Below are 212443 nucleotides of genomic sequence, written 5' to 3'. Positions count from 1 at the left end.
TGATGAGGGTTATTTTATGAGGTATTTATAAGGCTAAGTTTAATAAAAACCAAAACTGACTGCAAAAATGAATAAACCGGTGAAGTGAGAGAAGCCCAGTATAGTTTTTGCTGGATTAAGTAAAAATAACCTCGAAGCCTCAGCCCACCAAGTCACAAATGAGTGGATGGACGTGTTAAATTCAAAGAGCAATTTCCCAACTTAATTGGCTGGATCAATTCTCCTAGGACTCCCAGCGAATCCTACATGTAGGTCAGGCTTTAAAGCCTGTGATCCTAGTGGGCAGGAGGAGGACTGGAGCATTCCTGGCCCCACCTGAGTCCTGGAATCCCTGTGCTCACTGGGACGAAGGAAGTAGCAGTGTCCTCAGGCCAGGGTGGAGCCTGATCAGAGAGAGCTCCAGAGACCTATGAGTACTTCTGCTTTGGGATTTCTCACTGGGTTCCTGTTAACATAATGAGTCTGGAGCTTACGGGAATTTGTGGGGTGTTAGATCTTGGGGTCTCTGATTCTCTTAGACCTGGTAGAGGCAGTGAAGCTTAAGAGTGTTCAAGGGCCCAGGGCCTACTTCATAAGGGCCACTTATATGTCCAAGTGGAGGGACTGGACAGGTCTGTAGGAAGTAGTAATGGAGAATACCTAGCTAATGCTCACCCCTATTGACTGGAATGGCATCAGTGGGAATGAAAACCTGTGGGTGCAGTGGCAAAACACCACACACCCACACCACACTGAATTCTCTTTTTATAAAAAAAACTGTTGTGCCTTTGGACGCATGACCATCAGAATACATTAAGGGATCCACACTGCATGCAAATTAGCTTGCATGGTTGGCAAAGGCTGCGCCCACGGATGAGGAAGCCAAGAATGTCCTCCCTGGAGGCTGTGTTCTCTCCGACAGGTGCCTGAGGCCACATGGATGGCTGCATAGTGTCAGGAAGCTGAGGTATGAAAGAAGAGGGGGCTTCTTAGGCCCAACTGGCTCAGCAAAAGAGGAAGGGAAATGCAGGATTGGGTTCTCTAGGCCTTCTTGGGCCTTTTTGTCTTTGGATAACTCTGTGTGTGTGTTTTCTTATTATTAAAGTGATACATGTTTATTGTAGAAAATTTGGAGGATACAGGAAACCAAAAATATAAACACAGTTATAGGTAAAAACCAAGGCAGAGACTTAGGGATTTTAAATGGTGGTGTGAAGACATTTCTTCTCTCAACATCACTCCAAAAGCAAAGAGGACAAAAAACAAAAGCTGTCACTATTTTCAATCAAACTAGGATATAACTATAATCCCAAATCATAATACATGAACACAGAAAGCAGAGGAACAGCAATCATCTGGAAGAATGGGTATGGGTCAAACCTAAGCACCCAAGCAATTTCAGAAAGAATCAGAAATTGGAAGACCTGGTATCAGGGAAGGTGAGGTTAAGGTGGGAGCCTAAAAAGGAGGTGGTGGTTGAAAATCCGTGTGTAAGCTTCAGCTAGACCCTCAAGATGACTTCATTCTCTAGACTTAAAGCTAAGTCACTACTCCTTTGCCTCCACAGAGGACAATAAGTATGTTCCCTTGGGACACTGAACCAGACTGGACATGGAGATACCAGGCACAAAGTGGGTGTGTGGTGAGGGTCTGTTTGGACAACTAGAGGGTTAAGAAACAGACTATGATTATCGGTGGGATTCAGCAGTTGCCTTTTTGGCTAACTCCAAGATTCTGGCAGCCAAGTTTCTCCCCCATCCCCTCCTCTAAGCAGGAGATTGGAAGATAATTCTTTGAAGAAGCACACTAGGTCTACAGAATCTGAAAAAATAAGCCAGCTGGTCACCTGTGCAACAATCCTACAGTGAAGTACACTCATTAACAAACAGTGTCCAAGTACACAGAACCTGCAGTCAGCTTTCAGCGCCTCACTCATAAATAGGAATGTGCAGATAAGTGTCACAGACATCAGAGAAAAATGTGCCAACATGAAAGAAAGACCAAGAGGAACTCGATGAAAACAGAGATGGTATATATAGAGACTATTTCAAAGACACCATAATTCTTCAGAATAAGATACTGCATTCACGAAATAACAAGATAAAAAGGACAGATTAAAGCTCTTAGAAGTTAAAAAAATATGACAGCAGAAATAATAAAAGGGTTTAACAATAAAGGGAGTTTCCTAAAAAGTTGAACAAAAAGACAAAGAAATGGAAAATAGGAGAGAAAATAGAAGAAAATTAGAGGATTGGAGCACCTGGCTGGTTCAGTTGGTGGAGTATGTGACTCTTGATCTCAGGGTTGTAAGTTTGAGCCCCATCTTGGGTGTAAAGATTACTTAAAAAATAAAATCTTAAAAAAAAAAAATGAGATAGATCCAGAAGGTCTAACAGCCCATTGAAAAACTCACAGTTGGAAATTATCAAAGAAAGACTATGGGAAATTTTGCCAAAACCAAAAGACAAGGTCTTCAGATCAGTACCTAGCACCAAGAGGCACAAAAACATAACATTTCAAAACAACAGCCTTGAAGAGAAGATTCCAACAGACAAAAAAGATTAGGAATATGAATGGTACAAACCTCTTATTAACAGGATTTAAAGTGAGGGGCGCCTGGGTGACTCAGTCAGTTGAGAAGCTGCCTTCGGCTCGGGTCATGATCCCAGGGTCCTGGGATTGAGCCCCGCATCGGGCTCCCTGCTCAGTGGGAAGCCTGCTTCTCCCTCTGCCTGCCACTTCCCCTGCTTGTGCTCTCTCTCTCTCTGTCAAATAAATAATAAAATATTTTTAAAAAAAACAAAAACAAAAAACCAAAAAAAAAAAAACACCAAGATTTAAAGTGAGAATGAAGTGGAAATTATCCTCAAGATTATGAAGTAAAAATAATACTTGGTTGTGAATTTTATACCCAGCCAAATTATGAGTCATATGAGTAGAACATTTTTAGACATGCAGATCTCAAAAAATATATATCACATGTACTTTTGCTTCAGTAAAACAAGAGAAAACAAAGAAAATGTGGATCCAAGGGAAAGGGGACCTAACACAAGAAGGGGGTGAGGACAGATATGTCATGCGACAGGCCCAGAGAGCAACAATCCAGGTTAGTGTAGGAGGACAGCGTGCACCCAGAGAGAGCCAGGAAAAATGAACAGGCAGATTATCTGGCAGGTTTGTATGAAAAATCATATGAAGATTTACAAAAATGTTATTTTAGGGGCATCTGGGTGGCTCAGTCAGTTAAGTGTCCAACTCTTGATTTCAGCTCAGGGTTGTGGGATCGAGCCCCCTGTTGGGCTCCACACTTAGCGGAGTCTGCTTAGGATTCTCTCTCCCTCTCCCTCTGCCCTTCCCCCTCTACCCCGCATGTGCACACTGTCTCTCTCTAAAATAAATAAATAAATCTTTAAAAAACTGTTATTTTATAAAACTGTATGGAAAGACTTAAATTTGGGTTCAAAGAAAATTAAGAAGAAAAGGCATTTTTTTAGTTCTTACATGATTTATTTAAAAAGCATTTTTTTATTAAAATAAAACACAGGTACAGAGAAACCACACAGAACAAAAGTACAGCTTAGTGCATACAGGGTTAATACCTTTGTAATGACCATCCAGGTCAAGCGATAGAACTTTCACAAACACTCCAGATCCTCTTCTTCTGTCCCATCCTTGTCACAGCCCTCTCCTTCCAAATATGAGATAATTGTTAACACCAGGTAAAACAAAAGAGCAGACAGAAGAGGAAATGTAATCATTGTTTATCACTTGGTGCAACCATGATATTTATATAATCGTAGTAATTAAAACACTGTACATGGACTTAAGCATAACTTGTAATACAGATATATTGTACTTTTTTTTTTTTATCATGGGGAGACATCACCAAATGGACAAGCCTTAACTTTTGTTGCCAACTGAATATTGGGTAGCTATTGGGAAAGAAAGGTATGAAACATTTTAAACGATTTTTTTTCCTGATTATAACTATGGTACATGTTCATTAAAGAAATTTGGGGAGGGGCACCTGGGTGCTTCAGTCAGTTGAGTATCAGACCCTTGATTTTAGCTCAGGTCATGATCTTAGCATCATGAGATCGAGCCCCGCATCAGGCTCCAAGCTCAGTGGGGAGTCTGCTGGAGATTCTCTCCCTCTCCCTCTGCCCCTCCCCTATAAAATAAATAAATAAATATTTTTTAAAAATTAAAAGAAAATTGGGGAAAAAAACACAAAAATGTTATAAAAAGAAAATACAAATTCCCCCAAATCCAGCCAAGAAATAGCCATCAGTACTTCATTATGTTCTCTTCGAGCCCTTTTTTTATAGCTGTGTGTGTTTGAGAGTGCTTTATAAAATTAAAACATACTACATACATGGTTTTTATTCAGATTTTTAAAAACTTTTTAGTTTTTATTTAAATTCAATTAACATATAATGTATTATTGGTTTCAGAGGTATTATTCTGATTTTGATATGTAACATTATATCCCTATTTCCCCATGTTGTTAAAGATTCTGTGAGCCTCCACACCCCTTTCAGGGGCTGCCCTAGGAATGGGTCAGGGAGTGGAGAGAGGGCCTTGTTTACAGAACTCCACAGGTAGCAGTGTATTGCCCCCTGACCCCTCGAAAGAGAGAGCACAATTTTTATATATTTCATTTGTTTACCACCACTGAGGAAGGTTTACTTTGAAAAGTTTGCATAATATTTGAAAAATACTGGCCTAAAACTTTGTTACATAAATTATATTTGTTACATAGATTTATCTATTCTATTAAATACATTTATTCTACTCTATTATACAAATGTATCACTGTATTACATAAATTTATCATAATTTATTGAAACCACTCATTTGTTTCAAAATTTTCTTTAGCAAAAAATACTTTTATGGAACTTCTTATTCATATCTCTGACTATATATCCTTAGGATAAATTCCCAGGAGTGAAGGCTCTTAACTTCTCTGGCCAGGTCTCTTGCTGATGAGAACACTCTCCCTCCAGCAGTGTATTCTCATTTTCTTCCTACTAACCCTAATAGCCAACACTGATAAGTGCTATCCCTTCCAAACACTGATCAGGTACAGAGAAACCACACAGAACAAAAGTATAGCTTAGTGCATCTAGGGTTAGTGATACCTTCTTCAGTTCTCTCAGTAATCCTAAAACAAAGGTACTATTAGCAGGCCAACTCTCAGATGAGGAGACTGAAGTTTAATAATTTTAAGTAACTTGCTCAAAGTCACATTGCTAGTCAGTGATGATCCCAGAATTTCAACCCAGACAGTCCATGCGCTTGCTATAAATTTTTTTTTTAAGTGCAATTGCTTAAATTTTCATTTAAACGTATTCAGTGAGTAGCCAATTCCCCCATACACATATTGGTCATTGGCATGTCTACTTTTTAAGGGAGGTGTTCTGTACTTTTTCTCTTAGGTGGTGATCTTTTCCCTACTGCTTTGTGTATAAAGTATACAAAGGAACTCTCATGTATAAATACATTAATCCTTAGTCAGAAAGATTGAAATATTTCTCTAATTGATCATATGCCTGCTTTGACACACAGATGTTCGGATTTTTTTACATAGTCAGAACCACAGATTTTTTAAAAATGAAAATTGCACTGACTTTGCGTGAATAACCCTGAAGTAATGAGTCTTGTCACTGTCACCACCATGAATCTCAAGGAAGTAGAGTTTGAGGGGACATATGTGTTTCCCACACACCTTGCATGGTGGCAGTGACCCTAAACAAGTAAAGCCCCTAAACAAGTTGTTACCCTAAAGAAGTAAAGATAGTTCCAGGCTGGAGAACTCTCCGTCTGGGATTTGACTTAGGGGAGCTCACATCCTACGCTCCGTGGAGCAAGGGGAATGCCTAAGAGTGAGAAAAACAACAGAGTATGAGATGAGAGGTTCATTTCTCTGGGAGAAGGAAATACAGCCAGGCCCCTTCTCCCTGTCAGGGCAAGTGAGGTTTCAGTGAAAAACAAAACCTAGGGCTCTTCTCTTGGAGGGCAGAGATGAGCCACAGTGGGGGATGGTTCAGCCCAGAGTACAGGGCCCCCTGGATCACAGCTGTGTGTCTAAGCAGGTCAGTCCTAACCCTCAAGCATCCAAGGTTAGGAGCCCATTGATGATGGAAGGAGACAATCTCCCCGCATAGTCAGGGAGGTGCTCTTGACAAGAGGAGGTACCCCTGGGCGAGGGTCAGATCTTCTCCGACGAGGTGCTGGCTTCCAAGTCCTGATTCCAAAGTCATACAACACAATTCAAGCCTCTATATTCAAAATGAAAGTTTAAGGGCGCCTGGGTGGTTCAGTCGGTTAAGCATCTGCCTTCGGCTCAGGTCATGATCCCGGGGCCCTGGGATTGAGCCCCATGTCAGGCTCCCTGCTCAGTGGGGAGCCTGCTTCTCCCTCTCCTTCTGCCTGCCACTCCCCCGGCTTGTGCACTCTCTCTTTCTTTCTCTCTTTAACAAATAAATAAATAAAATCTTTAAAAAAAAGAAAAAGAAAATGTAGTCTTACTTGGTATGTGTCATCTGGGGACAGAGGCTATTGACCCAAACTTGCTCTGGCCCCTGGCAACGGACAGGCACCTGGTCTCATAGGAGCCGTTCTGAGCATTTGTTGTGTGGGAGGACGATGTTGGACAGACAGTGGGGAGCTCAGAGTCTCTAGCTTTATCACTCGCCAGCTGTGGGACCTCAGCAAATCTCTTCCTCATTTTGGGTTACAGTTTTCTGGCCTATGAAATGGGAGGGTTGGGCCCAGAATCCCCGCCAAATTCCGTGATTCCCAGAGCTTTTGAAAAAATCTTGTACATGGTATTTTTTCATCTTTTCTTTCTAGCCAAGTGCTCTGTTGTTGCCCCTGCGCTGGGCCTTTTTCTGCCCCCAGAACTTGTCTAAGACTCTGCTGTGCTTCTCAGGGCTGAGTCACATGCTGGAGAAATCAGGCTCCCTGAACTCACTCCTCATAGAGGAACCGGGGAAAATGTCTTTCTCAGAGAGCCAACTGGATGAATGTCATTCCCTGGAATGGCAACATTCTAAAGATTTTATTTATTTATTTATTTATGAGAGAAAAAGCACACGCATGCAAGTGGGGGGAAGGGCAAAGGGGGAGGGAGAGGGAGAGAATCTCAAGCAGACTACCCTCTGAGTATGGTGCCCACTGCGGGACTCGATCCCACGACTCTGAGATCATGACTTGAGCTGAAACCAAGAGTCAGACCCTCAACCGACTGAGCCACCCAGGCGCCCCAGAATGGCAACATTCTAAAAGGGGAGTTTCTGTTAGGTAAGAGACACCCAGCTGTTAATACCAAGCAATGGGTACTTGTCTTGGTCTGCAGCCCTATGCGTTCCTAAGGCCTGATTCAGTCCCTGAAGAGAGTCTTTCACATGGTGGTCTCTCTGGCCCTGGGCCACCTTCCCCAGGGCCCGGCTGCTCCAGCCCCGGCCTGGCCCTCTGCTCAGGCCATCCTGGGCCTCCAGTTATACTTCTAGGTCACCCAGATGATTCACTGGACAACCCTTGTAGGCCAGTCCGACATAGACTCAGGCAAAGCCTCTCTCCTCATCCCAAGCTGCCAACAGGATGACCAGTGCTTAAGGAGCTGGGGCTTTAATTCCGTGGCTGTGTTGACCATGCTGGTAACTGCAGGGGCGCTCAGGCCTCAGGGTCTGAAGTCCTATCTCTGAAGTTACTGGAAAATTCATCCCTACTCACGAGGTCCTTCCAAACACTCTAAAAGAGACAGTTTGGGACGCCTTGGGGGGCTCAGTCATTAAGTGTCTGCCTTCAGCTCAGGTCATGATCCCAGGGTCCTGGGATTGAGCCCCACATCAGGCTCTCTGCTCAGCAGGGAGTTTGCTTCTCTCTCTCCCCCTGCCTTCACTCATACTTTGTGCGTGCGTGCTCTCTCTCTCTGAAATAAATAAAATCTTTAAGAAAAACATTAATAAAAGAGACAGTTTTCCCTAGGACTGTACCCAGTGTCCAGGGGCAGATGGGACACAGCACCCCCCACACACACACTTGGGACATTGAGCACTCACAAACACAGGTTCTACTTCCCCCACCCCAGTAAATCTCCCTGATTTCCCAGAGGAGTGGGCCCCAAATAGCTTGTGTCACGAAACTCTCCCAGATGTAACCAGGGATAACCAAGACAGCGCCAATTCCCGCTTGACCCTCTGCAGCCTTGACCCACAGGGTTTCTTTGCTTGAAGATAAGCGCACAACTTCCCTTCAGTATATATGTTTAATTAATTTCTTTAATGAATATAGCAGGTATTTAAAAGGAATACATGCATGGAGTAAAAACAAAACAAAAAACAGTACAAAAAGATATCCAGTGAACACTGGGTCTCCGATTCTTGATTCCTGGGCCCCAAGTTCCCCTTCACGCAGGTGGGTAGAGGCTGGGCACATACAAATATGTGCATTTATGTGTGTGCCCATAAAATGCACCAAAGTCTGGCTTTAACCTTGATATTCAGCCAAAACTTGGCCTTCAGCCTCAGCTTTTGGAAGTCTAAATAGCTGACTGTGTACTTCGCTATCATTTATAGTGCCCCTGACTTTGTGTCTCATCTACAGTCACGGTTACACAGGCTGCCGCTGGATCAAATCAGCACGTCGACTCCCACGGTAGGCACAGGGCATGCCCCTCAGATTTACTGTTAATACGCGATCTTCGCTATAAATGTCTAGATAAATCTTTTTTTTTTTTTAATTTGATAGAGAGAGACACAGTGAGAGAGGGAACACAAGCAGGGGGAGTGGGAGAGGGAGAAGCAGGCTTCCCGCTGAGCAGGGAGCTGGATGCGGGGCTCCATCCCAGGACCCTGGGATCATGACCTGAGCCGAAGGCAGACGCTTAATGACTGAGCCACCCAGGCGCCCCCTTCTATAGACTTTATATGGGCATATGTTTATATTTGTGTAAAGATTTTTAAAATAACACTTACACATACATAACTCCATATCATAAAAGTTATTCTTTTATGCTGCATGATGGGCAGCATGCAAGCCTGCCTGCGTGCTGCTCAGCGTCAGCTTGTCCATCTGCCACTCTTCCTGCAGAGTGCTCCACGGCTATCTTTCTTCCTAACAACTACACCCCATTTATTTAACCAAACCCCAGTGATGGGACTTTCCGGCTGGGTTTCAGTTTTTTGTTATCAACAATGTGGCAAAGACGACCCTTGGATGTGTAGACCCATAAAGGCAGAGTGAACTCCTAAAAACGGCATTACTCAAAGAGTATTCACATTTGATACGTTGTCCAACTTACTGGAACATCACATCACACTTTCTAGTTTTTTCTGTCTCTTTTAGAGCTAATTCTCCAGTTTTAATGGTAAGGCTCATTCTGGGGGAAAGACAGCAGTCAAGGTGATTTCAATGGCCCTTCATCTCCAAGGAGCTTCCTTCTTGCCTACATGGCCTTGGTTGCCCAGGGCACCTGGTTAAACCTCCCTTGAGGGCCCCATCACACCCAGTCTTGAGCCATCAAAGCTTGTCTGCCAGATGTTCTAGGCTTCCTGGGTTCAGCACTTGGATAAGCCCTCTACATAGAAACTCCCTGGGATACTATGACACCCCCCCCGCCCCCCCGACTCTTTCACCCTTTTCCCTAGTTCAGGAGTTGGGAAAAGGCCTGAGGTTCCTGGAATTCCTCCATGGCTCCTTCCTGACCTTCTACTTCTAGTACTTTAATCTGAGCAAGAAGCAGTTTCCCTTCGGCTGCTTAGGGCATCTTTGTGGACTTCAAGTTCCTGTGTTTTCTTGATCTTTATTTTAACATCTATATAGGACCATGTTCCCTAAATAATGATATTAAGGCCATTACTTCAACTTAATTTATGGGAAGGGCTTGGGACAAGCAAGCATGGAGAAGACAGGACTTTCATCTCAACCCCAGAGAATGACACTCAAATGGATGCACCAGTCATGGTATTTACTGTCAAGTCTATTATTCCCAAATCTCTGAAACAACCGCCACCCCCACCCCAGTCTTCCTCCCGTCAGGCAAGCAACATTAGGCCGGTCTTTACATTATGGATGACCAGTGATTGGCTCCATCTGCCACAGGGTGCCCTGGCATGAAGGACTCTGCCCAAAAGCCCAGAGGGAAATCACCTAAGCCAATCAAAAGATTGGTCTCTGTGGGATTTGGGCTAAAGAATGAAGATTAGATTGACCAGTAGCAATACAAGAATGGAGCAGACACGCAGGGATTCCATGGAGAGACTGGGCTAACTGGGGGGCTAGGGGGTTGGCAGCTCCCTCTCAAGGCTCCAGCCCACATATCCAGTCATACCACCTTGCTAAGATGGCTGAAGTAAATGAGTCTTGTAATCACGGGGGCACACTAGCTCACGGACGTCCACAGTGTGCCTCAGAACTCACTCTCCCGGCCCATGAACTCTTCCATCTCCTCCCTCCACCCAAATGCCCCACCGAGGAGATTCTCCATTCACAGGGCATAAGACTGGTTTGGTTTCTGATCTTTATCTTTAAATTCCCTTTCAGAGAAAAGGGGAATTTGACACATTCACATTTGCCTGCCTGGGTCATATGCAGAAACAGTCTTATGTATTGAGGTAAATCCAGTTCCCTGAACATCTTATCTCCGTCCTCCCTCCTCCAAGGAGTGTGCCGAGCACTCAGCCAGCACCATGCATACACCTGCTAGTTCCTTTATGTGAGGTGCTGTGGGGTAGAGCAATGGCTAATAATTATTCCTTTTTTTTTTTTTTAACCACACGGTCTCTGAAAGAATTTTGAAGAATTTAGTTACACATACAATTTTTACATTGTATTTTTTCATCCAAGTTTAAAGATCCACGAAAAATGTAATTGCTAGCATATTGTAAATACTGACATTTAAAAATAAAACTGTTCTTTTAAATGCAACTAATAGAATCTAAAAGGCACCGCATTTTTAAAAATACAGGAAGGGCTCCACTTGAACAATTGGAAAATTTACATTGTTCCTTTTACCCTTTAGAGGTGTATATCATTCCACTTCCCCCACAGAATGTTATCCTAATGTAATGTATTTTTAAGCTTGAAAGTCTTTTATTGTTCACACTATCCTACTTTTCTGCAACTAAAATATATATGTGAATTATAATGTTAATTTTTAAAATTTCCTGTGAAGATGAGATCTAAGTTAAAAGTGATTTGGGAGTGAGATACTATGATTATTATTAACATCAAACCTTACAGAGTTCCTTGAATTTTGACAGTTATTAAATGTCAAGTAAAATTTGAGAGAGCAGTGGTATAGAATAGATGTTACTTATCACTAGAATGAGAAAGATTAACAGCAGAGAGAGAGAAGAGTGAGAGTCTTAGGACTTGCAAAACATGTTTTGATGCTTGTTGTCAAGTGCATTATTTCCAGAAGAATCCACAAAGCACTCCTGCTACTGTGGGCACACTGAAATCTACAATAGGAATTAAAAATGATAGAGAGCAGGACGCCTGGGTGACTCAGTAGGTGAAGTGTCTGCCTTTGGCTCAGGTCATGATCCCGGGGTCCTGGGATCGAGCCCTGCATCGGGCTCCCTGCTCAGTGGGGAGCCTGTTTCTCCCTCTGCTTGCTTTCTCTCTCTCTCTCTGACAAATAAATAAATTTTTAAAAATCTGTAAAAAAATGGCAATGATGATGAGAAAACTTGTACCCAAGTAAAAGATGAATATGGGCTTATAGTATTTGAGACTCTTTGGGTGAAATTTAATAAAAATGATAAAACTTTTAGGAGAAAATCTTTAGGAGATAGGGGTAGGTAGGGATCTGATATGACATCCAAAGCACAATCTATAAAAGAAAATATTAATAAATTGTACTTCATGAAAATTAAGAACTTTTATAAAACAATTAAAAGATAAACCACAGGTTAGGAGAAACTACTGACAAATCTAGAATATATAAAGAACCGAAGTTCAGTAACAAGAAAACAAACAACCCAATAACAAATGGGCAAAAAGTGTAAAGAGACCCTTCACCAGAGATTTATGGATGGCAAAGAAATATGTGGAAAGATGACCAACATCATTAGTTGTTAGGAAAATGCAAAATAAAGCCACCCTAAGATATCACAACACACTATTAAAATGACTAAACTGAAAAAGGCTGATCACACCAAGTGTAGGGGGACACCTGGAACTCTACTATGCTGCTGCTGAGAATGGAACAACCACTTTGGAAAACAGTTCAGCAGTTTCTTAAATAGTTAAGCATACATTTACTATATGATCCGGTCATTCCATGCCTAGCTATTTACCCAAGGGAAAAGAATATATGTGTCCGCACAAAGACTCATACACAAATGTTCATAGCAGTTTTATTTGTAAGGGCCCCAAACTGGACACAACCCAGTTACCCATCATCAGGTGAATGGATAAACACCCTGTGGTATATCCATACAATGGATCTAAATAGCAATAAAAAGGAATGAACTACTGATACTCACAGCAACATCAATGAATATCAGAATGATTACTCTGAGTACAAGAAGCCAGACACATAAGGTATTGCTCCATTTATATACAATTCTAGAAAATGGAACCTATGGTGGCAGAAGGCAGAACAATGTTTGCCTAGGGATAGGGTATGTTGACCGTTGGGGTGAAGGGAGGGAAGGATATTAAAGGGGGTGAGAGATATGTTCCCTAACCTTGACGGTGGTGATGGTTTCATGGGTGTATACACGTGTCAAAACATACAGTGTACACTTTACATATGTGAGGCTAACTGCATGGCAATTAGACTTCAGGAAAGCCATTTAAAAAGTGTGAATAAATGTCCAAGAAAATAAACAATACTAACTGGCTCTTACCATGTGTCTCTTACTTGAAGGTTTACTATTGATCTGTCTGAAGTACATGGCAAACCTCCTACATCCTCTTCCCCTCTTCCTGAGTCCTGCGCAGGGATGGAGATGAGGCTGGGGGGTGGGGGCCAGAGAGCACTCTCAAAGCTGTTCCTCCAGATTGAGAATGGGGGACGGGCAGAGAGGCTGGGCTTTAAAAGCAACATGCTTTATTCTAATCTTGAGTATCCTTTTTTACTTAAAGATTTACTTATTTATTTGAGAGAGCAGGAGGGAGGGAGAGAGGGAGTATGGCGCCTGCAGGGTAGGGGGGGGGCAGAGGGACAGAGAGTCTCAAGCAGACTCCCCGCTGAGCGCAGAGTGATGTGAGGCTGTGGGGTTCCATCTCACAACCCTGAGATCACAACCTGAGCTGAAACCAAGTTGGAGGCTTAACAGACTGCGCCACCCAGGAGCCCCATGACCAAGGTTATTAAATAACAATTGTCATCTTTCCTGCTCCCCCACTCTATAATATGTCCAAGGTCTGAGCATCTCAACATGAGTCAAAGCTCCTCTTACAATATGCCACATTGTCTGTGACAGAAATACGTGTAAGAGAGGGGTAGAGGTGAGGCCCCGCCCTGAGTTCATGATAACCGGTTAGAAGAGGTATTGTGGACACATGTATTTTTAATTGTTCTCCTCCTCCTTTCCCACTTTTTTTGAGGGGGGGGCGAGAGGGGGCAGTGAGAGCTTCCCCCCCCCCCCCCGCCCCGGACCTCCACAGTAAGAGTGCAAGTGTGAGAGACCTGCCTTTCATTTGCAAGTGGGAGAAAGACAACTTGAAAAGGGAGTGGGAAAGCAGAACCCAGCCCTGACCTCAAGTCAGCGGGAGGGTCTCAGATCTCAGATCTGCTTTAGGAAAGGCAGTATGTGGTTTTCCTTAAATCCATCATACTGGGAACCTCTTGCCCTCACGTGCCCTGATCTGAAGGCCCCTGACACGGAGGGTTGACCCTGGACTTTTGAATTCTAGACCCACCACCACTGCCCAGCCGTGTGATGTGTCAGGTGGGCGTGGTGACACCTACCTTGCAGGACTTTGTGAAGAGTAAATTGGTTATAGAACGGGGCCTCAAACAATGTCTGGCAGTACCAATGCACTGCTCTTGGAAAAACTCCTTTGCACGCGCGCGTGAAACAGAAAGAGAGAATGGGGGTGGGGGAGAAGGTGTCACCCAGGACCAACTTCATCCGAGTTGAAGGCTGGAGCTCCGCCCTCCCCCCCCCCCCCATCCTGGGCTCAAACCCAGCCCCTTGGCTCACCAGCTATTTGACCTTGGGCAATTTGTTCTTCTAATGCAAAACGGAGCTAATAATAGAACCTACTCCCGGTTTGCTGTGAGGGCTGAAGCACGGAAAGTGCTTAGAACAGTATCCAGCACGCACCCCAAATTATTACCATTGTTACTGAGCGGTGCATGAGAGGGTGAAGAGTCGTTTCTGCAATCCGAGCCCCTGGTATGTCAGAGTATGTGGTCTTGAGTGTCACAAAAATTGCTTCATTGACAAAATTCCAAAATTTGACCTAGCGTCCTTTGGGGGAACAAACGATACTAGTCCAGTAAATTATGCATGAAACAGCTTTTGCAAGACATCGCTGGTGAAAAACTAGTCTCCCATATAGGGCCTTCCCACCTTCACTTTATCTACTTGGGAATTTCCCTCCTTCTCTCCATCCCTTCCTACACTGCCTCCTTTCTGCCTCTTACTTGCTGGAATTCAGAATTGAACAGAATCTTAAAGACCATCAGGTCCAGGATTTTAATGTAAGAAAGGACTGAAGGGTTGACTCGGCCCACCCGCGCCAGGGAGTGTGGTTTATGAGAAGTGAAGAAAAGAGCAGGAAGAAGAAGGAGAGGCGAGTGTGACTTATTTCTATCACCCCTCCTTGTCACCTTTCCCAGCTGAGGAGAATCCCTGAAAATTCATTTGCTGGTGGACCCTAATGGGGACTGTGACACAATATGAATTAAACCTTAGGTCTCCGCCCCCACTTCCAGGCACACAGCTCCTAAAGCCCTTAGAATCTCTAATGTGATATGTCTTTTGTCTGCTAATGAATGACTGGCGGCTGGGGGCTCCTGGCTAGCCTCTGGACCGGGGATGGTTACCAGGGGAACCAACCACGTGATTAGAGGGTTGGCACTTCAGCCCCTCCCCCAACCTCCTGGGAGGGCAGAGGGACCGGGAGGTTGAGCTTATCACTAACGGCTAATGATTTAATCAATCACGCCCACCTAACGAAGCCTCCATTAAAAACCCTAACCGAAGGGCATCTGGAGCTGGGCTCCGGGGTTGCTGATCCCGTGGCAGGGTTGGGAGGTGGTGCCAAGCCTGGAGAGGGCCCGGAAGCTCCCTGCCTCTTCCCCCACACCCTGCCCTATTCATCTCTAGCATCTGGCTGTTCTGAGTTGTATTCTGTTGTAATAGATTGGTAATCTAGTACACAAACCGTTTTCCTGAGTTTTGTGAGCCTTTCTAGCAAATTATCAAACCTGAGGATGGGGTCATGGGAGCGCCTGATTTATAGCTTTTTATTGGTCAGAAGCAGAAGTGACAGACAATTTGGACTTGCAATTGGTGTCTGAAGTAGGGGATAGGGAGGCACTCCTATGAGACTGAGCCTTTAACCCGTGGAGTCTACCTTAACTCCGGGCAGTTAGTGTCATGATTGAGTTGAACTGTTAGTGTCTGGGGGTGCCTGACTGGCTCAGTCAGGAGAACATATGACTCTTTTTTTTTAAGATTTTTTTTTATTTATTCATGAGAGACAGAGAGAGAGAGAGAAGCAGAGGGAGAAGCAGGCTCCCAAGGAGCAGGGAGCATGATGTGGGACTCGATCCCAGGACCCTGGGACCATGACCCGAGCCAAAGGCAGACGCCCAACCATCTGAGCCACCCAGGCACCCTAGAACATATGACTCTTGATCTCTGGGTCATGAGTTCGATCCCCATGTTGGGGGTAGGGTTTACTTTAAAAAGTAAAAAAGTAAAAAAACTAAAAATTAAAAATTAAAAAAAAAAACAAACCTGTTGGTATCTGATGAGAATTGGAGAATTGCTTGGTGTGAAAAAACCCTGCATATTTGGTGTCAGAAGTGAGTGTAGAGAAGTAGCACTTTTTTTTTCCATTAAGCTGGATAAATAATTAAGTTAATATGGGGATACTTGTCAGAAGCTAAAAGTCCTCATACCTGAACCAAGTTATTCTCCTTCTAGGTATCTTTTCTAAGAAAAGAATCAGAAACTAGGTCGAGGATAAATATACAACATGTATTCCCCAGAATAAATCTCCCCAGAAACAGCCTTAATGTCCAACAATAAAATTAGATACTTTAAATTGTAAATTTTTCCATGGCCATGGGAAAATATTCATGATATAATGTTAAGGAGAGAAAATAAAAACACAGTTATAATTTGTTCTATATAAAGAAGTAAAGAAAGCAATATGCTTTTCTGTATTTTTAAAAATGAAGACTTTGAAACCTTCGAGAGGAGAACAGGACTGTTTGGAAACTAATCCAGAAAGTTTTTTTTTTTTTTTAATTTTATTTATTTATTTGACAGAGAGAGACACAGCAAGAGAGGGAACACAAGCAGGGGGAGTGGGAGAGGGAGAAGCAGGCTTCCCGCGGAGCAGGGAGCCCGATGCGGGGCTTGATCCCAGGACCCTGGGATCATGACCCGAGCCGAAGGCAGACGCTTAACGACTGAGCCACCCAGGCGCCCCTAATCCAGAAAGTTTTAAGAAAAACATCCCTCCAAAAGGTTTAAGGACATTCATCATTCCGAGTTTTTCTAAGCCTGGGCTCCCCACCACTTAACTGTGGATGTGCTTGCTTTGGAACTGAAAAAGGAGAATCCTCCATGCTTTCGTGAACGGATCTGGACCTACCTCAATAGTTTTTGCTGCTTGTTCTATTGTTTCAAATTCCACAAAGGCAAATCCCTTTGAATCTCCAGTAGACTAATAGTTTGGCATACTTATATCAACAACATTGTCACATTTCACAAATACTCTTCCAATCCAGCTGTGATCAATTTTTCTGGGAATTAACACCTATGATAAATTAGAGGTAGCAGTAAATATGTATGGATTTAATAACTATTGCCTTACTCAGAGGGTCAACAAATTTTACCTCAAATATATTTTTAAATTAAATGAAAATTAAAATGAAGACTTTGGGAGGGATACAAGAGGGAAGGAAAGGAAGAAGGTAAACAGTTATCAGGCAGGCCACCAAGATGTGCCCGGTGCTTTATGACCTTTATGTTCACTGCTCCATTCCATTGTCACAAAATCCATGTGAGGTAAGTATAATTATCCCACTCCTTCATGTTAATTATACTTTTTTTTTTTTAAAGATTTTATTTATTTGTCAGAGAGAGAGAGAGAGAGAGAGAGCAAACAAGCAGGGAGAACGGCAGGCAGAGGGAGAAGCAGGCTCCCCGCTGAGCAAGGAGCCTGATGCGGGGCTCCATCCCAGGATCTCGGGATCATGACCTGAGCTGAAGGCACATGCCCAACTGACTGAGCCACCCGGGTGTCCCTAATTATACTTTTTTAATGGAGGAGAGCACAGGATCCGCAAAAGAGATGAAAGAATTCCCAGGGCTCAGGGCTTGTTGGTAGAGGAGCAGGATTCGGCCCAGCCTAACCTGCTCCCAAGCTCGTGTCTTCCCACCGTATCTCGCTGCCCAAATGCTCAGGGAGCTTTGGCTGCACTTCTACTGCCATTTGGAGTTTGATTAAAAACAAAATGCGGACCACTTTATCACGAGTGCTTTCAATCCACATTTATTGCAAAACCACAGCACAGTAACTATGACATCAACATAACCGTATTTCCTAATGGAACAGGCGATCACCATTCTAATGTGCATTCTCCAAAGAAGCGGAGGCTTATTATATGGAAGCTCCTGCACAGTGAGTAATGACTAGAACCCCCATTCTGAACTGGGAGTTCTAAACCATTAAACATTTAATTACCACTTTGGCAAAGCAATGCACATTACCATTTCCACAATGTAACAGCACAGAGATTTTAAATGCATCTTTATTTTTCAGAATCTTCAGTCTTCACAATGTGTAAAGTGAAGCAGAGTTTTTAAATAAAACGCTTTGCCAAAACACAGTTTCTTAAAAAGACCCGATGAAAAGGAGGGAAAATTGCACATGAATACTATTTATCAGTGCTTACAGTTGACATTAACTATAGTTTTAAAAGAATAAAAATACTCAAGACTTCAACATTTCCTTACAAAAGTATACTTGGCCATAAAATGAAAGTCTATAAAACCCCAAATATTAAAAAAGTAAAATGCAAAAAAATTTTTTTTATTAAAATGTAATACAATCTTTACATGGTAAGAGTTGTTTAAAAACGCACAGAACACTTCCTAAATTGTGAGAGTCAGAGGGGCATTTATCACACACACTCATGCTTTGACAGTTGCATAGACCCACTGGGTCACAGAGCTGGGACAGCAGGTATGCACACAACCCCCCCCCCCCCCCCCGCCAGCACTGAGGCTCCGTGGGGGCAGATTCTAAGCTCCCCCCGCACCTGTTCATATTTACACCATGTCTTGTGCTGGGAAGAGGAAGTTTGCCCGAGCACATGCGGTGTCATAAGAGGTGGGGCCCCTGCTGTCAAAGAGTCTAGATCTTTGTGTTGCCTAGATCTTAGTGTTGCCATTTGAAAAATCAGGTCCTGGAGCTGGGAGGAATCTCAAGAGATCATTTGGTCTATGCTCAGTCCTCTGGCCCAGCCCTGACCCATTCTCCTCCTTAGAGCCCCAGAAGCAGTGAATCGGCTGCAGCCTGCTGGAACGCTATTTTGCTCTTGTAATCAGAACTTCTTGTGTTTAACTGTAGCAGTTTCAGCCAAAAACCGTTCCCAGGGTGGACCCGGATCCCGGCAGGAAAGGACTTTGTTTTTCCATAGACTGAATGAAAGGAATCAGGGACTTCACTGCAGCCTGGGACTAACCGGAGAGAATGGGGGTGGGGGGTGGGGGGTGGGGAGCATGAACAGGAATGCGACTCAAGGCCAAGAGGGAGCCTCAAGGCTGAAGGCAGGGTGACCTACAGGAACCCCACCCCTACAGGGTGACCTACAGGAACCCCTACATGAGAATGGGGGAGCCTGTTTGGCATGCTAGTCCCCCCCTTCCCACTCCCCGGATGGGTGGTGGTGGCCATAGACCTGTTGAAGTTTCCTGCTCCAGGAGCTGCACCTGCTCTGTTTCTGCAGCCACCCGACCTACCACCTGCTGCCCCGGCCTCGGCCTGCCTTCCTGCTCTGTCAGGTAGCACACGGCCGCGCAAGCCAGAGAACTATAAAGTTAGACCAAATGCGTGGTGACTTAGGAGCAGAAGGCGAACAACGAAGTGTTTGGGCTTTGGGATAGCGATTTGGGCTGGACAGGCTTTCTGGCTTGCTTCTAGGAGAGTGACTGAGAGGGTGGAGGTGGACGGAGAAGTCTGAATGGAGTAAGAGACGGGAATTTTACTTGGATCGAAGTCCACTTGGACTACTCAAGATTTCTTTGCATCCAAGAATTGGCATGAAAAGCAACTATGCTGGCAGAGTGCATGAAACACAATAGGTTTCAAAGGCATGCCTTCAATTACAGAACATTCCTTGGAGGATGGAAGGGAGGGGGGTTGTTAAAGTTACAGCCTTTGGAGTAAAACACAGTTCCTCTTGGGAGGCGATGGATGTCTCTGTTCCCACTGCTTTCTCAGAGCAGAACTGGAGACCCACCATGCCAGACAGGGCATCTGTGCAGGGCGGGGCGGGGGGGGGGGTCCCAGATGGCGGGCGCCGCCTTCCAGCGCTCCCGCCGGCTTGCGTGAACGCCAACGCAAAGTGGGAACCGTGAGGACTCTTCCCTCGCCACTACAATCCCTCGTCACCTGGGGCCCTCTGCCTTGATCTGTTCTGCCGGCTCCCCTCTGCCACTGTTTCTTGAGCAGCCCCCTCTGGCCTCCATTCCTTGAAAGCAAGAAGTTCTCAGTGCAAATGGGGAGTGGCTCTGGCACAGGGACAGGGAAGTTGTAGAATCTCCAGCCCTCTTGAGCAGAGAAAGCAGTCGGCCAGACGTGCCACAGGCAGGATGTACTTGGAGGCAGGAGGCTGGGCCAGATGACTCAGTGAGAATAAGCCAGTTTCAGGGCTGTTTTCCAGAATCTGGCTTTTACTACAACTCTGCCTCCAAACCTCCTTCTCCACTTTTGCTCAGCAGATATATTAACACATGCCTATAGGCCTGGCTTACGTCTCACTGACTCTTCCACGGTGGTCTCCTGGGCCTCCTTACATAGCCTTGTCTCCTCCTTACTAGAAGGCTCTTCCCTCTGCCCAGTCCCATGTCTGAAAGAGCACTAACAGGTGGGAAATCTTTGGAAGCTTGTTAGCTTTCCCTAAACCCTTTCTCCCCTTCTCAAGTCATCAAAACAGATTTCTCTGCCTTTCCCTTCAAAAGCTGTCCAGGAGTATGTTATACTCCATGAAGTTAGGGACACGCATGGATTCGTCATGGCCCAAGAAAACAGGATTTAGAACCTGTTCTTCCAAATAGAGTAAGATCCCATAGACAGTTGTAGAAATAAGCGACAAAGCTTCTAGCAGCCTTTTGGGGGGTGTTGCTAGCTTTGAACTACACGGTTTATATGAATGGACTCATCAGAAAATGAATGTGAGGGCCAGGACACTGTCTTAATTGTTTCTACATCCTCAGCGCCTAGCCCAGTGCTCAGCATGCTGCAGGAGCTGCAAACATACTGGCTGAATTACGAGATCCAGCCTCCTGCATCCTAGATCTTTTTTCTTTTTTAAATATGATCTGCCTTTCCCGGCATTTAATATTGGCTATGATGAAATCCCTGCCTGACTTTATTTTAGAATGTTCCATTATGTACAAATTGTATTATAAAGTACACAGAAGGAAAAAGATCATAGTCTGCTCTAAGATAAAAGAAGCAATTTTGTAAGAAAAAAATTAAAGTTTAAAAAAACATGAAATAAATTCCAGGACCTAGCTAACAAAGAATTTACTGGTAGAGCAATATTGATAAAAGACTGGATGGGAAGGAAATCAGTAGCTGGTTCATTTGAATAACCTTTCTCCCAGTTAGGTGGAAGGATGATTACAGGCATCAGAAGGGTAGCATGGAGTCACCCTGCCTGGAGGTTGACACTAAGCTTGAGTGAAAAAGACAACAAATATGGAAGGGCTTCTCTATTCTGGGATAAAAGAGGGTGAGATGTCAGGGCTAAAATACCAATTGATGTTTTTTCCCTGAAAAGAACAAGTGTAATTACTTTCCTTGGGACATGGAGCAAGGATTCTAGGGCACAAGCCGCAAGGACAGAGGAGAGGGATGGCTGCATCTGAGACATCTCTGTCACTTACTAAAACAATTTCTCAGCAATAACTTCTGGATCAGGAAGAACAATACAATGTGAATTAGTGAGTTCAGGAAAGAACTAAGAACAAAGAGGCCACCCCAACACACCTGCTCATCTTAGCTAAATTCCACTGGGCAGGCCCCATCCTGCCTATGACAGGTGAGGTGGGAGCAATCAGCTCTCCTGACTTCTGCCAGGCACGTTCTCTGAGTCACAGACCGAAAAAGAAATAGCACATTATGTGCATAGATCAAAGGAAGCGATGTTGTTTGGGACTTGTAGATGCAATCTAGCAAGAGGGAGGCAGAATTTTCCTAAAACTTAATTTTCAAAAGCCTCCAAAACGATACATTCCTGGTGGAGAGGGAGATAAATTTGAAATTGGGGACATTTGTAGTAAATAAAATCATCTGCAGAACTAAAACCTACCCCCCCCCCCCCCGCCTTTTTTAGCATTCTTTGGGTTTCTGCAAAGTCTTCAGAGGCTGGGACTTCACTAGTGATGCATCAAGTGTGCTTGGGTTCACTCGCAGGTGGGGAGACCGGAAGGGCTCCCATAAAGACTCCAGTCCCCAGACTAGCCCTTCTCTATCTGACAGGCTGAAATCCCAAGTTCTATCATTAGAAATCCTTCCTTTTGGTGTTTATTCTTTGTTCTTTGTTAAAATTCAAATTCCCCTTAGAAAGGAGACTCACAAGGCCTTATGAATATGGGTATCTTAGTGTGCATGCGTTTGTTAAATTTGTCTTCAGAGGAAAATGGAGGCGCCAACAATCTTCCCAACTTCCTGAAGGACTAGTAAGCCAGCCGTGATGGTGAGGTTGGGATTCCTAATGCCAAAATTGATTCCATGCTCCCAAATAGATACAGCTTCTGTCTATGATGAAAATTTCAATGGAACAAAATATCCTTTCCTTGAAATCAGTTACGGTTAATGATGGTATGAGAAACGTACTTAGGTGCCTGCCGTGTGTGATGAAGGATTTGGGAAACTGTCAATCTTTCTCTTAATTGTTAGTTCAGGAGAGTGTTATGGTTTTTAAAATATGTCTAAAAGGTCCTGAAGGATAGAAACATCTTTGGTTTTTCTGATTCTCGTTCACAGGCACACACTGCACACATATCATCACTCTGTATCGAGAATGAATAGAAGGATGAGGGAAGGAATAAACGGGTATGTTGACAGCCTGAGTTTCTCGCACTGCCCGGCTCCTGTTAGCACATCACTAACAGCTAACAGGGCCCTGTAGGAGTTCCGCCTCTATCTGAGATGATAATGCAGAACTGGAAGTATTGGGGATAGGTAGTGCACTCTACTATCGTCTTCTACTTTCGGTGACGTGTGACCACTAGGTGTAGAAAACTTTTCAGCCAAAGGAACATCTACTCTCACCCTCTTAATTTAGAGGTGCGGAAGCTGAAGTCCGAGACGACAGGTGGTTTGCCAAAGGCCCCAAGGGTGCTCAGCAGCTGCCCTGGCGACAGAGACGGAGAGCCAGGCCTCCTGACTCCCAGCCTGGTCCCTTCTTTTGGTTCCTTTCTCCATCAGCTGTTGTGCTCACGTCAGAGCCTCAGTGAAGCCTTGTTTACTAATACCTGCACGCAGACCCGGCCTTGACAAGCTGAGGCTCTGCTCTCTGTGAGGTATCCGCACAGCTCTCCTGACAGAATGTGGCCACGTCGAGGATGACATAGTGGCAAAGCAACTTACAATCAATCCTTTGGTGCCATGACTCTAGATACATAAGCCTGAGGATGGGCTTTACCATCTGATCTGACAGTTTGATTTCTACAGGTGCAAACCCGTCCCTGACTCACAATGAATCAAACCAAGCCAAAGGATGGGTTCCTGGTTTGGCCTGATTCCAGCGAGCAAATGCAGTGCTCTGACCTGGCTTCTGGAACGCTGTCTCAACATCAGATGGCAGATCTCTCTCTTATTGTGTTTGATACATTTTGATGTGTTTGATGCATTTCATATACAAAGTTCTTTGGGGGAAATAAACAGCACCTGTAGCTTATCTCCTACCACATACAACGAAAAAGCCAATTCTTCTCGTCTAGCGTGTGCAGTGGAATAGTCCATGTATTCACAGGAGGAGGGCCACTGCACAAATGGAAACATGACGGTGCTGGGAAGCTCTGCAATTTTAGAGACTGCTTCCGTCATTCGTCATTTTTTCCTACTTAAATAAGAACAGACCTGAGTTTTTGAACTGGGACAGACCTTAGGGAATATCTTTGTTGGCTCCCTTATTTCAGAGATGCGATAAACGGGAAATGAAGTGACTTGCTCAAGGTCAAACAGCTGAAGACACTAGGCCTGGGACACCTGCCAGGCCCGGGGGCTCCTGGGTGTCTCTAGTCTAGTTCATGAAGAAACTGGCCAGCTTTCCTCTCTAATGCTGGTAACTCGGAAAATCTGACACAACCGGAAAGGGGAAAGCTGGATGGGAAGGAGGGCAGGGAAGGAAGAGGTGACCAAACCAAGCTACACTCTTGTCCTACTACAATGCATCCGTTTTATGGGTAGTGTGAGAGTCAGGACAGCTAAGGAAAGTGACCAGGAAAATAGGAAGGATCACCAGAATCTTCATTAGCTATTGTTTTAAAAAAATGGAATCACACAGTTTACTCTCTTGATTCTTTGCTTTCTATACGGTTGCGTGTCTCTGCTGAGACAAAGAGCCAAGGAAGCCCTGTCGAGAAAATTGATTTGGGTTTCAGGTGTGGGTCATTCACTTTCTTCTCTCGCAGTACGTGGGCCCTAGTTGACCACATAAAAACAGAAACTCAATTTCCAATAAGAAAAACATAATATTGCATATTAAATTTCACTTTTAAACTTCAGGATATGATAGAGTTTGATGGTACACAACCAGGTTTGTGACCCGTCTCTATTAACTACTCCTACATTTGAGACAGACTCATCTGGGAGAGAAATAAGGATCTCAGAAACTCCTGCTTCTGCCCCCAAAAAGCTAATGCCGACACGGTCTAAGAAATAGTTCCCTAGATGACTTAATTTTAAATCCCCTCTAAGTTTCTATACATACGTATGTGAAAGCACAGAAGAATTTCTGAAAAGATTAATAAGGAAATACTTTGGAGAAGGGGAATGGAGTCAGCACGTGTTTGTATGGAGGTAGACTTCACTCTATTTCTGTACTGGGTATTTTATAATGGATGTACATTCATGGATTTTCTTGTTTGATTTTCAAAAATTTAAAAGAAATGAAGAAATTACTTAAATTTATTTCTGGTTACCACATTGATCGCTTACAGAAAGAATGCTGGTCTAGGACTCAGGTTATCTGCTACAACTTGGCTGGGCCATTGAACCTCAAAGGTTCTCTGTTAATTTGTAAAATGAGGTAGTTGGATTAGATCATCTCTTTGATTCAATGGGAAGAAAATCAATCTGAATTAGAAAAAGCCTAAATTAAGTTGTATGAAGTAGAAGTATGATTTTTAACATTTAGGTAAATGAAAAGTGTCTCCAAGTCATTCTTGCCATTCTGGTCAAGACTGTGGAAGCCTCCCTTACAGACGAGAAGTGCCCAGAGGGAGCCCTGAGAGCACTGTGATGTGTGCTTTAGAGCTAAAATGGTTTGATGCGTTTCTAACATTTTATCAAGTTGCTGAAATGAATTCCATGCTTTCATTTTTTGGTTGTTTAAAAAAAAAGTGTAATTCTCTCTTGTTGAATGAGCAGAACAGCTGGGGGGAGTAACCTTTACTCTCACTTTTTGAGTGTGGGTTGAGATGGAAAGCTATCATTTGAGGCCTTCCAGATTTCCAAGGCACAACAGAAAGACTACATAAGGCTATCGGAACAGTCCATATTCTAAAATGCAACAGGTAATAACTAGAGAAGCTTGTTAGAGACCTCTGTCATTCCCATTTCAGGGAATATTCTAACTTATCAGACTTGCTGTGGGAAGAACTGTTAAATCTCTCTGGACTTACTCATGCTAGCGTCCTGCTCAGGAGAGGGAAGCCCAGGCGTATGGCCTTAGTCGTAGTCAAGAATGAGACTGGGCTTTCGCCTCGGAGCTCAGGGACGGGTTCAGGGTGAAGCCTGTGCCAGGAAGTCAGTTCAAGGAAGCAGAGACCTAGGAGAGTCTCAGACACCGGAGAGGACACGTGTGCTTGGGGCAGGCAAGGCGTCCGCTTACTGAGCACACAACTACTTCCACTGAGTACAAAGTACCCAATGGATGCTGTTAAAAGAGCACCCCAAAATCTGTCAACTTTTGTTCTTCTAGGATGGTCCAACACTACATGCCCCCGGAATATTGCTTATATTTTCCTAACAGAGTAGCGAACTCTATGATAGTATGGAAATAAGCTTTAATTTGTCCCTTTCTGTACAATTCTAAATTAAAGGGGAATTCTGTTTTTCCTAGATCCACAAAATAGGTGTCATCAAATTTCCTCATAGTTTTCTTTTGCACTTGCTATATAAAATGGTATAATCACAGTAATTCAGTGTGGAATTAATGTGATTTTTAACATTAAAGCACATTTACTATGCATTTGTATTTGATCTTGAGTTTAAAATGTAGCTACTACTTATGCAACCAGCAAGATGAATGCCTAGATTTTAGTAAAAATAATAGAAAAAAAACCCCTAATTTGAAGTAGATGGGAATTTAATCTCTTCAATTTAAAATCTCTTAGCTGAATCCCTCATTAGGAGGGCTTCATAAAAACAAGCTGTAAACATTCTCAATATAAGTATAAATATATGATCTATGATAAAGCTTGGCCCTGAAGCCATATATGCTTACACATACAAAATCCTACTTGAACTTGATTCCCTCTTGTTATTTTATTAGCTCCATCCTCCAGTGAAATGCATTTGTGTGTGTAATTATCTTGTGCCTATACCTCGACCACGGACCATATTAAAAAATGTTTCTTCCCGTAAACTGTGAAGTATTCATTGATAAGCCACGGGGAACTTACACTACAACATGTCCTTACCAATTAATGCTGTTGACTTGGTTTATGAGGATTGAATTATTCATCAGAATCGTTTTATATCACGTCCCTGCAAGCGAAGACTCAGAGATGTTAGAGCACCAACAGGATGAAGAAAACAGAATGATCTTACTTAAAAACCAGTCACCTCAATTGGATCCCTGTACTTTCCATACTGAGTAATGATGATTTGCTCTGGAGCCCCACCATGTGTGAACATGGAGGAGTACTCACAAACCCCCTGAAATGTTCGAATTAAGCCGCGGTTTTGTGAAGTAGGGAAAAACCCTGCTTTGGGAGTCACAAGGTGTGGGTTTCAGTTGGTTCTACTTTTGTCACTAACTAGGACTGTGACCTTCAGCAAGACCCTTAACCTCTGTGGGATTGTTTCTATAAATTCTAAAATGAGGGGCTTGGCTTAGTAGAGGGTTCAGACTTCTTTCGTTATAAAATTTCATTGGGACTCTGTAATGTTTGTTTAGAAAGTACAAAGACAACAGCTGGTCTATTGTGATGCATGCTAGAAATAACAACAAGTAAAAAATGCATATGACTTGAAATATTCAGGGAAATGAATAATGTGTAGTCCTCTCTCCCCTTTGGTTCTATCAGGTTTGGTATATGAAATTTTGATGACTTAAAACAGTTGCAGTTTGTGATTAGAACAAGCATCTGCCAGAGGGTAAGCAGATAGAATAAACGAGACAGAAGGACTCATCTCATTTCATGTGTGCTAAAAACAATGGTTGGTGTCTGGTACAATGTAGGAATTTTTCATCACTACCCACATGGGATGTCATTAAACTAGTCATTTAGGTAATATTTTTAAAGTGTTTTTCTTTACTTTGTCTTAAAAGTAGAATTAACTATAATTAAAATGTTCTATTTCATGTCTTATTATAGCAAAATTTCATATACAGTGTCCTCAAACACAATAGTTCTGACTAAAACCAAATACTTCCTAATTCTTCCCTCTCCTTTCTGTCTTCTATCCAAAAAGGAAGGGCTGGGGGTTATTTTAGCACCGGCTCATGGACTGCTAATATCCATAGTGGCTGGCTTTCAATCATCTTCAAGAATCCTGCTTTCCTTTTATTGAAGAGTGACAGAGTTAACTGGAACTACTTAGCTTTCTTCTCTTAGCAAGTTCCTTAGCTTTCTTCTCTTTGGCAGGTTCCTTAGTTCCTTCGGTTCTCGATGCTAAGTTAGCAGGATGGTTATAAAGGGGCTGATTTAAAGGTGATGGAAGACAGAGGCTGAATTTCTTACTTTTCAAGGAGCACAATTTAGGATCTCAGAAGAAGGCTTAGATCCCCTCTGAGACCGGGGTGAGTTCCCACACAGCTTTGGCCTTATGAAGGGGGAGAAGGGGGAGCATTTGGGACTGTGTGTGAGGGTGTGTGCACACGTGGTGAGATGAGCAGAGCGGAGGGCTAACTAGCTCTCTTTAACCACATTCTACCACCAAGGCTAAGAGAGGAGTTGGCTTGCACTCTGTCCAGAGAAAGACAAATAAAAATGTATTTAGCTGACAATGAAGATATAATTTCAAGGGAGGAAAAAAAAAGAGAGGGAGTTGAAGGAAGCTGAGAATAATGAAGGCAAAGAAAGTATTGTTCTTGTCTTTCTGGGAAAATGTGTGGGTTTCCTGGGTAAGGGGAATGATGTAAATGTGAACAGTGGTAGTATCATAATCCCATTGGAGCATATTTTATGTCACAGTGAAATATATGTCTGAGAGCTGTCCAATGAGTAACTGTCATTTTTAAAAAAACTATCATCCATACAAAGAAAACAGATACTGGCAAAAGATCGCCTTCTCAAATGTACAGACTCCATATAGAATTGAGTATTTTACAACCTGAATTGAAATACAAGAATGTAATCCAGAAACCACTCAACAGATTTGGAAGTTTCAACGTTAGAAATTGTTATTTTCAAACAAGGGTCATTTAATAAACTGCAACCCTAGCGAATAATAGCTGGTGCTGGACTTTACTGGACTTTACATCCCATGCCACCATATATATACATATATATATATATATAGGCTGAAGACACAGAATGTTCTATGTGATTTGTCATTTCACTTTTAACAAAGTGCTAAATCAGAACGGAATTACATTTTTCATACAATATTTAATGCGACTATACTGAACATTTAGTCACCTTTAATATAATTATTTAAGAGCCTAGTAGATGAAATTGTATTTCACAGAAACAAGGATAAGTTGAGATCGAGACACAAAGTATGTGCTCTGAAGTCAGTGGGAAGCACTTGTTCACCATAATAAAGATGGCCAAAGGTTTCTGACCTAATTAAAAATAAGGAGTCATATAAGAAATGGCTTTATTAGAAAAAACGTAGTGTACACGTGGCTAATTTTGATCATTGATAGACCTCTTGGCTATTTTATAATTAAAATCTGATAGAGGGTTTAAACTTCTTTAGAAGTTAGTGGCATTTCTTCCTACTCTGATATGTGACTTAGGTAAGGTATGTGACAGATACCCTTTCTTTCTTTCCATAATTACAAATGATCAATCAGTAGTTCAGCACTGGCACAAAACATAGAGGGCATTATTTAGGTAGTGCTTTCCGTGTAAGATATCCACACTTCCGACCCCGGAACCAGGCACAGGTGTGCCATTGTATAGTCTTTCAATCCCCTAGTATCCCTAAGTCCCACATTATTATTACCTAGTAGTCATGAAATGAATGTGATCATCTGTAACCTAACAAAACCTCTGAGTGAAGTTTCTCTCTTCTCCTTTTGTTTTTCCCGTTAGGTGTGCAACTCCAAGCAAATGTGCAGTATGCAGTATGACTTCCAGTCCCTTTTTAAACTCCTTCACGTTCGTGCCATTATACCGAGACAACCACATCAAGATACAGTCTGTCATACGATTCCCTGAAGCACAGAATGAGGAGGAGACTGAGCAAACACGACCCGGGAAGGCACCAGTTGAACCAAGACAACTCTGGAAGACAAAAACACGCAGTTGTAAGCATTCCTATGTCACCAGCGGAGTACCACCTGTACGCCATGAGCCATGTGCTCTACAGCCAAAAGCATGTGTAACAATAAATGCATCGTGGGAGGCCTGAGAACCGGTTTTCAAGAAACAGTGGCGATCTGGAGTCTAGGTGTGGACATGCAGTGTGTTATACCACTTTCATGTGCAATAGTTTTAATCAGTATTATTAATAACTTTTCATCAACTTAACCCACTTTGACTTTGGTGGCAAAAAAAAAAAAAAATCTATTCTTCCAAAGGAAAAAAAAAATCACCTTTAAACATTTGTTCGCTATTTTTAAACGCCCTCTATCACTATCACTCTTGTCTCTGTTTAGAAATATCTGACAGTTTAGGGGTGCCTGGGTGGCTCAGATGGTTAAGCGTCTGCCTTCGGCTCAGGTCATGATCCCAGGGTCCTGGGATGGAGCCCCACATCGGGCTCCTTGCTCAGCGGGGAGCCTGCTTCTCCCTCTGCCTGCCTCTCCCCCTGCTTGCGCTCTCTCTCTCTCTCTGGCAAATAAATAAATAAAATCTTAAAAAAAAAAAAAATCTGACAGTTTAGAAAGACAAATAAGAAAATCACCTGAATCTGGAGATAACACTTTTAGATTTTCTTGGAGAGAAATATCTAGTTCTCAGCAAGTCGTAATCATTGTAAAACAGGTTAGAAAATACATGAAAAAAACCCAACAAAGTGAAATATAACAAATTAATCCTAATTCTACCGTCAGAGAAACTACTGTGAATATTTTGGTTTCTTTCTTTCTAGTTGTCTTTTTTTTTCCTACTAGCATAAACGGTACGTACAACGTCAATTACCCGAAAACCTAGAGGAATCATCTAAACGGGCAATTCTCTTGTTACTTGGTTTAATGGTATCAAGAACATGCTTATTCAAAAATGCTGGCTCATGAGCTCGCGACTTGCCCACAGGCCAACCCCAGCCTCGTGCTACCAGGACACCCCAGCTTGCTGTGGCTGCCTGCCGCGGCCTCCTCCAGCCCCAGTGGTCCTTGAGCCGTGCCTCTGTTCCGCCTCCTACCCAGCCCTCCTTGCCAGGTAATCCTGAGGCTCTGGGTGCACAAGTGAGCAGCTTCTTGGCATGAAGAGGTTGTGTTCCCTAGTTTAATATCCATTTAGCAATTTCAATTAAACAAACAAAACGACAGGGGCGCCTGGCTGGCTCAGGCGGTTAAGCGTCTGCCTTCGGCTCAGGTCATGATCTCAGGGTCCTGGGTTTGAGCCCCCGTGGTGGGCTCCCTGCTCAGCAGGGAGTCTGCTTCTCCCTCTGCCCACCCCGCCACCCCGGCCCCACTTGTGCTCTCTCTCAAATGAACAAATAAAATCTTAAACACAAACAAAAACAAATGAGGGGGAAAAGCTCCCTGGTACATTTTCTTTCCTTTGGGCACTGCTATAGGTTTATATTTTCCTTTTGTACTTCTAGAGAATACTAATACTGGCTTAATCTTCAAAAATCATCCTAAACAGTTCTACACTGCTGCTTTAGTTCAATCCACAATTCATATGGCTAAAAGAGCAATTTATGCTCAGAAATGGAAATCAGAAAACCAAGTGGTAAGAAAAGGTGCTGAAATACCTTTTTTCTGTAATATGCTTACAAAAGCAGCCTCCCTACATCTCAATTTTTACATTTTAAAAGTCAGACATGCTATTCTATAGCATATAACAAAGACATATTTCAGTGGTATTTCTATGCAAAGCTGTTTTCTGTGCTTTACTTGGACTGACTATAATCTAAACACCCAGGAAGGCTGTGACCCCTGGAATCTTGCCTTCATTCCGATAATCCCTGAAATGACACACCAGAATTGTCAGCTTTTATATTAACCATACAGCTTCTGGATTTCAGATGATAATTTTAACAGGCAAAAAGCAGCAGTAAAAAAAAAAAATAAGGAGAGAAAAAGCAGTAAAATAGAACAGCATACTGTTTGTATTAAAAGTGAGTATTTTGACTTTAAGGCCAAATTTTAAGCAATAGCTAAAAAAAAGTATGTTTTGACAAAGTGCTCTACAACAAGGACACTTTCTAAATCTTACAGAGATTGTATTTTATGGGGGGCTAGAGTAACACTCATGTAGCAACACCCAACTTGTCCTTGCTCCCCTGAAACCTAGAAATTTATCAAACATTGCCAAAGCAGACCTTTTATTTCATCAGAGTTGTAAAATTATTCCTTCTCCCTGGGTTCAGATGAAATCTATAAAAATGCCTCATAATTGTTCTTTAGTGTTATGGTTTACAGCCTGGTTTTTACTATTGTGCTCACCTCTGAGAAGTCAAATCCACCTTTTAGTTAAGTTCACTTGGCTCAACCAACTACAAGTGTTCTTTGAAATTACTGGCCTTTTCAGAAGGCAAAAAGATATGCATCTCTACATTTCCCCACTGCAAACCATTCACATCATCCACAGCTTAGGTGCTCTAATAAGCAGGAAATGGCTTGCTTAAACGTTTAATATGACTTTGCAGTAGCAAAGTCACCTGCTGTCCTTTCTGAGCCTGGTGTCATATGACATAATTGAACCAACAGGGTCCTGATTCATTGAAACTTTCTTATTCTTAACCGTTATACCTTTTTTTTAAAAAAAATATTTTATTTATTTATTTGAGAGAGAGAGAGAGCATGAACAGTGGGGAGGAGCAGAGGGAGAGGGAGAAGCAGGCTCCCTGCTGAGCAGGGAGTCCAACTCAGGGCTTGATCCCAGGACCCCGAGATCATGACCTGAGCCGAAAGCATATGCTTAACCGACTGAGCCACCCAGGTGCCCCAACCATTATACCTTCTTAAAGTGAGCACAGTTTTCTAATATTCCTTTTTTCTTTTTTTTGCCTTTCACTAGAGAAAATACAAATCCATACTTTAAATCTGCCTCTTTCTATATTTCTGCTGGTTCTCTGTCATTTATTATATATACACTACATCTGGAGTAGTCTTTGCTAATTTTACAGTTTGGACAGGTACCTACATTTTACTTGGTGAAGTGGACTCTGCACCAAATGGTGATGCTCTTTTGGGACTGAACTAATTAGGATTTCGCTCATCCTCTCACCTTTTTCTTCCAGAAGCACTATTACACTTTTCACATCTTTCCCTTTAATGATGCCATGCTTTCAGTTTTTACCACCTTGAAGTACTTGTCTGGTCCCAGATGCTACCCTCCAGAACCAACCTCCTACCTTCTTTGGGGATTTAAGCAGAATTATGATGATTTAACAAAACTGTCTCCATATTCATTCAAGAGGAGCCACGTGACCTCATGATTTCATGGTGTAATGCCCTGCTCCTTTCACTCGCATTAACTACCCAATAGATCTGACCGTAACATGTGTAATTACTCCCTACATATAAAATTACTCCTTACTAGTCCACATCTGGTGAACCTGTTCTGGTAACCAACAGTCAATGCCTCACTCTTCAGCCAAGCCCCTGAATCTTCTGAGCCACAATGCAACCTCAAATTCATGGTCAGCTACTTCAAAATGAAAGGCCTGAGGTAAAAACCTTTAGTGCATTTAGCCAAAACCTGCTGCAAAGCTTCTAGAACAAAAAAATAGCAAACAATACAAACTTCAGAACAGGTTACAAACAAAAAATAGAACATTAGAATATATTTCAGAGCATATAAAGAACATTAACAGCACCCTCCCATTGATTTTATACGTGAAGTTATTAGGATAAAGTATCACTGTACTGTCTGCAATAACTCAGAGATTCTCCAAGCAAACATTATTGGAAGCAACTCAGTTTTACAAATACGCCTGTATTAGGGAGCAAGTAACAGGGTGTGTGTGTGTTTTAAAGTGACCTTGAAAAACCCAAGACAGAAAAACTCTAAGACCCTTCTGACACTTTCCAAGTACCCCAAACAGAGAGAGACAGGATGTGGGCGACCCTGTGACCCTGGGCTCCAAGCAGCCAATGGCACCTGGCACCGAAGCTCGTGTGATGCCCACCATCCGCGACGGAACAGCCACAATCCGCAAGCCACCCGCCAGCAGAGGCTGTCTTGCTAGGCCAGCCATTCTGATGGGGTCACTTTGGGGTTAGTCTGTACAGCCCTGAAAAATTATCTCTGACACAGTCACACTGTGGGGAAATAAACTCTAGTCAGGAAGTTTAGGACTTCTTTGAGGAGTGACCCTACGAAACCACAGATCTTCGTGATGATTAAAAACCAGGCCTTCCAATCATGTAGCTGACAGAACTGAATCCTGATACCTAACTAACTTCTGGGTGAGTTCTTCAAGTTTTAACATGACGGAATTACGGCGTTTGAATGCTGGCTGTAATGGAAGGGAATTCCTTCATCCCAACAAATGTTTAGGGTAGTAGGCTGTGGAACTCAAAGTTATTTTTAGGAAATAACTTCACAAAATTTTTAGATTTGTCGTGTATATATCCTCGAACCTCAGTTACAAGGTGTGTGGGCTTCTGCGGCAGGATTTTTGGGGCAAGATCAGCTAATCCTGCGTGAAAGAGCCTCAACAAGGTTGTCATCCATCGTTCTAGTGACCTTGGCCTTAGGGAGATGTGGGCATATCTGTGTGCATTTATTACACACACTCACACATAAACAGGTAAAAGCATTCCTTTAAAATGGAAGCCTAGATATTTAAATTCCTGCTAGCAAGCAGCGAATTATCTAGAAGGAAATAAGACAAACATCTGGGGGGTGCCAGTGATTGACCTGGCCTAGGCTCTTTCACACATACCTTCTGATTAACTCTCTCCAATGTCAAAATGTACTGAGATTTTTTTTTTTTCCTGAAAGTCATCTTGCTGGATTAAAATTAACTATTAACGTCTCATTTTCCACAATAATCATGGAGATGAGGCATAAGCCTTTAACATCGACACAGATATGTATACAAACGTGATCAGAAACCAACCAAAAAGAAGGAAGCTTTTTTCCCCCAGCTAGATAGATCCTTGATTATATCAGTGAGATAGGAATTAGCAGAAATACTGCTAAGTGTTTGTTCTGCTACCTATGCCAGAGAAACAAAAATATCTGCTTGTATCTGGTCACTAGGAATCTGCAAAATGGGGGTGGTGGTGGTGAGCACCTACTGATGCTCACTCGCACTAGACTCATCTCTGTTGAACAGATCAAAAGCTGAGGTGGACTCGCAGAGGGACACACTCTACCGGCCAAGCAAAACGGTCAGGAGTTCGCTGGGCTCTTCCATACTCACACAGTGGAGGGGTATTTTCTGCCTTAAACAGATTAATAAATATATGCTATACTTTAGAGACCACATGCAAGAGGTTTATCAGGGAATAACATTATCTGGCATCTACTGTTTTTATATACTGGGAGGACAAAACTCTATTTCCAGCAGACAGAAAAAACCACACTCTAGCCAGGCTGCAGGGACCACTTAGCAAAGCTGTACCCATGAGCTGGAAAACTGTTTCTATCACCTGAAGGGGCAACACAGCTATCCCTCACACTTTATCATGCAAGAGAGAGGCATCGAGCCTCTTAATTTCAACTGTGATATACTGAAGTGGATGAAAGCTGATGTGTAGTAATTAGTAATTGTTTATTTTATTTAGAATAGTTTGTTCTGTTTTAGAAAACACACTGGAAGCAAAGGCCTTATTCCAACACCTCCTGATGGCATTTTCCCTGATGGAAACACGTTTCCAGGGGGACTGTAAACAGTGGGCTGACTTCATTAATCTCTCTCCTCCAAATGAGAAACTCAACTTAGATCAAGTTTAGGAACGTTAAAACCTACTTTACCTGCATTACTGATTGATGGAAATAATCTGTTATTAATTATAGATGATATATTAAGTTAATATATCATTCAGATGCTTTTTGCTGTTAGGTGAAAATGCTATACCAAAAGTTGTCCAAAACCCAGGCCAGACTGTTCCATCAGCTTTGAAAAGTCAAAAATTTATTTTCCAGTCAAGCCGGTTATCATGGCTATTATTTCAATTCTAAGCCTGTTGGAAAGTTTCCTATAAACAATTAGGACTCTTGGATTGCCACATTTTAGAGCATTTCTTACATTTGAATCTTACAAATTAGATTCTTCCATGTACAAATTATCCAAATTTACTGGTATTTGATGAGCAGTTAAGAGAATAGCAATGAGGGAAAAGGGTTAGTAATAGATTAAGATGAAATAAAAGAGGATCTAAGCCTAGTAGAAATTAATAAAACTTTTACATTCAAGAATCACAAGTATAAGTCCTTATATTTTAACATGAAAAAAAGAATACCAGAAAATTAGGGGCGCCTGGGTGGCTCAGCCGTTAAGCATCTGCCTTTGGCTCAGGTCATGATCCCAGAGTCCTGGGATCGAGCCCTGCATCGGGCTCCCTGCTCTGCGGGAAGCCTGCTTCTCCCTCTCCCACTCCCCCTGCTTGTGTTCCCTCTCTCGCTGTGTCTCTCTCTGTCAAATAAATAAAATCTTAAAAAAAAAAAAAAAAAGAATACCAGAAAATTATACTCAAATTTTCTGAAACAGTAAGAAAGATTTTAGACAGGAGAAGAAAGAATATGAGAGATAACCAAACAACTATGCAAAACGGAATCACTACAAACCCATGGACCCCAACATCAGACAGGCCTGCCTTCAACATGCCCAGCAACCTTTCCAGCTGTTCCCATAGTGTCTCCTCCCACCCCTCAAAGATTATTTTAACGCTTCATTCTCTCTGTAAGCCCTTCCTCCACTATCTTCCCACCAGTTCTTTTTTTTTTTTTTTTTTTTTTTAAAGGGCCACTGCCTCCCCCGGAAGCCCACGTCTCTGTCTGATGGTTGCGTTTTTTTTTTAAGATTTTATTTATTTATCTGACAGAGAGAGAGACAGCGAGAGAGGGAACCCAAGGAGGGGGAGGGGGAGAGGGAGAAGCAGGCTTCCCACTGAGCAGGGAGCCCGATGCGGGGCTCGATCCCAGGACCCTGGGATCACGACCTGAGCCGAAGGCAGACGCTTAACGACTGAGCCACCAGGCGCCCCTTTCCCACCAGTTCTTAACAGATTGGCTTATAAGCAGAAGCTGGTGCCATCAAAGAGCTCCTTCAACGATCTCCCCAGGAAACGTGTCTGCCTCTGTGCCCACGCACGCTGCCTCCTTTCCTAACTCCTTTTGTCCAAGCCTAACTCCTCCAGCTGAGTTCAGGACCCCATCCCTCTCTCTCTTGTAAGGGTCTCCCTTTTCTTCAAAGGTGTACTCCTGGGTTCTCACTTCAACCTTCTTTTCACTCTTTCCCTGTGCTAACCAATTCACTAGCCACTAGCCACATGCAGCTATTTAAACTTAAATTAATTAAAATGAAATTAAAGAAATCCAATTCCTTACCTGCACTAGTTTCATGTGGCTAGTGGAACTGTATTGGACAGTACAAAGAGCATCGCTATCATCATAAAAATTTCCATTGGACAGAGCTGTTCTATACATTCTACACACTCCTTGGGTGACTACAAATATACCCCAGGCATTAATTTATATCTTATGTTAAGACAGTAGATTCTAAGTACCTTTTAAAAAGCAATATACCAGTGGTTCTCAAAGAAACTGCATATTAGAATCACCTGAGGGGCTTTTAAAAATACAAATGCAGGGGCTCCTGGGTGGCTCAGTCGTTAAGCGTCTGCCTTCAGCTCAGGTCATGATCCCAGGGTCCTGGGATCGAGTACCGCATCGGGCTCCTTGCTCCGCAGGAAGCCTGCTTCTCCCTCTCCCACTCCCCCTACATGTGTTCCCTCTCTCACTGTGTCTCTGTCTGTCAAATAAGTAAATAAAATCTTAAAAAAAAAAAAAAAAAAAAAAATACAAATGCAGGGCCCCAGTCCAGGTTCATGAAATCAGAAACTCTGGGGAGTGAGGGTGCACTAGATCAGGCTTAGGATGCATTTCAAGAAAAACAACTGAGGATTTTTTTTTTTTTTACTGGCACATGAAAGCTCAAATAAAGTTATTTGCTTTGGTGAGAATTCTCCATATAAATTCCCTATACATCAGTGCCACAAACCTCTTTGGTAACACATTTAGATAGGAAATAAAGTCAAATTTCTTACCTGTGTGATAAAATGTGAGAAAAAATAAAAGTACTCCCATGAACATATTACTTAAAAAAGTGACAACTCCACATGTAATTCCTTCTGGAACTGGGTAGACAGTTTCCACAAAAAGCTCAAAAAATATAGGTATACTGCTATTCAAGAATACTCCCAGGAGAATGCAGGAGGCATACAATGTCACTAAAATAAAAACACAAACATTTTAGTTTCATGGTAGCAGCAGTGAGTCCTATCAGAGAGATCTTCTGGGTATTCTCTTTCAGTAAGTATCAACTCTGGAATTTATATCTTTTCAATGGTAGCTGATAAAGTTTGATAAAGTATCACTATCTGTCAGCTCTTTGCTCAGGTTTTGTGGAATAGATAGGAGAAGGTTTTGTTGCTGGATGATTACCAGTTTATTTGCTTGGTCTTTTTGGTATGGATTATTCCAAAGCACAGAAACAATTTTACCACTATAATAATAATTAAAAGGATTCTTCTCCCTTAGTCACACTCCTGGCTGACAGATGTTTAGATAAAATATAGCAACTTAATTTGAAATCTAAACTCATTCTACAATTTTAAAGAGAACTTAAAATCTAAGAATAAATGTAAGAAACATTAAGTGTTACTGAAAATTACATACTTAAAGGGACTAGTTAGTAATTGCCCTCAAGTACAAAATAAAAATATCCAGTATGTAATTCCTGGAGAAACACTTGAATTAGTCTTCAATTTTGGAATGCGTTTTATGTCAACAGTTTTTTAAAAAATATGTAACTTTCTTGGAACACAAAAAAATTTCACCCAGAGATGTATAATAAATAGTGGTTAGGATCCCAGCTTAGCAATAAGAAGCCCATTAACCTGATTCCATAGCAGAATCTTTGAATAAGGACGTTATTCTTATTCTTAGAAGAATGTCTAGGGAAATGCACCCCACTCCAAATAGCTATTTCACAGCCACTTTCTGCATACAAACCTTCATTACTTTAAATTTGAAGGTGAAAAAAGAACCAATGAGGGAAAAAAAATGATATCCTACAGAAACTTAAAACACATCCCTTATAGACTAGTAAGTATATCATACCCACAGATAATAATGAGTAGAATTTATTCTAAGCCTAAGGTTATTGGGAAAGTATTTATTTTTTGTTTTTAAAAACTCTGAAGGTCTAATTGGCTTTATTAAATGATTCATGAACTGGGCAGCATCTCATCTAGCAAGTAGAGGGGAACTCCCAAGAAAATATTTATTTTTTATTTTTTCTGGGAAAATATTTTAAATAAAAGTATCTGTTAAGGAAAAAAGTTTCTGTACAGTAACCTCAACTTCCGTTTCTTCCTCCAATTACACTAGCCTTTCAGGATTATAAAATATTTAGTAATTCTATAACACAAATGGCTGGTGATTATACTGACTTTCTTGGACTAGAAGATACACATGAAGAGAGAGAACAAAAGGATGACAGCGAATAAAGAACAGACTGTGGGCTAAAGCAGTGACCAAACTATTCACAGAATTAAATGGGAAGCATGTGATAGTTAAAATAAATACCACTTAAAATATGAAGTAATTTTCAAGATTCTTAAAAACATAGCCCCTCATGCTCACTATGTATTTGCCAGACACAGATCACATAAATCAATCAACACGTTCCCCTTTACACGTGACTCAGTGGCACATTAGGAAATGTAGGGATGGAATGTCACTTTTATAGCATATTCTACCTACAAAACACTTTATAATAATTTATCAGTCAGTCAGTGGTAATCAGAGCAGAGCTGGCTATTGACCCAAACACGAATGAATCTAGGAGTTTGAAATATGAAAATATTGAAATAAATGACAGGAAAAATCAAACTCTTTAAGAATCAGGAAATGCTACTTCTAAGGATTCACAAACCACTAATAGAATGAGCTGTTTTTAGGAAACACGTTTGGAAAGAATCCTTTGGACATTTTTATTTCTGAAAGAGATAAACCCTCACATGTAATTTGTAATCAGGCAAGTTAAAATAACTGAAAAATTACCACAATCTGTATATAACAGAATAATTGCATGTTGTAAAAGAAAGAATGATAATATAATGATGAGGACATACAGAAAGGGGACTATCAGTACGAAGTCTTGAAAGGAGAGCTTTGGTTTTATTGATTTTTAATCACGCATGTTACCGGGGGAGAGAGAGAGAGGGAGAGGGAGGGGCACATGATGTCTCAGAAAAGTAGAGCCTGGTGAGGCAGGCGGCCCTGTCTGAAAACCCCTTAAGACCATTCCACTCCCTTGGCTTCATGCTCATTAAAAATCTTCTGATTTTGGTTTCCTAGGTATCTGAATTCTAGGAAGTGAAGAGGAAATCTTTATCACTAGAAAGACAAAATTTCTGTTGTAAATTAAACATTGTTGATGGAACTGGAAATAGCTGATCTTCTGATAGGTCATTTGAAAATGCCTATCAAAATAAATAATGCACTTACTCTTTGACCCAGCAATTCCACTTCTAGGTATTTATCCTATAGCTATTAAGGTCCAAGAATATAGAGAACACTCACTGCAATATTGTTTGTAGTATGAAAAGATTAAAAATAAGCTAAATGTCCACCAATAGGGGGGTTGGTTGTTTAAAAATTTATCAAACATCCAAAGGTGTATTATGCAACCATTAAAAATGGAAGTAACTCTGTATATAGTGATATTAATGACATCTAAGGTATGTAAGTGAAAAAGGTGTGGAAAAGTGTGTTATCTTTTTAAAAAGGACAGACACACGGGGACACACACACACCCACACACACGTTTATAAATTTATAGAATTCTTTGGGAAAATACCCAAGAAACATTCAGAGTTACCCCTAAAGAGAAAAACTGGAGGCCATAGGAGGGTAGACATTTTTCATCGTATACCTTTTTACTACTAATTGAATTTGAATTATTTACTTTGTACACATCTTTTTCACCGTATACCTTTTAACTACTAATTGAATTTGAATTATTTACTTAGTACACATCCTAACTATTTAACAACAAAGAGAATTTTATTGTAAGCTAATGAAATAGCAGCTGATCCAACTCCCCCTCATGCAAGGTTCTTAGCTCACGGATTCAGAAATGGTTATCACCGTGTGGCCTGACCTACAGACTTCCCAGCCGGGAGCCATGTAACCCACCCCTGTGCAGGATCCTTGACACAAATATTCCCACTTCATTTTGTAAGAATTCCTATTACACGTAGGATAAATGGGCTGAGATGGATGAAATAACTTCAGAAGCTAGTAAACAAAAAGCAAGTATTTTCATTCAATTCATTCAATTCTCTCACCCCCGGGGTTTGCTTCTTGTATTATATAGAAATGATGACCAAGGGGGTGTTTTACACTGGATGGGGGTACTGAAATCACTTGTTATTGCATAAAGAATCAAAATCGTTCACACAGGAAAGGGTTAAATTAGGATCATCATAATCAGAATGGGGAAAAGTAGCTGTGTTAGGACTGATTTCATATACTCTCCAGTGCTCTGGGACATGCATACATCAAGTAGAGGCCAATTTGAATTTCACTTCCATTTGAGTTTTCAGTTTAGAAGCTGATACAATATCTTTATACATTGGTTTGGCAGATCCAGTGGGTGAATGTCATCTATTAAAAGTCAGGCAGACAAGATAATTTCCCTCCTCGTCAGAGAGGGTTCAAACTACATGACTGTTAAATATTTCTATGACTTTCTATAGTGCTGATACTAAAATTATAATAAACTGCCTTTCAATTAAAAAGTAAAGGTAATTTAGCAGAACAAACACAATGATGATGCAGAGTTTTTTCAAAGAAGTTAATAAAATTTCACAGGCCCACAATTCAAATTGCAAAAAACAAAGTCCTGTATAGCACAAAATATAGTTACAATGGATGTTATTTCAAGAACATGAATTGGATCATAACCCTGAAAGTTCTACTTCCCCCACTCCTGCTCCCAGTGACAAACCAAATTAGTAAACTTTAGGGAAATAAAACTATGTATAAAATACATTTTTATTAACCCAAACACTCAAACCTTAGGTGTTATAAAACAAATCACAAAATTACAAATAAGAACTATCTCATTCAGGGGCACCTGGGTGGCTCAGTGGGTTAAGTGTCTGCCTTCGGCTCACTCAGGTCATGATCTCTGGGTCCTGGGATCAAGCCCTGCGCTGGTCTCTTTGCTCAGTGTGGAGTCTGCTTCTCCCTCTGCCCCTTCCCCTGCTTGTGCTCGCACTCTCTCTCTCTCAAATAAATAAGATCTTAAAAAAAAAAGAACTATTTCATTCAACATTTAATGAGATTCTCAATAGATCATTAATAACAAAAACAACTTCAAACCTTGGATTTATATAATTTTTAAAACATTTTAAAAACTGCTTTCAAATATATTATCATATTTGATCATCCTACTGACTTTCTGAAGCAGGTAAGGAATTTTACAGATGAAGTGACTGTGACCAAAGTTCTGTAAGTCAAAATGACTTATTTATAGAAACAATGTAAATTAGTGTTGCTAAAAATAATATAATTAAGGCTTACAGAATCTAGCATGTTTTCCCCCAAGCCACTGTGTCAGATTGAAAAAAAAAAATAACAAGACTTGGTATTTCTTTTATTCATTGGTATTGACACAAAAGGCACGCTTCCCAAATGTCTTGAGCACAAAAGCCGGAAGTCATCCCGCATTAAGACAGATGACAAAATAAAAAATAGAGGACCAAAAAGTTACAAACAAGATGATGAACTTCAATCATGATAAATGTAAAATGGGTTCAAAAATTAGTGTTTAGGTATATAATAGGGAAAACATAAGCCTTTCTTCAAAACCATTTATCAGGCACCTATTATACATAAGCTATGCTGGAACCGTAAATAGGACAAATCACTCCTCATCTAAAGGAACATGGTCCACATCTATGGTTTAGCAGCCATCTACATGCACAGTGCTAGAAGATAATTATACTTCATTCTTGGAAAAAAAAAAAAAAGCTTTGTCTAATCATAAGCAGCAATAGCCCCCAGCATTAGGTGCTGAGTACAGCAGGAAAAGTGTGCTAAATTCTAATAGCAATAGGTTTTCAGGAAAACCTGACAAGCTATGGTAGGTTTAAAAGAGGCTGACTTGGGGCGCCTGGGTGGCTCAGTCGGTTAAGCATCTGCCTTCAGCTCAGGTCATCATCCCGAGGTTCTGGGATAGAGTCCTGCATCGGGCTCCTTGCTCAGCGGGGAGCCTGCTTCTCCCTCTCCCTCTGCCTGCCGCTCCCCCTGCTCGTGCTCTCCTCTCTCCCCCCTGACAAATAAATAAATAAAAGCTTAAAAAAAAAAAAGAATGGCAAAGAAGAAGTCAAACTCTCTCTTTTCGCAGATGAGATGATACTTAATGTGGAAAACCCAAAAGACTCCACCCCCAAATTATTAGAACTCATACAGCAATTCAGTAATGTGGCAGGATACAAAATCAATGCACAGAAATCAGTTGCTTTCTTATACACTAACAACGCAACTGTAGAAAGAGAAATTAGAGAAACAATTCCATTTACAATAGCACCAAAAACCATAAGATACCTCGGAATAAACCTAACCAAAGAGGTAAAGGATCTATACTCTAGGAACTATAGAACACTCATGAAAGAAATTGAAGAAGACACAAAAAGATGGAAAAATATTCCATGCTCATGGATTGGAAGAATAAACATTGTTAAAATGTCTATGCTACCCAGAGCAATCTATACCTTCAATGCCATCCCGGTCAAAATTCCAATGACATTTTTCAAAGTGCTGGAACAAACAATCCTAAAATTTGTATGGAATCAGAAAAGACCCCGAATCACCAAGGAAATGTTGAAAAAGAAAAACAAAGCTGGGGGCATCATGTTGCCTGATTTCAAGCTATATTACAAAGCAGTGATCACCAAGACAGCATGGTACTGGCACAAAAACAGACATACAGACCAATGGAACAGAATAGAGAACCCAGATAGGGACCCTCAACTCTATGGTCAAATAATCTTTGACAAAGCAGGAAAAAACATGCAATGGAAAAAAGACAGTCTCTTCAATAAATGGTGCTGGGAAAATTGGACAGCCACATGCAGAAGAATGAAATTCAACCATTCTCTAACACCATTCACAAAGATAAACTCAAAGTGGATGAAAGACCTCAATGTGAGACAGGAATCCATCAAAATCCTAGAGGAGAACATAGGCAATAACCTCTTTGACATCGGCCACAGCAACTTCTTTCAAGATACATCTCTAAAAGCTAGTGAAACAAAAGCAAAGATGCACTTTTGGGACTTCATCAAGATAAAAAGCTTCTGCACAGCAAAGGAAACAGTCAACAAAACAAAGACGCAACCCACAGAATGGGAGAAGATATTTGCAAATGACACTACAGATAAGGGGCTGCTATCCAAGATCTATAAAGAACTTCTCAAACTCAACACCAAAAAAACAAATAATCAAGTCAAAAAGTGGGCAGAAGATATGAAAAGACACTTCTCTGAAGAAGACATACAAATGGCTAACAGACACATGGAGCACTGGGTGTTATACAAAAGCAATGGATCGTGGATCACATCAAAAACTAATGATATATTGTATGTTGACTAACATAACATAATAAAATTAAAAAAAAAAAAGGAAGAGGCTGACTGTGCTGGTCAGTGCTGGGAATCCATGTCTGGTGAGGACAGCTTGTGAGAACCGAGGGATGCTTAGATTAAGGCGAAGGCCAGACATGACAGGTCTAATGTTTTGAGGGTGTCAGTGGAAGGGGGAGGGAGCTGACTTGCCCTGTAAGCTGTGTTGCTCTAAATCAGTTATCACAATAGGAGGAAGAATTTCCCAGGACCCAGAGCTGACAAACAATGGGACAGGGAACAGCTTCCTCTCTGAGGTGGTATTCCAGTTGCAGTCAGATGGACATACATCTGGACTGTAATGGAAGAGATTCATTTACTGAATAAGTTATATCAGATGATAACTAAAGTTCATTCAAGTAAATCAATGACAAATACATTTAGGTAAAGAACTTAACTAAGATATTAAAAACAAAAATTTTATAGGGGCCTCTAGGTAGATAAGAATAATAGAGAATTTATTTACAGTTTTATTAAGAAGTATTATAAGAAATAAATAAGGATTATAAAATAGTATGATAGATGTTTATCATGAAAAGTTTTAAGTATTAGAATCAAGAAATTTCCCTAAAGAGTTGTTTTTTAACATTAATATACTTTATTGGATAAATTTTATTATTATGCATGCTGACTGAATTTTATTTTATGATAAAGTTAGGAAAGTTAACTGGGAATTATTAGATTAGACCTTTATTAAAAATATTTTTACAATCTAAATTAAACTTGATATTGGAAGTGAAAATACTCCTTCAGGAAATAGACACATGTAAAAAGAGAAACAGTAAACATTCACAATGTTTGTTAACGGCAGTTTTTTCCATCGGTTTTGGGTGTGTTGAATATACAGGATACATACATATGTATGTACACACACACTGGTAGAACATTTCTGTACTGCTGAGCTGTACTTCTCCTCTCGGTCTCACGTTTTCTCCCTAAAAATGGTTGCTGTGGTCTTTATGATCTGCCACTGATTAAAGTATGCTACTGCATATTTCATGTACTCATGAAACTGTGGCTCCAAAAGAGAATAGAGTATATTTTGCTGCAATATTCATTAATGGTGGTGATTTTCTTTCTGTATGTTATTTTGTGGGTGTCCCTTGTTTAGCCTCTTTGTTGGCTCACTTTAGTCCTATAAAGGCTGACAGGTATGCTTCGAATCTCTTACAGCTGGAAGGCCAAGTGGTTGTATCTTGCAGAAATGAAGCACAACTAATAATCCTTTGAAATAGTGGGCCCAGAGTTGAGATGGGTTGTGCTATCAGATATCACAGGTACAGGTTTATCAGTGACTTTAAAGTTCCCAAAGAATTATTTATGGTTCTGCAGAAGGCGATGCACGGTTACATCATGGAACACTGACTAATCACCTGGTCAAGCCCCCTACCTTCCAGAAACAGAGTCTGCTTACAGACTTGTTCCTCTTCTTGAAAATCTCCGTGGATAAACTTTATATGCTCTTGCTCAATAGGCCCTATCAACAGTTTATGATTCTTACATTTAAGATTTTTCACAAATCCATTCTCTTCTTTTAATCCACGTTCTATTTTTTCCTTCTTGATCCGACAGTGATGAACATGAGTAACAGTCATGACCGGTTCATAAAGGTGGAAAGAATAATTAAGTCACTTAGCTTTCCTTCCTTAAAATCCCTAATTTCCTTAAAAGTGTGCATATCTTTGGGGCGCCTGGGTGGCTCAGTCAGTTAAGCATCTGACTCTTGATCTCAGCTCAGGTCTTAATCTCAGCGTTGTTAGTTCAAGTCCCGTGCTGGGCTCCATGCCGGGCATGGAGCTTACTTAAAAAAAAAAAAAAAAGTGCGTATTTTTAATCATGTTCATCATCCCCTTCTGAATTTTCTCATTCCCCTTAAGAGGATCACTCTCTAGGTTGCGACGTGCCCACAATGGCGACTGCGTCAGCCTGAGCGGGTCTGTTTTCCAGCGATCTCCTGACGTTGCCGCGAGAGCCGTGGCGGCCGCGGGAGCCGCGGGGGGTGCAGGCGTCTCAAACCTGGTTGGTGGCGGCAGCGGCGGCGGCGGCGGCGGCGGTGCGTGCGCGCTCCCGCCACGCCGTGGGTAGAGCAGCTGCGCTGAGGCCCGGTGGAACAAGCCAGCGTCCGGCTGCATCTCGGCCTCTTTGCTCCCGTTTGCTCGCGCGGACCCTGTCCCTTGCCTAAGTCGGCAACATGAGCGGCAACAACTTGGATGGGAACGACGAGTTTGATGAGCAGTTGCGAATGCAAGAATTGTACGGCGACGCCAAGGACGGCGACACTCAGAAGGATCCCAGTGGAGAACCCGATTCTTTTGGGCAGCAGCCGACTGACACCCAGTACGAGTGGGACCTGGACAAGAAGGCTTGGTTCCCCAAGATCACTGAAGATTTCATTGCTACATATCAGGCCAATTATGGCTTTTCTAATGATGGGGCATCTAGCTCTACTGCAAATGTACAAGAAGTCAGTGCTAGGACTGCAGAAGAACCTCCGCAAAGAAAAACCCCTGAACCCAGTGATCCCAAAAAGAGGGGAGAAAAGAGAAAGGCCGAATCAGGATGGTTTCACGTTGAAGAAGACAAAAATACAAATGTATATGTGTCTGGTTTACCTCCAGACATTACAGTAGATGAATTTATACAGCTCATGTCCAAGTTTGGCATTATTATGAGAGATCCTCAAACGGAAGAATTTAAGGTCAAACTTTACAAAGATAATCAAGGAAATCTTAAAGGAGATGGTCTTTGCTGTTATTTGAAGAGGGAATCTGTGGATCTCGCGTTAAAACTCTTGGATGAAGATGAAATTAGAGGCTACAAATTACATGTTGAAGTGGCAAAGTTTCAACTGAAGGGGGACTATGATGCCTCAAAGAAGAAGAAGAAGTGCAAAGACTACAAGAAAAAGCTGTCTCTGCAACAGAAGCAGTTGGACTGGAGACCTGAGAGACGAGCCGGCCCATCCCGAATGCGCCACGAGCGAGTTGTCATCATCAAAAATATGTTCCATCCGATGGATTTTGAGGATGACCCATTGGTGCTGAATGAAATCAGAGAAGACCTTCGAGTAGAGTGTTCAAAGTTTGGACAAATTAGGAAGCTCCTTCTCTTTGATAGACACCCAGATGGCGTGGCTTCTGTGTCCTTCAGGGATCCAGAGGAAGCTGAGTATTGTATTCAGACTCTCGATGGAAGATGGTTTGGTGGCCGTCAAATCACTGCCCAGGCGTGGGATGGAACTACAGATTATCAGGTGGAAGAGAACACAAGAGAAAGGGAGGAAAGGCTGAGAGGATGGGAGGCTTTCCTCAATGCTCCCGAGGCCAACAGAGGCCTCCGGCGTTCGAATTCCGTTTGTGCTTTGGAAAGGGCAGGGCCTTCTAGAGTAAGGCATTTTTCAGAGCACCCTAGCACATCTAAAATGAATGCACAAGAAGCCACAAATGAAATGGCGTTCGAAGAACCTGTCGATGAAAAGAAGTTTGAAAAAACTGAAGATGGGGGAGAATTTGAAGGAGATGCTTCTGAAAAAGATGCCAAAGAGAGTGGCCCCGAGAAAGAGCCTGAAGAAGGCTACCCCGAGAAAGAATCTGAAGAAGGCTGCCTCAAAACAGAGTCTGAAGAAGGCTGCCCCAAAAGAGAGCGTGAAGAAGACTACCCTGAGAGAGAGTCCGGAGAAGGCAGTCCTGAGAAAGAGTTCGAAGAGGGTAGTCCTAAAACAGAGTCTAAAGAGAATGGCCCCGAACGGGAATCCAAAAAGAAGAGGCTCAAAAATGATTATGAAGAGAATGGCCTTGAAAAGGAATCTGACCAAGATGGCCCCAGCAGGGAGTATGAGGAGGATGAGAGCCCCCAAAAGGAGTCTGATGAAGACGACTCGGAAAGGGAATCCGAAGAAGACTGCTCTGAAAAGCAGTTTGAAGATGGTTCCGAGAAAGAATTTGAAGAGAACGGCCTCGAGAAGGATTTTGACGAGGACGGCTCCGACAGGGAGTTTGGTGAAAACATTCTTGGTAGGGAGTTTGAAGACAATGACTCTGACAAAGCAGATTTTGGAGATAGCAGCTCCGAAAGAGTGTTTGAGGAGGAAGTCTCCGAGAGAGAGTTTGACGAAGAGTCCGATGACAAGGAAGAAGGGGAAGACACATACGAAAAGGTGTTTGATGATGAGTCAGACAACAAAGAGGATGAAGACGACGCAGACGAAAAGGGGCTCGAAGACGCTGACGAGAAGATGTTGGAAGACTCGGATGACAAAGAGGAGGAAGAAGGAGTAGAGGTAAAGGAAGATGAAGACGTGGACGAAAAGATGTTCAAAGAGGATGATTCCAACGGGAAGCTGTTCGACGACGAGGATTCCAGTGAGAAGCTGTTTGACGACTCTGACGAGAGAGGGACAGTGAGGGGCGTGGGGAATGTGAAAGACGAAGGGCCCCTCTCCACAGGCAGCAGCTTTGTCCTCGGTAGTGACGACGACGTCGACGACATTTAATCCCTTAAACTTGCTTGGTAGGGAGCTTCCTCCATCCGCATTCTGCCCATGCTCCAGGGTAATTGCTAGCAGTGTTACATGAACGTGTGCCTAGTGGTAGGATGCCAGCAGAATAATGCATTGAAGTTTTCACTGTTACCTGTACTTAATGATTTTAAATCTGTGTTAATTGGCCGGCCGTTCAGGTAAAACTTCATAGTATAATGCAAGTCAGCTGGGTACTTGTCCTTTGTCAGATTTGTTAAATGCATGCAGAATAATATTTTTTAAAGTATTGATTGAAGTTTGTGATAATTCAAAAATAAAAAAAGTTGTTAATATGCCGAAACTGGAAAAAAAAAAAAAAGAGGATCACTCTCTAGCCTATACATGTCACGTGCCTTTCAATAAACCGAATATGTTTTCTTTCTTCAAATGCCTCTTGAAGTCAGCTTGTAGTCTCACCTATCACTCTCACGGGGCTCACATCTAGCTTATCTGCCCCCCCTTACTCCCCACTCACTATCTGTTTCTGACCTTGCCACCGTGGTCTTCCAGTAACTTGAATTAGATGAAGAACCTCCCAAGGCAACTTCTGCTAAAACTCAAATTATATTGTTTCAGCAAACTCAACATCAAAGTGCTAACATTTTTCAAAATGCCATTTTCAAAGCATTTATCTGTTCAGTGAAAAATGACTGTGTGAGCTGTGGCTACCAGGGTTCAATACCGACTTTCCAGATCAGGTGAAAAATGTCTTTTCATAATTTTGTATATAGAATAAGCGGCAAGATTTTGAAACTCATATTATCTAGTCATGAGTTAATTTATTTGCTGTTTTGAAGACACTTCAATTAATAAAGATATAATAGAATTTTAAATACTGAATTTCCTTAAGGAAATAAAAGCATACTGCTGATAGCCTCCGAGGGGATGTATATAAGCAAGTACATGTATCAAAACAGTGCACCTCTAGATAGAATGGAATGATCCAGTTTTTCTTCTATAGAGATGGCAACAATAATATCAAGATCAGTCGATCACAAAAAGTACTGCACCAGAAGGTTTTAGTAGTAGCAGCACTTATAACACATGGTTGAACAAAATTAACTAGCTTTTAATTTATTATGTCAACAATTATAATTAATGCATATATTTTCACACTTTTCATGTAGATTCTTCTGATATTTAAAAGTAACAACAGGAATACTAAATTTACTAGAAATGGGAAAAAGACTAGATATTTTCCTCATTAAAAAAAAGAATGACTCTGGTAAAAAAGAAATACGAATTTGCCATTACTGGCTTTAAATATCAGTTTAAAGGTCTAGATCTGTCTATAATTAGATTTTGTAGTAAGTTCCCTTTCATGAAACCTCTTCTACTTAAAAGGAATTAGGTCAGATTTTTATAAAGGCAGTAAGAATATCTGTGACAGATGATTCAAATTCTCCATTGTTCCATTAAAATGTGCCCTTTTGCCTGCCTACAGCTAGTGCTGAGTAACAGAGTGGCCATGGTTGCTATTACCGGCAACAAGTCATATCCACTGAGATTCAAAATGGAGATAATATACACTTCATTCATCCATCCATTCACCCACTCACTCATTCATTCATCACTCAGGGCTTGTGCTAGGTAGTAGGGCGGGAGTTGGGGTCAGAATTGCTAAGGCACAAGTCCATGCTCCAGATTTTCAGATTGGTAAGGGAGATAAGAAACACACTCAAGTAACTATTAGGTGGTAAGTATCAGGAAAGAGAAAAAAACACCCACCATGATCATTCAGGAAAGGAATGTGAAAATCTAGTTTTTAATGCAGTATAAGTTAAAAAAGTATCTACCAGGAGTTTCTTTTTTTCTTCTTTCTTTCAGGAGTTTCTAAGTGACATTTAAAAACTGACTTGCAATTGGAAGTAACAGTAGAATTTATAAATTCAGTTGTGAAGATGGCCACATCAAACTTAACCTTTCAATTCTGGCCTTGATTTAATTTAGAATTCTGCTTTCCTTTCTGTCCAACATAATTATTTTCAAGGACAGACTGGAAAAACATATTCCTGACCAGGGTCAATTATATCAATTTTCCTTTAAGATTTATAAAGATGTATAGTTTTCAATACATACTTTTTTTCTGATTATGAAAGTAAAACATTAAAAAAAAAGTAAAACATGCTCATTATTACAAATCTAGACAAAAAAGGAGGTAAAAAATAAATTTTCTTGTTACCTCCACCCAGAGATAAAACTGTTAATTTTATCATATCAAATAGAAAACACATAAAATTTAATGAATGGAATATCTTATAATGAATATTCTACACTCAATTCAAGGGCAAAAATGTGTTCATTATATACTTACAACTTTGTTCTTATAGAATCTAACAGATACATACTTGACATACAGTACCACACACACACACACAGACAAATCTGAGTGTAATGCCATGAATAAGAAGAGTTGTAAACCAGAACTATTCTATCAGAATGTTGTGCAATTGCTAAATTATGAAACTATACCCAAATAAAATAAAACAAAAAATTCTGGCTCAGAATACTTGCCAAAATTGTTCAAAAACCCTAATATAGGAATGTTAGTATATAAAAAGTGCACAGTATCCAAAAACCATTACTCTGGACAACTGGGCTTTATAGGCAAAGCATTAAAAATTAAAGAAAGGGATTCCTGGCAGGATGGTACAGGACAGAAATTTCCAAACCTGTCTTCACAGCACACTGAGTGCCTTAGTAATTTTTTCATGGTGCCCAAGGCCAAAATAAATAACTAACAGTTTGTTAATTACATAGTTGGGGCCAAACCATTTAATAAATATATATGTCCTAACAATTTAGTGGCCATTTAAAAAATAATACCCATATATTGAAAGAAATGTATTTTTATTTCAGTCTCAAATAACCACAACCACTGACTAATGAGATACGTGCAATCTGATGGGAACTGCATGACTTCTCAAATCTTGTAATCAAATCCGAGAATCAGACCTGATTTTTGTGCAGTATTTACTTTTTATCACAGCCACTGCAGGAAACCAAACTTTGCAAAGATATGATGTTATCAAAAAAGAAAGCCACAGGGATCTAATGATGAAACTGGGAACTCTCTCGAACTAGAGGTTCACAAAGTGTCTGACAGATGTGGAATATCTCTGTGTTTCCTTCAGAAATTTAAAATAACCCATGATGCCCTTGTGAATTTGCTGTGGCACTCCAGAGAAGCTGGCTTGGTAGGAACTCTAAAGTAAAGGCTGTCTTTGAAAAATTTGATGCCTCTGATATATAAATTGCTGGTCATTTTATTACAGAGCACATATGTGCAAATTGGGATACTATGACAGATCATTTTATAGACCAAGAGAGCTCTGTTATTGCTTCTTCTTTTCCTTTAACAAAAGACTGCTAAAGTTGCAGATTTTTTAATCCGTTTGCAAGTAATAGCTACCTACTGGATTATGTGTTTAATTATGGGATTATTTATTATAAAGGTAGACTGGAGGATTATGTAGGATTATTTATTGTAACAAGTACTTGCATGGGTAAGAGCACACCAGAGTCTAAAAGTGGCTCTCCAGCGTCCTACTGCCCAGTGGAATGTATGTTTTATGGGGACTCCATGAGAGAAAGGTTCCTTTAGTCTACCTATAAGTATGGCTGCAGATGGAATTAAGGTTGCTAATCAGTCGACCTTAAAATTGGGAGATTATCCTGGATTATCTGGGTGGACTCAATGTAATCACATGGATCCTTAAAAGTGGAAGGCGGGGCAGAAGATGAGAGCTCAGAGGAAGATGTGACTTGGAAGAAAGGTGCAGGTGATGTTGTATGAGAAGGACTTGACCCATTGCTGGCTTTACAGATGGCGGAAGGGAGCCACGAACCCAGGAATGTGGGCAGCCTCTGGAAGTTAGAAAAGGCAAGGAGGTGGATTCTTCCCCAGAGTTGGACTCTTGCCTAGTGAGACCCAGGTTGGACTTCTAACTGGCAAAAATGTAAGACAATAAATTTGAGTCATTTTAAGCCACTATACTTGTGGTAACTTGTTATAGCAGCCAGAGAAAACTAATACAGACCCCCCCCAATGATACTATTAAATAACAATGCAATAGCAACTACAAATATTTCAGGTCAATTAGATGAGCTAAGTAAGCTGCCTATGATATACTTCCAATAGGTATTTGCCAGTAAGTTTTGTTTTGTATTAATGATGTAAGAAGACTGAATAACCTATAGGTGCTGGTTGAAAGAATTTTACTGGTGTATACTTCAAACACAGCTTTATGCCTTTGTTCATTTTCCTTACAGCTAACAATGATGTAATGGCTATGAAGAAGATAAAAAATCTTTGTATCAACGCTCTGATATGAATTTTAAAAGAATATAGGCTTTTCTATGCTATATAAGTTTAGGCTAAAGATTATACTTCTTTTCCGTATGTAAAATACCAATGAAAATATTTTAAATTATTTCTTGAACTTTTTAGATGGGAAGATAGTTTGATGTCTGGACGTGGGAGACATTTTTGTACATTTATTAGTTTTATAATTTTTATAGTTTTATAAGTATAATTACTTATTCTATTTCCATTAGTTATGGAAAACAAGAAAAATTCCTACTTTTGGGGTATATATATTTTTGTGAACTGAAAATATCTATTCAAAGCTCAAAATAGTCTGTGTTTACCTGTGGTTAAAGGCAGGTGTGTGATGCTATTCAAACAGGTCAGGGTGAACCACGTGGACGATAGGGTAGCCCCAGAAAACAGGAGGAGAAGAATTAGTTTCAGCATACCCCTGATAAAATCTGCAAACCTGAAAAGAAACAAGGTTCTATTATAATTCTTCCTGGATTTTTAAGATACTATTTAAATTAATGACACACTTCCATTAAACAATAATTTCTTGAAGACAATTTCCATGAGTTCTTTCTAAAGCAAGTGACAAAACTTTTTTTAACGGTACATTTTGTGTGTATGTGATAAACGTTACTTTGTGGGAAATCTTTTTTTTCCTCTTGCAAAACACACAAAATGTGATCTCTGTTCAAGATCTGTAACTTACAGGATGGATTCTGTGTTTTTAAATGCTACTTTTACTTTTGTTAAGTCTTCTATACTTTCCAAACATTCTATAATGAACACATATTATTCTAGTTTTTTTTTTTTTTAAGATTTTATTTATTTATTTATTTATTTGACAGAGAGAGACACAGCGAGAGAGGGAACACAAGCAGGGGGAGTGGGAGAGGGAGAAGCAGGCTTCCCGTGGAGCAGAGAGCCCGATGCGGGGCTCAGTCCCAGGACCCTGGGATCATGACCCGAGCCGAAGGCAGATGCTTAACGACTGAGCCACCCAGGCGCCCCCATATTATTCTAGTTTTAGAAAACAGGCTAACTGGTTGATATAAACTGGCAAAGATGACTCTCCCAAAATTCAAACTTGGAGAGTACAAACGCTTACCCCGGAGCCCCCGGGTTCCTTTATGATCTGCTCTCTGCCTTACTAGTCTCCAGTTGGGCAGCCCTGCTTCTGTTTCTCCTACAAGCGATGGTTGCTTTTGCATTTGTCCCGTTTGCCTGGAACGCTGGTTACTCCCATTCCTGACCTTTCTCCTGCTTTCCCCATAGGTCGTTCAGGTCTCAGTAAGTCTTCACTAAGACTCTCCATGCTCACGGAAGAAGTCCTCACCATCTATCCCGTCTCCATACCTTATTTCTTCACAGCACTGATCTCTATTGGCATTTCTCTTGCTCTTGCAGGTGTTTATTTTTTGTCTTCCCCATTAGACTGTAAGCTCCATGAGAGCAAGAGTGTAGCTCTGGAATAATGAATACTATCCTCTAAAGGTTGTGACTTATGTTTCATAGCATTTTAAGTTCTCAAAATTCCTGCTTTTTTCTGAATTAACATGAAATTGAAAGGCAAATGGCAGAGATGCTTATTGTTATGAACCGCAACTTTTCTATTTGCCCGTCACTTTTCCTCATCTGCTAACTGATGGCTGTACAGGGCACAGTTCTCTGGTTGTGCCTACAACTTACTCTGTCCTTGAGAATTGTTCCTATCGTTGAAAAACCAATCCCTTCCCAAATATAACATCTACCGTGTTTTTTCTACCTTGAAGATTTAAAATTGATCTTAATTTCTACTGTGATTACATTACTGTCCTTCTTAATACTTTCAAATGCTATCTTTTGTGCTTATTTGACGTGATAAGGTTAATCATGTTTGTAAGCATTATCGAGACTAAAATAGCTTTCCTATGACAGCTGATGCCATCTTTTGGTGGAAAAAAATGGATGCATCTTTTGCCCAGGGACTTAAGTTTGTTCTCAACTATGAAAGTTCACGAGCAGAAAATTCTTATGTACTCTGAAAAAGGTTCCACAGCTTGATAGAAATTTCCCTCAAGAAAATCCAAAAACTGTTATAATTTCACGCCCACCAAACACTTTTTTGATTTATGTTTTGGTATGCTGCAAGAATGTACTTGTCTGACTGGCAGATGGCGAGGTATGAGAGAACAAAATAGTTTTCTGGTACAATCAGAACTGAAAAAAGTTGAACAGTGAGGACGTTGACAGGGCAAGATCACACAAGAATAAGCTAACCAATGTGATCTGCTATTTTGTAGACCTACTCCTTTCAAATGGGGTAATACCATCAAACTATACTGTTAGGACATTTTGTAGTGGCCTTTAGTAACATAATTACCAAAAAAAATCACCTAAGCACTAATGTCTATAAGGAGATTCTGTTCTAGGGATCCCCAAAATGGTGTTATGAATATAACTTTAAAACGGATTCTAGGCCTAGCAGATAGCTACAATTGATTTCAGATCCCAAAGTAAGGGTAGTATTTTTTAGAACTTCCATTTCAATGAATTAAAAACAGAAATGTCCTCACTCTCATTTTTTCCTCTAGCTCTATTTCTATATAGATAAAATTAAGGGTTTACAGAAAGAAAATAAAGTGAAAGGTACATGTGAGATGTCATTTCTGATACACGATAGTTCCCTCTTTGACCTATCTGGTGCTCAGAATAGGATTTGGTTAATGATGACTCACTATAATAGGCTTGGAGATTTAATTAGAAAAGTTAGATAGGGATTCTGTCAAATGTGACAGGTCAATGTATTTCATTATCCATGTAGTGATTTCCTACAAATGCTCTCTGCCTATTCCTCTTCTTTAGCTTTTAGATTTTATTCTTATATTTCCCGAAGTTATAAAAACCTCAGAGTGATTTAGAAATTACAGTGTCAATTTATTTTTTCATTATCCCAGAAACGCTATGTAAACTGTAAGGTCTAGATATAATATTATCCTCTGTCAATTATGTTTAAGTATTCAGAAATTGAGGTGATTTACATATCTTATTTGATCTCCCCAAATATGTAATTAGATTCTTCTCTTTCTGGTAAAGTTGATTGCTTAATTTTGTTTTTGATGAAACAAGGTAAATGATTTGAGAAGTGAATGAGTATTATCTCCTTGGAAACACTAAGAATAGTTTTACAGGCAGTCACCTGGATGAGTGGTATTTCCATTCTTTTTTTTTTTTTTCCAGAAAAAAAATGAGACTTTTTACTTCTTCTGACTCATTCTAAAAATGTGTTGTCATAATGGGTTAAGATCAAAGGGAGTTTGGTGAAACTGGAAGTCTTTATGTACATTTTTCATCAAAATGGGATAAACACAGGGATGGGGGGCACCTGGGTGGCTCAGTCATTAAGCATCTGCCTTCAGCTCAGGTCATGATCCCAGGATCCTGGGATCGAGCCCCGCATCGGGCTCCCTGCTCCGTGGGAGGCCTGCTTCTCCCTCTCCCACTCCCCCGGCTTGTGTTCCCTCTGTCACTGTGTCTCTCTCTGTCAAATAAATAAATAAAATCTTAAAAAAAAACAACACAGGGATGTACCTGCCAAAAAAGACCGAAAATAAATATCTGCTAATCAGATCCTTCCTTTTCATGGAAAGTTCTAGAGATGCTCTTACAAATGATTCTTTTCAATTCTCGATAAGTAATCAATTTGCCTTTATTACTGTATCATCTTTCTCTGGATTCCATTTGTAGATGCTGTTCTCCAATAATATGGAGACAGGCAGCTTAATTACGCTGGAAATACATCTCCATCCTCCAAAAACATTTTAGGACAGACTGCTCCTGAGAAAGGTTTCTTGTAGCAGGAAATTCTTAATGCATGTGAATTTTCCTGTAGTCTGAACAAGTGCCCTTCTCTGACCTTTGCCTGTTTTATTTTTCCCTGAATTTTAGCATTTATTGAAAGCAGCCATTTTTTTTTTTTTTGGTTTTGGTTTGGTCCACTCACATGTTTGACATAAAATAGTCTCACCTTGCCATAGCTATTCCAACAACACAGCCTCCAACTATGGACCAAAATCCAATCCAGCCAGCATCTACCTGTGGGGAAAGTGGCAGACACATTTAATATAAGACTATGAGGTTGCAATTAAGAAGGCATGAAAAAAAGATCCTCTCTAATCAATATATTATTCAATATATATGTATGAATTTCTATGTACATGTATAATTCAATATATAATCAACAGCTAAATGGCAACAAATCTAGAAAATATTATTTAAGAAAATGAATAAAATGAAAGGATTCATGTGTGACTAATACAATTGATCTAAGTAAGTACATCCTTGATTAACTTTTTATTGGAATATTTAAATCAACAAAATAATCAGTTTCACAAACAAATGTTTTCAAGTATATACTACATTGTACTAGAACTCTTAAGAAAATAGGAAAAGGACAGAAGATGGTTACTGACCTCAAGAAGTTTAAATATAACCAACATACAGGAAAACTACTAACAAATAATCAGGCGCTCAAACATTTGGCAACAATTAAAGATATATCAAGAGTCACAGAAGAGAGAGCAAGTGAGAGCGAGAGAAATGGGGGTTGAGCACCTAGGGAGACTGCTGAAAGACAATTTGAGCTGGGTTTCAAATATATAGCTCATTCCACGCATGGGAAAACATTTCCAACCCTGCCGTTTAGCAGCTTTGTGACCCTGGACAAATTTTGTCTTCTCACCCATAAAATGGCTAAATGAGATAATTTGTGTACAGGACTTGGATCAGTGGTCAGCACACAGGAAATGCTCAATAAAGACTGTTATTACTACCTGATAATTCTCCATCTATCTAATGTCTTATGTCTCTCCTCCCCTCATGGTCAAACTTTTTCAGAGCAATCTATAAATGCTGCCTAGATTTACCCATCACTCATGTATCTTTAACTCCTCCTATGACTTGGTTTCTGTCCCAATTCATACTCTGTAAGTCTCAGTTTCCTCATTATTATAATGAGGATAACAAAGGGTTTTTTTTTCAGACTTAAATAAGCTAATACATGTAAAATGTTCAATACATGTTAGTGGTTACCATTGGAATTCCATGTGTCCCTAACAATATCAGTGCATTTTGTCTCCTCTCTCCCTTCCCATGGCCACCATACTTGCTTATTACCTTATTTCTTACTTCTGGATTCCTGTAATAGCTTCTTAAATGGTCTCCACAATCTATTCTGCCCACTATTGCTAGAATAATTATACCAATCATTCCACTTTCCTGCTCAGAAACAGTTACTGGCTTTCACTGTGGTTACAGGGCCAAGTCCAAACCTGACCTGCCACTTGAGAGCTGCCAAACTAACTTCTACCGTTTATTATTTTCCTAGTCCTATTTCTCATTATACCTATACACTGAAATGTTATCTTCTACCTGGGCACTCAGCTGGATTATATGTTTCAGCTGCCAGTCAAACACATGTGACTATGCGCCTAAGTTCTCAATGGAAGCGGGCAGAATGAAGGTGCTCTCTAGGCGAGAACCTGGAAGACGTTTGTATGCCTCCTCCGCGCTTCCTTTCCCTTTCTGACCACTAGAATTAGGATGTAATCACCAGCCTAAACCACACATACAATGACAAGGTGCTAGGGGACAGGACTGCTGCAAAGTGGAAGCAGCCTAGGTCTCTAAATCAGTATGAGGAAAAGAGCTATCCATGTGGACAAATGTCCTAGATTGTTATGCAAACTGTCCTAGATTGCTATGTAAATGAGAAATAAATTCCTTAAGCCTCAGAATTTCGGGATTCTACTTCTCATAGCAGCTTAGCCTACTCTAAGTAATACAATTACTTAACAGGATTTGGTGCCAGAACAAAGATAAGTACTCTCTGGAGAAAGAGAACAGCCTGAAGTTTAATTTATCTCTACTTTTTTTTTTTCCTTCATATCACTGGCATTTGGGGCCAGAGAATTCTCTGTCCTGCAGAACTGCCCCTCTCATTGCAGAGCATTTAGCATCCATTGTCTAAGGCTCACTTAATGCTATCAGGCCCTCCCAAACATTTCCATCTATCCCCTGGGTGAGTGGGGCCCTGTGTCAGGCTAAGAACCACTGTGCATCTGACTGTACTGATCCTGGTCCTTTAGGCCAATTGTGCTTTTCTGCTTCCTTCGTTCATGACATCTGCTTTAGTTAATAATATCTACCCACTAATTTATTAAAACTTTTATTTAATTTTTAAAAAAGATTTATTTTAGAGAGAGGGAGAGAGAGAGCGCATGTACATGCGAAGGGGGGGCAGAGGGAGAGGGATAGAGAGAGAATCTAAGCAGCCTTCCTGCTGAGTGCAGAGCCCAACTCAGGGCTCGATCCCACGACCCCAAGAACATGACCCTCAGATGAAAGTCGGTCGCTTAATCAAGTGATCCATCCAGGCACCCCATTTTCCTCATTTAATTTTAAATTTCACTTTATTTAATATCTGGTGTGATTTCTGGTCTATCTCTCAGAGTTTATACAGAGAAAGATACTTGAAAGGGCATCTCAGGATTTATAATGTGAAGCATAAGATCTGCAAAATCAGAATCATTTAAATGGGTGCTACACTTTTCTTTCTTGGAATCGAGCATGCTTGGAATACCTGCCATCCAGAAAAATCAGTTAGAAAACTAAAGGAAGGCTTTCTTCTTATGGTGAAGGTACACTAGGACATTTGGATTCATATTCTGGTTGAGAACTAGAAAATATAGGGGAAAAATCCATCTGATGGCATCAGAAGGCCAAGAAGGTAATTCCAGAATTATGGAACTGTGATGCAGAATGGGAAGGAAATCCAAAAAGATAAGCCTGGTATTCGGGGACACTTTTCCCTTTGGGGTGTCTGAGTTCAGAAAAGGTAGCTAAGGTGCTGAGGGTTATCAATAGCCTTGCTCTGCCCTAGGAAAGAAAAAAATTTGAGTTCAGGGCCTATTGTAGGGTGTGTGGCCTTGTAAAAAAAAAAAACACAGCCTTTATTTTTTTAAAAGATTGATTGATTGATTGATTGATTGATTTGACAGACAGAGAGCATGAGAACACAAGCAGGGGGAGTAGCAAAGGGAGAGGGGGAAGCAGGCTCCCTGCTGAGCAGGGAGCCTGACGTGGATGTGGGATGTGGATGTGGGACTCCATCTCAGGACCCCGGGATCATGACCTAAGCCAAAGGCAGACACTTAACTGACTGAGCCACCCAGGTGCTCCAAAACCTCAGCCTTTAGATGGTGACTTTGAAGGGCTATACCTAAGAGTACTGTACACTGGAAAGAGAATAGTATTCTGTGGGACTGAAACACAGCTTTAAATAATCTCAATTCCTGAAACTGGATTCCTAGATTCCTATAAGAAAAAACACAGTTCTTTCTGGGGTTAAATAACATCATCTTGACGCTTAAATGAGCTCTACAACTTTTTATATACTATGTCTGGCACTCAGTCAAAAATAAAGGCACACCTCATAAGGAGTAAGAAACCACCAAAGATAAGAAAACATAAATGAATACCACAAACATAAAAAGACCCACAGGGGATCTAGATCAAGGAATTATGAGACTTTAAGCAACTATTTTTAATAATTCAAAAAAGTAAAAGATCGAGCACTTCTACAGAAATTTGGAAACTATGAAAAAGAAATAAAAATTTTATAACTTAAGAATATAACTGAAATTAACAACTCAGAGATGAGTTTAACAAAATATTAGAGCTGAAAACTGAAATAGTGAGTTGAAAGAAAGGCTAGATGAAACATCCAGTCTGAAGCAGAGAAAGGCAAAAGGATAGAAAATTCAGAAAGGAGATTAAGAGACATAGGGAATATAGTGTGAAAGTATAACATATAGTCTCCAAAGGAAATTAGAGAAAATAGAACCTAAGGAAGTTAATTTTTATTTTATTTCATTTCAACTAATTTAAATTTCTTTTTCTCAAAGAAGATTTTATTTATTTATTTGAGAGAGAGAGCACGAGCAGGCGGAAGGGCAGAGGGAGAAGCAGACTCTCCGCCGAGCAAGGTGCTGGATGCGGGACTCAATCATGACCTGAGCGGAAGGCAGATGCTTAATGGACTGAGCCACCCAGGCGCCCGTCAACTAATTTAAATTTCAAATTAAATAGCCACAAGTGGCTAGTAGCTACTGTACCAGACAATGTAGTTCTACAGGATAACATAAGGGAATATATTAATAAATATAATATATGGTTTACAAGGAAGTTAATTAAAAAAGTTAATTCTTAAACTGATCTTATAGATTCAAAAAATTCTAGCCAAAATCCCAATAAAGGGGCATATTTATTCTACAAAATACCAAAATTTATTATAACACTAAAATACTTGAGACACTTTGGTAGATAAAAGTGATAAAATCTAGATAGGCAAATAGACTAGAGGGAAAAAAGTAGTTTAGAAACACATCTGTGCACATAAGGCACTTCATTTTGACGAAGATGACACTAGAGAGCAATGAGAAAAGCATGATCTTTTCAAAAATTAATACCAGGTTAATGGATATCTACATGGGAAAAAAGAAACTGAACTCCTACCTTATAAAAAGCACAGAATTCAATTCTAGGTTTAAATGTGACAGGAATAATGATAAAGCTTCTAGAATAGCATTATCCAACAGTGCTTTCTATGATGACAGAAATGTTCTGTATCTGCACTGTCCAATATGGTATATATGGTATATTTGTTATATACATATTAATAAACTTCAAGCAAGCAAAGATTTCTCTCTCTCTCTCTTCTGCATTATGGTCTCTGCTACATCCAGACTATCTCTGAGTTGGTTTCTATTCAATACTTCCTCTTCGTAAATACGGGTCACATTGTCCTGTTTGTCTAATTTTTTTTTTAACAGTATGGTACATGCTGTGGATGACACAATATAAAGATTCTGGATCCTCTTTATCTTTCTCTACAATGGCTGATTTTTGCATTTTGTGTAGTAGGCAGTTCAGTTAATAACTGATCACCTTGAACTTGTATAGGCTTAATTTTGTGTTTTATTAAGGTAGTAAGTAGAAACCAAAGTGCTTCCCAAGCCCCCCTCACTTGGTAGGACTCAACCTCCAAATTGTCTCCTCTGCCGATTTTGGTCAGGGCTTGTGTATTGTGGGTCTAAGTAGAACAGGCCTTATTTTACCTAGAGCATGGTCCTTGATTCTAAATTTTGGCTTAGATTCTTGTGTCTCAGAAGAAGCCCAAGGTATTAGCAAGGTTTTAACGAGGTCTTACCATTCTGGCTGAGCCAGAACTCTTAAGACCCCAACACTGCTTGCCCTCTACTGTATTCGTTCTGCTTTATACCTCCTAGCAGTCTTTCTGTTAAGCCTCTGGTAGCTTTGCCCTTTACATGTGCAGTCCATCTCTCAGTCAAGACTTGCTGAGTACCCCACGTAGTCTTCTGGGGAGCCCCCTTCTGCACAGCTCTCTTCTTTACAATCAGTAAGAAAAAGGCAGCCCAATAGTGGGCAAGAGACTTGAACAGGTGTGTCACAAGAAAGGATATTCAAATATCCAACAAACACTTAAAAAGATATCACTATAATGGCATTTAACTGCACAGCCATTAGTATTTCTAACTTTAAAAAGACTAACATTGCCAAGTGTTGGTAAAGATGTGGAGCAATGAGAAATTTCACGTCCTGCTGGTAGGACTATAAAGTGATACAACTGCTTTGGGGAGTTTGGCATCATCTATCAAATCAGGCATATACTATTCCTAGCCATATATCCAAACAGAAATGTGTATAGAGGTACTTCAAGAGTTTATGAGAACATTCCTACACATTGTTTGTGACAGTCAAAAACTGTAAACAATCCAAATGTTCATCAAAAGTAGAATGGACAAATTGTTGCTCACTCATGCAATGGAATGGCACACCAGTGTGCTGGATTTCTTCCATTTGCCCCTTCAAAGCCCTCTACTCCTTTCTACCATGCTACCTGGAAGTGTGGAGAAGGAATACATGGCCTGAAGCATATAGGTGAAATGGTTATTTTTAAAGAAATGAGATTCTGAGACCAGAGAGAAAGTGAGAAATTAGATGACAAAGTAGTCATATAGTTGATGATGGGATCTTAAACTTCTTTATAAAGTATGAAGCAAGACTAGGATGGAGTGAACAAAATGAAGATTTTCCTTCTCTATATTTCTGTTTATTAGCATCATTAATAGCAGCCAAATAAATGTAAAATTCATGGCTGTCAACAAAATCCAGGAAGAAAATCAATATTATTTTTAACTATTTCCTAAGGATCTTGCTTTTGCAACAATGATATCGGATAATGTTTTACCCAGGCCTTGAAGTTTAAACCAAGAACATGAAGACAATATTTATAATTTAAATGAACTAAAAATACCTACAACTTATAATGAAATAAAATGCTTACTTGGCTGACATGCACTGGTGTTAAAATTAAGTCCAGAACTCCAGACCAACCAGCAAATACACCAAGTGGTATGGCATATGCTAAAGCAATCATCAAAAATCTCATGTTGCTGTAAAAGAGAAGTAAAAGAAAGTATTACTACAGATTCAAAATCTTGATTTTAAATTCTTACTCATGAAAAATGTAAGTCCTTCGGAAACTGGAACACCAGAATCAGAAAGAGAAAATAACTGTCAGTTTTGTAATAAATTCAAAGTTCTTTAAATTTTTTGTTTTTATGAAAACCCTTCTTGTTCATATTGGTTAAAGTTGTCAATGTTTACTATATAGATGAATTACCAACATTATTTCATAGAATGAACAGGAAGGTTCAGTTAAAAAAAAGCTTATTTGAAAGGATAAATTACCATTTCTCCTTATGAACGAGGTGGAGGGGAAAAAAAAAATCAAAGCTTAAAAAGAAATACATGTTGCTAGTTTTATTATTTTCAGAGAGCAGTTTGAACTTTTGTTTTATTGCTATTAAAGTTTGTATTAGTCAAAGATTTTAATAGGCAATACAATGCAAATGGCTCAAAACCAAAAAGTATAAAAATATGGGGAAAACATGTCCCTACCCCATTCCCCTCTTCCCACAATTACCAGTGTTAGCGCTTTCTTGGGCACTTCCCAGAAACAGTTGAAAATATACAAGCCTATGTATATATACAAATGTGTGTGTGTAAATATATATACACACACACATAAGAATATACATATTCTTATTAACATATTTGTATATATATTATAGATATGTGCATATTAATATATATATTCTCAACTGTGTGTGTGTATATATATATTCTTTCCCCAATTTTTTTACATAAATGGTAGTATATTAAAACCATTTGCTGAATTTTACTTTTTTTAACAGTTAAGTCTTAGAACTCTTCCCTAGTCAATAAAGAGCTTCCTCATTCTTTCTTAGAGCTGTGTAGTACTCCATTATGTTGCTATATCATAATTTAACCAGCCCTCACTGAGAGATTTGTATTTATTGTATATATGATATATAAAGGCATTATATATATATATATATATATATATATATATATATATATATATATATAAATATATATAAATTTATTCCTTTGCTCTTACAGTCATTTCATATGTACACTAGTACATTTGGAGAACGGACTTCTAGAAGTGTAACTGCTATGTCAAAAGAGTATGTGTATTTGTAACTTCAATAGATAATGCCAATTGCCCTCTACAGAGATTGTACTTTTCTACATACCTATCAAAATGGCTAAAACAAAAACATAGTGATAACACCAAAGTCTGGTGAAGATGCCCAGAAACCAGATGACTTGTATATTGCTTGTGGTGATGAAAAATGGTACAGCAATTCTGGAAAATAGCCTGGCAGGTTTTTATTTTTTTAAAAAACTAAACATGCAACTACCATATAATGGCAACTACCATATAAATGGGCATTTATCCTAGAGAAATGAAAACTTATGTTCCTACAAAAACCTGCATATAAATGTTTATTTGTAATGGCCAAAAAACCCCTAGAATCAACACAGACGTCCTTCAACAGGTGAAGAGTTAAACAAACTGTACATCCACACCATGGAATACTATTCAGCAATAAAAAGGAGTAACTACTGAAACACAAAACAACCTGGTTGATTCTCCAGAGAATTATGCTTTTTTTCAAGTTTTTATTTAAATTCCAGTTAGTTAACAGTGTATTATTAGTTTTAGGTGTAGAATTTAGCGATTCATCACTTATACACAACACCCAGTGCTCATCATTAAAAGTGCCCTCCTTAACCCATCACCCATTTCACCCATCTCCTACCCACCTCCCCTCTAGCAACCCTCAGTTTCTTCTCTATAGTAAAGAGTCTGTTTTCTGGTTTCCTTCTCTCTCTCTCTCTCTCTTTTTTTTAAGCCAATCTTAAAATTTATGTACTATATGATTCCATATATATAACATTCTTGAAGCGACATTATATAATGGAGAACAGATCAGTGTTTGCCAGTAGAGTGGGAGGGAAGTAGATGTGGCTACAAAAGGACAAAAAATGTGATCCTGGTGATGATGGAAATGTTCTGTATCTTGACTATCAATGTTAATTTTCTGGTTGTGATATTGTACAACAGTTTTGTAAGATGTTATCACTGGGGGAAACTGGGTAAAGAGCTCATGTTATCCTTCTGTATTATTTCCTATAACTGCATGTGAATCTACAATTATTTCACAAATAAGTTTAATTTAAAAAATGTAATAAAAATTACATACCATTAACAATAGCTAGGAAAGCCCAAGATCTCTATGGGAGGAAAGAAAAAGCAATCTTTAATCTAATTAAGGGCATAGAAAATGATCTAAATAGATGGCGAGACAGTCTATATAGTCAATTCGCCCCAAATTAATCAATAATTTCAATATAATCACTATTAAAGTTCAAGTTGAATTTTTAGAAACTTAAGAAATATGCTCTAAAGCTTATATGGAAGAATAAAAGTCCCTGGAAAGCTAACTTATCTTTAAACAAATATGAAAAAGGAGGCCCTTATCCTATCACATATCAAGACAAACTGCATGGCTGTAATAAAAAATGGTATGCAAATGGCTCAAGAACAAGCACAACGGAGGAGAACAGAGGGCTAACAAACTGCTAACCAGTAAATAGTGCTAGTTTCTTTTACGGAAAAAATCCCACAAAACTCCTGCATCATTAGTTAATATCACATACCTAAGGTAGATTCTAGGTGGGTTGAATACCTCAGTGTAAAAGATAAAACCAGAAAGTTAATAATTAAGGAATCCACAGACAAAATTTGTAGGCAGATGACAGAATGGGATAGATATTCGAAATTTTTTATTTATTATTATTATTATTTTTAAAGATTTATTTTTAAAACTTTTTTTATTTTTAAGATTTTTATTTATTTGAGAGAGAGAGAGAACAAGTGGGGGAGTGGCAGAGAGAGAGGGAGAAGCAGACTCTCCACTGAGCAGGGAGCCTGATGCTGGGCTCAATCCCAGGAGCCAAGGCAGCTGCTTAACCCACTGAACCACCCACCCAGGAACCCCTAAAGATTTATTTTAGAGAGATAATAAATAAATAATGGTGGTAAAAACTTTGGAGCATAACCAGTGATTTTTCTGTTTCCCCAGAAAATGGAATTAGAATCCAGAGAAGCAGTTATTCTGATTAATCCACTTCCCTAGTCAATATTTTATGTTGTCTGATTAACATAAATATAAAGTAAATATAAAGTAAATATAAAGTAATGAGTTCAGGCATCCTTTGAAGGACCAGAGAAAATTACATTGATAGGCTAGAGGGATGGGGCATGGCAGGTCCAAAGAACTCCCCTAGAGAGCACCCCGCAGAGGCAATGCTGCAGACTTAACAAATAATGGAAGAAATGAAGTAATGTTAGGTACTGTTCCTTGTCAGAACAATTTTTTACACAGCTCCTTAGCTTAAAATCCTTCGGAGGACTCCTCATTTTCCACAGACTAGTCCAAATTATTAGTCTGGCATAATATGACCTAACCTACCTCTCCTGATTGCTATTGAAACTCTGGTGCTGCATAGGGAAAAACTTAAACAGCATTAAAAAAAACGTATCATTTTAAACCATCATCTTACACATATGCGCCACTGGTCACCATTCAATTTGACAAATATTTTTATTTGCCTATTATGTGGAAGGCAATATTCTATGTGCTACAGAGATGTGATTTTTAAAAACTTTTTGTTGTACTCCAAAGTAAGAAGTATATTTTTACTTTGTGATCTCCCCACACGTCCATACATATATTCTGAAATAAAAGTCTCACAAAAAAATATGTACCCTTACTACATGCGATAAATAATATTTCCATTCTAGCTTATTTCATTCTTTTTTTCTTAAAGGTGGTCTACCTACTAAATTAGTTGGCTGTGAACCAAAGCTTGAAAAAAAATGTTACACAGCTATGCTAACTTGCTAGCCACCAGCCAGATACGGCTTTTGAATATTTGAAATGTGGCTAGTCCAACTGAGGAAATGAATTTTTCATTTTATTTCATTGTAATTAATTTAAAGAAAATTCTAAACAGAAGCAGTGAAAAGTACTTTCCCATTAACCACAACTTTATTTTTTTGGCAGGACTATATTTCCCTTTAACTGCGGCATTGGGTAAGATATTATTGTAATGTGCTGGGTGTAGCATGTGTTGCTTCTGTCACTGATCTTGGTGTCAGTGAACTGACTCAGTTCTCATTGTTTTTTTCACACAGATATAACTTTGTAATTTGCTTATTTGAATATTTTATGAAGAAAGAGAGTAGAAGAAAATATGTTGGAAATTTCACAATGAATGGCAACTGCAATTTGTTGCAGCAGAGCAAAACGAATGCTGTGTAAAAAAAAAATTTAAGTCAATTAAGTGGATAATATTAAGGGACATGTTCAGCAAATACACAGTAAATTTTATAGGAGGTTTCTTCTCATCAGTCAAAAAGGAATAAAGAAAAATTAGTTACCTAAAATCAGAATTAAATGTCCAATAAACATTAAAAAAATTTTTTTTCACAGATCTGAGTTATCACTTTGGCCAGCTATAAAATGGTTTCGATTTGTGTACAAAAAGAAAACCATTTTTATTTTTTAAAAATTTTTTTAAGATTTTATTTATTTATTTGAGAGAGAGCATGAGCATGAGCAGGGTGGGGGGTAGAGGGAGAGGGACAAGCAGATTCCCCACTGAGCAGGGAGCCCAAAGCAAGGTGGGGCTTGATTCTAGGACTCTGGGATCATAACCTGAGCCAAAGGCAGATGCTTAACTGACTGAGCCACCCAGATGCCCCTGTTTTTGGTGATTTTTAGAAATAGATTTCTGATGGGGCGCCTGAGTGGCTCGTCAGTTAAGCGTCTGACTCTTGGTTTCGGCTCAGGTCATCATCTCATGGGTCTGGAGATCTAGCCCCACAGTGGGCTCCACACTCTGGGCAGAGTCTGCTTGGGATTCTCTCTCTCCCTCTCCCTCTCCCTCCACCCTTCTGCACTGCGCGCGCGTGCATGTGCTCTCTCTCTAACAAGTAAATCTTAAAAACAGATTTCTGATAGGAAACTGCTCTAAAATATTTAATTACTTTATCAATTATTTGCAACCTGATTAATGGGTTGCTGAAAAATTACCATCCTAAATTACCTTAAATAAATGTGAAATTATCTTGAAGGTGCTAGTCAAAACCACTCAGTGATTCAAAGTGTATTTACCTTAATAATCTACAAAAGCTCCGCCGATAACTCAGCCGCTGGCTAGCTGCAGCAACACTGGGAGGAAGTGGAGGCCGGGGTGGGAAATAAACTAATGTTGCAGAAAATAGTAAGCAGACAACTCCAAATTCTGAGGGCAGGGGAGAAAAAAAAAAGAATAAAATGTTAATCAGACAACATAAGAAGTTCAACGTTTCAAGTATTTATTTATCTAACAAATCATTAACTAAGCTCTAGGCATAAAAAGATAAGCAAAATATAATACCTAGCAAAATTAGTTCAGTCTTGTGAAAAAAAAAATAGGTATGTAAAGATATAAATTTCAGCAGGTCATAGGTAAGAGGTCATACTATGGTACACTACATAGATGAAAAGACTGAGGCAGAAACAAATGTTACTCTATGGAGAACATTAAAAACCAACAGTATTGTAGTATAAGATTTTGAAATAGATCTGACTGTATAATAAGTATGGTACTCAGAAGAAAGTATATGATACTAACAGGATAGGAGAAGGTTTATTTGATCAAAGATTGGATATTCCAAAGCACAGTGTAGGACAGACTCAATTTATAGGCTGTATGGGGAATTTGAACAAAACAGGAAAGCATCCAAAAATGAGAAACCAAGAAACAGAAAGCAAAATTTAATGAATAAAAAGATTAGCTACTGTAAAATACTAAACAATTAGAAGTAAAATGAACATCCAAACAATCTTAATTTGGTACCATTAATAAGAAAAAGATCCTAGGAGTCCTGATCATTCCCTCCAGAGTTCTGGCACTTGTAAGTCCCAACTTTTGTTGTGTCCAATTTAGTAGAAAAGCATGACTCCCAAAAGAAAAGTTAGGAAACTTGGAGTAGAGACCTGCCTATGCCATTAATTAACTTTTAATTTGAATGAATCCTTTATTCTTTGTTGTCAATAAAGGGACTGGACTAAGTGATTTCTAGAGTCCACTCAGTTGGATAATTTTAATTACAATTCTAGGGCTATATTCTTAGCAAAAGGTACAATATTCCTATAAGACATTTAACCATAGATAATGTCATTGTTCTTTGTCAGTTTGAGGAGCAATAAGAAGTTAACGAACTGTTTTAATTTACAGATCTTCTAATTAACAACAGTGAATGAGCATCTTCCATATACTTATTGGCCATTTGTATTTCTCCTTCTGGGATTGCCTTGTTCATATTCTCTCTATGGGCATTTTTGTAAACAGCTTCAGAGAGATAATTTGCACAACACACAATTCACACATTTAAAGTGCACAATTCAATGATTTTAGTATATTCACAGAATTGTGCAACCATCACCACAATCAATTTTAGGACTTTTTCAGCACCCCCCAAAGAAACTCTGTACCCATTACCCAGCCCCCCACCCCCAAATCTCCCAGCCCCAGGCAACCACTCCCTAATCTTTCAGTCTCCCTGGATTTGAGTATAATGGACATCTCATATAAATGGAATCCTATCTGGTCTTTGTGACCTGCAGCTTTCATTTAGCATAATGTTTTCAAGGTTCAACTATGTTGGATCATGTATCAGTACTTTCATTCTTTTCTATTGCCAAATAATATTCCATTATAAAGCACATTTTTTATCCACTTAAGTTGATAAATATTTGGAGTCTTTCCATTTTTTGGCTATTATGAATGATGCTACTATGGACATTTGTGTATAAATTTTTGCATGGATGTGTTTTTACTTCACTTGGGTATGCACCTAGAGATGCAATTGCTGGGTCATATGATAATATATGTTTAACACTATGAAGGACCAAAGTGGTTGTGCCATTTTATTTTCCTACTAGCAATATATGATGATTCCAAGTTCTCCACTTGTTCACCAACATTTCCCATTTTTAAAAAAAGATTTTTATTTTTTAAAGATTTATTTATTTGAGAGAGACAGTGTGTGTGAGAGCACGATTAGGGGTAGGGGAAGAGGGAGATGGAAAGGGAGAGAGAATCTCCAGCAGACTCTGCTCCTGTGCGGAACCCAATGTGGGGCTCAACCTTACAACCCTGGGATCGTGACCTGAGCTGAAACCAAGAGTTAGATGCTTAACTGACTGAGCCACCCAGGTGCCCCCTGAAAGATTTTATTTTCTTAAGGAATCTCTACACCCAATGTGGGACTTGAACTCACAACCCTGAGTCCAAGAGTCACATGCTCTACCAACTGAGCCAGCCCGGCACCTCATTCCATTTTATTGATTATAGCCATCCTACTGGATGTGAAGTGTATCTCCTTATGGTTTTAATTTGTATTTCCATAATGACTAATGATGACAAGCACCTTTCACGGGCTTGTTGGCCATATGTATATCTTCTATGGAGAAATTCGAGTCCTTTGCCCATTTTCTAATTTGGTTGTCTTTTTGTTGCTGAGTTGTAAGAGTTCTTTATATATTCTGGATATAAGTCCTTTATCAGATATATGATTTGCAACTATTTTCTCCCATCCTCAAAGTGGTTGTCTTTTCACTTTGTTGATGGGTGTCCTTTGAAACACAACTTTTTAATTTTGATGAAATCCAATTTATCTATTTTTTCTTTTGTCACTTGTGCTTTTATGATTTCACACCTAATCCAAGGTCACAAAGATTTACTCCTATGTTTTCTTCTATGAGTTTTTAGCTATTACGTTAGGTTTATAATCCATTTTGAGTTAATTTTTATGTATGATGTAAGGAAGGGGTTCAAATGTATTCTTTTGCATATGGACATCTAGTTATTCCAGCAACATTTGTTGAAAATACTATTCTTTCCCTATTGAATTGTCTTGGTACCTTTTTTTTAAAGTTTTATTTAAGTAATCTCTACACCCCACATGGGGCTCGAACTCATGACCCCAAGATCAAGAGTTGCATGCTCTTCTAACTGAGCCAGCCAGGTGCCCCAAACTGTCTTGGTACTCTTATGAAAAGTCAATTGACTGTAAATGTAATGGTTCATTTTTTGGAATCTCACTTCTGTTCCACTGATTTATGTCAATTCTTATGCCAATACCCTGCTGTCTTAATTAGTGAAGCTGAGTTTGTAGTAAGTTTTAAAATTGGGAAGTGTGAGTTCTCCAGCTTTGTTCTTTTTCAAGACTGTTTTGGCTATTCTGAGTCCCTTGCATTTCCACATAAATTTTGGGATCAGCTTGTCAATATCTTTTTATTTATTTATTTAATTTTATTTGGGGGGAATCAGCTTTTCAATTTCTGCAACAAAGGTAGACGGATTGTACTGAATATGTCGATCAATTTGGGGAGTATTACCATATTCACAATATTAAACTTTCCAACTCACAAATATGGGATGTCTCCATTTCTTTAGGTCTTCTTTAATTTCTTTCAACAGTGTTTTATAATTTTCAGAATGCAAGTTTTATATTTATTTTGTTAAATTTATTCCTAAATATTTTATTCTTTTTGAGGCTATTGTAAATTGAATTATCTTCCTAATTTCATGTTTGGATTGTTCATTGTTAATGTATAGAAATACAACACATTTTCTTGCACCTAAAATCTGTGTTTTTAGGATGAACTTGTTAGATCTGGTAGTTCTGTAGTGGATTTCAGAGGATTTTCTATCAGGATCAAGCTGTTTTCAATAGAAATAGTTCTATTTTTTCTTTTGCAGTCTACAGGCCTTTTCTTTCTTTTTCTTATTTAGTGATCCTGATTAGAACCTCTGGCACAATATTAACTAGACAGGGCAGGAGCAGACATCCTCGTCTTATGCCTGATCTCAGCGGGAATGCCTTTAGTCTTTGACCATTAAATATGATCTTTTCTGTGAGTTTTTCACAGATGCCTTTTGTTAGGCCGAGGGAGCTCCTATGGACTAATTTGTTGAGTGTTTTTATCTTGATAGGGTGTTGGATTTGTCAAATGCCCCTCCCCCTATTAAGATGATCACATGTTTTTTCTCCTTTATTCTATTGATATATACGTTAGCTGAGTCTTAGATGTTAAACCAACCTTGCATCCTAGGAATAAATCTCATTTGGCCATAGTATATAATCCTTTTTTATATGTTGTTAGAATTGGTTTGCCAGCATTTTGCTCGGGATTTTTGGGTCTGTAGTTTACTTTTCTTATGATGCCTTTTAAATAATTTAAGAGTCATTAATCTTTTAATGTGGCAATTCTAGCAAAATATTTTTAATGGAATGAAGGGTCATGGGACAATATTTCAGGAAAGCAGACTGACAAATATGAAAGCACTGAAGCAATAAGTGGGAGGCTTCGGCTTCACTGGAACCATGAACCAGAAGGATGTAGAGCATTAATACGCGCCCAAAAGTGCTTAAAATCCAGTCATTTAAAAGACACAATTATCATGTAAGTTTTCCGTAAGAAGAATGATATGACCAAAATAAAGTTTAAAATTTATGTGACACTGTTTTCAGTTTTATTTATTTACTTTTAAACTTCTTTTTTTTTTTAAACAAAGAAAAACTTATTTTATTTTTCAAGATTTTATTTTTAAGTAATCTCTACATCCAACATGGGGCTTGAACTCACAACACCGAGATCAAGAGTCGCATGCTCCACCAACTGAGTCAACCAGGTGCCCCTCAATTTTTTTTCTTTAAAAGGAGTTGTATAAGGGTGGTGGGGGGGTTTAAATGCTTTATTTATGCCACAGCCTCTGCTTTTGCTTTATTCCCTCTAAAACACATTCTGAAATGTAAATCTCATTGTATAATTCTCTCGTGTAAAATGCTTCAGAGTGTTGCCTTTGCCTACAATGTAGTGAATTTCAAGCCCATTAGCCCTGCTTAGAAGGCTTGTATGGCCTGGCTTAGCTCTCTAGCTAAATTTATCTATCACTACTCTCACCAAGTTTAAGCCACTCTGGGCTCTGCGTTGCTTGAATATACCAAGCTCTCATCCCTTACAAAGCTTCTCCTCCATGGCTCCCTCTCTTTCTAGTATGTTCTTCCTCCTGCCCACTGTATTTGGCTAACTTCCTCTCATCCCTCAGGCTCCACCTTAGATGCTGCATCTCCAGGAAGCTCTACTTGACCTCCAAAATCTAGGTTAGATGCTCCTCCTGAGGTCTCAGAGCAACTGTCAGCCTTTGGTTATAGCACTTACCACCCTGTTTTACAACCGTTTACCTGTCTGTTCCTTTGGGACACTGTATGTTCTATGAAAGCAGGAACCATGTCTACCTCAGTGCCTAGCACAAGGACAGATACATAGGAGGTCCAAATAGATGTGTTCAATTAATAAGTGAATAAATACAAAGTTCATCATAATATGGTCCCGTATCTCTCCAGCCTCATTTTCTGCCACTTGTTACCTACACCCAAACACACATACTTAACACTACTTCAGCCATATGAAATTATGTGCAGTTCTTTGGACATATGGAGCTCTCTCATACCGTATCTGCACTTGCAGTGGCTATTCCTTCTATACGGAATGCCCTACCTCACTTGAACACTTGGTGAACTCCTATGAAATTCTTAACTTCAATTATCATATTCTTGGTGAAGTCTTCCCCAACTCCTCAACGTCTCTCCAAACTCAGGCAACTTAGGTCTCTCAAGCTCTGTATATCTATTTGTATAGCAACGCAATTCTCAGTGATCTTACCAACTTAAAAATAAAATCTTGAAAAAATAAAATAAGTTTTTCTTTGTTTAAAAAAAAATGAAGTTTAAAAGTAAATAAATAAAACTGAAAACAGTGTCACATAAATTTTAAACTTTATTTTGGTCATATCATTCTTCTTACGGAAAACTTACACGATAATTGTGTCTTTTAAATGACTGGATTTTAAGCACTTTTGGGCGCGTATTAATGCTCTACATCCTTCTGGTTCATGGTTCCAGTGAAGCCGAAGCCTCCCACTTATTGCTTCAGTGCTTTCATATTTGTCAGTCTGCTTTCCTGAAATATTGTCCCATGATCCTTCATTCCATTAAAAATATTTTGCTAGAATTGCCACATTAAAAGATTAATGACTCTTAAATTATTTAAAAGGCATCATAAGAAAAGTAAACTACAGTGCTTAGCACAGTGCTTAGTACATATAAAAACTTATAAAGAGTTTTCTGAACGCAGAAGGAAATAACAAACAGGCATACAGGGCGGAGGAGTCTGTAGGAGACTGTAATGTAAGTGTGGAGTAGGGCTTAACCCTAGAAATAAAGAGAAAGGACCAAGAAAATGTTTTGGAAAGGTCAATATCCCTTATTAATAGACTAAACATAGAGAGGATACGATATGAAGAGAAGAATAAACTGTGGGTGACCTGGGTTTACCAGGTCAGAGAGGAGTGGGGAAACTGCAAGGGAGAAAATGGGCTTAACAGCTACCAATAGATGGTTAACAAATATTTATTGTGGATCATGATGTTTAGTTTTCTATTCTGATAAGGTATCTAGAAAAGACACTAGACAATGTGTTCTACAGTGCCTAGTTGTAAATGTATGGGAAGAATAAAATTAAGAAATAAACTTCTTTGCAGCAATAATACATTTTAAACTTAATAACTTCCTAGAAAGGATAAGTTTTACATAGGCATCTCCATATTCCATGACAAGAAAAGCACACATGTGCATATGTATATTTTGGTCCTCTTAAGTGTTTCATAAGAAGTGATCTGGTATACAGGGTGGAGTAGAGGAGTGGGATAAAGACAAAGTAGAGCAGGAAGAAAATAAACTGCAAAATACCTGCATATAATACAGTCTCTATGAGATCTTTAATGTGGGTCCTGCTCGTCTCTGAAGCAAAAAGAGGCGATGTCCCATTGGGGGCTGGAACGACCAGTGGCCCAACTAAAAATGCGCATGCTCCACCAAGGTAACTGAGCATTGACGCAATGGCTGTGGCGGTGGCCCGTTCATCTGCAGAAAACCACGTCGTAGAGAGGAACGGGGCTGCGTTCATTACCGTTGGACCTGCCAATCCATTTAACAACTGTCCTCCATGGATTAGTCTGGAATTAAAAAAATTAGAAGGCTGTGAGGCTGCTGAAGCAGACATTTCTATATAAGAAGAAGTTAGCCAAACTGCAGTTTAACTCTGGCATTAAGGATACATGTCTGTAAAAAACAGGACACGTCTGCAAGGTAAAGCATGCGACTCCCCATGAGGGAGACCAAACGCAGTAATAGTTACCCTTATTCATTTCGCAAATATTTACTGAAGCCTTTGATTTATGCCACATGCCACACTAAATACTCCAAATAACCTTGTTTCATTCATTACAACAGCCCTATGTGGTAGCTACTATTATCTTTATTTGTTGAGATGTTAAAGCCTCTGTTTAGAAAGATTAAGGTACTTGCCCAAGTGCTAATGGGCAAAGCAGAGATTTGGACCCAGGTTGACTCCAAAATTCCTATTCTTTCTACTAGATTGCCACTCATAAACAGACCTAGTAAGTGCCACCAGCCATTCAAACAAATAATATGGTTGAGCTCAACATGTCTTAAAATAATGTGGTATTTTAAAAAGCACAATGGAATAGTATTCAGCCATAAAAAGAAGGAAATCTTGCCGTTTGCAATGATATGGATGGAGCTAGAGAGTATTATGCTAAGTGAAGTAAGTCAGAGAAAGACAATACCATATGATTTCACTCCTATGTGGAATTTAAGAAACAAATGAGCAAAGGGCAAAAATAAAAAGGAGACAAACCAAGAAACAGACTCTTAGCTATAGAGAACAAACTGATGGTTACCAGAGGGGAGGTGGGTAGGGGGTGGGGAAATATGTGATGGGGATTAAGGAGTGCACTGGTCATGATTAAAGAAATAATAATAAAATGATATAAAACATTTCATGCCTACTCTGTGTCAGGTGACAGGAATTAAAAAAAGAATAAAAAAAACGAAAACCATCATTAGAGTATCTTCTAATAGAAAAGGAAGTGGTTGAGGAATTGGAGGACTTGGGTTCTGGTCCAGCTCTGCAACTAACTAGTTGAATGGTTCTGGGCAATGTATCTTTGTGGGATTCCATTTCTTCTCCTGCAAAATGAGATTCCTCTAAATCCAATATCTATCTATTGAGTATCTGTTAGATTAAACTACCGTAATTACAGGAGCACTGTGTTCCTTCCAGTCCCAGTACTCTGGGGCTTTAATTGCAAGGGTTAGTAAAGAGTAGTTTCTTGCTTCTATTCCATTTGTTCTCTTGCTCATCTCTTCTCAGTATTCTATTTAGTGCTCTATCCTGTTCCTTGCCAACCAAACCCTTTTCTCCCATTGCTCCCTCCACCCCCAACATACATATTCTCATTCAAGAGTAGCCTTGAATGAAAAGAGAGGCCGGAAGTCCAAAAAGCATACCCACGAAAGGGAGGCAAGTCAACCTCTCCTGCCTTGGAGGTAGAGGAAAGGGAAGGAACAGTATGTGTGACATATATGTGATACTACTTTTTCTCCCATTTCGCTATTCAATCACCACGATATCAAGTCTCCCCCCCCTTTTTTAAATAATTGCCACTTAAGAGACTTAGAAAAAGTTTTTTAAACAGGCATATGGGAAAGAGGTAGGGCCCTACCTTAGAGGCGTAAGTGTGTGGGAAGTGAAATATGTGAATTAGGTCTGCTCAAATCTTTGTAAATGTTGGAAAACTTATTGTGAAGGCAAAAAGAGCTCCCAGAATCATTACTACTACTAAATTAAGACTGAAGACATTTCAAAATCTTCTTGTGAAAGGGGAACTATTTTCTAGATGACAAAAACAATTCAAACTGTTTATGAAACCAAATTCCTACTCCAAACACCAGTGGATTCCAAGCTATAACAGAGCAATTTCATCACAGAAATACTCTTCCAACAATTATCATTGAGTGGTTTTACTCATGATTCAGGATGGCACAACAGACAGTGCATGATGGCGCACAGAGTAACTGCTTTGATATTTAATACCTTTAATGAGGTGTTCCTGAAAGACTCATCTCATCTAGGAGGAGAAGGGCTGGAATGAGTAAATTTTATTATGCCTAAAAATGTTAAGAGTAGAAAGCAAACACAGAATAAACAAACTATCAACAAAACAAAACATGATAAAACATTATGAATCCTGAGAGAATTAAGGCACAAAACTCAAATCATTGCCGTGGCTTAACTATGTGTTACCTCTCAGTGGAATCATGAATAGATTTTTTTTTAAAGATTTTATTTATTTATTCGTCAGAGAGAGAGAGTGCGCACAAGCAGGGGGAGAGGCAGGCAGAGGGAGAAGCAGGCTCCCCACTGAGCAAGGAGCCCCATGTGGGACTCAATCCCAGCACCCCGGGATCATGACCTGAGCTGAAGGCAGATGATCAACCGACTGAGCCACCCAGGCATCCCGAATAGACTATTTTTTTAAGCAGCAAACATGAGTCACAGAATGTGTGAGCTTGTGAAAAAAATAGTATCCAAAGCAGGTATATCAGCACTAGGGACATTTCAGATAGGTTCTAAGTCCACAAGGTCACTGAATTTGGGGGGCCAACCTAAAACATGAATTACCATAGTGAAAAATCAGTTTGTGAATTAAAACATGCTGATTTGGGGCGCCTGGGTGACTCAGTCATTAAGTGTCTGCCTTCGGCTCAGGTCACGGTCCCAGGGTCCTGGGATCCAGCCCCACATTGGGCTCCCTGTTCGGTGGGAAGCCTGCTTCTCCCTCCCCCACTCCCCCTGCTTGTGTTCCCTCTCTCGCTATGTCTCTATCAAATAAATAAAATCTTTAAAAAAATAAAATAAAACATGCTGATTTGGTATTTAAAATTATTCTAATGATTATGTGCATTTTGCATTAAAAGTCATCATGCACAAACACATTCCTCACAAATGAACTCAGTAGGGGAACTGGACCCACAGGATCTTGGGGTTCCCCCCTGAATTCATGGGAAACCTGGCAGGGAAACCCAGTCCCTGCTCTTACCAGCATCTTTACGTTTTCCAGAACATGGTCTTACTCTTTCTCACAACTTGTATTCTAGAGTCCCTCAGGGTGTGGCAGTTACTAATATAACTTGTTATAAGAACTACTGTCCTGCAAAATCAAGATTTTCATGTTTGCCTGACCCTGTTTTCTGTTACTTACCATTAACTAATCCTATTTTATGAAATCAATTTGTAAAAATATATTTAAAAATAAAATTCAGTTTTATATCTAAAATCTAGTTTTCCCATTTAATGATAATACAAAATTAGAGATATGTTTTTTCTGGGGGGAAAAAGGGCAATCATAAGACTAAAATCATACAAATATTACAATAAACTCTTTACAATGACAATAAAGGAGAGGAAATAATTATAAATTATTCAATACAAGCTGTGTTGTTTAACTTATTGGACAAACATGTACTAAGTACATGTATTGGGTAGGCATTGTGATAGGCATAAGTATATGGGAATATAAAATTAAAAAGCTAAGTCCTTGCCCTTAGAGTCCTTAGGGGTAGTTGAAGCATCACCTATCAGCATGTACCAGGAATATAAAGAAAAATAAGGCAATAATTAGTCCCACCCTAATGCCTGTGGGGCCGGTGATAAGAGTACTAATGGAAGACCTTGCATATCCTCCTTCTCTTCTGACCTCTGGCTCTGGTCTACAAAATCATCACATGTATGCACAGGGACCTGAAGGTCTGACTCCAAGCTTTCCTGCCTTCCAAACATCTGCCCCTTGGCAACCCCTTGAGCCTGGGGAGTACACACCAGGGATGCGGTCCACTCTTGTAAGAACAAACCTGAGAAAAAGGCCTGTTGCAGGGATATCTGGGGTCCTGTGTAGCTAGAACATGATGAGCAGGGTGGGCACATCTCCTTGGCCCTAGAGACTCCTCAGCACATACGGAACAGTAAAGCTGAAGGAAAGACAGAGTGGGATACCCTCAGCACTGAGTCCAGGACAAGGACCCCTTGGCAGTACAGGCAACAGCAACAGTGGGGATATGGAACAGGGGATGGTTTGGAAGACTGTTCTTAGGCATGCAACAGATGTGGATAGGGGGGAGGAGCAGAGGCAGAGGGAGAAGCAGACTCCCCACTGAGCAGGGAGCCCGACATGGGGCTCGATCCCAGGACCCTGGGATCATGACCCGAGCCGAAGGCAGCCGCTTAACCGACTGAGCCACCCAGGTGCCCCCATTTATAAATTTTAAAAAGTCTAAATTCAGTGATACAAAAACCAAGGTGATTAATAAATATTCTGGAAATAAAGCTTTAAAAAAAAAAACAAGCAATCAAGCAAACATTGAGGGTGGTCCAAGCATGGCCAGTGCTTTATTACCATGTCGAGTGCAGTGGACCCCGGAAGGGTGGGCAGCAGTTAGGAATGAAGGCAGCCCCTGGGCAGTAAGCCCTGCAGCAGAAAGTGGACTCGCCAACTCAAGGGCTTTAACTCCTGCTTCACACCTGATGATGGCCAGTACACATTCACAGTTAGGGGACTTCAAATCTCGAACTTTGCAGGCCAAGCTGTGACAGATCTGCCAGGGGGCCGGTGTGCTGCCCTTCTTCTTCATCCCAGTCTCCTCTCATGGTGTCCTTGATTTACTCCCTCTCCCCTTCTCCCTCCGGTCTTTTCCCTGTTTCCTTTTTTCCTCCTACCTAGCTGCTGCCTACATCTGTGTTTGTCCCATCCTCACAGGCCAGGTGGGAAAATGGGCGAGAGGGTAATTTCCTGAGCAGGCTGAGAGGATATGAAAGACCTGGAGTTTCTCCTGAAGCAGCAGCAGCACAACTAGATGGTAGAGCAGGAAGAGCAGGTGCGGCTCACTAGTGTCAGTACTTCTGGGGGTTTGCAGCCTTCCCGAGGCCTGGCAGGAGGAGGGGAGAGGAGGAAGGGACTGCACACGACGGACCTACGGAAACTTCACAAAGTCCTGCCCTTGCCCTGTGCCCCTTCACCTTCAGCCCTCAGTTAGTAGCCCCCCTTGCCCCCACGGCTGAGGCCTCAGTGGCACGTGGTATGGCATTTGAGCACAGCTGCATTCCATTTCATATCATTCAATATACTATAGCTTTTCAAACAAATGCCAATAGCTAAAGTTCAAACTGAAGACCTACAGTTCATGGTTTTCTAATGTACTTGACATTTTAGTTTGTATTTAATGATATTCTGGTATCCTAACCTTTTGCTTTCTGATATCCTGCAACAAATACCTCTGATTCCTCAACTATTTTCTACTTGGAATATATGTTTTAGAATTAGAATTTTTATAGCTGGAAGAGACTTCAAACCTCACCTAGATAACCCACCCCTGCATTTTATAGATATAAAAATTGAGTTCCAGAGAGGCTAATATGACATTTAAAATCACAATTATAATTTTATAACGTACTTTTCTCCAAAAAATATGGGGGGTGGGGGGAGCTCCAAAGTCATATAACTAGCTAATGGCTAAGCCAGGACTGGAAATCAAAATCAAAGCTGATTTAATTGGTCTACAAATCTCTCTACTCTTCCAACATGGTCTCATTCTGAAGGTTCTCTGTTAATAGTATAAATAAAAATCATTGACTGTTAAGATAACTCAAGACTCTCAGATCCAAAGGCATGCAAGTATCTGGCATATTTTGATTCTGTGCACAGACCTATTTTAGAAACCTTTAGTTTATTATGACTAGCATTGGTGATAACATTAGAAAATTGGTTTAGAAACTTAGCAGATACTTCCTCACTGTAAGTCCAGCATTCTTAACTTAAATTCTATGTATTTTTAATATGAAGTAATTTAGAATCCACAAAAATACTCACTCACCTCTAAGATTCAATATGCCAATGGTTCACAAACTTTCTCACAATTCCTAATTATCCTGCAGCAGAATAAACTGGTATGTTACACCATTTCCTGGATATTTAAAATGGCAGAGTGCTAGAAATAGTTTTCCTTTATTTAGTCCAAGAAAATATAGGGCAAAAAAGGGATGTTATGAACTAATTAGAGGAAAAAGGAAGTTAGGAAGGAAGAAACCAATGATAGTAGAAAGGAAGAAGCTTTTTAGGGACTGTTGCTATAGTCTGTTTTCTTTTAGAAACTCGGTTTCTTCTGTATCCTTTAATAATTGGGGCTAATTATGATTCGACTAGAAATATCTGTTGAATATCTACTATGGCCAAGGAAGATGATATCACTAAAGATGACTATTATAGTCTTGGCCCTAAATAAACTTATAATAACATCAAGTACCAGTTACAGAGAGCACATAAAAAAACACAGTGAAGAGTACTAGATTAGGTATCAGAAAACTCAGTTTCTAGTCTGAGCTAAATTTATTAACTGTGTAATCTTTGGTGAATCGCTTATTCTCTTGCTGTTTCAATTTCTCCGAAGGTACTTTATCTCACAGGGTTTTTATTAAGGCCAAACACAATCATCTCTTGGCAAGGAAGAGGGGAAAAATAGATGTCTACCTCCCCCCATTTTGTCTCATAACTTTTTTCTTTCTTGTAACTTTTATTTTGTCCTCTTAGTTAAAAGTATATATACTCATAGTAGAAAAATGCATACAGAAAATATCCATAAATTCAATAACTCAATTAAGCAGCCCAGACAACCCCTACTAATGTATTTTTTTCTTTCAGTTTTTTTCCCAATGCATCTCTCAGTACCTAAACATGGGTAACTAGATACCATATTGTATTACAGTCTTATCCACTAAATTATTTTAACTTCATAGCCTATCACAAGCATTTTCTCATTAAAGATTCTTTATAATCATAATTGTTATGGCTCTGTGAAAGTCTACTATACAGATACACAAAAACTCATTTAACCATTTTCCTAATGTTTGCTGCTTATTTGCTAATATTAATAATGCTGTGATAGTCCTTGTATGTAAATATTTGCTACTTTCCAGATTACTTCTTTAGGGTCAAAGGATATGAACATTTTAGGCCTTATGAAACCTACTCCCACATTGTTTTCAGAAGGATTTGTAGTAATTTCTATTCCCATCAGTAGTGACTGACAGTGCCTGTCTCACCAGCACTGTCATTATTTAAAAAATACACACACACGTGCACTCAAATACCTTGGTGTTTAGTTTTCTGTTGCTCTTATAAAAAATTATCACAAAAACAAAGGCTTTAAAACAACAAAAATGTATTATCTTACAGTTCCGTAAATCAGAAGCGCCCGGGTCTCATGGAGCCACAAAGCGTCAGCATGGCTGTGCTCCTTTCTAGAGGCTCTAGAAGAATCCATGTCCTTGCCTTTTTCTGGTTTCTAGTGGCCACCTGCAAGCCTGGTTCATGGCTCCCTTCCTGTCTTCAAAGCTGGCAAGAGAGATTTGAGTCCCAGCATGCTGCATCTCTCTGACTTCCTCTTCTGTTTCTCTTTTAAGGACTTTTGTGATTACACTGGGACCATCTGGATAAGCCAGGATAATCTCCCTAAGGTCAGCTGATTAGCAAGCTTAATTCCACCTGCAACCAAAGCTTTCCCTCACCATGTAATGTAACATATTCACAGGTTCCAGAGATTAGGACATGGCTATCCTTTGGGGATGGGAGCATTCTTCTGCCTACCACACTTGAGAAGGCCAAAAGGCATCTCCTTGTTTTAATTTGCATTTCTCTTTTGATTACTGGTCTTTTCTCCTATTGGTGTACCGCAATTTTTCTCTTTTTTCTCTTTATATATTTATCTACCTGAGTTTTTTTTTTTTAAAGATTTTATTTATGTATTTGACAGAGACGCAGCAAGAGAGGGAACACAAGCAGGAGGAGTGGGAGAGGGAGAAGCAGGTTTCCCGCCAAGCAGGAGCCCGATGCGGGGCTCGATCCCAGGACTCTGGGACATGACCTGAGCTGAAGGCAGACGCTTAACAACTGAGCCACCCAGGCGCCCTATCTACCTGAGTTTTAATTGGGCACATGGCTGCTGAGCTACACATCCAGCCTCTCTTATAGACGGCGTGGCCATGGACTAAGTCTGTACAAGTGGATGTGAGGACAGATGACATATACAACCTCTTAGACATCACTGAGTGATGTAGTCATTGCCCTGAATGTCCTACTTCCCCTTCTTGGGGGCTAGAATGAGAGTAGGATTATGAGCCAGCTTTGACCACTCGGACAAGGGCACCACCCTAGGGGATGTTAGAGCAACAACAGAAAAGAAACGTGGGTCCTTCGAGGGCCTTGTGGAACAGAGCTGCCTACAAGCAACCCACTATCTCCTAGGCTTTCTTCAGAGAAAAATAAACTTCTTTCTCATTGAGCCTGTGTATCTTTGGTATCTTTATTACATAGCTTAGCCTATACCTTACTAATACATGGTCTGTCAATAAATGTGGACTGTTGAATTATGAATTTAAAGGATGAAATCTGGGAGCCAACATTTCTTATTTATGTCTACTATACCCAATTTTCCATTCACTTTCCTAAATTGCTTATATATTTTTATATATTTTTTTTTTTTTAAAGATTTTTTTTTTATCTATTTGACAGGGAGAAAGACAGCCAGAGAGGGAACACAAGCAGGGGGAGTGGGAGAGGGAGAAGCAGGCTTCCCGAGGAGCAGGGAGCCCGATGCGGGGCTCGATCCCAGGACTCTGGGATCATGACCCGAGCCGAAGGCAGACGCTTAACGACTGAGCCACCCAGGTGCCCCTATTTTTATATTATTTTATCTGTCATCTATCATACTTGCAACAAATATTTTTCCCAGTTTGAGTTTTAACTTCGATTTGAGCCTAAACGTTCAAATGTTTTTTTTTGTTTTTGTTTTTTTTTAAAGATTTTATTTATTTGACAGAGAGAGACACAGCGAGAGAGGGAACACAAGCAGGGGGAGTGGGAGAGGGAGAAGCAGGCTTCCCACAGAGCAGGGAGCCCGATGTGGGGCTCGATCCCAGGACTCTGGGATCATGACCCGAGCTGAAGGCAGACGCTTAACGACTGAGCCACCCAGGCACCCCTAAACGTTCAAATGTTTATGTAGTCAAACCTATTGACCTTTCCCTTTGTGATGTCTTTCATTGTTTTTACGCTTGGAAAAAAGCAATCTCTTTAGTGATAAGATTAATTTTCCCTTACACAGTCTCATTTTTAAATACATAGATTATCACTCCATCTGGAATATATTTTGATGCATGTAAAGTACCCAAATAGGTAACTGATTTTCCCAAACATATATTAGATAAACCTAAACTTAATAAAATACGATTTATTTACCAATCCAATCCTACTAATTTACAGGTTTTTAATTACATTAAATTATCAATGTCTACTTCTAGTCTATTTTGTTCCTATAATGATACTGTTGTACATAAAATGTTTTAATTGTTCTTTTTGGTATTAAGAGAAAAAACATCTAGAGCAAATCTTTACTCAGAAGAAAAAAATAGAGATGTGCAATGGACTTTGAATGTACTCTTCATAACTTTCAACTCAGCCTATTCCGAAAATTCTATCAACATGTGTGATTGTGATTATGTACAGTAGGGAAGGAGAGAGGTATGATCACGGAGGGGCCCATGGGGAGTTCTAGAATTCTAAATTGGGTAGAGTACATGACTGCCTGTTTTATGATTATTTCCCTAAAGTGTACATGTTTTTATGTACTTTTATGTGTATTATATTTAATCTAAATAAAGTAAATAAAAACATTCATATAAGCTACTGTATGGGCCCTTGGAAGAAAGGTCTCAGAAATAACTATATCCTAAAGACAACCAAAAGGGGGAAAAAGTATTTTCTACACCTTTCTACTCTCTTTTTTCACCCTGTTAAATACTAATCAAGATGAATTATCTTCCCTTACCAATTTTTCTCTTTCCCATATTACCACCATATCGAAACAGTTGTGAAACTTGACCCCTGGACATTTAAGAGTCAAATTAGGCCAAATAAAATGACTGAATAAAGGCTAAATCTTAATCTGCTTTAAGACATTAAATATATCATGTGATTATACTGCAGGATGGGCAAGCACAATGCAATTTGCTTAATCAGTTCCCATTTAAAGTGAGGATGCTACTACTCAGGGCAATAGTTCTCCAACTTAAATGAGCATAAAATTAACTAAAGGAGCTTGTTAAAATTGTTGATTCTGGGGATTCATTCCAGAGACTACATGTGTTGTACTGCAGTGGGGCCCCTGGGATTCATATTTTTAATAAGTAGGTAGTGTGCAGATCATACTTTTAAAAAACACTGATCTAGGAAAATCTGAATCTTAATGTATTTTACAAAGAAGAGTCTTAGTGTTGAAATCTACCAACTGTTCACTTTTACATTAAAATCTTTATATTTCTATATTGGGGAAATCTGCATATAACCCTTCCTTGGCTTTCTTTTTCTTGTTCTCATTATTGAAACTCTAACACAATCATTTTAGTTTCACTTAACTTGTGTCTTGTCAAGAAGGTAATATATGCACATGGTAAAAATATTCCCAAGAGTAGGAAAGAGTACAAAATAAAAAGTAAATCTCCTTTCCACCCCAGACTTCTAGTTCCCCAGACCTCCTCCTTAGAAACAACTAATGGTAATGGTTTTTTTCAGAAACAGTCCTTGCCATATAATCACACATACATATATCCCTCCTACTTTTTTTCTAAATATAACATGTTACGTAATATGTAAACTGCCTTTTTATAAAACTGGACAATATATCTTGGACATATTTCCATTCAGCACATACAGAACTTTTACTTCCTTTTCACAGCTGCATACTATTTCACAATATATTTTACCATAACCAGTCCTCTGTTGAAGATACCGGCCGCCTTCTTTTTTTTAAGATTTATTTATTTATTTGAGAGAGAGAAAGAAAGAGAGAGAGAAAGAGAGAATGTGAGTAGGGGGAAGGGAGAGAGAATATTCAAGCCGACTCCCCGCTGAGCATGGAGCCTGCCACAGGGCTCTGTCTCACGACCCTGAGATCATGACCTGAGCCAAAATCAAGAGTCGGATGCTTGGGGTGCCTGGGTGGTTCAGTCGGTTAAACATCTGCCTTCGGCTCATGTCATGATCCCAGGGTCCTGGGAACGGGTCCCACGTTGGGCTCCCTGCTCAGCGGGGAGTCTGCTTCTCCCTCTCCCTGCCGCTCCCCCTGCTTGTGTGCCGTCTCGCTCACTCTCTCTCTCTCAAATAAATAAAATCTTAAAAAAAAAAAAAGTCAAATGCTCAACCAACTGAGCCACCCAGGCGTCCCAAAGACACTGGCCTTCTGACAGTAGCCTTTGACTATTACAAGCAAAGCTGCACAAACATGGTTACCCCTGCAAACTGGTAGAACTCCATATGTGGGCTAATTTTCTAGAAGTACAAATACTGGGTTAAAGGACACCGCATTTTGAATCTAATAAATACTGCCAAAATGCCCTCCAAATAGGAATGCCCCAAACTACTCACACATCAGCAGGGCCCATTTTTTTCTACCCCAACCAACATATAATGTTATCACACTTTTTCATCTTTGCCAATAAACAGACATCTACACATCTACACGCTGTTTAAATTTTCATTTCTTTAATTATGACAGAAAGTTGAGCATCTTTCCTTAAGTTTATGTCATATGTATTTTAATTTCTGTAATTACTTGCCCATATCTGTCACTCATTTTCCTACTAAGTTGCTATCTTTTATTGATTTGAAGAAATTCTTTTCAACTATGGAAATTACCCATTTGTTTTATTGCTGCATGTATTTCCCAGCTTTTAACTTGTCTTTTGACTTTGTTTTACAGTACATTTAATCATGCAGATATTCTAAATTTTTTTTTTTTTAAGATTTTATTTATTTATTTGACAGAGAGAGAGATCACAAGTAGGGGGAGCAGCAGAGGGAGAGGGAGAAGCAGGCTCCTTGCTGAGCAGGGAGCCTGATGCAGGGCTCGATCCCACAACCCCGGGATCGTGACCTGAGCTGAAGGCAGACGCTTAACCGACTGAGCCACCCAATATTCTAAATTTTTTATGTAGTCAAATGTATGAAGCCTTTCTTCTATGGCTTCTCGGACTTGCGTTTTAGTAGGAAGGTCTTCCTCATTCTCAGATTATTGAAAAATAGCCTCATTATCTAACACTTTTATGGTCCATTTTTTACATTAAAATATTTGACCCAATTGGAATTTACTTAAGTGGTAAGACAGAGATTTAAGGTTTTTCTTCATGTTTTTGTCCCCAGATAGTTAAGCAATTATCATAAAACCGTGTATTAAACAATCTTTTCCGGTATGGTCATTTTATTTATTTTTTTAATTGATTAAAAAGGTTTTATTTCAGTAATCTCTACACCCAACATGGGGCTCAAACCCACAACCGAGATGAAGAGTTGCACGCTCCACTGACTGTGCCAGCCAGGCGCCCCTGGTATGGTCATTTTAAATGTAATTTTGCCAGCTGCAAGCATTTCACAATAGAATATATTTCTTAAAAAAAAAAAAATCTATGTTTACTAGAACCATCCTATTTAACTAACACACATTAGTAAATGTTATCTATCATTTATATTAATGGAAACTACACTGAATTAGAAGATAACATGGCATGTGTTACAGGAATCCCTGGATACACCTACAGTTAAAAGCACATATAACTTACTGTAAGTTCACCCTCTGGAAATCTTTAAATTGTTTACTGGGCATGCAGTATCGTATTTCATGCTACAAAGTAACATCATCCAGTGCTATACAGCAATGCCATTTATAATTTTTTTGGTATGATTTGCTTCCTGATCACAGAAGAAATGCTTTAAAGTTCATTATTCTGGGGCACCTGGGTGGCTCAGTCGTTAAGCGTCTGCCTTCGGCTCAGGTCATGATCCCAGGGTCCTGGGATCAAGCCCTGCATCAGGCTCCCTGCTCTGCGGGAAGCCTTCTTCTCCCTCTCCCACTCTCCCTGCTTGTGTTCCCTCTCTCGCTGTGTCTCTGTCAAATAAATAAATAAAATCTTTAAAAAAAAAAATTAAAGAAAAAAAATTAAGTTCATTATTCTAAGTTCCTCATTTATCTATGATGTAGAAAAATAGAAGTAGAAAAATAATTTTCCTGGATTTTTACCGGTACTATGCAGGTAAAAGAAATACTGATACCATGCAGTGATAGAACACCATTAGGAAGGTGGTGAGAAGAGTCTTGGTTGATGAAAGAGCTTGTCAGAAGCTGCTTTTATCATGTCTGGAGACTTAAGGAAGCTAAGATACAGGAAGCCAAGGGTGCAGGGACACTATTCCAGAAGGCTGGGTCTGAGGTTCAAAAAGCTCCAAGTAAAACAGGGGCACAAAAACACAGATTGCCAAATACTTGTTTCAACGCTGGCCAAATGGATGTTACAGGTCTTTACCCCTTCCTGCTGAGTATCAGATGGAGATGGAAGCTTAAAAGTGGTGATCTATTAAACTTACTAGTCAAAAACACATATTCTAATTGTAGCATTTTCATTTTAACAACTGCATAAGCATTGTTAATAATACTGCTTAAAAGAAATACTGTATGGACATAAAACAAAGTCTCATTTTAAGGGGATAATATTCCTACATTCTTTATAGATGAACGCACAAGGATTGAAAATTCAATTTATGCCCTCTTTTTATCAAAGATTCAATCTCTCTGAACTCTTTTAGTAATTCTCTTTCATCTCCTCCTATCTTTGTTTACATTTCTTTACGAGCTCTATTTTTTTTCCGTATCACCTTCTTCACCAAGACAGTCAATTCTTTATTACTGTTAGAGCTTTATATCTGGAAAGGATATAAAGGGAAATAAGACGAGAGAGAATAGTATGGATGGCTCAAAACAGAAGAAAAGCTAATAAAAATATTAATGGGCTTTTTAAAAGAATGCATTATTAAAGTTAAGCTTACTGAAATTTGTATTTAAAAACTGTGGATGCCGTGTTTGAAAAATTAAGAACATCTCAAACACAATAATGAAACTCATCCATTAAGACTTCACTCAAAAGGATAGGAAATGAAGACTAGCTTTCCGCAGAGACCCATCATCTCTCACTTGGTTTATTGCACTGGCTCCCCAACTGGTCTTCTTACTCCTGCCCTTGACCTCCAGCTTCAGTCTATTCTCAACAAAGCAGCTTGTGACCAGGGTTCTCCTCAGCTCAAAATCACCAATGGTTTCCCAGCTCAGAAAAAGCTAAGGTCTTAAAGGATCTTGTCTCACACTCCCACCACCACCCCATAACCGTGCTGATCTCATTTCCTATCACTCTTCCCATGAAGCCTCTCCTGTCTCACTTGGCTCCAGGCACATTAACCTCCCTGCCAGGAGAGCTCTTCCCTTCCAGCACTTTACATTTGCTGTTCTGCCTGGAATGCTTGGCCCCCAGATAATGCATGGTCCATTCCTTTGGGTTCTTACCCCAAAAAGTTATCTTCCCAGTATGGTTTTTTTTTTTTGTTTGTTTGTTTTTTGTTTTCTTGGGGCATTCTTTCTGAAATTTCACTATCCTTCCCCTGACATTTCAGATCTTTCTTTCCTATTTTATTTTTTCTCTATAACACATACTACATATTTTATTTATTTATCTGGTTTATTGCCAGTCTCCCCAACCAGAATGTAAACTCCAAGAGGCAAGGATTTGTCTTTGGTGTTCTCTGCTGTGTTCCCCATGTCCAGAAGAGAGCTTGGCACTCAATAGGAGCTCAGTGAATTTTGTTGAGTAAGTGAACTGATAAATGAATAAACAAATAAAAAATGATTCCAGTTTGGGCTCTCACTTCTTTCCTGGTCTCCTCCCAGCTATCTCTACCTTCTGTAATCAATCCTATATACCTCAAATCAGTAGTTTACCCAGCACAGGTCAGATCCTATTGCTGCTCTAAGCCACAAGAACTAAGTGGCTCACAACTGCCCAGTGAGGAAAACACAATTTTACAGGATGGCATCAAGGATAATCTTGATGGATAATCTTTTCTAAATCTATCTATAATCTGGATAACCTTTTCTAAACTCATCTATTTATATCCCATTTTTATACCTTAACCTGTAGACAAGTATCTCCCAAACTTGAATAATTTATGGGTCCTTTTTTTTTTTTTTTAAGATTTTATTTATTTGACAGAGAGAGAGACAGAGAGAGAACAAGCAGGTAGAACAGGAGAGGGAGAGGGAGAAGCAGGCTCCCTGCCAGGCATGACCTGAGCCGAAGGCAGACCCTTAACTGACTGAGCCACCTAGGCACCCCTACGGGTCCTTTTTAAAGAGGAAAAATTTTTCAATGACCTTCAGGATCACATCCAAGGACCCCAGTTTGAGAAACACTAATTTAAGAAAATGACATTCTAGTCAATAAAAATGTCTTTTAATTACAGATTATTACTGGTAAAATAATTTTAGTAATATTCTAACCAAAAGGAAAACAAAACTTTAAAATCTTCATATACCTTGTACCCTCTCAGAATAAATCCACAGACCCAGGTGCAAAATGCTGCTGTACACAATGAAATTACCTAACCATCCCAGACGAGGTCTATGCCTACCTGCCTCTATGCCTTTGTTCCTATTATTCCTCTTCTCTGGAATATTCTTTGGTAACTACAGTTATATAATCCCAGTTCTACTCATCCTTCAATGCCTACTTTAATTATCACCTCCTTCATCAACTCTTTTTGATACCCTCAGCCGAAACTTCTCTCAGTGTCTCAGGACAGTTTTATACCCCTTCTGTTGCATTAGCTACATTATTCTTCCTTACGTTATACCATTATTTTCCCATGGTTATTATCGCTCCTAGATAGCATGAAGATTAACTTGTTCTTTTTCTATTTACACAAAAATTAGTATAGTCATTTTCCATATGACAATTAATAAATGTCTACTGAATTAATCATTATGTAGGGAAAAAAATAAATGCTAATTTAACTATGACCCTCTATTGATCCTCTTAAAAATGGAACCATTTAGGGGCGCCTGGGTGGCTCAGTCAGTTGAGCATCTGCCTTCAGCTCAGGTCATGATCCCAGGGTCCTGGGATCGAGCCCCACATCAGGCTACCTGCTCCTCCCTCTCCCCTGTTTGTGTGTGCTCTCTCTCTCTCAAATAAATAAAATCTTTAAAAAAAATTATTAAAAAAAATGGAACCATTTACTAAAAGCTTATAACCAAACATATTTAATATATTCATAATGAAGAAAAATGTGGGAAAAAATTTTAAGTTATTTATAGAATTTACCTTCTTTTAAGCATTAAGTCTGATACAGGTATGCATCTTAGACCAGTTCCCAAAACCATAAGGAAGGATGTCAGAAGCACAGTTACCCGAAGACCTAGGAGGAAACAAAAAAAATCTGGGTTATTTTTTACATTCTTTTCATGTAAGTCCAGTGTTAAGAGCAAAGATTGTTTTACTCAATCACAGTGATATTATATTCCAGTATTTTAGCTTTTTGCTAAAACTCCACACATGGGGGAAAAAAACTCTCCATGCTAAAAATGAAAGGATTCTAACTTTAATAGAAAACTTGAATGATCACATCAAAGAAGATCCATTAGGTCCAGTTTTTCAAAATGAATGACTACAATGTTTTATTCATATAGAACAGTAAAAAATATAGAAGATAATTTTAAAGGACTAGCTATTTTTGTTTTATACTTCCATTATAAAATTTCCAGTTTTCAAATGCAAGCTGCAGAAACTCTAAACTGCCCCTAAAAGGTTTTTTAATGTAGATAGATCATGGCTTTAAATTTTCTTGAAAAATGACAACTGGCCAATTATGTATTTTATCTAATTAGCAGGACAAACTAATGCTTGTTATATGAGGTGGTCCTTTAGAACCCTTTGACTATGAATACAACAATGGTCTTTTTATTTTTCTTGACTTATCAGATGGCTTTCAATTTATAGAATGATACCATTAAAAAAAAAAAGGCATGGCTTAGGACTTTATAATATGGATCAAATAGCTTTTCCCTTTCTATCTCAAATATAATCAATTATTTTAAAAATGTGTGCCAATAGTCAGTCACATGGATAACAAGGTAAAAGAGAATATAAAAATATTAAAATAAGGTAATCAAAAATAGACACAATATTCTAGGTATGGCAGAGTAGTTTAATGGGATTATAAATTCCTACTGCTGGAATGCTGCACTTCTGTTACTACTAAACTAATACCACCTGTTTGTGGCAGCCACATCACACAGGTGGCTCATACTGAGCATATGGCAGAAGTGGCAACATTTCTTCCAATTTCTCCCAAATTCAAAGCCTCCCGGAAACCATTTCATAGTGAATAGACTGAATGCAAATTTTTAAATTTAAGTTTTTCTTTTTTTCCCAGGGCTTTCTTTTTTTTGACAGCAGGGAATAGTTAAGTATTTTGGTTTTCAAAGGGCTTTTCTGCTTAAAGGTGTTAAAAACAAGACAACAGGCCCAAAATGGAGTTGCTCATGCTAAGCCTCATGTCACCAAACTGCCTCGACTTAATTTCAGTTTTGGTTCTCCCAGAAATGGAACACTAATCTAATCAATCAGTGCTAGTGAGGTAATCTGCCTGACAGACCCCCTCCTGTCCCCTAAAGGAAAATGACCTTGCCACAAGCAATCCACTTTTTGCTAGTAAAACTTCCTTGTTCCCGCTCCGTTCTGCCTGTAAAAGTCTTTCATTTTGCACAGACCTTGGAACTCCTTTCTATATGCTAGATGAGATCCTGCCTGATTCATGAATCGTTGAATAGAGCCAGTAAGATCTTTAAATTTACTCAGCTGAATTTTGCTTCTTAACCAAGGAAATTGAAAGTCAACAAAACTATAATTATGCAGATTAAACTTAGCAAGGAAAATAAACTTGAGATCTGGATCAGGCACACACATGCCACATTGAAGACAATTTGTGATATGAACTGAGTTAGCTTTATAATATTCTTATATGATTTAAATATGATTAATACAATTTGGCAGAAGGAATATCATAGAAAATTGTGCTTCCCAGTAAGAAGTAATGCATACATACTGCTCATTTACTGCTTCTACTAAAAGAATGCAAATTTTAAACCCATATTATAGCCATGGGAAATAGAGTGTAATTAATAAAAAGTACATTCACGGTCATAAATATGCTAAACTTGCAAAGTGTTGTTCTTATAAGGCTTATATATGGGGTGTCTTATGAGATACTGATTAAAATGTTACAGATTTGGGACTATAAGGCTTTACCTTCTACATGATATTTATTTTTTTCCTAAGTATTTGGTTTGTAATTAAGGTAAGCAGCCACCAACTAAGCAGTGAGGCGTTGTTTATGACCATATAGTCCAAATAACCCAGTTTCCTATTATTACTGCTAAAGGCTGGCATACTTTTCTACTCAATTATAGCTTTTATCAAATAAATGATAATATAACAGCTAAATATATACATTTCATAATAAAGAAGTTGTGAAAAGCTGATTATTAAAGCAACCTCACAGGTACAGCTTGTGGCTTTCTTGCTTATTTTTAATTGTTGCCAAGTATTACTTAATCCACCCCAGATGATGCTCAATTCTGAATAAAATGTTTTCTTTATCTCATTTGAATCTCGACAAGGCAGGACTCTGTAATTTCATGTAATCAAAATAACATCAACTGACTTCGGGAAGAAGAGGTATGAGGACTCCAGGAAAATAAGCCTCTGAGACATCTAGTACTTTTATGTAAATAAACAGATCCCAAGTGATTACAGTACTAGGATGTGAGTGCAAAAACCATCTGATGAAAGGTATTAGAACAATTTCAGAAAACCAAACATGATTGAAAATAAAAATAAATTCTATTCAAACATGGCACAGACACTGCAGGAAGCTTCCTTCCCATGGATGAAATCACTCCTTTGCTGGGAACATATTTGGTACAGGAATGGCATCTCTACAACAGGTGTGCTTAAAAAATCAGGATGCAAAGTTAATTGGAACACACACACACACATTCATAGTGGATGCATGGGAAATTAATTATAGTCATAAAGTTCATCTGGTAAGACTGTTTGTTCTCAGGCTCCATACTTCCATCAACTGGAGAGAAGATGAGCTCTGTTTGTTCTTGGTGAGGAGACCTCCAGTCTCCCTATCCCCAAAAGCCACAGTCTTGCCACCCCAAACTGCTTTGGAGACCATCAGGAACAATCATATTGTGCCTGTTTTTTTTCTGTCTACATCAGGCTTGGGAGATCCAAGATTCACAGGTCATCCCTATACAAATCTGGCTTCATATATCCCCTAATCTGAACTCATCTCTACAGCTTCCCCAACTCCTGAAACCTTTCCACTGTGCCTGCTGGAGGGCTCACAATCAGGGAATCTGTGGAATCCCTACATTCTGAAGCCCTTCTCCAAATGTTCTCTTTACCTTCCTAATCCCACCAAAACCTCTCCCCCCATGACACTGCTCCCCCAATACTTCCAGATCACTGTCATTTTCTCCTCCCTAAAGTTCCTCAGTCTCTTTTCTCGATGCTTTTAAGATTCTCTCTGGTTTTAAGCAATATGGTTATGATGTGCTTCAGTGTAGTTTTCTTCATGTTTCTTCTGCTAGGATTCTTGTCTTAGAGTTGTGGGTTTATAGATATGGAATTTTTCTGCCATTATTTCTTCAATTTGGGGGGCCCTCCCTCATCTCACTCTATGCCTTTCCCTTACTTTTCTCTTCTCCTTCTGGATCCCTAATTACATGTATATTAGGTCACTTAAAACTGTCCCACAACTCACTGATGCTGGTGGAGTTTTTGTTTGTTTCTTTTTAGTCTTTTTGCCCCCCTCTCTTCCATTTTGGATAGTATTTATTGCCGTCTTCAAGTTCACTAATCTTTTCTTCTGCAATGTCTAATCTGATATTAAATCCTGTCCTATACACCTTTTTTTTTTTTTTTTTTTTTTGGTCAGATTGCATTTCCATCTATAGAAATTTAATATCGGTCTTTTTATGTTTCCCTTGTCTCGCCCTAACATGTTCATGCTTTCTTCTATCTTCTTGAACATATATAGAATATTTAAAGTAGTTGTTTTGATGTTCCTGTCTACTAATTTATCATTTGTGCCATCTGAGGATCTGTTTCTATTCATTGTTTTTTCTCCTCTTTATTGGTCGTGCTTCTTTGCATGCTTGGTAAATTTTTATTTTGATGTCAGGAATTCCGAATTCTACCTTGTTGGATGATGGATTTTTTTTTTTTTTTGCATTTCTTTAAATGTTTGTGAACAATATTGTGAGATACAGCTGAGTTACTTTTGATCTTTCTGAGGCATACTTTTAAGCTTTATTAGGTGAAACCAGAGCATTCTTTAGCCTAGGGTTCTTTTGTCTTTACTACTGAGGCAATGCCCCTATGAGTTTTCAACCCAATCTCTTCTGTATTTTGAGGTTTTCCCTTTCTGACCTTGGGAATGTGAACTATTCCTAGCTTTGTGTGAACTTTGGGAATTGTTCTGCCTATTCTTTTTTTGCTGCTCCTTTTTCCAGCATTTGGTAGTTTCCTCACATGTATCTGCTGATCGGTTATCAGCTGAAGACTGATCTGTAGAAACTCCCTGTAGATCTAGAACTTTCTGTAAAGCTCTTTTCCTCTCTGGTACTCCACCCTAAGAATTCTAGCTAAGTCGGTCTCTTGCAATTCTCAACTGTCTCCTCAACCTAGGGAAACTGCAGCACTCAGTCTGGGCTCCCCATCTCTACACTGATACCTGGAAATTCTTTCATAGTGTTCATAGGGATCACCACCCTGCCCTGCCTGTTGTCCAATATCTGAAAACTCTGTTTCGTATACTTTAATTTTTTGTTTTTGGTTGAAAATTGAAGGATAAATCCAGTTCCTACTATTCCATCATAGTATGGCCAGAACAGCTTTTGATCTAATTATATTTAATTCTAATACTCAAAACTCCTTGCTGCAGTTGTCTAGAAACTACCACACACCTGTCTACAGGGCATTCACCCTCACTGTTTACAAATATCTTGGCTCATTATTCCTCCTTATGACAATACTTTTTCATAAATCTGGTGATTTCAAGATTCACTAGATGATCATTTCAATATCCCTGCCTCTCAGTCCCAACTTCTTATTCCATGATCATGTCCTCTACCCTACACCTCAGTAGTCTTTTCTGTTGTTTATACTCCGATCTAATTTTTACTATGATTGCATCCATAATATAACTCAATTTCAAGCATTCCATTCTTCAACCATGACCTCCTCTCTTTCTCTCTTGCCTTGCTTTATATTCCTCCATAGCATTTATCACCATCTGACATACTAAATATTTAATTTTGTTTGTTGCCTAGATCTCATTAGAATATAGGCTCTGTGAAGTCTATCTTCCCAGTACTTAGCACACATTTAGGTACTATCTCCTTGAAACTTTCTTCACTTGGCTCCTAGGGTTCACTTGCTCTTGGCTCTCCTATTATCTCACTAGCTAGTCCTTTTTTGTCTCTGCTGAAAAATGAAAAGGGGTAAGAGGGTACAAAACCCATCTTAGGGAGATAACCGGTCTTCTATGATAAGCTGGCTGAGGCAGCAGCAAGGCCAGACAACTATCTACCCTTTAGGGAGCAAGATATTTTAGTACCCAATAATGCCGGTACTTACTTTCTATGTATGTAGATAGGACATCTGCAGCAGGACAGCCAACATATGAAAGTATATTAGCTTTCTCCTACTAAAAAGGAAAACCACATACTAAAAGAGAATTTTTACATTTATTTTTTATTGCTTCAACCAATGGCGAATATAAAATTGAATTCCCCATGTGGTTACAGGAACTATTGAAAGAATTCCTGAAGTAACTTATTTTATAAAGTGAATAGGTAGTCCCTAATTTATCTAGCCACAGATAGTTCATACAATTATAATAAAAAAGGTAAAAATTAACATTCTTCTACCCTAAAAACAAGGTTGGTTAAATTTTGAAAATAATATTGAAAAATGCTCCTGACAAAAATATAAATAAAAACAAACAACAAAATAACATTTTCCCCTAAATTTAGCCAACCTTGTAAGGAATGACATAGGAATTGTCACAGATTGGAGGAAATTAAGGAGAAATCATAACTGAGTGCAATTTGGAACCCTAGACTGAATCCCGGAATGGAAAAAAAAAAGACATTAGTGGAAAAACTGACGAAATCCAAACTATAATTCAGTTTAAAAGCAAACAAACAAAAAAAACAAACAAAGAAAACCCCCATTCAGGGGGCGCCTGGGTGGCTCAGTTAGCCGACTGCCTTGGGCTCAGGTCATGATCCCAGGGTTCTGGGATGGAGTCTGCTTCTCCCTCTCCCTCTCCCCCTGCTCATGCTCTCTCTCTTGTTCTCTGTCTCACTGTCTCAAGCAAATAAATAAAAAATCTTTTAAAAAATTAAAAAAAAAAAAGAAAAGAAAACCTCCATTCAGTACAAGAAACCTTTCCTCAGCATCTAGCACACATCCTCTGCGAAAGTACCTACTCTATCTGGAAGTTCTATGCCAGTCAAGACACATCTTCCAGGGCTGGACACCTTTTTATTCTTAGAAGGTTCTTCCTTTACTGTTTTGAGTTATATCCTTTTGTAGCTTCACTCAATTTAGTTCTTCCTTCTAGAACTACACAGAGTAAGTCTAATTCCTCTTTTACTTGACCTTCACATATTTTGTATTTTGCCTCAAGTTTCTTTGTAAATGTTGACACACCCAGTTCCCTTAATCTTACACATGATTTTTACATCATTATTCTTGTCACACCACTTTTAAAAAGTGCTCCAGTTTGTCAATGGTCTTCCTTCTGTTTGATGCTATACTTCTATGTCTAAAACGGTCCTCCTTTGTCAGCAGCTACATCACGGTGATCATGAATCATTTACCCATACCTATGTGGTATAACTCAATGCCTTATCATTCAGTTGTATGACCTCCTTTTTCTCCTCACAGAATCACACTGGCAAGTGGTAAAGTGAGACGTCTCTTCAGAGTATTCCTCAGAGAGTCTTCATTCATCTGCCACGCTTTATCTGAGAGTCATAAATCTCAACTGACACAACCACCTAGTCACAAACACACACTTTAAAGCTGCTGTGCACCATTTTAGAGAAATCAAAGCACTCAGATCGGAGTTTCCCAAAAGCCCTGGGCTGGAGTCATCTATTATGCAAAGCCAAATACTTCCCTGTATCTGGGCATCATCAGTCTATTTTCTGACCTTTCACCCTCAACATTCTCAAATCCCTTTGAAGTCAAAGCATCAGTCATTTTGGTCAGGTGTGAAAAAACGTATAGCCCGTGCACAGGAATGCTCTGATGTCCACATTGTGCAAAAACATGAACATTTAGAGATCACTTAATCTCTGCTGTTGCGTAATGGGTCTTGATGTAAACATAAACACAGTATCTGCAAAGAAGCCTCCCCATATTTGTCGCTTTAGGGACGGAGGGTTCCTGGTCAGGAATGGGATACCAGCAACACTCGGTCACCTCACATAACCCTTAAGACGAAGCCGAGGGCGGCGGCTGGCGGGCTCTGGCTCTCCCCGGAGTGACCGCGCCGGCCGGCGCTGCCCGGACCTCCTCACCTCTCTTGTCCAGGAGCCACATGAACGCGAAGCAGGGCAGGAAGCCGATGGGTCCCCACAGCACGAGCAGCGCGATGTCCCAGCTGGAGAAGCCATAGGCCTGGCGCGCCGAGTTCTGGATGGGGCCCCAGGTGTTCCAGACCAGGCCCTGCGCGAAGCCCAGCAGCGAGAAGAGCAGCAGCACCAGCCAGCGGCGCCCGTACACCCGCCCGGGACCCGGGGCCGCCGCGGGCAGCGCCGCCGCCGCCGCTTCCCGGCTTCTCCAGACGGCCCCCGGCGCAGGCCCGAGCCCGGGCCCCAGCAGTGGCTGCCGCTCCTCCTCGCTGCTCCAGCCCGCGCCCATGGCGACGCGCGGCCCGCGGGGCCTCTGCCCAGCGCGGTCCGGGGGGCCACCGACCAGCCCCGCGCGGATGCGGCCGCAGGAGGCGGAGGCAGAATAGGCTGTGTTCGCCCTCGGCCTCTGAGCCGCGCCCGGTGCGCCTGCGCCGCGCGAGCCGGCCAGGGGCTGGAAGGCGGGGCAGGTGCCGCGGGCGGGGAGGAGGCCGGGGTACCGCTCCGGGGCAGTCCCCTCGCGGGCACTGGAGCGTAAACTGAGGCGGTAGAGGGCGTGAAGACCCCCGTCCCTGAGGGAGGACAAGGAGAAACCAAAAGGCGGGAGGAGAGCGGCTGAGCCGGGGAAAAGGAAACTCCCAGAAAGGCTGTGTTAAGAGGAGGTTGGGCAAGGAACCTGGGATTGCTGGAGGAAGTGCCTAAGTTTACATCACGTGTCGGATAAACAACTTGGATACCTCCGGTCACTTAAGCTATTGCTTGCTTCTATATTGGATTTATTATTTTTGTTGGATTTCTAACTTTAGAAATTAAAGGGGGAGATAGGGTAAGATTGAGCTGTTGGATTTGCCCTTTGAAAATAATTTCTTTTTTACAGACAGTAAGTACTGCCTAGTTTTTTCAGTTACCCTTTGTCTTACATACCCAATGAGATTATAAACTAGCCAATTACATTCATATGTAATTTAAAAAGATATAGATATCTTTCTACTCGTTGCCTGTCATTAATAGGCTAGCAATAAAGATATGTTGATTAAGACTTAAGAGATTTCTGCCCCTAATGACTTAGATCCATCTCCAGTTATTACAATTTTGACCAGACGAAAAGTAAGTGAGAAGGGTGGGGGTTGTTGATCTCTTGATCAAGCAGCCGGTTGTTTATTTCATTATACAAATCCAGAAGCCTGACAGCTGTCGATTAGTGTCCTTGAAACCCTAGGTCAAGCGATTTGGCTAGTGTGGGTCGGGAAATGAGTCACGGAGAGAGCAATTAAAGGACGTTTGCCTGGAGTTCGTATTCCCCAGAAGCCACAAAAAACAGATGGAGTCATGTTGCTGCCAGAAAGGCAAGAAAGGTGGAAGAGAAGCGTTAGCTCTCCTGGTAAGAGCGTCTGCAGAGTAAGGCGGAGGCGTAGCCCCCATTCCACTGCTCCGAGCCCCACAGAACTGCAAACCATCCCCTAAAACTCCAATACTGTTGGGTGTAGGAAAGCGGCAAGGCAGATAGGAAGGACCTGACTAAAAAAGACGGGGAGCAGAAACTAATCCAAGAAAAGACTACAAAGAAAAAAGGCTAAACTCTGGGGGAGATACAAAGCGCTACAGCCGAGACCACGTGCTGACATTTCAACAACCTGGGAATCAAAACAAACCTGCGTGGCCCCGCCCAGCGCCCGTCACGTGACTGCCGCGTGAGTGGTGCTTCCGGGGGAGCCTTGGAGTTGCTAGCGCGGCTCCTTCCTGTCCTGCGACTCCAGAGCCCGGTTTTTGGCGGTCCTCTGAACCCACTCCCACTCCACTCCACTTTTGGGTTGGGGCGGAGCTAGCCATGGCAGCAACCCCGGGGACGACCCCTGAAACGGCCCCCGCAGCTGGAACTGGAGAGGTGGAAGGTAGGCGCCAGGCTGAAGTCAGATCATGAGTACAACCCTGTGCCAGCTCATTCTTGGCACTTCTCCTGTGGCCTGTTGGTCTAGCTCTTATTTCACGTCTCTCCGGCACTGCATTAAACTGTGAAGAAATTATTATTTTTTAGTGAACGTGGCTTTTCTCAAATTGAGGCATTCAGATTTCCAGTCATCGTGCAGGCCCTGTATCCCCACATCCTGCCAGGGCTGATTCACGCATGAGGGTGGTTTGAATGGATTAAATTAAATCTGTGAAAGTGGAGCCCACTCTTGAGGTAAATGGAAATATCTGGGACTGGGACTTCTATGAACAGAGGTTATGAGCTTTTGTTAAATTTTGGTGGAACCCTGCCTTAGGTAACCAGTGAGGTTGGGGGGGCCCATGTGCCAGAGATCTCTGTTAGCCTTTATTGAGTGATTGCTCCGTGCCTGGCACAGTTCTGGGTACTGCTACTGGAGAATCTAGAGACTTCTGATTGTTTATAATAATGCTTTTTTTCCAGTTGAGTAAAGGGGCCTAGAAAGGAAAAGAATGATTAATACCTGATAACATGAATAATACTAGCAGTACACACTGGGTGAGGGCTGTCACCAGGAGGAGAGATCCCTGTGGGGAAAACATAAATGCTTCAAGGAAGGAGTAGTTGGAGGTGGGTCTTTAAGATTGAATGAGATCGTGACAAACTTAGGTGGTAGTGCGGGGGAGTTGTGGGAAGACAGGGAGCAGAAAAACAGGATGGCTGTGGTTGGAGATCAAATACTCCTGTTTGCCTAGAGCAGGAAATGACCAATCCAAGCGGAGGAAACAATTATAATTTTGTCCTGTATGACCAGTCTCTTGTCCTTATAAACTCCCTTATGTACCCCAAGGATACAATTCTTTTTTTTTTTTTTAAGATTTTATTTATTTATTTGACAGAGAGAGACACAACGAGAGAGGGAACACAAGCAGGGGGAGTGGGAGAGGGAGAAGCAGGCTTCCCACTGAGCAGGGATCCTGATGCGGGACTCGATCCCAGGACCAAAGGCAGACACTTAACAACTGAGCCACCCAGGCACCCCTAGGATACAATTCTTGAACTTCATCTATACCTCCCATCCATTGATTCTTACATTTTCTGTACATCTGTACCCCCTTATCCAGTTTATAATGCATGCTCTATTTTGTCATGATCTCTCCTCTGAAGGTGCACCATTCTCTTGTCCTTCCCTTCCTTTTATTCTTCTGGCAGAACTCATACTCTTGATGAACCCAACCTTTTGTTCTCTTTACACCTGCACTTACATGGCTGAATTTTTCTGGAAAAAGTCCTGGGCAAACTGATGACAGTATAAAATGAAAATGATCAACCTCTTGAATATTCATTCAGTATGGGCCTGAGATCCTCTGATTCTGTTTCTGTGGTAAGCTTACTTCCCCCCATGACAATTCCCCAAACTCTATATATCCTCTCTTCATCTCTTTCTCACTTTCAGTGGGTGACTTTGCAAGTCAGGTCAATTCTGCATCTAATTTGTCTACTTTTCCCCACCTTCACTATCAGACCCTTGTCCAGATGATCCACATTTCTCACCTAAACCACTGCTATATCTTAAGGCCACGGGATCCTGTTTTTTATCTTGTGCCCCTCCAATCCCTTCTCCAATCCCTTCTCACACCTTCAGCAAAAAAAGTGACACTCCCTTACATAAAACTCTTCAATGAATTACATTGCACTTAGAATAAAATTCAAACTCTTAACCATGGCCTACAGAAATCCTTGGTTTGGGCTCTGCTTATGTCTCCAGGAGCATCTATTGTCACTCACTTCCTCCTCCTCTTGTCTACTTTTCACGTAATTGGCTTCTTAATCTTCAGCTTTCAGAGTATGTCACCACCTGAGTTCTTACCAGACCAACCTATCTAAAACAGTCGTTTTAGTTTCCCCTGACTCCTAACATCTATTGTTCCTGCTTCCTTCATTTCACTTATTACAATCTGAAATTACTTGTTTATTATTGTTTCCTCCACTTGACCTTAAGTACCTTGAGGGCAGGACCTCTATCTGTTTTATTCACCATATGGCCCAAGCCCAGGCACATAGTGGACACTTAGTACATATTTGTTGAGTGAATGAATGAGAGAACTCTGTGCCAAGTCCAAAGGCAGGAGGAGAAAGAGCATGGCATGGTCCAGGAACCGAAAGAAGCTGGTATTAGAAGTGGTGAGGGAAGTGGGATCGTGAAGGGCACCTTATACCAAGTTAAGGAGTCTGGACTTTATGACAGTAGGAGGCCTTTAAAGAGCTTTAGGTAAGGGAGTAACATGATCAGGTTTGATTTTAGGAGGATCAGGAGGATAGATGGGAGGGAGAAAGACTAAAGAACAGGTACTTACCCTTTAAGCCTCAATTTTGTCTTCTGTAAAATGCATGATTAGTGTAAGAGTTAAAGATAATTGGGGATCATCTAGCATAGTGTTTGGCAGGAATTACATATTCATTAGTGGCAACCATTTTTATTACTAAAGAAAGGCCTGGCATTGGTGACTGATGGATGTTGAACTGAGAGAAAAGAACTTAGAGAGCTCTGTAATTTTCCAACCTGAGAAACTACATGTAAATTAGAAACCTGAAGAAGAGGTGGTTGGGAGTAATGAGTGAATGCATAGAGTTTAGATTTGGAAAGATGATGCAAAAGATATCAAGCATGCAGCTGGGTAAAAGGAGAGGTTTTTTTAGATTTAGTATTCACTTTCCATAAATTCACCCTTTTAATGTATACAGTTCATTGGTTTTTAGTATGTTCACGAAGTTGTGCAGCCATTACCACTATAATTCCAGAGCATTTTCAACACACTGAGAAACCTGTTATCTATTAGTAGTCACTCCCAATTAGACCCTCTCCCCAGCCTCTGGCAGTCACTAATCTACTCTCTGTGGATATTTGCCTACTCTGGATGTTCCGTACAAATGGAATCATATAATATGGGGCTTTTTGTGTCTGGCTTCTTTCACATTGCATAATATTTTCAAGGTTCATCTGTGTTTTAGCATTTATCAATACTTCATTCCTTCTTAAGGCCTAGTGATATCCCATGGTATGGTAATACCACATTGTTTATCCATTTATCAGTTGATGGCATTTGAGTTGTTTGCACTTTTTGGCTATTATGAGTAATGCTGCTGTGAGCATTCATGCACATGTTTTTGTGTAACATGTGTTTTCAGTTTTCTTGGGCATATATATAAAATTGGAATTGCTAGGTTATAAGATAATTCCATGTTTAACTTTTTGAAGAAGCTGGTGAATCTTTTTTTTTGAGAGAGAGCGAGCACAAGCATGGGTGGGGGGCAGAGGGAGAGGGAGAGAGAGAATCTTAAGCAGGCTCCATGCCCAGCACAGAGCCCCATGCAGGGCTCCAGAGCACGACCCTGAGATCATGACCGGATCCGAAATTAAGACACTTGGACATCTAACTTGACTGAGCCACCCAGGTGCCCCAGAAGAAACTGGTGATTCTTAATTTTGAAGTCCTAAGGAGGGAAAAAAATCTGATGAAAATATGGATTTGCTCCCCTGAAAAATGCAGCATAAATACACATTTTTGCAGGTGACTTCGTATTTTTGTATTAGATTCTCAGTATCCTATCTGTGGAACTTTCAATCACATTTTAAACTGTCATCCTCCCCAGAATCACCAGTTTGGGATGACTGCTTATTACCATTACAAAGTAAGTTAAATAGAGAAAATCCTACCGGAAGAGAAGGCTTTGCTTTAAATTACATAAGGCATATGTGAACAAAGGGTAAAAAAAAAGTGCATACATTAAATACACAATGTGAAAGGGTCAGTATATTCAGGATAATGATGAATATTGTGGGAGTCATAAGAAAGTTAATTTTTGAGCAAACTTACTACCAGTCCATTATCAAAAAATATTGGAATGTATATTGTAAACAGAAGACTCGTACAGTGAGGTAGAAGACAGACCTTGCTTTAAAATAGCTTGTAAATATAGTTTGGGGGGAAAAGATGCAGATAAAAAGAGTTGTAGTATAAGACATATCCACAAGCAGGAAGGAATTAATTGGGAAGTAAATATTACACACCTTCAGTGCTTTGGGGCTGAGAGAAGAAAGAACTAATGCAAACTGGATTGGTCTGTACTTCCTAGAGTAATTTGAGTTTGGTATAGTTTGAAAATGGCGACGAATGGAAGAGGCCATTTCTGGCAGTCAAGGCTGGAAGTAGGAGTGAGTGGAGAAAAGCCTGAGTCACATAAGGCCCAGAGGGCAGGGAGGAAGGTGAGGAGACAGACTGGTTCTACTAGAGTAGAATTGGTAGCAGAGAATGCAGGTGAAAAGAAGGAAGATTGTGTCCTTTGAAAAACCAAACAAGAGCAGGGTCAACCAGAAATGTTGATGTGAAGAAGAGGGAAATCATGGGTTTCAGTGTTATAAGAAAAAAAATAGAGCAAGGCACCTCAAAGAGTGAGGAAGTGGAGAGAGGTATTGGGAATTTGAAAGTGAAGAAGCTTTAGAATGGTTGCTGTAGGGGCGAGGGTGATTAGGAATCTGCTAGTGATAACTACCATGCAGGGAACAGGCAAGGAACCTGGTGGAGGTGAGCATGAAATTGTGGACCTTTGTTCCACACATTGTGGATCCCTTTGTTTTGAGACTGTTTTTGATTGTGCTCAAGAGCTCATTTTGCAGAAGTAGAGAAAACAAGTCGTTAGTTTTAATAAAACTTCAATATTTTATATACATTGCTAAAAATGAGGTGTGAATTCAGAAAACATTTATTTAGCATCAGTTTATGCCAAACATTGTGCTAAGCTCTAGGGATAGAAAAATAATCGTCTTGCCTTCAAGGATGTGATATTTTCTGTTTGAAGTAACAGCTTGAAAGTTATTAAAAGCAAAACGTGATCATATTGATAATCAAATATATTAGAATCCTTATTTGAAAATAAAGTGGACCTAGGGGCCCCTGGGTGGCTCAGTGGGTTAAGTGTCTGCCTTTGGCTCAGGTCGTAATCCCAGGATCCTGGGATTGAGCCCCTTGTTGGGGCTCCTGCTCAGCAGGGAATCTACTTCTCCCTCTCCCTCTGCTCCTCCCCCTGCTCTCTCACTCCGTCTCTCTCTCAAATAAAATCTTTTTTTTTTTTTTTTAAGATTTCATTTATTTATTTGACAGAGACACAGTGAGAGAGGGAACACAAGCAGGGGGAGTGGAAGAGGGAGAAGCAGGCTTCCTGCTGAGCAGGGAGCCCAATGCGGGGCTCGATACCAGGACCCCAGGATCATGACCTGAGCCGAAGGCAGACGCTTAACGACTGAGCCACCCAGGCGCCCCTCAAATAAAATCTTAAAAAAAAAATGTACTTATAAAAAAAAAAGAAAATAAAGGGGACCTTAAAAATGCAAAATAAAGAACCATGTTACTGCTATTATAGCTTATAGTTCATAATATTTTATTTAATAAAGATGATCTGTTTCCTTGGCACCTGGGTGGCTCAGTCAGTTGAGTGTCCGACTCTTGATTTTGGCTCAGGTTATGATCAATAGCCAGAGCACAGAGGATTTTTAAAGCAATGAAAATACCCTGTATGATATAATGATGGTTATATGTCTTTATATTTTAGTCCAGATCCGTAGAATGTACAACACTAACACTGAACCCTAAGATAAACTATGGACTTTGGGTGATTATGATGTGTCAAAAAAAAGAAGTTATCCTGGTTAAAAAAAAATGTACCATTTTGGTGAATGATGTTGATAACGGGGGAGCCTATGCATATGTGGGAAGGGGATATATGGGAAATCTGTACCTTCTCAATTTTGTTATAAACCTAGAATTACTCTAAAATAAATTCTTAAAAAACCAACCAACGAACATGAAACTACTTAATGTTAAGAATCAACTTAAATTCTGAGTGTGAGATGTTAGAGGATCACACATTGTTTGAAGCTTTTCAGTGAAATTAAAAGTTGCAATTCTTTGAATCTGATTCCACCTTTCAGACTGAGGTTATGTTTTTCTCTTGGGCTCTGGTAGCTTTAATTGTAGCCAGGTTTATGTCTTGATGAAGAGAAGAATGTATTCTTAGTAACTCTTATTCCAGTCTTTCTTGAAATGAGTAAACATATCATCAGCAGGAAGAAGGCAGATAAGAAGTAACTTGATAAGGGAGGACACTTTTCATGTAAGAATTTATCTCCTGCTTTTAAAAGAAGGAAGATCCCTCCCTGCCCCAGCAACAACGGACTAACCACCCCTTGCAGCCAATGAGAAACCGCCACAACCTCCAACTCTTGTTTTTTGCCAATGAACTTTTGTTCAAAACTTCCCAATTCCCTCCTAAAGTCAATTTGCTTCTCCTGAATTGTAATTCCCCTGCTATTCCCAAATAAGCGCGTTTTGGTGGTAAAATAACTGGCTGTTTTAAGGTTGACATTCCCAAGGAAAAATTTCATTCCAGAGTTGTAGGGACTTGAGTTTCTTAGAGAGCTGACATTCCTATATGACTGGATTTACTCCTCCTCAGTTGGAGATGCCATACTCTGTCATTTCTTTTTTCATTTAAAAAAAAAAAAATGGCAGGAGGAGGCAGGGGAGTTTAAAGAAAAGCAAAAGCCTATGTAAACAATTTTCCATGCTAGAGCATATATATATAATTCATGTGTAGCTAAGTACTTTATATTTGATAAGGACAAATAACAGAAAAACTATACCATTGAATTTTTTTAACCGTGGTAAAAACCAAACGACGAAAATTTATCATCTTAACCATTTTTAAGTGGACAACTCAGTAGTGTTAAGTATATTCACATTTTTGTGAAACAGATTTCTAGAACTTTTTCATCTTGCAAATCTGAAACTCTGTACTCAGTAAACAACTCTTCTTTCCTCTCTCCCCTCAGCCCCTGGTAACTGCCATCCTGCTTTGTTTCCATGAATTCACCTATTTTAGATACCTCATGCAAGTGGAATAATACAGTATATGTCTTTTTGTGACTGGCTTTTTTCACTTAGCATAATGTCTTCAAGATTCATTAATGTTGTAGCATATGACAAGATTTCCTTCCTTTTTAAGGCTGAATGATATTCCATTGTATGATGTCAATGGACGTTTGAGTTGCTTCCATCTTTTGGCTATTATAAATGTGTGGCTATGAATATGAGTGTGCAGATATCTTTTTAAGACTGCTGTTGAATTTTTTTGATGAATAGTTAGATAAAATAGCCATTTTATTTTGAAATACAGAAAATTTTCCTAGTGAAATTCTGAAGAGCTAGATGGAAACATTTTGGTAGAAATTTTGAAGATACTTTGGAGCCTTTTAAAGAATTTTAGTTTTTGAGACACTATTCTTTCCAGTATTTTTTTTTGGTAAAGATTTTATTTATTTATTTGAGAGAGAGAGCGAGCACAAGAGGGTTGAGGGGCAAAGGGAGAAGCAGACTCCCTGCTAAGCAGGAAGCCTGATGCAGGGCTCTGTCCTGGGACTCTGGGATCATGACCTGAACTGAAGGCAGACGCCCAACCGACTGAGCCACCCGAGCACCCCTATTCTTTCTAGTATTAATTTCATTTAAAATATAGATGTACTTTTCCTTACTTTAAGTGTAGGACCAGTATTTGTTTTGAACTTACAAGTACTATTTATGAGTTCTGGCATAAATGGATTAAAGTGAGGAGGAGAAGATGATTTTCTGGCTTGACTGGGCAAGAGTTACAAATGTAAGAAGATGGGAAGAAGAGGATGTGAAGTGTCCAGCACATAACTGTCTTCTGTTCCCAGCCTGAACCTGCTTCGGTGTTCACTATCGTACCAAGCATTGGTATTGGAAAGATTATGTCATAACAGCCTCAACACTTCTGTTTATGGTTTCGTCAGTGGCACCACCTTCTAGACCTTGAAATTCGAAGGGTTTATGACTGATCATCATTTTACTTAAGCATCATTTACTTAAGCATATAAGTTAACAACTTATATTAACTTTTAGGAGAATTTTCTTGGTTTATATTGACATTTTTAAAATAGTGACTATAAAATGAAAAATTATCGTTGGTGTAAGTTTTACCATTTGGTCTTTGGTATGAATATAGTCATTTTGTTAAGTAGTACTTGCATAGTTCCATCAGTGTTTTTCTGATGTGGCCTAGATGTTCATTATTTTTTACCCTAGTATCTACCATTCCAGAAGTTTTTTAATTTCTTGTATATACAGAGTTGTTAGATTGATGAAACCATCATAGGCTTACATGTATATATTTAGAAATAATTTAGATTACTATGCCAGGACCCAGTTTTGTGACCTGCTCTTCTGTCACCTTCTAAAAACTTTTAAATAAGATTTTAATAAAATCTAATAAAATTTAATTGAAATTTTTAGTTATTAACAATTCTATTAAAATTATACCTGACATGAGAGATGAGTTAATTTCAGTTTCAGGATCTTTGTCTTTGTTGTATTCTATCAATATTAGGAACGAATTCTGGAAACTTGGTAAGTTTTCCTTATTCTCGTCTTGAATTCTAAATCTCAGCTACAAATCCAAGCCAGGTATTAATTGATGGAGGAAGGCAGATTGCTAACAAATTCAGAGAAATTAGGTTTCAAATTATCATGTAGCTTGCATTAATTAAAGAAAAAATTGCTGAGAAAGAGGCAGTTTGCTTTTTAATCATGTTTCACTATCTCCAAAGAATTAGTTGAAACCAAAGCTTTAATAAATTGTAAGAATAACGTGCTACATTTAGAGGGAGAAAAGACTATGTGCAACACCTAGATCACTAATCTTTTTTTCAGCAGTTTCTAAGTCATTTCATTAGAAATTGTTGCTTGCTGCAAGTTTAGACCTAAATACACTTATCCTTTAAAGGCTCTCAGGGTTGCTTCAGAATTTTTATGCTCTTTGCAGATATTCCTGGCTTGGAGTGACTGAGTGCATCCCTAGGCTATTTAATTAATACAATGTAGATTGCATTCTTCTTTAAAGGAAATTGTAACACTTTAATTTGTTAATTTAATGGCCCAGTTCATTGTTGATTAAACTATCAGAAACCAAATTACTTTTATGTCACAACCAACTGATTGTTTTATTTCATTGATAGGCCTGAGATTCTGTAAATATGCTAATTTCTTGTTATGGTGAGCATCCTACTGCCTGTTCTGTACACACTTTATTGCACTTTTTATTCATTTAGCAAACGTTTGAGCATTTAATATATCCCAGTCACTGGGCCAGGTGCTTTCTCAGCAAATTTTAGTTTTTAAGGTCTCTTGTTAAATAACTTCTGGGATGTCTGGGATTTTTAAATCAGATCATTAACTACTTTTTTAAAAGGCATTATGTTAGAGGAAAAAGTATTTCTTTGAAGCTATTCAAAAAGTAGTGCCAAAACACTACTCATGTGTTACTAATGACCATGTATTTATTTGTGGAAGGGTGGCAAGATATATCTTACCCAAATATGAGAACTTTTTGGGGAACGTTCAAAGCCAGATCTATTGGCTCTGATTAAAATAAGCAGAATAGGGACGCCTGGGTGGCTCAGTCGGTCAAGCGTCTGCCTTCGGCTCAGGTCATGATCCCAGGGTCCAGGGATCGAGTCCCGCATTGGGCTCCTTGTTAAGGGAGGAGCCTGCTTCTCCCTCTGCCTGCCACTCCTCTGCTTGTGTGCTCTCTCTCTCTCTCTCTCTTATTCTCTCTGACAAATAAATAAATCTTTAAATAAAATAAAATAAAATAAAATAAGCAGAATAAATGATTCCCTACCCCAAAAGGGCTGGTGCTTCTCTTTTTATCTGCCCTTTAAAGTTCTAGAAAAAAAGTCTTCAAAGCTTGAATATTTTGTAACTATAGAACTGAAAGAGTGCTACAGGTCAGACCAGCCATGATTCATTCAGTGTAAGTCACAGAGTATTTTATAGAGAGAATATGGTTGTCCTTGAAAACAATAGCCTCAGAAGGCAAGGTGTTAAACCAGTTATGAACTAGTAACAATCTTGACTATAAGAATTACTTTTTATATGTAAAGGGATTTAGGAGGTAGAATTTTGCTGGTATTGATTTAGTAGCACAAAGATGGATGTTTTTGCATTCTTTCAGCTGAGGTTTGCAATTTCCTGGGCTTTTGTTTGTTTGTTTGTTTAAGCCCAATGTGGGGCTTGAACTCATGACTCCAAGATCAAGAGTTAAATGCTCTACCACCTGAGCCAGCCAGGCGCCCCCTGGGCCTTTGATCTCTCAAGGTGGCTAACCATTATGTCTGTTTTCCAGGCAAAATGTAGGAGAGAAGGCTAAGGGCAAAAAGACTGACTAGGCAACTTCCAGATACATCTCTGGCCACTTGTATCTGTGTAGGAGTCTGGGAATTGTAATTTTTCAGCCACACTCATTGCGCAGAGTTCTGTTAGTAAGGAAGAAGAAAGTGGGAATGGGATAAGGTAGGCAACTAGAAGTCTCTACTACAGGTATTATCCCACCAACCCCTGTCCACATAGGCACAAACCAAAACATGCCTCTTTCCCCGACAGCACACCTGGATTTATTATCCATTAATTGGTCTACAGCTTTCCGAAACTTACCTCTCTTTTCAGATTATACTGTCTCTCCTGAGTTTGTAGTGTTCATGTAGGTCCCACAGTTTGAATTCTCTGGAAGCAGGATGGTGCAGTGGAAAGAGCACTGCACTTGGAATCAGGGAACCTGACCTGTAGTTCCAGTTCGTCACTGGTGTGTTGAGCTTTGACATCTGAGCTTCCTATTCTTCTTTTGGATAATGGAGATAAAATGTCTTCTCTGCCTGTTTTGTAGGCTTCTTAGATGATCAGATGAGCAGTTTTAATGTATATAAACGTACATGGCAAATAGTAAAGCATCATATGAAGAAATGCATTATTATGATGATGATGATGTTCAAAACCAAACTCTTCATCTTCCCACCAGAATGAGCTGCTGCTCCTAACTTTTTTTATGTCAAGTCACAAAGTCTGGAAACCTCAATATCCCTTATGGCTGCATCTGCCTCCCACCCCACATCTTTGGTTGTAATAGTCTTTGATACTATTATCTTAGTATTTCTATATATCTACCATCTCTGCCCTCCTTACTACCCCCCCCCCCCACGTTGTTCAGGGCCTTACTGTAACACTTTTTACTTGGCTAGTACAGTAGCTCTCTGAGTCAATTCCAGTCTCTGCATCTCCACGCATTTCTCCATAGCCCTCATTTTTATTGCTAATGAATGTAATGTACCACGGGAAAAAATTTACATAACATTTAGTAATATTCAGTAAATATTTTTCTACTTTTAGACATTAGGCTGTTCATATTTTCAGTTTTTGTATTATGGTAGTAGATATTTTATGTGTATATGTATACATATATAATATATATAAATATTCATATAGCTGATGATTACTTTGTTAAAAGCAAATTCCTATAACATGAGTTACTAGGTTAATGGGTGGTTATTTGAGACTTCTGCTTCATTTTTACAGTTGTTTGCCAAAGGATAGTACTAATTTATGTGCCACAAACAACAAAGTATTACCATGAATGTATTACAGCTTCTCACAGCCTAGCAAAACTTAAAAAATATATAATAAAAAATGCGGCTTGTCCATTTTTCGTGTACACGGAATCCAGGCACTCCAAGTCCAGGAAGGTTTGGTGGGTCGCAATCCAGGTAACCTTGTACTTAACATTTATAGGCGAATATGGGTCAAGTCCCCTAATGTGAATTTATCAAACATGTCAAAAGTGGAAAACAAGAACCTCAAGGAAGGATAGAAAATTTTATTCCTGGTCACATCCTGTTTCCCTTATAGGCTCCTTAGCACTTAAAGATAAGCTTGGGGCTTCATTTACTTCGAGATACCCAAGGGTGTCTTCTCTCTTCCTCCCCCCACCCAGCCCCCAGCTCTTCTACTGCCTTTTCCCTCTGAGTGTCCACCCTTATCTCCTCACTTGGGAGCCCTGACTGTGTAGACAATGACAGACTGTCCTCACATGTCTTGCTTACTTTCATCAAGGGCTTAGGGAAGGCTTCTGAGTATTTGCCCTTGTCTGAGCAAAGGGGCCAAATTGACTTAAATTTTCATTTTCTTTAAAAACAAGCCTTGCATTCAGACAAGTGCAAATTACTCAAATTCCTTGATGACTCCTTCCCCATCCCTCTTCCTTTTATCGGAAAGTTTATTTTATTTTTATTTTTTTAAAAATATTTATTTGAGAGAGAGAGCGAGCGAGCGAGCAGTGGGGAGGAGCAGAGGGAGAAAGAGACGCAGACTCCACACTGAGCAGGGAGCCCGACATGGGGCTCGATCCCAGGACGCTGGGATCATGACCTGAGCAGAAGGCAGCCACTTAACCGACTGAGCCACCCAGGCGCCCCATATCAGAAAGTTTAGAAGAAAGTTGGATGATGGAAGAATTTGGATTATTTATGAGCTTTTCTTAATTTTTTTGAATTAAGCGTAATTACAGAATGGATAATGAATTAGAGGGTTTAGCTGACTATTCTAGAGAATCAAATCTAGAGAATCATAAATATATGCTGATGATATAGATATGTATCTATATATCAGGAGTGAGAGTATGAAGTATTTTTTGACTTTCCCAAAAAACTTTCCTTTTAAGATGTCTTTAAGGGGAAACTTACTTGTTCTTTTATTTAGCAAATACTTATCATTACATCCTATCCAAGATTTACTTATAGTCTATGATTCTGTGAAATTTATTGAAGTACTCAGTAAGTCACAGTATTTGTTTGTACATATCCCTTATACTGTTTATGGATGCATTTGAAGTCAAGGATTAACACCAATATCCATCCTAGTACATCTTTTACCTTTTTAAATCGTGAATGAAAATAATCCCCCCCTCACCCCTTTGACTGATGTATGAATTCAGTAGTCTTTTTGGGTAAACACATGATATAGCAAGTAGAATTATACCTGACTCCAGCAACTCTAGTTCTAGAGTAGTTCCCATCAGCATTTCGTATACAACCCTCTATTTAGGAAATACAATTTTCAGAAAATTGTGTCTTTTAAAATTTAAATATAGTTGGAAAGCCTTTTTTAAAAACATTTTTTGACATGAAAATTGTAAATATTTTCCAACATTTAAAATTTCATATGAAAAAATCATTTAAGAATTACAGTTTTGAGGTCAAATATTTATGTAAATAGTAATAAATGAAGTGTAAAATGTAGTATAATTGCATAGAAAGATTTACCATAATAGAAATGATATTAGCTATTTTTCCTTCATATTATATGAAATAACTTTATAGTTATCTATTTCTCTTCTTAGGTGAACACGTCAAACCTTTTACACCAGAGAAAGCAAAAGAAATTATAATGTCTTTACAACAACCTGCAATCTTCTGTAACATGGCTTTTGATTGGCCAGCACAACACTGGACTGTTAAACACCTTTCTGAGGTCCTTCATGGCAAGCAGATACGATTCAGGATGGGAATGAAAAGAACAGATACAGGTAGGACTACAAGTAATCATCATAATAATGTCTCTTTAGTAGCATTCTCACATTCTTAGCAGTGGTTTCTTTATCTCTAGAGAATCCTTTATTTCTAATCCTGTTTTTGACCATTTGCAGATAGGAAAGTTTTATTGGACGTTTTAGAAGGACAATTTGTGTTAAGATTTTTTTTTTTTTTAGGGGCGCCTGGGTGGCTCAGTCGTTAAGCGTCTGCCTTCGGCTCAGGTCATGATCCCAGGGTCCTGGGATCGAGCCCCACATCGGGCTCCCTGCTCCGCGGGAAGCCTGCTTCTCCCTCTCCCACTCCCCCTGCTTGTGTTCCCTCTCTCACTGTGTCTCTCTCTGTCAAATAAATAAAATAAAAATCTTTAAAAAAAAAAAAAGATTTTTTTTTTTTAGACTAAACCTGTAGTTGATAACATTATACAGTTGATAACCTTATAAGTTGTATTTGTTCATGTATCATGGTTCACTGAATGTGGTAGATACTTAATATTTGTTAATGTGTTATTATTTATGTTCCCCTGTGACTGAGAAGATGATTACTAAGCTTACGGTCCCTTTTACTTTTGACTCATGTAGAATGTGTCCTTTTATTTGTGGCTTCAGGTACTATATTTATAGTGCTTACTCTTGGTTGTAATTTTATCCCTCTGTTCTATTCAGCTGCCTGACCTCTACAGTACTGCATAAATATGAAAAGTATGTAAAGCTGTCTTTTTTTCATCCTCTTAAGCAATTAGATTTTGCCAGCTTCTTCTTCTTCCCTGGAGACTTGTAACATTTTGATATTTTGCCTTATAGTCAGATAACACAGTTACTGTTAACTCTAAAAATAGTTAATTTAAAGGAAAGAAACAGCGCTGTTTTTAATCTAAAGGAGTCCATAACCATTGTCTGGCTTTAGAATGTGTATAACTTCTATTTTGTAGTTTGGTGTCTAGAGTTTGGTAGTCTAATGTTTGCAGCATTGCTGTGAAGTGGCTCTATGAATATCTATTAATAACTCAGAAGGAACTAGAAAATTACCCAGTTTCCCTTCTAGCTTCTCTAAACTTCTTTTTCTCGTGTTGACCTTCTCGTACATCTCTCAAGAATTACTTGGTTTTTGGTGTCTAGAACCCCCTTGTACTCATGGCAGGTAGAGCAGGATTAATACCTAAAACTCTTTGGCATCTCATTCTAATCCCAGACCAAAATGTTTACTGTATTTTAAAATTAAATGCTAGACCAGCAAAAGGCACATAAAATTTTAGCTTGTGCTTTTTCTTTCTTGATTTTAAAGATTTTATTTTATTTATTTGAGAGAGAGAGAGAGAGTGAGAGAGAGAGCGCAAGAGGGGGTAGGGTTAGAGGGAGAAGCAGACTCCCCGCCGAGCAGGGAGCCCGATGTGGGACTCGATCCCGGGACTCCGGGATCATGACCTGAGCCGAAGGCAGTCGCTTAACCAACTGAGCCACCCAGGCGCCCCTCTTTCTTGATTTTAGTCAAATAAATCTCCCATCCACTGAGGTGTCTGTTAGACAGTAATTTGGAGATAAATAGGAACTGTAATTTTTTTCTCATATCTGATTAGGTTCCAAATACAATACGACCACTAATTGCTAACAGTTATTGAGAGCTATTGTGTCAGGCACTCTTCTGAGTGCTTTATACAAGTTAATTCTCTTAATCTTCTTCAAACCCTCTTAGAATGGTACTATTATAAGCCTATTTTGTAGATGAGGCACAGTGATTTGACATTTTCAAGCTAATACTTAAGCATAAATGAAAAAGAAAGTAGAAGGTCTCTGCAGTTGTGAGCAACTGCTCTGTTTTTACTAAAGATAATTTAAACAAAAATTTAGATACAATTCACATAAAATTTATCATTTTAAAGTATACAATTAAGTGGTTTTAGCATATGCACGATGTTGTGCAACCATCATCACTGTCTAATTCCAGAACGTTTCATCACTCAATAAGGAAGCCCAGTACCCTTTAAGCAGTCACTGTCCATTCCACTTTACCCCCAGCCCCTGGCAACCACTAATCTGCTTTCTGTTTTTATAGATTTGCCTATTTGGGACATTTCATATAAATGGAATCATTCAATACATGGCCTTTTGTGTCTAGCTTCTTTCATGAGCATGTTTTCAAGATTCATCCAGGTTGTAATATATACCACGTTTTGTTTATCCATTCATCAGTTGATGGACATTTGGGTTGTTTCCACTTTTTGGCTATTATGAATAATGCTACGATGAACATTTATGTACAGGTTTGTATGTGGATATATGTTTTCATTGCTCTTGGGCTTATACCTAGAAGGGGAATTGCTGAGTCATATGGTGACTCTGTGTTTAACCTTTTGAGGAACTGCCAAAAGGTTTTCTAAAGCAGCTGAAACATTTTACATTCCCACCCCACTGTATGAGGGTTTTAATTTCTCTACATCTTTGTCAATACTTACCCTATTTTTTATTCCAGCCATCCTAGTAGGTGTGAAGTGTTATCTCATTATGGTTTTGGTATGCATTTCCCTAATGACTAATGATGTTGAGCATCTTTTCACGTGTTTATTGACCATTTGTATATCTTTTTGGAAAAATGTCTATTCAAGTCCTTTGCCCATTTTCTAAGATTTTACTTATTTTTGCGCACGAGAGAGAGAGAGAGCGCATGCACGCATGCACAAGTGGGGGTTGGGGGGGGTGGGGAAGGAGCAGAGGGAGAAGCAGACACCCCACTGAGCAGGGAGCCCCATGCAGGACTCCATCCCAGGACCCTGGGATCATGACCTGAGCCGAAAGCAGAAGCTTAACCAACTGAGCCACCCAGGCGTCCCTCCCATTTTCTAATTGAGGTGTTTTTTGGTTTGGGGCTGGGAGGTTTGGTCTTTCTGTTGTTGAGTTTGAAAGAGATCTTTACAGGTCTTCCTCAACTTATGATGGGATTAAGTCCTGATAAACCCAACATAAATTGAAAATATCTCAAGTCAAAACTGCATTTAATACACCTAACTGAACACATGGGTGGCTCAGTTGGTTAAGTGTCTGTCTTGGGCTCAGGTCATGATCCCAGAGTCCTGGGATTGAGCCAGCGGTGGGCTCCTTACTCAGCGGGGAGTCTCCTTCTCCCTCTGCCCCTTCCCCTGCTCATGCTGTCTCTCTTTCTCTCTCTAATAAATAAATAAAATCTAAAAAAAAAAAAAAAAAAAATACACCTAACTTACCAAACATCATAGCTTAGCCTAGCTTACCTTACATATGCTCAGAACACTTATTGGCTTATAGATGAGCAAAATCATCTAACACAAAGCCTTTTTTTTTTTTTTTTTTAAGATTTGAGAGGGAGATAGTGAGAGAGGGAACACGAGCAGGGGGAGTGGGAGAGGGAGGAGCAGGCTTCCCGCTGAGGAGGGAGCCTGATGCGGGGCAACTCTGGAATCAGCTTGCATGGGTTCAGATTCTGGTTTACCATGTGACTTTGGGCAAGTTACTTAACTTCTCTGTATCTTACAAATGTTTTCAAGATTAAGTGTGTTTGTATGCATAAAACATGTAGAACAGTGCCTAGCACATAGTAAATGCTCAACAAATGTTATTTAAAAATAGAAATAATTAAAAAATAAAAGTATGACTTCCTCATTGTAGAGAACATTGAAAAAAGGGGAAGATCCAAAGAAATTTAAAAACACATTGTCCAAGAGAGAACCACTAGTTACACTCCAATAACTGTTTATGCAGGACTTTTTGTATTTTAAAAATAAAGTTGTATTAATTTTCACGGCCTGCTTTTTTTTTTTTCACATCACATGTCCTGAGCAGTTTCTCTTGATGTTAAATGTGACTTTTAAATGGCTAACACTGTTGTATGCTAGTATCATGATGAATTTAAAATTTTTTCCTTTTGATTATTTAGATTGCTTAGAAGCTTCAAATTTATAAATAAGACTGTAGTGAGCATCTTTGAAAACAAATCGTGCTCAAGTTTCTGATTATTTCCCTAGGATAGCTTCCTAGAAGGAGAATGACTGGGTCAAAGGGTGTGAATGTTATCACGAGTTGCAGCACTATGCATGAACCTTCTTACACCAGAAACCTCTGAGTCATCTGATTGCCCCTCTAAGTGGTGTCTGGTGACCCTGTGACTTACACCCTAAATATGTAGCATATCCACCTGCTTCTCTCATTCCCCATGGCCATCTTCTAGGCGGGGTTACCCTACTCTCTCTCACCAACATAGTTGTAGTAGTCTCGTCCCTGGTCCCTCTGCACCCCCTGCCCTCCCCATCCAGGCCATTTTTCATATTGAAACCAGAGACAGTTTTTAAAAAAAAACAAATCTCATCCTGTTTTTCTTTTTAAAACCCTTAAGTGTCTTCCATAACCCTTACGCTAAGGGCCAAAATTTTTGTGTGGTGTAGAAATCCCTGTTTGCCTCATCAGCTTAATCCCTCTCCCTGAGCTCGGGCCAAACAAACATTTTTTTTCCCAGCTTTTGTATTTCCAGAGGTTTGCTTCTCCTTTCTTCAAGGCCTTTGCGTACAGAGTCCAGCTTTTCTTTTCTCCTTTCCCATTTTCCCTTACTGCAGCTTTCCCTGGTTAACTCCTCTTCTTCCTTCAGATCTTAGCTCAAATATCATTTTCTCATCGAAGTCTTTCCTGATCACAGTGCCTCTGCCTCCCAAATCAGGGGCAGCTACTCGTTGTACCAGAGCACCTTGTATTTCCCAGTAGCACTTAGCTCAGTTAGAATCACGTGGTTAGTCTGTAAGTAATTAACTCTTTAAAGTCTCTCCTCCCCTCAAGAAGGCCTCCTTCGCGAGGGCCTGGGTCAGGCCTCACTCACCATGGGCTGAACACCAAGTGGACACTCAGATATTTGTGGAGTAAAAGAATGAAAGGCCTTTGGTACATATGGCAAAGTGCTTCACAGAAAGGTGGTTTCCATTTACTCTCCTGTCAGAACATGCGAGGGTGCCTGTTTTGCCACTCCTTTGCCCAAACTGAGATTTATCTTTAAAAAAAAAAATTGGACTGATATTTTTATATAGTCCAATCTCATTAACATTTTATTCTTATTTTATTTACTTAGAAATTCTTTCTGTATCTTAAAAATAGGTAAGTATTCTAATATTTTCTCCTAATAGCTTATTTCCCTTTTACATTTTACTCTTCATCCTTTCCTTATTTATTTTGATGTATGGTGTTTGCTGACTTTTTTAGTTAAGTTGGAAATAACAGTACCTTTTATTTCAGTACCATTTACTGAATAATCCTTTTTACTCCTACTGACTTTGAAATCATCTTTATTATATTACTGTACTCTTATAAATTCCAGCATCTGTTTTTGGACCATGTATTGCGCTATGAGTTTTGAAGCCAGTAAAACATTTCTTAAATGCTATTTTAGCAACTGATATATATTATAATATTTGAAAGAACAATTCATCCTCCCTAATTACTCTTCTTTCTCAGTATTTTCTTAGATGTTATTGAATTTTATTCCTCTAAGTGAATTTTAGAGTTAAATAATGTACTCATATTAAACAAATTCTGTTGGGATTTTAAGTGAAAATTCATTAAGTGTTGTAAGTTAATTCAGAAAGAATCTACCTTGTGATAATACTGTTATCTTACTATGTAAGAACATGTCATTATCACTTAGCAAGTCCATTTCATCTCTCAGTGAAAAGATTGGGGTTTTCATACAGGTCTACAAATTTTAAAAAATATTATAAATATAAACTTTTTATAGCTGGTATGAAGGAAAATATTTTTACCTATTATATTTTTCTAGCTAGTTGTGATGAGTAGATTTTTAAAAGCCATTTATTTTTGTATGTTTATTTTTTTATCCAGCTATTTATTAGTGTATGTAGTTTTTTAGTTTATTCTTGTGGGTTTTCTAGGAAGACAGGCACCTGATCTTATAATCAGTGATAACTTTGTTTCCTTCCTATTGAATGTATTTCTTATTTTTGTTTTAGGTCTTGGTTTGAGTTTTTCTAGAATGCTTGAGACAACAGTATTAGTAATTATACTATTTGAATTATATGTATCTCTTAGTTTATTTTCGGAAGCAGATAATAACATCTCGTAGCTCTTTGAAACGATTCTGGATCAAATTCATTTGGATCATATGGGCCCAGTGGCAATACGATACCTCAACTGGCAGTAATTTGGGAAAAACAGTTGTAGAAATAACCCTAAGCATTTGTAGATGGGGGTGCAATGATGGTCAAAAGTACCCACATTCCATGCAGTGTTTCTTGCTTGTAAAATGATGAAGTCTAGGGGCGCCTGGGTGGCTCATTCGGTTAAGTGGCTGTCTTTGGCTCAGGTCATGATCCTGGATCCCTGGGATGGAGCCACAGTGTTGGGCTCCCTGCTCAGCTGGGAGCCTGTTTCTCCCTCTCTCTCTGCCCCTCCCCTGCTTGTGCCCACTCTCCCTCTCTCTCTCTCTTAAATAAATAAATAAAAGCTTTAAAAAGAAATTATTAAATCTAACAAAATGGAGAAATATTTGTTTCCCTACTCTGCAAAACATATTTTAGGACTCCCTTTTATGAGGGTTGAGGCAAACTCAACTTACACACTACTTCCAAATCCTGAGCTCAGTTGAGCTTCTTCTTACCTAACACTTTGACAGTAAGTGGGATGAAAATTGCAGCTGCCTAGGCTACTTCAATGTTAAATGAAAGAACAATAATAATAAAGTTAGAAAGGAATAATTGCATTGCAGGAAATAAACTAAGAAAAACAACTGTACTACCCAGAAAGAACTTGTCATGATAACAGAATGAAAACAGTACCTTTGGTGCTGCTACTTCCAGGAAGGAAAAATTCAAAAGATTCTATTTTGAAATCACTATGTATATGTAAAAAAGTCTGTCATTTCCATTCATTCCATTCATTGTAATTTTCTCCTGACAGTAACAGTTCTCACATGTAATTTTTGCCCTTTTAGATTTTAATTTTTTAAAGTACAGAACTTGCTGTGACAGAGAACAAAGTCCCTTGATAAGGCTGCAATGCAGACATGCCTGTGAAAACCGGCCTACTACTGTACCCCCCAGGGACAAATATCTCAAGTAATGGCTTTAGTATTCAGTTAGATCAGTTGGACTGAATTTTATGAAGTGAAAACTCGTAAGACAGTGTAATGACTTCAGGCTTCCATTGGAGCTTACTGAAATGACTATAAAATGACTCCTATTTCCCAGAACCATGCAGCTTTCTTGCCACATGGGTTTTTGTTTGTTAAAAAACTCTGTGTATTCCTATGTTGTTGGGGTAAATTCTTTTTTTTTTTTTTTTTTTAATTTTATTTATTTGAGAGAGAACAAGCAGAGGGGAGAAGCAGAGGGAGAGGGAGAAGCAGGCTCCCTGCCAGGCAGAGAGCTGGACTCGGGGCTCGATCCCAGGACCCTGGGATCATGACCTAAGCCGAAGGCAGACACTGAACCGACTGAGCCACCCAGGTGCCCCTGTTGTTGGGGTAAATTCTTAATGATGCTGTTGTTAATATTAAGAACATATATATATATTGATGGGTTACAGTGGCAGGCACTGTTCTGAGTGCTTCTCAAAAATTGTCGAATTTAAATAGTTCTTAATATTGCAGATTTTTACCTTTTAGATAAATGCACTCCTGTAAAGTCTTCCTGCTTCTCAAGGTCAGATGACAGGTTGATGAAGTAGATGAATTAGGATGACTCTTTGACATACACCCTCCCCTCTGTAGTTATAGGAAAAAGAGAGGAGGGGGGAAAGAAGGTCAAGATAATCCTAGGCAGTTCAGGCAGAAATGGAGGGAAAAGATAAAAGCTGTTGAAAGAAGAGTTTGAATACACTTCTCCTCTTACTACTAATTTGGCTAACTTTTGAAGTTAATATAAGAATCCGAATTAGTGCCTGTTACTGAGCATCTGCTATGTTTCAGGTATTGTGCTAACTGATTTACATGCAGGAGATCTGTATCACTTAAAAGGATTTCATGCTGATCATAATCAGATTTCTTGAATATTAACTTCCCAGTGTGCATTGAAAATATTCTACTTGTTACCAGAAAAATTTCATTTTATCACTATTTGGAAGAATAGTTCTTATGTGAATGAGTCATCCCCATAATAACAAACCCTTCTGGACAGACAATAGACTTCTCTCTAAGCTTTCCTGATCAACCCTCTTCTCTGGGTCTTTGCCTTTTCCTATGTGTCTGTGGCACAAAATTTTGCATTTAATTAGGTAATGCCTCAAATTTCCTGTTATTCTGGCTAAAGCTTTGTCTTTGTCTAAGTATGTTCTCAATTCAAGAGTATTACTTCTCTCTTTTATGTTCCCACAAGCGTGAGTACAGTGCTAGTTACAAATTAGGTACTTAATAAACGATTCTGAAATAAATGAGTTAATGAATAAATGAACAGACTTTAAGTTGCCATTGGCCACTTAATGATTCTGAGGAGCTATGTATGATACATGTGCAATATAAAATCAGAAAATTTTCAAAAGATGTCATTGCTTTTTTTCCTTTTTAATCTGAAGAAGTAGCTCTCAAATTTTTGGTCTCAGGATCCCTTTGCACTTAAAAATTATTGAGTTCCCCAGTACAGAGAAGATTAGCATGACCCCTTCACAAGGATGACATGCAACTTCATGAAGCATTCCATATTTTCTGTGATATTTGGAAACTCAATAACTGCTGTACCTGGGGTGCGTGGGTGGCTCAGTCATTAAGCGTCTGCCTCCGGCTCAGGTAATGATCCCAGGGTCCTGGGATCGAGTTCCACATCGGGCTCCCTGCTCGGCAGGAAGCCTGCTTCTCCCTTTCCCACTCCCCCTGCTTGTGTTCCCTCTCTCGCTGTCTCTGTCTGTCCAAAAAAAAAAAAAAAAAATCTTTAAAAAAATAAATAAATGCTGTACCTTTAAAAAAAATTGAGTTCCCCAATGAGCTTTTGTCAGTGAGGATTATATCTAGTGATGCTTACCGTATTATAAATTAAAACTGAGACATTATTAAAATACAAGAACATAAGTATGTATTCCACTAGTTGTGAGAGCAGTGACATCAACTAATGTCATGTAGCTTCTGGTGAACTCCACTGTACACTCGTGAGAGAATGAGAATGAAAAACATCAGTATTATTGTGAAAATAGTTTAGACCTCATAGACCCCTGAAAACATCATCTTGGAAAATTAATAATCCAAAGTATACCACTGGGGCACCTGGGTGGCTCAGACAGTTAAGCGTCTGCCTTCAGCTCAGGTCATGATCTTGGGGTCCTAGAATCGAATCCCGTATCAGGCTCTCTGCTCAGTGGGGAGTTTGCTTCTCCCTCTCCCTCCGCCCCTCCCCCCTGCTTGTGCACTCTCTCTCTCTCTCTCTCTCTGTCAAATAAATAAAATCTTTAAAAAAAAAATAAAGTATACCACTGGACTACTGAATCAGGCTATCCTAAGGGTAGTCTTTAATCTTAAGGTTAAAACCTTTTTACCTTTATGTTAAATCATGAGTATTGTGAGTGTTGTAGATGGTTCTAATTATATAGCAGGCACAAAATTAATTTTTAATTAATGTTAAACGATAACTTTTTTTGGTTGAAATTTTCATCATTTAAAAAAACAATATTTGGAAATTGTGTTCAGTGTACATTTAAAATTGAGTTCTTTTCCATTGCAGTTCCTCAGTTTGAAACGACATGTGGTTATGTAGAAGCTACACTTGAAGAGTTCCTGACCTGGAACTGTGACCAGCCTACTATATATGGACCATTTAGAGATTATGATCATTCCAAATTCTGGGCTTATGCTGACTATAAATATTTTGTCAGCCTATTTGACGACAAGGCAGATATTTTCCAGGTAAGTCAATACATTCCTTTTAATCTTGGTAATAATTTATTCTTGAGAAAAGATCACAAATTAGAACTTCTCTGGTACCTTATTCCTTCACTATCATCTTCTCTCAAAAGTAGTCACTGTGAGTCTTAAGTATTTTATCCATTCAAGCTAAAAGTTTTGCTTAGGTGAAGTGTAATGGTCGTCTCACTCAGATGAGCAGGCTTGTCACACTTTTCCTACTCAGCAAACTTCTTACACACTCTCTCGTTCACCTTTAAACAGTCCCTGGGCTGGTTTGGCGTGTATGGGAAGCATAGATTGTGTATAGAACTTTATTTCCTGATTATTACTTGAAGAAGCGTTCACGAAAGCCTGGAGGCATTCCAGGCTACTGCTGCCGCCGTCCCTCCCTGCTCTGGGGGATTAGTACAGGTTAATGGCCTGAGGCAGAGAGTGCTGGGCTCCTGAGGTGTTTGATTGCAGAAGACCTGCAGAAGTATGGGAGTGCTTGCAGAAGGTAGAATGTGGAAATTCTTTGTCATGTGTTGACATAACTGACAGCAGAGTTTGCAGACTACCATATCCTCTTTTAAGTGTTTTCTGCCTCAAACTGCCAGCTTATTTTGTGGGGTGATTTCGCAAACTCCCTGTTCTGGTTTCTGTGTGTGTCTTAGCCATGAGGCAGGAATGGGAGTAGTTCCAGGAAGCCATTTGGATGACTCTGCATTACCCACAATCAGGTCAGGGCTCCAGAGTCCTTTATCCTGCCCCTGATCCTTTGTCCAGAGAAGTATTTGGCCATCACTGCAGGCTGTCATGCTCCTACTCTCCGGCCCCCTGGAGTGCTCTCCTCCTACCTGTCACCATTACCCCCTCTCTGGATTTTCCTTTCACATAGGCTGATAGTCCTTAGACTTTTTTTTTTTAAGTTTTTATTTAAATTCCAGTTAGTTAACATACAGTGTAATGTTAGTTTCAGGTGTACCACATAGTGATTCAGCATCCCATAGATCACCCAGTGCTCATCACAACAGGTGCACTCCTTAATCCACATCACCTATTTCCTTTTCCATTCAGCCTATATTTTTCTTTTTTTCACTTCAAGTCAAGGTGTAGATGCTGACATTTACATAGTTATGTAACACAATGATCAATACTTTGTAGCTTTAAAAATTTTTTTTAAATGCTTACTTAAATTTTGCTTTTTATAAAAAAAAGGAAAAATGTATCACTTGTCTCAGAATTGTTGAGTATATATTTTTCTCATAACATGAAAGAATGCATCAGTTTTGAAAATATTCAGTAGATGCTTTCTGAATCGAAAGTCTATACCAAATCTATTTACTCATTTTCAAATGATAATTTTGAGATAATTTTTTTCTTGTAACATTATCTGTGATCACTTTATGAATCTTTAACCCTGGAACTTTTAGATATCGTTAACTTTTAGAGTCTTTTATTATATTTCTTGCACTGTCACCCATCCTGTAGATTAGACTAGTATTTTGTACTCCATATTTCAGGTAAAACATTGTGTAATAGTAATATTTATCAAGTACTTCTTATACTTGGTGCTCTTCTAAGTGCTTTACATTTATAATCATCAAGTAACCCTATGATATAATAATTATCCCTGTTTTGGGGCGCCTGGGTGGCTCAGTCGGTTAAGCATCTGCCTTTGACTCAGGTCATGATCCCAGGGTCCTGGGATGGAGCCCAGCATCGGGCTCCCTGCTTGGCGGGAAGCCGGCTTCTCCCTGTCCCACTCCCCCTGCTTGTGTTCCCTCTCTCGCTGTCTCTTTCTCTGTCAAATAAATAAATAAAATCTTTAAAAAAAAAAAAAATTATCCCTGTTTTAAGAAAAAAGAGGCACAAAGAAGTAAACCTTTTCTGAAATTCTACAGCTAAGAAAAGAGTAACCCAAGCAGTCTGTCCTGCGAGCTTTAGCTGCTGCAGTGTATGCATAGACAGGGTCCGAATACATCTAGTTCTTTAGGGACCCCACAGCTGGGGTAAGGACTTCCATGTCTGCTGAGTCTGGGCTCGCTCTACGTTGCATGAATCTCCCATCTGACTCCATCAGTCATTCTTTCTCAGCCCAGGCATGACAGCACTGGACAGACATGTGTCCTGTCCATTAAGTGTGGATATAAAAGGCCTTTTGGTAGTGTGCCGGAATTCTAATTGAGCCCTTATACAACCTGATGTTTTCAGTTGAATGAGTTTTTGGTCAGCTCAATTATGGTGATTAATCCTCTGGATTAGAACAGGGAAATCTGTTATGAACAAAGAATTCATTATGATTATATCATTTTTTAATCTCAGAGATTTCTGAGCACCAAGTCTTACATCATAGATACCTAAGTTGTTTTCCTTTTACCAATATAATTCATTCATTCACCAAGTCTTACTACTTAACTGTTTTAAGCTTTCTTCTATCTGTTAAAAATGGTGGGTAGTTAAACATTAAAACAGATAAATTTTTAAAATTTTTATTAATTCATTTAAAATAAAATCATTGTATGTGAACATAATAACATTTTTATGAAAATAACTATATTATAATGAGATTGGTAGTAATATTAAAAAAAGAAAATAAGTATATTCAAAAATTTTTTAAATGTTATAAGAGGAATGGCATTGTTTTACATTTTTGCAAGTCTTGTTAATGTCTGGCTTCATAGAAGATAGCTGTATTCTATCTGCTTCCTTATTCAGTCTGTTAAAATTTGTTGGTTTGTTTGAAGTATATGAAGGATATGTTGCCTCACACACATATGCAGCTGAAAAAAATAGGACTATTTTAGAAACTTTTTTAGATAATTGTGAATTTTTTTTTTATACTCCACCAAACTTGACAAGAGGTAGTTTCTGAAAGGTTGGTTTGTTGCAGTACAGAATCTGAACGCATAGTCAATGAACTCTTTGTACTTTTACAATAAAATCCATTGGTCCATCTTGCATGGAATGGCTCTTTTGTAATGCCTTTCATTGGCCATTTGGAAAATATTGGTTTACTGAGTTATATAGATCTTCCAAATGTTGACACATTTCCATATACTTCATTAAAAAAAAGTGACATTTGTTAATATCACCATTCTCATCAGAGAAGTCTTTAAGTATTAAGAAGCTTTCAAGTTCATGTGTTTCATGATACCAGTTTCCAAAATCATTTTCATTCTGTTCAAATATTTTCTAATTCCCCTTGTGATGTATTGTTTGACTTATGGATTATTTAGAAGTATAATGTTTAGTTTCCAAATATTTGGGAATTTTCCAGCTATCTGTCTGTTGTTGGTTTCTAATTTCAGTCCATTGTGGTCAGAGAACATATTTTATATGATTTCAGTCCTTTGAAATTTATTGTTTACTGCCCAGAATATAGTCATTCTTGATTAATGTTCCAGGTACACTTGAAAGGAATATGTATTCTCCTATTGTTGTGTTTTATAAATGTCATTCAAGTCAATTGTTTTAAGTCTCCTGTAACCTTACTGATTTTCTGTACACTTGTTCTGCCCATTATATAGAGAAAGGTATGGAAATTTCCCAACTATAATTGTATATATGTTTCTTTTTCAGTTTAGGTTGGTCAATTTTTGTGTCATGTATTTTGAAACTGTTACTAGGTTCATATACATTTAGGATTATTATGTCCTCTTAATCGATTAATCTTATATCATGATGAAATGATCCTCTTTCTCCTGGGTTTTTCCTTGTTCTGAAGTCTTTGTTTAGTTTGCCTTTGGTTAGCGTTAGCATGAAAAAGGAATACTTTCTATATGATTCCATTTATATAAAATTGTAGAACTTGCAAATAAATTTATAGTGACCAAAAAAGATCAAGAACAAGGGGCTAGAGAGAAATGGGTTACTAAGGATCACAGGGAAACTTGGACATGATCAAAATGTTTGCCATCTTGATTATAGTGATGGTTTCTTGCATGTCCAGATATGTAAAAATTCACCAAATAGTACACTTTAAATATATGCTGTTTATTATACATCAGTTATACCTCAATAAAGCTGTTTTAAAAAACAAAAGAATACAGTGCTGCCTGGTACATTTTGGTTCACTGTCTTGACACCAGCAGTTTTATTCACCATTGTTTTTTGTGCCATCAGTGCAAACGTCAACACAGTGAAATAGGCAAATACCATCTTAATAGTATTATGAACATAATTTCAACCTCACAGGTCCTTTAAAAGGGTCCCAGTGACTCCCAAGGGGTCCACGGACCACCTTGAGAACTTCTGGTTTTACAACATCACTTCTGATATTACTCTTTATTCCTCCAGCTCTGACTCCTCCTCCAATCAATTCTAAAACAGTTTCTCATGAAGATACATTCCAGGTCATGCTACAGATTAAATATTGAAATATATTAATCATGTTCACGAAAATTTCATGACTTAAAATTGTATAAGAATAGCATTTAAAACTCTCCCCGACATGACTGATGTGACCTGTCCCCCACGTGTATGTCCCTTTTGTCTCCTTGATGAATGCTGGACCACTCTGTCCTCTCTCATCTTCTCATCTTCTGACCTTTGCTCATGCTCTTCTCAACTTCTGTCTGTTAAAATTCTACTTCTTAGGGCCCGGCTCATGTTCAGTCTTGGCTATGAAGCCTTCTCAACCACTGTACCCACAGCTACCCATCCCTTGCCTTCGTTCCTATGTTTTATTTGGATTGTTATTTAAATGGTGCATGACATGTCTGTGTCTTGTTTCTCTAACTATTAGCTCTTTGGGAACAGGGACTATGTTTTATAACTTTTTATTCCCCCAAATTGCTAACATAGTGCTGAATACATAATAGATACTTGAATGATTACAGAAGGGAGTTTTTGTCCTACTCTTACCATTTCTTGTTTTGATAGTTCTTTGGTTTTTAGCATCTTTCAAGGAATGTTTTAATTTATACCCCTAGTTTCACCTTTGTCAAATTTTCTGTGGCTTCTAGTTAATCATAGCATTTGTCAATCTTGGTAAGAATTTCTTAGCTCTCTTCAGGCTTCTACTAGTTTTTTAAGTTTTTACTTATAAACTCTAAAATTTCCATCTATGAACCCTTTTCTTCCACAAATTAAAATTATCCACCGATAAATATATAATATTTATATATACTGATAAATACACTGGTAAATACACTGATATGATTGAAAAATATCCTATAGCCTTAGAGGTGGCCAACAGTTGTGATTTTGATACTTAACTGACTTTCATATATGGCAAGTGAAATTAGTCTCATTATTTTTTAGTTGTCCATCATATCATTGACTAATCTAAATAAATCTTAATTTGGAACATTTTGTTCTCTACTTCCCAAGAAAGGTAGGGTATTTGTGACAGTCCCACATAAAATTTCTTTATCTCACTCATTAGGTAAGAATGACAGGTCTTACCTTTTGTAATTATCACTAAGAATCATCATAATTGAAGCTATTTAGAATTAACATATAGCAAAAAGGATTTTGCCCTAAGAATGTGTCCCAGGTAGATTCCATTTTATGTTGTGATTCAGATTGGCTGCTGTGATCCAGGAGCCATGTTAAGTCACCAGGACACAGAATTGCACAAAATGCAATACATCGAAGATTAGTTCTGACCTGTCTTGGACTTTGTAACGTAGTTATGAGAGTATCTTGAAATTGAGCCAGGTGGTTTAGTAATGATTAAAAGAGTTTGATGGCCAGTGATGCTTTCTGATGAGGCAGATTGGAGTGTAAGAATTTGGGTGTTTATCCAAGCCTAGCTGTGGGTAGAAAGCTAAATACCTCTTTTCTGTTTATGTTACCTAAGGTAGTTTTCCTAAGGAAAAAAGAGCCTTAAGCACTTGCTAATTTATAATGTCCATTTAAGGGGCTATTTAAAACTTAAATTGAAGTATTTATCCTTTATAAGTTTTATATGTAATTATAATTAATTGTATTGTTTTAAAGTTTCATTTTTGTTGTTTTGACCAATATTGTGCTTTCTTTTTTTTTTTTTTTTTTTTTCAGGAATAAAACTCATTATGGAATTAGGTGTAATCAGCTTTTCTATATTTTTTTATCTAGGCATGGAGAATTAATAGAATGAGACTTTTTATGTGACAAATAGAATCAAATTAACCAGGGCCATGAGTCACCCAAACAGCATTGTATAGGTAAAAGAACAAATAGTTTTGAGTTGGGGTGTTCTCAGAGCCTAGAGCTTACATCAACTAACTCATACTGAATCTGGGCTCTGAGAATACCCCAACTCAAAATATACCATCTTTTAGAACAAAACAACTTAAGAATGGATTATTTTTTGGTGATTGGTTTACATAGTAAGCTAAAAAAAGCCACTATTCTGTATTATAAGCATCTTACCAGTTTTCTTTAGTTCTTTGGTTAAAACTAAAATTATGGAAGATTTGGTTACTTGTACAACATTTTTAAGATGGTGTTTGATCCTGGAATAATTATTTAACTTGTTAATTGAAACAGATTTAGGAGTTACTCAGGTTCATAATAAAAATAGATCTAGTTACCTAGATCAGTAACTCAGCAATTTTTGAGCATTTGTTGTACTCACTGTGTTAGGCACTGGAGGTGGTAACCTGAATAAAATAAAAGATTGGCTTCTCACAGGACTTTATAGTAGAATGCAGAAACCAAACCTTAAGATAGAACAGTATAAAATGTGCTATTAGAGTTCGGTATTGTTCCTGATATTATTTTATCACTTAAACAGTAGTAATAGTTTTAGAATATTATGCATAATCTAGAATATTGAAGTGTACACATTTTGAATTTTTTTTTTAATTCAATCTGAGTTTTGAAGTCTCCTATTTAAAGTGTTGGGGACATTTTTAATTAAACAGTTTTCTTTTTTTTTTTTTTTAAGATTTTATTTATTTGACAGAGAGATAGAAAGTACAGACAGGCAGAGCAGCAGGCTGAGGCAGAGGGAGAAGCAGGCTCTCTGCGGAGCAGGGAGCCCGACGTGGGGCTTGGTCCCAGGACCCGGGGACCATGACCTGAGCCGAGTGCAGCTGCTTAACCGGCTGAGCCACCCAGGCACCCCCTAATTAAACGATTTTCAAAACTGATCCTCATTACTGTTATGTTTACCTAAAGGAACCCAGTATTTAATTATTGTGATAACAGTAGATTGGTGGTTGGTTTGGGGCTAAGGGTAAAGGCAGGCAGATTAACTACACAGGAGTAAGAGGAACTTTTTGGGGTAATGGAACTATTCTATATCTTGATCATGGGTGTTGGTTACACCAGTGTATACATTTGTCAAAACTTGTTGAACTATACTCTAAAATGACTGCATTTTATTGTATTTAAATTTTATCTCAATAAAATTAATTTAGAGGCACTTGGGTGCTCAATCGGTTAAGCATATGACTCTTGGTTTTGGCTCAGGTCATGGTCTCAGGGTGGTGAGATCAAGCCTTGCATCTGGCTCCACGCTCAGTGCAGAGTCTGCTTGAGAGTCTCTCCCTCTACCCCTTTCCTTTCCTCGCTCTTGTGTGCATGTGTGTGCTCTCTCTCTCTCTCTCTCAAATAAATAAATATGCTCTCTCAATAAATTAATTGATTTTGTTTTTTAAAAGATTTTATTTATTTGAGAGAGAGAGAGAGAGCAAGTGGGGGAGGGAGAGAGAGAAGCAGACTCCCCGCTGAGCAGGGAGCCAGATGTAGGACTCGATCCCTGGACCTAGAGATCATGACCTGAAGTCAGATGCTTAACGGACTGAGCCAGGTGCCCAAAATTAATTTAAAAAGAAAACTAGGCAATGGAAAAATATTGTTTCTAAATATTTCATTATGTTGATATTCAAGCAGTATCTCCCAAACTTGTATCTTCACAAGTGGCACAAAAATGCATTGTCATCTCTTGTGCCCTGATTTTTTATTTGGGAGAATGGTCACTCTATGTACACAAGAAATAAAGCCATCATTATTTATAAGTTATATGTTCAGAACACCATCACAAGGGCAGGGCCACCTGAAGGAAAGAGGAGAATAAAGTACCTGCCCTACTTTTGTGTTATAAACAAAGTTCATTTTCATTGGTCAGCCAGTTTTCAACTATGAGTGAACAATGAATTTTGCTTATAATGCTCATTCTGTACAGAAGCTGTGCTATATTTATTCTTATCCTGAAACACTGTAATGTGTTATTTCCACCTCTTTTTCTTAAGGCATCCTTAAACTGCCAATAAACTTCCCAGATAGATTCTGAGAAGCAACTAGGAATCCGGGCTGATTACCTGGGGTTGGAGGAGGATAAAAAAGCAAGACTGGATTCCTGGTTAACGTCTTTAAGTACTGGGGTAAAATCTGATATGATTTTCTTCTAGAACTACCCCTCCCCACTAGGGTATTTAACGAACTACCAAATTATAACAGCCCTATGTTAGCACTTCCATAATAAATCTAGCCTTCCTCTTTAATTAAAGAGTTGATGATCTAGACCTTTTGACTGTTTCTTTTATTGTCTTTTGTCATTTTCATTGTTTATGATCTACACATTTTACTTGTATATCAATTATTTGGACTGAGAACATTTTTTTTTTTCCTGGAGAAATGATGCTGATCTTGGTGGTTAGTTCTCCAGGCCAGCCTGGGGAAGCCTACTAAATTTATAACTACTCAAAGAAGTACATAGGACTCTCCCTACTCCCACCCCAAAGTGTCTATAAGAGTATGTCCTCAGGGATGCATTTCTCCGATATGGGGTTTAGGACTAGCCAACTGCAAACCTGGGAAAAAGTGCCCAACAGAATGGGATTATTGGGGAAAGACAGGTTCCTTGGACTAACCTCCTGAATCAGTTTGAATTAGGCCTGTTAAAAAATGAAATTCAACCCAGTGAATTTGAAGATCTAATTGGGATTTATTAAACGATTCATGAATTGGGCAGCATCCCATCTCGCAAGCAGAAGAAGACTCCACTGAGCTAAACAAAAGAAAAGTTTTTAAAGGCAGAGAGAGGGCATTAAAAAAGAAGAAGAAGAAAGAAATTTATTAGCAAGGAATGCATTGTTTAGGCAAGGTTGCCCTCCTAAGGGGAGTACAAGAGGTCTATTAGTAAATTTCCTACTATTAACCAGGAAATTCCATGTTGACTGGTTAAAGGTTACACTTGTGGTGGGGAGGGGAGTGAAATGCAGTTAGGTTAGGTAGTAAGTCTTGTTTTACTGATTTAGGGCCTTAACCTAAGTGATGGCCATTTTGAGGCTATGGTTGTTTTTGTTTTTTTCTTGTTGTTGTTGTTGTTTTTAACAGACTTAGTTGCTTGTAACAGATAACCCTGAATAGAAGTTGCCTAACTAAATGTATACGGGTGATTTTTTTTTCCTCATGTAAGGAGAGTTCAGAGCTGCACTAGCCTGGGCTGTAATGGAGGCTTTGTCATAACAAAGAACCCAAGTTTTACTGTCTTTCTGCTTTGTCCTTCTAAGCATATGGCTTCCATCCTCAAGGCCATCTTGTATTCCACGATGGCCGTCTTGTATTCCACGATAGCCATCACAACTGTATCGCTGAAAAGGGAGAGGGAAGGACAAAAGTCTACTCCCAGCTGTCTCACTTTTAGGGAACTTTCCCAGAGGTCCCACCTAACAACTTCTCTTTAATGGTTAGAATTTAATCTCTTAGCTCCACTTAACTGCAGGGGAGGCTGGAAAATGGGTATTTCTTAGTGGGCATCTGCCTGAATACAAGGGAGATATTAAGGAAGATAGGCAGTTTCTGCCACACCCTGCTCATGGAAAGACATGAAAAATTAAAGCAACATTTATTTTAAAAAGATAGTTATTACAGGGTGTCTGCGTGAACAAGTATAGGGTCTGGGAAAATTGCAGCATTGAAGGGAGGGTTCCAAGAATGAGTTCTGGCCCTCTGCACCATCATCCTTTGTGCATTGCTTAAGATGCATAGGGCTAATGCCTGTGCAGCAGGGGAAAGAGGCTTTTGAAGTTAATGGAAGAGCAGTTCTCAGGCAGCCATAGGTCTGGCAGTTCCAAGGGAAGGTCCTATGGCCAGATGCCTGGGGCAAGATGATTGATGGTCATTTTATTTCGTGGTTAAATCCATAGGTTAGCAATCTGCTATACTTCTCACTGGAGCAGAGGAAGGGAAAGGAGCAAAGTTCAGATCTCTCTCTCAAGTCCTAGTGCATTATTAGTTCCTTGTTGAGGGATCAAGACTGAGAAGGGTAAAAGCCAAATTTCAACCATTCTTGACCTCTTAATTTATTGTACCATCGTGTGATAGTGATAGAAACTGCCTGTGGCATTTTTGTTGTTGTTGTTGTTATTTATATTGTTTCAGGTTGATATCTCCAACTAGACTGTAAAGTTTTCCAATACAGATAATAGAGATGTTTATGTCTTACAGCTCTTTGAGTCTCCATCCTTGATTAACATATCCCATGTTATCAGTCAGTATTTGTTGATTCAAGTACATGTGGTGTGGTCATGATTCTCAACTCTCTCAGCTCTTGCATTCCCTTTATGATTCTGAAATACAACTTGTAGATGGTATAGTTACCTACACATGTAATTTTTAAAAATTGCTTAAAAATGCCTTACCTATGACATAAAGGAACATTTTAAAGGAAGTAATTTAAAATAAAACAACATATATTTTGGTGTGTTAATGCTTATTGACTACACTAGAAGACATAATGAAGTAGTCAAATCAGGTATGTGATTAAGTAGACCACCTCTAAAACCATATGCCATCTTTTCGAATGGATACCACATTCCATTTACTCCAGAAACCAGGGCCAACCCTGATGCACACTGTGGTCTGCGATGTTCCTTTTCTGATATTGCAGACTGTGAGGGAGCCTGGTAAGTTCTAGGTGAGGCTGTCCCAAATGACTGTTGTCAGTTGCTGTGTGTTAGAATTGTTTAGACTTGGGACTGGCTTGGGATGACCAAGGAATCCCAGGACCATACCTACCAGATCTATATTTGCCCAAGAAAAAAAAATTCCAGAGTAAAACAGAGTAATAAGTGTGCCAGCCAGAAAGAAAACAAAAAAATACCAAAGGTCAGGAAAGATAAAAGTGGAAACTAGATTTAAGCTCTGGTATGTGCTGTGGACTCAGCCAGTTGCTGGAGCTAGTGAGGTATGTAAGTAGTGAAAAGACAGAAGATGACTATAAAATGTGAGTGGTTATTCATTATACAAATGCCTGTTTTCCAGGTACTGTGCTAGGCTAGAGAGTCGCAGACAGCCCTGGCCCCCTTTCCTCAGGGAGCTCATATTCTAATGGAGAAGACAGACAAATGCATCTAACCAGTAATGGCCAGTTGTCCTAAGTGTTATGAAGTAAACAAAAATGGGCCCAAATCAAGAACAACAGGAGAGGGACTTACTTTACATAGGGTAGGTTGGGAAGCTTTCTCTAAGGAGATGATATTTAAGCTGATTCCTAAGAAATGAGAAGCTAGCTATGTGAAAGGAGGGTCAGGAGCTTTCTAAGCAGAGTGAATAGCATATGCAAAGCCTTTGAAGAAGGGAAAATGTGCCTTTTTGGTGGGGGGAGAGGGAAGAAGAAGAAGGCCATTATGACTGAAGCCTGGCTGATGAGATGCAGAGGGTTAGAACGTGTCAGAAAGGTGAGAGGGGCCTGGTCATACAGGCCCACAACTGAGGGCATTTGGACCTAATTCTAAGTTCAAAGCAAGGGAGTGATAGGTCTTAACATTTTAAAAAAGATTGCTTTTGTTGTGGTGAGGAGAATAGGTCAGAGGCAAAAAGAGTCAAAGTTCTTTGGGAGGGAGAGACCAAGAGAGAATGATGAGGTTGCATAAGGGGGAATAGAAGCATTTGAAGAAGTGACATTTACATTGGGTCTTCAAAGAGAAATATGAACTGGGGTGTGCGAGAGCTGCGAGAAGACCAGTCGGGCAGAGGGAACAGCAGGAGTAAAGGCAGGGAGAGGTGTGTGTGGTCCATACCAGGAAAGCTGTAGAGGTGGTGTAGTAGGGGTCTCCTTCCAGACCCTGCGTCCCCTTCACTGTTCTGTGGGTAATTACCTTCACACATAATTTTTAAAAACAATTAAACTGCCCCTGCTATAAAATACAGGAGAAGTTAAGCAGAAATATGTGATTTATTTATTTATTTATTTTTATTTTTTATTTTTTTAAATTTATTTATTTTTTTTTTAAAGATTTTATTTATTCATTTGAGACACAGAGATACAGAGAGAGAGAGAGAGAAAGCATGAGCAGGGAGAGAGGCAGAGGGAGAGGAAGAAGCAGGCTCCTCGCTGAGCCAGGAGCCCGATGTGGGGCTCGATCCCAGGACCCTGGGATCATGACCTGAGCCGAAGGCAGACGCTTAACCATCTGAGCCACCCAGGCGCCCGAAATATGTGATTTAATGTGTAATTAATCAAGCGTGACTATACTGGAAGTCATAATGAACTAATCAGAGGCTTGTACTTACAAGGAAGAGGTTCAATTTTGAAGAATTAAGATAAAATTCCATAGAATATTTCCAAAATTGTATATTTCACATTTTGAAATGAGGCTAAGTGAGTATATTTGTATCTATAGGTGTAGAGTCACCACTATGAGATAATAGAAGCACAGACTGATACTGGCGTATATACTGCTGACCCAGACGCAATGAGTTTCAGTGCTGTTGGTGGTCTGGTTTTCAAAATGGGTAACAACTCCTGGTAAAGCTGCAAAAACACAAAGTACAATCCTCCCTTGACTTATTTAGTAATTATGTTTCGGGAAAACTCAATATGTATTAAAAACATGCCAAAGATCCTTTGATGAAATGGAGTTGGAATCCTACTCTTAGAGAATTAAAATCAAATTTTTTAGCGGTATGAAAACTGTGCAAGATACAGAACCTTTCTTCGTTGTGTTGAGCTCATCCCTGACCTCTATCCACTGAGTACCAGTAGCACCCTCCTCCCACTTGTTATGACAGACAAGAGTCTGTGCGTGTTTTGTAACAGTACTGCCAAAAGGACAGTTACATCCCTTAGTTTCCACATATAAAAATGGGTAAAATGGATATATCTACCGTCAATCTCATAAGGATTAAAGGAGATAATACACATAAAATGTTAGTATTGGGGTCTGGCCTACTATAAGAATCCAATAACCAGATGGTGGTAACTTGTTAGCAATTGAAAATATGGGTCTAGTCATAAAGGGGAGAGACTCTGTTAGGACTCGAGATAAGGCTTGGGAGTCATGTAGACAAGTTGATTTAAACATTGTAAAATGCCAGACAGAAACGAAATAAGATTCAGTTTAAGAGGGATAAATGTAGGATCCCATGGCTTTTTCCTACAATCTATTAATAAGTCAAGGCTGAAGAGATATGGCTAGTATGGCTAGACCACAGTTCATAAGAAAAAGGCAGGCAAGCCAAGATTAGCCATGGTATAATTCAGTTGCTTAAACTGTCTGATGGTACATGAATGGTATAATGTCCGGGTCATGGAATGCTGCAGTCCCATAGACAGGGTTTCATGTAGGCTGTGTCTAGGGTTGGGGAGTCAGGCTTAAGAGAGCTGTTGACAAAGGTAGTTGAGAAGATAGCAACTGGAGGGAAAAGTTAATGCTACTGAGTTTAGGTATAAAAAAAAGAAAAGGCATGATAGTTTTTCAGATAATTTAAAGACAGCAGTTTTTGGCAGAAGAGAAAGTAAACTTGTCTGTAGAAAGCAAATCTACAACCTTCTTCTGTGAGTTACACGAAAGCAAATATTTTGTAGCGAGCAGTTGTTAAAAAAATTCAACCAAGTAAATTCGAAGACTTGATTGGCTTTATTAAACAAATCAGGCAGCGTCCCATCTAGCAAGTAGAGGAGAGCTACAAAATGGAAGGTTTTTATAGGGAGAAGGCTGGGGCAAGAAGTTATTAGCAAAGGTAAAAAAAGGATTGATTCAGGTAAGATCACCTTCCCTTAGTGGAAAGGGCATGGGGTTTTATCAAGCATATTACCTCAGCTTCCTTTGGGTGTGGGTGTGGGGGTGGGGATGGAGAAGGAGACGGCCCATGTGACAGATTACCTCGTTGGTGCTGACCAGAAAATTCCTGACCCACTAGTTAAGACTACGTTTCTGGGAGAGGTTGAACTGCAATTAAGTTAAATATTAAGCCCTAGTTTGGTGACATGGCCTAGCATAAGTGACTCCATCCTTGGTCTGCAGTTTTCTTTTTAACACAGTCAACCAGACACTTGATTGTTCTTTTCAGCGATGGTGTCAAATAGAATTTTATGGATATAGATGATTTCTAGACTTTTCCAACTGTTGAGGTGGGTGTGGGAATAGACTCTAGGGTAGATCACCCCACCAATCACCTTTATTAATTTCACTGTTCCCAGCAAGACTCAAGGTAGATTCCTTCTGTGACCACTTTGATTTCAGACATTTGACTGTCTATAAGTAGCTAAACACAATTGGCAAGAAAGCCTCAACTCTCAAGAGTCTGGGGGTGGGGTGAGTAGGGGCACAAAATAGGTACACTAAATGCTATTTTCTGACAAATTTCCTTTTTTTCAGCCTTTGGTTTTCCCAACCAATTTGCAGCTGAATTTTAGGTAGTTTAGGTCACCCTGATCTAATCATTCCAAAATAATTTTTCCTTTTTTGTCTTTGCTGTCAGGAAAGCCTCTTGCCAGTTTCTCATATAACCCTATCCCCCATAGGAAAATCTTCTGTGATTCTTTCTAAAGCAGTGCTCTAGAACAGAGTTTCTCACAGGGGTCAGTCCATTGACTCCCTCAATTTATGTGAAATTGTGTATATGTGTGCATTTCTCTGAGGAGAGGGGTGTTGGCACTCATTAGATTCCTAAAGGAGTGTAAGAATCACTTACACAAGCCTCTTCTTTGGTAAGGCAAATCTCTTTTGTTTCTACATTTCATTCAGCTGCCTTTAGTTAAATTCCAAACTGAGGTGTGGTGGATTGTTCAACAAGGGCCAGAATTAATTGGAAGCCTCTTCTAAGTTCCCTGCTTGGACCAAGAGCCTTTCATTAGTGATTGTAGAGCACCTTCTGCTCACTTCTGTCAGAGCACTTGCCACATGATGTGAGTTGATTTATGGGACCGTCTTCTGTTATTAGATTTGAAGGGTAGCCCTGTGTTGTGTTAGTTTTTGTATTCCGAACACTGAGCATCATACCAAGACCAGAACCATTTACCCATAATAAGCCAACAGATTCTTCTTTCTGTCCCAAGCAACAAATGTTTGAAGCACTTACTCTGAGCCAGGTATTATGTTAGGCATTGGGAATACAGAGGTAAGCTCCCTCCATGGAGCTTATGGACATATCCAGAGGGACATGATCTTTGCCACTCCTTGGAGCAGCTGTGTGTGAGCCATGTGCAAATGCATTTACAATAGCACTGACCTTACAAAAACGCCCCCTTTGTAACAGACATTAGTTTTATGCACATAGTCCACGACTTTCAATACTCAAAACAAAAATGAAAATGCTTTTTCTAGTCTTCCTCAAAACCACCCATTAAATGTCTCTCCAAAATCCTTTCTCTTTGACTACAGCTGTTAATAGTTTGTCTCTAAAAATAGAGAATGTAGATGGAAGATACTGATAAAAGAAGCATCAGCATTTATGCCCAGGTTCTGCACATAGAAGTGTTTTTTGTTTTGTTTTATTTTTTAAAACTCAATAGGAAAAATTCATGATTTAAAAAAACAAATAGGGATGCCTGGGTGGCTCAGTTGGTTAAGTGTCTGCCTTCGGCTCAGGTCATGATCCCAGGATCCTGGGATGGAGCCCTGCATCAGCACGGAGTCAGCTTCTCCCTCTGCCCCCCCACCCCCCGCTCATGTTCTCTCTCTCTCTCTCAAATGAATAAAATCCTTAAAAAAAAAAAAAGAAAAGAAATACAGGGGCACGTGGCTGGCTTAGTCAGAGGAGCAATGACTCTTGATCTTGGGGTCATGAGTTCAAGCCCCACATTGGGTGTAGATATTACTTAAAGAAATAAAACTTAAAGAAAAAAAACATAAATAGAGGCAAACCTCTGTGTCTGGTTCACTAGTATGTTCTTTTTCTTTACTAGCTTATACATACTATAATTTATGGATTTGAGTTTATGTCACACTACATTTATAGTTTTCCAATTTTTATTTAAAAGCAGGAAGCCTGGGCACCTGGGTGGCTCTTTTGGTTAAGCGTCTGCCTTCAGCTCAGGTCATGATCCCAGGGTCCTGGGATCGAGCCCTATATTGGGCTCCTTGCTCAGCATGGAGTCTGCTTCTCCCTCTCCCACTGCCCCTCCCCCTCCCCCTGCTCGTGCTCACTCACTTTCTTTCTCTCTCTCAAATGAATAAATAAAATCTTAAAAAAAAAAAGAAAAACAGGAAGCCCCTTATTCTAAACTAAACAAGAGCAGAACAGTTTGTTGAAAAAGCAAGAGGCTTTGCTGCTACCCCCTGGCCCCTAAGGGGATGCCAGGGATCCTGGTTTGAGAACTGCTGGACTAGATGGTATTTATGGGTCAGTAGTTGACTAGGGCATGATTTGTCCACAGAACCAGGCATAAGGAGAGCCAAGTCAAGAGCGCTGTGCTGTCTCTGTTTTAAAGTTCATTTCACTTAAGGAGTTCATGACTTTGGGGAGCATAGCAAAAGTCATGTATGGATATGTATTTCAGTACTGTATGTATGCAGTCCCTACCTGGAGGCTCTGATTTAGTAGGTGTGAAATAAGACTCCAGCATCTATAGTTTTAAATGACTCCATTAACTTAGGAGAAGGCTTTTTTAATGTCACTAGAGTGTAAAAAGTTAATGCACTAGTTATACCTAGAAATATCTGCACTGCTTAGAGAAAATATGGCTTTCTGGCTTCCTGAGTTGAGCTTCAGAGACATTTTTATTTTTATATTTTCTTACAGCTTTTTAGGTTTTTATTTTAATTCTAGTTAGTTGACATACAGTATAATATTAGTTTCAAGTGTACAATATAGTGGTTCAGTAATTCCATATATCACGGATGCTCATGCAAGTGCATTCCTTAATGAGTTACATTTTAACTTTTAGAATACATGACATAACATTCTACTCCTGTCATCAGAGACGTTTTAAAAAACTTCTGTTTCCATTTCACTAGGGTTCCTGCTACCTGAGTGAAACACTCTTCCTCTAGATATATGCATAATTACGTCTGTTGTTTATTTTCTCCCTCCAACCTCTAAAATGTAAGCTTCGCTTAGGTGGACATATTTGTCTTTCTTATTCACTGATTCATCACAAGCTTCTAGAACCACTCAGTAAATATTTGTTGAATAACTACTAATAGTGAGGTACGTCAGGTATGTTATTGGTTTAAAAGATTTCTTGGATTGCTCTGGAAGCCTAACTTCCTCCATCTATAGCATTTTCTATAAAAGAGTATTCCAAGTACCGAAAAGCAGATGTGCAAATGAAAATGTGTAACCTTACCATACAGCATATTTGGTTGGTTCTTGACAGACTGTAACTTTATTTTCAAAACAGGATGTGATATGGTCTGACTTCGGGTTTCCTGGAAGAAATGGACGGGAAAGTACATTGTGGATCGGCTCCATGGGGGCCCATACGCCCTGTCATCTGGACTCCTATGGTTGCAACTTAGTATTCCAGGTACAAGGAAGGTAATGCACAGGTGCATACATGAGAGAGAGAGAGAAAGTGTGTGTGTGTGTGTGTGTGTGTTGCACAGGAAGAGCAATGAGGATCAGGCAGGTGGTCCCCAAGGTTTAGTCCCAGCTCTACCCTGTCAGCCTGCCTCATGACCAAGACCAATCTGTTAACCTCTGGTTCAATTTCCTCCTTTTTGAAGTAAGGGGAATAGTTCAAATGATGGTTTCCATGTGTGTCTCTCACTCATGATCAGGATTACCTTCAGAAACTTGATCCTAGAGCTCCAGGATTCCACTCCCAGTTCAGCTAGACAGTTGTCTGCTTAGCTGTGTTATGTAAGAGTCTGCATTTGTAGTTTTCAAAATTCTGTTTAAAAGCAGGAAGACCCTTTCTTCAAATCTAAATAAACAAGAGTGGAGCAGTTTGTTGGAAGAAAGAGGCTTTGCTGCTACCTTCAGGCCCCTGAGGAGATGCCAGGGGTCTGGTTTGGGAACCACTGAATGAGATGGTATTTATGGCCCCTTTCAAGTCTAAATTTTAGTCTGTGTCTACATGTAGACACAATGCAGTATTTTATTACTTTAGGTAAGTTCTTCTCCATCTGTCTGTGGACCCTAAGATATATAAGGGTAAGTCAGGAAATACTTTGATAGTCCCTGGTTCCAGGATTTCCATGAGAGTTTACATGTTTCTGCTAGTTGGAGGATGTACTCAGAATGTTATATGTGTAGCCTTCTTTTCTTCCAGTTAGTGATGCTTGAGTCTCCTTTCCTGGCCTTTTGGAACATTTATAGGACAGTACAGAGGGAAAAGCAGAAATGGCCATTTCCTAGTTCTCAGACCCTTTAGACATGACAAGGATTATGAGTGGATCCAAAAGAAACAGTGAATAAGCATGTGAATAGATTTCACACGTGAAGTATTTTGAAAACTATAAAATGGTATAAGACAGTCCACTTCTGGATTCATTAAGTCCTTATTAAAGGGTCTAGGATGTTTCAGGTGCATTATTATGTGTTGTGGATGCCACAGTGAATCAAGTGTCCATGGTCCTTGCCCTTAGGGAGTTAATAGTCTGAATCTTAAACTTGGTAAGAGAGGTATCCTTGTAAGCAGCTGTTTTCCATGTGTTCTGAATTGGGCAAGAAATTCAGTTGGGAAAACATTACCAAAAAATACCTGGGTTCTTTCTGTGACATAAAATTAGTATAGCTTTATTTTAACTTTGTAATAGAGCATATTTTCTGGTCTCATAAAGCTCTGGAATAGTAAAATACCTATTCAGTAAATACTCACGGAGTAGGTACCATGTGTTAGAGTAGGAATGGAGGTGAATGAGTAGGACATGTCTCTGCCCTGAGAGAGTTTATAGTTAGAGTCCAGGCAAGCCCACAGGCAGTGTGATAGAAGGCAGAATGAGCATGCTCTTGAGGAAGGTTTCATAGAGCTGTGGAACTGAAAAGTAGGAGAGATACCATTTCTGCTAGAAAGATTAAGAAAGATTTCAGAGAGGAGCTGCCATTTGTGATGGGCTTTGAAGGATGGGTGAAGGATGGGTCCCAAGACATGGGTGGGAGGAGCAGAGGGACCAGCATGAGCAGAGCCCTAGGAAAGCATGTGGTGTATAGAGAAGGAACCCTGTGAATCGTCCAGTGTAAGTTGTGCATTGCAAACAAAGGGATTAGGCAGGAAAGAGAGGTTGGAGCCAGAAGTTTACTTTCAGGCAAATAACCTCTTATTCTCTTTCAGCATGCAGGACAGTGAAATGTTTTTTGATTAGGGGATGACATGGTGATTGACCACCTTTTCTGATTAATAAAAGAAGGATGCATATGCAGTTGACCCTTGAGTAATGAGGGGATTAGGGGTACTGACCCCCGCACAGTTGAAAGTCTGCATGTAACGTTTGGCTCCGTAAAAACTTAACCACTAATAGCCTACTGTTGACTGGAAGCCTTACCAATAACATAAATAGTTGATTAACACATATTTTGTATGTTATATGTATTATATACTATATTCTTACAGTAAAGTAAGCGAGAGGTTCCTAGGTAGCGTAGTCGGTTGAGCGTCTGACTCTTAGTTTTGGCTTGGGTCATGGTCTCAGGGTCGTGGAATCCAGCCCTGCATCAGACTGTGCTCAGCCTGGAGTCTGCTTGAGATTCTTTCCCTCTCCCTCTCCTTTTGCCCCTCCCCCTGCTCACATGCCCACTCACTCTCTCTCTCAAATAAATAAATAAAATCCTAAAAAAAATAAAGTAAGCTAGAGAAAAGAAAATGTTATTAAGAAGATTATAAGGAAGAGAAAATACATTGACAGTACTGTACCGTATTGGAAAAAACATCTGCACATACGTGGACCCATGCCGTTCAAACCCCATGTTGTTGAAGGGTCGACCGTATGTTACATTTTAAGTGGAGCAAAACAAATTGTATGGGATTGTTATCTTAATGGCTATTCCTGTAGGAATGCAGCCATGAGGCAGAGGTAGGAGCTGGCACCTGAAGAGGTCAGGCGCTCTGTGACCTAGTTCTGGGTCCACCACTAATCACTAACTAGTCCAGTGAATGACACTGAACCAGCACTGGGTCCCTTTTCCCCTACTTTGAAAGTAAAATTAGACTGATGATCTCTTAAGAGTTCTTCCAGCTCTGACATTCTAAACATAGTAAATGCCAAGAATTCTCCCAAACTTGTCATAGCTACAGTGGAATGGAGCAGCTCTATCTCTAAGGCAAAATAAGACTTTAGTATCTACTTCTTAGTTTGAAAATAGCAGCCAACTGAAAGGCACTTAGTGGTCCCACTGTAACTGCAAGGGGTCACTAGAGAGCTTTAAGGCTTTCCTCAGAACTAGTTCTCTCCCTCTCCCAGTCCCTGCCCCTGTCCCTGTCCCTCTCTCTCTCTGCTTCCCCATTGTGTATTTTTGTCTGTGTGTCTTCCTTTTTCAAACACTTCTTCCTTCTTTGCCTCAGATGTCCCCCCTCTATTGACTTGAAGTATGGGTGTGTTCTGGTGTCTTGTGATTTAAGACTTATCGTCTCCATTTTTCAAAGTTTTAAGTGACTGAAACATTTTATAGTTTTCTCTTTTTGAAAATTCGATTATACCACTTTTTAGTTGGGTGGCATCATTTGTGCATTTCTCTTGCTTATGGATTGACTTAACACAGGTTTGACTTAAGGAATTTACAACCCAAACTGGGAGAAGTCTGGAAACTATTTGGTGGATAGCAGTATGGGTGGCTTCTCTGCAGAAGATAAGAATCCAGATATTTGAAAGGGAGGGATTATTCAGGTATCTCTAGAATCAGGGACAGAATCGACTTAGGAGGAGGTAGACTTTGATTTGAGATAAGAAAGAATGATCTGAAGGGGCACCTGCACCCCAGTGTTTATAGCAGCAGTGTCTACAATAGCCAAACTATGGAAGGAGCCCAGATGTCCATTGACAGTTGAATGGATAAAGATGTGGTATATATATATACAATGGAATACTACTTAGCCATCAAAGAAAATGAAATCTTGCCATTTGCAACGATGTGGATGAAACTAGAGGATATTATGGTAAGCGAAATAAGTCAGTCAGAGAAAGACAATTATCATATGATCTCTCTGATATGTGGAATTTAAGAAACAAAACAGAGGATTATAGGGGAAGAAGGGAAAAATAAAATAAAACGAAATTAGAGAGGGAGACAAACTGTAAGAGACTCTTAACCATAGGAAACAAACAGGGTTTCTGGAGGGAAGGTAGGTGGGGGGTTGGGGTAACTGGGTGATGGGCGTTAAGGAGGGCATGTGATGTAATGAGCACTGGGTGTTATATGCAACAGATGAATAACTGTACTCTACATTAGAAACTAATGATACACTGTATGTTAACTAATTGAATTTAAATAAAATAAGTTAAAAAAAAAGAAAGAAAGAATGATCTTAGAAACTGGATCCTGTCCTAGCTTCAGGGCATCAGGAGATATCCACTGGCTGCTGCCTTATCTCCACCAGGTGTCTGCATAGGAGATTCCACTACTGAGAGATGAGCCAGGTGACCACTGAGATTGCTCCTATATTCCTTTATGGGTTGAATGAAAATGAAGATTTAGCTGCTGCCTTCTTAGATGTTTTGTCTCAAGTTCAGAGTACTAACTTGTATCTTATTTTTTTAATTAGGAAAAGATGGCATCTCTTTCCTCCCGAAGACACTCCTTTCCTTTATCCGACAAGAATCCCTTATGAAGAATCTAGTGTGTTCAGTAAAATCAATGTTGTCAATCCTGATTTAAAACGTTTTCCTCAGTTCTGCAAAGCTCGAAGACATATGGTTACACTAAACCCAGGACAGGTAATGGGTGCCTTAAAACATTGATGACCTGTCAGTGCGTGCCCCAGCTATAAATTTTCATGTCCTTATACCACACGCCTCCCCACCAATACAAATGAGAGTGATTTTCTTCCCTGCTGCTCTCTGCTGTTAGAAGGCTTCAGATGCAAACTTCTCAGCTTCACAGGTCATGGAACTATGGGAAGAGGGAATATAGCTCTTTCTACTGGTGAAGAGGAGAATGACTTTGGAGGAAAACAAGAACTCACAGTCATTTTTTTTTAAAGATTTTACTTATTTATTTGAGAGAGAGTGCTAGAGAGCATGAGCCGGTGCGGGGGAGCGGCAGGGGGAGGGAGACAAGCAGACTCCCCACTGAGCAGGGAGCCCAGACACGGCCAGATCCCAGGACCCTGAAATCATGACCTGAGCCAAAGACAGACACTTAACTGACTAAGCCACCCAGGTGCCCCACACAGTCAATTTTTAGTAAGGTTAAGAGAAAGTGTCAAGGCATGGGTACTTGAGCACCTCTGGAACATCTGTTCACAATTAATATCTTTTCAACTATACTAGAACCCAGACACGTAAATGCAGGTGGGAATGCATCTAGGTGGTGGGACGACAAAGGCAGAATGAACTGAGAATGATTTGCGTTAAGCAAGCGTGGATGTTCCTTTTATAAAGGATTGTCTCTGAAACATTTCCAACTGTCCAGTGGAGAAAATCACCTCTACAACATTGGCATTTGCTGTCTGATGTTTTATTAACAATATGAAAGGTTTTCTTAGTCTCTTAAGGAGATTTTATTCCCTCAATCATTCCTCTCCCCCTGCCTGTTTTCCTTCCCTTTCACTGGCCCTTTTCTTGCTTCCTTCACATGTGAGTACTCCAACTCAAATAATTTAACTTGAGCAACTTGCTTCAACCTGTTAGCTGTCACTCCCCAGGCACCTGTCCCGCAGCCTCTGACAAGCCCTCATCTATTTTATATCTCTATAGATTTACCTAATTCGAACATTTCACTCACGTTCAGTCGTACAAGTGGCCTTCTGTGTCCGCCTTCTTTCACATACCGTAATGCTGCAGAGTGTTATCAGGACTTCATTCCTTTTGATGGCTGAATGTATTTATTGTTATGCATATACATTTTGCTTATCCATTCATCAGTTGATAGGCATTTGGGTTGTTTCCACTTTTTGGCTATTATGAAGAATGTTGCCATAGATAGTGGAGTACCAGTTTTTGAGTGAACGTAGTTTTTCAGTTCCCTTGGTTATATACCTAGGAGTGAAATTGCTGGGTCCTGTGGTAACTCTCTGTTTAACTTTTTGAGGAATTGTCCAGCTGTTTTCCATAGCAGCTATGCCATTTTACATTCCCACGAAGGAATGTGTGAAGGTTCTGATTTCTTCACCTCCTCACCAACACTTGTTATTTTCCATTATTCCTATTATTATCATAGCCATTCTAGAGAGTGTGACATGCTTGGTAATTCATTTTTTCTTCTATTTTAATAGCCACATTTGAATATGTGGTTCTGTCTGTTGTATCACTGTTCCTTACATCCTGCTCGTTCTTTAATCTACCAACAACTGGCTCCTTCTCTTACCACTGTACTGAAAGTATCATCTGATGGGACATATATGAACTCCTAATGACTAAATGCAGTAGCCCTTCTTTTTTTTTTTTTTAAAGATTTTATTTATTTATTTGACAGAGAGAGAGACAGCGAGAGCAGGAACACAAGCAGGGGGAGTGGGAGAGGGAGAAGCAGGCTCCCTGCTGAGCAGGGAGCCCGATGTGGGACTCGATCCCAGGACCCTGGGATCATGACCTGAGCCGAAGGCAGACGCTTAACGACTGAGCCACCCAGGCGCCCTGCAGTAGCCCTTCTTAGGGCTCAGTTCTCCTAAAAGGTGCTCTATTCCCAATTCCTAGCTCCCCCTTGCTCATAGCAAGTGCCACCCATTTTCTAAATCTGAGGCCCAAAAGCTTTGGATCATCCCATCTGCTCTGCTCAAACTTCCATAGGTACTAATCTCATACTGAGTCTGGACAATTGCAGTCCTTCTTGACTCTGGCTGTTGGCTTTTGTTTATTATACCTTCCTGTTTAGATCTTAACATTTAATAGTTGGACCACTATAAGGATCTCCTATCCTTCCCAGACTCTCCCATAATGTTGCTATTTTAACCATCCCCCTACTAAAAATTTCTTAGCGGGGCACCTGGGTCATTCAGTCAGTTAAGCATCTGACTCTTGATTTCAGCTCAGGTCGTGAGCTCAGGGTCGTGAGATTGAGCCCTGCATCAGGCTTCACGCTGAGCATGGAGCCTGCTTAAGAGTCTCTCTCTCCCTCTCCCTCTGCCCCCCCTTTCACTCCCTCTCAAAAAAAAAAAAAAAAAAAAAAATTCTTAACTCCTTAATGCTTAAAGAATAAAATGCAGATTCTTTATTTTGAATTCAGGGCCCTCCACTGGCCCTAACCAACTCTCCCACCTTATCTCCCGTTGCCCCGTCTGCAACAGTAAGACCTACCTATTTGCTGTCCCTCAACAGTCCCACCGCCCTTGCTGGCACTACATCTCCCTCCTGGCATGTCCTCATTCTTTGCTCTGTCTACATTCTCTCCTAACCCTGGGTCAGACCACACTTCATCCATACCAGGCTTCCCTGCCCTCCCTGGTTCATGCCTGTGTCTCCCACCTCTGAGGTTCCCTAGCACCAGTGTCTGCTCCTTTGAGTCACCACTTACCCGATGCCCCCTCTCTATGTACTGTTTCTTCATTGGCTCGATTTTACACTGTGAGAAGACAAACTACTTCCTCTGGTTTTACCTGTGCCCTTTCTCAGAATGCATACAACTGTTTTTCAGTGGAAAGGAGGAAAAATTAGAATCTCAGAGTCCTTTACTAAGACTTAGATGCAGGCAGAGCAGGTCCAGGATTAAGGAGAGTAGAAGTTGGAGAAGCTGGCGATATCCTTTGTGGAACATGTGAACTTGTTGGATAAAAAGAAAGGGATTATGAGTTTGTTTTTTTTCTTGTTTCCCTTTCCAACAGCAATATTGCTATAAATTCATATGTATTCCTAGCATTTTCGATTAGAGTCCAATGTGCTATTCTTGTGCTAACTTACTTCTTGTTTGCTTTTCAGGTTCTTTTTGTTCCCAGACACTGGTGGCATTACGTAGAATCCATTGATCCTGTCACTGTCAGTATAAACTCATGGATTGAGCTGGTACTTTTTTTTTTTTTTAATAAATGTAATCCCTGCTTTTAAGATACATATAGCCTGTCTATAAAACTTGTGATTAATTTTAACCAATACTCCAGTACTACTTTGGTTTGATATGTTATAATTTATGTATTCAGTACTCTGTTAATGGGTGTTTAGGTTGGAATTAGGATTTTCAGTGATGCACCATTCTCTTTCCTTTAAGGGCACACCGTGGGCCCTGATGTTGGTGTGCAGGGTCTTCTCCCTTAGCTGGTATTGTTAAGAGAACGGGTCGGGCCTGTCTGGATCTGCTGTGTATGTCCCACGTTGCCAGTCCTGTCCACGCCCAGATGGGCTGGAGATTAACTGCTTCTTGGTTCAGGGCCCTTATTACTAATTGCACAATTCTCAGTCCTGCCTTCTACCTTTTCTCAAAGTAGAGTCTTTGAGTGCTAGAATTTTATCATTTCATTTCTGCCAGGAAATGAAGGAGGCCTTTTCCCTGCAATAGGCTCTGTTTAATCCCGGTTGCTTGCTCTACTTGACAACTAACATGGCTGCCCAGTGAGGCTCAACCCGGGCTTTCATTGCACCTGTGCCTCTTTCACCAGAGGCTTTGATGGCAGAGGTTTTGATGGCATCTCTGCTGTCCTGTACCCAAAGCCTGATTGTATCTCTCCTCTCCCTTTGGCTGCTGCTCCCTCCCCTCGGGCTTTCCTTACCCTTTGGTAATGGGGGGGGCTTTGGCATAGGTGGACCATCAGGGAGACTGTAACAGGAAGCTACACTATCTGGGCTTCAAGAAGACGTGTAGCCCTTGGGGATTAGGTGAGCGGTATGGCGGGAGATCAGTGGACTCAGTTACTCAGTTAGTTACTTAGCTACTGGTAGCATGCTGAATTGTAGTTGGAGCAAATGTCAAGATACAGTCCAGTCCCAGTCCAAAGTCAGGTCTACAGTAGTCCTGATGGTGCTTCGCTTCTCAAGGTAGCTCTTCTCATTGTTACACAGCGGAGCTACCACCTGCCTGCTTGTAACTGTACCCATTATTTCTGAAACTATACCAAATTTTTTTTTTTTTTAATATTTGACGATACCTTCCATGTGTCCCTTTAAACTTTTCTTTCCCAGGCTCAAAACTTCTGGTTTCTTTTTTTTTTTTTTTTAAGATTTTATTTATCTGACAGAGAGAGACGCAGTGAGAGAGGGAACACAAGCAGGGGGAGTGGGGGAGAAGCAGGCTTCCCGCGGAGCAGGGAGCCCGATGCGGGGCTCGATCCCAGGACCCTGGGATCATGACCTGAGCCAAAGGCAGACGCTTAATGACTGAGCCACCCAGGCGCCCCACCTCTGGTTTCTTTAATGATGTTTTTTTATATGACTTTTTTTTTTTCAGACTCTTCACCATTTTGATCATGAACTTTGGAACTATTTAGGTTTAAGTTATAGGTCTGTGCCTTTGTTAGCTGTCAAACCTGGATGGTCAGTTCATCTCATCAACCCTAAGTCTCCTTGCTTGCAGAATAGGGATTATAACTGCACCCACTCCAGTGGTATCTCATCTAGTGCCTGGCACATAAGAAGTGTTTAAAGGCAGAAATTGCTAATGAGGAGGAAGAACTGTTATGTCAAGAGTAGCCCTCTTGTATCATATGATCTCACTGATATGAGGAATTCTTAATCTCAGGAAACAAACTGAGGGTTGCTGGAGTGGTGGCGGGTGGGAGGGATGGGGTGTCTGGGTGATAGACACTGGGGAGGGTATGTGCTATGGTGAGTGCTGTGAATTGTGTAAGACTGATGAATCGCAGACCTGTACCTCTGAAACAAATAATACATTATATGTTAAAAAAAAAAAAAAAGAAGAAGAAGAAGAAGAAGATAGTAGGAAGGGAAAAATGAAGGGGGGGAACTCGGAGGGGGAGACGAACCATGAAAGACTGTGGACTCTGAGAAACAAACTGAGGGTTCTAGAGGGGAGGGGGGTGGGGGGATGGGTTAGCCTGGTGATGGGTATTAAAGAGGGCACGTACTGAATGTAGCACTGGGTGTTATACTCAAACAATGAATCATGGAGCACTACATCAAAAAAAATAAATTAAAAAAAAAAAAAGAGTAGCCCTCTTAATGTATAAATACCAGGAGGCCTCAGTTCATGGAATATAAGGTTTCTACCTCACATGATTTAGATCCTCAATTTCTTCAGTGCTGCTTAGAATATTGCATTAGCTTTTTTAGGAACCTTATCTTGCTTTGGTTTATACTCAGCTTGAGAATATCCCTGCTTTTTTCCACATGGTCAGCTGCCGCGTCAGGTTGCCCTCCATTGTGAAGCTGTAAAGCTGGTCCTTGAAACCCACATCCCACACTTCACAGTCCCCTCTCTTGGCTTTCATCATGTTCATTGGGGTGAGCATTCCAGCTTGCCAAGGTCATTTTGAATTTGATTCTCTTCTGTGTTTTTAGTAAACTCCTTCAAGCGGGCCTGTGCCCTTTTGATATGTCCTCATTTGTCTTGGAATGTATCCTTGCTTTCTAGTACAAGATGATACCCCAGGATTGCCTTGGACTTTCCCTGCTTCCAACTTGGAGGTTGATAATTTCTGCAGGTGGTCATGGTTCCTTTTAGTGGGGAAGGGTATTTAGAAACTGAGATTGGGACTCTAAGGCTGTTGTTCATTGCTATTGGCGTGTTGCTGTTTCCAGACCTATAAATGATAAAGCTAGAATGTGATATAGATAGATAGATAGATAGATAGATAGATAGATATGGATATATTTATGGTTCTAATTCAAGGTTAATATTATAGGTTTTTTCCTTATTTGTTTCTGTATTTTTATTTTTATTTTATTTTATTATTATTATTTTTTAAAGATTTTATTTATTTATTTGACAGAGAGAGACACAGCGTGAGAGGGAACACAAGCAGGGGGAGTGGGAGAGGGAGAAGCAGGCTTCCCGCTGAGCAGGGAGCCCGATGTGGGGCTCGATCCCAGGACCCTGGGATCATGACCTGAGCTGAAGGCAGACGCTTAACGACTGAGCCACCCAGGCACCCCTTATTATTTTTATTTTTATCTCTTCTCTTACACTGAAAATCAGGATCAATCCTAACAGTAACATCTACTTATTTGCTATATTCTCCTATATATGTATATATAGGAGAATATAGCAATATATAAATATTTAAATATTTAATATTAATATTAATTATTTTTTAAAAAATTCATTTTCTTTAAATAAATAAAATTTATCTATTTTAAAAAATTAATTATTTAATTATTAATATTAATTAACAATTAATATTAAATATTATAAATAAATAAATATATATATTTTGGAGGGGAGGGCAGAGAGAGAGAATCTTAAGCAGGCTCCATGCCCAGGGCAGAGCCTGACGCGGGGCTCAATCTCACAACCCTGAGATAATGACCTGAGCCGAAATCAAGAGTTGGACACTTAACTGACTGAGCCACCCATGTGCCCCACCCATATATTTTTTAAGATGTCAAATTTACAATTCCAGAATTCCAATATTATTATTACTAATCATAAAACTTGCAAATAAAGTTTAAGATTTCTTTGTGATCCTTTTTATCATTAGACTATCTCCCACTAAGGGGCTACAAAGTACTGTGTTCAGAAATCATTGTGAAGGGGTTCTTTTCACTTGTGGTTATGTTACTGATTTTAGGTAGGTTTGTTTGTTTTAGTTTGTTTTCAGCATTAGGATTTACTTTTTTTCCTATTTTGACTTCATTTAATATTTTGAACATATAAAACATTTAACTTGTTAAAATGATATTAAAAGTCTCCTTTATATAGAGAAGTCTCCTTTTCATCTCTGTCTCCTCCACTCCATCCCTCTCCCCCACCACCCTCCCCCGACCCCCTACCACCCCACCACAGGGCTCTGTTTTTATTCATTTAGTTTGTCATTCTAGTGTGTCTTCTTTGTAAACATATATGTAAATAATTAAGTAAATAAATAAATATATTTATGTATGACTTTATATGTGAATAAGAATATAAACTTTTATGTATTTGTTTCATATGCTTATTCATACATAGTCATTCATATTTCCTCTCCTTTCTTACACAGAAAGTAATAAACTAGTGTTCTGCACCCTGTTTCTTCACATTACAATACTATTCTGAATTTGACAAATAATAGTACAGAGAAATTTTCACTTTCTTTCCAACAGCTCTGTAGTATCCCACTATATGGGTACCCCATCCTTTATTCCCTGGTTCCCATGTGGATGGATGTTGCATTATTTCTAATCTTTTGTAATTAGAAATAATGCCAGTGAATAATGTTGTGCATATGTTGTTCTGTATTTGCTGGAAGAGTGTCTTTGGGGAAAGTCTTAAAAGTGAGTTCGCTTTAATTTTGTTAGGCTTTGCCAAATTCCACTTCACAGTGATTGTGCCATTTTGCATTTCCATCAGTAGCATATGAGTGTGCTTCTTCCCTCCACAGCCTCACCACCAGGATGTATTGTTGAACTTTTTAGCTTCTGATTTTTGAATCATAGCTAGAAAAACCTTTCCCTCTTCCAGGTCATAAAGGAATTCACCAATGTTTTCTTTTAGTTTGGATTGTTTCATTTTTTTATGTTTGGGTCTCTCATCCATTTAGAGGTTTTTACTAGTGTATGGTGTAAGGTTGAGATCTATTTTTATTTTTACCAAATGACAATAGAATTGTCAGGGACATCATTTATTTTAAAGTCTGTCTTTTCTGTGGTGATTTGAAATACTGCCTTAATCATATACTAGATATCTATGTGTACTTGGGGTCTGTTTCTTCCACTGGCCTTTCTTCACATTCTTTCAATACTTCCACCCTGTTTTATTTAGAGAGGTCTTATAGAATGTTTTTAGTATCTGTAGGGCCAGAAACCTTTTCTTTTCCTGGCTCTTCTTGAATTGGTTTTGTTTTTTTTTTTTTTTTTGTATGATCTTTAGAATCAATTCGTCTAGCTTCAGGGAAAAAAAGATTGATATTTTTTATTCCATTTATATTAAATTTTATATGAGCTGTATGGTGTTGAATTGTCCTATCCAGCAATGAGATACCTTTCTTTTCATCCAAGTCTAGTTGTCTTTGTTTCAGGAGTGTTTTAAAGTTTTCCTCACATTGGATTTGCACATTTCTTTTAAAGGTTTATTCCTGGGCATTTCATCTTTTTTGGCTGCTGTGGTTAAGTGAGGTGGGTCTTCTCTTCCATTATATCATCTGAGTGGATATTGTTTGTATATATGAAGGCTATTGACTTTTGTGTTAATTTGAATTATTTTTTCGAGTGTGGTGATTTTTTTATTGACTTTTCTTGGGTTTTCAGATTTCTCTCAGATTATCTGAAAATTAAGATACTTTTACCTCTTCCTTTCCAATTTGTTTTCCTGTGTCTTATTTTCCTTTGTCTAATTACATTGGCTAATACCTCTAGATCAATAATAAATAATAATGGAGATAGTGGGCATCCTTGTCTTTTTCTGATTTTAGAGAGAAATCTCTAGTGATTTTTCTTTTTTTTTTTAAGATTTTATTTATTTATTTGACAGAGAGAGAGAGAGCACAAGTAGGCAGAGTGGCAGGCAGAGGGAGAAGGAGAAGCAGGCTCTCCGCTGAGCAGGGAGCCCGACATGGGGCTCGATCCCAGGACCCTGGGATCATGACCTGAGCCAAAGGCAGCCGCTTAACTGACTGAGCCACCCAGGCGCCTCTAGTGATTTTTCTTTAAGTAAAATGCTGGATTTGTGAGTGAATTATATATATATTTTATCATGTTAAGTATCTGTCAGTTCATTACTTTTTTTGTTTTTTTGGGTTTTTTTTTGTTTTTTATCCAGAAAAGGTGTTAAATTTTATTGAATACCTTTTAAGCATTGATGGAGATGATCATATATAATATTCCTCTTTAGTAAATATCTGGGATTTGAGTAAATTAAATCAATGGATTTCCTAGTATTGATTGAACCATCCTTACTTTCTGGAACAAATCCCACTTGGTTGTGATGTATTATTTCTTAATGTACTGTAGAATACCACTTGTTCATACTTTATTTAGATTTTAATTTACCTGGCCTCAAGAGTCTGAAAGCCTTCACTATGGTCTTTTTAGAAGCTTGTTTTATGCCATTTTTTTCAGCAGTCTCTCACAGAATTTTCCAAAGGATTGGTGTCATTGAGTAAAAACAAGTTATGAGGTCGTACTTACAAATTTGGTACCTAAGGACTTGATGCTGACTTAAAGTGGATGATCGCCAAGCCAGGACCTCTCGTTCCTTCTTTAACTTCTGCATACGTCACAGTTTAAAGACCATTCATTCTTCCTTGAAAAACTGGAATGCAGACTAGGAGCTGAGTAATTATATCTTCCTCTGTCATGTGTTGCTTTTATCCTTGTCTCTTCAAGCACTGAACCATAATTTTTTCTTGTTGCCAAATTTAACTCCAAAACCCCTTAGGTTTTAAAACCTACCATATTTGGGGCACCTGGGTGGCTCAGTCGTTAAGCGTCTGCCTTCGGCTCAGGTCATGATCTCAGAGTCCTGGGATTGAGCCCCGCATCGGGCTCCCTGCTCAGCGGGAAGCCTGCTTCTCCCTCTCCCACTCCCCCTGCTTGTGTTCCCTCTCTTGCTGTGTCTCTCTCTGTCAGATAAATAAAATCTTAAAAAAAAATAAATAAATAAAACCTACCATATTCAACACAATAACTCAATGTAAATCCTGACTCTGGTATTCTTGTCACAAGTCACATAGATTTGGGGAAAAAGTAGAAATTCTAGTTCTGTTCAGGTGACAATATTCATCTCTTCTCTGTTTCTCTGTTAAAGTGGTGCAGATTCTATTTTAACATATTCCAGAGGATAAAGTATATTCTCAATTCTTCTCAATTGTGCCTTTTTTAATCTTTTTCTTTTAATATTCCTCCTTATTCTTTTAGTACTGAAATATGTTTATTTTATTGGTATTTTTTCCAAACTTAAGAAATTTTTTTTGTTAATTTTTAAAGGCTTTCCTCTTGCTCTAGTGATTTTTCCATTATTACGTCTTTCATTTTATTTATACCTATAAAATAATGTATATGTAACATATTTGTAGTAGTATAATTTTGCTCATCCCCCGCCCCCACTCCTTTCTGGATGAAGGGGAGTGGGAGGTACAGCGTTCCGGTTATGGAATGAATAAGTCACAGGGATGAAAGGTATAGCATAGGGAATATCGTCAGTGGTATTGCAGGAATGTTGTGTGGTGACAGATGGGAGCTAAGCTTGTGAGCACAGCATAGTGTATAGAGCTGTTGAATCCTGATGTCGTATACCTGAAACAAATGTGACATGCACTGATTATACTTCAATTAAAAAAAATTTCTTAGAGGTTTTGAGAGCTTCTAGGAATTTTACTTCTTTAAAATTTTACTAGCTTTAAACAGATGCAGGTTTTTAAAAGCCTGTTAAGAAGAAAATGGACTAGAATAGAACTATTTTAAGATCCCAAATAAATGCATTTGAATACTCTGTGGAAAAACAATAAAGTGTACAGTTCAGAAATTATATGTATATTCAGGAATTATGCAATCATACTATAATCAATTTTAGAACACTTTCATCAACCTAAAAAAAAAACCCCTTATATATGAGTAGTTGCTCCCCCATTTTCCTCTGTAGCCATAGGCAATCACCAACCTATTTTCTGTCTCTGTAGATTTGCCAGTTCTGGAATCATAGACTATGTGGCCAGCATCCTTCACTCAGCATTATATGTTTTCAGGATTCATCTATTATAGCATATATCAGTACTTGATTCCTTTTTATGGCTGAATAATATTCCATTGAATGGCTATACCACATTGTTTATCTACTCATCAGCTGGACATGTGGGTTGTGTCTACTTTTTGCAATTATGAATAATGCTATTATTAACATTCATGTACAAGTTTTTATGTGAACATATGTTTTCATTTTCTCACGTGTTCATCTAGGAGTGGAATTTCTGGATCCTATGGTATAATAATGGATCATAAAGACAGGCCAGTAGGCTGGAAAACATATGCACATGTGTATAAGAATATTCTATTTATAAAAAAAAAAAAGAATATTCTATTTATAAAAGCAAAAAACTGGAAACAACTCAATCATCCATCAACAAAGAACCAATAAATTGGGGTACATTAATACAAGAGACTATCATACCACAGTGAAGATGAATGAAATCCCCATGATAAGACACCACTTCACACCAGTATGGCTATCATAAAAAAGACAGATAATAAAAGTGTTGGTGAAGATGTGGAGGAGTCAGAATATTCACACATTGCTGGTGAGAATGTAAATGGCTTTGGAAACAGCCTGGCAATTCTTCAAAAGGCTAAACACAGAGTTGCCATATGTGATGGTTAATTTTATTAGTTAACTTGGTTAGGTTAGTTGTTTGGTCAAACCCTAGTCTAAATGTTGCTGTGAAAACACTTTGTAGATGTGATTAACCTTTACAATCAGTTGACTTTAAGTAAAGGAGATTATCCTCAATAATGTAGGTGGACCTCAGGTGAAGGCCTTAAAAGCAAAAATGAAGGTTTCCTACAGAAGAAGGGATTCTACCTCAAGATTCTAATAGAAGTCCTGAGTGAGTGAGTTTCTAGTCTGCCAGCCATCCTACAGATTTCAGACTCCACACTGCAACTTCAACTCTTGTCTGAGTTTCCAGCCTACTGGCCTGTCTTTATGATCCATTATTATACCATAGGATCCAGAAATTCCACTCCTAGATGAACACGTGAGAAAATGAAAACATGTTCATGTGTATAAGAAATATGTGCAAGAGTTTCTCTAAAGAATATGTATTTCTCTGGGAGTAGAATTGCTGGTCTGTAGGATGTACAGTACTCAAGTTTACAAGATAACGCCAACATGTTTTCCAAATGGCCGTACCAGTTTGCACTCCCACCATCAGTGAGTCTGTCAATGCACATTTCTCTACCACTTGGAATTATCAGACTCTCTTTTGCCAATTTCATCAGTTTCTCGATTTGCAGTTCTCTGATTATTCATGAGGTTAAGCATAATTTCATATTTATTAGTCATGTGATTGCTCTTTTTTTGAAATGCATGTCTTCATGTCTTTTGCCCATTTTTAAAAATTGGGTTGTTTGTCTTATTGATGTGTGTAGATTCTTTATATATCCTGGATATTAACCTTGTATCAGTTTTATGTGTTACAAACATCTGGTTTGGTTTTTTCCTTTTGTTGCCTTTTGATGAACAGAAGTTGATTTTCATGTAATTTATTATTAATGCTCTAGTTTATGCTTATTGTATCTTTAAAAAAACATGTTTGGATTTTTAGCTATTTCATTCTTTTGGCCAAGCATGTTTATTATAATTTTTCTTACATTCCTAAATTAGCTTATCAAATTCTATAGGTATTACTCCTCTGTATGTTGTGCTTTTTAAAAAAAATTTTAAACATGTCAACAAATGGAAAAGATTGGAAGAAACACCACAAGGTAGCTCATACTTAAGGCCTATGTCTTACAGACAGGATAAAATTTAAATGTGGTCGGTGAAATATTCATCTCTTCTAGTTGAGAGGTGATAGTGAATATGTAGAAGTTGTGGTCTTCCAACAATATATTCATTCCTTCTCTAACAAAGCTTGTATTAATAAGAGAACAGGACACACAATTAATAGAGACTCTACTCCGTTTTAAGCCATGAGACATAGCAACAAATGAAAACAATGTGCTTTTTTAATCTTGACTCAGGAAGAGGACCACCAAGCCCGGGTAGAAGAGGCAATCACACGCATGCTTGTGTGTGCCCTGAAGACTGCAGAGGATCCACACAATACCAGAGCTTGGTTAAACCCAACCGAGGTAGGCCACTTCTGGTGTTCATCATGGCAGTTAGTTTCCTGTGATCAATCAACCCGGGCTGGAACATTCGTTTTCTAACTTATCTAAGTGCATATATCCATTCTAAAGAGTTTTTCTTTCTCCTTAGGTTGAGGAAACATCCCATGAAGTCAATTGTCGCTACTTAAATAGAGCCGTTTCTGCCCTTTTTGATCATTACAGAACATCTAAGGTAGTAGAAATCCAAGCACTGAGAACAAATAGAGAGGACATGAAAAAGGAGGGATCAGATGTGCACAATCACATGGAGGTGGGACAAACAGGTGGCCAGGACTTACTCTTGGGAACGGGAAAACAGGAGGCAGCAAGTCCCTTTGGCCCTGATCTGGTTCCTGTAATACTGGGTTCTGAAGAACTACCCTCAGAGAGAGGAGGCATATTTGAAGGTGATGGTAAAGACTTTGTTGGCAAAGATGGAGAACACTCTGGAAAATTGCATTGTACCAAGAGGCAACGAATGATGAGTAAAAGTGAGGATGCAGTTGTGGAACAAATCTCTTCAAATAGTAGTATGGCTCCTTCTCAAACATTCATTTCTACAGATGACTTGCTAGACTGCTTGGTGAATCCACAAGTAACCAGGATAGTGGCACAACTTCTGATACAAGGAAGAAGTTTGTGGTTCTAAGGAAATGACTTTTAAAATAATACTTTAAAAATATTTTTTGAGTAGTATGATTGTTAAATAAAAGATGGCAGAGCAAAAAGTTAATTTGCACATGCTTGTATATGCACTTGTTCTTACCTAAATGTGTTTCAGTTTCTTGCTACCTTCATTCATGAACATTACTCTTTGGCCAAACTGGCTCTTTCTTAGTTGTTAGGCCTTCTTTCTTCAGTGACTTTGCCTTTCCTCTCCCATCTAATCCTTTCAGCCTATCTCAAATGTAAGCCCCAGGTGTTCTCAACAGAAAGTAATCTCTTCAGCAGTCTCAGGTAGAGGTCGGCCTGACAGTGTGGCCTGCAAAGCTGGAAATACTATCTATCCCCTTATAGAGAAAGTTTGCCAGCCCTTGGCCTAATGCATCCATTGGGTGGATTCTAGCCTTGAGCTGAAGTGACTGATTACATTTGTGACACCCGCAGAATTCTCTGTCATCCAGAGCAGGATACCAATCAGGAAAAAAGTAGGTGGGGGTCCAATATAAGGTCTCCTTATGGAAGGAACTGGGACATCTAGGAACACTAGTCCTGGGAAGGAAAAGCACCGGGTGTTACAGGCTCTTGCAACGGACTAAAGGTTTGGTCTAGTGAAATTGAGCCTACTCTCATTACATTTGCAAGAAGATCTGGGGATAATTATTACCATTACTGTCTAAGTAAGAATTTAGAAATTAGAAAAGCATATGGATCTCTGAGTAACCATTTGTGAAACAAATACATAACAAAAGGTAAGAAAAGTAATCTTTTAAGATGAATTGACTACTGACTCAATCCTTGTCAGTCTTCAGACTCAGGGTATCAGTACATCCAAAGAAAATATATGCCTTCTAGCAGCGAGAGAGGTGTTATATGAACATGCCCAGGAAAAGAAGGGTCTGGAAGAAATCTGTCTGTAGCACTTACTGCCAGTTGACCGCAATATACCTATTTATTTGATTATTGTTTATCTACCCCAACCAGAATGTCACTCCATGGGGGTATGGACTTTGCTTTGATCATTATTGTGTTCGCAGAGCCTTGATCAGAGTTCCAGCATATGGTAGGGGCTTGTTAAATATTTAGTTGAGTGGATTATAAAAGGAAGAACTTGTTCGCAACACTCCATCAAAATAGATTGGGGTAGAGGATGTTGTGGCCAAGGGTAAGGTGCCTGGTCCCCTTAGTAGGTAGATCTTTATTGCAGAAATAGACGTATCTTTTTCTTCAGATATTTTTTACATATGCTACTCCTTTGACTACTGTTTTTCAAATCGTAGGTTGTGACCCGTTAGTAAGTCATAAAATCAATATAGTGGGTAAGACCAGCATTTTTAAAAACTGAAATAGAATAGGTGATTTCAGTGAATTCATTAGTAAGTGTAAGTACTATTTCATGAAATTTTCCAGGAAAAGTATTTTTTTTAGGGTAAGTATATTTCGTAGAACTTTTCAGTTATATTTGTGTGTGTACTGGGCCTGATATAAAATGTATTTCATGTCCTCATGTAGGTTGGGGTCACAAAAGTTTGAAGGACATTCTGAAACAAAGAATTTAATTCAGTTGGAGGTAACAGTCTTTGACATGCAGAGACCTGGGAAGAGAGTTAAGACGTAGGTATGAAGGGATTTCTAAGTGTAAATGGGTGATGGGAGATAATTTCCTGATTTTATCAAGATGGAGACCTTGGCTATCTGTGAAGGGGATTATGGCAGTGAGGAAAGATAGTAAAAGGGGGAGACCATCAGGCACTCAGGGAGCTGGGTCCCATTTCATTATGCATTTCTCAGATAAGTGTGCCTGTGTGAGTGAAATTATTAGATAAATACATGGACCCTGCAGAAGCCAGAGGCATTAAAGAATACAGGCTCATTCTCCCCCGCTTCTAGGACTGGGCCACTTCTGGGTGGGGCAATGGGTTCCAGCTCAGCTCACACTGAGAATGTAAGAACTACAAACAATTTCTATTAAGAATATGGCTCAGCATTGCACCTAACATATCCAGGTATCAGCAAGGCTGACCTATCCAGTTGGCACAGTGGCTGGGGCCCATGAGCTTTTCGGGGGCCCCAAAATGTTTTAGTTTCTTTTGAAATAATAATAATAAAAAGAAACATATAATCCAGCTTTGATTGCATTCATGTTTGTATCAATGCAGTTGCAAAATGTAATTGTTAATACTTTTTTACTTTTTATGGAGTAAGGGACCCATGAAGGCAAAAGTCTCTGGAGCCATGAAAGTCCTACGCGGTTCTGAGTATCAAGATATCAGAATCATTTGAGGTGCTTGCTGAAAATGCACATTTCTAGGCACCCCTCTAGAGCTACAGAACCTGACTCCTTTAGGATGGGCCAGAACTTGCTAGCTCAGCAAACACCTAAAGTGATTCAAATAACAAAAATGTTTAAGAATCTCTGACCCTAGAGGAAACCCCCAAGACCCATCACAGTCTTGAAGTGGGCTTGGTTTAGCAGGGGCTTCCTGTTGGAGTCAATTTGCCCTTCAAATTTACTAAACTAAACCTGTACTGTGCCCTTACTGTAATTTTCAGCTGAATACTATTAACACTCTGGGGACCCCTGATGCTCTCATGTTTAGTGGTAGTCTTTTATCAGCAGTGGCCTGTTTTTATCATCAAGCTCTCCTGTATGTAGATGCCCTTAAGGATAAAGAGGTTTATCACCAAATGTATTTTCCAAGTGTTTTATTCAAAAAGGAGGTAAATGACATATATTTCTTTAGACTGAGGATAACTATAACATTTACTGACTGAATCATTACACTTTGGTGCAATATACCCTGATATTCAGCTTTGCCCTGAGTTAACCAAACCACTGGAGAACAAGAGCAAATCAGAGAGCAGGTCTCTCCCTTTTATTTCTTACATTCATTGTCAAGTCTGAGCTCAGAGGCCAGTGGCTGGGAAGCCACTCCGAAGCAATAAGGAGTCTTTGCCAATCCATTTAAAAAACAAACAGCGGGAGGGCGCCTGGGTGGCTCAGAGGGTTAAGCGTCTGCCTTCGGCTCAGGTCAGGATCCCAGGGTCCTGGGATCGAGTCCCACATCGGGCTCCCTGCTCAGCGGAGAGCCTGTTTCTCCCTCTCCCTCTGTACCTCCCCCTGCTCATGCTCTCTCTCTCTCTCTATCTCTGTCTCAAATGAATAAATAAATAAAAAAAACAAACAGTGGGAAATCGGAGGGGGAGACGAACCATGAGAGACGATGGACTCTGAAAAACAAACTGAGGGTTCTAGAGGGGAGGGGGGTGGGAGGATGGGGTAGCCTGGTGATGGGTATTAAAGAGGGCACGTTCTGCATGGAGCACTGGGTGTTATGCACGAACAATGAATCATGGAGCACTACATCTAAAACTAATGATGTATGGTGATTAACATAACAATAAAAAATTAAAAAAAAAAACAGCAACAGTGGCACCTGGGTGGCTCAGTCAGGTGAGCATCCGACTCTTGATTTCAGCTCAGGTCATGATCTTCCGATCTTGGGATGGAGCTCTGCGACAGGCTCCACACTCAGCAGGGAGTCAGCTTGAGATTCTCTCCCTCCACCCCTCCCCCTTCTCTCTCTCAAAAGAATAAATCTTAAAAAAAAACAAACAAACAGCAACAGCAAGAAAAATTTCAAGATGTCTGTTAACGAAGCGGAAATGTGGCCCCCTCAACCTCCTGTACTTGAAGCAAGTAGTTCACAGCAGCCAAGGAAGAACACCTTTAACCTTCTCTCGACACCCCCTAGTGTTCAAGTGCACCATCTGCACTGGGCATCAGCTCCAGCCTCGGCCTACAGAGCTTCAAATGAAGAGACTCTAATGGAAACCAAAGCCAGAAGGAAAAAGCCAAGGAAATACGAGGGTCATTCATAGACTACCTGGGATGTTCCTGAAATGGTAACATTAATCTAGAGGCCATGCTCTGTAGTGGGAAGAGCAAAGGACTTGGTGACACAGGAATCAGGATTGGGTTTCGGTCTCTGAGGGCTACTACCTAGGTGACCCCAGGCAAGGAAGCTTCTTGCACTCTGAGTGTCAGTTTCCTCAACTTTATCTTATTTTTTTAAAAGATTTTATTTATTTATTTGACAGAAAGAGAGTGCGCACAAGCAGCAGAGGGAGGAGAAGCAGGCTCCACTGAGCAGGGAGCCCGACACAGGGCTCAATTCCAGGACCCTGGGATCATGACCTGAGCTGAAGGCAGACGCTTAACAGACTGAGCCACCCAGGTGCCCAAGTTTCCTCACCTTTAAAATGGGGATATGATTCTTACCTGACAGGGTTGTTTGGAGGAATAAAATAAATATGTGAAAGCACCTATTATTATTACCTGGTACAATCTAGGCACTTAATAAATCATGTCTGAATCTGAAATTTATCTGGGGAAAATTTTTTAAAAAACCAGCACTTTCCTATCTAACAGACACTGAGCTAGCAAATTAGCAATATGGCTGCTTAATTCCTTTGGTTTATTTATGCACAAGTCTTTAAAATCATCAAAAGCTAGACGGCCAAGGAAAATAATGCTATTTAATAACATTAGAATTCACTTAATCTTAACATAGTAAAGGGTTTCACCCTGGAAGTATCCCACTGTTGTCACTGGGCAGAACTAACACCAACAGAAGTTAGATGAAGGCAGATTTGGGGTCAACATAGAAAAGGACCAGTGGAGGCAGGACTGCTGTGCTGCACAAGTCCGTGGGACCCAATTCCCATGGGCCACAAGCTAGACCACAGCCCCTGAACTGTGCAGGGCACAGAACCCTGACTGGAGCTGTCCCACATGTCATGGTTCAGTTCGTGAAGAACAGAGTTCCCTGTGACGGAATCTGTTCAATTTAAGGCAAAGTGACAAGAATATTAAAGAGATGGCTCCTACTTTGAGTCAGAGTCTGACTAGGCTTTTTCTTTCTTAGTTGGTTTATGGAATGTTTCTGGAGCATCTATTTACATTAGGCATAGACCTTAGCCCAGGGATTAAAAAAAAAAAGGAGTTACACACCATCCCCGGCTGCAGGGAAATCGGCAGTCCTACCCACTCAGTAATACTGTGCTCCTTATGGGAGTATGGCGTCCTGATGTGGTACACCAGCTGTCTCCTTCAGCAGCAGCTGAAACGGCATAGCTGTGCCCTCTGCCTTTAAGATGAACATATTCTCTCCTTTCCGAAAACACAAACCTGCTCTTCCCTTCTACAGATTGGATGTCCACGGTTGTGGACACACAGCTGTAACTAAGTTATCTGATGGAAATTCTCAAATGTATTGCTCTTAAGATAGGTTCATTCCAGTTATGAAGAAGTTGAAGAAAGTCTGATTTCAGTGACAAGGATCCTCTAATCTTAGAAAATGCTGTTAAGAGGAAAAAACACCTAAAACTTGTTTTACAACTCGGCATGTATAGGTGAGCAATGTCTTCTGGGAAGGATACCAAAATGTTAATTGGTGAAAGTAATGAGGTACTCTGGGTAAGCCTGGTAGTCATAAAATACCACAAATAAATGGGGATTCTGCACAGAATCCGTGACAGTGTCATACAGGTCTGTAGGGTTTTCAGGGCTCTTTGGAGGAGGCACAATTAGTGAGGAATTTCCATGTGTGTAGGTTCCAGTAAGTACACGCACATAATACATATGCTTTCTCCCATGTCTGTCTGGTCTGGAGTATGTATCATTGGCAGAGTAACAGGCATTGACCGCAAAATAGGTTCCCTTTCCATATGCCACAGCTGTGAAGAGAAAAACAAAACATTTTTAAGAAGTTCAGTTTAGTCTATAATCTGATGTGTTGACCCAATATGTCAAATAATGTTAAAATAATGTTCAGTTCTTCTCTCCAAAGCCTCAAATTTTTTTCATGTGTTTTTAATTTTTAAAAGTCATTTCACCATCCTAGAGGGCCAGTCAGTCCTTCTGGGATGAAACATAATGAGCCCAACCTCAAAACTCTGGCCGCAGCATGGCCACCAACCATGAAGGAATACAAAGCAGTCAGTCCACACTGTCCCTCACCAGTTTGGGTTCTTGCAGCTGACACCCCATTCGGAGCAGCCAGATTACTTGCTTCCTTACCGTTCTTCCCAGCATAACTGCGGTTAAAGCCATTTTGGTTGACATGTGGCACTGAGTCAGCATCTGTCCCATGGAAGAGCTGCTTCTCATTGTCTTTATGCCCGTTCTTGGCATCCATGGTTTTCTTCTTTGTTTGGTAGCAATTCCAGAGATTTAGATTCTGGATCCTCTCAATCTGCAAATCAACAAGGAGAAATATTCTGTCGGTGCCAAGAGCCTTTAGCAAGATACAGATATGACCATTATTTTTCATAAATAAAAATTAAACAACAAATTCAATGCCAGATGGCACCTCTCTGATTCAGAAATCTTTTTAGATCCAGTGTTTCACAAAAAACAGACCTTGGGAAGAATGTTAATTTCATCTTTTAATGCACCACATGAGAGCAAACAGTGTTTAGGATCTAACCAAGCCTCCCCAACGCCTGCTTTTTATCTTCAGTTCAGTGGCTATTCTGGTTGCTGTCTACCTCACTTGGTCCCTTTGCCTCTCTCCTCCTAAGTCCTTCTGGGGCACTGGTTCACCTGGTTAACCATGTTCTACTGGTGGGAGAAGCACTAGAGGGTCTAGTCCAGAAGGGAGTTAATTAATGATAATGAATCTCTGGTCCAGTTGGAAGAGTGGGGCATGAATCCTGGTGGGGTGGGATCTGGTTGCAGATCATAGTGTCCATGCTTTGACCATCCTCTTTGGGAAGTGGCCTCCAGGACTGTGGTGGAAATTTCCTTGAGTCCTGGATAGCAGGACCCAGGAGGAATCAGACAAATATAGAATCTGTAAGCAAACTTGCTTGAGTTCTTAAAAAAAGAAAAGAAAAGAAAATCTAGACAAGACAGAGTCAGAATGTAGGACATTCTATAACACAACTGACTTAAACTCTTAAAAATTCAGTATCATGAAAAATGAGTTTTTAAAATGCAGGAGTACTATTCTAGATCGGAAGAGACAGAGGAGACAAAATGACCAAATGCATATTGGAGAGGGGAGAGTTATAAGTAAGCAGTTGGGGAAATTTAAATATGGATTCTATTACCGAATTACTGTAAATTTTCTTATATGGGATAGCAGTGTTATTATTTAGGAGACTGTCTTTATTCTTAGGAGATACGCACAAAAATATTCAGGAGTGTCATGATATCTGCAACTTACTTTCAAATGCTTCAGCAAAAACCCAGAGAGTAAGAGAGAAAAGGCAAATGTGGCAAAATTATTGAATCTATGTGGAAGTTTATGGATGTTAAAAATCTTAGTCACAGGTCCTACCAGTCGTGGAGGATAATAACCGCCTATTTCTCCTGTTAGCGTTTTCACACTGTTAGGGATTTCCACAGAAGTGCCGTAAGTAGCTTTACTTCTATCTGTTTCACACACTGGACTTTCACATAGGATTTTATTTGAAAAAGGGGTCCACTACAAAAAAATAGTGAAATCGTTTCTCTGGTCATTCGCCAACACATGGCAAGCCTCCAGGGCCCGCTGCAGACATCGCTGGTCCACTGGACAGTCCTGCTCAGTCTGGACTTGGCATCTCATCAAAATGGGCCAGGCAGTCACTCCTGGATGACTGTGCTTGGTATTTGAAATCTCAGAACCAACCCCCACGAGAGTGCTGCATACTTGAATCACTTTGTCTTGGTACCTCAGAACTGGTTTGCTCGAATGGTTTACACTGGGGGATTAAAAATAAAAGCAGTGGTATAAAATCTGATGTTGAATTTATTGTGAGGATGACTTTGAAGATATTCTCCAGCACTTGATTCACAGGATAAACCTCTCAGTAGTCTCAGCACTGTGAAAAGCTGAGAGTCTCCTGATCACATGGTTTTCTTTCTGATTTACGGAAGCAATGAATCTTGAGGCTGGGTGTTCACTTCTTTGCTTTGTCTACTAGGAAGCTCAGAAACAAACCTGTGGTCCTCTAGTAACTATCCAGAAACTCATGTTATATATTTTTGTAAACAGACAATACCTCTATTACCTTATTTTTCCTCCCCTCTTTTTTTTGGTCCATTTTTCTTCATCTATTTATTTTATCTGAAGGTATGATACATATCTTTGTAAGACACTTCAAATCTTTTTGAGTTATTATGTGCTTAACTACGTGAACAAACGAGTGGTGGCAGAAATAGGGAATAAAAAAACGTTTGCAAAAAAAGAAAATGCAGGCCTTATTGGCAAATTCGTTATTATGGATGAAGGGAAGGCATCCAAAGATCTCTACCTTTACTCGGAAAGTGGTGGACCAAGGACAGAAGTGGGGAAGGAAAAGGAAATGGTGAGATGATGGGTTAGGTTTAGGGAAATTGATTTAGCAGCTAGATATGCAAGCAGAGATTTTTTAGGTCACTGGAATATGTTGTAAAGCTTGATCAAAGATCCAGGTTGGTGATGTTGATTTGGGAGCTATCAACATTGAAATAACAGCTGAAGCCAAGAAGGGTAAAGACTTTTCCCAGTGAAGTGCAGAGAGAGAAGACCAAAATATAAATCCTACGGGTAAAGCTAGGATTAGGTGTTTGGAGGAGAAATAGATAACCGGGATAATGAAAGGAAAATTAAAGAAGAAAGCATTAATATAATACTGCCACAGAGGTCAAATGGGAACATAATTATAAAGAGCAATAGTGATGTTTAAAAGTGGAAGGTGCCAGGGGCACCTGTGTGGCTCAGTCGGTTGAGCATCCGACTCTTGATTTCGGGTCAGGTCGTGATCTCAGGGTCGTGGAACCAAGCCCTGTCTCTCTCAAATAAATAAATAAATCTTTTTTTTTTTTTTTTTAAGTGGAAGGTGCCAAAATAAGGGAGATGAACAAGGAAAGGACTATCGGATTTATGCCGGAAGCAAGCACTGTTGATCTGTGAATGGCGGGGCAGAAGCACACAATCCTGATCTGAGGGCCTCTGCGTCTTTCTTTGTGGTGTTTGCTAGTTGTCAAATGAACCTTGAAGCTCTATCTTTGTATTTTTATGACTTTGCTTCAGGGATTCTTGTGAATTCATGTTAAGTTTTATAGGGCTGGGTGGGGCAATGTCCATTTTAATCCTGCTGGGCTGCCTTTTGGAACTTTTCCTTTTTCTTGGAGCTGTTGCTCTTGCTGCCAGCAGCCTCCACAGGTGCATTCCTGAGTGGCTTCTCCTTGGGAGGAAGAGAACTTCCTTTTATCCTGGGGATGTTCCTCTTTCCTTCCTCTTTAGGGCCACTTACTGGTTCCTCTTTGGGGAAAGATTTCCTCCTCTTGGGAAGACTTCTACCAGCTGTCTCTTCAAGATTGCTACTAACCAGCTCCTCCCTGAGTTAATACCTGGTTTTAGTATTCTCATATCGTACTGCAATCTAATATTGTGCAATCTAATAACTGACACGATCTCAATCTCAATGTGTCTGTAATGATAGTGACAGGAGTAGAATCTATAATCTAAAGTCTGATTACCGTAGAATATTCTAATTCTGGCCAAAAAAAAGGGGGGGCGGATGGAAAATGAATGCAAATGTATTTATGTATTTATCAGGACCATGATACCACTTATTTCCACCATTAAGAAACTCCATGTCAGCAGAAGGCTTACCTTCTTTATGTAGAAGTGTGAGCAGGTCTGATTAAACTTGCTTGCCACTGTGTTATATTCTGCATGACCAGGCTGTAGCTCAACCACACAGACCTCCTGCTGCTTCATATCACTCCAGTGCTCAGGGATCTTAACTGCAAAGAGGACATTTGAGGACTCCCACACACCTGGGAAGGCCCATCTGCACATTCCTGGTATGCTTTGAAGAACTGAGTATCATCTGTGTTCTTACTTTACAATCTCCTAACTCAATGTGTTCAAGAAGTTCCTTGTTTTTCAAAGTGTGGCCCACAGACAACCTACATCAGAACCAACCATAATGCTTGTGAAGAAAAAAACCCAAAGATCTACGAATCAAACTCTCTGAGGGGTGGAACCTGGGTGCCTGCATCTTAACAAGTTTTGATCACGCTCAGAGTTGAGAATTGTTGGTGTAGCATAACTCAGCTGCATATTCTGTTCAGTCTCTAAGCTGTCATAATTTAATAATTTAATAGTTGATTATTTCCCTATGATGGTCTTGTTACAACAGTGTGAATTTTTGCCAGAACTCCTCACCATCACAGGGCCCTCCACATCTATTCTTTCATTATTCTTCCCCGCATCCTTAAGAGTTGGGGGGACGGCAGGTTTGGCTCTTTGGCAGGTAGTGGTGGCAGCTCTGTCTTCCCTTCTGCTAAACAGAGTATTATACTTGATTTGTCATTTCCCTAGGGTTGCTCAGAGTCTGAAGAACTCACTCACATGGATCTCACAAGAGATGAAGATACTGTACCGGAAGCCAACTTACCCGTCTCCATGGAGGACCTGTGTGGTTCAAAGGCAGGAATAGCTATCTACACAGCACAAGCATTCCCTTCGTGGGGGATAGATCCAGTCAGAGAATTTGAAGGCTGCTTCCTGATGCGTGCATTAAGGAAACCTTATGTTCGGGGCAGGAGAGGAAGTAAATTCTGGGAGGAGATCCTACAGGCTCCCAGTCCTCCCTGGGTTTATCAGTCACGGACACAGAGAGTGCCCACTCTGACCAGGCTGTCTTCTTTTGTTCTAGAAAACCTTGGGCCACTTTTCTTTAAAGCCCATGGCTTTCCCTCTCCTGACGGAAGCAGCCGTTACCTCCACAGCAGAACTGGCTCTGGGAAGCATGTAAACTGTAGAGATGGGAACAAATGCAAGGTTTGGGTCTGGTCGCCATTAAGAAGGTCATCCTCAGGCTGCTGAGTGCACCCATGCTACATTTCCCCAGCCGTAATGTAAGCTCCTTAAGCTTAGAGACCAAGTGTTGTATTTCATTCCATAAGAGTTGCTTCAATGTTATCTACATGAATACAATTTTGATGTATGTACAAAATAGTGTTAAGTCCAAAGGACGTGTAAAATAATGGATAAAAGCACACAATCTGACTCACCTTCAGATTTCATGAGGCGCTGAACAGGTAAACTCTGTCCTTTTGCATCTGTAGCAGTGTGTGTGGTCAGATCCACTGTGTAGCTCTGATGATTAATTTTGACAACAGTTCTACTTTTCTTTGCCTTCCTTGCATTCTCCAATTGCAGATTGGTTATTTTGTCAAAACTATGAAAAGTCCTGTTTTTGAAATATTGCCATTCTATAAATTCACTGATAAACTCTGCCTGGGATTTCTGTTCTTTGGCCAATCTCATTCCCTTGATCATTTCCTCAATTGCATTTCTAGCCTGTGTCAAATCTTTGCCAATTCCAAAAACCTCAATCAAAGGTCTTTTACAGTCCAAGCAAATGGCAATATTTAAGTTCTCCTGCAGCTCATTCAATTTCTGATATTCTTTTTCATTAAAATCTTTGATACAGTCATCTTCATTGATGTAAGGACACAGTTCCTTTGTAATCAGATCCTGAATCCAGGAGACAACGTTTTCTATACATTTTACACTTTCACCACACACCTGAAAACTTGCTGATTCTGTTTTCTTTTTCAAAACCAAAGGATTCTGCTTTTCTGGAGATTGACTTGGGGAGCCCACAAATGCTAAAAAAAGAAAAGAAAGGAAGATTAACTATTTCTTTCTCTCCCTCCCTCTCTCTCTCTTTTTGTCACCATGCTATACATTACATCTCTAGGACTTATTTATCTTGTAACTGGAAGTTTGTACCTTTTGACCCCCTTCACACATTTCACCCATCTTCATCTCCCACCCTACCCTCTGCTGCCTCTGGCAACCACCAATCTGTTCTCTGTGTCTCTGAGTTTGTTTTTCCAGATTCCACATATAAGTGAGATCATACAGCATTTGTCTTTCTCTGTCTTGTTTCACTTAGCATAATACCCTTTAGGTCCATCCATGTTATCACAAATGGCTGGATTTCCTTCTTTTTTATGGCTGAGTGATATTCCATCGTGTGTGTGTGTGTAATACACACATACATGTTACATATCTGTGTGTGTGGTGTGTGTGTGTGTATATATGTATATATATGTGTGTATATATACACACCATATTTTCTTTATCCATTCATTTGTTGGTGGACACTTAGGTTTTTCCATGCCTTGGTTTTGTAAATACTACTGCAATGAATATGGGGGTGCAGATATCTTTTTTGAGATAGTTTCTTTTATTGTTACCTTAAGATAAATACCCAGAAATGGAATTTCTGGATCATATGGTAGTTCTATTTCTAATTTTTTGAGGAACCTCCATACTGTTTTCAACAGTGGCTGCACCAGTTTATGTTCCCACCAACAGTGCACAAGGGTTCCTTTTCTACACATCCTCACCAACACTTGTTATTTCTTGTCTTTTTGATAATAGCCATTCTGTCAGGTGAGGCGATATCTCTTTATGGTTTTGATTTGCATTTCCCCGATGATTAGTGATGTTGAGTACCTTTTTGTGTGCCTGTTGGCCATCTGTAAATGTCTTCCTTAGAAAAATGTCTGTTCAGATCCTCTGCCCATTTTTAAATTAGATTATTTCTTTTCTCCTATTGAGTTGTATGAGATCTTCATATATTAACCCCTTTGTTGATTACCCCCATCAGATATATTAGCTACAAATATTTTCTCCCATCCCATAGGTTGCTTTTTCATTTCGTTGATGGTTTTCTTTGCCATGCAAGAGCTTTTTTAGTTTGAGGTAGTCCCACGTGTTTATTTTGCTTTTGCTATTTGTGCTTTGGTGTCAAAACAAACAAACAAAAATCATTGCCACGACTGATGTCTAGGAGCTTACTCCCCATGTTTTCTTCTAGAAGTGTTATGGTTTCAGATCTTTAATCTATTTTGAGTGGATTTTTGCGTATGGTGTAGGATAGTAATCCTGTTTCATTCTTTTGCATGTGGCTGTCCAGTTTTCCCAGCCCTATTTATTTCAGTATATGTGCTGCTGAAGCAAGCATCCAAACACTATTTATTGAAGAGACTATCCTTTCCCCATTGTATATTCTTGGCTCCTTTGTTGTAAATTAATTGATCACACAGATGGTCCCTAACTTACAATGGTTCAACTTATGATTTTTCGACTTTATGATAGTATGAAAATGATACACATTCAGTAGAATACTTTGAATTTTGAATTTAGATCTTTTCCTGAGCTAGTAAATATGCTGCCATACTCTCCTGTGATGCTGGACAGTGGCAGCAAGCCGCAAATCCCAGTCAGCCAGGCAATCATGAGGATATACAACCAATATACTTATAACTATTCTGTACCCACAAAGCCATTCTGTTTTTACTTTCATTACAGTATTCAATAAAGTACATGAGATATTCAACACTTTATTATAAAATAGCTTTGTGTTAGATGAGTTCATCCAACTGTAGGCTAATGTGTTTTGAGCATGTTTAAGGTAGGCTAGGCTAAACTATGATGTTCAGTAGGTTAGATATGTTAAATGCATTTCTGACTTGTGAAATTTTCAACTTACAGTAGGTTTACCAGGATGTAACCCCATTGTAAGTGAAGAAAGATCTGTATATTCATGGATTTATTTCTAGGCTCTCTATTCTGTCCCAATAATCTATTTGTTTTTATGCAAATATCATACTGTTTTGATTACTATAGCTTTGTAATGTAGTTTGAAATCAGGAATGTGATGCCTCTAGCTTTGTTCTTCTGTCTCAAGATTGCTTTGGTTATCAGGTGTCTTTTGTGGGTCCATACAAATCTAAGATTCTTTGTTCTATTTCTGTGAAAAATGCCATCGGAATTTTGATAGAGATTCAATTTCTTTTATTAGTGTCTCATAGTTTTCAGAGTACAGGTCTTTTACCTTCTTGGTTAAATTTATTCCTAGGTATTTCATTCTTTTTGATATAATTGTAAATGGGATTGTTTTCTTAATTTCTCTTTCTGACAGTTTGTTAAAGATTAGCTATTTCTCACATGACATCAATATTAGGAACATGCATTTCATAAAAATGGTCAACTCACGTGTCAGTTTAGACTTCAGAGACGGCCGGGGAGAAGCCAGAGATGCTTCTCTTTTTTTCATGCTGTCACAAAACACGTCCAGTAGGTGAGGCAGAAAGATAACAACTTTAACTTTTTTCACAGACTGGAGCATTCCTTTCTGGGTAAAGTCTTCGATGGTCTCAATTATGGCATCAGCAACTGTACCTGGGTCTTTTTGGGCATTTCCTGGAAAGGCAGATAATAAAAACCGGGGGTGGGGGGAGACCCAACTGGGAAGGCTGAGAAATAATTTGGGGATTCCAGTCCTCACAGAACAAATGCCCACTGCCCACTCTTTCATCATCATGGGCTTTTCTAGCAATGCACGAGCAAACACTTTTGAGGTCCTAGATGCACCAGGGAGCTGCTATTCCAGGATGTCAGGAAGTCAATAACCCAACAATGAACAAAGGACCCAGGAAATCTAACTTTTGATATCTGATGTTCGTATCTCCTCTGTCAAGTTGACCCTAGCTAACTGTGTTCCTCTGTGTTACAAAGCACAATTAACCTTTTTTGGCTCATTCGTGTCCTCAAAAGGTCCATAAAAAGCAAATGATGTTAATATATGTTGAAATCTCAAGCTCTTTAAAAAGAACAATAATTTTTCTTTTTTGTTCATAGTCACCCAACTAGATGCATGTATCTTTATTCTTCCAGATGTCTTTGGGGACCTGATTCAAGCTAAGCTGATTTTGTAAGACACCTGGAGCTGTAAGTTATCCATTATAATCTATAATTCTTTGCACACCAGTTATCCCTAAGCCTCTAGGAAGTCTTTTCTAGCACACTCAGTGAGATTTTAGCTGATTTGCTGGGTTCAAGGTGGCCACCAGAGCAAGTCTTTTTCTTTTCCCAGCATGTTCCATATCTTGTTTCTCAAGCCTACTGCCTAGGTAAGATCATGAAAAGTCCCTTGAAAAGTCCCATGAAAAGTCATGGAAGCAATCACATACAAATAAATGGCAGCTAGCAAATCACAATGAGGAGCAATGTAAAAGTCCCCTGGCCAACCTGGTGTGATAGACTAACAGCCCACTTGGATTTTCCCTGTTGATGGTGTCCACCATTACTGCAGAAATGAGAGTAGACCACTTTGGCCTGGCTATGTAGACACTTGTGAGAATGTAGACAAACCCCATACAAAACTGAACAAGAGGGTTTCTTCAGTTTTCTGGATTAGATGATCAGGAAAAGAGAGAAAGTCTCCTTTGCAAAGCTATGATTATCTCATGGTTTTTGGAAGAATTTAAATGGGAGAGTTCAGATACATTCATTCACTCTCAACATTTACTATGTCCCATCATGAGCTAGCTCTCATCTAGTCACTTAGAACACAAAGGATGTGATATATGGGCATGAAGAGGTATGTCAACAGGCGAAGTATGAGAAACTGTGGAAAAGGCTATGCCAGACAGAACTATGTAACAGGGGCATGATATGTTCAGCCTGGTGTGTTCGGGGAAAAGATCTGTTTTTGAGATTTTTTTTTTTTTTTGAGATAAATACAGGGGGTGGGGTATGTGGAGGAGGCACTGGGACAGGGAGCCCAGGTCTAGATAGGAAGCTATAATAAAAGTTTAGGCAAAAGACAAGAGCTGAACAAAGAGAAGAGGCCAGAATGAAGAGTCAGGTACAGGGACTGAGCAGATAGTTGGGAAGTGAAGTCAGCAGGACCTGAAGTCAGTGGCCAACTGGGTTTATCTTTGACCCTTTGTTCCCCCTTTTTTGCCACCCACACACCTTGCTGTGCAACCTGAGTCGTGCTGTACTGCTGTGGTTTACATGTCTGTCTCTCACAGTAGGCTAGGTGCTACCTGGTGACTAGACCCTTTTCTCAGTCATCTTTCTGTCCCCAGTGCCTAAGCACAGTGCCTGGCACATGGCAGGCACGTGGGAAATATTTAATCAAATTAGTTAATAAGCTAATGAACATAGGAGTGATCAAGGGGGTAGAGTCAAGGATTCTAGGTAGAAAGTGATGCTTTTAACATGATCAAGGATGTAAGAGGAAGGGCAAGTCTGGGAGAGAAGACAATGAATTGGAATTCATAGTCTGCTTTGAACTTGAAGTGCTTGCAAGTATCGCTGATCACCCACTCTCTCCCCCTAGGCAGGTGTCTGTAAGGAGCCAGGGAGAGGGCTTCTTTGACTGCCAGAAGCCGTCTCAGTTGCAGTGGCAAGTCAACTCATAAACACCACTAAAGGAGAAAGTTCCCCCGTCCGTTAGTCTAAGGACCAGCTCAAGTGGTGATACAGATTAGTAAAGATGACAAGCAAGGAGAATCTGTAATCCTGATTTATTTGTGCAGACCAGCAATGCAACCAAGTCAGTGGAAGAACAACAGGTTTGCAGTAACCCAGAAATACTCATGTGTATATATTCATGCAAAACAAAAACTGCCTCATTTCCTTATTTTTTCTTGGGAAGGTCTGTGTCACCCTTGGGTTGTCTGATTTCTTGGCCCAGATAAAGTTTATGTAGAAACACAAGACCAGAGCTCAGAAAAAAATCAATGGAGACAGAGACTGGTGAGTCATTAGTGGGTGTCCATTAAAGATAGAGACAGAGAAAGAGACAGACAGACAGACAAACTGGCAGACAGACATGTTGGCTAAACTGCCAAATTGGATAATACCACAAGGGGAATGAAAACATAAAGGGACTATAAATTAATCTTTCAGAAATAGAAAAGTAATAAAGTAGATGTAGCATTCCATGTGGGAACATTAAGAGGAATGGTAGAGTATTACAGAAATTAAAATAACAGAGGACTAGAAGAAGGCTCAGGAAGTGACAAGGCCGGTTAAGTGTACTTTTGGAGGGCCTGGAATGCAAGTGTGAGACACTCAAACAGATTCCTGCGCAATGGAATCACCAATCCAGTGCTGAGGGCTCTCTCTCTGGGACCAGCCAGCTACGTTCCACTTCAAGTCTGAGAGTATTTGCTCCCCTGACCAGCTGTCTGAAGGGAAACCAAGCAGAAATTCCTCATCACCACCCAAGACTCAGATTCCTGGGAAAAGAGCTGAAAGAGCATCACCTTACTAATGATAAACCCAAAGCACCATCCTTATATATGAAGACTTACACAACTATTACGTAGTTTGAGGAAAACAAAAAAGGCAAGTAGGCTGAAAAGAGGAAGGTTGGAGTTGAATTTCTGACCCATTAGAACCAGAACCCATTAGGCTCTGGTGACTGGGAGGCTTCTGTGCAGACATGTCCTAAGGCCAACTCATAGGGCCAGCTGTACAAGAGGTGTGACAAGGCCAGGAATACTCCTCTCCATCCGAGTCAGCTCCTGGGAGGTACAGGCCCATGCTCTGAGGTTCTCCATGCAGAAGGGATGGGGGAGGGAGTTCAAGACTAAATAATGTAGGGGACAGGAAAAAAAAGAAACAGAGGAACGAGGAGAGAAGGAGAGATGATGGGCTTTCTTTCTCTTCCTGCCCTTCCTCTCTCTTCCCTCCCATAGTACAGAGCAGATGTCACTCTAATATTCAACACTATCTTCAGTTTTCTTCATTTTTTCCTCTTACTTAAACCACCCCACAGTCTTTGCTTACTCCCTTTGGGGCTGCCTTGGGATGAGGAGCCACCTTGACTCAGACTCTGCACTGATTATATTAACAGTCAGCACCAGAGCGAAGGAAAGGGGGATGCCTTGACAGCCAGAGGTTACAAACCTGTCCCAATGGCTGGGAGGCAAATTGACGAGTAATTCCGTTTTTCACACTCTTGCAAAACAAGGGAGACCGATTTCTTGACATCATTTCCGCCAATGATGTGAACAATATTCTTGCACCTCAATAATCCACCTTCAGTAACTATATAATCACTGTTGCCCTTTTGAGCTGGGAAACACAAGACAGAGAGAATGCAAAATTAGATACTGAACCCATTCTTTGATTGTTTAGAAAGCAAAATGTTTGCTTTGGCATATAAAGCATTTTATGTGCAAAGAGACTCCTAAAATATGCTTTTTGAGGAATCTTTCTTCTCTTTTTAAGTGAGATTACTTTTCACTTCTAATTGTCTCTGATTAGAATTCTTTGGTCAAATGTATGATTTTCAGATTAATATGTTGTCTCTCCAATTCCAAGACTCTCCCCAGCCTCTCCAAAACCTCCCATATTCAGCCTTCTACTTATAATTTTGAACCAAAAAAATAGTATTGTGTCTTACCTAGGCGAGAACATGCCATTTCCACATTTTGTCCAGCACATTCTAGAATTGCTTTGGACACCCCTACAGGAGAAAAGCAAGAGGGTTACATGAATTGAAAAAAATGAGAACAGTACATCTGGATCAGAATGATTGCCTCATTATCTAAAAAGCTTTCCTAATCATCAAAGGAATCCTAGAACCTGAGTATTTCTGATAAGAAAGAAGAAAAATGTATAAATTATCTGTTACCAATTATTAGAAACCATGTCAAAATAATTTTAAAATTAGTAATATCAATAAGCCAAAGTTGTAGAAACCAGTTTGGCTACAGCAACTATAGGACAGTTGACTATTACACGACTCAAATCCTACAAGTAAAGTACCTGCTTTGAGATTAAATGCTTTTGATGTTGAATTTACAATCACATCAGCCTTTTCTTTGGTGATATCTCCAAAGGCCACCTGGAAGATGATGGGACCAATCTTCATTTCATGCACGTCTACATTAGGGCTAGACGCAGTCCCATGGAAATCTGAGAATAAAAGAAACGGAGTCCCTAACCAAGTCGGCCACAGCAAGAACGACTTAAATCTCACACTCCCCAGATGCATTCCTCTCATACTTCTTCCCCCGCCCTGTGATCTCCAGCCCTTAACCAGCCCTGACTCTGAGCCCCAGTGATGGTCAGTTTCTGAGAAAGGATTACAAAATATAATATATATCAAGCGTGGACTTCTGCTGCTGGCCACAGCGATGTCAGGCCCCCACACGCCTATCTCACTCACAAATCACAACTAAAAACGCAGGATAAATACAAAAAGCCAACTAACTGAGACCTGAAAAGTAAACAGCAGGCAGGCTGGGGGAGGGAGTCAAAACTTGAAGAAGTCACCTGTAAGGGGGAGGGAGAGTTTCCCATTTTATTTTGTCTTAAAATTTTCCCTCTTTCTCTCTCAGCACTGGCCCAAGGTGGCCCATGTTGCAGAACTGTGTAATGAGAATCCCTATCTTTGCAGCCAGAGGATTAGAAATAAGGGTCCCTGTGAACTGAAGAGTATTGGAAGGAATCCTCATGACTGTCCATATTTTTCCTTTTTCTAATTCAGGCCTTGCCTCAAGATGAGCCCAGTTGCAGAGCTCCACAGTGGCCCCACAGGGAGCCAAAACCCTGAGAGACATTCTGCCTTCCTGTCCAGAAGAATGAAGAGAAGGGGCCCTTGTGGTCTGAAAAGCATGTATGTGGGGGCGCCTGGGTGGCTCAGTCGGTTGGGTGTCTGACTTGATTTTGGCTCAGGTGATGATCTCCGGGTGGCCAGATCGAGCCCCACGTGGGGCTTCACGCTCAGCGGGCAGTCTGCTTGAGATTTTCTCTCTCCCTCTCTCTTTCTCAGAGTTTAAAAAAAAAAATCTTAAAAAAAAAAGCTGTATGTGTGTGTATGGGCAATACCTGTGGCTCTCTCTTTCTCTCCCTCTTTGTCTCTCCACTTTGCCCACAAGGGTAACCCTTACCATGCAAAAGTATGAGGCGGCTCAACAGCCGTCTTAAGCTCCCGGAGAACCTGTCTTCCTGGCCAGAGGACCTAGAAAATGGGCTCCCTTGAGCCAGAGAGTATAGGAGTCCCAGACAGGTGAGAGCTGGAGAAGGTACCCCTATTCTGTGTGTGAATACAGAGCTGGAGCTGCATGTGTGGGGACAGACCCAAGCTGCATAGCAAAGGCCTAGAGAACTAAATTAACATTGGAACTGCTGCCCACACAGAAGGTGAGACAGAGCGCTTAGAATGAACTTAACTGACTGACTACTTGCTAAAACAAACAAAACAATCACCATTTTCCAGAAGATTTTAATAGGACCCAAGTTTCACAACATAGTATTTAAAATGCCCAGTCTATAATCCAAAATGGTTTGTCCTGTAAAGAACCAGGAAAATGTGACCAGTTCTCAAGGATCAAGACAATCAATTACAGATACTAATCTCAAGATGATCCAGATGTTGGAATTACCTGACAAAGACTTTAAAGCATCTGCTATAACTATGCTCCCTGAGGTCAAAGTAAACACAGCTGAGTGCCTGAAAATGATTTGGAGTGAATGGAAAAATAGGAGGCCCTGCAGTTTATAGTTTATAAACTCGAAAAAAAAAAAACCAAATGGACATTTTAGAGTTTAAAAATACAGTATCTGAAGTAAAAAAATTCACTGGATGGGCAGTGGACAGAGAAAAGAGTCCATGAACTTGGAGGTGGGTCAATAGAAATTATGCAATGTGATGAACAGAGAGAAAAGAGATTAAAAAAAGAAAAAGAAAAAGAGATCCCAGGGACCCCATGGCATGCTATCAAAACACTTCACATTCATGTTATTGGGGCACTAGAGAGAGACCAGTGAGGTAAACTAATTAAAGAATGACTGAAAAATCCCCAACTTTGATGGGAAACATACACATTCAGATTCAAGAAGTCTCAGCAAACTCTCTAAACAGGAGTTTGGATAAACTCAAGTATAGCAACAGCAGATATGACCCAGGAGAAGCATTTGGTTGGTATTGTCTCTTTAAATGTATCTGTTTCTGAAAACACATGTCACATCATCCTCAGAAATTAGTAGCCAATCACTACCCACAAACCCACTGTATAGATTATATAATTTAGCCTGCCTACTCTTTCACATCAGACCACATAAGCACAGCCAATGTCTTACATGCTCAGGGGTATGGGATATAATTTAATATCTTCTTTATCACTAACTGATTCTTTCATAAAAATCATCACTATCGTCTTTCACTGAATAGTTTTTTAGCAACTAGAAATAATTTCTCATCTCATAGCTTTACTGAACCTTGTGCATCTTCAGCCTTGAGAATTTTGTCACTGACGAAACTTCCATTGGTTCTTCTGGCAAATTCATCTGAAAATGCCTGGAAATACAAAGACAGTTTTGACTACTACAATCCTCCATAGATGAATAAATTTGATTCATCAGGGCTTTTGATCTTGCATGCACACATACTTTGGAGAGAACAACTCTCAAAGTGTTATTTTCATTATAGATTTTTTGAAATTATGAAAATAATACATATAATTCTGTTTTTGCAAATGCATTCTAGGAAAACTATTAAATATGTGAAGGAAGTTATAAATACAAGCATATTCATTACACACTATTTATAACAGAGAAGAAATAAAACAGTTTAAAAATCCAACAGGGAAATGGTTAAATAAATTTTGGTATATCCATGTGTTGGCATATTTAACAGCCATTAAAAATCTCATTTTCAAAAAATAGTTTGTGGAATAGGGAAAATCTCTTTTTTATACTATTAAATGAAAAAATAATGATATTAAATTGCAATATATAATCCCACTTCTAAAGGTACACACGTGGGCGCCTGGGTGGCTCAGTTGGTTGAGAGACTGCCTTCAGCTCAGGTCATGATCCTGGAGTCCCGGGATCGAGTCCCGCATCGGGCTCCCTGCTCGGCAGGGAGTCTGCTTCTCCCTCTGAACCTCCCCCCTCTCATGTGCTCTCTCTCTCTCTCATTCTCTCTCTCAAATAAATAAATAAAATCTTAAAAAAAAAAAAATAAAGGTACACACGTATAAAAGAAGACTACAATGAAATACAACTAAAAGAATGTATGCATTTTTTATGGTTCAAAGTTTCTACAATGAATATGTATTATTTCCATAATCAGTAAGAGCAAGTTTCTTGCCGGTTGTTAAAAAAACACAGTAGTAAGAGAAAGATAATCACATAGACAGCAACCACTTCCTTTTTTTTTTTTTTTAATTTTATTTATTTATTTGACAGAGAGAGACACATCGAGAGAGGGAACACAGGCAAGGGGAGTGGAAGAGGGAGAAGCAGGCTCCCGCGGAGCAAGGAGCCCGATGCGAGGCTCAATCCCAGGACCCTGTGATCACGACCTGAGCTGAAGGCAGACGCTTAACAACTGAGCCACCCAGGCACCCCAACCCACTTACATTTTTTAACTTCTTATTTGTCCCAGGAGAGGAATCGCTAGGGGAGTAGCCCTCTCTGGAGCCAGAGGTTGATGTATGTATTCTATGGTTAATGAACCTGTGAATTCCCTTTCTTTGCCTCGTAGTGACACCCTCAAATCATCACTTTCTTTCTCCTTTTAAACAAGCAAGAGAGATTTTTGGGGGGAGAAAAAATAAGTAACTTTTGTGCTAAAAGATTGATCCAGTAATGGGAAGGGGACGTGGGGAGACTACAGAGCCAGGATCCCAGGCTCACAGGACTCCAGGGGCGGGCAGGCAGGCAGGCAGGCTCCGTGTGTAAAGGTGGACAGCTGGTTGATGGACTCTCTACAACCGAAGATGGTTCTGGTATTTCTAGTCCCAACTCTCCTACTCCCATGGGGATGTGCTGAGTTCATTCTAACCACAAAATAAGGCAGGGACACCTGGGTGGCTTGGTCAGTTGAGTGTCGGGCTCTTGGTTTCTGTTTGGGTCGTGACCTCAGAGTCATGGGATCGGGCCCGGCCCACGGGGTTGGGGAGTCTACCTGAGATTCTCTTTCTCCCTCTCCCTCTGCCCCTCCCCCTGGCACTTGTGCACACGCGCACTCTCTCTCTCTCTCAAATAAATAAATAAATCTAAAAAAAAAAACCCAAAAGACAAAACAAAATAAGGCATTTATGAGACAACTGGAAATTTGAACATTGATAATTGAGGAAATAAGGGAATGATTTTCAATTTATTTTAAGTGTGAAATAGTATTGTGGTAATGTTACTTTTTAAAAAGAATCCTATTGCTTAAAATAAATACTGAATTTTTTATGGATAAAGTATGTCTAGGATTTGCTTGGAAATAATATAGGAAGGAGGGAAATAAATGGGAGATAGAGATGAAACATACTGGCCATTGGTTGATAATTGTGAAGATGAGTGATGGGTACAAGGGAGTTCATTATACCATTTTGTGTACTTTTATTTATGTTTGGAATTCTCCTTAATAAGAAGTTAAATTTTTTTCTATATCCATAAATTTACTTGACATTTGCTGTGCTACAAGTGGTCTATACCACTCCTTTACTTTGCTGTACAGGAAATACATGGAAAAAACAATCTAACTGACCAACCAAGACGACATCTGAAAACATTAGGGCTCAGCTGCCAAAATAACCAGAAATGAGTGAGACTGTACCTGAATATTTTCATGATCACTCGGGTGCAGCAGAAATTGAACCTCTTGTAAAGCTGTCAGTTGAATCTTGCTACTAAAGTTTAACACTTCTGAAATTATTAATTCAGCAAAAATGGTTTTAGGAAACCCCAAATTTCCTGTTCCTATTGCTGGAAATGCAATTGATCTTAAAAACAAGTTCTCGGTGATTTCCAGACATTTTCTGATAATGTCTCTCATGATCTGAAAAGCACAAAGCACATCTTTATGCATCTTTCCTAGAAATGGGAGTTAGAACAAAAAGGACAAGAATTTAGCAACTTTGACTGTGATCTCTGTCTACTCTCCTTTCAAAAGAGGTTAAGGGCAGTCAAAAAAGGAAAGAAAAGAACAGGAGTAGACAAGGAAAAGGGAACATCAGAGACCCTCTAAAAAGATTCAAACTCACTCGGCAAGGAAGGAAAGAAGCAAAGCAACTACTGTTCTAATCCTTCATTCTCCTCCATTCTTCATGCCCTCACCTTGCTATCCTCACTAAAGATGTGTTGTCTTCAATAACTCTTCCCCGAGCCCCAATAATGATTGAGCACTGTAATCAATTTATATTATTAACTAGTCTTCGGGCAAAGTCAACTACAACTGAAAGAAATGGCCATGGTGATAGAACCCGCTGATAATGTGACAGACAGAGGCCAATCTACACTCTACGGAGAGGAGAGTCCCAAAGGCGACCCAATTTCCCAGAGAACCTAAAACTTGGCCCCACCTTGTGTGAAGATGTGCACCCATCTCTCCAGTCCGGAACCACTACGTGAAGCACATGGTGGCAGTGTAGACCGTGTCCACTGGTTCGGAGAACTGTACCCATGCCAACAGCCTTCGCTTGGCCGACTCTGTCCAATTCCTCCTGGAGCTTTGGCCCAGCTTTCGCCAAGAGGGCCTGAGAAAGGAGTCCTTTATTAAGCTGGAGATTCACGGGAATGGAGTTGACAAGAACATCAGCCTTGAAGACAAAACCAATTTGTTTCAGATACTAACAAAGACCATTCATCAAGGATCACTGTATTTGAGCCCCTGGGTTTGGCACTATAGGGGGGAAACGATGATCATTAATTTCAGAGATTGAAATGCCACCCAAGGCAAAGGGTTACCAGATACTTATTTAAATAACACTCCAGGACAATGGAGATATAAAGCGAGATATAGATAGCATAAGGTCTCTGAAGGAGTGCAGAGGCATGGCTTGTGGGGTCTGGGAAATAGGAATCAGGGCAGCAGGGAGAGGGAGGCGGGGCAGTCATTTGGGAGGGGACCAGTGGGAACATACACCGGGTAGGGTTTTGGTTTTTTTTCTTAAAGATTTTTTATTTATTTATTTGACAGAGAGAGAGACATAGCGAGAGAGGGAACACAAGGGGGGGGGGGGGGAGAGGGAGAAGCAGGCTTCCCGCTGAGCAGGAAGCCCGATGTGGGGCTCGATCCCAGAACCCTGGGATCATGACCTGAGCCGAAGGCAGACGCTTAACGACCTAGCCACCCAGGTGCCCCTAAACCAGGTAGGTTTGAGCTGTGAGCAGACTGCTTTGATCTGACAGAGCTTTTCTAAATTGGGCTCAATTAAGACACCAAGAGAAGAGAGGAGAAGGAATGTGACCAAGTGATATTCAAGGCTGCCCTGCCTGGGTCACCGAGGAGGAGTGTAGTTCACCCTGGTTCAGCACCATTGACAAGATTCCCATCCTCTGCCCACATCAAATGCTCTAATTTGTCTTTATCTGCCCTCAGCAAATTTGACAGGAAATTAACCTTAGATTTGCCAAAATGTGACAGGTATAAAGGCACTGAAAAAGTATACATGTATAAACATAAGTATTGTGGGTTTTTGCATTTACTGGAAGCCTCGCGATCTGAGTACACTTGCAGTTCCCACAATTGAGCGGCCAATCTCTGTGGGTAAATGCCTCAGTGAAGCCGCCCAGTCTTCTGAGAAAACCACTTCTGAGACTGGGAGGGAGGGCATGGGATTCTTCCCCTGGGTCCTAGTCTGCCTTGGGCAACAGGCTGGCTAGAGAGTCGCAGCACCGCGGCGGGTGTTCGGCAGGCAGGGACAGAAGGGACACTCACCGTGGCGCTCTGCACATCTCCTTTCACCAGCAGGATCCTCAGGCTTCCCTGGGACAACGGAATTTGTCTGTGTCCACGAACGTTGGTCAAGATGGGCTGGACTGTCTGCGGTACACTGGGCCCGGAAGCCGTAGGAGGCGGGGGGTCCTCAAATACAGTTTTCACAGTTTCCGCGAAGGCCTGGACAGTCTTCTCAGCTGTATCCACAAGGTAAATCTCTTTTAAGGTGTGTCCATCCTGCTTAAACTGGAAGTTTTTCTTGATAGCCATAACAATCGTCTTCACACACTGGGCTAAGGGAAAGCCACCAGCTCCGGAACTGATGGCTGGGATGGCTATGGACCGGCACCTGTGTGTTTCAGCCAAACGGAGACTTTCTTCTACAGCTCTCTTTAACTGGAACATGCACTTCAGGTCCTCGTCGTCCTTCCACCGGGGCCCCACTGCAAGGACCACGTGGCGGTATGGGAGCTTTCCTGCTTTCGAGATGATGGCGCTGCCGGGGAGGATCTTGCCCATTTTCTTCACTATCTGGTCACAGTCCTCTTGGAGCTCAGGGCCAGCTGCTTTGGAAAGAGCGGCGGCCAGGCTGCTGCAGAGCTGCAGGTCCTCACTGGCACTGCTCACCACCACCTCGACAGGAAACTGGGTCAAGTCGCCCTGCTGCACCATCAGCGAGACTCCAGGGGCCAGCTCTACCTGCGGCAAGTTGCTCTGCGGCCCCTTAAGTGAGACTCTAGGGGCCAGGTCTACCTGAGACAAGCACTTCTGCCCATCCGTGCTGCCTCCCTCCTTCTCCCCTCCATTCTCCTGTAGGTCAATGGAACATCCAAACAACCGTTTGACCTCTCTTTTATAATACTGTGCTTTCTCCTGGAAGAACTGGCTGACCAATGGCTTATCGATACGGACGCTTTCAATACAGACGGAATCCAAGGCTTGCTTGACGATGCTCACGCCCTCCAGGACTTTGGCCCTTGGCCCAGTTAGTAAAATGCCTTTTTGTTTATTCTCAAGATTGAAAGTTACCTGAACATTTGTCGTCTTTATCTTTTGCCAGAATGGCTTTTTTTCTATCCTTAAATAATCAATGATTACGGGAGGCTCTATTTCAATCAATCTCTCTATTTTTGTGTGTTTTTCCACAAAGTCAAAAAGCAAGCTATAGGATTCATTCACTTCTCTCACACAGCCCGCGATGATGACCTCAGCTTTGGTTTTTGAAGTTAACTCATCGATTATTACAGTCTTTGAGGAGGAATTATGTCTCTTATGCAAACTGTGAGTGAGCCCTTTCCATTTCTTGCCATTAAGAACTTCCCTGTCCTCAATGTTGATGCGCTTATAACTTAAGGCACTGACCATTTGCTTTTCAGCATCTAATAGGACTTCAGAGGAATAGCCGATTAAGAGAACAGTTTTACCCTCCAGCTCATAAACTGCAAGAATTTTCTGTGCCATCAAAAGAGACTTAGAGAATTCTATACAGTCTCCTTTTTGCAAAAACTGGAAAATCTCAGGGGGAAGCTGGATGCTTTTTTGAACCATGGTGTACATCTTTTTCTGTATTTCATACTTTGCTTTATACACATCTGTGTAGAGGCCTTTGAAGCACATGTGTTGAGAAGCTTCATCATAACAAATCTCCATCTCTGGGCACTCAGTGTGGAGACGCTCCAGGACATCGCTGTGACACAAAAGAGAATACCTTCCTGGAGAAATGGCCACTTTTTCCTTTAGACTTTGCTCTTCTCTTTTAATTTTTTGAGTGGTACTTTCTATTAATTCCTTGATTTGTGGCTCAATGTTCTGTACATCCTCTGATTTCCCCACTAAGGTTACAATCCCCGTAAGTGTATCAAATTCAATCAAAATCCTGTCGTCTTCTACACTCTTTTTTATGGTGTCCCACACTATGGGATCCACTTTAAAGGGGGTAACTTTATATTTAGACCTGATGCTAGAGAATGCTGTGGAAACATCTTCCTTCCATCTCCTGATTCTCAGTCTGCCGAGACAGATTAATGTGGTCGCAGGTCTGATGATAACTTCACTACTGAGTTTGGACCATATTAGATCACAGTGACAATGTCTCGCTTCGTCATTTATCTCATCAATCAGATGCTTCTTTTTCTGTAAGAACTTCCATAAGGGAAGATCTAATGATTCTCTGAATGGTGCTGGAAGCTTGATCAGAGGTTTCTCCTTTCCATACAAGGCCGTGCCCAAAGAGGTATAATAGGGAAACACAGAGAGCGGCATATTATTGAGGTCTAGTTTCTTGGTCATGATGGTGTGTAACACTTAAAAGGAAAGACATAAAATAAAGTAACCCCAGTGTGTTATGTTTCAAGTGGAAAAAAAAAAAACAACACTATTCTATTAGGGAAAAAAAATCCTAATGATTGTAGAACTTGGATGTTATAACATGCTATGAAAAAGCAGCACTACTCTCAAAGTGCTCAGATACAAATTGATTTTTATTACTCCTACATAGTTATCCCTTGCTTAATGGAATACTTTCCAACCAAGATCACTCTATGTTGAAATTCTGTTAAGTAAATTCTATTTTCTGTTTCCTGGTAACACTTATATATCACCACCAGGTTAACAAATAGATAAGAATTTGTTCACAAATATGGGGGTAATGTTTGCCCCAGTGTAAAGAATACTCTGGTGCTCAAAGCAAAGCTCATGTAAGAATCATGCTATTTGCTGCTTCTTGTACAGTCTCACAGTTTTAGGCTTCATAGCTGATTGAGATTCCATTAATACCTCTAAGAGGAGGAGCATCATAGTAATTATCAGAGCTGACCATGTGTCAGACACCTTTCTAAGTGCTTTCCGTATATTTATTTATTTAAGCTTCTCAGCAACCCTTTGAGATAGAGACATGATTATTATCATCCTTATTTACAAATGATAAAACTGAGGCTAGGGAAGGTTAGGCAACTCAAATAGGGTGATGTAAAGGACAAATACCCGAGCTAAGATTTGAGTCAGTATCTGTCTAACCCCAAAGCCCCGCTCTTGCCCCTTTACCAGGGGTTCCAAACAAGATCACTTCATGGTCATTGGAGAGCCCAGCCCCTGGGGCCTCGGATTCAGTAAGTCCTGCACCTCCCCTTGTCCCTGCTATAATCCCCTCCTGCCACTTCTACTGGGGCGGTCCCTAGGGTGGAATATGTGTGTGTGTGTCTGTGTGTGTCTGTATATGGGGGGGGTACTCTTCTTCCCCTTGTATTAGTTATTAGACAGGTACAGAGGGTCTAAGAAGGACGAGAATTAGACGGAACTCCAATAACAACTTGGATTAAAATAGCACCGTTGTAGAAAGAGGTTAAAAATAACTTCACCTTGTGCATGATTGTCTCCTAGCCCTGGAACCAGACATCCTGAAAAGAACATGGCCTTCAGAGGCCAAGACCCATAGCTTGAATTTCCCAAAATGTCTTTGTACAAGCTCCAAGCCTAGGCAGGACCAGTGACCACTAATGTGTACTGAGGCCACACAATGTGCCAAGCACGTTGCTGGTATAATTTCATTTGATCCTCACAAATTCCTCTGAGGCAAGTAGTAACGTGGGCCCTATTTTACAGATGAGAAAACAGGCTTTGGTGGGTTAAAGTAACTTGCCCAACAGTGGACCTGAATAAGCATTTCTCCAAAGAAGACATACAGATAGCCAATAGACACGCATGAAAAGATGCTCAACATCACTAATCATTAGGGAAATACAGATCAAAACTACGATGAGATACCACGTCACACCAGTGAGAATGGCGAGTATCAAAAAGACAAGAAATAACAAGTGTTGGTGAGGATGTGGAGAAAAAGGACCCTCATGCACTGTTGGTGAGAATGCAAACTGGTGCAGCCACTGTGATAAATGGATAAAGGGGATTGGGAGATATAAGCTTCCAGTTATGGGATGAATAAGTTACAGGGAAGAAAGGTACAGCATAGGGCATAGAACCAGTGACATTGTGATAGTGCGGTATGGTGACAGATGGGAGCTACACCTGGGAGCAGAGCGTACAGAGTTGTTGAATCGCTCTGTTGTACACCTGAGACTATTGTAACATTGGGTGTCAACTATACTTCAATAAAAATATATATAGGGGCGCCTGGGTGGCGCAGTCGGTTAAGCGTCCAGCTCTTGGTTTCGGCTTAGGTCATTTCCTTGGGGTTGTGAGATCAAGCCCCACATCAGGCTCTGTGCTCAGTGTGGAGTCTGCTTGAGGTTCTCTCTCTCTCCCTCTCCCTCTGCCCCTCCACTTGTGCTCTCTTTCTCTAAAATAAATAAATAAATAAATCTTAAAATATATATAATAATAAATAAGTAAAGTAATAAAGTAATTTGCCCAAGATCACAAAGCTAGTAAGCACCAAAGCCAGGATTTGAACTCTGATCCGTCTGACCGAAGAACCATCACAGATGTCACCTCACTATGCCTTAAATTCTCCATCCTGTTTCCTCCTCTTCAAGAAAAAGTAACTATATGCACAGCATTACTAGGATTCAGTGAGCTACTGTGGCAGAAAACACAGCAAAAGATCTTACCTAGAGTAGGTATTAGATAAGAGTTCTTTTCCTTAAGATTTTGTGAATCAGATTTTATAAATTGAACAAAATAATTCCAGAGTAAGTGCCTAACTTATTCCTCTCAAATAATCTACATAAATGTAGACTGCTAAATAAATTATGTTTTTAATCCAGCTTTAACTACAGTTGGCCTCCTTACTAATAATAGCCCCTAAGAAAAATTAATGTTTTGGGTTTTTTTTTAAGATTTTATTTATTTACTTGACAGAGAGAGAGAGAGTAGCAGAGGGAGAGGGAGCGGCAGACTCCCTGCCGAGCAGGGAGCCCAATGCGGGGCTCGATCCCAGGACCCTAAGATCATGACCTGAGCCGAAGGCAGATGCCTAACTGACTGAGCCACCCAGGTGCCCCAAGAAAAATTAATGTTATAGGTGAACAGGTGATTGGCAAAGAATGGAGACCTTAAGAGCACAGATTAAGGGCCAGACTAGCCAGGTTCAAATCCTGGCTCTGTCACTACACTAGCTGTGTAAACTTAGTCAAGTTATTTGACCTTTCTGTGCCTGTTTCTCATTTGTAAAACAGGGATTACAGTAATAGCAATGCCCACAAAGCAGTGTCTGCAAATGCACTTTGCAGCACCCTGCAGAGCTATGCAAATGTAAGTCATGATTATAAGAAGGAGCGGCCACAGAAAGAAAGGGAAAATCGGTATATCTCAGACCACGGAGAACAGAGAGTTCGTGAGTTTAGACGAGGAGGCGTGGTCAACATAGTCAGATGGTACAAAGAGGTCAGGATGAAGGGGAGATTTGAGAGTGCCCTACTGCTCCCAGACGTGGCTCTGCATAAAACAACCCTAACTAAATAGTCATACAAGTGTAATGTAGACACTCTGAGGACACACCCAACTGCCCCAGGCTTTCAAGAGGTTCGAAGCCCCACCATAAACGGGAGGCTCACTTCTAGAGTAGGCAGCTTTATGGAGCTCTCTCCCTGGGCCCAGGCCCAGGCTCGGGGAGATTGAAAGAAATTGTGACAGAAGCTCCTCTTTTGTCCCCCTGCTCAAGGAACACTAGGACTTTCATTCCATTTTAATCCAAAGCGTATCTTCACCCCAGTTTCCGCAGCTCCTCAAAGCCAAAGGGAGTTTCCTCCACGGATCCCCCACGGAGCAGTTTATCTTCATTGGGTGGAATACCATGTGATCGTGTCTCATACTCCCCCTGTTAGTCCCAAACCCACTGTTCCTTCTCTCCCTAAGAAGGCTGGCCCCCTAATTCCCACGCCTCCACCTTCACCTCTGAACATCAAGTGGAATCTCCAAGCTGACTGTACATGCCTCCGAGAACTGGCAATCTAATATCTACAAAACCCTTAGAGGTGTTTCCCTGAGGTTCAGCTGAACATGGTTTTCACAGGGTTGCTGCAAAGAACAATCCAGCAGGCATCCACTGGATGCCATTAACCACCCCTATGAATTTCTGAATGATGAGACTGACACGTGAAAGGGGGAAGTAGTGATACTTCACAGGAAGTGTACGTGTTTCTGAGTATTTCTTTACCTAGCCTTGTTGGGATGAACTTGAGAATTTCTACCAAGTAGACAGCTAAAACACAGATCATCTTTTTTTTAATACAGTATTTCAAAGAGTCTAAGAATTATGGATTTTTCACTATAGGTAGAGACTCATGAGAGAATCTCCTTATATCTTTCAAAACTCGGCCCTGCTTCTCTAAAGTTTAAATCACTGGACTCATTAATGATCATATCCCAGATGAGCAGGATTACTAATGGATTTCCAGTGAAATTTATGAATAAAAAATAAAATGCATCAGAACTCAACTGATAACTGATAAGATCTGCTAAAAGGGCTTAGATCATGTCAGGTAGGTTCACAAAATCAGGCTCATAGACATTACCTTTTTTGTCAAAAAACTCAATCAGAGCCGAATTCTCTTCAGGCAAACACTCAATACTGGCAATTCTTCCTCCTCCATTTTGAGGATTTTCAAATAAGCATTTCAGATTATAGTCATCAACACCAGGTGGCAGGTTTTCAACCCTGATTGTTTTCGTCACTTCCAGAAGTCTTGGAGAAAGCTGGAGTTGTTTCACTAAGTGGTGCCTGGGACAATCATTAACAAATTTCACAGCATCTACAAATCAAAATCAATCAATTAATCCATCCATCCATTAGAAAATTATGATCATACCTTTATGTTATACAGAAGAAACTGAATATTAATTGAGATAAAGGAGATAGCTAAGCACTCAATTTTTAGAGGCAAGATTTTCATTTCTTTTTTTTTTTTTTTTTTAAGATTTTATTTATTTGAGAGAGAGAGAGAGACAGATATGGACAGAGAGAGCATAATCAGGGAGGAGCGGGAGAAGCAGGCTCCGCCGAGCAGGGAGCCCGACATGGGGCTCCATCCCAGGACCCTGGGACCACGACGCAAGCCGAAGGCAGACACTTAACCCACTGAGCCACCCAGGCACCCCAAGATTTTCATTTCTATATGAGAATTTACGTTCTTACAACTCCCGGTCTCTGAGCAGTAACAAGCATACATGTGAACGTTTTACCTGGCGTACTGCCACGGAGCTGTGTTCCTGCCTGCAGGCACAGCTCTCTCCAACCCCCCTTGACGTCCTACCCGAGTGCTCTGTCTACAGTACAAATCTCCTCACTCCCCTCCTTTCTCAAGTCCTACAATGGCTCCCCATTACCCGCAGACATCAGTTCACGCTCCTTAGCTAGGCTTAAAATGCCCTTGGTTGGCTATTTGACTCCAAACTAATTTCCAAACATCACCTCTGGTTATTCTCTGCCATTCATTTTATTTTCCTTGTTGCCACAAAAACTAGTCATTATTTTGAAAACCCTATTCTCTTTTGCCTCACTATATATCGTTACCTGTACCTGAAATGCCCTTCTCCAATTTTTTTTTAATCCTGTCCTATTCCTCCTTCAAGACTCAGCCTGATTATCTCATTCAAATTAATAAATATCGACGGTGGGCTCATGATGTGCCAGGCACTGTGCTAGGATCTGGAGATAGAGAGATGAATATAACAAGTCCTTGAAAATTCACCACCTAGGGGCGCCTGGGTGGCTCAGTCGTTAAGCGCCTGCCTTCGGCTCAGGTCATGATCCCGGAGTCCTGGGATGGAGTCCCACTTTGCTTTGGGCTCCCTGCTCAGCGGGAAGCCGGCTTCTCCCTCTCCCACTCCCCCTGCTTGTGTTCCCTCTCTCGCTGTCTCTCTCTCTGTCAAATAAATAAATAAAATCTTTAAAAAAAATAGAAAAAAGAAAATTCACCATCCAGGAGTGGGGAGGCGGGTCTTGAAAGCACACAAATGGCCTATTGTGGGATCAGATGATGCAGGAAGACAAATACTGGGAATCCCACAAGGACTGTCAGAGTAAGTGGTTGCTGATCTGAGTTTTGAAGGGCAGAGCAGAGTTTAGCTTATAGATTAGGGGAGGAAACGTTTCCCGCAGAGAGAAGAGCAGTGGCAGGAAATAACAGTGTATTGGGGACCTGGGAGACTGGGACCAGTGGAGTATAAACTTCATAGAAGGGAGTAAGCAAGGCAAAACCAAGCCACCTTGTTTGGATCCCCTTTCCTCCCATTCCCCACAGCCTGCCGTTCACAGCGGAGGGAGGCAGCTTCTCTCACATCTTCATTTTTCATTTACATATGGGTCTCCAACTCCATAGGAGTTCCTCAAGATCAGGAACCAAGAATTATTCATCTCTGTACCCACAGCACCTAAACAAGTGCCTGGCACATAGTAGGTATTCAAGATTTTTGATTAATGAACAAAAGCAAGTCCACTCAGTTTTTCCTTTTTAAGAAATAATTATAAATCTGACATGAGAATAGCTCCCTTCATTGAGTCCTTACCACGCGTCAGGGACTATATTAAGAGCAGCTTTGCACACATTGTCTCATTTAATCCTCTTAAAAGCTGTATCAGGTAGGTACTTTTTCCTCTAGTCTATGGAGGAGAGAAGTCAAGTACAGAGGGGAGTAACCTGGACAAGCTCTGATAATTAGTCAAATGGTGGAGCTAGAATTTTGACTTCATGACCATCCTCCTGCATGGCCATGGAACAGTGAGGGCTCGGATTGGAAAACTGCCTGGTCCTTCTGGACATGACTCCTCACACGGACCTTGAAGAGCACTCATTTCCTGCATCCCATGCACTTCCTCTCCTGCATGTGGGATGACCATGAAAGTACTAAGGAAATACATGGTAAAGGACGTAAGAGAAGAGGCTGTGTAGGGGTGGGCCACGGGGTTCAAATCCAAGAATTTATTAGCATCTCTGCACCTCTGTCTCCTCAATTGTAAAATGAGGAGGAAGAACAATGATCTCAAAAGGTTGTTAAAAGGAACAAATGAATTAACACATGTAATGAGCTTAGCATAGTACCTGACTTACAGTATCTCTATATGAGTGTCTGCTATTATCAACATTACTACATTCCAATAAGTCCAGTTTGGTAACACAGATCAGTATTTACTTCTCCCAGTGAGATAACGCATGTAAAGATGCTGAGTCTTCTGCTTGGAATCACTTTTATAACCTTAGACTTTAGATTTCTATTTGGGTGTGTTATCTCTCTCTCTGTCTCTCTGTCTCTCTGTCTCTCTGTCTCTCTCTCTCACACACACACACACACACACACCCTCATACAATGAAGTCTGATTTACTGAACATACCAGAATTTCATTTTAAAACAAATTTGCTTCTCTTTCAAAATAAAAAAACATCTATATTATCCTGAAGTCCTTTCTTACTAGCTACGAGAAAAAGTCAAGCTTTCAGAGTCATTCCATTAGCTAGGTGTCTCAAATCCCAAAGTGGGGTGCAAAGAAGATTGGCAAATGCAGTATCATTTGATCTTACCCACATGCGTTAGAAAGGTAACTACAGCAACGTCAAAATCTTGTAATACTTCCACTTGAAAAGCATCATTGGACAGGCCAGTTATATTCTCCACTATCAAGATTAACATTATATCAGTTACATTTGTCTTGAGATTTTCAAATGCAACCGAAGAGGCTGTATTTTCACACTCTTCTGACGTATCTTCCATTTTCTCTGATCTTCTACTGGGAGTAAGTTTTGTATCCAGTTCTTCTGACACATCTGATTTTAGAAGGACGAAAGAGGTACAAGATGTTACATTTGTCTATCATGGTCTTAGCAAATTATCATAAGACGCTGTCCTCTTTCCTTTTCAATCTCTTGGTAAGTCAAATAAAAAAAGATCTGAGAAGGCTTTTTGCTTAATTTAGTTAAAAATAAAATGTAACATTTAACTGTTATTGTTAAGTTTGATTTTTAGTATGCCCTTTTCTGCCTTGTCTCTTTGAGGAACCTGTCTTTTTTTTTTTTTTTTAAAGATTTTATTTATTTATTTGATAGAGACACAGCAAGAGAGGGAACACAATCAGGGGGAGTGGGAGAGAGAGAAGCAGGCTTCCCGCTGAGCGGGGAGCCCGATGTGGGGCTCGATCCCAGGTCCCTGGGACCATGACCTGAGCCGAAGGCAGACGCTTAACGACTGAGCCACCCAGGCTCCCCGGAACCTGTCTTTCGTAGCCTTTGACATATGCTTCCATCAAGCACCTTATACAGTTACTGAATTCAGCTTCTCAAAAGCAAGGGACATGTTTATTCATCCTTGTATTGCTGGCACCTAGTATATACTTGAGGCTCAAGAGTGCTGAATCAGAGATTTACTGCTTGGGCCACTGGAGGAAAGCAAGAATATCTGATGACATGTAACATATGATGCTCTGAAAAGTAATACGTTTTCATCACTGAAGATAAAAAAGGATACTCGTTGAATGACTAAGGAACACACATAAAGTAAAATGGCCTAGAGAGCTGTATGTATACATCAAGCTCACCGAACAGCAATCCTCCCAGCCAGCTTGTTCCTCTCCATTTTTGGCCCTACGTGAGTTCCATCTATGCATCAGGTCAGTCCCACTCTATGCTTGCCCAGTGCAGCATGATGCATATGATATAATCTTTAGACATTCTGTGAGTGACTGTTCAACTGGGGCCCTTATTATGTTCAAGGCACTGGAGGTGTGGAGAGGGGTGCATACAGAAAACATCAGATAAGGAACTTACAGGTTTTCTAATGGAGGTATACAAGACAAATGAGAAAAGGAACTGACATTTGTAAATGTTTATCACGGCAGAGTAAAATGCTACGTGCTCAACAAATCCATTTTGTTTTCTTTCTGGGCAACGTTTCCCAGACTTCCCACAGCCAAGTTCATGTGGCTAATGGAATAGGGGTGAAAGTGTGAATTGCACTTCCACGCCTGGCAAGTACAAATCTCCTTTATGTGAATTTCCATTCTCCTTTGCAGTGACTTTGGAGGCCACGTATCAAAAGTAATCTTGTCAAAAGATGGAAGGAACCTGGGATTCCTGAAGCAGTCTAGCCTGCCCCCTTCCCCAGCTGCTGACGACACTGACCTATGATTTGGGGGGTTGTTTGTTACAGCAGTTAGGTGATCCTGACACATACTCCTGTTACGTGTGGAATGTAACACCACACACTCGTGCCAAATAAAAAATAGCTTAAGGATTCAATAATAACAGAGCATTCAATGAGATAGGTGTGACAAAGCAGAAGGACCGCTGAGCTGGGGGTGAGGTTGTCTGAGTTCAACCCCTGACTCTGCCACTCTTTAGCCATGTGACCTCAGACAAGTCTCTTTACAAAGGAGTCCTGGATGAACTGAATGGTAAGAGCCTTTCCAGCTACATGGTTTTATAACCGAATGACTATTAGAAGCTTCGTCACAAGAGAGGCTTTGTTAACTGCCAAATAAAGAGCATCAATAATCCAGCCAGGAGTCCGAGAGACACAGAGGCGACTGGGCTGCTTCGGAAAGGCTTCAGGAAAAGGGGAAGCTGAGTGGATCTTGAAAGCTCTCTAGAGTTTAGATAGAGAGAAGTGGGATATTGGGGATTGTGGGCCACAGAAGTACAGGCAGAGTGCCATGACTGCGCTAGACTACTGAGGAAATGGTGGTCTGACTGATGAAGCTCAAGGAGCACTTAGGTGTAGATATAAGAAATGAGGCCAGAAAAGTTGGCTTCATCTAGAACGTGGTGTGGACTTTATCCTGCAGTCGGTAGTAAGGGTGAGTTGTGGAAGGTTTCTGTGATAAGGAGGACAGGATATTTAGCAATAGTAAAAGGGCCGGTCAGATTTAAGGAAAAGGACATCAGATACAGAGAGACCAAGCAGGGTGCTCCTGCCATGCTGGATTTGTGAGGTAATAATGGCAGCCTGGCATGAGGGAGGGACAGATGAGGAAATCTTAAAAAAAAAAAAAAAATTATTAAGTCTCTGTGACTAACATACACAAAGGCTTAAAGAAGAGAGATGACTGAAGTTTCCAGTAGGTGATGGGCAGACTGGTTGAGTACTTCAAGAGAAATAAGGAAGACAGAAAGGGTACTGGTGTGAGGAAGAAGATGACACAGGTGACTTTGACATGGTGGCTTTAACATATTTTCCAACAGGAAGGTCGGACACGAGGTCTGGAATTTAGAAAAGAGTCCAGGCTGGATATATAGAGTTGAAAAAGCCAGAATTTCCTGACCACAAGTGACCAGTATCTCTCTGCTCTTGCATGTCTCTCTTCTACAGGTTCTTCCAATTGCTGGTTTCCACCTTGCAGACCCAGCCCAATTCAGCTTAGCCTGGAACAGGACATTAGCTCAGTGCCCACATCCTCTGGTGTTGGTGTGTGGCTTGACTGACCTATTCTTCCTCTGTCAACTGCTTATCCATCTTCAACTTTATGCCCAGGGTTTTGGGCATGCCCAGTGCGCTCAGCGTGCAGTATTCTCTGTTCTCCTCATCCCTGAAATGTGGAACCTATTAGGGAACTACCCTCCACCCTGATTTTGCTTGGTTCTGAAAACTGTCTACACCATTCTAATTAATTTCAAAAGTCCTAGCCTTAGGGTCACTGTCAGGATTCAGTGTGGAGCAACCACTCGACAAGGGACCCCCTCTTATGTCTCTTAAAGGGGTCAATTAAGTACTTCGTTAAAGACGGCCCAACTTCTGGCTGCTTACTATCATTAGAGTCTGGGTCACGTAAAAACAGGTCAGCAAACGAGTCTAAAGTCTCCAGGACAATGAAAAGTCCATTGGTGGAGTGGGAGTGGACGGCTCTTCCTGAGAATATCCTTGGTGTTGTAAGCAAATCTGAAACAGTGCTGACAAATCAGTTAAGACAGAGTAGGGTAAAATCTATGAAATCAGAAGAAACACAGACTTGATTAAAGTCTAGACCCAGGAAATGGTACAGATATAAATGTACCAATATAAAACCACTTCCCGGTCTAAAATTGAGCTTGAGGGTACAGCACATAAGGCATTTTCCAAAAATAGATAAGGATTTAGGGAGTCCCAATGAACACTGGAAGTTACTTGAGCCTGTTTCATATCTGAAGAATAGAAAGCAGTAATTACTCTAAACAGACAAAAGATTCCTATCACATAACAATCATGAGCTTTTTTTTTTTCTTTTTTTTTTTTTAAAGATTTTATTTATTTATTTGAGACAGAGAGAATGAGAGAGAGAGAGCACATGAGAGGGGGGAGGGTCAGAGGGAGAAGCAGGCTCCCTGCCGAGCAGGGAGCCCGATGCGGGACTCGATCCAGGGACTCCAGGATCATGACCTGAGCCGAAGGCAGTCGCTTAACCAACTGAGCCACCCAGGCGCCCTTTTTTTTTTTTTTTCTAGATGTATTTATTTGTCAGAGAGGGAGAGAGAGAGAGCACAAGCAAGGGGAGCTGCAGGCAGAGGGAGAAGCAGACTCCCCTCTGAGCAAGGAGCCCAATACAGGACTCGACCCCAGGATGCTGGGATCATGACCTGAGCTGAAGGCAGACGCTTAACCGACTGAGACACCCAGGCGTCCCGAATCATGAGCTTCTTAAGAAAACCTTGAATCCTAGATTCTACGGCTGAATAGTGCCTCCATGTTAGGTAAAAACAATCCATACATCCCTCTCCAGTCGGTTTGCCAAGTAAAGGCAGCTCTCAGCCTACTGCCATTTTCAAAAGAGAAAGTTGCAAAAATGGAAACATGTTCTCAAAACAGTGTCAGTTTTAGAGGATAATAATTTACACATTTTTTTGGAATTCCTTTTCCCTAAGATCTGGATAAACGTATCACTTTATCTCTCTTGTCCAGCCATTCAGCACAGGTCGACATCTCTCCCCTTTATAAGAGCATGCTTGGCCAGGAAAACGAGCTGCCTCTTCAGTAAGTGGCAACTGGTACGGCAGGCCAACACCCAGACACTAGGAAAGCTGCAGAGTCCACAAGGGTTATGAGGTAGCGGCTGTTTCCTACAGCAGAAGGGATAAGAAGAGCTCTGGGGGTGCTACACCCACATCCCGCACCCAGCACGTAGAAGCTTTTGTCCACCGTCCTGTTGTGGCTCCAGAGGACAGCCCCGTCCAGACCCAGTGCTCAGAAACTGACTTAGCCACACAGGACACACACTGACACATTGTGTCCTTGCTTCTCGATGGCGGTTGGGCACAGGCGGGCTCTACAGGTCAGTTTATCACCATCTCCCAGGCACCTCTTTGCCTCCTTTCAATTGCAAGGTGTCTCCCGGTCCCCACAGAGATATCTGTTCCCATCCTTCTGACCTGAGCCCTAAGATCTCAGGGGGCTCCCCCCGTGCTCACCCTCAGCACAGCTGGCTGCGAGTAAGCAGATGGCATGTCTAAGCTAAGCACACCCTGCTTTGTGAAGTCAAGAAGAGAAGGATGAGCCCTGCAAGTGCCATCCTTAATGAAAGCAAACCCACTGGCGAAGGTCAGCCATCTCAGTTCTTTGCCCTTACCTGGTTCTTTGACATGTTCTTTGGTCTCCAATTCCTGAAATCCAATAAACAATAGAGTAGCATCAAGAAATGACTAATAATTTCTTTACATGGAGAAACTGTCCCTGGGACTGGACCGGAGACATCGGGCCAATAGAAACAATAATAAAAAGCTCTGGCACTTACGCTGTTGAATGCACCTCACGTGTAATGACATATCCACTTAGCACAAGAATCACTGCTAAAAATGAGTCACAAATTACTAAAACCCAATTAACACCAAGTGCTTGCGGTGTGGGGTAACACCTAAATCTTTTCCCCATTTAATGTTTATTGAGTGTTTACTATTAACAAGCACCGTGCCTTGTGCTTTACAGAGATTGTCTCATTTAATCCTCACAATGATCCACAAACCCAACGAGGATTGGATTACTGTCCCATTTTATAGTCAAGGAGATAGCACAGGTAGTATGGATCTCTGTCCCCTCAAAATGATGTAAAAATAAAACAAACTGAGCAAGTTCCAGGTTAAAAGCACCCAAACTCAAAAATTTACATCTCAAAGCAGCCTTATTATAATCTGCAAATTCTGACTTTTCAGAAAGTGTCTAAAATCAAACAAAAAGCGTCCCCTCCTTCATTATTCCATACCTTCCCCATGACTGCTTTCACTCCCTCCACATCTGTAAGGTGCCTTCTATTCCAATTTGATTTATACTTCTCATCCCACTATATTCTCCATATTGTGATTTTCTTCCCACACAGCTTGGCAGAACACCCTACTTCCCTTTACTCACGCCTTGACTTACCTTTGTTGGAATTTCCCCCTCAAAGACATCCTGGACTTCATCTGGGGCTGTGGGCAACTGGACAGTTAACTGGAATGCTCCTATTCCTGGCCATAGCAATTCATGCTTCTTTGTCTCTAGAACTTTTTGCCGAACTGAAAAAAAAAAAAAAAAGAAGAAACTGTCAAGCAATCTTTATTCACCAAATTATTCCATGATTTCCATAGGGCTTCATCATTTGCAATCAATGGCTTAGTCAGTTTCCCAAGCAACTCCTTGTATGGTGAAAAGAAGAAAAGTTTAGCAAGTACACCTGGGTTTCAATCCCATCTTTACCCTTATTTTTTTTAACCCCTGGGCATGTTCCTTAATAAGTCTTACTTGCAAAGCCTCAGTCTTCTTGTCTATTAATAAGTAATTAATGAAGACTGTCTTATATAGGTGTTACATGGATTAAATTAAAAAACATTATAAAGGACTTAGTACAGTCCATAATGCTCAGGAGGCACTAAGAAAGGTAACAATATTTATTCCACAAGTGAAGGGAAATAATCAAAGTATGCCTCATGGTGAACCCAGCGAAGACTGGGTGCTGGGACATGGCCCAATGAAAGCTGTGTTTTCGGAAGGCAATTTGAGTGACCAAGAGTACAATGGCCAGGAGCCTAGTGAAAAAGCTGTTTCATTCAGTTCCTTAACCTGTGATGATAAGAGCCTCACATCCAATAGTAAAAGGAGTAGAAAAGAAGGGATGGGAGAAATTAAAAAAAAAAAAAAAAAAAGAATTAGCACAGCAGACAGCTGGGTTGTAGTGAAAAAACTGAACAGTAACATAAGAGTCCGAAGACTTGGATTTAAATTCCAACTCTGCCAAAAACGAGATGAGTGACACTGAGAAAATATCTTAACTTCTTGAGTCTGTTTCCTCCCTTGAAACAGTGTCTGTGAATGAATTTTGTAACACCCACAAGAGCTATGCAAGTGTAAGTTTATAATTATAAGCCGGAGCAGCCAGAGAGAGAAAAGGAAAATCAGTGCATCTCAGGCCATGGAGAACCGGCAAGGGGCCAGCTTAGAGGAGGAGGCGTGCTCAACATAGTCAGCTGGTGCAAAGAGGTCAGGGTGAAGGGGAACCTCTGAGAGTGCCCTACTCCTCCCACACGTGGCTCTGATGTGCATGTTGGGCCACTATCTTGCATGCCGGTGTGGATGGGTGGAGAGGCCAAGGATATAGGGGATCTTTCATAAGAAGGAGCTGGAATAGCTTTCCCACCTCAATCATCCACGAAAGGGCAGGAGGTGTGAGGCCTTCACTGGATGCCAACTCAGAAACGGGCCCCAGAAACAATATGAGAAAGAACGCCAGACTCTACTTTCACTCTTCATGAGATAACAGATGTTTTCACATGGACTCCTGAGGGGCTGTCCTAAGCTAGCGGGAGGGCTGAGGACCCCATATGACCCCTGAAGCCTGAAGCCTGAGAACAAGTCAATTTTTGTAAGCCAAGTTGTCTAGAGTCGTGGGCTTCTGTGATGCATTCCTTTTATAATCCCCTAGACTTTGGGAGAGTCTTATCCAGACATCTAAATGCAAAAGCCTGTTCTGAGATTGTGCATAATATGCAGGGCACCAGGATTTCGAGAGAGCAGACAGTAGCAATAGGAGTAAGTGACCCGCCACAAGGACAAGGGGACTCTGGGAGGAAAAAGAGCTGAAACCCTGATGTCCAGCCACCCTTCCCCATGTGGACAGTCTCCCTTCTGCACCAACCTCAGACCACTGACATTTAATTTTACTTAAAGAGGAAATGGGTTCCCTTACCCCGAACAGACTGAAAATTATCAGAAGCCAAATTATGACCCGAAAGGATGATAAATGCACACATCTGAAACAGGGCTTAATAAGTTAATTTACACTGGACTTCTCAGAAATTGAGTGAACTATTTAAAAGTAAGATACAGCTTCCAAATACTTCTGTTTGCTATACACTAATTTCTTCTTTTTTTAAAGATTTTATTTATTTATTTGAGAAAGAGAGAGAGCATGAGCAGGGGGAGGGGCAGAGAGAGAGGGAGAAAAAAGCTCCCCACTGAGCAGGGAGCCTGATGTGGGGCTTGATCCCAGGACCCTGATGCAGGGCTCGATCCCAGGACGCTGAGATCATGACCTGAGCCAAAGGCAGAAGCTTAACTGACTGAGCCACCCAGGCATCCCAGCTATACACTAATTTCTACAGAGCAGTGCTGTTGGGCTCATTCTTGCTACATGAATCATGTGAAGAAAGTAGTGCTACACGGTGCGTCGCACCTGGTGAGGCCACTTCCTGGGGGGGGGGGGAATCCCTGCGGAAGAACCAGTGCCCGAGGACCAGGACCGCTGGGGGGGGGGGGTGCGGTCAACCATTGTTAGCAAATTTCTGACAACCTGTTACTGGGGCAATAGCTCCTCAGGTAGGAAACTGAAACTGAATAGGCACTTCCTGCCACACACACCCCTCTTCCCCGCCCCCAGGGCCCTTGCCCATAAAAGGTTTCGTGGGCTGGGTGATGAGAGGAAGGAAGCCTGTTGGGGAGACTGCCACCATTTCTGCGTTCAGGGCTAGAACAGAATGATGTTATTGACACAAAAGTGTATTTTGTGCTGTTGGTATTTTTATGCTGTTTGTATTTTCTCCTAATCATCTCCCTTTTTTGTTCATTCAGGGTTGGCAACAAACAACAGGGCTTCCCAAAGTTTAGCACACCAGGGCCCCCCGGAGTGCTGGTCAAGCACACAGAGTCCCGCTCACCCACCCCCGGGGTTCCTAAATCTCCAAGAGGCAGCAGGCACTGGGTCTGTTTAGTCTGTTGCGAGTCAGACGCAGAGGCCAGTGGCCCCAATTTGAGAACCACTCGGGAGGATAAGAGGATTCTAAAGAAGTAAGTGTCCCTAAGGGCCAGGCCCTTATGATGTTGACAGTTGCAATCAAAGTGGTAAAACTCCTTGAGGAAAATGAAGTCCAGGGGAAATGGCTTACATTGCACAGCCGCCCTTCCGAGCATTCCTCAGTGAAATGAGGCCTTGGAAAACTCGGTACTTTGTTTTCCTAAGGGCTCTGAGCCTAGTAGGTCTCCTGTCCCCCACCTGCCTCCCCCTACACACACTTCACTGGGGAACCCTTCTACTCTCTGGGTTTCATTTCTTCCTTTCCAGATCTCTGCTTAGAGCATGCCAGTTTCTCTCAGGTAAGCCTCATTGCCTCTCCTCTGGCTCAAATGCTTCTCCAGATCCAGCGACGGGAAGGTAGAATCAGTGCTTGTCCACTTCCTTTCCTATGAGATTCCAAAGGAAAAAGTGCACGCTCCGGGACCAGCAGCTCACAGGCCTCTCACTACAGACCTGGTGGTGTCTTGACCCAGCAGATAATAATTGGGTGGGTGCTTATCCTCCCTTTCCTAAAGCTAACAGCAAGGGTAGGGGGAGAACTCAGCCGCTCAACTGCCTGGGGTGAGGGTTGGGGGGAGTTCAAAACTCCCAACCCACATAAACTCAGAATGTCACCCCTGCTCCCAGTCCAAGGACCACCCTGAAACCGAGGGAAGAGGTACCAGCGCACCCTCAACGAAGATTCTGTGTGTTGATCAACAGCAAGCAGTCCTCCAATAACTTTCTATATTTACACCCAATGTGCTTTTAGACAACACTTTCATACCTCCTCCAAGTGACCCCAGAAACACTGAGAATCTCACGACCTGTAGGAAAATCCCGCTGACTCCTCACATTCCTTTAACACCTTTTTTTCCCCACCTAAAAAATAACTGAAGAAAAGGGGGGCTCTCCCTCTCCATCCCTCTCTCTCAGAGCATTGACCTCAGTTACCAAATCCAGAATAGTACACGAATACATATCTTCCATGCACATGCTGATTTTCATGTTTCAAGGACTCAGCTGTCCTCACCTAGAACATCGCATGGATCTCCTAAAAGTGATTTCCAGGGTCTCTCCCAACAGAAGTCAAGGTACTTATTTTCAACCAAATTTAAAGTATATTTGGACATGTCTCTCCTCTGCCTACCTAGGGGAAAGTTCATAGTCTTTATGGTGTAATTCAAGGTCCTCTGCCATCTCAACCCAACTTTCTCTTAGCCTTAATTTCCTCTCCACCACTTCACAAGAAGGAGGTTTAATGACAGAAGGCCTAAGATTTTTAAAATATAGGTACCCTACCCCCCCCCCCCCCCCCCGCCGGCTTAGCCTTCTGAAATTTCTCAGCCCGTCTGCAGATCTTGCTTGTACACAGGGATTAATAGAGTCACCACTCAACCCAAACCTCCCTGAGGGCGCTCTGCATGTCGCCTGAGGATGCCCCGTGCTTCCCTGCCCCCAGCACCTGTCCATGCAGTGTGCTCCCATCGGAAGAGTCCTCCCCAATATCCTGCCTGTCAGGAACGGAATTGGCCCTCAGGAATCAGTTTAGATGTGTGACTCTCCCTGGAAATTTTCTCTTCCCTTCAAATTGTGCTCCCATCAATCTTTGGAGTTCTAGAACAGCTGCTTTAATAGGAAGGAAAAAAACTGCAATGGAAGAGCAACTCCGCCCCTAACACAGTAGGTCGCCTTGTAAAAGGAGGTGAGTGAAGCAGCCTATCAACTCTTTTCCGTTTCATCGCGCTGCAAGTTTAGCGTTAGAACTCACTTGCGCGGTTCTGCCGCCACCTCCAGGCAGCACCTGGGAGCGCTTCTCGCCCCTCGCTCACTCTTCGTCGGGTCTGCAGCCCCGCGCCCCCCCTCCCCTAAGGCTGCTGCCGGAGCCGGGCGGGGTCTCCCGCTGTGCGCCCCGGTTCCTAGTTACCCTGCGGGAAGACCCCGGTTGTCCCCTCTCACGCCCACCCTTACACCCCTCACCGTCCTCTAGATGGAAGAACACCAGGAAGCGGGACGGGGTGCCGGGCTTCTGGCGGATCTCACAATCCCCGCCTCCGGATCTCCTCGAGCTCTGGAAGTACATCTGCAACTTGGTGCTCAAGTTCTTCGGGGGGTCGGGGCCCCAGGACCCTTCGACCAGCAGTGGGAAGGAGCCGAGCGCAGCCATCCTCAGCTCCGTTCATCTGTCCCCGCTGTTCGACCCACCCCGACTGAGTGTGGCAAACTTTGTCCCTTTAGGTTTCGGTTTCATTTCCCAGAAAACTCCTCCCCTGACATTAGTTTCTGCCTGTGGCTGTAAATAGCTGTGCCAGGATCGAACTAGTCCGTGTGTCGACCCCCGCAGTCCTTCACCTTCAGCTCTGGCCCACAGCGAAGGCTGATTGGTCATCGCCACTCCAAGCAACTGGTCCTGCGCCCTTTGTGCACTTGGGTCCCTAAGCTCGGGTACTGTGTGCCACTCACCCCTCAAGTCACATCTTTGACCACGCACAAACACAAAGACAACTTCATTTTTGCTGCAGGGCACCGTTTTACAAGAAAATAAAATGGCTTGGCAAACTGTGATTCTTTACAATGTAGAGAGAAGTCCCCAAATAAGCCCCAATGATCAGAATTGTATCTGGCTTTTTTTTCTTTTGCATTTTGTTCCCTGATCTGTTAATATTATATGTCCAGAAATATAGAAAGGGGGGGATAGTACATTCCCAGTTCTTTATGGAATATTTACTAGGTGCCATGCACCTGGGATGGATTCAACAAACACAGTTCCTGCCCTCATTGAGCTCAACAAAGCTGTGGGGATATGGTGGAGTAAGTGCTCTTGGAGGGAATATACAGGTGTTCCTGGAACAAATTAGGAGGGCCTCCTAGCCCAGGTGTGGGAGCTCAGGGAGAATTCAGGGGGAGGTGACACGTGACCTGAGGCCTAAAGATGATGGGGATGTTGATGCTAAAAGTAAAAGTCAGTTATTTTACCAGCAAAATGGGAATAGCAGAGAATTGCAATTTCGGACAAGCAAACTACTGCAAAAATTATCAGCTAGTCCAACAAAGCTGAGGACAAGAAGGAAGAAGTTGGGAGGGGTTGTTTTGAACGAAAGTCTATTGGGGAAAGGCAAAAGTTCAGGGTGATGGCAGTTTCTCATTGGCTGAGTTAGGGTAAGCGAGTTCTTCCTGGGGCTTGTTACTGGTGACACTCTCCTATTGAGGATTCTTCTGTGGGGGTCGGTAATTGTCAATTTTTCCTGTGATTGACGTGGAGGGGTATGCCATGTGAGCTCTCCCTTCTGGCCTCCCGGCTCCATTTTAGTGAGATTTCCCTTTATTAACTTACCCAGAGGAAAATCTTGGAGGGCTGAGACGAGGGGGGGCGGTTCCCATAATATAACTGACTGGTACGGAATCACTCCGGCTGCGCTCTAGTAGCTAGAGTAGAGGCAGGGAGGTCAGCCACGTGGCTACTGTAGTGTCCCAGGTGAGTGGCTGACACCAGGGTGCTGGCAGAGGAGGACCTTCTGAGAACGAGTGAGATTCCAAGTCGGTATTGAAGGCAGAGCTGCAGGACCCGCTGAAAGATGTGGACAGGGAGCAAAGATGGTCAAGTACGACTCCATGGCTATCCATGGACGGTCGGAGTGGCTGGCCAGGTAACAGCGGCATCCACCAGACGGGAGCACCGAGGTGTGGCCAGAAATGCGGGAGAGAGGCTAGAATGTATGTGTCTTTGACCTGTAATACAAGAGTGTTTCAAGTGGGAAGGAGCGGTTTTCATTCAAACACTGCCAATATATCATGTAAGACAAGGTCTCTTGGACTGCGGGCCCCCGCAAACACTGTCTCCAGGTGAGGAGAGAGGAGAGGGACCTGGCAGTGGATGGAGGTCTGAAAGGAAGGGAAGGAAGCGAAGGCAGCCAAGCATAATCAGCTCTTCGCAGAAGTGTGACTGTGAAGGGGCAGAAGGAGTTAGGCAGCAGTGTATGGGGTGATAGGATTGGGGAGCTGTTATTTCTGTTTTCTGGCTTTTAAAATATTTTTTAAGATGGAAGAGTCTGAGGCATGCTTGAATACTGGTGGAACGAAGTGAAGGGCAGGTGGAAGATACAGGTTGTAGGAGGAGGTGGGAGGGCATTCTGGAGGCAGTCACCGTAGGGAAGGAACACTTCCCATTGCACCAGAAGCGAGGCGGAGATGGAGAACAGAAGTAGGTGATTCTGAATGACCGCTGATGGGAAGCGGTGGGACTTCTCCCCAACGGCTTCTGTTTGCTCTGTGAAGGAGGTGGTGAGGTCTCAGACACAGCCTAAATTAGAGCTGCTTGCCCCTGCAGGACTGGACCTTCCATGTCGTCTTCTAAGAGACCCAAAGCTGGGCCAAAGAGAGGTTACTCCCTGGGCTTTTATTCCTGCTCAGGAGCAGGCTGAACAATACTCGGGGATTTCTCCCAGACGCCAGCTTTCTGCCTGCAGGTGGCGCGCATCATCCAGTCCCAACCACCCTGCGCGCCAGCAGGGGAGGCGGGGAGGACAGGGAAGGGCCAGCCACAGCTCTCAGCCACGCAGTGGTGACCCTTTGCCCCAGGGTGTCTCACCCCAAGCTACAACTAATATCAACCCCCTCCTTTCCCCAGAGTTTGGGATTCCAGAACTGAGCAGTTTATCTTTTTCCTCACATTATCATTTTCCAAGAAATAGAGGGAAATGGAAATCATTTATTTATAGTGGAAGTTTTATCTGGCCATTTCTGGATTTCTTTCAAGAATTTACTTAATTATCGGCAATGTCTGAGAGCTGCTCAGACTCAAAGCCTGTTCTTCAACCCTGGGTGGACTGGGAAGGAGTTATCAGAGGATCAGGATGGCAGGTCTTAAAAACCAAACAAGGAAAGTTCTAGAAAAAGCAAATTGCTACTCGTCATCAGCCCCTGAAGTACTTGAGTACTTGACTTCTCTCCTAAATGGGTTTGTTCCTATTCACTTTGTACCCTACCCCCTCCCACTGTGTGCTTATTCTCTCTCAATTCTCCACCTTCAACGGGTGTCTACCTCCTGAACCGCATTTCCTTCCAATGAAGCAAATGTCTTCTCAGGGCCTGGGAAGTGGCCATGTCCACCTGTGAAAGGTGAAATGAAATGGAGTCATTTATGTCAGGAGTTTTTAAATAGAGCTGGGAGGCCATTAAGGAGGTGGGCCTTACGCACATCCTCGCTAGGTGGAACCATGAACTTCTGAACTAAGCCATACAGCAAACACTCCAAGAACTCTGCGTAAACACCTACAAGTTCCTACAGAACTGACTTCTGCTCGGAGATGACCTTAGCAACCAGTTAGGTTTAACCAAGATTGGTTTTCTGCTGCCAACACCAATCAAAATTCTTTGTAAACAACATATACAACCCTTCACGTTTTGTCTTTAAAAACCCCAGAGCTTGGGGGGCGGAGCAAGATGGCGGAGGAGTAGGAGACCTGGATTTCGTCTCCTCTCAGGAATTCAGCTGGATAGGGATCAAACCATTCTGAATACCTACAAACTCAACAGGAGATCGAAGAAAAGAATAGCAACAACTCTCTGAACAGAAAAGCGACCACTTTCTGGAAGGTAGGACGTGCGGAGAAGTGAATCCGAGGCGATATTCGGGAGGATAGACGGCGGGGGAGGGGCCTCCGTCGGCCGCTTCTGGCAAGTGATAGAGCCGCGGAGCACAGAATCGGAACTTTTAGAAGTCTGCTCCGCTGAGGGACGTCACTCCGGTGGCTAAGTGGGGGGTGAACGCTCGCGGGACAGTGTGGTTTCAGGACCCTCGGGGTCACAGAAAGACCGGGGGTGCCTGAGTGCGGCAGAGCTCCCAGGTATCGGAGCAGGGAAGCCAGCTGCAGAGACGGAGCCCAGGCGCGGGCTCTCAGCTCGGGGTTGCCATAAACCGTGGTCCGTGGCACAGTCGGGCCACTGCTCCTCCAGCAGGGACCCAACAAGCGGCAGATCCGGAGAGACTCACCTTCTTCCCCCGGGAGGAGAGGTGCGGGAGTGCACCGCGGGGATCTGCTGGGTTTGGAGACTCCACCCCGGGTCGGGTGCCAGAGATAGAAACGCGCAGTCACAGGCCGGGTGAGCACAGAGTGAGGCCGGAGACCGGGGAGATGGGAGTGACTGACTGCTTTTCTCTGGGGGCTCGCTGAGGAGCGGGACCCCGAGTTCTCGGCTCCTCCGGGGCGGAGACTGGGAGGCCGCCATTTTCACTCTCCGCCTCCAAAGCTGTACGGAAAGCTTGCAGGGAACAAAAGCTCCCGAGAGCAAACCCGAGCAGATTGCTTAGCCGGGACCGGCAAGGGCGGGGCAATTCTGCCTCCGGCAAAGACATTTGGGAACCACGGCAACAGGCCCCTCCCCCAGAAGATCAGCGAGAACAGCCAGCCAAGACCAAGTTTACCGATCAATGAGAACGGCAGAACTCCAGCGCTAGGGGAATACAGCACAGAACTCATTGCTTTTTTTCCCCATGATTCTTTACTCTTTCAAAGTAAATTATTTTTTTTAACTGTCTTTTTTTCTTTTTTTTTGAATTTTTCTTTTTCCCTTTTTCAACCAACATCTTATCAATCCCTTTTTAAAAAAAAAAACATTTTTATTTTTCATTTTTAAAGTCATATTCTATCCCTTCATAGTAGTTACCTGTATTTTTGGCATATATATATATAAGTTGTTCTCTCTTTAAAATTTTGAGATAGTTTCTTCTAACAGATCAAAATATACTCTAAATCTCTAGTGTATGGTTTTTTTCTACTCCCCTACCTGATCACATTCTCTCCCTTTTTTCTTTTTTTTTTTAAATCCTCTTCTTTCTTTTTTCAAACAACTTATCAAATCCTTTTATAAAATTTTTTATAATTTCCATCTTTACAGTCATATTCCATCCCTTCATCATATCAACCCTTATTTTTGTACATATATAAGTTTTTCTTTCTTTAAAATTTTGGGAGGCACTTTCTTTTAACAGACCAAAATACACCCAAAATCTAGTATGTGGCACTGATCTATGCACCAGCCTGATCATATTTGATCACATTCTGTTTTTGTTTTGTTTTGTTCTGTTATTGTTTGTTTTTATCTTTATCTTTATCTTTTTCTTTTTTCTTTTTTTCTTTCTTTTTCTTTTTTCTCTCTTTCCCTTTCTTTTCCCACTGCTTCAGGTCTTTTCTGATTTGTTTAGAGTATATTTTCTGGGGACGTTGTTACCCTGTTAGCATTTTGTTCTCTCATTAATCTATTCTCCTCTGGGCAAAATGACAAGACGGAAGAAACCACCTCAACAAAAAGAACAAGAGGTAGTACTGACTGCCAGGGACCTACTCAATACGGACATTAGTACGATGTCAGATCTAGAGTTCAGAATCATCACTTTAAAGATACTAGCTGGGCTTGAAAAAAGCATGGAAGTTATTAGACAAACCCTTTCTGGAGAAGTAAAAGAACTAAAATCTAACCAAGTAGAAATCAAAAAGGCTATTAATGAGGTGCAATCAAATATGGGGGCGCTAACTGCTAGGATAAATGAGGCAGAAGAAAGAATCAGTGAGATAGAAGACCAAATGATGGAAAATAAAGAAGCTGAGAAAAAGAGAGATAAACAACTACTGGATCACGAGGGCAGAATTCGAGAGATAAATGATACCATAAGACGAAACAACATTAGAATAATTGGGATCCCAGAAGAAGAAGAAAGAGAGAGGGGGGCAGAAGGTATAATGGAGCAAATTATAGCAGAGAACTTCCCTAATTTGGGGAAGGAAACAGGCATCAAAATCCAGGAAGCACAGAGAACTCCTCTCAAAATCAATAAAAATAGGTCAACACCCCGACATCTAATAGTAAAACTTACGAGTCTCAGAGACAAAGAGAAAATCCTGAAAGCAGCTCGGGACAAGAGATATGTAACCTACAACGGTAGAAACATTAGATTGGCAACAGACTTATCCACAGAGACCTGGCAGGCCAGAAAGGACTGGCAGGACATATTCAGAGCACTAAATGAGAAAAATATGCAGCCAAGAATACTATATCCAGCTAGGCTGTCATTGAAAATTGAAGGAGAGATAAAAAGCTTCCAGGACAAACAAAAACTAAAGGAATTTGCAAACACGAAACCAGCCCTACAAGAAATCTTGAAAGGGGTCCTCTAAGCAAAGAGAGAGCCTAAAAGCAACATAGACCAGAAAGGAACACAAACAATATACAGTAACAGTCACTTTACAGGCAATACAATGACACTAAATTCCTATCTTTCAATAGTTACCCTGAATGTAAATGGGCTAAATGCCCCAATCAAAAGACACAGGCTATCAGATTGGATTAAAAAACAACACCCATCAATATGCTGTCTGCAAGAGACTCATTTTAGACCCAAAGACACCCCCAGATTGAAAGTGAGGGGGTGGAAAACCATTTACCATGCTAATGGACACCAAAAGAAAGCTGGGGTGGCAATCCTTATATCAGACAAATTAGATTTTAAACCAAAGATTGTAATAAGAGATGAGGAAGGACACTATATCCTACTTAAAGGGTCTATCCAACAAGAAGATCTAACAATTGTAAATATCTATGCCCCTAACATGGGAGCAGCCAATTATATAAGGCAATTAATAACAAAAGCAAAGAAACACATTGACAACAATACAATAATAGTGGGGGACTTTAACACCCCCCTCACTGAAATGGACAGATCGTCTAA

At 40.4% G+C, this 212443-nt stretch overlaps 4 protein-coding genes and 1 pseudogene across 8 annotated transcripts; 3 read left to right on the top strand and 2 right to left on the bottom strand.

Annotated features, from left to right (window-relative positions):
* Positions 1 to 28404: 28404 nt before the first annotated feature.
* On the bottom strand, positions 28405 to 99498 carry SLC49A4 (solute carrier family 49 member 4). Its single transcript, XM_036107394.2, has 9 exons — positions 98999 to 99498; positions 91653 to 91746; positions 75233 to 75498; positions 68544 to 68673; positions 63272 to 63380; positions 56873 to 56940; positions 53199 to 53326; positions 37379 to 37561; positions 28405 to 29267 (listed from the first exon to the last, which is right to left on the bottom strand). Exons 1-9 carry the CDS (start codon positions 99339 to 99341, stop codon positions 29152 to 29154), a joined length of 1437 nt encoding a protein of 478 aa, XP_035963287.1. The 5' UTR covers positions 99342 to 99498; the 3' UTR covers positions 28405 to 29151.
* LOC118545255 (17S U2 SnRNP complex component HTATSF1) lies at positions 46187 to 48521 on the top strand. The gene has a single exon (XM_036107389.2). The coding sequence runs from the start codon at positions 46221 to 46223 to the stop codon at positions 48519 to 48521; it is 2301 nt and encodes a 766-aa protein (XP_035963282.2). The 5' UTR covers positions 46187 to 46220.
* Positions 99499 to 99657: 159 nt separating the features above from the next.
* HSPBAP1 (HSPB1 associated protein 1) lies at positions 99658 to 160116 on the top strand. Of its 2 annotated transcripts, XM_036107393.2 has the most exons (9): positions 99658 to 100941; positions 101085 to 101231; positions 114276 to 114461; positions 124133 to 124314; positions 141800 to 141936; positions 146099 to 146270; positions 149409 to 149492; positions 159249 to 159359; positions 159487 to 160116. In XM_036107393.2, exons 3-9 carry the CDS (start codon positions 114323 to 114325, stop codon positions 160024 to 160026), a joined length of 1365 nt encoding a protein of 454 aa, XP_035963286.1. In that variant the 5' UTR covers positions 99658 to 100941; positions 101085 to 101231; positions 114276 to 114322; the 3' UTR covers positions 160027 to 160116. The 2 variants fall into 2 exon arrangements, with proteins under 2 accessions (XP_035963286.1, XP_035963284.1); XM_036107391.2 differs by lacking the exon at positions 101085 to 101231.
* LOC118545308 (U6 spliceosomal RNA) lies at positions 123057 to 123127 on the top strand (annotated as a pseudogene).
* A 2612-nt stretch (positions 160117 to 162728) lies between the features above and the next one.
* Positions 162729 to 205951, bottom strand: PARP14 (poly(ADP-ribose) polymerase family member 14). Of its 4 annotated transcripts, XM_036106770.2 has the most exons (17): positions 205699 to 205950; positions 200835 to 200968; positions 200047 to 200080; positions 195041 to 195283; positions 192038 to 192274; positions 185568 to 187870; positions 184210 to 184446; positions 183465 to 183686; positions 181130 to 181208; positions 178673 to 178822; positions 178308 to 178370; positions 177809 to 177976; positions 174098 to 174304; positions 171097 to 171696; positions 169688 to 169821; positions 166120 to 166294; positions 162729 to 165776 (listed from the first exon to the last, which is right to left on the bottom strand). In XM_036106770.2, the coding sequence occupies exons 1-17, from the start codon at positions 205883 to 205885 to the stop codon at positions 165487 to 165489; spliced, it is 5463 nt and encodes a 1820-aa protein (XP_035962663.1). In that variant the 5' UTR covers positions 205886 to 205950; the 3' UTR covers positions 162729 to 165486. The 4 variants fall into 4 exon arrangements, with proteins under 4 accessions (XP_035962663.1, XP_077922818.1, XP_035962665.1 ...); XM_078066692.1 differs by lacking the exons at positions 200047 to 200080; positions 205699 to 205950 and having other exon boundaries at positions 200835 to 200917; XM_036106772.2 differs by lacking the exons at positions 162729 to 165776; positions 169688 to 169821 and having other exon boundaries at positions 166172 to 166294; positions 205699 to 205951.
* Positions 205952 to 212443: the final 6492 nt, after the last annotated feature.

Source organism: Halichoerus grypus, chromosome 1 (assembly GCF_964656455.1).
Source record: "Halichoerus grypus chromosome 1, mHalGry1.hap1.1, whole genome shotgun sequence".
In the NCBI taxonomy this organism is placed as follows: Eukaryota; Metazoa; Chordata; class Mammalia; order Carnivora; family Phocidae; genus Halichoerus; species Halichoerus grypus.
This window is presented reverse-complemented; position numbering and strand designations above follow the sequence as displayed.

Excerpts from the sequence above, each read along its gene's own strand:
- SLC49A4 (XM_036107394.2), bottom strand. The coding sequence starts at position 99,341 with ATGGGCGCGGGCTGGAGCAGCGAGGAGGAGCGGCAGCCACTGCTGGGG. Across the intron at positions 63,381-68,543 it reads AGCTTTTGTAGATTATTAAG|CAACATGAGATTTTTGATGA; the intron begins GTAAATACACTT and ends TCTCTTTTACAG. Across the intron at positions 56,941-63,271 it reads CACCAGTGCATGTCAGCCAA|GTAGATGCTGGCTGGATTGG; the intron begins GTAAGCATTTTA and ends CTTTCCCCACAG.
- LOC118545255 (XM_036107389.2), top strand. The coding sequence starts at position 46,221 with ATGAGCGGCAACAACTTGGATGGGAACGACGAGTTTGATGAGCAGTTG.
- HSPBAP1 (XM_036107391.2), top strand. The coding sequence starts at position 100,878 with ATGGCAGCAACCCCGGGGACGACCCCTGAAACGGCCCCCGCAGCTGGA. Across the intron at positions 114,462-124,132 it reads AATGAAAAGAACAGATACAG|TTCCTCAGTTTGAAACGACA; the intron begins GTAGGACTACAA and ends TTTCCATTGCAG. Across the intron at positions 124,315-141,799 it reads ACAAGGCAGATATTTTCCAG|GATGTGATATGGTCTGACTT; the intron begins GTAAGTCAATAC and ends TTTTCAAAACAG.
- PARP14 (XM_036106770.2), bottom strand. The coding sequence starts at position 205,885 with ATGGCTGCGCTCGGCTCCTTCCCACTGCTGGTCGAAGGGTCCTGGGGC. Across the intron at positions 184,447-185,567 it reads GAGATGTGCAGAGCGCCACG|GCTGATGTTCTTGTCAACTC; the intron begins GTGAGTGTCCCT and ends TTTGTCTTCAAG. Across the intron at positions 183,687-184,209 it reads GGTGCACATCTTCACACAAG|ATCATGAGAGACATTATCAG; the intron begins GTGGGGCCAAGT and ends TGTGCTTTTCAG.